Genomic DNA, 279,985 nt, shown 5'->3' on the forward strand with positions numbered 1-279,985 from the left:
TACAGGAGGTGCCCAGGAGGCATCCTTGTCAGATGCCTGAACCACCTCCACTGGCTCCTTTCGATGTGGAGGAGCAGCGGCTCTACTCTGAGCTCCTCCCGGATGGCCGAACTTCTCACCCTATCTCTAAGGGAGAGGCCAGCCACCCTTCGGAGGAAGCTCATTTCTGCCACTTGTATCCGCGATCTTGTTCTTTCGGTCACTACCCACAGCTAGAGCTCTTAGATCGGGTGATCTTTTGCTCTTGGTCACACCAAGGTCGAGGCTGGCTTTTAGTGGTGATCTTGCATTTGCGGCGCCTAAATTGTGGAATGATTTGCCTCTCCACATCAGACAGACTCCTACCGTCAATCTTTTTAAATCCTATCTTAAAACACATCTCTATTCATTGGCTTTTAATACTGCATGAGAGTTATTTACTTATTTATTTGTTATTTGCTATTTGTTATTTGGCATTGATGTTAATTGATATTCGTTATTTTGTTGTGTAATTTGTATGTTTGTACAGCACTTTGGTCAACACCACTGTTGTAATTAAATGTGCTATATAAATAAATAAACTAAACTAAACTAAACTAAACTCGTGACCATAGGTGAGTGTAGGGACGTAGATCAACTGGTAAATCGAGAGCTTCGCTTTTACACCCAGCTCTCTCTTCACCACGACGGACCAGTACAGCGTCTGCATCACTGCAGCCGCAGCACCAATCTGTCTGTCGATCTCCCTTCTCCCCTCACTCGTGAACAAGACCCCGAGATACTCTTCCACTTGGGACAAGAACTCGTGCCTGACCCAGAGTGGGCACTCCACCCCTTTCTGTCTTCTGTCACTTGGCTAAGCCTAGAAATTCTGTCCATAAAAATTATGAACAGAAGTGGTGACAAAGGTCAGCCCTGGCGGAGCCCATCACCCACCAGGAACAAGTCCGACTTATTGCCGGCTATGCGGACCAAGCACTTGCAACGGTTCCATAAGGATTGAATGGCCCGTAGCAATGGGCCAAACACCCCATACTCCCAGAGCACCCCCCCACAGGACCCCCCGAGGGACACGGTCGAATGCCTTCTCCAAGTCCACAAAACACATGTAGACTGGTGAAGCAAACTCCCATGCACCCCCAAGTATCCTTGAGAGGATAAAGAGCACGTCCAGAGTTCCACGACCAGGACGAAAACGGCATTGTTCCTCCTGTATCCGAGGTTCGACTAATGGAAGAACTCTCCTTTCCAGCACTCTGGCACAGACTTTCCCAGGGAGGCTGAGGAGTGTGATCCCCCTATAGTTGGAACACACCCTCCGGTCCCCCTTCTTAAAAATGGGAACCACCACCCCGGTCTGCCAATCCTGAGGTACCTCCCCTGATCTCCACGCAACATTTTCTTCATTTAATATCAGCATAACAAAAATTGGAGCTCATATTAAACACGAAACATATCCATATGGTAAAATGCTAAACATTGCAAAGATGTTTTAACATCTAGAATATGCAGGATTGTTTATTCCTTTAAGGATTATATTCCAAAAATCTGGCATCATTGTTTCATGTTCTTTCACTCAGACAGCTATCCTCAGAGCGGGATTAGATGCCATGTGACCCAAAGATTTCATCACCATACATTTCAGTCTGTGTAGAGACAGAGGCCGGCTGGGGGAGACACAAAGATGTGAACTGTGTGTGTATGTGTGTTTGTGCCAGTGCCATGAAGAAGACTGGGCACATCCAAAGCAAATTACACAGACAAAGGAAGAATCAAGGAGGCACCAAATGAATGGCGTCTTTTTGTTTTTGCTCCTCAAAAGACGGACAGATGGTCTAACTGAACTTGAAGCCTGTTGGACTTTTTTTTCTTCTCAGTTTGTGTTTGCGAGGAAACTTTGAGATAACCTGACTGGGATCAACAACAGTCTTGTGTGACGCGCAGCAGATGTGATATCTGTGCGCATGTGAAAACAGCTGAATGGCATAGAAAAATCAGATAAAGTGCTTAAAGTTACAGTACTGTGCAAAAATCTTAAGTCATCCCTCATTTCTTTCCATTTTGCAAGGAAAATGGAAAACAGGTGCAGTGTTTTACTAAAATGCGCAAACACAACAATACAGTATATAAGGCAAAGTTTGTCGGCATTTACTGTAGCATGACCACCTTTATTCTTCATCACAGCCTGAAATCTCTCAGAAAAGTTTTCTTCTAATACAGTTGTCTTCAGGAATAACTCTCCGGGCTTCTTGAGGGACATTCAAAAGTTTTATTATGGATGTTGGCTGCCTGTTGTTTGCCGAGATAATCCCACACTGCTTCAGTAATGTTTTGGACTCTTTCCGTTATTCCATTGTGCGTTTTTTCTATCCAGGTATACTTTTACTGCAATGGCAGTGTGTATGGAATCACTGTCATGCTAAAAAGTTAAGCCTTTGCCAATGGGACACTTTTCAGGTGAATCAAAATCTGAACGTTGTCTTCTGGGTTCGAAATTCCACAAATTTGATAAGATCCCCAAAACCACCAACTAAAAGTCAACTGCAAACCACAACGGAGCCTCCACTGTGTTTGACAGGTGGCTGTAGACACTCACTGTTTTACCTCTCTGCTGACCTCCACCGTACATATTGATGATGACCTAAAACATTTTGCATACCTCATCTTTCTCTACCTCCTCCCCATCCTCAAGGCTTATTTACAGCCAGTGTTGGTCAAGTTACTTGAAAAAAGTAATCAGTTACTAATTACTGATTACTTCCCCCAAAAAGTAATCCCGTTACTTTACTGATTACTTATTTTCAAAAGTAATTAATTACTTAGTTACTTAGTTACTTTTAAAAAACAATTTACAACCTGAATAGGTGATAAAGCGATAGATCTTTCAGCCCAATTCTACTTTTTCTGCATAATCCATCATACAAAATGTAATCAAATGGAAACGTCTCTTTTTAAAACTTTAAATCTTTCAACTTTATGCATCAAGCAAAAACTTAATTATATGCAACATTCTCTGAATGGAAGAAATTTGTTTAACATTTAAACCTATTTTCTGCACATTCCAGCACATAAAATAAAATATTTTTTTGTGTTTACACTCACTCTTTCAAATAGATGAAAGTAAAACACAGCAGAAAATAAATAAAATCAAAGACTCAGCGGTCTTGTTGCTCTATTTTCACCTGTAAAGCAGGACTGGAGTAGGCGGAGGTTTACCCTGGTGCAGGTGTGCCGCGGCGGTCAGTGGAAGAATCCGGGAGTTTCTCTGTGAGTTTCACATTACCTCGTAGCGCACTCGGTGCTTGCTTGGAAGTTTAGGGGTTTTTTTCGCTGTAAAAAGAAGTTTTCTTCCCACGCACAATGGACACTAATGTTTTTGTCACTTTTTATGGAATAAAACTCAAAATAAGGTCAGTACTTCCACGCTTTAAACGCTGCACGCTCATACTCTCTCCCGCACTCGATATATTATCCATTGTTGATCTGCACACAGCTGTTGTCACGAACGTGGCACTCGCTTACGTCACTGTCATGAGACATTCTCGCAAAAAAATCACGGTTTTAGTAACGCAGTAACGCAGCGTTCCTACGGGAAAGTAACGGTAATCTAATTACCGTTTTTGCAATAGTAATCCCTTACATTATTCGTTACTTGAAAAAAGTAATCAGAACGCGTTACTGCCCATCTCTGTTTACAGCTGCCCTGCCACTGAGAGCATTTCCGATTAGGCTTCAGTGAACAATAGATGAAGGTACAGATTTTTTTCCTCAGTTTTTTTGAGGACACACTGCACAACATACCAAAATAATGCAAGTTTTTGTCAAACTGTGTTATCTTGGGCATTTTTCAGATTCTTTGGTTCACCTAAAGAACTTGTGTGTTTTTTAATAGACTGCTAGTAAGAGAAAAGTAGCCAAAAGTGGCCAACTTTGAAAGACCTACATAACGTCTTTGGATTTAGACAACCCGAAGCTGTTGAAATGTGCCAGTAAAAACACATTATATATATTGTTTATTTCATGGGACACTAATTTCTCTGCACTCGTTTTTGAAAGCGAAGGAGTCGCCTGCCTCTTAGTATTAGAAGGAATACAGGATTAAGGCATTTTAGCATGTTTCTGATTAAAGCTTTAAAAAAACAACAAGAGAACAACTGATATTTTATGTTTTAGGAATAATACTTTGTAAACACTTTCACTTTAAGATTATGTTTACATTTGGAAACATAATGCAGCTGTACTCTTTCACATTTCCTGTAGATGTTTTCTTCGGTGGACATTGTGTTGTTGATTCTGCGCCAGCCTGAGCGCCAGCCCTGCTGCTTCAGTTCAGGGTTCAAACAGTTGTCACACTCCTCCACACAAAGGGTCTGCCTGTTTACTTGTACAATGGTGCGTTTCTTGTGGCGCAAATACCCCCAAAAACTTGACACCCAGCCTCAGCCATGCTGCTTCCCCAGTATGAGCACTACGAGTCTGCAGCTCTAGACGGGAACCTCAGGATGAATAACGATGTAACAGGGGTGGGAGGAGAAGGGGAGGGCCTTTAAGCAAAGCTCTCGCTCTCCATGAATTCTCCTTGGGGCCAAACCTCTCGCCTGCGCCGAGTGTGGGGCTTTTTGTACTGTTGGCATGACAACCTCTCAGCTAATGGCACAGCCAGGCCCATTGTGTCACTCATTGTCTGTTCGAGGCCTTTGCACACAGCTGCAAGCATGTGCAATTTAGAGTCCAATTTTTTGACAGATTGCATGCTGAACAACGCAGCGTGGAGCCCTCAGAAAGGTTAATGCTGTCAGCAGGACACATGGAAAATGAAGGTAGTTAAGTAAAAGGGAATAAAACGTCTTTTTTTTTATTGTACATGCTGTCTTACGTTTCTGGAGAGCAGTTCATTTTATTTTTAACAGGTTTAAAATGTGAACAAAGACAGGGAGTTGCTGAACACTGAAGACGAATATATTCTTTGTTTTTAGGGTAACATATTTAATTTAAAAAGTGGCAGATTGTAGTCTTTGGTGCATTAAATGTGGATGCATCACTAAGTTTCAATTTTCAGTTTTCAGCGACACAACTGGCTTACTTTAAAACAATCCCAGTCATTTAAAGCCCCCGAATGTAACAGATTCTTATGAAACAGTAGTACTAAGGAAGAAACGTTTAAGTCCTCTAACCTGAAAACGGGAGATTAACAAAGAAAAAAAAGTTCACAAGAGTTTAGAGGACAGCAGGAGCCCCCACCACCCCAGTAGGATGGCACAGGGAGGAACAAGAACATGGCAGAATGCACACAACAAATCTGAATATTTGATCATTAGTAAATTGTGCATGATTCCTGCACAGCTCTGTGATATAATAGCACCGTAACATATGGTGTAACAGTCACTGAACAGAAGAATACCCAAATCCAGGAGGTTGAGTAAAACCCACAATCCAAAGCTTCCATCTAGAAACAGACCAAAGTCATTAACATACTGTTTATGTTGCAGCAACTTGCCTGGAACAGGTAAAAGACCTTCACCCATAGAGGCAAGACATGCACTAGTGCTAAGAGGTCACAAATCTGAGTAAGGAGGAGCAAGCCCATGAAGGCCTTGACAGTGATCGATAAAACCTTTAGGGGTATTCTTAAACATAATGGAAGCCAATGTAAAAGGGCTAAAACCTGAGTGGTGTGATCCTGTCTTTTAGTTCTACTTTAAACCATTGCATCTGTGCACTGTTCAATGATTTTCTGTTAATGCAAGTAAAAAAAAAGAGTGTTCTTTGCAATGGGGAACCAGCTGATGGAAGAATTTGTTTATCTATGAGCGATGATCCAGTGATAATAACTTAGGGTTCATCTAAACAAAGGTTAAATGATCTAATTGTCAGAAGTACCTGCATTTCATCAGCATAAAAATTAAAAGAAACACAATGTCTCTGAATTACATGCCTGAACAGAGTGTATATTAAAAAAAAAATAAAAAGAGTCCCATAAATGACCCCTGTGGCACACCATACCCAACAGATGCAAACAGAAAGAAATCTGTCCAGTGAGATTGAAGAAATGCAGCTGATGGGATTGTAGAAATAACTTAGCACATAGCAAGACAACTGTGCATACACCTCCATCCTTCATGTCTTCAGCAACACATTTTTAAGGCTTACTTTGGCCTCACCTGCACTCACAAAATTACTTTAGAAATTTGTTGGTCTATGAAAATGTTTACATCATGCAGCACACCGCCTCTGCTGTCTACAGCCTCTTAAACACTGGGGATTGTGACACTTATACCTGTGCTCTCTGAACTGGCACTGATCTGATCTTCTGTTGTTTTGGGATTTTTTTTCCCTCCCAGCTCTAAAGATTTTTCTGCTATCAGCTGAAGTTGTCTTGCTTTGCTCTGTTTACGACCAGTGGCTCTTGTATTCCTCTGACTTTGCTCTGCCTAATATACACACCGTCTCACTGCTTTGGTCTACAATTTTACAAATGAACTGTTTTCTGTTTTGAAATTCTCCCTCCAACCGTCATCTAGAAATCCACTACTCTCTCATGTATGACCAATCCATGCAAAAGGAAAAACCTTGACAAGTAGTTACACCTGTCAGTCAGTCAGATATTTAGTTAACCATCTGAAAAAAACAAGGACTCAGCATTAAAGGGACTCCTTGAGGAAGAAATAGAAAGTCACTGGAAACCTGTCTCACCTGCATCGTACTTTGTTGTTACTCAGACTGTTCATTTACTACACAAACGCTCAGCCATCCTCAGGAGCCTTCGCATAATCAGCACATCTGTCTATCTTCCAGTGGCATAAAATCAGTATCATTGCTTCAGCCCTGCACGTCGATCCCCAGCGCTCAGGCTTCTATAAGCTGTCAGCTGAGTCCTCAGACATCAGCTGCAAAACTCCACAAAGGAGAGAGAGCATGAAGCTCGTCTCATCTGTTCAGTGGGATGCACGGAGATTTGAGAACTCAAGGGGGAAATGGCTCTAAACAATTTGACAGAGACGGCCAGACAGCCACCGCTGCATTATTCATCACAGCCCAAATGGAAAACGTGGATCTTTTTATCTTTTTCAATCACAGCCAAATGTCAGAGCAAACACTGAAAGGCAGTGTCATTTATAGAAGTGGTTTAATACACATGCACAGTTTTACTTAGCAGACTTCATAGAATAACCTGAACTAATGTCACAGCTGGTGGCTGGAAAGAAAGAGAGAGAAGTTTCTTTACAGTATTTGTTTGCAATAAGAATGCGGCATTTCAATCACGATAGCTGGAACAGTTACATTTCTTTGGTGCTGTGCCATCTCAGTGATAAAATCACATTAGCAGATGTTTGTCACTGAAAATCCTAAAAAACATCCAGTGACCTCTTTGATGACTGATTTATTTTTCTTATCAGTTAATTGGAACATTTTTGAGTGACTTTGTAAAGCAGAGTGTCATTTAAGAAAGCGAGGGCAAAGAGAGATGCAAACAAAAGCATAAAATCCTGTTTTTACACTAACGTCTACTAAATATTGCATTTCTGGAGTATTATATCTTAGGAGGTGGTGGCATTAAAATGCAAATCTTAGAAATTTAGCAAAGAATGCTTTATATTTAATTTCTTTGTTCAAGCAGTGATTGCTTTTTTTGTTTTGTTTTTTCAGAGGAGAAAACTGCCCAAAATAAACAACATCCACAGCAAAACGAACCTATAACAATAGAAAATGAGCAAATTTTCACACAATGTCTCACTTGCAGCTCACATAACTTACCCAGACAGCATTCGCAGAGGCTATAAATTTACACATGTAAACTGATCAACACATGTGGCAAATGCACCAGAGAATGAAGCATAAATGAGTTACAACACAAAACGAGTTTTCGGATGATGGAAAAGCCAATGAATGCCCATCGCAGCCTTTGTTTCCTGCAGTATACTCTGCTGGAGCTCTGTCGGTATCTGCACATTAAGTACATTAGCGGTTCCAAACCCAGGATTTCTGGTAAATCTTTTCCTGGAAAGCTCATCACACAGGATGCGATTCTAATCAAGCGATCGTCCATCAGTCAAACTTTTTTTTAAGCTTTGTGCACCGTGCAGCTCAGTAAAACAAGAAAAGAGTTGTTTACATGTAGTAGAGGATGAGCCAGAATACACAAGGGGCACAAACAGGCAGAATTCAAGCCAAACGTGAAATGCATAAATGATGAGACTGGAACAATCTGGCAGCGTAAAGATGGCTGAAGGTGAACATGTGGGTGTGAATGCTGGCACAGGGGTTATTTCACAGGGAAATAGAGGAGTTTGTAGCTATCTCATATACCTTAAAGAGTGAGGCAGGACATACCCTTCACAGGCCACCAGTCTTTCTGTGTTAGTCCATCACAGAGCTAACATAGAGAGACAAACAACCCTGCGCTCTCAAATTGACACCAATCTTAGAATCTCTATTATATATGAAATGAACAATCATGTTTTTAGACTGGGGGGGGGGACCTAGCAACAAAGAAACAAAACTCAATCCAAATCTCTCAAATACAATCTATAAAAAACACTTCACTACACTAAAAACACGACACTGATCAGCTATTAGGTCAGCTAACAGCCACGTGTTTGCCATTACAGCCTGATGTCAGTGGAGCAGACAAGGGAGAGGACCTGCATGTTTGCACAACATCATAGCAAGTTGGTTGTCTGGTCCTGCCATAACTAGTATATGTTAATTATGAAATCAAGCCCAGTATCTATAGTTCTGAACAGTTAATGTGGAATAAATAAAAGCCTGAATTTTTATTACTTTTAGTATCTATGAATAAATAGACTATCCTGTATATATACACACAATATCCACATGTTAAATCACGCACAAAGACACACAGAAAGGTTATTTCTATCTTTGATCTTTGGATACAACGCACTTTGGTTCAGTCCCACAACACATTTATTTCCTGCTCCCCTACATACTCAAAAGCACTTAAAATCAGATGCTGCATGTGTTGATTGGCCATTTAATATTGCTCCCAAGAAATGAATATTTTACTGGTTTGAGTCCAGGTGTTACATTTATTGAGTCTGTATTAAAAGGGAATGTTTTGAGGTGTTTTTCAGCCATTGCATGTACATCACCTGGATGAGATGCATTATATGGCCCTAACCAAACAAATGCACAACAGTAGGAAAGGAATCCTCTTTGTATATTTTACATTTCTCACATGTATATTGGTCAGTGTTATGATCGTTCTGCTCATAGACATTAAACTAGGGCAGAAAGAAAAATGCCAAACAGGGCATCTTGTCCCCTTCAGCTCATTCCAGCAGTAATGTGCATAATACTGGAAATCGTCCTGCCTACTTCAGAGAAATGCTGATCTCTCATCTCAAATTATCAGCCCTGATCTACACTAAGGATGATGAAAATCTGAGCTTACTCTACACAAATCTTTTAAATGAAAGGAAAATCAGGCAATGGCAAAAAAAATCTAACAGAAATCATAAAAATGTAAGAAAAAAAATCAAACACTTTCAGCTCCTGCAGGTTGTTTCAACACCACGTTGGTAAAAAGCTAAAAACTTCCTCTTCAGCTTGTAATGACTTCAATATTTAGTAAAATTACCATCCAGACCAAACGTTCCCTCCTGAAAATGTCACATTGACCTTCAAGTGATTTAAAATTCATCATATGTCGGTGTCTGCTTCAGGATACGTACTGTATTTGGGTGTTACTTGTATTTTGCAGAGGTCACACCCTTCTTGCCGTGGCTGGCAGACATTAAAGCAGTGGCCGGTGTTTAGCAGCGTGTCTGTGTGTTTCAGCAGGGACTTCAGGGCTGGTGTAAATTATTCAGCAGTGGTGGGTTCCTCTCGGGTGGATGGAAGTAAAAGAAGAGCATCTTCTCCTTCCCGCCGCTGACCCACTCAGTGCCATCAACGTGCAGCCGGGACGCATTAATTATTCATTCTTATAACTCAGTGAAAGGTATACGGAGGCCTTCAGCTCTCTGCTTCTGCCTCTTCATCGCTCTCTCTTTCCCCTCTCTGCCACCATCACACGGTCTCCCTCTGAGCCAATAAAAGCCCAGTGTTTTCCAGTTTAAAAAATAAATAAATGAAATTCAGTTTAGAGATTTAATTCTTGAACTTTGTTTGTTGTTTGGAATTTAAAAATTGAAAAGTAGTCAAATAAACAAGAGAAGAAATGGGACCCTTGTCTGCATTAGCTGCCAGCCAAGTACTACAAAGAGCCTGTTGCACTGTACAGGGACCTGTTAGGCACATTTCCAGCTCCATGTTTTTATTGTTGGACTCTAGGGTAGCTTTGCATGATTCTCAGTGCAGCCCCCCCAATGTCTGACAGTATCTGTTTTAAGTCCTCTCCCTTTAACACCACTTAAAGGGTCTTATTACTGATTGGCTCCCCCTCGTGAGCAAGTAAAAGGCTTGAATAGCAGGTGGGTGGGGCTTCTTGGTTCAAAGCCAGAGCTGTGTGCCTCAGTAGACCACATTAGGGTCCCTATGACATCATGCAGAGATGTTTTATCACTGACAATAAGCCTGTTTCCTGATCACTTTTCACAAGATGATTTGTTAAACATTTCTGAAATGATAAGACTTTTTTTTTTCTAATTTATACATTTCGTTAAATGGAGTGTGGTCCTGTGTCTGTAATGTATGGAAGCTTGTTTCCTTCACTGAAAAAAACAAAATAAAAACAATTTTCTGCCATCCATAGGTAAAAATTTCAGGTTATCTTAATGCTAAAGTTTTCTTCTAATGTTTTAGTTAGTAAGCAATTATTTTCAGGTACCCAACATGTAATTTTAATATAATAACCAAACAATTTGACTTGATGGAGAGCAAAAAACCTACCCAAAAACAAGTTTCCATACTGTCAGGCAGCACAGTGGTGTCTTGGTAAAGGATAAGCTTTTTAAATATACTTCTTGTTATCAAACAAAGACCCATTACTTGGTTTATCGTGTATTAAGGCCACACTCGATGTTTCATTATCAAATATTTTCCTTCACAGTGTGTGAGTCCCTGAAGAGTAAAAATACACACTGAGAAGGCCGCTAATGCTTAATTCAATGAGCTGAAAGGACACTCATCAACCCGTTTACTCAACAACTGCAGTGAAAAATGTTGAGATAAAAGAAGCGCCTAAATGTTCTGAACCAGTCTGAAATGAAAACTGAGTATTCAGTTCAATTAACACAAACATTTTCTTCCTTCTCACTTTCATTTTAGGTCCTTTGCGCTTTGGTTCTGCTTGTTTAAATTAAATGGATGCGCCAGACAAATGTGTCATTTGTACATGGATGTTTTGGACCCAGAGGTCAGCATATTTGGATGTGGATATAAATATAAGGAGAAACCAGAGTTCCCCCTTACATTTACTAACATTTCACTAGTTTATGAATACATACACACTTAATGAAAAAACGTACATTTATTATTTAGGGATGTTACATCGAGATGATTTTGGGAGTATTATCCATTCCGTCTATGGAATGTGAGGGAAAAGCACGGGCCTGCGTTGAAAAGAAAACCTGAATCGGAACTTTTCACAACATAAATTCTGCTTTCTGTCATCGCTTATTAAAAGAGTTTGTGTTAATATAGATGTTATCCCGGCTTCCTGTTTGCTTCCATAGCAGGATGTGGAGCAAAAGATCAATAAATCACTTAAGATCCCCTTTAGCAAAACTGAATTTACAGGTTAGGGGAGTTTAGTCAGGGTATTTCTAGTAACCATATGTGCTGCTCAATTCTTTTTAGAAATAGATGTAAATATCAATTCTTTGTGTTTATTCTTTATTTTTTAGTTGGACCTGGTTAATGTAGATATTTAGTTTCTCATTTGGCTGTTCAGATACTCACCTGAGGCAGGTAAGTATAAAAGGAAGTCAGCTGCTTTCAGAGGGGTCGGTGTGTGTTGGTGAACTCCTGCTTTAATAATACAGGCTATAAGTTAGAATTCAGCCTCATGCTTCTTTGCTTAAACCTGAAGCTACTGCTGGCCAAACCGACTTTAAGTATCTGCTAACTCTAACTAACCTGATAAGCCAATTACATCCATAAGTTATATTGGTGTAGAAATACATATCTGCAAACTAGTGCTAAATACTAGTGGCCTCTGCTGGCACTCCTCTCACTCAGAGTGTCTACACCCCTGACTTAAGCCTTGCCCATAAGGATGGGTTACACACACAAGGAAACTATCCAGAGGCCCTAATTACTCTTCATCTTCTTCTCTCAGCTCCTCCCTTTCCGGCTCACCAGAGTAAATCATCTGCCTCCATCTCACGCTATCCGTAGCATCTTCCTCTGCCACACCAACCCTGTCAATGCCCCCCTTCACTACTTCCATGAATCTTCTTTGTGGGCGTCTTTTCCTCCTGCCTGGAAGGTCCACCTTCATCATTGTTTGTCCAATATTACCGCAATCCCTGCTCTGCACATGTCTAAACCATTTTAGCCTTGCCTCTTTAATTTAGTCTTTAAACTAATCAACCTGAGCCGTCCTTCTGAAAAACTCATTTCTAATCCTGTCCAGATGCCGGAAACTCCCTTTCGCAGTCAGTCTTAAGTGTTCATACATGAAACTGGTACGCTGGTGGTGTTGTTTTTTTCTTCTTCTTTTTTTCAAGTTCTTGAGGTCACCACTTAGGTCAGATATGGTGTGTAGCAGCTTGAGTCCCCAGTGTGACTCCAGTGAGCTTGACCTTTACTGTTCTATCTAAATAAGGGCAAAACGTCCAAAAAATAATCTCTTTACAGTCAGTGACTCTGCCAGGGGTAGGTAAAACAGCAGATTTGGTCCTGCAGACCTTTAAATAAACTAGTGGGTGGTAGTAGTAACGGTCTTTGACTTGCACAATAACCTGGGAAACAAGAGTAAGATGGCACAACGTGATGCAAGAGGATTTGACTTCTGAGAGGACACAATCTTCTTATTCGCTTTCTCTCTTGTGTGCGTCCCACCCGACCCACTGTAACCCTGTGGTCTGCACCGTAACCCACACGCACACGGTTCAGGATGGCGTGTTTGCCAAGAACGCAAACTCAGGTCTAACGAAAGAGCGCACAATCCATCGTGTGCTACAGCTAACCTCTGTCATGGAGAGATGCAAGAAAAGAAGGCGGTCTTGGAAATACACATTCATATTTATTACCATTTACTATTTACATAGGACTATAGCTCGTTAAGACTTTTTTTGACATAGACTTTTCATTTAAAACATTCATGTTTTCCACAATCCCTTTTTCTTGTCAAAAGAAAAGGTTTTTCATATCCAATAGTAACAACTGTACAAAGCCAGCCTGATAAGTACAATAATTTACTTAAAAACATCTTATTTTCATCAATGCAAATTATGTGACAACAAAACAATCCCCTCCCCCAAACAGCTGAGCTGAGCAATCACAAATGACTATAGCTCTTTATGTACATGCACTAAAGTGCTAGTATTCAAAAGGCATGCAAATATTTGACCCATATTTGTACAACTGCCTTCCAAATATGCATAAGGTTATTACGTTTGTTGTCACCCATCTTCTACATGTCTACAGAGTCAAACATTCATCTCAACGTAAAAATAAAGACGGACACGAGCATCAGAAATGACATCATGTGTCTCCGCTTCAGACCCGGTGAAGCAGAAGTTGGGGTTTTTTTTGTTTGTTTGTTTGTTTGCTTCCTTGTTTTTGTTGTCTTTCCTCTCCTTGAACGTAAAGAGAAAAGTAAAGTGAAGCTTTAAAGGCTGGCAAAACAAAAAGAAATAAAAAAGGATTTAAAAAAAAGTTTGCATGAATGTTTATGGGACAGCGATGAAGAAAAATAAAAATGTAAACACAGGAGGAGTTTTTACCTGAAAAATAGGTTCAGATACACACACACACACACACACACACCTACCTACACGTACGTGGGTGATGGTTAACTCAAGTATACAGGCACCTCTTATGGAAACTTATTTTTCTGTATAGGTTGTCTTTAAATACAGTACATTCCAGGTTCCTCTTAAAAAAAAAAGAAAAGAAAAAAAAGAGGTTCTGGTTCCTCGATGGTCAGCTGGTGCTACTGGTTGGATCCCAACCCCCCCCCTCAGGCTCCTCTAGAGGGAGTCCATATGTTTGGGGGGGGTTTCTGAGGTACTGGGTCTGTTTAGGCAGAGGTGGAGGTAGAGGACGGCTTCACGGCGGCTCCTCACCCTCCAGGATGGTCTTCCGGTGTCCCGGCGGCGGGAAGGTGAACCTCCTCTTCGAGCCCTCGCTCCACTTTGGGGAGGAGGAGGGGGAGCGTGCGGCCCAGCGCGAGGGGGGTCGGCGGTTGGCCGGGCGCGCCGGTCTCAGGAAGCAGGAATCCAGAGGCGGAGCCACCGGAGAGCGAGGCAGGTCCTGCCAATGACAAGGAGCTGTCAGAGAGGGGCGAGAGCAACGGGGCACCTGCAGCCATTTGCCACCGAGGAAAACAGGAAGTGAGGAGATTCATACAGAAAGATGAAGGGGAGCGAGTGAAAGAAAGCGAGCAAAGGTGCTGATGTAGAAGTGACGTGCACATAAAACAAAAATAAGGATTAATGTAATGAAAGAATTAAAATGAAAGCCATTTCATGAGGAACTTTTATGTTTTCACCTGATTGTTTCGCTCAGTGGATATAAGAACTTCAACCCCTAACATACTGCTCCTAATGCAGTTTTTAGTCTAACCTGTTCTGCCTGCCTTATCTGAAAGGTGCTTATTAACTTAAAATTAATTTTGTTTGCTTGAAGCTGGAGCAAAAACCAGCAGGTCAGCTTTTAAATAACTGTAAATAAGTGACAGACGTTTAACCTTCTCATCTAACAGGAATGCACAATCTGGTCAAAAAGGCAAACAAACCAAGAAAAAAAAAGATCACATAGTTACTGCAGACATTTAGCTACGGAAGCAGACAAGAGTCAATTTGGGCAGCTGTTTTAACCTTCCCTCTGCCACTTAATAGCACTCAGTTACTCAGGGGACACAGCAGCTAATGACCCACACCTGCTACCACTATCACTGGTTGAGTGAGCAGTGCAAGCACCTAACATCGCTTCATTTGACATATTTTAAAGAAGCTTCTGTTCAGTGATTTGTTATATTTGGCTGGTACACTGGCAAAACACAAATATGAAATCATTGGTATGACATATATAATTTAAGAATTCTCCGCAATCAAGCATCATAACGTTTGCGTCTGTTGGCGTTTTGAAAACCGACTGAGAAACTGACAGACACACTACGGTAGAGACTTGTTAATGAGAAAGTAAGGCCACCTTAAAGCCCAGTCTATTTCCAGTCTAATGAGGGCTTTACTTTCCAAACTGAACATATTATATTCAGTAAAACTTAAAACTAGCAACTATAAACTTATCAGAGAAGTATTTACTGGGGTCTTAGAGTGCAGGAAGTGGAGGTCTATTTTCCCATATTCTTCTATTCAAGGTAAATATATTTTGGAACTGGAGAAGCCACCCCCTGCTGGCCATTAGAGAGAATACAGGCTTAAGACTGATACGCTGATAATGCAGAAAACATATACAGAAACACTGAAAAAGCCAAATCCATGGTTCAAAGAAATGTCTCCGGTACACTGGAGTAAAAATCAGACGGCAACCTCCATGTGACTGGGGACAAACCAAAAAAACAAAAGCAACTTGACGATGTTTGTAGGTGACCACTTTCAATCACAAGATTACACACTACTTGCCTAGTAGGAGGCACGCTGTCTTCAAATAATACATTTGTCCAAATAATCCTACTTGGACTAACTGTAGTCGCTCACAGACTGTGAAGGTTTGCAAATAATTGCTGTCTAATTTATAAATGTAGACAGATTGCCAACATATTGCAATCACTCTAATTCTGTGACGCGTCTCATGAGGACTTGACTCAGCTGGTTGCCAACTGGTTGTGTTCTGGTCATATTCCTATAATAAAATCAAAGCATTGAATCACTGGATTGTCCAACAGATGGCAAAAGATTCATGATTTTCCACATTTAAAAAACAAAAACAAACCAAACTTATAATCTTCTTTCATCTTGACATACAAAAATTGCTTTGAAAATGGCAGCTGACTGCGAGTGGTTGGATACCTGGTCCCCATCTTCAAAGCAACCATTTCAAAGAGAACAAGTTCACACAAGTTCATTCCACAGAGTTGTCATAGTTATGGTGGCGCTGTGTTCTCTGACCACTGTTTCCCTGAGTATGACTGTGGCATAATTAGACCACAATTAGAAGTTTATTAGATTTAATTCAGAATTTTTAACCCTCACACAACCAACTCTGAAGTCATCTCAGTGCTTAAAGAAGTCCTAAACTGCAGATGAAGGATCACTTGCGTGCCACAAATCTGCTATCAGAGGTCACTGCAGGCATCAGGTGATACAAGTCCATAAATACATGCAGTCCATTTGTGCAATTTTGCATTGATTGTAACGTCTAAATATTTAAACCTGTTAAGTGCTTAATTGGCAACAAAGCTTTATGCATCTGTCCCCTGGATGAAAACAGAATGTGTGGAAAAGAAGGCCACAAAAAACTAAAACTATGAGTGAGTTTGTTTTTCCCCCTTCGAGTGAAGTCAGAGCGTGAATCGAGTGAACGATCACACCACTGGCCTAATTTATTAATAGCTCATCTCCAGGCGTTAGATTTCACTTGAAGGATGGAGGACAAGAAGACCGAAAAGCAACAATCTAGTTCGGCTAAAAATACACGACAGTCAGGCTGCGGTGGTGAGAGAGGATGAACTGGAGGAAAAATAACCGGGATGGATGGACATGTGGATGGGGGATGGACAGATGTGCTACACAACCTGCAGGAAGTCCTGCTGAAAAACAGGTCACAGAGTTTGACAGGAGGCGTCTGCGCCAAACCATCAATAAATCATTAGTTTATGAATACAGCTGATGGGAATACAGACGATACAGCTTGTGCAAGATTTCCCATGTGACGCCAAAGCATCAGATCAAACAATGCCACAAGTCAGGCACCTGTATACAGGAAGTCAGTGTACACGAGCGGATATTAAAAACAGCAAAGTCAACACCTTTACATGAAGTTTTTGACCTTAAAAAAAAGGATCCACCTTAAAACCCTCTAGTGCAAGAATAAATAAAAATCAGTTTCAGATCAAATGTATGTCCATAAATTAGCCTGAAGTTACAGTATGGCCTAAAATATCATCAGATTTTCACACAAGTTGTAAAAGTTGATAAAACTAAAGAGCCCAGATAAACAAATTAAATAAAAATCTTAAAATCTGTCATTTATTTACTGAGGAAAACAGTCAAGTATTAAATATATGTGAGGGGGAAAATTATGTGAACCTTGAAGATAATCAATAGTTAAGCTGTTCAGTGGAATACTAATCAGGTACTCACATCCTTTGTTATCAAAGGAATCTGTCAAAATCTGGTTTTTACAGCACATTTGTGGACGTGAATCATGGTACGAGCAAAAGATGCCTGAGGACCTCAGAAAAAAAACAAACGTTTCTGCTGCTCAACATCTCTATTCAGGCAGATTGTGTACAAATGGAGGAATTTCAGGAGCATCGTTTCCCTCCACAGGAGAGGCCAAAAAAACCTGTATTACTCAAGGAGCAATACAGCAGCCTGGGAGCCCACAAAGGTTCATATACATTTCTCACTGATGATATCAGCTGTTGGGACTTGTGTAAAAATATGATGATTATTTGTTATTCTTACTGAGAAATGTAGAAACTTCTTTTGACACCCCTTTAAATTGAACCAAATGCTGCGTTTCCTCCCTTTGCGCCAGGCCTGCTGTAAATGCTCTGTATTTATATCCATGAAGGCATCTTGTTTGTTGGATTTTGTGAAGGAGATTTTTCACCAAGCAAAGAATTCTGTGATCATCTAGTTCAGGGGTGTCCAACTCCAGGCCTCGAGTGCCGGTGTCCTGCAGGTTTTAGATGTGTCCTTGATCCAACACAGCTGATTCAAATTGCTAAATGACCTCCTCAACATGTCTTGAAGTTCTCCAGAGGCCTGGGAATGAACTAATCATTTGATTCAGGTTTGTTGACCCAGCGTGATATCTAAAACCTGCAGGACACCGGCCCTCGAGGCCTGGAGTTGCCTACCCCTGATCTGGTTTATTTGGGGGTTTTTTTTAAGAGTGTTGATTTGGAAACTTCTGAAGGTATTTTTCACCTCTTCAGTTCCTATACGAGTGGTGACAGGACTGTAGTGAGTCTAATGTACCCTCAAGTGGCGATATAAGCGGCGGCTGTCACAACGAACGCAGTGACAATAAGCCAGGCTTAACGATGGCCACTGTTCTTCCAAAAGCATTTGAGAAATATCAGAAGTTACGACCTGCTAACACTTCATTCCAACTCGACATCTGAAATGACCAGTATGACATGGTGAGAATAGACACACTTCCCTGCAGTTTCTAACAGTGGATTTTTTTCCTTAAGCATGCACAGTGTACCAGAATATTTAGTTCATTTCTACCAGAAATGACACAAAACCAAGACAGTGCAGAGGAAATGGTGAGTGTTAGCAGCCCGTCTTCATTGGTTAATCTTTGTTAGTCTGAGAGGAAATGGTAAGAAGACGTAAGAAAGCGCTGTGTGGACAAATACGTGAGAAAAAAAGTACAATATTACAAGAAAACATCACAGTCCGTCTAGCGGTGCACGTAAAAAGGAGGACCTGGTAGAAACACAGTGTTAGAATAATCCAGCAAGGCCTTATGAAGCCCAAACAGACAACAATCGACCTGTGAATGTGTGAAATGTCCAAGAGTCGTCTTTTATGTCATGTTCACTGGCAAACACTTTGGCAGAAATATTAAAATCCACCAGTGATCAAGACGTAAGCCGAAGACTCTTTGAGTTACATGAATTTAAGGACCATACCAGTGTTTTTGCATGACTTCTTTTTCCCCCAATCAGTGGCAAATAGCATATATTTTATGTCACCACAAAACTATTTAGCTTTTATATTTAAGTATGATGAGCTACTTGCTGAAGCTTGAATTTTTCTTTAGATACATACTGCAGTAAAAATCCAGCACAGAGAGCAGAAACTGTGTAATAAATCTAATCTCATTTTTATGTCTGCAAAGAAGGTTTTATGAAATTTGTTTACTTCTTGTTTTACAGCAGGATTACTCAAAAGGTAATGAATAGATTTGCAAGCATTCGTTTTCACACCTTTGCTGATCTTTTCTGGAAGGATTCTTTACTATTCTGAGGCAAAAATATGCATTGTGCATCAAATCTTCACAAAAACATCAAACAGTGAGCTTCAGATGAGATTCTGTGTGGTTTGACTGAAGGTGCTGCCTGGACAGAGTGCGCAGAAGGATGCACACACATGAAAATTACTCCAGGACTATTAGCTGTGCTTTTCAGACATGGGCTCAATTGGACATTACACGGATAGGATGTGTAATCCAACCTCCCAACTAATGTCCAATCCAAATGCATCAGAAATGCATTTTCTCACATGCACCTCAACCGAATAGTGTCTAGAAAAGTTTAGGGCTGTAGTGTATGCCTGAAATCTTCTTTATAAACAAAGCGGGGGGGGGCTAATAGTTTCAAACTGAGGAAGTTATGTGCACAAACAGCCCGAATGGCTACCAAAACATAAAAAGAAGAAACTCGGATTATACACACACAGAAGGAGTGTGATTTCAGTCTCTGTAAAAGATTATTCTTTAAGTGCTAAATATAGAGGTAAGAATCTGTAAGGTCACTTATATGAAGAGTTAGCAACATAGTTGCTGCTCTGGCTGCTCTTGCTGCAGTGAAACTCACTGATTTGTGCTGCTTAATAAATCCCATCTCTCACCTTATGCAAGTCACTTAAACGTGTTTGTTTTATACATTACAAAGTGAGATTTTTATAAAAATTTGATAAGCCAAGAACGTATGGTATGGTGTTGGTTAAAATAGTGGATGGCAATCATGGGTAATGTTCTGCAGCATGCAAAAACACCGGCATGGCCCTTTACAAAAACTTTGATGATCCACCAAAAAATATGAGCATGCACTCATTAACTGGGAGGAACAGATGCATGGCCGTCGCACGACGTTTGACATCACTCCGATGGCTTCACACACTGTCACTGTGCTATCCTGTGAAGCATGCATTAATGAAGAGGGGGGAGGTGAGGGGGCTGAGGTCTGCGGGGCGTGAGGTTCCTGTGGTTGGTGAACCCACCGCCAAAGGTCGTAGAGGCAAAGTAGGAGGAGGAAGAGGAACTTACATCACGGAGACTAGCAGATTTAGAGTCCCCAAGGAGTTGTTAGTATGACAGTGTGGTTCTGGATCAGAGCACAGAGGACAGGGAGGAGGAGATAAAGCCCAGAGGGGAGGAAAGAGGGAGGGGAGGAGAAGGAGGAAAGATAGAGCGGGAAATGTTAATTGGTAAAAATCAAGCAAAGGGGAAGAGATCAAAGAAAAGTCAGGTATGTCGAAGGCAGAAGGTGGAAATAAGGCGCACCACCCAATAAACACACACAGCTTCACTTAAAACCTGGAACTTCTGAAAGGGGAGGAGGGGGGCAGGCCTAGAGACTGGTTGGCGACCACCTCCCAACCACTGGTCGCTAGGGAGTGGTTGCCTGCTGTTGTTAGGTGAAATTGGTTGCAAAGTGGTATACACCAAAAAACCTCCTTTCTATTTCTTTAGTTGCTAACAAAGTCCCCACTCACAAACTACTCACTAAGTGCTAATGAAGAGTGAACGTAAAAGCAAGAGTGCAAAGCTAGAACTAGAAACTGAGACCATTTACTTTCAAAGTAAAGGTTGCACCTTTTTCAGCAGCAAGGCTCAAGTTTTACTTTGAAGGTGAAAGGTCTCCACACCTTTTCAGGGTTCATTGAAACTTGTTGGTTACCTAGAAGTTGGTGTCTTTAGTGCAAATTGTGGGTGAGTCATGGCAATCTGACAAGCAAAGGAATCACAAGGTTTTTGGTGCGGCACACTCTTTGTGACCAGTTTAACCTAACTACAGCCAGCAACCGCTCAGCAACCAGTCAGTGAATGCACATTTTTCCCTAGCAACCAGTGGTTACCTGGGGGGTCACTCATTGGTATCTAGGCCTGTGTGACTGAGACCTTAGCTAGAAAAGTTACTTCTGTACTCAGGAAATGGGCCCATCTAGAAAGCACAAGAATGCACAGCAACATTTAGGCTGGGAGCACCTTGTTAGTTTGGCACTGTCATGGTTATGGTCGCAACTTCACCACTCGCAGCCCAGAGAGTCAGTTTAATTGCTAACTGTGACTAGAATAGATGTTAAGAGGTTACGTCTTAAAAAAAAAAAAAAACTCACAAAAGATATTTCTTCATCATAAAGAAAGTGGAACAAAAAAGAAATGTGTGAAATTGAGCATTAAAGAGCAGCCTGGATTACTTCCAAACTGTCCTTAACAGTTAAAACTTTGGGTATAATTAATATGAGCATCTACCACTGTAACGGTACATGGCTGAAAATAAGGAAAAGCATAAAAGGTCCCTTTCAAACTCATAAGCTCCTCAGGTAATTGATCCAAATGGCCACATTTGTGCAACAGTCACCAGCAGCTATGATACTGGTGTAAGTAACAGTGGTGAGAGTGAGTAAGCTTTAGCTACACCCAAATTTAGTGGGTTCACCAAAGCCACACATTCATATCAGCTTATTTACTGCTACTTTTTATTAATTTCTGAATTACAAGACATAAGCTGAATTAAGACACAAGGTTTGCTCCATACTGCAAACCACTTCAAGAAATTAAAAGCATTTTCTGTGAGTTTGTTCTTACAAAGCAAACGGAGACACCGAAACGAAATCTACATTCTTGCATTCCTGTTCTAAAAAATTGACATAACGCGTGGTTACGCACCATCGCAATCCATTATTTTCGTGCTATTATCGTGCTGTAATCGTTATCCACAGAGTCACGGCTTTGTTTCATCAATGATCGCACGCTCCAGTGCCATTCATAAAGTCACATATCAGACTTCTGCACATCAGTGAACAGCAGCAGATGAACTCTTGATGTTATTAACCAGCATATGTGCGATTATGTTGCTCCCTGTACATGTACACAATTTCAAATATGCAACTGGTCTGGGGAACACAGATTTTTTTTGTGCAGCTGTAATGCAGCATGACCTGCTTTTCATAGGTTTTAATCGGTTTATGGAGAGCCAAATATGAGGCATGCCGGCAGATACTGTAATTATTTCATTCAGCACATATATTAATTAATTAAAAGTCTGTCACATTTTTTGCACGGGTCAGAGAAATGGGTGGTGAATACGCCCTGAACTGATTTCATCGAGTGAAGTTAGCGCTTTCCCAGGTTTATTTACGCGGGGGCGGGGATCCAACTCCCTTAAAAACCAGAGCCACTTAAAATTCTGCTTGAACACTTAATTGGAAGGTGCTGCTAATGATTAATTAAGGAACTGTGTAATAGTGATCCCACTCAGATCGCAGTTGTTAGACCATTTATTTCACTTCTCCACTTATCAGAGACATAAATCAGACTTCAGTCGGGCCTCAGTGATGGTTTAAGCACAGAGGTAAAAGCCACACTACAAGGAAGCCACTGCAGCAGAGAAGAAAGTACAGAAGAAGAAACCTTCAAGAGTTTCTACATGCAGCGATAAGAGAAAGTTCAATGTGTTGCAGAGGAGGGTTAGATGTTTTATAACGTTACCATTGCATCAGTCAGTGCTTTTGATCTGAGGAAAGAGCATGAACATTTTAGTGATTGTGCACATTTTAAAGGTGAATTCTTGATCATCGTTTGTCTGATTAAACACAGACGTCTTCAGACATTACATGGGAACTCCAAGGCAGTACCATAAGTATCACCGTGTCTTAAAACATGGGCCCCACATCACATGAATGATGAAGCGATGAATCCAGTGCATCTGTGTATTTACCTCCATGCATCCTGACTGTCCTCTGTCTGACTCGGCCTGCCTGCTGTTGTCTCTGCTGTGGCTGCTCGGTCCTCCCGCCTGCAGCCTCCTCTCCTCCCTAAAGTTCTGCTCCTGCAGCTTCTTGTTGAGGATGCGGGCTGTGTTTTCAGCCAGCGTGTAGCCTGGAGGGGCCGATAGGTCCTGCCTTATGCTCACCACCTCTGGGTTCTTGTCGCCCTGCGTCTCCACTATTAGCTGCACAGGGCTTGGTGAGCGCCCGCGAGCAGTCCGCAGGCATTCCTGCGCGTTCCTGGGGTCTCCGGACAGAGGCCCGTGAGCGGGGCTCGGCTCGGTGGTGGAGGGTGGCGTGGGGCGGGAGCGACTTGGGGATTTATTAAATTTCTGCATGGTGTCATAGACCACAGGGGTGTGGTCGATTATGTTGAAGAGGCTGGACAGCCCGTCGTTGATGGTGGTGTGCACAGGGCTGTCGCGAGTGGTGGTGGAGCGGGCCCACGCCGACTCGTTGTTCCCTTTCTGGGGCGTTGTGGGCATGGGGGCGCGGCTGTTATTGGGTAGCTCGGTTTTACTGGACGTGGATGGTTTGCGCTGAAGTTTCGGTGAGCCGTACTTTGGGGAGCAGCAGGGTCGCTCAAACTTGCTCTGGACCACAGGAGAGTACTGAACTTTCCTTGTGTTGCGTGATGGGGACGAGATGGGCGTGTTGCCACCTTTCGGGGTGAGGCAGCGGTGGGGGCTGCTGGTCAGGTTCCTCAGCAGGTCTGTCTGCAGACCCACGCTGATGGTTTGGGTGGTCTGAGTCCCTCTTGTGGTGAATCCGTTGGTCTGGCAAGCGGTGTCCCGAACAACAGGCCCCGGTGGAGAGCGGATGGCGTTCCTCACAGAGATGGCCACCTCCTTCATGTCATCACTCATGTTTCTGGAGAGCTGAAGATCCAGAGAGGATGCGTAGCCCACTGTGGGGCAGATAGGAGACTGACTAGGAGAAGTCCTTAATCCCCCACCCTCCAGAAGGCAAGGCCACCTTGCACTGCTGAACACTTCATCCGGCCCACTGGCACCCACCGCAGCCTCCACTCCTCCCCTTGCTTTGGTCCCCTTTGCATACAGGAAATCCGGATCCTGGGCAGTGGTGCGCTCAGCTGCCCCGGGTCTGGTGGGGCTGTGGAGGATGTGCACCCCGTAGTGCTCCACTCCCACCCCTGCTCCCCCTGCTCCATTGCCTTTCAGCGGGGACTTGTGGCAGTGCTCAGGGCTGCTCAGGGTGCTGGTAGTCAGGGTGGCGCTGGTGGTGAGGAACCAGGAAGCGGGCTGGAATGGATCAGGAACAGCCTCTCCCTCCCGGGCCTCTGTTGATTTGTCTGTCCACACTTCCCGCAACAATCCCGGACCAGAGGTGGCTGATGGGAAGTCCCAGCCCTTATTGTTGAACTCCTCGATGTACTTGAGATCATCTGGAGACAGAGGCGGGGTGACGTCATCTTGGCCCTGATCGCCATGACGCGTCTTGTCAGGGAGGAACGGTGAGCTGTCCATTAACCGCTGGAAGTCGCTCATGGAGCACACTGACTTGGCTCTGGACACACACACACACACACACACACACACACACACGCACACAGATCATTAACTACAGCTAAAATCAAATGTCTCAAACTGATCTTCATACCATCTCCTTTATTTTCCCACTACAGCACAAAACCCCCCAAAAATCTGTGGCTGCTTTTTTTTGTTTTTGCAAAGGAACTAAGTGCGTGTCCGTGTTTTAAAACTATGTGAATTATTTAACAGCGTAGTGAGCTGGATCTCATCCCTGCCATAAAAGAACAATCACCAGTCTCCCTCTGTCACTACAAGTAACACTTAACAGAATCAACAGGGCCGAACAGTACGTACGAGCAAGAAAGTACTGCAGGAGGCCGGATAATCTGCAGCCAGTCAGACCAGTTATTGGTTATAAATTTACAGCAGACTTTACAATACTCCAACTTTTTGAACTCAGTTTAACATAATTCTTTCTCTGGTGGTTACCTGAGCAGACTCCCACCCTCCCTCATCTTGTCTTCTGAGTAAGCAGCAGCATCTTCTCTCTCCGAAATCTCATTTAGGGCCTGAAAGGCAACAGACACAACAGTTGGAACATGTGGAGGGAAGGGGGTTCAGTGCATAACCCTGTTTAATCTAAATATTGTGGTATTTTGGCTCACTTGTGCAATACAGTTTAGAGAGGTTAAGTACATCTTCTCCTGGAAACAGACACTGAATGATAAATTTGAAAGAATGACTTGTGCTTCTTAGATTTTAATATACGTTTAAATATAACCTCTTAAAACCTAAACTGGTGTTTTTGGATAAATGTTTCATACTCGGACTTAATTTTCATAGCTAAATGAACTAATAAATATAAAACAATGAAAGAAGAAATGAAACACGCGTATTAATGAAGATTACGCTATCAACTAAAATGAAAACATAACATAACTTGTTTTTACCTTAGGCTTTATTTTAGATTAAAATTTACATTAAGATGAATTTTCGTTAGTAAGAGCTCAAAAGGAAGGAAGATGTAGCTATTACACACATGCACAAATTTTCCTTCTTTTGTCTGATGTGCGTTACCTCCTTCATGCAGGGAAACCTCTTCTCACTCTCCAGTCTGGAGGGTGGAGGGACCTCCGGTCCACTCATGGGGTCCAGAGACAGTGCGTCCAGGAACAGGTTGTCCGCTGAGCCTTTGAGCCCCATCGTAGCCCCCTGCTCCTCCAGAATGGCCTCAGAGTCAGAGTGGGAACGTGTGGGGGGCATCAGGACAGGTGTAGCCGTACAGGGGGAGCGGGGGGGGTGAGGCGACCGGGGAGCCTGGCAGGGACTGTCCTGAGGTGAAAACATGCCTCTGTAGGATGTGCTGCCATCTTTAACGTCAGAGCCCTCACCTCGCCGAGAGTTAAGTTCCCTCTGCATCTGCATGAAGTATGACACAGTATGAAGTATGGACACAGTCATCAAACATAATAAAACTGTAATTACAAAATGTGTCAGGACAATTTTAAACAAATATAAGAGGAATAAATATGTGAAAAAGGTTTGAGTTGTGTCTCTTTCCTGATGCTCCTTTTTCAGTGTAGTGTATATTCATTATGTGCTGATATCATTATTTTTATTTGGTTTTTTTATGCAAAAACGTAATTTTTACCATGTGACATATTTTATATGTTCTCTTTTATTCTTATTGCTATCAAGGTGGTCAAATAACTTTATAGGACAATAAAATCCAATTAAGAAGCTAAACTAAAAGAACAGCTTGATATCTTGGAAAACACTGGCGTGTGCTGAGTGTTCAGTGAGGAATGACACAGATCTCATGTTTGCATGCCAAGTTTAAACCTACCGAGGTGCCAAACAGTAACACAGACTGGCAGAACCACAGAGACCAGCCGGCCTAAGTTTGTACAAAGGTATAAAAAAAAACAATCTGACTTTTTACTCTATGTATGCTAAGCTAATCAGCTGCTAGTGAAAGTGGCACATTTGCCATAATGAATCTTGAGGTCGATGATTAAGAATTTAAAAAGCTCTACAGCTTTATATCAGATAATATACAAGTTTTTTTTTTCTTTCCATGAGCAGCAAACAGATTTTTATTTTACATCAAGTTCCCTTAAAATGAATTTTGAAGAGTGACCTTTAGACACACCTCTCTCAGACATGAAACATTGCCACTGCATGGTTTTAACCAAACTCATCCATTCAAAATACTGGCTACTTCATAGGTCTAGCACTATACAGCATGCAAAAGCTCTTATGTGGTCCTGCAGTTAAGGGAAGTGTGCAAAAAAGCTCCCATTTTAAAATGCACAACTTTAGTGCAGAAAGTTGTCCGATCACATGTTAGTGCACTCACAGTGCTGGCCCCGAGCCTGGATACATGGGAGGGTTTCATCAGAAAGGCTACGTCTCTACATGGATGCAGCTTGCCTGCCATTATTAGTTGATAGTACACAGCACTGGCTCAACCCCCCCCCCCCAAAAAAAACAGAAAAAAGACAAGCTGGTGATGCTATGATGCCTAAATCAAGGCTCCAAAATGGGAATTCCCATTGACTATATTCATCTTTTAAAATAAAGTGTATCTATCCTTTAATTTAGCTTCTTCTGCTCCTTTTAGGGGTCACCTCCCTCTCCCTATTATCCCTAGCATCCCTCTGTCACACCAACGCTCCCTATCACCTTCACTACCTCTGCTCCTTGCATGTTTACACCTCCATCTGTCTCCTTCTCATTCACACACATGTATTCTTTGATTACTTCACTCCTCTTCCTTCCAATCTCCACCTCTCTCTTTTTTTTTTTACATTATCCATTTCTGTTAAGCAAAGGAGGCTTTTACCACACACGTGCTATATTCTTGTGCTCTGTTACTCCAACGTGACTCGCTCAGTAATCCACCTGCAGCACTTGAGGTTAAACACCTTGTTCCTGGCTTGAAGTTTAAGGAAGAACAGCCACATTACTCATTCACTTTCAGCCTGCCAGTCTGAGCAGTTCAGTGGATGACCTGCGCTTTATAGTTTCCTGCAACATTGCTGAATAATGCATTTCCACCTCCTGCTCTGCATCTCCATTCAGAGGTGCATCAGCAGTTTTTTTCCCCTCTCTGAGCTGGAAAGCGTAAACTATATTCAGAGAGGTGTATTCCTGTCCTCTGGTCTGTATGATAATACGCTCACACACACATCATATTAATCGGTGTGTAGTTCTACTTCCTGCCCGGAACATCAAAACGCAAAAAATTGCAATGCTACAGCTCGTCTAATTAAATCGCACAAAGGACATAAATTATTCAGTTATGCTCAATTATTGCATCTACTATAATCGCCCTGAGTCCTTTGTCTGGGTTTCTTTCTCTCGCACCTCTTTTAAAACACTGATGCAGTAAAAGAAATGCATAAAAAAATCTATTAGCTATAATTTTGTTGATTGTCTCCCCTTAAAACTTCATTTCTAAAAAGTTTTAAATAGCTTTACTTTTTCCCTCTTTATCTCTGATGTCTCAGGTCTAAGACTCGTGCAAAAGAAATTCAGAGGTCACAGAGATTAAATATAGATTATACGCTGCCATCTATGCCTGGTGTCCCTCACAAAAGAGGGATATTAGGCAACCTCACATAAACTTTAAGAACTTCTGTCTAGTCATCTTTGTTGAGCAGAAATGCCAGGACTCGGATGAATGCAATGATCATAATATAAAAATATGGCAAAATTATAAAAAAAAATATTGTTTCATGTTTTCTATATCAAAGCACAGAAAGCAGTAAACCCTTTTATGCTTCGTCAATAACACTTGACAAAAATGACGACGTGCTACAAAAAAATGATACAAAACTGTCTCTCAAATGTGAAGATTTAAAGCTTTTCTATGTTTTATATCAGTGTATAAAAGGAATATTTTTGTGTTTTTGCCTGCTAACAAGAGAAAACACGGCTATAAAATGGCATTAACTGTGAAAAATGCTTTGGCTATTTGTAAGAGTTAAGAAATGAAATGTCGGAGTTTTCTTTTAACTTACTTACTGTTCAATAAACCGAACTGCTGATTAATTATCAGCAGCTTTGGTGACAAAGTTCAATCCTAGAATGAAACCTGCAACTTCTAGGAAATTGTAGTCCAGTTTAAAGTTTAAAGTTAATTTCAAACCTTGTAAACAGATGAATCCAGTTTTGCAATGATTACATTACAGCAAAGACCTCAGATTGATTCAAATCTTGCCCAATCTTTCCTTCTTTGCCATTATTACCACTTATATCCTCTCTGTTTGTACTCCCGCCCTTCTCTCACCCTCTCCATCGTCCGGTGGAGCTCCCGCATACTGCTGTCCCACTCCTGCCGCTCCCTCTCGAAGCGCTCCAGGAGATCAACCCTCTCCCGGTTCCACCTCTTCTCTCCGTGCTGCAGCTTCCAGCGCAGGTCCAACGACGTGCTGTGGCTCTCGGCAAGCAGACGATGATGCTCCTCACGCTCCAGCTTCAGGGCCCACTCGGGGTCTGCAGCTGGCTCCTCCTCGCCTCCCTGCGCTTCACCTCGCACCTTACCTCGCGCCTCCTCCTCCAGCTGGTCGAAAATGACACACAAATATTGAAAAGAGACGACAAATAAAAAACACAGAAAAAGAGAAAATAGCAGAGAAAAGTAAAAGTCTCTGCAGTGGCAGTTTGTTGTTAAATTTCTAATAGCATTTCTGTTTAATTTGGCTTTAACGTTATTAATATGAAGGCAAAACACTTATTATTACAAATGCATCCTACAGTTTTGTAATTTCTGTGAAAGACTGCTTTAATTTTAAAGCACAACATTTGTAAATAGAATGTTTTCAGACAATTAAAAGATCTTCTTCCAAACTTTCTGTCAGTTCAGTAACATACAAACGTGAGTGCAGCCAAGCAGGTCACCAAACCACAAAATAATATATCAACGTCAAAACCGGAACAGAGACACGAATGAAAAGGCGTTGGCTGAAACAAACGCTCACTCTCACACTACGAATGATCGACACGTGTGGACGAGCCAACAATTAAACGGCTCACTGGGACTGATCAGTGTCATTTTGCAATGCTGAAAATCACAGCGTCATGCCAGCAGCAGCATACGTGTTAGATGAAGATGTAACCAGTCTTTAATAAGTAAGAGAAAACTTTTACAATGCAAATTTTTGTTTGAATCCTAATTAACAAAGGAAGATTTTAGACATGACGTTGGTTCAAAGAGCAGCTTGGAACGCACAAGAAATATATTCTCAAATAAAAGAGTAGTCGATAAAAACTTTCAATATCACTTTCAGGCTTCTATTATACATACTTGTAGCCAGAAGATGGTTCACTTAGCTTAGAATAAAACTGAAAATATGGGGAATGTAGGGTGGTCCTGAGAGCTCAGTGCATTTCAAATTGAAAAAAATTAAACAAAACAGCTATATTATCATATTTTCAGTGCTTCCTAGAAACATTTTACTCTTGTATGTATCAAAAAAAACTGACGACAGTCTTCTCTGACTTTATATTACTTGTGTTTTGTCCGTTTACTCGGCCTTTAGCAGTATTCAACAGCCTGTTATCAAAGTTCGGCTGACTGAGGGTGAAAGTCACCAAACATAGAAGTTAAATAAAAGGATGAAGCAGAGAGAAAATTAAAAGCAGCAGAAGGCCTTTCACTTTTCTCTCACTGCACCGCTGCTCTCGGTCCCTCTCCAAAACATCGCTGCTCACTCGCCTAATCAACACAACAAAGCGGTCTGACTGTTCCCACTTTTCACGCTGAACTCTTTATCGTTACACAATTACTGTGCAGGCATGCAGGTGAGAATTATCTTCCTTTATAACTTAAGGGCCAAATAAAAGGGTAAAATGGAACGATAAGCGATAAAAACCATCCACTTTATTGCCCAGGCGAGGCTGGAGCCTATCCCAGCTGTCACGGAACAAGAGGTGGGGGTATCCCCTGGACAGGTCACAGGTGTGAGGGGGGTCCAATCAACCAGTCACGCTCACCTTCACACTTACATTCAATTTAGAATTGCTAACTAACCTAAAGTAGCCGGAGAAAACCCACACAGGAACAAGGTGGAACAAACAAACACCACCCCTGCATCTGAACCAAGGACCTTCTTGCTGCTATGTGACTTTTTCCCCACTTAAAACCAATTCAAATTAATTAAAATGAATTGAATCTCTGCTGTAGCGAAATGACGAGAGAGGATGACAAAGCGGTTGTTCTGCAGCAGGCAGAGACGGTTCAAACCTGAATTTATATTTCTAACCACACAATAGCAGGGAGGGGGGGAGGAAGAAGAAGGGAATCAGACATTCTGCAGATTTTTCAAAGCTGCAGAACAACGAGAGGGAAGCTTCTCTTTCTGCAGAGCAGAGCTTTGTAATCTTCAGACAGGCTTTCATCCCAAGACATAATGGTACAAAGTAGAGTCTGCAGCAGGAGAGCCGTGCACACGGACCTCCTCAAACACCAGCTTCCGTTCTCTCGTTCACAAATATTTGCCTTGTAGGGTTTTTATCTGTTTTAAAACTGCCTAATTTGACACCGGAGGAGACGATGAGTACACCTAGAGCTGCTGAATGAATGCTATAAGTCAGGCCCTGTGGTATTATTAATACAGACAGCTCTGTAGGGGCGAGCAGGTGGCCAGACCAGAGCATGAAACAGGAGACAGCGTAAGCAATAACATAATCACTGGTTATGTCCACAGGTGAGAGCAATTTCCAATTCTACTCTGGTCTACTGGGCTGTTTAATAATCCTGAATGAGAAGTATATTTCTAAAGTCCTAATAAGTGAAGCAAGTAAAGAACTCTACACAGTGTTATCAGAGCAAATAAGTACATTAGTTCCCACTGTGGCCTTCAGCGACCTCTCCTCTGTGGAAGGATTGAACCATGTAAGAGATTTACAGATTAAAAGCAAAAGAGTTAAAAAGATAATCTTCCTCCTATGACTCGAGCCTCTTAATTGGTTCCCAAAGCTGCAGTTTCCTTTAAAAAAAAAAAAAACAGCTCAGGCTGCGAAGAGACACACTTCTCCCCCACCAAGGGTTTCAAATTTTTAGCTCTCAGCAAAGTGGTCAGAGAGGACATTCAGGACCCGGTTCGATTGTCAACGGGAAAGAAAGTTTTAGATTTCCCGCGCGGCGACAGCGAGGTACCCTCAGAGACGCACGCAAATAAAACAGCAAACGCTGCCAAACAAATGTGCTGCTTCTCAGAACAAAGGTGCTGTTTATTCCGTCTCCTGTGAGATTTAAACGCAAATCTAAAAAGACAAGTTTAATTATGTTTGACCTTAAATAACAGTTTTTCTTAGAAACACGCTGTGAACACAATCCTGACACTTCAGTCAGAGAACTGCTTTTCAAAATGACAGATTTATTGCAGCACAGTTCACCACTTCCTTTGAATCTGTTACAACAAAATTTAGGAGTGATTGATGACTAATTATCTCCTCTGAGCCTACAGGTGGGAGCTGGGAGGGAATCAAACAACAGGTATCTTAATTAGACCGCCAGACTGTGAGGGGAGGTTTGAAATATGACATCAGAAGAGCGAGGCATCGATCTAGACACGTATACCTCAAATATTTTCCTTTTTAAACCCTATAAAGTCTAAACCATGATCCAAAAATTTTAATTTTTTAAATCTGAGTGTTTACAGAATCTTCTGACAAATGAAAAAGAAAAAGTATATCAGTTTGCGTATATGAGTTTTAATTTAGATCTTTTTGCTACAGCCAGCAGTTTTGTGTAATTTATTGCTTAAAAATTTGTTGTGCAATTTGTTCAAGTTTTCCAGGGAAAAGAAAATGACACTGATGCTATTGGATTAAACACGAATTAAAATGATACTCGTGGCTTTAGAGGGTCCATTACTCACTCTTTTAGCTTCTGCCCTCCACCAGATCATAAGGAAAATATGTGGATCACCAATCAGCTAGTTTTAAACGCGCTTTTTACTTTTATAACAAACTTTTACATTTTTATAAAACACTAATTACCTCCTCTAAGGAAGTGACTGGTTTAGATCAGGGTTGCCAAACTCGTTTTAACTCGTGGGCTACATCCACCCACTTTGATGTGAAGTGGGTCATATCAGTGAAGCTAACTCTAAAAAAAAATATGAAAATACAGTTAAAAGTTCAAAATCTATGCATTTTTTTTAAAGGAGTGTCCAATGGGCCAAATTTGGAGTTGTTGCTGGGCAGATTCTGGCCCCCGGTTAACACTCCTGGTTTAGATCATCTATGATCCTCCTAACAGACAGATTTACAAAGACTTTTATCTAAGATTAACTTCTGGAGACAATCTAATTTAATTTTGGAAGAATTATTTATTACGTTATTATTGTGATGCAAAATTTAAAGGCCAGCTTGGTGCAGATTTTATTTTCTATTGGGAGGTCTGATTATTCAGCAAATATAAAACGATAAATGGACTGGTACTGACATGATGCTTTTCTACTCAATTAGTTTGTAAGATAGCACTCCAAGTGCTTTCTTACTACGAACCTTATCCGCCCATTCACACACTAACACACACGATCCCTTCAGTATCTCGGCCCAAGGTACTCCGACATGCAGACTGAGGAGGCTTGTGACATTAGCAGACCTGAGCCACATGCGTCTTTGCTATAATCCACACTAGATTTACACTTACAGATTCGCTAATCCACCACAATCTGGCATTAAAATTGTCAGACAGTCGGTTTCAGACAGACTACAGCACTGAGTAAACACATAGCTTCCTCATCATTATATTTATTGCTCTACCAGACAGCAGCCATGCTATCACACAGGGCTTTGCCAAAACAAACAATAAACAGTTTTCTTTTTAGGTGAAGTTGGAAAAATTGTCATCGAGCCATTTGATTAGCCAAAACTAATCAGACACATTGATCCGTTACTAAAACTGATCTATTTAATAGTTCATGCTGATGCAGGAAAGCATGCTTTAGCAAATAAAACTACCTAGATGCGTTTGATGCGAAGCAAACTTCAGCATTTATGACACCGACACAAACATCAGGTCATTTTTAGATGAGGATGGTATACTTCCAAAGTACAAAGCACTTCTACCTCACTAGGAATATGAATGAGTGCTTTAACAGCTGTTTTCAGTTCTGTAAGAAATGCTCAGAGGCACACTGAACAATTAGGCTCAAAGCTGAATTAATTAGTTTGCGCAAAGACAGATTATATCCATTGTGCAGTGCCAAGAGTGTGATTCATCATTATTTCCTTGGATGCTGTTCTTTTTTTTAAAATTTAATCGGTGAGGGGAGATTATGAATGTTCGTTTGTTTGTCAGATGTGATATGGTTTAAGACACTATTTAGAGCTATTATTCATTCCAGTGCTTTACTTTCAAAATGGAAAACTGGCCAAAGAGGAGCAGTGAGCTTACAGGTAGAAAAAAGGGAAAACAAAACAGGTTTTCTCTGAGTGCGAATAGGAAACATGTTTCCTGTCATCCTGCTGCTTACTATTTAAAAAAAAAAAAAAAAAATAGGCAGATTGTGTCCTGTCCCTTTAAAGGTGGGTGCTGAGACGCCATCTGTACCTGGGCGACATGGCACTTCATCTCTGCCCACTTGACCTCCCAGGCGGCTTTGTCATTGGCGTAGGATTGCTGCAGTTGGCATCGCCGCGCCTCCTCCTCCCGCAGCTCCTCTCGAAACTCCTCCAGCAGCGTCCGCAAGACCTGCAGCACTCGACGCGTCTCGCCGAACTGCACGAACAGGATTCAGACAAAACAATCATCAGAAACACACATTGGGCAAATTGTGAACGAACACACTCAGAATCCTTATCTTGAAAACTGTGATTCGTTCAACCCGCGTCCTTTTTTCTCTGAATCACCTCGGGATGAACCTGCTTTGTGAGCATTTTATGAAATCAATGTTACTTTTCTCCTTGTCTATTCTCCTCTATTTTTTCCTATCCTTGTCCTTTTTTTGACCTCATCCAGTAAAGAGCTGAAAGCTGGGTGAGAATAAAAAACAGTTTAAAATTCCTTCAGAACTTCTGAGCAATGCACTAATTACGGCTGCAACGAAAACTTTCATCATCCAGGATCTGGATTCGGATTCGTATGGCTCATGGCTACATGAGCAGCCTCATCCAGTCGAGCACAGGGAAAAGAGCAGCGGTGCTTTCCTGAGCTGTCTGCTCAGACAGGTGTTTGCAGAGCCGTTTGCCTCTGGTGGTCCTGCTGTGGAGAGGCTTCAGGTCTTGGCAGGAGGCAGTGAGTCACAAAAAGAGTCTGATCACCTCGAGGTGTCACTACAGCGCTGCCGGCTCTGAGAACATAACATGAGTGCAATAGTTGCAAACTATTGTTTGCTTGAGTCTTATATAGTTCATTTTTTATTTATGTTTTTAGGGTAAATAATACCAAAACAAAAATGAGATGAAAAAAATATTCAAAGACTGAGGCTCTCATTATAAAAGGAATATAAATAGTGTGCTTTTACCTCTCCAGCATACTTTATATAATAGAAGTCAAACTCATTTTAATTAATGAGCCACAGGCAGCCCAATATGATCCTAAGTGGGCCATGTCAGAGAATTTCTTGCACAGTAAACTTGCACAGTAAAAGCAACGGGAAAAAAATTTTTCCCGTTGCTTTTAGTGTAAAACAATAAAAAATGTTCAAATTTAATGAACAACCCATCTACGGAGTACATGATGAATGATCTGAGAAAAGAACCTGAGATGTTTCTCCCATATTAGCCCCAGAACTGAATTTAAAATCTTGATCTCGACTGCATCATATTGTTAAGACCTACTAGTATCATATTATCCCAATAGAGCTCTTCCCTCTCAGACCGCAGGCTTACTTGTGGTTTCTGGAGTTTCTAAAAGTAGAATGGGAGGCAGAGCCTTCAGCTATGAGGAACCAACTCCCAGTTTGGATTTAGGACACAGATATCCCTCTCTACTTTTAGGATAAGACATAAAAGTTTCCTTTCTGATAACACTTAAAGTTAGTCCTGGAACTGAGTCTGATTTAATCAAGGCTGATGAGCTTTTAGTTATGCTGCTATAGGCTCAGGCTGCTGGTGGATTTCCTGTGATTCAGATTCATCGATCATTTATTTCTATTCCCCTCTTTTTACTGTTTATATCCTTCACAGTTGTTACAGTTTTCATAGTAGTACATTTTCACCCGTACAAGACTAAAAACAAAACAAAGGGGCAATTTGACCATTTATATCACTTTCACCAGAAGAGCTCATATCTGGCAGACATCACAGTCGCAAAATCATTCAGCCTGGGTTTTGTTTTCTTATGACCTGCTCCTATGCTTCTTCAGACCAGCCACTCCCACCAGTCCTCAGTACATACACCTCCACCTTTGGTAGATTATCTTGATGCCTGACCTTTCCAGCATTCTGTTTTCTTAACCTTTCCTCATACTTTGGATTCTGGCTCAGCCTGATCCCCCGTGTGTTCCCCGTCTGCCTGTTTTTGTAACCTTGAACCTGTATTATTGAAGTAAAACTCACTTTCTGCCTTTACAGCCTGCCTCCTGTTGTGCTCGTAAGGCCACAGGATAAAAACAATCAAGGTTTCACAGGTCTCACATTTCTATAACTACAAGAATGAGCAATCACCTTCACTCAGAAGTCGCTATAAAACATAACAAATTCTACAAGTGAGTTTAATATAAAGAATGAGGACCACGGGCCAAGTTTTAAAGAAATGAATGGGCTCCTATGAAGCATTTCTTTACTTCTTTACTGTCCCATAAATATGTAGGTTGTCACAGCACAATGAGCCACTTTACAACATCATCTACCATTGTGATTTAAAGCTAGTATTAAGCTAGCAACAGCATCAGTCTCAGCATCAACAACCAGAAACAGCGATGAAACCTCGTATGAATGACTTATGATTTGTAAGGAAGCTGGAGTGAATGGAAGATCCCGCCCATGTTTAAGCAGCAACACAAAAAACACAATCTGGCTCAAACTTCGTTGCCAAAACCGGTGACGTCAGTATCCGAGTGCTGTGAAGTCAACGGTTAGACGTCTACATTCAGCTGCTGAAAAAACACCACGTTCACAGACTGCTTAGTCTAATTAAAGGAGGAGCTCTCCCTACCAGAAATGTGATGAAAGTTCACAACGACTGCAGAAGAATATCTTATCTGCAGTATGTAGGCTATTCATATATGCTTAAGCACTTCAATCATATCAGCCAATTGCAGTACCCGAAGGAATGAAGGATTTCTTCATCACCATCTGACTTCTGCTTACTTTCTTCTCTGGTCGTCACTGAGAACTGTGAATGACCCTTTCGCATCTTAAAATGCTTTTATGTCACTAATATCTCACTCTGGCTGCAGGACCTATGATCTGTGCTTGCTCTGCTCTGCTGCATGTGTGCAAATGCTTACTATATCAAGTCTGCATGTCTCCCCTCACGTTAACCTACTACGCACGCTTGTTCACTGCTCACATACTGAAGCTACAATGTCAGATCATTGTACACACCATTTTTGAGATGCTGGGAAAAATCAAAACACGACAAAGTAGAGCACTTAGTGCTGCTTAATAATGCATTCAACCCAAAATGTCTAGCTCTTTTCTTTACTTTAACAGAGGGGTCAGCTGAGGTACTGAAAGGAGATTTCAACAAATGAAAGATCTAGAAACTCAAAAAAAGGAAGCTCCTTTTGTCTCCTGATTTTTGCATAAACAAGAAGCATAAAACTGGGTTTACTCAAAATAATTACTGTCTCTAACCAGTTATGTAGGTCAAAATTCCCATCTGCATACTGTGCCAAGCAGCTCCAATGAATATCTGCCAAACACTCATTTGCACACAATGAAAAAGGTATAACCTTCGGTATGTTTTCTTTTTACAGTTACTGAAGTCTCCATTACATTTTACTGTATTCCACTCCGTTTTACTAAACACAGCTTTGAACCTTTTTGTTTGTGTTAGAGCTCACGGTCATTCTGAAAATATAAATTCATTCAGCCAGAAAACTGTGCTGAAGAAAGAACAAAGAAACCGTGTTATCATAACTGCACTAAGGATGATGTAGCTTGAAACAAATAGTAGTAGAACTGCAGCCAAAGCCCTTATTTCATTCAGAAATACCATCGTACAGTTATCATGCCTCAAACTTCACATCCTATCCAAGTTTATTACATTTCTGACGCACGCTGTGCGTGTATTATACTCATAAGGGTGCCAAATTCATGCTTTTGAACGCAGTAAGTGAGAGTCATTATGTGAGGGACCATTAACAAGCTTTTGCTCTTTAAAGTGCCCAGAAAGACTCCACCAGATGAATGACTCAATTTCAGAGCTTTGCCCTAAACGTGCAACAGAAAAAGATGATCTTATCCACACGGCTTAAAAATTGCAATAAATTAAAACATTACTGGGGCTCAGTTTGGGAGAATTTGCAAAGAGTGTCAGATTCAAGATGGGAAGAGGCTCTGACTGGAAGGATCAGGGCACACTGTGGTCAAAAAGGGATGGACATGATACTCAGGTCAACTCTGACAGGTAAATGATGGTCAGTTGGTACTTTGGGGTCCAAAGTGTGCCAAAAAACATTCCCCACATCCTTACACCCCTACTCGCAACCTGATCTATTCATACAAGGCAGGATGGTTTCATGGTTTCATCATGTTTACAGTAAATTCTGACTCCGCCATCTGAATGTTGCAGCAGAAGTCGAGACTCATTGATTTCGAAACCAGCCTGTCTTGACCATGCCTACATGACACGAAAGACCAAGTCGCTGCCATATGATTGGCCGATCAACTAATTGTGTTAATGAGGTGTCTCTAAAACGGTGTGTGTCTTTTTACATTTCATAAAGCGTGTGTGACAGTGGAGCTGCTGTAAGAGGCGCTGTACCTGTCTTTGGTGCTGCAGGTGACGGTCAGGTGACGGCAGAGGGATGATGGGTGTGGTGTCGGGGACGTCCCCTGGAGTCTGTGGTAAACACATTCTGTCGTCTCGGTCTGACTCCCCCTCCGCCTGCTCCATGATCACTCCCAACTCTGGGAAGCCCTCCAACTTCTCAAACTGGAACAGATGATAGAGCAACAAAAAGCCATGTTTTCATTCGTGCGCTTAGTTTGTGGTTTTTTTTGTTGTGTACCAACACATTCTGTTTCAGGCTCACAATCGCTGAGCCTTTCCCAGCATGCAACAGACAGAAGGTAGAGACACACCCACATCTTTCATCAACACATCTGAGCTATCTAATACGAACAACAAGTCCTGCTCAAAATCCATATCTGTGAGTTTAAACCACACAAGTATTCAGTCTGGGTTATTTTGGAGGAAATGAACTCACACTTAAGTTATGCAAAAATTATTATTATTTTTTTTCCTTTTTTGGCAGCTGGATAATCTGCTCCTTCACCCCTTTAATTCCTTAATTTTCCACCTGAAAAACATCCTCGAAATTCAGTCAGTCAAAGCTCCACAACTCTAAGCCCTCAAATGAAAATCTCTGGGCTCCAAGGATAAGAGACACATGGGAGAATTTTGAAACACAATAAGTCGCCGTCTCCTTATCACCAGGTGACAGTGAGGTTTGCAAAACTCCAGCGAAAAAAGGAAAAAGGGCATTTTTAATAAATGGGAGCTCTGTAACGCCGCAGATACCGATGTTATTGAACTTGTTCCAAAAACTCTCGGCTGTAACTCTAATAAATTTGATGCAACAGATAGAAAGCAAAACAAATGATCGAGCGTGGTGTAATGCTGTGAAACCTTTGAAAAAATAGCTGCAAGTTGCACATAAAATAACACACACACACAAAAAAAATCACACTTATGATGTAAAAGTTTAAAAAACTCGTGTTTCAAATATACTTGGGATTACAGAGTTAAGATTGCCACTGATTGAACTGGTTTGGACTAGTTTCTATTATACTCTAAGTCTGTGAAACTGAACCCTGGTCCTGGTACTAGAAACGTAGTTTCGTCCTATATCGCTGCATGCATGTCAACAAAGAGATGCCATTAATGCATACGTCTAACCGAGGTCATCATTAACAGGAATCACGGAGAACATTTGCAGAAGTGCACTTACAGATCTTTCTGGATTTGAGGCATTGGACTGTAACACACTTAAAACGACAAAAATGACCTCGCACGATTAAGAGGCAGATACAGTGTTTGCAGCTTTGTGCTTTAGACGTTACATATCACAGCCTTCTCACTGTGACTTGTACAGAAGTGTAGTGTGGCCTTCCCTGTCAGTTAGAAGAGCTCGGTGCTCTTTATGCTTTCTGTTCCAGGGAAACAGCCTAGAGGCAAAAATCATTCATTCAGGTCTATGGAGTGCATCAATCAGAAGATCCTCAAAAAACCCAAAACAAAAAAACAAAAAAACAAAACATTTCAAATGTTTCTCGACACTGACAGAAAAAACACAGCAGCAGCAACCGAAGCTGACTCATTTGATTTCTTCAGGTGTTATACTTATACCATATTAATGCTTTTTAAACCTTTTATGGTTCAAACTACACCCTGCATTCACCCATCAGGGCAATCTAAGGTTCACAGTCTTGCTGGACTACACTCGTTGCTTGGCTTATCCAGCCTGCAGGTTGACGTTCTGATTAAAGACTGACCCCATCCAGGATTTACAGTTGTGTAAAAGTTGCCCGAAGTAAAGTAAACTTATTCGCAACTACACCATATTCTATTGGTGGTGTAAATTTGAGTGTATTTATTATTCTTACTAGGATGGCTTTTGTTTCAAGTGTCCTGACACAGGACATTGTGCAAATGAGAATGTTCTCAATATAGAATCGTGAATAAATAAAGTTACTTGAATTTGAGTAGATTAGTTATTCTCTCCACGTGATTAAAGAGTTTTCCTCTCCGATCATGTTTAGCGTCAATAAACTGAAGTTATTCTAACAACAAAGCCAGCGCAATCTCAAACACATGGTCTCAACAGCCTTGAGCCTTTGCAGACTAAACACCAAAATAAAAAAATAAAAATTTTTTTTGTTTTTTAAGCATCGATTTGTTTTACTGTTTCTGAATCTAAGGACTGTAAAGCTCTTTGAGGGTATTATGATGATTAAAGGATATTAAAAAAAAATCAAGTTTAAGTGAGATTTAAGGTCAAGGTAAGATAAGGACGATGTAAACACACAGAAAGAAACCTGCTGGTAACTCGCTGCTCCACCATCTGTACACAAATTAGGCTTCGATGAGTCAGGATAGAAAAAACGAGGGATTTAGAAACAGCAGCACAGAATTATGCAAAAACAGCTCATTCGAAGAAAGAAAATAAATTCTCCATCAGGAGGAAATTAAAGGAAAAGAAGTTATCACTGTTGGCTGCGGTGCATAGAGTAATCCAGTGAGTGTATTCATCTAAGAAAAACAAAACTAAACACATGAATCTTATAAATTAGGAGTTTAATCAACCAGGGGCAGGAGAAGATAACAAGGAGAAGTGCAACATCGACCGCTGAATCAACAAGGTGAACAACTAATGGAGTCGCTCAATCAGCCGGCCAACCAATTAACCATCGCTCCTGCAGGTGGGACGTACACACGAGTAAGAGGTACAGGGCTGCAAACGATTCAGGATGAGTCACTTGCTTGTTGTCGTTTTCCTCGTGTTGTTCCTAATGATTGACTTAAACCACAACCCACCTTATCTGCAGCATTTTTAAGGGATTTGGGTTACTCCGACAGAATATCTGCACTGAATTACAGCTTCCTGGAACTTTATTTATTATTCAGTATATCCACGGTTACCTTTAATTCTCACTGGATGATGAGAGTAATGGAATGAATCCAAAATGCTGACTTCTGTGCAACAGATCATCTTCATGGATGATGCAAAAGGTAAAACCAACAACTGTTCCTGGATTCTGTGCAAAGTCCCCCACAAGAGAGTGAAGTGAAAATATTGAAAAATTCATCAGAATGAGCTGCCTGCAGGGTAAAAGTTAAAAAAAAGAAAAAAAAAATCTTTTCTGGCATAACTCTTTGATCCTTTCCCTTTCATTCCCTAATTATTATTTTATTAACAATTATTTCTTTGCTTCATCATCACTTGTGTCTGGTTTCTGGTGCAATGAAGAGTCAAAGCGCTCAGAAATGAAGAGAATCATTTCATCGATAAAATCTTAAGTAAAAACTATGTCCACAAAACCCCCGTCGGACTCACCTCTGGGTGCACCGAGTCGTCTCCAGAGTCTTCTTTGCGTCCGAGCTTCCAGTGCATAAGGATCCACCTGAGCTTCATGTAGATGATGATGATGTTGCGTCTAAAGAGGCGGACCTCTTGTTGCAGCATGGCTCTCTCCTGAGCCCAGGGCACCTCATGAGTCTGAAGGCCCTGCAGCTCCAGACCCTCACGCTGGGCCTCCATACGTAAACGCTCATCATCCTGCAGCAAAAAACCCTCCATTCACATAGTGAAATAAACAAAACAGAACTATCAAATACATACATACATATAAAATCTTTGTTTTACTTGGATTTGACCTTCCACTAATATCTTTGTTTTTGTGGTCGAACTTGTATTTTCATACTCCAGCATGCTAAAAAGTATGTTTTATTTTATGGTGTTGTAAAATACACCTGAGAAACTGTCACTAGTCGTCTTTTCCAGTGTAAAGTTTTTCTTTTGTGTGTTGTCAAATATGAGACGTTCCAAGAATGCTTTACAGCACTGAAAAATCTGAATTATTTTTCACATTTTAACCAGCCAATCCAAAACTTCCTTTTTTTTAAAAAATGTATTGTGTGCCAGATTATGGATCCTGAAATTTCAGGTTTTTATGTTCAATAGTTTTTGAGATGTTCAGGTTCAAACATGGCCTTAGATCTCAAAGTGGGAAAAAAGTGTGCTGGAAGTGGATCAATGGCCCATTTTTCAAAAACTATATCTTAAAAAGTATCTGATATATAAAGCTAAAATTTCACACCAATCAGTATATAATCATCAAACCCTGGACCATAAAGTTTATATGTAAATTGGTGACAGTTGAGCAGAAAATGGTCAGAAATTTGATGATTTGGAATCAAATTACTCAAGAGACACTTGGGGATAAACCATAAAGTACCAAGAATACAAAACATAAGGGAAAAAAAGACAAACCTAGACAAATTATGAACAAAAACATATTTTGTTGCAAAGCCAAGTAGAATTAAACTCAAACATGAATCAAATGAAGAGCAGTTTCATTGATAACGCACACTGAAGACTGTATCACATCAGTGTTGGTCTAAAACTATTCATTCAATAAAAATACTGAAACTTTCTTCCCCATCGGATGGTGTTGTGCACTTAAAATCTGCTCAACCAGCAAAGATAGAAAACCCAGCAAAGTGTGATGCCGCTGCTCCTGCGCTCATTCTCTGAAGGTGTTCAGACTGAATAACCGTACCTGAGGCAGAGAAGCGACGGCCTCCTGTTCCTCCGTTGCCGCCCTCATCCTTCGCTCGTGATCCAGACGAAACTGGATGTCAGAAGCAGGCGTGTCCCGGAGCTGAACCCACAACAGCACAGCAAACAATTATTTAACCATATCCCTGGATAAATTTACACACATACTGATGCCTCAGGATTGGTCTTGAAGCTATAATTGAAAGCCAAACAGGGATTTGTGGGCGAGATTATTCTACTTGATCATATTTATAATTTTCAATCCACTGCAAAATAAAAACTCACCGAGGAAGACAAGGGGAAGAAAAACCCCTCAAATGAGATCCGAGTTTTGTGCAAGCAAAAAACCCCATTAAAGCTTCTTCTGCAGCATCTCAAGAAATGATTAGGATTTAATGCTGCTCATTTCAGGCTGGACTGTTTCTTTATTTAGCAGCATCAAAGCTTTATGATCAAATTTCAAGCACTGGACTTTTTCATTTTTTGTGAATTACCAAAGAGTTACATTTGCTTCATGCCTGATCGGGCAGGTGTAGAATGGTTTCTATCCCCCAAATAAATCTTTCTAAACATGCGAAAATTGTTAATGCACTAAAAAATTGAGAATTTGCAGCTGAACTGATTCTTTTGTGTAAAAGTTTTCTGAAAGCCTATCTTTAAATATGAAAATGAGTTCATATCCAATTAAATATGAAATAATTTGCATAAATTACCAAGTGATAAAGTGCATTAAAATAATTAAAATGCTGGAAACTGTGGTGCTAAAAAAATTGAAGCTAAAATATTACATGCCAACTGCAAAGGGAATTGGCAAAGTTTGTTTAACTACAAGTAAAAATGCTCTTAGGGAAATGATATGTCCATGTTTATGGTTTTGAATGTGATGATTCGTTTTCGGTCTTCAGCTCTTTCATAAGACATCCGCATCTTTCCCTCTAAAAATACCCCAAACTGCAGACTGACAATTTGGAAGTTGCAGCAATTTATAATGCGATTTCTCTTCTCTATCCTTCGCTGGGACTATACTGTACCCTCCAACAGCGAGTTGAGCTGTTCAGCGTGTACTGACCCTGGATCGCCTCCCTGTCAGCCCAATGTCAAATGCAAATCACACAGGCCAACAGTGCACTGCTAATCCTGCCATATCCAAGCTGCTTTCCCCATTCATTCACTGCACCTCGCAGATTATACTGCAGCAGAGAGCGCAGGGACAAAAAGAAATCCACATGAATGTGCTATAACTGTAACTGTAATAGTTGTGTGTCACATCGCTGTCGCTGCTGCCAGTGCTCTGCATTACATAACAGCCAGCAATTTCTCTATGAGCACAAACATGAGGCAGCGATTATGAATCACGGTGTCCTGCGATTACACAGCCAGTTTATTAATCAGCCGAGTCACCGAACGAGCTACCAGATCTGAGATGATGTGTGCTGGTAGCGCTCAGGTCTTTGATCTTCTGTGTGTGTGTGAGGGGAGGGGTATGGGTATTGTGGTTCCCCTGTGTCAGCTGCACTTTACATACATAAAATATGCCGAATCACGAAAGTAATACTGGTAGTGATGAACCAGAGCCAGAGGGCATCGTTGCAGAGTGCACTGCCTGCAGATTCAGCTCTAATATGCTAAATACACACACAGGCCTAACAAGTCATCCAAATGTACTGCAGTTGTACACGGCTGCTGTTTAAAAGAGCAACAAACTGCCCGCCCACCCGCAGATGCATACAGGATCAGCAAATCTGCTGCAATGAATGAGCAAAATGTTTTCAAGCTCCTTTGAACTTTTATTGGTAATCAAACCTACTTCTCGTCCACTACATCAAAGTTTCCCCTAAAGTTTCCTGACATCAAAGTGTCCAGGGGTGATACAAATTTTCAAAGAAAGAAGAAAATGTGAAACCAAAGGAGAAATAAAATAAATTGAACATCAGTAGCTGTGGGAGTGGATTTTAGTGTGGAAGTAGAGCGAGTGGATGAAGTGACATCGTGTTCATCAAGAAGTGACCGTGGCTGGAGTGTCACTAGACATGCTGGACTTAGAGGCCTTCTGGACAGTTCAAATTTAACCCACTGTTGTTTACAATCAGCCAAATTTGGAATGTATTTGGATACAATGTAAGATGCCTTTGTTAGGCACCAACATAACTTATGTTTGTACTAGTGCTGTCAGCGTTAATCTCGTTAAAATGACGTTAACGGCATAACCGCATTAACGGGCCAAATCTCCGTTAGCGAGTTAGCTTGTATCGCCCCGTGTGTGGGCCTGCACAGCGTCAACGTGTTAGCGCAGTTAGCTAACACGTTAAAGAGCTAACAGTGCGGATCGCCCCATGCCTGGGCCTGCACGGCGTCAACGTGTTAGCGCTAACACATTGACGCTGTGCAGGCCCACGCATGGGGTGATCCGCGCTGCTAGCTCTTTAACGTGTTAGCTAACTGCGCTAACACATTGACGCCATGCAGGCCCACGCATGGGGCAATCTGCAGTAACTCGCTAACGGAGATTTGCTGCGTTAATGCAGTTATGGCATTTACATCATTTTAACGAGATTAACGCTGACAGCACTAGTTTGTATATAATATGCTTTTTGTCTTTAATTTCTAAGTAATCTGTGAAATCTAACTCTTCACATTTGACCTGTACCTTTAAGCGTTCAACTTGAGTCAACTCCAAAAATCAACTCCAAACTGTAAACCCCTGACTATCACCAAACAATGTCACAAGTGCAACAGAACAGATATTATCAGCTGGCATGCACAGATCACTTCCATTTCAAAGGTAAGCTCCGCATCCATTGTATCTTAAATACTTGTGTCAGGTTAGCGCTAGAAAAATCTGGAGATAGAGAGCTGCAACTCTCAGGAAAGGAAATAAAGTATGTAAATAGGATGTCTCAAAGCTTTGCACATATCAATACGTTGAGATCTAAATGTTCCAGTTAGTTTTGGAGTTGCTGTTTGGAGTTTACATTCATCCTGCAGAGCTGCACTTGACCGCTATTCACCCTGCAGAGCATTTGAATCAGTTGGTGATGGAGTAATATAAAAACAGTGTTCAGGTCAAAACAAAAAACAAAAAACTGTCCAGATTTATGGTTCAGACTTAGCAGAAGGGAGATGGAGGAGGCACTGACCTCTATTTTTAAAGCCAGGGGCCTGTGGTACCTAGTGAGTCCAGTGGCTCCCCTGCTCTGGGCCTGGCCCCCACCCTGGCTCTGGCTCTGGGGCTCCACGCCTCGCTCCTGTCCTAGACGCCACTCCAGCTCATCCCTCTGACCGGACTGTGAGTGACGTGGGTGGGGGGAGGGAAGGAGAGGGGAGGGAGGGGAAAGGGGTTGGGGTTGGGGGTAGTGTGGACGGTGGGTGTAAGGGATTAGGGGGATGGGTGACAGGTGCGGGATACAGGGGTGCAGGTGGTGGCAGTGGTGATGGTGGTATTGGAGAGGGAAAGATGTGTGAGGTGGGTTGTGGACAACAAAGACAGAAGACACCAAACAGGGTGAGGGGGACGAGAAAGCGGGCAGGGAAAAACAAAAACAGAAACAGAAAATGGGTAAAGAAGATAAGCCGAGGGGGGGGTAATAATCAACTAACAGACTACACGATGTGGAGAAGAACAAACGGACTACAGTACAAAGAAGAGTGCAAAGAGGAAGACCAACTTAAAGATGACGGCGTATGAGAGAGATGAGAAGAGAACGAGAATGAGGATGAACAAAATCATGGGCTGAAACATCTGGCGGGAACACAAAGAGGAACAAAGAGAGGGAATCGGGGAGGAAAAGAATGCAAAACACTTGTTATGAAGCGCATGCAATGAGGGATACATGAGTCCAAACCAACAGCTGAGAGATACCACGGCAAACTGCAGAGCTAGCACGCTAAAGGTTTTCAACGCATGCCCGTGCACAGCCGTGTGTGTCGTAGAAGCAGTAAACTAAAGGGAAGTTGCATCTTGAGCCTGTACGATGCACATTGTTTTCAGACAGTACAGCATTGAAAATACACTGAAGTCATTGGAGGCTTCGGTCAAGCTTTTGTAGCAACATGCTAGCTGCCTCCTTTGTAGCAGTGCTCACATGTTTCTTCGAGTGTAATATTGCTACTAGCAAGCAGTTAAGTCATCATACCAAAGAGGTAAGGTATTTATCAAAGAAAAAAAACAATGGTAAGTTTATCTGCTACAACAGAGCGACTTTTATTGTTTCCACCTTGTGAGTCCGTGTCGTCTTTCGAAAATTTAGCGTTGCCAACGAAACTTTAGCAGGAAATCCCCCGAATGCAGTTTTGGGAATTTTGTCATGTGTATTTGTCTGTTTGGGTTTTGTCAATGCAAAAATGCAGCAACATTGTAAATTGTTGTTCCCAAAAGTTTAATAAATGTGTAGCTGGGGTCAAAAGATGGATGGGATCCATCTTATGATTACTGAATAAGGGGCACCAGGGGGCCCATGGTCCTTTTCCCTCTTTACGCCTCTGTCACAGAGTCTCTCTCTCTTTTAATGCATTTTTATTCTATATATCAAATATGTTTAGAGAATATTTAACATTTAATATTTTACATGGCTGCAGTGTGAGATATAATTGGTGTTACAGCTGTTGCAATCCTAATGCAGGATGTGCTCTAATTTCTTAAATTGTATAATTCATTAAATATACTTCTTCTTGACACAACATACTTAGTCATAAAGAGACGTTTTAATGATAATTTTCAGGTAGAAATACAAAAAAATTACAAAATAATTACATGAAAATGCCCATTTTTACTCCTTGCTGAATGCACTTTTATAAAGAGCTTCATATTTAAATTTATCACACACACATTAACTACATTAATTACATTCTGAAGCTTTGAGATTTTCCAGCTTAATCCACCTTCAGCAGTTCTCAGTGCTTGGAGGCTTTTTTCTTTTCTTTTTTTGGAACAAGTCAAGGTTGTTAGTTCAGCGGTTAGCTTTAACTAACCCACCCAGCTTCACCCAGAAAACAAGTGAGTCCAACAGGCAGAGGAGCAAAGCAGAAACAAGTCATTGGACAGAATGAGTATGGAGGGAGCTTCACTCTATTATCTCTACAAAGCACACTGGGTTCTTCAAGGGAGAGATGTTTAAAGAGCCGTTTGTTTTATTCCATACGACAGTCTGGCTGATTAGAAATGACATCCAAGATGTCGGCCTGATCATGCAGCACAGGAATAATGAACCTGCTTTGGTAGAGTACACTGTATGTTGACATGTTGATTTACACTATAAAACAAGGACGCGATAAAACAAGGACAGAAAGCAGGATGCCAGCCAGCGAGGTTCTTCCACAAACAACTCACACTGCCATGCAACTCCGTTTCAGACTCTGTTTTTGGTCTAGCACAGGTTATTTTAGTGAGTGCACACATTTTTATGGTTTGTCTCCTTGACAACACCATGGAGTATCCAATCCCACGTGTGTCTGTGTGTGTGTGATGATATGTTGTGCAAACATAACAGCTACACCATTTTTGTGTCATAATGAGTCACAGTAATGATAGTATCGTGTAGCGGAGCTATAAAGAGAAAAATACCAACTGAACTTCATGCGGCAATTCGTAGTGTCAAGAAAGTCGAGCCAAGTGGAAGAAGCTGCTAAACTCCTTTAGTACTTACTCCATTCACACCAAGCACCCTTTCAAGCACCCTCTTAAGCCAGCCACTCTCCTTTGGCCTTGGCTGACTGGAAGCAGGGCAGCTGCAGACAGTGAGTGCATGGAGAGGGAGGCAGGCAGGTAGGCAGGCAGGCGGGGCTTCTGGCTATGAGGATGTGCATGAAGATGCAGATGTGAAAGCAGCAGCAACAGCAGCAGCAGGAAGCGATGGTGGTGGCAGTGGTTCTGGGGAGGGGTGGCAGTGGTGCCAGTGTGGTAGAGCTGGGGTGAGTGTGGGGCCTGACACTGTGAGTTACTAAAGCCCTGGAGGTTTATTAAGGCCCTCAATCTCAATCTTCCTTTAAAGCTTACGGTTCGGATCTTTTCCAGTTTATCTAACCCTAAGCTCAGTTTCCTTATTGCTGGTTGACCAGTTGTGATGCTTCAAAGCATTTAACTGCCAAACGTCTGTCTGCAACAAGCTCATTGTCTCTTAGGTAACTTTTGACATCTCGTGTTTAAAATATAAAGAATCAGAGAGCCTGTTTACACTTTGTTTTAAAATCCATCTTGGGAATTTGTTTATCATGTGCCTCTCAGGTGTTTTATTACTGTCCAAGTCATAAACAGGTTGTCAGGTTGGTTTTGGTGACAATTTAGGGAGCTGCAGTGTAGTGGTTTACATATTTGCCTAACATTTGTGAAAACTCCCCTCACTCTACTTGTAACAAATCATGTCAGAGTGGTGGTTTATGGTTGTAATTATATATATTTTTTTTTTACAGTTTTATATTTTTTATTCATTATCGATGGCATTTATTTACATCAACTGTATTCGGGTACCACGGATTAGAGTGCTATGACATATAAAACAGAACAGTTCAAATTCTCTTAATCTTGTTTTGAGTTGGTGTAGTATGACATGAAGCTCATTATTTCCCATCTTGATGCACCAAGCAAAGGCTGTCATTGGCCTACACTTTGTGAATACTGGCACTAGAGGTTAAAGGTCCCTGTGCACCAGTCAGGTGCCCAATTTGTGTTGCAAGTCCTAGCATAGAAAATAAAATGCTAAACAAACTGTTCCAACTATTGAAATTAGCAGGGAACCATTAGAATTAATACTTCAATAGATTTGTGGCCTAACCAAAACACAAAAGCTATCATACAACAAAGCGTCTCATCTACATCTACTAGTCATCTATGCTTGTATTAACCACTGCCCACTTATGATCTGACTTTCCAAGACATATTTCAAAGCTAAATGTAAACAGGCCGGAGGATTCAATCACACTGAAAATCAACAAGATAAATACCCAAACATAGCAGATGAAGGCTTTTCCTTTCTTTACCTCCCGTTTACTACCATTATATACCTATACTAACCCAAACAATGCTACAAAAATATAACATCCATTACTCACTCTATGCAAAAAGCTTCAGGAATCAACGTTATCAAATTTAGTCTGTACTGGGTCTTCGTAAGACATTTTTTCAACCAGTTAAAAGTGTTAGAGATAGACAGTTTCCCCAAATTGGACACTGTAGTCCTCCTAGTATATAAACTATATATACTGTACATAGTTTACTAGGCAGACACATGATGCACTGTATGAATGTTGACCGGGTTTGACAAAGTTCTGCACTTACTGGAAATGACAAGAGCAAACTGTCATCTAGCGTCATGTCTTGTGAATGTTTGCAACTTGTCAAGCTTCACATTAGAATTAATATTAAATTCTTCTATGGTGAAGGCAACAATTTAACACACAAATGCTAAACAATGACTAGCTGGCACTGTCATCTCCTTTCTGAAATCACAACCTGTCTTCTGTTTGTCTGATAAATATTTAAAGATTCTCTCTTTTTCCAAATACCCAACCGTGGCGACCAACGCGAGAGTTCCACACAAAGCTTTATGATGGTCACGAGTACTAGCCACGTACTTTTAGAGCACTTCATGCAGTCTCACTTGTCAGTATAAACATACTTATGCACTCAAGATATTGAATGTAAAAGTGTCTTCTCTACAATAACATTGCCAACGCTGTACCTCGACCTCGACCCGTCCTGTGTGGTACGCTGGTGGCAGCTCATTTAGCCTCGAGCCGAGAATATGAAGCAGCCACAGCAGCAGCAGAACTCCACAGTTTTCATGTGCAGTTTCATAAGCAGAATTTTTACACAGAACAGGAACCTTTCCTACATTTTACGCCTCATTTCTTACATTGGAGTTGAATGATTAAACTGAGCCTTCACTCTCATAACTCAACATACGAGCATTATATGAAGATAGACAATGAAAAAGTCCGAACCCTTCCTTCACGCCGTTTTTCTTTAATGAGATTCCTTTTGACAGGCACGGCTGTGCCGTGTGTGTCCTGCTAAAGATGAACCGCCAATTAGAGCTGTACCTTTAATTAGAGATGTTTTTTCTGCTGACTTGGACTCTCATTGAGTTTATTTTAGCCATAAATGTGTACTAATGACTGCACACTTAGGGACATTTAACTCAAAGCTAAATGAATTCTCACATTTACAATATACCACTGGGTATACTCATATCCATCTTAATTTTGCCTGCTAGTTAAAGTCATTTTTTGGACAATTTAATGTTTCCTACTGCTTTTCAAGTTAATGAAGCCTTGATATTTGCTTCTCATAAGCTTAATATTGTCTGGAATAATCAGGAGCTTTAATCCTAATTGATGTTCTTATTCAAAGTTTTTATAGAACATGAGACGTTTTTCTTTTTGGAAAAAGCAAAAGTGAAAAAGAACATCTCTGTGTACCAAAACATGTCACCTTACAGTACAGAAAGGTCTTGAAAAGGTCAGAAGAAGGCGATCTATTGAACTTACCTGGAAGTCGGTCACCAGGTCTCTGCCAAAGGTGCCAATGGGAGAGTCACGAGACATGGAGGTGACAGTGGACAGGAAGCTGCTGGACTCTGTGAGGTTTGGCATGGGTGACAGATCATCTGTCCGTTCTCTCAGCCCCTCCCCTATGTGGTCCAGCTTCTCCATAAAGATGTGCAGCTCTGTGCGGAAAGCCTTCATGCGGGTGTTAATGGTGTCCAGGACTTGAGTGTCTGGTTTGGATCCTGAGGCTGCCCCGCCTTCGAGGCTCTCTCCTGTCGTCACCAGGAGCCTGCCCTCAAAGATCAGGCTGTCAGTGTCCGTGATCAAACGGTCCACTGTCTTCCCGAGCCTTTCTGCCTCTCGCTTCACATTAGCGAATGACTCCCGCTCTTCCCTTCTACGATTGGCCAGTTCAGTGGCACTGAGCTCGCTGCCATCTGATGGTTTGATGCTTCCAAACCCCGAGGTGGTTGCTGTTTTCTCAAACAGATCTTCAGAGTCACTCTCACCTCCAATAGGACCTTCTCTCTTGGGTTGGAGGAGGAGAAGTCGCCCTGCTTCCTCATCCTCTGCGGCTTCTCGCCGGCCCGCATCACTTTCCGCATCGCTGTCTCGAGGGCTGCCGGTTCGCAGGCCCAGGTGTGCAGCCAGGTCACAGCGCTGGACATTAGACATGAGGACACGGTTCTCATATTGCAGCTTCATCACCTTTCCGCTCAGCTCGTTGATCTGCATCCTGGCTGATTTAAGCTCCTCCATCAACATCCCACTAGTGGAGCCATTACCCGTGCCCCCGTTCCCAGGTTTAAACAGTACCCCCTCACTGCCTTCTTCGCCAACGGCCCCAGAGGTGCTGCTTGGACCAAATTTGAAGCGATTGAGTTCAGACGTAAGCTGCCTATTGTGGTCCTCAATCTCTGAGATGGAGCGGCGCAACAGCTCAGCCTCCTCCTCGACAAACTGGAGATGGCGACGAAGCTCACTGGCCGACTCCAGCGCATCGCCGCCATATGGAGACGAGGGCATGCTGGAGAAAGGCTCGCGCCCAAAGCAGTCTCTTTCATACTGACAGCGAATGTCTTCGTTCTCCGCTCTTAAGCTGCGGTTCTCCACCTCCAGCTCTACAATCTTTCTGCCCAGAATGTTAGCCTCCTCCTCCACCAGCTTGAGACGCAATCGTAGCTCGGCTTCTCGAGTGGTGTGAGGGCCACCGCCAGAGCACTCCGCGAGGGGAAGGGGACTGTCCACGTCCCCGTAAACTGATTTGTACTTCTGCAGCTCCTGCTCAAGTTCATCCTTTTCACGGCCGAGCTTGGCCATCTTTTTCCTCATGAGGCTGGACTCCTCTTTGGCAAACTGCAGCTGGCACCTGAGGTCCGCACTGTCCTCCTAATGAAATAAAAATGACAGTAAAGCTGCTGTCGTCTCATACTTTTGTTATTGTCTGAAAACATCCAATAAAAATGCCAATCCACTCCAAGTGCAATTTTTTCCTACTATAACAGAGCATTTCATTCTATTTTGTATAGTACTTTATTCTATTGTATATAGTTTTTTATTCTTGTTGTATAGTATGTTATTCTATTTTATCTTATTCTATTCTATTGTGGTTTTCTTAACTTAAACTTATACTTTCTGCCATAACCAAAAAATTTCCCACGTGTGGGACTAATAAAGGTTTATCTTATCTTAAAAAGTCAACACCGATGCCTCCTGACTGTGGCTTTGTGGGTCTGGGGCGTTTGTTCATAGTAAGTGGCAAATACAGTATAACAGCAAGGAGTGCATGGATAGATTAACCAGTTTAAAAACTAATGATAAATCTAAATTTATTAAAAAGAAGAAAATGTGCACAGTGAGCCACGGAAACAGAAAAAAAACAGAGGTCTTATCACCATTTGTTAAAACTAAAAGTGATATTCGATAATTAAATTATAGAGATTGCATAAATGATCGATAAATATGGCTAGAACAAAGGCAGTGCAACAGAATATGTTTTATTACTGATGCATAATTTAAGAAATTACTTAAATTAGCTAAAAACAAAGAGAAACAGGGGAATAAAGAGTCGAGTGTTTAACTAATTGCAATGAACATCCAGTTCTGCCTTCAAATAGACGTATGACTGCAAAATTTACCAAAATGACCAAACATAAATTATTACATAAAATTAACAGACTGAAAAAAATCACTGCAACACATAATTTAGCCCAGAAGGCAACAGTACATTTATTGAACTGGATAAAAGCAGTAAGCGGGCTACAGTAAATGTTCTCCCGAAGGCTCAGCTTAAATGTTGCAGCCTGCTTGTTTTCCTCTTATCTTCACTTACGGTTTCTCATTTTAAACTTTTGACTTCACACTTATTTTTCTATTTTCTTTCCTCTTGTTTTGATTTCTTTGTTTCCGCCTTCAGGATGTTTTTTCTTTAATTTTATCAAAGCTGCTTTTCTCTTTAAATCTGCTAATCCACGCCTGTAAAAGGGTTGAAAAAAAAGTGCCTTATTCTCTTTCTGCAGAGTGAGTAACGCTGACATCTTTTTGTTATTTACCTGACTTGTGGATTTCTTGTCTTTAAATGTTTCCCTGCTACCTCGTCGCCTGAGTGCAGTCTGTAAAAGAGCAAAACAGAAGAAACGCCTCATCAGAAACAAACTTCTTCACTGCTGCACAAAAGGAAGGAAATTTTTAAAACACGCCAACATTAAAGCAGAGTGATAAAGACATAAGAAGGCTATTAGGGAGGATCTCTGCAGCTCTATTGATATTTCCATAAATCACGATGCCAGTGTTTATATAGACAATCACGATGATGGCGTTTGCTAATGTGTATGCCAACTCCCTAATGTGAAGAAGACTCTGGAAAAAAAAAGGGCATTAATCTATGTGCATGTGTTATATAACATTGGCATCATCAGGTCAAAGCTAGGTCTAATAAGGAAGTGTTCACTTTAGATCACATTGCACATCATGACATAATTACTGTCAGAGACTGTCCTGGTAATAGCCTGCATCCAAGGCTAACATCTGGCTAGCATGTCACTCTTTCTGTGGTTGAATGGAGCGGCAGATTGAACAGACAACATATATATGATTTATATGAATAAACTAAAATGCCCCTTGAGACGATTCTGCTTTTTATTCAACTCAAAACTTGAGAATACAGATAAAGGGGGGTTAATGTCTGTCATGTCTGGTAATGTATGATGCACCAGGGTGCTTTAGATCCCATTCATAGCTCAGTGTGACAGACGTCTTATCCCGGCTCAGATTCAGTGACACATGGTGCATCCACGACGCTCGGAGGGGAAAGCATCTGCCCGTCCAGTGGGGAAATCTGTCCTGTAGCTAATACAACAGTAGGCATCGCACGCAAAGCCTGGATAAAACAGGGCCTTCTACACGCCAGCTTAGTCTTACTGACTAATAAAATCATTCATTTTTTATGAAGTCACTTTCTTACATCAGCTGCAGCTCTATCAGACTGGGACAAGATAAATTATCACAGAGAGAGGGAAAGGGAGAGGGGGGAAGAGAAGCGAGAGAGAGAAAGGGAGGAAGAAACCCCCCTCTATAAATGCAGAGCCTTTTCCAGGAGCAGACTGCTGTCCCGGCAGGGTTATTTAAAGGTTTGATGATCAGTTGGGCTACGGATGGTTTCCCTTCTAGGAAGCATAACTTGATATTAATATTTCTGATGTCACAGTCATAATCACACATCTCTGTGTAGGTTCTCCGTCATCCAGGTCATGGTAGTCTAAGGAGCTTGGAAAGAAAGCGATTTCTCAGATGAGAGGTGAAACGTCTTCATGGTTTGTTTTTTTTAAACCCCCTCCAGCATCTTAAAGTCTCTCATTAAATAGAATATTAAATATTTCAAATATGTTCCAGGACTACTGTGCCAGACGTTTGTTGATGGCAACCACAACCATCTGGTCAAGGTGCAACATTATACCAAATATTAGCGGAGGTGTACGTATGTGTATATTTGAGCGTGCATGTATACTTTTAACCGTGTGCGGATTAGAGAAAATCCAAAATAAATTCAAAGTTGTGCACCCGTATCTTATTTTAAAGTAATTAAAGACGTTTAAAAGATGGTTAAAGCCCAAAATTACCACAATAGTCATGCTCCAGATGAGTGTATGTAAACCACTGCAGGTCACTGATGAAAAATACTGCACTGGAGTCGAGCTAAGCAGCAGCACAGTCACTCACTGCAGTCGACTGCATCAAGAGTTTTTAGCATATTGCTTCCTCTTATTCATTTTTTGGGAACACTGTTTTTGTTGTACTCGTATTGCAAGCTTGAGTGAGATGGTCTGTTAGTTCCACTCATCCACTGCTGATCAGAATCCAACCTTTTAGTGCTTTGAAGCACCAAAGCTTGCGAACCATTGCGTTAACCTAAAATTAACCAATCGCATATTCATGTCGAATCACGTAGCAGAGATTGAAAGGTGCACGTGGGATGTTCACCGGTGGGATGAACTTGTCATTTGAATTGAACGAAACTGATTTTTTTTCCTGCCCACCAAAGATGTGCAATAGCTCAATGAGCAGAATCAGTGTTGGCTACTCCTCTTTTAGCACTCACTCACTCTCATTTTCACTTGGCACACAGCAGATTCTTCCCTGCACACGCTCTGTTGCCATCCTAAACAGACCAGAAGGACAGTGTGAATCATTCATGGCCAGACGGATGGAAAGTGTGAGGGAGAACCTATTTTGCCCAGAGCAGGAACGGACCTTGACTCAGTCGCTGGCTCGGCGACAGGAAGGGAGCGCCCGCTTAGAAACGATGGCGCAAAAATGAGCATAACCAAACTGCAGGCGGCAACGGTTACAGAGAGGCGTCTGTGTCTGCTGCTTTCTGTGACAAATTTGAATGAAAATACTGTTTTGATTTGAAACTTTATTTTATTTTATAAGGTTTGCGTTTAGAGAAGTTCAAGCAGGGCACAGATGAGACACATTTCTCTGTTGCTGCTCAAAAGAGCTTTATAGTTTTGTTTCATTTCCTAACTGCTGCACTCTTCCCTTTATCAACATGTTTCTTTATCTGCTCCCGTCGCTCTCTCCACAGTCTCAGTCCACTTTGACCTCTGTGCTGCTGTTCTAAAAAAAAGATAAAATAAATCTTTTTCTATAGGCCCAGTTACCCTTGGTCTGCTGCCTTTACCAGATCCGATTGTTTGATCGAACTGTGGCACCAACTGTCTGAGTTTCCCTTGAAAAAAAGACAGATTTCTTAAATTTGTCCCTAAATTTAATTTGTCAAACTGATTTTTTTAGACACTGGAAAAAGCTAAAAGTCAAAACGACTACACCTCTTCTGAGCTTTCCCTACAACCAGACCTCAATATTTCAGCCTCAAAAATCCTCTTTCTTTAAATACAACAGTTACTGACTGATTCATAGTTTACTTTATTTATTTATTAGCTGCATCAAAATTGTGCATCTGCACCCGCCCACAGCCCCTCGGGTCACACTTCAGCTTTGTTTTCAGGGTCTCTCCAACACCAGCCGTGGTTTAATTCCCCACCCTGGTGACGGGGCTAATCTCTCTGGGGAGACAGCCGATTAGACAGCATCTTGTACAAAGCTCCTCAAAACCTCAGACTGCCATTGTCAGGGATCCCCGTTTATTCTACACACAAGTCAATGTGAGAGTCAGAGAAACAACAACGTGATCAAGTAACTCAAAGACACTCATCTGCGATTCGCCTGCAAATATAACTGCACAAACAAACCTTATATTACTTATATTAACAGTGAGTAGTCATTCAAATGTCAGATATCTGTATGGCATTGTTATTGTTCTAATATAATGACGAAAACTGAAGTAACGGGATTTGTTTTTTTGAGCTGTTAGTTTTTTGGCTTCAAGTGGGTCATAGAAGCAGGAACCTTCAGGGCTGAAAGATGAAGACAACACTGAAGCACCACTTGTTAAAATGCCCAACTTTAGAAATAAACAGCCTGGCACAAACACTGTTTTTTGTTAATTTTTTCCTTCAGGAAAACTATAAAGGTTGATTTCTTTCTAATAAAATACTCATTAGAATGTTATTGGGAGTCCACATCTCCGAGGATCTCGTCTGGACGACCAACTGCTCCAAGCTGGTCAAGAAGGCTCACCAGCGCCTCTTCTTCTTGAGGACTCTGAGGAAGAACCACCTGTCCTCAGACATCCTGGTGAACTTCTATTGCTGCACCATCGAGAGCATCCTGACCAACTGTATAACAGTCTGGTACGGGAACTGCTCTGCCTCGGACCGGAAGGCGTTGCAGAGGGTCGTGAAAACTGCCCAGCGCATCGCCGGAGCACCACTTCCTGCCATAAAGGACATCTACAGGAAGCGGTGTCTGAAAAGGGCTGGGAAAATCATCAAAGACCCCAGTCACCCATCACATAGACTCTTCACCCTCCTGCCCTCTGGGAGAAGCTACAGGAGCCTCCGGACTAAGACCACCAGGTACCGGAACAGCTTCTTCCCCACAGCTGTCAGACTCCTGAACTCTGCCTCCTGACATCTGACCCACGTTAAACTCATGGACTGAACATACACACACCCACAACCACTAGCACTTTACCACTACTGTATAGTTCTGTGTAGATAATCATTCTGTACATACGATAATTTTTAATCCCACAACTGTTTATAACTTACATAGTTCACATTTCTGTATAACTGTATATCTCAGATTTCTGTATAGTTTTTATTTCATATTTATATCCTGTTCATAGCCTGTACATAGCTTGTACTCACTACAGCCTGTACACACTTATAGTTATAGAATATTCATAACATACTTCACACTGTGTACATTATAACATACCATAATAGACCCATTTCTGTAATATACTTACATATCTATATTATTGCTAATATATATTGTAATATATCTATATCACTAAAGCACTTCTGGATGGATGCAAACTGCATTTCGTTGCCCTGTACCTGTGACATGTGCAATGACAATAAAGTTGAATTCTATTCTATTCTAATTCTATTCTATTCTATTACAGCTTAAATTTTGAATTATTAAAGGCATGGCTGCTTTTACTGGCAGTTAGGTTCCCACTAGGCAGCTAGCTGACCTCTTGGCTATAACTGTTGTTTTATTGTAGTTATCTGACAAGAGTTACAATCAAGCACACTGCAAGCCATGCTCACAGACACAGAAGTTTGGTGAATTAAACTGTAATATTTTATTTATATGTTGCTTCAAAGCCCTTAGCAGGTATCAGTATCTATGCATTGCACCTGTATAGTTTATAGGAGCAGTTTGTTAACCAAGTGTCCTATAAATGCCAGCTCATTTTCATTCCCATTTCTAACTTTAACTGATAACTTGGCACTCCACTCATGGCTCCATAAATCCGACGCTACAACAGACAAATTGATGTTGCTTCTTCTGAAACTACCAAAGCCTCAAAATGATGCCAGTGCAGCTATTTATATCTATTCGAGCGTGCAAAATCATGGTGTTAAAAAATAAAAATAAAAATGGTGTTAAAGCTCACATCACAGATCTGTCCGTGAACAGGGCGATTTTTATGGTGTGTGGAGACCTTTTGAACTGAGATTCAGGTGTGTTATGCAAATAATCACTAATAAAGTTTCAAGCAGCTAAATGAAGCTGGCTGCGGAGGTCTGGCAAACACTTCTTTCTCCAGACCTGCTGATTTCAAACTTTAATCACAACCCATCACCAGACAATATCCCGACCACACTACAGCAGCACGCTAACTCAAAGTTCCCCGCTGAAATTTTCCAGTTATTAAGGATCAATAACATGAAATGAACAACAATATTTATCCAAGATAGTTAAACTCCTCCACCTGAGGCAGTAATCATTCCCCACCCGGTGTGGGGTACGCGGACCGTCACAGACCAAATATTTAGCTCAAATAATCACCACGTTATTCCATAATGGAAATAATTATCTGCACCTCTAAAAGACCTTTTACCGCTCCCTGATAGTGTGAATGACTGTTGCTCTACTTATTAAAATTTGATTCAACCACTGAGATTAATTGTGCCCCCTGAAAGCTCTGCCACATTTTCACATCCTCTGTGTGATTGCTTTTCTTCCACTTCAACACACATTCGTCCTCCTGCTCGCTAAAAAGCACAAACATGCACACAGGTTCCCCCTTCATCATCATCATCATCATTCACGTGTGGTGCTCTCAACAGCCGGTTAGCTCGGGTTAGTGGGAGTCAGTCATGCAGTCACGCAGGAGCAGCATGCAGTCTGGCAGGCAGATCCAGCTGGTGTGAGAACTGGCTGCAGTACTGGTGCTGCTGGTTTTTACTTGGACCTCTGCCAGCCTGCAGGATTAGCAGATTGTAGTTACACAGTCGTTACTCTGGTGGGACCGAGTGAAGCAGGCGCTGCAGGCCCTGACTGACTGACTGCCAGTCTGTATTTCACTGGCCTTCTCATGTACCTCCCTCCTGGACTTCATAATCCTGTTTTACTCCCTTCTTGCTTCTTTCTTTCTTCCACATTTCCTTACTTTATTCCAGCTCCACATAAATCACCCTTGAATGACATCTGAAATGTATGTGGCAACTAAAGTTATATATGTGTGTGCTCACAGTGGCCGTTCTATCTTTAAGAAGCACCTTGAGTTTTATATCATCAAAGTGAGGTCAATGTAGCGTCTCAAACTCTTTTAAAGGCTTCACTTGGGTAAGGATTATAAATGAGCGCTAAGATGAGATTTAGGATTTGTTTTGGCAGTTTGAGGTCAGATAAAACTTTGATTTGATTTATTTGAAGATGACAGAGTTAGGATAAGGTTTAGCGCAAGATATGAGGGGCAGGAATTTAGAGGTGACACTTTAAGGATGTCACTGAGGAGTTTGGGGGACAGGTTCTTAAAAAGAGAAGACACAAAAAAGATTTTTGAAAAATAACATCTCCACTCTCATAAATCATCTAAACCCTCAGTGAGTCGGTACACTGGACTGTACAATCCAGCAAGTCCAGAGACATTTCTTTAAATTTTGTCAGGAGTCAACAAAATTCTCGATGAAGAGTGAAAAAATTCCCATCATCAGAATTCGCTCTGGAACATTTTGATTGGTGAATAGAGTCGTCTTGGGATGCAGCTATCTTTATCTGTGGCTTTTTTGGTAGCCCCAGCTGAGAAAGCGCACTAGTCTGCTGGATTAAGTAACTAAGTAAGGTTCATTAGGTATATTCATGTAGGTATAATCAAATTAAAACAGTATAAAAAAATAAAACTATGATAAACAGTTACATAGGGTTTGGGGGTTTGTAGTATTACAGCTTTCGGCTTCAGTTTGATATGTTAATTGGTGGTTGGACTGGTTAGTATGTTCACATTTCACCAAATTCTTATCAGCCAGATGATGTCTGGCATTAACATTATAAGAATAGTGTTGAAGTTATTCCATAAATATCCTCCCAGGACTGACCCCTGGTTTTTTGCAGGTGGAGAAACAGGCTTCCACAACTTTGAACTTCCAAATCTAACAACAACCACTCGTTCTAACTGGTTTCACAATTACCCAATGCTTACATAGAGCTGGCTCCAAACTAACATGTCAAATCATCGATGTAATATAAATATTTTAGCTTGTTGTGTGGTACAGACCATCAAAGAAGTTGTAGTTTCAGTTTTAATGAGTGAAATCCTGGTGTTTTACTTGTATCTCACATTTATTTGTGTCCTTGAATGTACAGTTAATGCGTACGGTTTACTAAACAAGCTTGCTTTCTTCAGCTGAGGGTCAAGAGGCTGAAAACCAATGAGTTGCATCACTGTGGCTAAGGCCATTCTTTTACACAGTCTATTCTCCTCTCTCATTAAAAATGAAAAATGGTATCACACTGGGAACTAACCACAACCCTGGAAAATAAAGAAACGCTCGACTGCTGCTGTCTGTGTTGTATCGCAGAAGTTGCGTGCGACAGTGTGTTTATGTTCAACAAGTGTTTATATATTTGTTTATAATTAAAAATGTGTCACAAGTTGGCGATATCTTTTTTTTTTAGGTGTGGGGCAAAATCCTGACAATTCAATTTCCCTGAGAAAATTTAATTTTTCATGTTGCTGCTGCAGTCTCACTACACAGTCTTGGAAGGAGTGTTGCGCTGAGAAGAGGAAAAAAGAAAAGAGAATATGGAGTATTCTGACACGCCTGTTTGCGTAATACACTCGGGCATTTTTGGAACAAGTGCAGACTGACATACACAGTGACATCACCCCAAAAATCCCAATGTGGGAAGGGGGAAAAAAAGAAAAACATTTTGGGGGTGGAGGATGAGTAAAAATGGGAACACAGTGAGAGTATTTTCAGCAGCATCTGTACTCAACAGCTTGGCCTATTTATGATTTAGCTCAAAGACCGTAACACATTGCAGAGAGGGGCGTCTGGCTCTGGTAATGGGATTTAACAGGAAGTGTGGTGTGACCAGCGAAAGAGGGGGGCGGGATGGAGGGGCTGGCAGGGTAGGGGGTGGTAACGGAGCACAAAAGCAGCTGCAACTGCCGCTGGATGCAGATAAACCCCTTCTCAGCCCTGACAGAGGCAGCTAAGACTCCGACACAACAGAATAAATATCGCTCACCCGGCGGGAGAGCTCAGAGAGATAAGTCGCTATGAAATGTTTAGAGGCAGATTATATTACGGAGATCTGGATGAATGAGCCCTCAATCTGGACTGTAATCCGTTTCAATAAATTAATTAATACAGCGCACACACACACTTGTCTGAATATATTTAAGTGTCAGACGCCCTCTCTTTTTGTCACTTGATTTAATGTTTTTTTTCACCCCATCCAAGGACGTTATTCTGATGCACAAGTGTTTTCTGTTGCTGCTCCTGCTACTTCATGATTCACACAGCTGTTTTATTTTTACACCGGTAATCAATCTGTGACTTGCAGCACCTGCATTAGTCTAAATATACAGCTTCTAGATATGCTCCATCAGCCAAATACGCACCATGCAACCCACTGAAATTCAATTTGCTGCTGAAAATGGTGCACCGCCACCCATTCCCCCTCAAGGCTACAGTGAAGTTGCTGCAAACAGGAGCAGCGGTGATATTTCAAAAAAGCCTTGCACCAATCAAAGCTAAATGAATTAAAGCAATCTAGCAGAGTGGGCTTCCAAGATGATGCACATGTGTGCTCGTCTGCACATGCGTGTGTTGTCGAGACATCCATACAGCGTGTGATTGTGTGGGTGCCTGTTTTTGTGCTTTTTGTCTGGGCGTCCTGGTGCATCTGTGGCTGCGACTGCGTGTTTGTGGCAGTTGCTGGTCTGTCCGTATAATCGGCAGTAAGACAGGCTTCATGCAGCACTCTGAGGTCGTTCCAATGTCAGGGCACCCCCAGCGGATGTGACTATCTTGTAAACAGCTTCAAGCATCTCCATCTCCCCTTTGTCTTAACATTAGTACCTGTCCAGAGATTTTGGTCCACCTCAGAGGTCTTTATAGCCAGAGTTTGCTTCTGAATGCAGGAGCAGAACTTAGGAGAGGCATGCGGGAGAAAATGCACACAACTGCCATTATAAAGCTGGTAAAATTCAAAGTGGACACATTTTGGCACAAAGGATGGCACTGGTGTGAATAAAACCGTCATCTAAGACTTTAAAACTATACTCAGCGATGCTTTTTAAAGCAATGAAACAAATTTATTTGTGTGTTATTAAAGAGATTGCTTGTAGTGAACTAGATTGACTATACGAAACAGGTGTAGCAAGTGAACCTTGAGTTTTTGGATAAGAGGGTTGTGTGCCAAGTTATAGGCTAACTATCCAACTTGGTTAGCCATTTTTTGGGACAAATAAATGATGAAAAATTCTCCAGAAGGAGCCAAAACTACAAACACAGTGCAGAGGTCCAGTTCAGTGACTCAGGTTAGCTGAGACCCGGCAATGCTCTGGTAATTTCAATCTCCAGTGACACCATCCACTTGTCTCTCAAAGCATTAAATCCTTAATCATGTATAATTTCAAATACTTTAAATGGGTGAGTCATATAAAAATTGTCACAAAGGAGGAAATTATCTGCAGAGAACAAACTAGTTTTGAAATTTCTGCTCTAAATTTGGAGAAGTCTGTGGGCACTGACTCATTTTTCAAGCAAACTGCCATTCGGGGAGCTGCCAGTTAATGCCACCTTCTGTGTTGCTTTTATTGTTGCATCCCCAGAGGTTGCCACTTCACGGTGACAAATTCACTGAGAAGTATCATCAAACCCTGCAGTTCCCCTCAGCCCAGCAAAGCTTTTTAGCATTTTGGAAGCTTAACATTCAGGTTTTGCATCTTTACTGTTTGGTTTGTTCTTTACTCAGTACCATGTTTGGCCACAGACACAGATGTTTTCACTGAAAACGCTGATAAACTGTAACTTGCCCATTATCAAACAAACCAGACAAATAAAATAGGCAGCATTTCTGGTGAATACACTCTCGCTTTTCACAGGTACAGTCAGATATTTTCTTGGATAGAGAGCTAAAAGGAAAACGAACAGCTTCTTCCTCTGACTTGTTCTCACCATCACACCCCTCTTGTGTGATTTTTGTATAGAATTTTTATTTTTGTTGCACATTTAAGTCATATATTCATTTCTATTTATTCTTTGCTATAAGAAATATGAGAGACTCGTTGTATCCGAGTCTTAATGACGATAGAGGAAATGTGTCGTGTGGACACACACACACACACACACACACACACACTCACTTACTATTATGTCAAAGCAATAAGAGTGCCCCAAAGTATTGATGCTAGCTTTAAAGTAAACACATCCATCATTGGGTTTATTACAGGGTGTGAAGTGTTAACCTTTGATGTGACAGATGAAGCATGACTGGTGACTCCAGCTGCGAGATACTTTGTGAATGTATTCAATTATTTTATTTTGCAGCATCAACCTCTACAGGGTGTACCCTGCACCCTATGGCAGCTGGAATAGGCTCCTGCCCCCCTGCAACCCTGAATTAGACAAGTGGAAGAATTTGGATGGATAGACCATTAAAAATACTGGAATTCTGTGATGCATGTTCCAGCAAAAACACAGGACTTTCAATGTTGCAGACAAACTAAAATATATATATAAAAAAAAAGAAAATATCATAATGTCAATATGCAGAAATTTGTTAACATTTTGCTGTGATACATTCAAACTGTAAAAAAAATAAATAATAATAATTAAAATTAAAATAAATGAAACTGCAAATTTCATTCACTATTCTTACTGCTTTTGCAATAATCCTGTGGCAGTAAAAGATCAGGCGCTTTGCATGAAGCATCAACAGTGCTGCTATTCCTGGATGCCCACCAGAGATTTCCAGGTCCTACAGCAGCATGTAGACAGTAAAAAAAAAGAAAAATCCAAGAATTCTCTAAGGAGTCAGCACCGGTAGCTGTAGCAACCGATGCTGACATGCAGAGTATATATATATTTATCGTCCTGCAAGGCAGCGGGAATACAATATGCCTACCTGAGTGTGTGTGTTTGAGTAAATGTTTGTGGATGAGTGTCTGCAGGAGGTCGCGCGTGAGCAGCAAAGGGTCACTCCCATATCGCTCCTCTCCACTAAGCCGCCCCTGACCTCTGTCTGAGACCCAACATGCAATAAAGAGAAGCACAAAAGAGCTTTTATGGGCCATGTCACTACCGCTCTCGCTCACGCTTTACAAATCTCCCTGAACAACCCGACGGCCTGGCATGCTGCTCGTGGAAAACACGATGCCACTCTGCCAGCTGGCACGATCCAAAGACACAAGTTCGACACAACTTACGGGGGCATTAAGAAATTCGGCAGGAGTTTAGCAGAAACACTCCCGCTAATCTCTTTTACAGAACAGAGGAGTGTTGTCATTTCATGCTGCTTCGAAATAACAACAGAAAACTGCAATTAACTGCTAATAATTACCAAATTATGTCAATCACTGCGCGAGTGCTGAAACTATTTAGCAAAACAAAATAACTGTGCAAGAGGTTTTCCTCAAGCGAGTCAGATTTCGCAATGTAAGACATGCATTAGTCATTAGTGTGTGCATTTGTGTTGCACGTATCATACATTAACATGCAAGCTGGCTCTCGAATGGCTCGAGTGCAGTGCTGACACTGCAGATCCCACGGTAAGAGGAAACAAGAGAGAGGAGAGGCTTCACTTCAGTGAGTGCTCCCATTAGCATCAGAAGCTTCTCTCAAACGTATAATTACAATCAGCTCCACCTCAAGGTGCCATCATGAAACACAGACAGGCCACATTCATTTGAGTACTTTATTAAGCTTCAGAGACCAAGCATGAAAACTTATAGGGCGCAGAAGTACCGTGTTGCACAATGCTGATTTATAAGCAGTATAGTAGGGGAAAAGATATTTAATATAGCAAAGACAGGCAGCAATGATCCCCTGTTATCTTTGTCATGATAACAGGATATAAGAGCAGGTAAAGAAAGATAAGAGTGAGAAAAGGAAGGTAGTCTCCTTATTGTCAGCCTCGAGGAGTCTGCAGCATGTACACATAACTGATGAGATTAATAATGAAACCAGAAGCGGGACAAGTAGCTGCTTCTGTGGACACTGACGTTTAATTTCAGTGTAAATTCAGCTTCAAAATGGTCAAGTCACCAAAGAGGTCACGTTGTCTACCAACTGTTTAGTATTTCACTCTAAGGATTAAAGAAACCTGCTGTCTCAGGATCTTCGGGAGTTGCATTTGAGATAATAACATAAAGATGTCCAAAGTCAGACATGACACATTCTTTAAAATGTGAAATGGTGATGCATTACAAATTTAACAAACATCTCAGTAACAATTAGAAATGCAATGAAAGGTTTGAGACACTTTGGTTTATCCTGTGGCCAAGTGATGAGATCCAGATCTCCAGGTGGGGAACCAACTGATCTACATGAGGCGGTTGACATTGAGATTATTGAATATTTTCATTATTTTGTACTTTTTCCTCAAATTGGGCAAATTTTCCTCATTTTCACCTCCACATTTTCTATTCCTTGACTTTACTAAAGTAGCTTTGCATGTTTCACAGTTCAAAATATCACCTGATTATCTTATTTTTGAGCCTTAGCATCATCAGCTGTCTGACACTAGACACAGTAGCTCCTCTGTCTTTAAGACCACCAGCTTTAAGACAGCTTTGTTGTAAGTGGCTGCCCCTTGGTAGGGTCAAACAGCAGGTCAGCGGAGCCTCTGTTATCTCATAGTCAGAGCTCTGTGTCTAAGATGGCCTCGGATTTACACGTTCAAGAGTATGAAAAAAAAACACTGCCTGAAACAGTCTGAAGCTCGATCTTCACAAACTAATGGCGCATAACTGAACTCACTGTCTGAAGCTTTGGCCATGTGTAATAAGAGTATCCATCATCATAATAGTAAGCAGATAATAAGGAAATGTAGAATTCAAGTCCCGCTTGTGTCTGGTTTCGCACACTACTGTACATCAAACAAAAATGCTTCCACTAACTCACGGTAAAGATGTCTCAGCTGGCTCACAGTCAAAGGACACACTGCCTGGTTGCCCTGTGAACAGTAGCTAGTAAAGCAAGAAAATCTTCTCACAGTAATTAATGACCCGTGGCTGGCTGTGCTATCCATCACTGGTTGCCACGGTAACGGATGGCTCTAGACGGCCAAATCGAAAAATCTGACCTGGAAATAGAAGAACTGAGACAAGGAGCAGGAGCTTCTGAACACAGAGGGATGTTATAATTACACTAACAGCACCTGCTCTCGATGTTCTGATCAGGTGTTTTTCACCTGATAATGTACGCTTTTAAAAAGAAGCGCCGTTTCGTGTTATTGTTTTATCTCCGTGAGCACTTTTCCATCCACCTTATTAAGCGCATCTTCAGTTTAGTCTCTAAACGGATCAGTGGCAGTGTGGAACATTAAAAGGAAACTCTATGCGATGAAGCTTTTTTTAAGGTTGGTGGTAAAGTAAGAAGTTCTAATGTATGCTGACGAGACTCCGTGTGGAGGCTGAAGTTCAAATATCCATCCATCCATTCGCTTCCACTTATCCTTATGTGGTTGGTGGGTTGCTTTAATGTTTGGGAGGGGGGGTATTTGTATTACAATTTTCCAAATTGTAAAGAAATACTGTTTAAAAAAACACACTGTGGCTTCTGTTCCTGCCACAGTGTAATTCGATTTAATGCAGTAACCTTAAGTGTCCATCAAAGCGACCAGTTACACGTCAAAAGTGAGTCGATTCGCGCGAGCGGAATTTATGTCCGAGCGCAGAGAGCTGTGAAACAGCAGCAGCGTGTGCAAAGAAGACGCTCTGGCGTGTGGGATGGCATATTTGTGCACGCAGCTCCCGAGTTCTGCACGTGGTTGTTGAATTTACGTGCGAGGAATTTAATTCCACCCATGAAATGAAACTATTTGCTCAGGTTATGTTTTTGCTTGCGCATAGGTAATGACATAAATACCATCCCATAGAGTGAGCATGTGCATGAAATTTTATTTAGTTTTTTGTTATTTATTATAACTATTTTAAACTTCTCTACTTTTGAAATGTCAGACATTTCACCCAGAAAGGTGAAACCAGGTGAAGCTTCACTTCACTGATAATAACTGAGTTATTATCAACAAAAAACTAGTCTGTGCATGAATGACTGACGCATTAATAGGTACATTTAGTAAATAAAATGTTCTAGTTTATCCGTTACTTTTACTTTGATATAAAACACGAGTTTGAGAAACACATAAATTAAATAGTAGGACATCAACAATGAATATCATCACTGGCAAAAAAGAAAATCAACATAAAAGAAAAAAATATATAGAAAAAACAAAAACCCCACAGACATCTCCACATCTCCAAATATTGTTTTAAACATTGCTATTCGAATAGGATTTCTCAGCTTATCCTGTATGAGGAGCCCAATCACAAGCAGAGGGGCTCAGTGTAAAAACATCAAGTCATATGCTCCCATTCTGTCACTTTTGGCCCTATTTGTAAAGCTCTTGGTGCCATGATTTGTAGTTCATAGTTAGTGTGGTATAAGAAGGTAGGTTAGTTAGGTAAATATGAATATTTTCACATATTTTAAAACCAACATATTTCCAAAGGAGAGCTTAAATAAGCCAAGTTTTGTTTTACTTATTTATTTTGGCACGAGCACTCTAAAGAATTGGAGCTTATTTTTTGGTAAATACATTTTTTTGACAGAGTGCATCACGCTGTCCCACAAAATTTGTATCTGTGAGTCTCCTTAAAATTTCATCAAACACTGCGACTCTAAAAGAGCGAGCTGACAGCCTGGATCCAGCTAATGATAAGCTCTGAGCGACTGCGGGCCTGATTTAGCCCCCTCGCTGCTATGGAAGGATGACAAGTGCAGAACTGGCAACCTCCCCCTGTGGCTCGGTGAGAGAGCTGGTGGTGGAGTCGAACGGAGAGACTGCACCCCGACCGCTAAAGGCGAGAGGAGGGAAGTGGTGATTGATATTTCTGCTATGAAAGGCACACAGTCTGGCAAAGTGAACCAGCTTCAGAGAACAAGTGCATTTTGTTCTGAACACATTTCCAGCCTGGAGAGTAGAGCCAAGTCCAAACAACTCGTTATTTTCTTTCTTGTAAAGTCTGCTGCAAAGGTAGGGCTTCTTATAGTCTGCTTGACTACGTCAACACTGCATTTTGAACACTGTAAGGTACAAATGATCTGAACTAAAACTACATAGCTGTAGCTGCATTTGTTTGCTGTAGGACTGGTAATATTATTGAAATCAAACTCAGCTACCAAGCCTAATACCTGATTTTATAATGAAGAAATTATTTAATGTCCCTGCTTGTGCTGACACTGATGGTACAACTGACATGTTACATGGCAGGATTAGGCAGGTGGAGAAACTTTAATGACTCAGTATGAACTTATATCATCAACTAACCTGCTCTGCTGCAGCTCTGAGTCAAATGCATTATATATGCAGATGTGATGTGGACTATTATGCTGCCATGGCTGATGTCCAGTCCCCATAAAGTCATAAAAATGGATTTTGGCAAATGATGCTAAAGAGCATCATGAGCTTAATTTCAAACCAATGCTAGCTACCCTTGACCTAACCTAACAGTGACTATAGATACCACAGACTGCCCTGCACTGAATTAGTATCTTTTAAAGTGTCTATTTACGAAAATGATTAGCATTTAATAAAATGTCAGCATGAATTAACCAGATAACACAAACACCCTTGAAAATTCTCTATAATCTTAAAGTAACATTTTAAATGCACCTAATCGCCTCCTAGCTTTAAATGCATAACTCATCACTCGTCTTTATTCTTCATTATTCTGTTAAAAGAACAGCTAAAATCTGCAAAACAAAAAAACTAAACTAAACAGTGCAGTGTGGGCATCCATCTATCTATTTCTTCTGCCCTGTGACTCTAATTCCAGCAGTTTCAGGGTAAAAGGCTGGGTACCCCAATGATGGATCGCCAATCTGTTTCAATTCAATTTATTTATACAGCGCCAAATCACAACAACAATCACCTCAAGGTGCTTTATATTGTAAGGTAGATCCTGCAATAATACATACAGAAAAAACCCCAACAATCATATGACCCCCTATGAGCAAGGACTTTGGCGACAGTGGGAAGGAAAAACTCCCTTTTAACACGAAGAAACCTCTGGCAGAACCAGGCTCAGGGAGGGGCGGGGCCATCTGCCACGACCAGTTGGGGTGAGAGAAGGACGGCAGGATAAAAGACATGCTGTGGCTTTTGGCTAATGCATAGAAACAGATATTTACACTCACATTCATACCAACATCTACTTTAGAACCACCACTTAACCCATCCCCATGCATCTCTTTGAACTGTGAGAGGAAACCATAGAGAACCCCCTACAGACACGGGGAGAACATGCAAAAAAGGCCCCAGTCCGGATTTGAACCCACAACTTTCTTGCTGTGAGGTCTTACTGCCGAAGTCTAAAAAAGCTTGAGGACAACAGCAGCAATCCCACAAATATTAGATGACTGTTTGTTTGAGATCACCTCTGAATCAAAGAAAAATGAATGGACACCCACGTACCCCTTTATAACAAAGCCCTCAGTGAAGTCATGAGACTGTACAGGGCAGCTCCCAGGTGGGAATGTGTGTAACTTAAAATGAGCTGCAGGACAGTGCTTTAAAAAGCCTGCAGACACAGCAAAACTCTTCCCTAGAGACAGACAAGTGAAAAAGGAGGCCAATACACCTGAAAGGCATTGGTGCTGCATACTACTGCTCTGTCTGGAGGTCATCCAGTGCACATCCAGCCTAAAAAGCCTGAACTCCCAAACATCCCAGAGTCTAAGTGAAGCTACTGTATAGATACACATATAAAATAATAATTTAAAGCGTCACTAGGAGTCATTTGCAGAGCAACGCTAACAGCTATTAGTGACACTGTGGCTCAGACAGGCCAGGAGGAGGGAAGAGCTGCCATGTCAGCTGCCTCCAAACTCTTCAGCAGGTCCAGCGAGTATTCTGGGAAAGCAGACTGGCTGCGTGCCAGTGCTGTGCAATGTGCAGCACAAGAAAGCGAGCCATGTGGAGAGGGCAAGGGAGGCGAATGTCGCTCTGAACTCATCATGATGTACAGAGAAGACGGATAAGATCGGCGAGTTACACTCAACCGGAGCCGGCCCCGCCCTCGGGCAAAATAATGCTGACAAATCAGAAATGGTAAGAGATACTACATTTCCCATGCTGTTCCTGCCACAACAAATTTCTCCAGCACAGACATGCAGAACACAAAGATCCTCTCTTATTTTTTTGTGCAACCCGTCTTGAACCAGTTGGTGCAGCTGAGATTAAGAATTCATCTTTGAAGGGAGGATAAAGGATAAAGCTGGTGATATTTTACCTTCACATGTATTTGGCAGACGCTTTTGTCCAAAGCAGCACACAGATGAATCTCTGTTATTATCAACAAATCTGATGAAACGACCAAAAACTCAAAACAAATGTAGCCCATTGTGGTATTTTTCATAGCTGACCCACTTCAGCACCATTCATTACCATTGATTCCAAACCTTTGCTTCAATTTGGCATGTAAATCTCCTTTACTTGAGTCAAAAGTGATTATACGCGTGACCTAGACGGATGCCGCTCAAAATTACATTCCCACTCCCACGCAAACCGAACAGAGGGGGGATTCCTTTGATCGAATATAAAAAGAATAAAAAGTAGGAAGTCTTCACTTGTCTGAATATCATTAGTGGCTGTTTTACATTGAAAAATCAACAAACTGGGTCATTGTTGTCTTTCTTAATGGAAAACAGAGAAAAACAGAAAGTTGTATTGACATAAAAAAAAACGTCAAAACTCTTGAAAAGTAAAGAACTACTCTGGAGATCACTCGCAACTTTGTATTTTGCAACTTCCCAACTCTAGCATCCCAGAACTGAGGTCATCCATTACCTGCTCACTTGGGCAGTTTACTCATCTGTACATGCATACAGCATACATTTAGTGGGAACAGGGGACAGAATCTCTGAGTCATCCCTTTCCACTACATGGTCCACCAACGTAGTGAAAAGGACTAGTCGTTGGTGCCAGACGGTCTAGTCTGAGTATTTTAGAAGCTGCTGATCTACTGTGATTTTCCACACAGCCCGCTCTAAGGTTTCTAGAGAATGGTCCAAAAAAAGAAAAGAAATATCCAATGAGCGGCAGCTCTCTGGGTGAAAATGCCTTGTTGACATCAGAGGTCAGAGGAGAATGGTTGGATTGCTTCAATGTGACAAGAAGACAGTAACTCAAATAACCACTCATTACAGCCAAGGTATGCAGAAGAACATCTTCAGACTGGCTGCCACTCCTGTCAACCAGAAACAGGAAACTGAAGCTACAATTCATACAGACTCATCAAAGACTGGAAAAACATTGACTGGTCTGATGAGTCACAATTTCTGCTCCAACATTCAGATGGTAGGGTCAGAACTGAACAACAAGAGAGCATAAAACCAACCACTGTCTCAACCACTCAGGCTGGTGATATAGTGGGGTGAGGGACATTTTCTTGGCACACTTTGAGCCCAATTCTGCACCAACTGTGTGAGGCTATTGTGTCAATATGAACCAAAATCTCTGAGGGAGATGAGGAAGATGAGGATTACGTTTACTTCATCGTGAGAGGTAACTCTAACACACTTGGACACAACTTCAAGGTTGACTTATGTAGATACCTACTAATAACTACTAAATCACTGAATATGATGTACAGCTATAACTCGTGTACTGTTTTGTTCATGGCCATCCTGCTTAGTGAGGTCACAGTTTGAGGAAACATCATAGAAACAAGGAACTGGTTTTTCCTCTTTGTTAAAAGTCCAAACATTCAGGTTTGCTTTGTTTTTCCACAATGCCACCAGTGTTTTGCTGATCATCACACCAGTTCATGCTGCATTCCTAATGGGTTGGTTACAATGGTGGAAGTAGGTCACAGTAATCTCCATAAACATATCTGCCTATGAATATGTAGAACCTGTAGGCAAAGGTTTTCTGGTGTCATTATGCAGTCAGCTTGAGTTCTGCTGACCAAACACATTTAAGCAGCCTTTGACTGTGTGCAGGTAAACACACCGTGTAAAGAGCAAGGAGAGATTGCATTTCAGCAAATACTCCCCCAATCTTGAAAACATTGACTATTTAGCATAGAAGAAAGTTGTGCCCAAAACTCTGTATTTGGAAACAACTACCACTGAATACAACAGGAAGTCATTGCTCAAACATGCATCAGTTCTATCAGAAGCCCTGAAAAATTGCTCCTTGTCTTCAGAGACTTTGTCAGCAGACTCGTCAATGGGTTTCCAAACTTGGGTTATAGCAGCAGTGATATTGTGTGATGGACATTTAAAATGTATTCCAGTTATAGTAGCCAAAGTTGAGGCTGACAAAGAACCCACACTGTTGGTTTGTCATGTTTCATGTATGGGCAGATTTACAGTCATAATCTGTAACATTTACACATAAACATTTTGCTCCTCGACTGCTGTCCTGTAAAATCAACCAACCGGCCAAGCCAATTCATCAGCCAATATTAGAGTACTGGAGACATACTGGTATTGGGGTATATGTGTCTAACTTTAAGTCTCAAAAACCAGTAAAAACAAAAAATCTTTTAAATTTAAATAATTTCCTGTTACTAAAAGTCTCTTTCTTTGAGATTTGGTGCAATCAAAAGATGGGATACTTCCTCACTCCAGTGCAACAGTGCAAAAAGAAATAAGCCCATTTAGACTTTGGTGCATCTGATTGTTTCTGTAAACAGACTTCTCAAGATAGCTTCCAGGCCCAATTAAGCCCTTATCAGCAGCTTATTATCCTTTAGCCCATGATTATCATGTAGTTAGGAACGGAGGCCTCGTCTCACATCATCTGCAATTCATAATTAGCATGAAGCAAGTTATTTTTCAAGACTCTGACTCCTCGTTCTGTTATCATCAAGCATGTGTCTATGGTAACAAAGCATGGATAAATAAAAACCTTACAACCCCATGATCATAAACTTGTGTCTGTTTATCTGGAGCTTTCCCTCAGGCATCAGCCATGTCTCCTCTGCTCACTAATGGGAACCATACCCACAGCATACAACAGAGCACTATTCTAATCTATGGAAGGAGCCTGAATGGGCGCACAGTTGGAGGAGGGTGTAGGTTAGGGGGGATGAGGGTCAAAATGATGCGTATGAGTGTCCAGCTGGCTGATAATGAGGTCGGCCTCACCCCCGCGCCACTTTTCCACCACCCAGCACTTCACTGTGCCCTTGTGTGTATCAAAAGGTTCACAATAGGTTGGTAATAAGAAGGAGGGGCTTTCGCTTCTGCACACATGGGAGCTTTGTGGCCAGAAAATGTTAGGAGGGGAACCAATAAAGGAGCAAAGTGAGAGGTGAAATACTGAGCTATTATGAAATCCCAGCAGACTACCAAGCTGCCACAGGACGTTGTAAAAGATAACGAAGTCTGAGCTCAGGTGGCGGCCAAGGTGTGCAGTGATCTACGGAGTTGTTACCCGGACTTGTTATTAGCCCAGATGATGGTTTAAGTCGGGGGGTTGTGTTTGTTTGTGTCGTGTCACAGCTCCTGAAGTGGAGCTTTTAACTGACTCTTATGTGATGACCGCCTTCCTCCCTCAGCTGGGCTGCAGCTTTGCCTTTTCTCAGTTTTCTTAGAGGGGGGTCTAAGCATTGATACGCTTATTTAATTAAAGGTTAACCAGTGTTTAATTTCTAAATATTGCAGTTTACACTCATAACTTGTAACATTTTGCTACTCCAGGGCTGTACTTTAAAACCAACCACGTGCGCCAGCTAATTCATCAGCTAGTATTAGGTTCTATATTGGTAATTGGGGTATATGTCTAACTTTAAGTCTCAAAAAACTAATGTTATCTAAGGATCAATGCAGTACAAACTCCCTAAAATTGGTATTTTAAAAGTTCTCTGCAAAGTATTCATGCATTTGCATTTACTTAAAATGGAAGCCTAGCGGTCAGTATATCCGTTCCAATCACTATAAACATCTATGTCTGAATCACACTTAATTGGGCATAAAAAGAATGAAAATCATCACTGGTTTGGCTCAATCTCAGATGGTTGTTCACGGGCAATGTGCATTACCACGTGAACTGCTGATCGCTTACAGAGCAGTTTAAAGCTTCAAAAAAAACTTCATCTAGTACTGCATATCACAGCATGACTTGGAAACGACAGGCTTGCCATAGCTCTCTAGAAACTACAATACCTCGACCTTCGTTATGTGTTGGTATAGTCAAACGGTGATGATGTTCTTCTCCAGGTCATCATTAGTGCAGCGAAATTCAAGGCCAGCAAAGGAGGGCGAGGAAGCTACACTAAAACCCCATAGGTGCTTAACAAAGAGGGGATTGAAAGCAAATTGAAGAGGTAATTAAAGGAGGGATAAGTCACCAAGATTTCACAGCTTTCTGATGTAGTCTTCCTCAGTCGTAACAAGCTATGCAGCAGGCCTCTGTCCATATCGCCAAAGTCATTATTTGCTTATGACTGTTTGCATGCAACATTCAACCTCGGAGAGGAAGCAGTGACAGCCTCTGTTTTCTTTCGCAGTCTCATAGTTTCTTCTGTAACAAGCACTTCGGATTAAAGCACAAACAGATCTATAGGCTCCCACAGTTCTCAGACACATGCAGCCCCATCTACTTCAAGTGAGAGACCACAAACACTAAGCCTTTCATGTAGAATAATTAAGATTTTGCAGGGGGTGATGAGCACACAGAATAATCAGGACCCTTAAATTATCATGTTAGTTATAAAACTCCTAGCTTTACTGTTCTGATCACTTTCAGTGCTCTCAGCTGTGGCAGGCAGCTGTTTTCTGAGAAAAACACTATGAAAGACTCACTGTATAAAGTACATATTGAAGCATTTATCAACTAGATATTTCAGCCAGGTATTTCCCTTAGGAGTTTACAGAGACCTGGACAAGTTAAAAGATGTGTTATTATTGAACTTATATTCATCTAGTGCCAGAAATAGGACTCCTAATGAATGATAATGCTTCTCTGGCTTTACTGGAAATGTTAAAAGCCAACACATTTTTCCAAATCTTACATGTTATATAACAACAAGGAAAGTAAGGAAAATCATTTTTTGGATATGAGTGCATCTTTATGTGCCTTTGTACTCATTCTGGAAACAGATTCTAGTTAAAGGCCATGACGTAGAGGCAAGAACAGAGCTTGTCTTGCACAAGCTTCGTGCTAAATAATATACTCATCTTTTCCCTGACAGTAGACGTGCTCTTCTGAAGCAGGAGGGCTGCACAATCCTCCCATAAGTCACTTTAGTCACTTGTATTTTACATTTATGTTGATGCAGCCTTGTCTCGCCCTGTTGCTGCTGTCGGTGAGGACATGGTGACAGCGCTCTGTGACTCAGGCGATCTCTGACCGCTGCCTCATCAAATGAACTTTTTTAGACTACAGCGAAGCTCACTGACTCCACGCAGTCCCTGTAGCCTGATCTATAAACATGGCTACAAGCAGCTTTTGACAGTAGGACTGCAGGCGTGCACGGGACATGTAACTGGGCTTATTTTGGAGTAAAAGAAATGGAAACTGGCCAGCACAGAGCTGCTGTTAGCATCCTGATAAGATGTAACACTGGGCCACCATTGGATCTAATTTACAACTAGTAACAGTTATGAAATAAATAACTGATTAACCAATTAATAACAGCTCAGCTGAGCAATGGTTTGGACTATCATATCATATTTTTATGCATATGAATAAATGTTGGAGCTTTTTTATTTATTTGTATATTTCTATAGATCATCTCCTTGTAATGCCTAATGACAAGAGTTCTTGCTACATCAGGATCACTCTATACGCCTTTTTCTGCTATCAAGCCACACATCTGGAAATTTTTAGACTTAGTAACAATATCATCTCATCTGCATATAACTTTAAGCTGCATTAGTGCATTGTTTTGGTCACTACGCACCAGAAGAAATTTACCCGTGTCCTCTTCCAGACAACAGAGCTGTTTGAAAACAGCAGATGGGTGTCAAGGGATTATTCTCTACAATTTTTATTTATACATGAAATAGGCTTGTGATGCACTACAGTTGTATTTATTGTTTTATTCAGGCTGTTGGTGAGAGAATTGTTTGCAGAATCAAAACAAAGTTAAAACTTTCTCACATGATCCTTACAGGATTACAGGAATCAAACTTAGTAAGAAAATGTCTGAATTTAGTTACCAGTGACCCACTTTGCATTACATGTAGTCATTATATATTATTTGTTATTGTGAAAATATGGATTACTGGAGCCTTAACAGGATTTTCTCCTTTCCATTTTTTTTTTAGCAAAAAGTCTTTATAATCTGGAAGCATCCAAAACAATTCAGCAGGATAACGTAGATCAGAACTGACATCTTCTCTCTTCATACCCTTAGGCGAGGCCAGAACAGCTTTTTCTGACTATATTTCACTCAAGGCGATGGCCCCCAACATACTACTGGGAGCTCTATTTTCCTGATGGCTTGTCTGTTCCTTGTGTTTGGAGGAGAGGTGAGCAACACAATGAATCAGCCTGAGTTACAGCCTGCCAAGCTGCTGTCAAACCCCCTAAATATAACTGCTAATACCATTTGTTACAGTGAAGAAGAGAAGCATCCATGATACCAACCTTGGATTTCTCCTGCTTTCAGATCTGGGTTAAGCTGAACAAAATAATGTGAGACAATGAGGTGATGTTTTTCAGGGCTTTATTTGCATTTTCAGATGTTTTGTTATATTTAAACTCTATTAAACCGCTGCACCTGTATCTCAGCCACGTATCTGTTGCACCTCTGCTCTGTTTTGGACTTGTTGTTTTCATTTTTTTCCCTTGTATAATTAATTTACTTAATCATCTCGCAGCACATTAAATATTCATTCTCCAAAAACACCCAACTGGGCCAGGGTTAACTTACCAGCTCAAAGCACAGATGCAAGATTAGCTTTGCCTTTATAGAGATTTTTTTCCCCCCATTTTCAACTATAAACATCAAATGATGGCACCCAAAAAAGGTGGAAACATCTGAATTTTCAACCAGCCATGGCGAGTTGCCAGGTCGCTTCCATAAATACAGATTTCATTTTATAGACATTACGAAAAACTCAGGATACATTTAGTTTAATTTCATCATCAAATATCAACTGTTTTAGATAAAGTATTTTACCAGCTTTGATGCCTGTGAGAGCACTTTAAATGCAAATCAGATGTGAACTACATGCCAAGGCTCACGATTTCTGAAGGCTGCGCTTAAGATGGCGACAAATATGTTTTTGAATTTCTTTCAAATGCCCCTTCATGTGTCTGAAGACATTTAAAGACACACTTTCATGCTGGAACGGCGAATGCTTCGGGATGTTTTCTGATTATAAAACGACGGCTTGGATACGACTGCAAATTGAAACATTTGAGCAACATGACGGCGTGCATGAAAAATAAATAAATAAATAAAAAAGGAGAAATTCCATTTTGCAAGGTTTTTAACTTCAAAGGCCAAACGCCTCAGAGTTGTAACACATGACTCCAGGGTTTCATGCACTTGTTGATTTTCCATTACTTGCTTTGGGTCTCCGATAGCTTGCCTATAGGGTAACAATATTATCTCCTCTAAAATGATTCACTACTTCATAGTTTAGGCATGCATGATACACATTACTGTTGTAAAATAAAAAGCTACGCATGAAGCACAGCCTTGATTTCAGATATGCGTTTATGGTGTTATTCTAATGTTGTTCTCGTAAATCAGAACTGAAGATGTGGTTTCCACCTGAAAACAGCAGAAATGTGCATGTAATGGCGTTCTCCTCTCAATCACGTCCACGAAGAATTTCTGCACATCGAGCAAACTGCACAGTGGCTGCGCGATGATAAGCTTTATATGGATGTGTGTCACTGCAGCAGATTTTGAGTCCCTACGCTGCTCCTCTCCTCACGCCTGTTCTCCTTCCTATTGGTGGAGTCAGACACAAGATACTAACTAGGTCAATGAGATTCCTTTACACTCCTCCAACAGGGGAACCACAGCAGAGGAGAGGAGAGGGGGAAGATGTGAAAGAGAGAGGTGAGGAGAAGCAAGGAGAACAGAAGGATCAGGAGATGCTTCTTTAAAGCCAAGGCTTTTTCCACCGAGGAAGGGGGGGAACGATGCGGCAGCTCTGACAGGAAACAAATGTCTGTGGTGACTCTCGCTCAGATATTGTTGATGTGACTTATTAAGAATGCAGGCATTTCCCTCTGAAATCTTTGTAGTGGGTAAAACACAGCAACAAAACAACTGAGAGGTTGGAACTTCTCTCGGAGACACCTTCAGTCTTTACTTTTAGATACGTGCACAAGTGAACCCAGTTATTGTGGCTCTTTCATAGTTAAAAACCAGCAGAGTTGTGTTGCAGTTAGTTATTAAAACACACAAAACAGAAGCTTGCTCATGAGCACAGGTGACTTTATGCATCCACAAGCACTTAAAGCAAATCAGCCTTTTGAATACAACCCTCATCGAACAGATTGCATCATGTAAACAATTTAACTCAAGTACATTCTGCCTGCAATCCTCCTGCACATGCTCTTCGTTTTAATGTATATTTCGGGTGACATACCCTTTTCCATTTCCCCAAAATGGCAGCTTCCAATCTCAAATGATCCTCAGCAGAGGTTTTTCTTTAATAAAGAAAAAAGAGTAACAAAATAATGATAGATGCTTACACTCACAGAGCTTCTCAAACATTTGCCAAAGAGATAAGATAGCTGTTAAGGAAGACGAGTGTCTGAGATATTTATCACTTTTAGCCATATTAATATTACATCACTGGAGCCAAAATCTCAGATGCAATAATCAATTAGACTGAAAAAAAAGAAAGTGGCCAGTGTGAAATTAATTTGGGCTGTTTGACAGACCAGAAAGGCTTTTTTGAAACATCACATCAGGGTCTGGGATCAAGTGATTAGAGATTCTTATTTCCAGATATATTCTGTCTTTTTTAGGGCTTTGCTATGACTCGATTAAATCAAAATTAATATAGTAAGCCCTACTAATAGTGCCTTCCCTTTTAGATATGTCCTCCACTCAAATTCATTAAGACGATGAATAATCCACACATACCTGCTGTGAACAGCTTTAATTAGAACTCCTTCAGCAAACACTACAAAATCACACTTAAATGCGCTCTGCCAATTCCAAAAGAAGCCTCATTTTACCAGCATATCCCTCAATGAGACTTTATTGATCACTGCTCTCATGACATCTGATGTCAAGTTAATGCTTCAATACGAAAATATCTGACGGGCAACATACCTGGGAGTCACTGAGGGGGAAAACCACCGCACAAAGGATTATCCTTTGGCCGTAATGAAAGATGAGTTTATCACAGCGAAGCGGGAACTGCAAATAAATCACCTGATGCTCATGTTCTGCGTGTTGGCATTTCATTAGTTCCATTTCATTACACACATCAGTGGGCCTTTCTTCAAATGTCAGAATGAAAAATCTCCCAACTGATCACTGTTCGCCTTCGTGCTGACCAGCAACGAGACTATAATTTAAAGTGAAGAAGATCCCGTCAGGCAGCTCTGCTAAACTGTTTGATATCAGGGCTGAAAGCTGTTGTTATAGCGCACGCACACGTGGCCTGTGGCCCTCTGCTTACAGCCATCCCCTACCTCTCTGTCTTTTTCTCCCTCGCTCTCCCCTCCCATCTGAGCGTACGGAAACATGCCAGGCTGTTTTATAACAGCCCTTCTTGTTGGATTAATCCATGCTGGGGTGCCAATCTCTGGGCCAGCGTCACATTGTGCAGCCTCCAATAGCCAAGAACAGGCGCAGGGACATGAGGACTTGGGTTTTAAAGGGCAGAGATGCACAAACTGTTGGAGATTAGCTGACCTTTAGCAATGCAGTGAAAAATTCAAACAGATTTTTTTTTTTATAATACTTTTTCAAAACAAATTGAGGATTAATGTGTATAAATATAACATATGCCTAACATCAGAAAAACTATTGGCAAATAAGATAACATCTACTGATGGCGGTGGCTGGATTTTAAGCTGTTAAATGTGCACACCCAGAGTGAGGAAGAAAACAGTTGATTTTGATTTTTAACATGTCATTTTACATGCACAATATTATATCAATGTTTGCATTTCACTTTAGGGAAACGTGTCAAACATGAGGTTTGTAGCACAGCTCTGTAGATCTCCTTGTATAAAAGCCAAATTCAGGTACAGAAACAAAGATGTTTACTCTCAGATAACACAATACATCTCGGTATCTTTTACGCAAGCACAAGAACTTTAATTAAACTAGATAAATTAATATAAAATGCAATTTCATAGGTCATATTTAAAACCAGCTGATTTATCAGTTTTCAGGAAACTTGCATTTTCCTTTCACATCCCACAAAAAATGGGAGTTCTTAGTCTCGACTGGTTGGTTTGTTTGTACTATTGTGTAACTTTGCTGTTTATAGAATAGCCCAGCAACTCCTGCTTTCATAAATACTTGTATGGTTACTAAAAGAAGCTTAATGTAACAGATCATCACACAGACTCACACACCAATGGACACATCAGAGGCAACGTGCGGTTCACTATCTTTACCAAGGATACTTCAATACACAGGCTGGAGGAGGCAGGGATCCAACCAATGCTCTATGGATTAGTAGCCATCTCTGCTCTTATTTAGAGTAAGTTTTACGTGTATAAAGATTAAAATCTAACTCCTAATTTCTGAAGAGTTCTTTGGAATAGATGGTTATATTGAACTTGAGCTGGACTTTTTTTTTTTTTTTGATCGGCAGTATGATTTTATTTGAGAAGCCCACGTTAAGGTGCTTTGTTCATGCAGTGGTGCTCGTCAGCATTTAAAATGTATGTTAGCATTCAACACTAGTGATAAAGGAGCTGAAAAGATATCCTAAGAAAACTAATGGGGCTGACTCATACAAACTAGAACAAAACTCAAAGCAGTGTTGGATTTTGTGCTTCTTTTTTTCTTCTGTAAATTGCGTCACGGTACACCTGAGTCATGGTTTACAAGGTGTAATTAAATCTGAAAGGGAAATGAAGAACTCCTCAATCCAGTTGAGCTACATTCTTATCAGTAAGTGTGTTGCTCCTTATCTATGGCCGATGTTATCTCTGTGACTGAGCAGCTCTGAGAGCAAAGGGCAGTTTCTTAGATTCAGTTGCTGAAACTGATCGCCAAATAAACTGCGTGTAAACGCTCTAATAATTTCCTGAAATGGTTATCCTCTCTGCATTTTGAATTTTAAAGCAATCAAAAGACTTTATGTGAGCCCACGGACAAAGAAATGTGGATACCAACTCTGAACACATTTGGGGGTGCTGTATTATAAAAGAGCCAGAGACGGTTTATGTTTTTCTGGGACAAAGCTCGGGGGAAAACACAAAAAATCATTTGGAGCGGCCGCTGTCTCAGCCTTTCTACTTACTACTCCCTCCACTCCTCCTCTTTGAACAAGACAGTCTGTGTCATCTTATGCTCATACATGTATGCATCGTCCCACCACCACCGAGCACCGTGCTGCATAAAACTGCACTGAGCCACAGTTACAGAGTTACACAGCACGCCCTGCATTACAGATATCTGAAAAATGTCAAAAGAACAATGTGCAGCTTCCTCACACTGCACTCTCGCTCTTTCCCAATAACTTTCTTTTAAAAGGTTATCAGGATTACAGCAACAAGAGTTGCGTTGACTGCATTAGCACATCCATAGTAGACATGAATTCTGCCCCTCGGTCAGTTCCTGATAAAGCTGTCTTTGAAAACAGCGATGTTGCGAGCACTGACAGTTAAGGTCAGAAACATCTTTAGAATATAGATTCTGAACCAGTGGTAGACCTTTCTGAAGGGTACGCAGAAGCATGCAAAGTCTTACGGAGACAATGTGGCATGAGCTTAAAATCAAAGCATCTTCAGCAGCGCACATAACGACAGGAAACGAGAAACGGTGTCATCCAGCTGCCAAAAGAAAGCCACATCTCCAGACTGACCACTCTGGTATTAGCCTAGTTTTTTCTTTGTTGGCAGATGGCATGTTACCTCCTGTTGTCAGAATCGATTAGTCTAAGCAACTGAAGCTGAGCAGCACTGAGAATAGCTTCTGCTCATCTCGTTACCTGTGAGATGGCCTTACTTCACAGATACTCCTCCGCTGAGGGAAACAGTGATACTGAAGTATAACAAAAGCCTAAATTATACTGATACAGCAGCAAAAACACAAAATTAAAATGTTTAAAGAACATGGGTAAATTGGGAGTGTGGGTACACTGCAGTTAAAGTGGGAGTGTACTTCCTAGCACCTAAAGAAGCATGACTTTCCATGATGCAGATTCACCACTAAACTAGAAAAACAGAGCTTAGACATTACTTGGAATATCCTCTCTGACTTCATAGGTATCACATACCTTCAGCTTAGTTCGTCTGAAGCACATAACATCTAGAACAAAATGTTAGGTACTGATTCTTGGGATGTAGCCATTCATTATGTGCCAAACCGTGTAGTGGAAAATGCCATCAAGGTCAAAATGTCTAAACTAAGAGAAGCACGAGAAGCAAGACATCTGGTTTTGACGAGCTCTTTCATTGTTTATTGTTATGAAGTGAAGAAAAATGTTGGCTAAAAGAAGTCGCTGAACCTCTTGCCTAACGTGCATTTATGGGAAACTACTTGTTCACACACCTGAGCTGTGAGTGGGAGGCGTTTTTTGGCCTTATTTTTGAGTAATACAGCGAAAGTAATGTGTTCACACAGCCTGATGCGAGTGTTTTAGAAAAGCTTCTGCACTTAAAATACAAAATGATTTCACTGCAGTGACCCTCCTGCTGATCAGGTCAGTGATCACCATTCATCTGAAACATGGACACATTAACCAAAATTCCTCCTTGTTTATATGTGGAAATCCATATTTAGAGGCTGTTAATTTACAACAAACCTACAAACTAAACTCTCAACTACTGCATTGTTATTCTCTGACCTCTTTGGTCCTCTCCAGCTCGTTGGCCAGTGCCTGTTTGGCAATCTCCACCTCGATGATCTTTTGTCTGAGCAGCTCGTTCTCGTCCTCAGCTCTGCTGCGTTTGTCCTCCACGATCTCCAGCTCGTTGTGCAAACGTACCGATACATCTTTGGCCACCTAAGGTCACACGGTCCCAAAAAGTTCAAACAAAATGCACGTGTAAATATGTTAATTAAGGTACTCATCTATTGAGTTACATCCTAACACATCCTAACACAAATTATTATATAATTTGCTGCCCTATAGGAAAAACTTTCTTTATCATTACTATTAATAAACTGACAGATTAGTTGATAATGACAATGATTATTAGTTTCTCTCTTAAATCAGTCTTGTGACACTATCAGTCATTGAACTATTTCAGTTTCCACTTGGACTTCTTGGACTTAAATCTCGCCCTCTAGGGAGGTGCAGGTCCACTGTGAAAATAATGAAGCAAAGCTAAGGTAAGGTATACGAGTTTTTTTGGTAAAACAAACACTGACCTTTAAGTAAAATTAAATGTTGTGCTTTTTTTATTGCTATTGATTGATTAAAAATATAGAGCATGGCGGTTGAACTTTTTTCAGCTTCCCAAATTTTAAAATGCCAGAAAAAGAAATAATGGCTAAGAGTCATAATGTTTCCACACTGAAAAGCTGCTGCGAAGAAACTTACAGCTCAGTTTATTCATTATCCTAAAGATAAAAATCTCTGATTTTAGGATTCTTCATAACATTGGCGTTATGTGTGAACACATGCGATGCTTTGGCATGACAGAATGTCAGTGTAAATGTATTGAGTGATGACAGGTGTTACTGCGGTCACTGACAAATACACAGAGAAGCTCGCAGACCTTCAGATCCTGCTCCAGACTACGCAGCAGCTCTCCGTCCACATGTCCGGTCTGAGCGACCCGTAGGCTCTTCTGCTCTGCCTTTCGCAGGCGGTATTGCAGGATTCGGCAGTTTTTATTAGAGCGGTCCAGTTCCCTCCGCAGCTCCTGTATCTGGTAGACCTCCTCCTCCAGATAGCTGTCTCGCACCTCCTCCATCTCAGCCCGCAGCTCGTCCACTTCATCCTGAGAACGACAAAGGAAAACAGAGGCCGACTATGTTAATAATGCACATTAATAATACTGATATGATTTGAGTGCTCATTTAGAGTAGAAAAGCAGAAAAACGCTATATGAATACCGATCCATTCACCTTTTACCAGATGCTTGCTTTTACTGAATTAAAATGCCAAAAAGCACCAAAAATCACTTTCAAAGAAAAAAAATAGCCTTGATGTTTCTTTCCAAAAATTATAACCTGGTTACTTAAGAGAAAAAAAAACAAAAACAAAAATGCCTCTCATGGTTTGTTATGGGACTGGCATGGTGGTTTGGTGGCTAGCACCAACACCTCACAGCAAGAAGGTCCTGAGTTAGGATCCAGCTCAGGCCAGCTGGGGCTTTTTGTGTGGAGCATGCATGTTCTCCCTGGGTACTCCCGCTTCCTCCCACAGTCCAAAGGCATGCATGGTGATTCTAAATTGGCCATGCATGTGAATGTTTGTTTGTCTCTATGCGTACAGGCTGGTGATGTATCCAGGGTGTACCCCGTCTCACACCCTGTGACAGCTGGAACAGGCTCCAGCACAACTGCAATGCTGAATTGGAAAGTTAGACGTACTCCTGAGTTTCTAAAAATGTATCCATTATTCCATTTTCTTAATCACTTATCCTATTCAGGGTCGGGAGGGAGCTATCCCACCTGTGATGGGGCTCCTGGACAGATTGCCATTGTATTGCAAGACTAACACATCAAGACAGACAATGATTTGCACTCATATTCACAAATATGACCACTTTAGAATAACTAATTAGCTGAACCTAGCATGCATGTCTTTGGGAAGAAGCTGGAGAGAGCCCACACAGGCACAGTGAGAACATAGAAAGTCCTCACCTAAAAGATGTGTATGAACCCAGGATTTCCATGATGTGAGGAACACAATAACTTCCAGTTTAGCATGCATGCGAGCAGCCTGCTGTAAAGACCCAGCTTGACTCTGCATGACTGTCTGCTCAGCTGTGATGCTGCTCTGCTACATGTGCTGCAGACAGTGCTGAGTAAACCAGTTAGAGTCACTCCAGCAGACAAACAATATGATCAAACCCTTTCGAAACCAACCTAAAGCTCTTTTTCTGCATCATTTTGTTAAACCAGTACCAGACAACATGCACGCCAATAGGAGTACATCTGCGATACAGCAATAAATACATAAATCTGGCACAAGTTGTGACGCTGAAATGTAAAACTACAGATCTAAGCTCCTCTACTTTATATAACACCCATTAAACCTGCAATATGCTGACAGTATTGTATTATCCAGAGGAGGGACTAGAATTTAAGATTTATCCTACACAGTGGCAAACAAAAGACTATGGGGGATTTTTTTTTAATCGTCTCAAAATATTGTATTTTTGTTGACTATAAATTAACCAGCAACACATGTAAGAAAATTGCGAAATATTCAGCCTCAGATGAGCAAGAAAATACTATTAAATTTCAAAGCATTCTTTAAGCTAGATTTTAATAATAAGTCATTTTCCCCCCTCAGACGGCATCTTGGAACAAAATAAGAGAATTCATCTTCTTGGACTTAAAAAAAAGAGAAAGTTCAGACAAGACAGCTGAAATATCCAATTAGAGAATGGTCACAAAAAATAATTTGGTTTATTTTTCCGTTGACCAGAGTCTTGGAGTAATAAAAACACAAGTGGAACACTTGACAAAACCACCAATGAAAATGGAAATTGTTGATTCTTCTCATTACTCTACAAAAAGACGACGTTTTACAGCTACACTTATTTTAGTCCTAAACTATCAATTTTTAATGGTGTGTGATACAAAAATATAAGAAAGGCGATACAGTATGCGGTAATATACGGTGGTAGATTACACTAATACTTTTATATGATTACATGAGTTCCAGTAATGCAGGTACTCTTAGGGCTGATGATGTAACATTACTAGTTGGTTCTAAGCATCTTATCTTCGGATTGGATGCATTCATATTCTCCAGCTCCTATCAACGTAACATCGCAGTCTGGAAAAAGGGAGATTTATCTGCAGTACCGAGGCACTACTGAGGTTTGTTTGGTGACCACTGAGTTTGCCTCCCATCTCGACGAATCAGTTTGTTCTGTAGATTTCCCCTGAGACGTTTCGTCCTAGGACTTAACCGCCACTAGATGAAAAGACAATTGAACGCAGAAAAAAAGAGAGGGAGGGGATGAGTATGTCAATTAATGAAAACTAAATCTATCCTCATTTGGATTGGAAAAGCACACGGTCCATTGTTATACGAGGAGGGCCCCGGAGGAAGCAGCTAATGACCTCGTACGGGGTCGAGCCAATCGATGGCCAGGTTAAAAGAGTCAGAGGCAAGGCAACATCCTGGGAGCAGGTGTATAATCGCTGATGTTTATGAAGGGTGTGCATGCTGGGTCACCACCACTACTTACTCCTCTCTTTGAAGGGTGGTTATTGTGAATTATCAGCTGCTTTAAGAAAGCTGGAGGTGTTTGTTCTGACTGTATTCACGATCAGTGAAGACCTGGAACAGATGATTTTACTATCAGTTTACCTGCCAATTATTTTATTTGTAATTGATTTATTGTTCAATCGAGAAAGCTGGAGACAAATTTGAATACTGACTATCATCATTTTTAGCATGCTTTGTAAAATCAGTAATCCAGAACACTAATGTAATCGATTTACATAAACAGAACATAGACAGAAAATTTTATGATCATTAATGAATATATAATTTCATTCTATATAAGGTTTTAAAAGCGAGTGGAACTAAAACAATAAGACAACTGACTGATTGACTGACAGACCAAACAAACAGCAACAACACTGATTTTTCATGATGTTAAAGTTGAAATTTGAGTAAATTTTTTAAAGAAAAATAACTATATTTTTATACTATATAAAAATGTACATTTTTATATGCTTATAAACATTTGAAATACTTATGGATGGGCTGAAAGTAATGTTGATAGACTAATAATAGACCAAACAAGTAATTTATCTTTCCAGAAGTGCCAATCAGATAATTAAATAATAATCATAATAATAAGATAATCTATAAAAGGTTCCAGCTATTCTTCTTCATATAACAGATATATTTTATAATTAACTTTGAATTTAAGCTCATAAAAAGGTTTAAAAAAAAACTGATTTTTTTTTTAATCTTGTCAACTTTCCAAAATCAAATAATATTAAACGGTAAACCGCCACATTTATGCTTGAAAAACAACAATCAGATCGCTCGCTGATTAATTTGCTCTTAATTAACAATTAATCACTGCAGCTCTAATAAAAATACACACTTTTGTCTTTTGGTAGTAATGTAATCTTGTCATATATATAAATACCGTATAAACAGACAGATTTGATCAAATATCGCTCCCCTATCTCCCCTGTCTCCCTTCACCCCAAGCAAAACAGCCGAACCATCAGAAATAATAAATTCCCAAGATTCCCAAGAAAAATAAATATGTTGAACATTTTTTCCATGAGGATAAGATGCAGCAGAGATGAGGGCTCCCATACATTTTTGGGCCATGGGGGCTGGGGGGTCGTAAAGGACCTCAGAGACCCAGCTGGCAGGCTGACAGCCAAGCAGGAGGGTGTTTGAACCCGACACACATGGGACATCTGACTGTTATCAAGTCCTGTGGGATAAAGCCATTACAGCGAGAGCCAGTAAAGCTGATTAACTCTCTTGTGTCTCCACCGAGCCAGAGAGAGACGCAGACATGCGTGATCAACTTTGAAATAATACTCTCATCAGTAACATGCAAATAAACCTTGAATTAAAAAAAAAAAAAGCTGCAAGAGTGTATGCCGCATTAACTGTTTACCTCCCCCTCCCCAAATTATGTGGATAACCTACTTAAAGGGGAGGAGGGGGATTCTGCGTATAAACAGGTCCGCTGAAGTTGCAAACAAAGCATTATAAACGTACACCCTCTTAAAAATTCAGGTTTTTTTTTTTTTTTTTTTTTTTTTATAAAGGAAGAAGAAAACTCTGGGTTAGACCAACACACATGCATTCGTTTGTTATTCACTTATGTTGTGAACACAGCTCCAAAAAGTTAAGAAATAGCAGAAATAAGATCTGCACCGCATCTGATTACAGTCTGTTCACATCATTACGCGCACACACAGATCTACTTATGTGTGCCCCAAATGCAACAGAGTGGAAAATAGATGTTGAGACTTTCTGTCTAAACAGACTTTGGTGATTTGACAACAACAATATGAAACACCTAAATTTTAAAGGGCATACTAGGATAAAAACCACTATCAACGTAATCCTATTGATAAAGGTCAAACCAGCAGGGAATCCCGGGAAGGTTAAAAAAATATGAGTGATGACATGATGAATGGAGAGCGGGGATTTCGTGGGGATCACAGCTGTGCAAGGGGAAATGTCTTAGGATTGTAATTATGCTTTCAATTAGTGAGCAGGTGGAAGTTCAAGGACACTTAAAAAGAACCCATAGATGTCCTGTGACGGGACCGGTTTGGATTGGATAGCTGCTCTGGATGAATTGTGGAAAAATGCACAAAAAAAAATCCCATGATTATTCTGTAACTTGTTGAAATCAGGCTGTCATACCTTGAGGTAGTCGTTTTCCGATCTCAAGTCCTCAATTTCCCGTAGCAGGTCCTCCTCGGTTGCTTGCTTGGTGCTTGGCAGTTTGGATTGTGCGCTTGCGGAGGGTTTCTCCTGCTTGTCTCTCTCTCCGTGCGAGCCCGGAGCGAGCTGAGCCTGAGACATGCTTCCCTTGGCGGCGGAAGCCTCGGTTGTGCGCGGCGGGGCAGCAGCTGTGGATCCGGTAGCTTCTGTTCCCAGCTGATCCCGGTCACTGGAGCCGGTACCAGACTCGGCGTCGCTACTAGCGGCTGGTGCCAGCCTCTGCTCATCCGACAGCGGCTCGGACGGGCAGTCTGACAGGTCTGAGCTGCTGTCGGTCTGGCTGACTCGGCCGAGAGGCGCTCCGGTCGGTACCCGGATCGGGGATCCATGGCTGAGAGGGCCCGGGGAACCGGAGGCTAGTTTTCCCTTCTTGCCTTTGGCGAGGATCGGACTGCTGGTGCAGTCCGGCTTGATGCTGGCGGGTTTGGGCTCAGCTGCAGCATGCTGTGGCACCTTGCTGGGCTTTTTCGCGACGGCAGACTTAGTGTTACTTTTTGCCGTGGCTGCTTTCTCCTTGGCTCCGGCTGGGGTGCGTCTGGAGCTGCGGTTCAGGTGGGCTAAGGGCACTGTGGCAGACTGCTGCTGCTTGCTTAGTTTGGGGGATTTCGGTACGATGGCAGGTGGTTTGGCGCCGCGGCTGTGCACGTCTTTCAGGAAAGGTCTGGCCGGTGAAGGCGCTCGGTTCAGTCGCTTCTTCTCCAACTGGTGGTTCTGCGGTTTGGTGTCGCTACCAGAGCCATTGGAGCTCTCCATTATACACCGACACCGGCAGCAGGAGGCTGATGACGGAAACGATCAATCCACAGCGCCGCGGAAAATCTCTGACATGCGAATACAGAATAACGGCCAGGTTTCTCTACCTTCTTCTTCTTCGTCGTCGTCGGGTTGGGGATGCGCATCCTGCGCTGCGCTGGGTGTTTGTATGATTACTCCATCCTGAGTGTGTTTACCAGGGTGTCATTGTAGTCCCCTTTGGAGGAAACGCTGCAATAAACAGGGATTACTGGGACGGATGGGATGACAGACAGGTTGCATCTGCAGACAGGCTTGTAAGACTCAAGTTGGAAAGAAAGGATTAAGTCAGAGTCACACACGCCTCTTCTCCTCTTACACACTCCGGGTTTCCACTCCTCACTTCCACCAGGCTCGGTATGTTAGACCCCGGTGTCTCTCACCCCTTCTCACTCCTTCCAATCTGACATCAAAAATCTGCAATCGCTGCGGCGAGGCACGACGCCCGTGATTTTCTCCTGGGCGCATGCGCCGCTGCTGCTGCTTCACAAGCACCCAAGCACACCCCTTGTTTTCTCGGGACCAGGCGGGACCAGGTCTGACACGCTCTGGTGCGCATGTCCTAATGGCACGCACACCATTGGCTATTGAACACCTTCACGCGAGGAGCAAAGATGACCAATAAGTCTCCACGTTTATAATCCTCAGTATTAAATAAAACATCACTTTTTATAGCATCTTGGATGACATTTGGAAGTTCCCAGACCCAAAATTTAACAGAACAGAGATAGTCAAATAAATCAAGACCATAATCTGGTAATAAATATAGACATCTTTAATTGTATTTCATTAGTTCAAGAATGCCACAAGTTATAAATACCATAAATCTGCTTTAAACATGCCAAAACCTCTCAAAAACAGGTTTAATACAAAGTACAGTCTTCCATCTTAAAAGATATACATTTCAAACAAAAGCACTTTTTTAATGTATATTTTAAACAGTGAGTAGTAAAGTAAGGCTTGGGCTATTAAAACAGAGACCACAGGGTTAGTGCGAAATGCAAAAAGTCAAAGGAAGAGGGACAAATCAAATGTTTCCTTCCAAAAAACTCAAGAAATCCTCACCTAACGTTTCAAAACACAACCTTTAAAACTCCAAATTTTCTGATAATTTGTATTCAAAGGTCGTTTTGCTGGCTGATGATCTTATTGCAAGATGTGCTTGGATGACGGAGACGGTGTCATTAGCAAAGGCATCGCATTTTCAACATCTCCGTTTTGGGATGAACGTTTTCATTTGTTAGAATGCATAATGTGCCATTTTATTACCACAAAAGCTCGACTTTAACATAAAAATTCAATCTAAAAACAACAACAAAACAAGAAAAAATTAACTAAAGTCATTCCTTTTGAATCGGTTCATTTGAGCAGTTTTCCTCACCCTCAGACTCGAGCTTTTACTGCAACATCAAATGAAACACAAACACAGCGCTACACTTGAAGTCATTTAGGAAACAAAGATGGAAGAATTAAAGTGGACCTATTATGCTTCTCCACATCTCAATCAGTCACATTGTGGTGATGCTTGCTCACAAATTGAACTGACTCAAAATTTTAAATCAGTGTATGTGCAATGAGTCAAGTTTAGGCTTCAGACTGCTCTGAATATTCACTTTCAGACAGTTTAAAAAAAAAAAAAAAAAAAACAGTTTTATTGCTGAGATTTGAATGTGACCAGACCAATGAAATGCAATATCTTGTTTATGAGATATTACACAGAAACTTCACCCATCTGACATTCAAGCCTTGTGATTGTGATGAGCAACCAATCAGAATATTTTGGATTAAAGCAGGGGTGTCAAACATGCAGCCTGAGGCCCAGAATCGGCCAGGCAAAGACTCCCATCCAGCCCAATGGACGGCTTTGGAACATCTTAAGGTTCCTATGAAGGTTTCTATGATTTGAATGAATAAATTATGTTTTTTCTGTAATTTTACATATTTATTTATTTATGCTGACAGATTTCATCCACTTACTGCAAAATGTCTTCATCGTGTAGAAACTCTGTGATGTACTGTTGACACTTGTTTTTCTTAGATTAAATGGCATTAAAGGTGTAGTTAAACATCTTTACACTGATGGAGAGAGGAGTTTTGCTGGTCAGGCACAGTTCAAACCAAAGTGGGCAGTATGTGGCCCACCTTGTAAAATTAGTTTGACATCCCAGGCTCAAAGTGAGGGGCATGGGAGCTTAAACAACTTGTTTCAGATGATGGATTAATGGAGGGTCTTCACTGAAGCCCAGTATAAGTGAATGATGCTAAGCTACTCTAGTAGAGTCCAAGAATACAAATATGAAAATAGCATAATAGGTCCCCTTTAAAGCATTTAATCATACACAGGAAGGCTTAGATTATATGCACTGCCTAGTATTTCTGAAAATGTGGGAGTAACAGATAATCCACACACTGGTCCGTAACAAACTGCCAAATCAAAATCAAAAGAAAAAAAAATGCAAATGACCATTTTAAGCATTTTTTTTTAAAGAACTCAAAGCAAATGGAGCTGCTAGCACAACAGATAGGAACCGACCAAAGATTCCTGAGTCATTCAAATACTAATCAAACCTTCCTGCACTTTTCCCTCCAAAAGGGAAACACGTGTTTTTGTCTCTAACCTGTATCTGAATTCAAAGGAAAAGACAAAGCACAAATATTAGTAACAAAAACACAACAAAGGCTGACCCATATGCCAGTGTACTATCTTCTCTGATATACCGGCCACAAACACAGGGAGAATTCCCTTGTACAAAGACGAATCCCTCAAAGACTACACTACCCATCTCTCCTTGTGTCCCGATCGGGTGTGGAAGAGTTCGGAGCGGCAGTGCCGAGGCCAGATCGATCTTTATTAGTGCTAAACTACAAGTCGTGTACTTTCCTTTTCTGCATGTCAGCTTAACTAGTGAAGATGGATTGTAGTGCAAAACATTACAATTTATACACATTTGAAACGAGCCGTTCCAGCCATTTTAATACTATTAAGGCAAAGCAATATAAACTGATATGATATCACCACCACACAACCCCTGCTGCTGGCCACAACCACCTGCACCACGTCCAGTCATTACAGAAACACACTATATTTACACCGTGTGCTTTTGTTTACCTTGAGCCACTTTGAAACCATACATATTAACGAGCACACAAAAGTACACTAAAACTATGTACCTGCAGCCTCAAGAGTCTAAACTAAGCAGGGAAGCCGTGAGATGTTGTCATCCCTTTTCTGTGAGCTAGTAAATGCAGAGATAACAGACCCAACTCAGACAATGTTAAACTTGGCGTGATGATAAAGGACTACCGGAAGCATCAACTTGTAAGGCCCTCAGTAATCGCCCTCCTCAAAAACAAAGCAAAAAAAAAAAAAGTGCAACTGCTACCAGAGGACTCTCTACCTGGAAGGCACCTGCGGGGCACAACTAGCCTAACCATCTGAGCAATGAGGTAGTCTGGGTCAAATGTTGACAAAAAGGTGGAAGGAAGTGGGTGATTCATCAGGCCTAAGTGTTAGTGTGAAGCAGGTCATAGTGTACAGTTACAAAACAGGAGAATAATCAAAGGAAGATAACACTGCTTGTTTAAAGAGTCCATGCATTTCAGCAGCAGTCACCGATTCCAAAGTGCTGCTGTGTGCTGCCCCACAGTGGCCAGATTGGTACTCTGCATGTGTGAGCTCTGTGTGTGTATGTTTGTGTGTGTGCGCGCATAGGTAGGGTGGGGGACCACTCCGACTCTCAGCAACAGCGCATGCGAGGAGGGGGCAACTCCGGTGGCACTTCCGGTTCAGGCTGCAGAGACAGGACGCTGTTGGAAAGCTCCTTGTTGGTAACTTCCAGAGGCATCTGTTGGATCACAGACAAAGTGACATCAGCAGCCGCCAAACAGAGTGTGACAAGCAACACCGTCAACAGATAGATTAAAACTAAAAAAAAAAGACTAAAGTAATAAACCAATAAGATGGAAAAGAATCAGATTTCTTTGATAATTTTCCTGTGACTGTATGAGGCAAGTTTTTAAACAGCTCTTCCATCATCTAAGTAGGCGAAACAAGGCAAAAAGCAAACACGTGACAAGACAAATGTCAATTCAAATTTAATAGGCCACTAAGTGAAGGGTGCGTTTACACAAGTCACTCCCACACATGTCCTGCAGCACCTAGCTTTAATGGACACTGAACAGCTGCAAACACAGACAAGTGATCACTCATGTTACAGTTCTCTGAAGTAGAGGTAATATGCAAATGCATATTTGGTGCTTTGTAGCATCTCTGCAGCAGAGTATGTATATAGGTAGTGTGTTTAAAAAAAAAACAAAACTGGCAGACATGCAGATGTGTGCAGAGTGATCTGATTTTGTAATGTGGACCTGAGCGGACTCCCACATACGTACATAAGTGGAAAATATCACACCCGCATAAAAATGAGAACACATATATCAAGCGCAGTCAGTCTTCAATGTTCCCATTCCCCAGTACAAAGTCTACATGATGCCCAGTTGAATCAATAATGAGAACAGCACAGATAATAAACCGGCGATTTGGAGTGGACGTCACGTGTAATGACTCCTGCACTTTCTACCCAGGCAGCATCCTCTCCTGAACCTCACAGAATACTTCCAGCAGAGAGATCGCATTTGAAGCAAATCATCTCCTGCTGTGTGCTACGATTGAAAAAGGGCACCTTCGCAAACATTAAGACATGAAGGCATGATTTTATGGACACTATCTGGAGTTCATGTGTGAAAACAGTTGGTTTGGTTCAGATCAAACAAATTTTGGATGTGTTCCATGCACTTTGGTTCCAAGCACACTGCGGTGTAGCCTTTTTGGTGTATTAATGCACAACTGAGAAAGCAGATATAATATTAGTATGAATGGAAGAGCTGAAAAACAATAAAATCAATGTGATGATGTCAACTGTCAAGATAGTCATCTGTATCTGAAGATATGAAATATGTTTAATGAGTTAATGTAAATCACTTAGACTCAAAACCATCAAAATAGATGTATCATTTTTACACTACTTGACTTAGCTGATAAATTACTTCTGTATGATAGAAAAGAAATAAGTATTTCAGTAGTGAATGTCCTGCTATCAGTCACCAGAATCGGAGCCCCTCTACATGAGTTTGGTTACGCTATACGATGACATCACCAAAAATGTGTAGTAAATGTTTTACGTGTTGATCTACATGACTTCACGTTTACCCGTCTACTTTCATTCATAAAAACTCAGAGTGAACCAAAATGAACCAAACAATGGATACATTGTGTAAAATGTATTTCAGGCACATTTAACCTTACCTTGCTAAGAATGTCGTCCACAAGCTTCAGGAAGATTTCATCCACATTAAAATTATCCTTCGCACTGGCTTCGCAGAAGCGCATTCCACTTATTCGAGAGGCAAACTATAAAACAAGTGAAATAAAACGAGCTTGGGGTTAGTGTCGGCATGGAAACCCAAACTCAATCCACAGGAGCAGAAATTAAACCGGAGAAAGCTCCAAACACTCTTCACACACTTGATTCACTGGCATATTATTAATTCAGTTTTTAGTGTGAAGTACTTACCTTTCAAACAATGTGCATTACTGATGTTTTGTTCTTTTTTGTTATCAGTGCATTTACTGTTTGGCCTGTTTTATCTAATTTTAGATGCTTAGACTATTCAGATTTGTAAAACACTGGTGGCTGCCAGTACAACCCCTCAGCGTCCTGGTAGTTCCACCAGTGGTATCAATTTCAAAATCTTATGTCACCTTTTTCTCAAGTTATTGGACTCACAAATTTGTATGTCCAGCCCCCATGCCCGGCTGGACAATGACAGTAACCCTATTAGCCTTTTGCAGCTGACGGGTAAAACCTGAAGGTGTGGTGCAGTAATAAGACCGTGAAGGACTTTGCTGTTGAACCCACCCTCTCTCCTTGCTGCCTGGAGATGATGCGATCAGTCTCACAGTCCAGCTTGTTCCCGACCAGCAGAAGCTCTGCTTCCTCTGAGGCATACTGATGGAAACCAGAACAGAGCAGACACAAGTCAGGAAATCACCAGCCTACTGTCTCACAAAAGTCTAATCAGATTACTGCAGTTAAATCTTCATCATATCACAGACAGGAAAATTCACAGTAAAAGACACATAGTCCCACACATGGATTTTCAAATACTTATAGTATTATTCAGCACAAATGAGGGGCAACACCAAGGCCTAGTTTTTGATCAGTCCCAGTTTGAATTTGTCCCCTTTATAGAAAAAGGCAGAACTGTAGGATAAATATCATGGAATAAATGGATAAACTAAATTCATGTTTCATTTTATAAGAGAAATGGGTGGAGCTCTAATAAAAAGAAAGAAAAACATACACATGTCCTGACATTTTGGACTTTAGTTTACCTTGTCAATCATTTTCATCCACTTGGGAAGGTCCTCAAAGGTCTCCTGTTTTGTGATATCATACACAAGCACAATTCCCTTGGCTCCTCTGTAGTATGCTGACGTGATGCTGTTGAACCTCTCCTGGCCTGCGGTGTCCCTGAAAGAGATCACACATTATAAAAACTCAATCATGTGAGAACAGAGTAACCCATAGTTTTTTGATTGTGTTTTCCATTAATTAAATCTGATTAATAGGTAACTGTTTTTAAAGACAATGCATAAAAGTGTATGAACATGTAATTTCTGTGGTAATTCAGCAGAAATGTTACATCATAAATTAGTATAAGAATTTGTCATTTATTGAAATAGTAGACATACTATTGGTTTTAAAACACTGAATCACTGTCTAAAGCTTCACATCGTCATCTATTAAACTAAACAGAAAAACACACCACTGAAGAGTTTTGTTCCAAAATGACACTTTTAGACTTTGAAAGAAGATGAGATAAAGTCAACATTTAAACTGTAGCAATATTAGCTATTACGGGTTATTAAATCCGCACACACTTTATAATGACTGTGTTGCATTTTGGAAGGCAACTCTTCAGTTTCATATTTAATTTGAAATATGACCACACTCGGCTGATCATCCGAGTCTGGACTGGCAGCATGACGAGCAGTTTGAGCCACACTCACAGTGCAGTGTTACTGTACTTCCAGCCAGATAGTCTCTCCCTTTCCCCCTGTGAGTCACAGTCAGGCTTATGAGCAGAAGAGCAGACAGAGACAGCAGCACAATGGCAGGGTTAGGTAAGGTTGGGCGCGGCAGTGTTGGAGCTTGATGTGAGCAGTGCAACATGAGAAACATACACACAGTGATACTCCTCGTCTGACAGGTGGAGGACAGGCAGAGGTGTGAAGGGAGGATGTGCTGCGGTGATGGTGGATGGGAGCAAGACAGATATGTATGGAAATAAGAGATAGAGCTCCCACATTTTAACCAAGCATCGTCACACGCTTGCATGTAATAAGTCTGTAACTGAAGCAGCTCTTCAGCTGTTGGACACCAAGTGTTTTCAAAATGAAATTAGAGCCTAACTGAAGTCACAAGACGGCAACAGGATAACAGTATCAAATAACATCTTGTCACTAATCGACTGGGATATGAGACAATATGAGACTGATTTAAGATTTCACTGCATACATCTGTGATTTCTGCAAAGAGCACATTACATTTAGCCATTTAGTGCGAGTATTAAGCTGCAACAGCACAGTATGTAACATTTGTAAAGTCACTGTATGGTTAAAGCTAATTATTCACTGATACTAAACACAGTCTAATATGTACCACTAACTGACTGATAATGCTATTACCAATTATTTTATTAACAAACAGGGATGTAACAAACCTCCAGATGTATAGTTTTGGTTCATGCTTCAGTTTTCCTTTAGAGCAGATAAACAACAAAAAGCTGGAATAACCACTAACCTCAGAACTCCACCACGAAGCAGGATTTGGTGCTTAAGTGACTTCAGGCTTAACCCTGGGTTTTCAGTTTTACATCGCCATGGTAACTAATACATCTACACGTACGCACACGTGACCTGCGCCATAGTAGATCACGTCCAAGACAAAAGGTCAGCATAAAACCTAGCGACCAAGCAATCGTCTGGAAAAGCCCTTGCACCTCAGTGTGCAGATAGTAAGAGGATCTACAGTTTTTATTCAGAATACACAGATGCTTACAGATACTTTTAGTCCTCGCTCGTTTGCTTGCTTCCATTTACCGTTATTCTAAGCCTGAAGCCTCGTAATATTAACTTTACATGCAATTTGCATTTTTCCCTAATATCGTAGTTTGGTTTTCTGTTTTTTTTAACACATTGGAATATAATATGACTGTCATTCTCTGGGTTGGCCATATGAAGCCAATTTGTTTTTTCCTTGTGAATACAGTCAGTTTGACTGGAAAACCCAGAGTTGACTTGTCAAGTTGATAACAACCCCGGTGGATTGCCTGTGTTAGGGTACGATACAATTTTGCAGGCATTTTCATTACGTGAGGAAAAAAAGGTCTTCTGCTACAGTAAGCCCAAATATTATAAAAACCTAATGAAGTGTAGTCTGCATTACATTTCTTATATTATTAGTACCAGGATCTGTGGATAAAAATATTTTAATCTGGGTATGTCACCAAGGAGCTTCATCAGAAAATATTTTGAACACATAAGGTCATGCTGTCCTTACTAACCACAAAGAGCTGCTAGTGTACTGGCCAAGGTGAGACCTCACTGACGTCACTCTCAACCACTGATAATAAAGTACACTCATTGCAACCCACTGATGGGGTATGGATAGAATCACTACTATGCTAAGAATAGCATTTGCTCTGTTTTGGTTTTTACCATTTTAACCACACAACTATTATAACATTTTAATTAGGAGGAGGAAGGCGTACTAAGGTTCTAAGCATTTTTTCATCCCCTGTGTGTTTATAGGCCACTAGTGCATGTCATTAACTTTTTGTCTACTCTCCTCTGTAGTTGGTGTTAACTCTTGACTATTGTGCATGGTCTTTCTTTGCCTTCTTTTACCCTTTACCCCTAGATTGGTGATAGTAGATGACCCTGAGCTCCTGTTAAAAGGGAGGTTTTTTTCCCTCCCACCATCAACAAGTGCTTGGTTAATAGGGGATCATTTAAAAGATAGTCTCACTACCTTACAATATAACATTGAAACAACTGTGGTTCCTAGTTGGTGCTACATAAAATAAACTGAAATAAATTGAGAAAAGAAGATTGTCGGTACTGGAAAATACTTTATTTGCTTCTGTTGATGCATTTCCAACCTGGCTACCGTGTACCCCGCCTCTCACCCTATGATAGCTGGTATAGGGTCCAGCCCTCTAAATAGGATAAGTTAAAACAGGGATGCATGGATGGTTGTTTTGTGGGGTAGTGCAGGAACAGATCATGCAGGAGCTTTGACAAACGACACCCACTCAGTGTAAATTCACAAGACAATTTCCTGCTTTATTCTCACATGGTCTCTCAGTTCTCCTAGGTCAGATCTGACAGATTCAGACACGACTCCACCGAGTCTTGACTACATAATTTCACAGCTCATAGGTGCAACCTTTAGGAAAGTAGAACCGTTTAATGTTTTTAGATAGCCAAGTTAGGTCAAATGCATTCACACAAATTTAGTAGTAACTGCTTAGTTGTTAGGCAAAAAGAGCACACCAGCACCTCCAGATACTCAAGATATCAGTAAAGAAATAGTGATGAGATATTCCTAGTAACAACAGCAGTACCTGATATAAACAAGCAATCTGAAACCTCAGACAGCATGGTGAGTAATAATGATGTTGTTTACATGATGATGTTTAAAAGTAAGATTCCCATTGGAGACACTGGAAATCTGTACAAAATCATGTTGACATGGAGAAACATGCAAAAAACACAGCTGGAATACACCCAGTAAGCCAAACAGCAGCTTTTGTTAGTGAAGCCTGCATGCTGATAGGACGGACAGAGAGACAGAGGACATGCAACAGGCAGGAAAGTAAAGGAACTGGTCACTTACCATATCTGTAGTCTAATCTTCTTCCCTCTCAACTCAACCGTCTTGATTTTGAAGTCAACTCCTATGAGGGAACCAAAACATGTGAACAGAGGCAAATATAAGCAATTCCTTTGTTGCTTTGCCTTTATGTTTAGCTAAATAGCTAACACGGTATCCAGTAAACATATTTTTAAGTTCAAGACTCTGCCCACAAGTTCTAGTGTTAGTAGATTTAATAGATGTGGAGGACTCACTGAGTCAGCCACAAAACAATACAAGCCACATTGCATCACCCAGCTCGTCTGAGGCAACTTTTTCAGACAGGCTGGGAGACTGTAAAACTATTCCCTCTGTGGTACCTAATCAAAGAAGCATGTTATTAGTGACACATCTCACACAATTTATGAGCTGTGTCAGGGAATGACAGGGCACAAAATGGAGCTCTGCTATAGCAGCTGCTTCTGTTAGACTATTTTGGGACTGGACACTATGGCTGGCTGCCGGACTGGTCATAGGACTGTTTACCCAGCTGAATGTATAAACAGATCTCATGTATATTTTTAATCTGCAAACATGACTGGCAATCTCGTGTTCAGTAAGTAAACATACCAGTGGTCAAATAATCAAATAATTAAAGAATGTGTTTTTATGTAGAAATATGCAACATGTTAGTTCTCTGTGTAGAGATACATCAGTAAAATCAAGGTGGTATTGGATAAGACTACTTCCTGGTTAACATAACCAAAACAGGCTAACTAGAAGTAAACAGTAATTCAGACCCATAATACCTATAATATAATATTCTGCAAATATTATCAGAACAGTAATAAAGTACAATTATTCATTCGTATTTAATTAATAAAAACGCTGTCCTTTAGCAGAAGTCTAAAATCTCTACATGCAAACGTTAAAAAAAGCATAAGGAAACCTAGTTCATGTGATTGAAGTCAAAGGAAATGCTATTGTTACTTCAGTCACCATGGTCAACTGGCTAAGATACTGTTATCAACATACCTAGCGGGCTACAGCTAGCATTAGAAATAAAGTTTAGTCGCTATGCCAGTGAACTTGGAAGATTTATGGTCACTGGGCGCACCCCACAGTAGTTTAAGCATTTCTCCTCGAGTATTTAGCCGGAGCCGTTCTACATATTTTAGCTGATTAAATGAAAAGTTGTCAAAAAAACTAAACCTTTTAATGCCTTCTGTCCTCACCTACGGTTGACTTGCAAGCTTCGCAGAAAGTGTCGTCGGTAAATCTTTCCATGAGACTTGTTTTACCAACACCACGAGAGCCAATAATGATAATCTGAAGTTTGAAATCAGCGGGTCTGGGAGGCATCTTCCTGCGGCGTGACTGAGCCCCCAGAGCGGGGGACGAGTTCGCGGAGCCCCCGCCGCCACCGCCGGCGGCCCTCCGTGGAATATCATACCTCGGATCCATTAGTAATCCCACATTTGTGACTATAAGACGAACAGACAAATAACCCTAACCGGTTATAGAAGCAACACAACCCGGTATCTCTAACTTTCTTTTGTCTCTGATGAAGTTTGCGAAAGTTTGTCAGTGGCAGACAGTTGTTGTTGTTCAGCCATTAGAGACCGGGGCCACCGTGATGTCATTTCCGCTTCCGGTGGCTATGATTTCCATTTTTATACATTTTTTAAAATTATAAACAGAGACCGTTTAATCACTTGTAATCAGAATGAATTACTTTTACATGTTTTTTTGATTTATTAAACGTTTTCAATAAAAAAGGAACCAAATATTAGGCCTGCATGTAGAGAGACCTACTAGGTCTGCATGTTACAAAGAATGGGATCTTGAATAAGAGTTCTGGTAAAAAAACAACAACAAAAAAACAAAAAAACAAAAACAGGGCACATTCTCTTATAATGTCAATTATAAGAGGATGTCAATTATATCAATTATAAGATTTCAGTGCATAATCTGGTCCTTATTAGGTCTTACAATTGGGTAAATAAAGCCTCAGAAGAATTACAAAACATGACATATTATACAGTGTAATTATTTATTTAACAAAAATTAAGTCAAAATATAGAGGTTACATGGTAAAAATAAATACACCCTCCCTTCCCCCAAAAGAATTAAGAGGGTAAGTAGAGGTCAGATCCTGGTAATTAAGTGCCCTTGATTATTTAATCACCAGCAACTTCTGAGCATTTCTATAAAAGACGTTTTGGCAGTTTGCTAGTCTGGAGCATTCGGGTGTGTGTTAACACAATGCCAAGAAGGAAATACATCAGCATTGATCTTACAGAAACAATTGTTGCTTCCCATCAGTCTTGAAAAGGTTCTAAGTCCATATGAATTTCACTGAATTCCATCATTCTACACCGAGAAAGATTATTAACAAGTGGAAAACATTGATATCAGTTGCCAGTTTGTATTCCGAGTGGATGTCCAAGCAAATTAAGCACAGGCTCTGGGACTTTGCAAAAAAGTAAAAACAAGAACTACAAATTTCACAGACCTCAGTAAGCATGTTCAATGTTAAAAGTTCATGACAGTACAATTAGAAACAGACTGAACCAGTATGGCTTGTTTGGAAAGTTTGCCAGGAAAAAGCCTCTTTTCTCTAAAATGAAGACAGCACGGCATTGGTTTGGAAAATGGCCTCAGAATAAACCACGAGACTTCTTGTGGCATGTCTGGCAAAACCAAACACAGCATATCAGCACAAACACCTCACACCAAATGTTAGCACGGCTGCAGATTGGGCTTGTTTCATAACCACAGGACCTGGACTCCTTGCAGTCATTGAGTTGATTGTGAACTCCTCTGTATACCAAAGTTTTCTGAAGTCAGTTGTGAAGCCATCTGTCTGACTGAAATTGGTCATGCAACTGGAGAGTGAGCCCAACATATAACACAAAAGAAAATAATAAAGGTGTTGCAATGTCACAGTCAAAGTCTGGAATTCAATCTGATCACAGTTTTTCAATGAGACCTTAAGAGAGCTGTGAATAAAATGATGCCCCGCAAACCTTTATTATTGCTTCAAACTATTGCTATAAAAGGTGCTACTGAATTATGGGGTGCATTCAGTTTTTCACACACTGTTTCTACGTTTACTTAAATAATGGCACAATGTAATACATCATGTTTTGTTGTTCAATTCAAGCTGTATTCATTTAAACTTAAGACCTACCAATGACTAATTCATTTTTTTGCAATATCCTGACATGTAAAACCTTAGAAAAGGGGGCGGATATACTTTCTTTTCACCATGAAAAAAAAAACGTTTTCTTTTTGTATCACAACTGAGATTCTTGATCCCTTTAAAGCCCCTGTAGGTAAATTTGTGATATGTACAAGTTTTATTTGACTTGAGGTTGCAGTCCAACAAACAGGACTGTGAATATCCAATGTAAGTGTGAAGAATCAATGCAAGTTGTCCTGTTTTCTCACAGTCATATAAAGCTCTCAGGAATTCTGCTCAAGTGTATTTGATTTAATGTTTGGCAAGGAAAAAACAGTAAAGACCACAAGGGAAAGTGCAGTTTGACAAAGAGAACAAAAGAGCACTGTCCTATAAAGTTTGACGTAGCTCTCATAAGCATGGCAAACTGACTATCTGGTGCTTTGCCAATGGTATTAACATGTACGGGTTCCATACATTCACTCCACACACATCTGGAAAATGTTAAAGAGGCCCACTATGTCAAGTTGCTATAGCCTCCTGCGCCTTCACTTGTCCTCAGCTACGAAAAAATAACAAAAAAAAAAGTACAGAACCAGTATGTGATTGCAAATTTCTGAATGAATACAAGATACTTAAATAAATACACTGTGAACTGAAGATAATCAATGGGCCCACGCCCTGACTTAACAGTGCCTATTCGCTCCCTGATGGAAAGTTATAGAATTAGCTGTGGGTGGTTTTTTTTGTTGTGCCTGCAACCTTACCAAACACTGGTGGTGTCATGGTGTTCTGTTAGACCTGTTAGTCATGGAGGGTTAAGTTACGGCCCTTGCAGTCCTGCATTAATTTAGCACTCTATTTTTCTTTATATTTACAAAACATATTATCAGCAAACATTAGACTGAAGCTTTGTGAAACTCCTGGAATTTGAAACCACACTGCAGACTCCCACGTCACCAGACTTTCTTGTGATTGCTTCCAAATTCATAATCCAGACTTTGAGCAAAGGCTGTTGTTGTTTTAAACTGAGCTTATAAATGAGTTGGTTTTAAAGCGAGGGCCTGAAAATTACATTGTTTGTAAACCCTAGACAGTAAACACCTAAACCTTGGGATGGGAATTAAAGCTGAAAGTCTGCACTTAAATCACACCTTGATCGTTTCATTTAAAAATCCACAGTGGTGGTGAACAGAGGGGAAATTGCCAAAAAATGTGCCATTATGGATCTGATTGTATAGTTTTTCATTTAAAAAACAACAAGCAAATTCTTTAGCTGCATTACAGTACTAGAGCCAGATTTTCGCATTCCCTGCTGTTGTTTTTTTTTTTTTGTCCAATGCGGCATCCGTAACTTGCGACAGCTGGTGACGTTGCGGCTGAGGAGGAGTTCCTGGTAATCCAAACATCGACGAAGCAACATCTATAGTCGTTTATCAATAACATATTCCTCATAACCGAGTTGATCGATCAACATCATGGCTGCTCAGAAGATAAACGAAGCGCACGAGCACATAGCTAAAGCGGAGAAATGGTGAGCGAGGACAAAAACGATTATTTCCTGCTCTGTAGTTTTACTACTCACGTTAGCTAGCTGTAAGGCCACTGTGTATTTTCTGTTGAAAGGTTATGCGACATAAAGTGACTTTATGGTTATTTATCCATCGCACTATAGTTGTATTATTCGTTTATTATTTGTTCCTCGTGGTGTGTTTACAGCTTAAAAACGAGTCTGACAAAGTGGAAGCCTGACTTTGACAGTGCTGCATCAGAATACGCCAAAGCAGGTAAAATACGAAACGACACTAGTGCTTAAAACTGGAGTGGGTTTTTTTTATCTATATATTAAAAATATATAATTTCACAGTGAGCTAACCTCTGTGCTTTGTTTCTAGCTGTGTGCTTCAAGAATGCCAAGCAGTATGAACAAGCAAAGGATGCTTATCTGAAGGAAGCTGAGTACCACACAGAAAACAAAACGTATCCTTTCCCGATCAAAGGAAAGGCACAAGTCTGCATATATTCTGTGCAATCGCTAGCCACTTTGTTAGCTGCTCTTTAAAGCAAACCTTTAATCAGCCAATCAGACAACAGAAACACAAAGCGTGCAGGCAGTGTGGGGTGTAACCGTTTTTAACCCTGCACCCTGGATCCTGTAATAGCTTGGTCCAGGGTACCTGCTTATCGCAGATTTAACAGTGTACCATAGTTATTCTCACTAGGGGTGTAAAAACTCTAAAACCAAGACCAGAAAGACTCTGGCACAAACATACACAATGTATTATAATTCTGTCATTCCATACTGTGAGACCCACGTGGAGATATTGCATAGAAATATTGAAATGTCATCAGTTTATAATGAAAGAATTAAGTGACAAGATTTGTGGCAAACTGATTATTTTCCCATATGTATTATTTTCCCAAATCTTAGTTTTCCTCTCAAGGAAAACTAAGATTTGAGCTAAAACCCTGCCATCAAACCCTGGTAAAATAAATCTGGCTTTGAAGAATTGTTACACCCCTGATTCTGATGAGTTTTCATTTCATGAGCACTTTATACGTTGGCATGGATTCATCTTGCCTTGTGTCAAAAATCGAAGGAGGTCTTAATCCAACAGAGCACCTCTGGGACGAAGTTGAACAGTAGAATCACATTTGTAAGGTGCTGCCCAGAAATTTGTAACAACTGTAATCCTGCTGCGTCTCCAAGGACCCAAACCTCTGAGGAAGATTTCTAGCAACTTGTTGATTTTTGCTAAGAAGAATTAAAGCAGCTTAGAAGACTAAATGGGCTCCATTGTGGCTCGAACTATCTGTAACTAAATCAGTGGCTGCAGATTGTTTGTAATTTTCAAGAACAAATGTCAAACATGAGAATTAGCGTTCTTTCATATATGATTGTTTCTGATATGCATTTGTGTTTTAGACAAACAAAGATGATACTTTAGACTGTGGGAAGTTTGTATCAGGGGTTTAACATTTTATTAATGGAGAATGTAATCTGATTTATTGGTAAGCCATATTTTTTTATTATTATAACCTTTATTTAACCAGGAAAAATAATCCCATTGAGATTAAGAATCTCTTTTTCAAGGGAGTCCTGGCCAAGAGGCGACAACACGTTAAAAATTACAAAGTTACATACATATTGTAAAATAACAATTACATTTTAAACAACAATTTTCTCTGACTCTCTCAATCTAGACTTAAAAGCATTTAATGAAATAAGATCTGCTATCTTCCAATCTTTTTGCATCTTGTTCCATGTGGATGGGGCAGCATAAATAAAAGCCCTCTTTCCCAGTTCGGTTCTGGCAAATGGAACATTAAGCAACAAAAGATCGCTTGAACGCAAGCTATAGGAAACAGTGCTTTTCCGTGTGAGCAGATCACAAATGTAAGTGGGCATTAGACCAAGCAGGGCCTTATAAATAAAGATGCACCAGTGAGCAAATCTCCTGGAGGACAACGAGATTTGCTATATAGATTTGCATATATTTGTTAGTATGACACAGTTTCACTCTTGTTTGGCTGTTTCCTTAGCTTGTCCTTCAGGCTTTTTCATGCTGCAAAGTAAGTATCATGCTTAATAACCTGTAATATTGAAGTGGCTGCAAACATGGAAACACCTGTTTGACTCAAACTCTTCTTTCCTCAGGGCTATTGAACAGGCTGGTATGATGATGAAGGTGAGTGCAGCCACTCTAAAACCACACAGTGATGTCATAATAAAGCAGATAGAGATAATGATTCAGTAGCACAATTGTAACTCTGCTGTGTTTGCACTGCATCAGGAACAAAAGAAAATGCCAGAGGCCATCCAGTACATAGAGAAAGCCTGCATGATGTACATGGAGAACGGGACACCGGACACTGCTGCCATGGCTCTGGACCGGGCTGGAAAGTAAAAATAATACTTTAATTTACTCTGCTGATCAGTGCTGACTTTGTAAGCACATTTTTCACTGGAATGGAGATATGAATGTATGTGATAAACACCTTTCAGAAGTCTGCCCGATAACTGATTAATGAGAAAGTCTTATTTATATGCACCATACATTCACTGCCAAAGTACAAGTTTTGTAGCTATTGGATGAATAGGTTTGTTGGGTTCTTTAGTAATTAAAAAGATGCAAGAACAGGATAATTGTAGCATTATATTTATGCCCACAGCTAACTAAAAGCTACATTTTCACTGTGATAAAGTGCTGCAGAAGTTTAAGGAACTCTTAATTCTAATTCTGTAGCTCAGCCGTTCCCAGACTTAAGACAGAGCCTTACCATTTTAAAATATGAACGTTTTCTATGAATCACCCAAACCTTTAATCACACTATCACAAGTGTTTTCTTTTTTGTGTTTTAATTTATTCATTTGAGCTTCTGCATTAACAGCTTTATTTCTGCGACCATCTTCATGTTAGTTTTTTTTCTACTATTGATTGTTCAAGATCAAAATAGGTCAGAAAATTAATCATCTAATTTTGAAATTTCACGATATTGCTTTATTCATTCTATTTTTTTTTTATTTCTAAATATCTAATGGCAGTAAATAATATAAAATTGATTTATTGTAAATGACTTCATTGCCCACCTGCAGTTCCTTGGCAGTCCACCTGGGGGCTACGGCTCACATTTTGGGAATCGATATTCCCAAAATGTAATATTTGTTTATTTACCATGATGCATATTCATGTCCTTTTTATTATACTAAAAGGTAGCTTTTTATTCTCAGAAACTGACTTTCAATTCTAATAGAAATACTCCGACCGACTCAGGAGTGTTTCTTGTTTACTAAAACACGTTTTTCCTCCTCAGACTGATAGAGCCTATAAACCTGGAGAAAGCTGTGGACTTGTATCAGAAGGCAGCAGGTGTATTTGAGGTATGGATATCAACAAAGATTTAATAATTTAGCTTTTTGGGGGGGTTTTCAGCTGTTTTATCCTTTTCGTGTGTTTTGTAGAATGAGGATCGCCTACGTCAGGCAGTAGAACTGCTGGGAAAAGCCTCCAGACTTCTGGTCAGGTTAAAAAGGTAAAGGGAAAAAGTGTGGATGGGATGTTAACACTCATCTTTGGTTTTACACATATATATTACCAAGGATCAGATATGGTAACCTTGAAGGCTGGGCTTGGTAAATGAATTTCCTTTGGTTTCTCTTCTTGCCTGTTTGATATCTTTCATGTCAGTGATGTGTTTGTAAACCTGCTCCTCATCAGCCTTTTTCTGGCCTTTCTAACCAGGCTGGACGAAGCAGCAGTCGCCCTGCAGAAAGAGAAGAACATGTACAAAGAGATCGAGAACTTCCCGATGTGTTTCAAGGTGGCTCAGCCGTTTGTTTTTATATCATTTACATCTTTTTTGCACAGTTTATCAGCAGTGCAACAATCAGGTTTCCATTGTAGGCAATGTTGTGTCTTAATCTGGTTTATCTTCTCTGTCTTTAAGTCAATCCCGTTTTTAAGCCAACTTTCTTTTCATTGTCTGCTCCTCATTAAGCAGTGGTTTGAAGAGCAGGCGGGTGGGACAGCAGTGCTCATAGCCAGCACTGTGCACCTGAAATGATCATATAAGAGATTTCCTTTTTTAATTTTTTTTATATCATTCAAATGATGTTTTTTTTTTCTTCCTTAGAAAACAACTGCTCAAGTACTGGTTCATCTTCACAGAGGCGACTATGTAGCAGCTGATAAATGTGTCAGAGAAAGTTACAGGTAAGCTAATTCACCTACGCTTCATTGCCATCTATATTATGAAATTACAAGAGGCTAAAGTCTCCTTGAGCCAGCCTGGCAGGAAAATATTCCGCATCCTCATCAAAACATCAAAGAACAGAGAAAGAACCGGCTCGCTTCTTACTTTGTTTGACCCTTGATGTCACATTCATGGTGTAACGCTGCTGCCACTTACACTGAAGATGGTTACACTTTATCTCCTCCAGTCTGCCTGGCTATAGTGGAAGCGAAGATTGTGTTGCCATGGAGACGTTACTTCAGGGCTATGATGAGCAGGATGAGGACCAGGTCTATCGTGTGTGTAACTCACCTCTGCTGAAGTACATGGACAATGACGTGAGTACCAAGGTTTCATTGTTGTAGTTTCTCAGTGGTTTGTGGTTATGGTAGACTTCTGGCCCCAATGCAGCGACGTCTGACATGTTAGCTAAGTTTCCAGAACAGTAGGCGTATCATTCATCCGTCCGTCCGTCTGTCTGTCTATATTTTTTTTATTTATTTTTTTTGCTGAATGCCAAAATAACATCAAGATAATTCAAACAATAAAAACTAATTTTAGCCATTGTATTCATGATTGCAGGTTTTTCTCTGTTACCTTAGATGTAGAATTAATAGCCTTTACAGAGTAAGGTGGAAGATAATGAATGCCCTCAGCTATCACTGTCCCACACAGTGTGTTAACTATCTGTAAAGCAATCCAAGACTTAAGACCTGTCTTAAGGCTGAAAATTCCCCCCCACACCACACATGAGTTGGTGCCCTGGATCCAGATGAGTTGGAGAAAGTTTCTTTGAGAACATCAAGATGGTGTCCAGTTTTTCTTATTTCAATTTAACATGTTTCTGTAAAAAGATGACACAAAATGTCGAATTTTGACCTATGTGCTACTGTGAAGGGTGCTTCCAGTAATTCCTTCTACCAGATCCAGGGTTATTACTACTGTGTCACATCTACTCTGTAAATACAGAATACCCGCAAATCTCTCTGAAAACCTATGCCATAACTGGAGGGGCACCCCCCTTTGAAATGTACTGTAACTACACACTGGGTCAACGCAGACTGCAGCAGCTGTGATTGAACCATTCAGTTTGAATGATTCAAGCTACTTCTGCTGCTATAGTTTGAATCAGCACGAAGAGAGAAACCCCGCCACCAGGTGGTGTTTTGGTGGTGAAATTGCAGAATAGGGGAGCCACGAGTACAGCACACAAGTATAAATGCTCTCACCTCCTTGGAAGAGTTCATTATATTAATGCTTCATTTAACATACTTAATACTTTATCAGCTTTAGTTAACAACTTCAAACCAACTTTTAGCTCACTGTTGTAACCTTTCATCCAATACTTTTGGTTGCTTCTTCATACTCCAACAGCTACTCAGTGTTTCAAGATATATTTCCGCTCTTTAGCCATTCTGTAAGGCAGACATTTTAGCTGTCTTTGTAGTATTTTAGGCTTTAGTTTAGTTGTTTAAGGTATTCGTTTATTCACTTTTGGATTGTTAGCTATCTATTTGAAATGTAGTCTGTTTCTACATTCTAACCGTCCATCTCTTACTTTTAATGAACCTTTCTACTCAAATCTGAACAGGTCAGAAATATTTCTAATGAAACTTCTGTATTTTAGAAGATTAAAGATGCAGCAGGAACAGCTGTCATGGTCCAGGTGGGATTGACATTATTATCCATCTTAGGTGATGTTAAAATCACCTAAGATGAAAATAAATCCTTTCAGTGTGGACTTAAATGTTATATACTGACAACTTCATTAGGACTGTGTTGATTTGTTGTGGATGGATTAGATTAACAGCTGTCATTAGATTTTGATTTAAACGATGCCATACTCCAACGATGCCAAAGGAGAAAATGTGTTTATGGGTTTTGTTATTCGTTTTAAAACAGCTGATTAAAGCATAAATATTGAGGGGCTTTAAATCTGACGACTAATGACACTCCCCCCGCCCCCCCTCACAGTATGCCAAACTGGCCATTTCCTTGAGGGTACCTGGAGGAGGAGGAAAGAAGAAGAAGGCTGCTGCTGCTCCACAGGGTGGTGCTAGTGGGGCACCAGCTCCAGAGGAAGAGGAGGATGACTATGAAGGCGGGCTGTGTTAGCCTTCAGCCTCCAGAGCACCGACTCTACCCATCTGCTGCCACCAGTACACCCTCTCTGTATGACTTAAACAACCTCTGAGCTCTGAAATCCTGACGGGTGGCTTTCTGATCTTAAATGTGCAAAAAAAGTATAAGAAAAAATACATTTTAAAACCCCAAACCGTTCAGTAGGTGTTGGCGTCAACCTGAGTTTGAACAGCCTTTTATTTTGTGTAATCTCTCGAGGTGGATCCTCAGCCTGCTGTATGTACATGTTCTATTATTTCTCGTCTCTTGTGAAGCTGTAAATTTTGCTGTTATTGTTTGTGGGTAGAGTGTAAAATTACTATAGGTATATTCAAATCAGACAAAGACTTGATCAGTGTATAGGTGTTTATTTGTACAGAGTTAATTTATTCAGTATTCATGACTACAGCCTGAAAATGTTACTGGAGCAATATGCAATCAGATTGTTATAATGCATGTTTGCAATAACGGAATGATTAAATCAAATCAAATCTATGATAAATCTGTCGATATTAAAGCTTAAGAATGGGTCACACTGTCATCTTCAGCATCAGCTCTCTCTATTTTTTGTGAGTATTTTAAAAATAAGACATAATGCAGCTTGTAGCCAGCTGTAGACTGTTTTCCTGTCTACCTCCAGCTCTGTGTTACCTTATAATAAAATAGTCATGGCTGTGTCTTTATTTCTTAATTTCCTCTAAAATTAAAGATAGTATACTAATAAAAAGGGGACCATTCATTGAAGATTTCAGGGCTGTAAATGTGAAAAGCCCACTATAAGTACAATATCACCTAAATGCCAATAATATAAAACAATATCACTACTAAAGGGATTGTTTACATTTTTTAATTTGTGCTGTTGCTGACTTATTGTATATTCCTCAAAGTCATATCTTCAAACTTTGCACATGCATCAATAAACATTTCCGTTATGTGGCATTTTATGGTCTCTGTACATTTTCTTAAATGAGTTAGCAAACAGATTTTCCATATCAGCGAGTCTAACGGCGGCTGCAGATGTCTGCACCAAAATGGCTCACAGACATGTAATGACTGTGTAGCTTCCTAAGACCTATTTATCTTTGATGAGGCTAATGCTTTCTCCCTGTTAAGCGATATTTAATGTATACCCATTCATGCTCTTTTTGTGATGCCTCTCATACTGAATGACTCCAGTGCATCTGTGCATTAGGTGGATCAAAGCTGGACTTGAGTGGAAAACAAATTAGCAGAAAAAAGTAAGAAGTTGTTTCATGTGTGGGTTATTAGTCCAGAACAGTGCAAGTCTTGTGCATCGGACTTGAAAAATATTCTTAATTAAATTGAACTTTCATCACGATATGACTTCCTTAGTAAGTTTTGAGCTGATATACAGGTTCACAATTTAATGATTAAATACCGCTGACAAGTCTTTTTTTCTAGGGTTTAGTCTTTTTAGTTTCTAGGTCTTTATATTTTCAATCAAGTTCACCCTCCTTCCTCCAAATTATGGATTCCAAAGGTGTTAAGACCTTATGAGATGAGGCAAAACCTCAAATTTAAAAAGACGAGAGACTCAAGGAATCTTACCACAAATGCAAACCTAATATTTCCACACTCGAACCACTTAGGCGTGACACATTATTAACTAGATTTTGTTTTTCTCCTCTGTATCAAACTTCTTTTTTTTCTCTGCGCAGCACCACATACATAGAACGTGCATAGAAGCATAAACAATCAATATGCAACTGAAATATAAGCTTTCAGCTTTAATTCAAGAGGTTCAGCAAAAGAATTACATTAACTTTTTAGGAACTGTTCCTGTTTCAGTATAAAATATTTTTTGCATTCTTGATATCAGATTTCATCTGTGTTTAGTTCTTGTTTTAGTTCCACAATATGCCAACTGCTTTCAATGAGTGACAAGTCTGAGGCGTTTAGCATCCAGACTCTTACTATGGAGCCCTACCGTTTGGCATTGTCTTGCTTAAGTGAGACTGCCTGAAAGGCAGTATATGTTACTCCATAACCTGTTTATATCATAGTGTACACTAATGTACCCCAAATCACGAATGTCGTTTCCTTAGCAACTGTCTGCTGATAACAAGCTGGATGGCTCCTCTCCTCCTGTGCCTGCTGTATGCCATGTGTGGTCAGACGACGTCATTGCAACATTAATGACCCTGAGAAGTAAGCAGTGTTTCTCAATCTTGTTTATATATAGGTTTCTTCACAGAGCTGTAGCTAGCATTCTTGGATTCAGCAACAAGTTGTGTTTACTGAGAGTGGATGTTGGAAGAACTTAAATGCACTCCAGCTTGAGGTCATGAACAGATGGCCGGACATTCTCCTTCAGGATGTTTTGGTAGACAGCAGAATTCATGGTTCCATTTACCACAGCAAGTCTTCCAGGTCCTGAGACATCAAAACAGCCCCACACCATCACACTACCTCCACCATATTTTACTGTTGGCATGATGTTTCTTTTCTGAAATGCTGTGTTAGTTTTACGCCAGGACTCAAATCTTCAAAAGAGTTCAGCTTTGGAAGATCATTGAGATGTTTTCTGGGAAAACTGAGATGAGCCTTTATGTTCCTTTTGCTCAGCAGTGGGGGTTTTTTTTGTCTTGGAGCTCAGCCACGCAGGTCATTTTTGTCCAGTGTCTTTCTTATGGTGGAGTCATGAACTCTGACCTTAACTGAGGCTAGTGAGGCCTGCGGTTCTTTGGATCCAAGAGTCTTTTGTAAACTCTAGGAAGAGTCTTCGCTATACTATTGGGTTAATTTTGGTCGGCCGGCCACTCCCGGGGAGCATCGCCACTGTTTGGTTTTTTCGCCGTTTGTGGATAATGGCGCTCACTGAGGTTCACTGGAGTCCCACAGCTTTAGAAATGGCTTTATAACATTTTACAGACTGAAAGATCTTAATTATGTTGTTTGTCATTCTCAGTTCCTGAGTTTTCCTTGGAATGCAGCACGATTTCTGGCTTTTGAGTCTGCTGCATTTTGTCAGGGAAGTCCTATTGAAGTGATTTTTTGATTGAGCACAGGTGTGGCAGTAATCAGGCCTGGGTGTGTGTAGGCAAGACTTGTGTCGTCTTTCTCTAATATTTACATTTGTTTGATGATCTGAAACATTTAAGTGCGACAAACACATACACACAAAAAAGGAAATCAGGAGGACTAACACTTCTCACACCACTGTATCTCTGCAGGACAGTGTGTATAGATACAGCACACATGTACAGTGCCCTTTTGCAGTTTTGCCTTTGCCCACCATCACAGTTAATTGTAAATCAATCAATATGATTGAAGTGGAGACTTTCAGCTCTAATTCAAGGGATTATACAACAATTTTGCATGAACCGTTTAAGAATTGCAGTCATTTTTATACACAATTTCCCATTAAAATAATGGGACAAACTAAAACTAATAAATTTAAAGAGTATTTTTTAATACTTGAAAACAAACGCTTTACAGCCGATATCTGCCAGAAGTCTAGATCCTGTGGAAATCACCAGAAGTTTCCACCCTGGAGTTGCTCCGCTACACCTTAACTGCAGCCTCCAGTTGCAAAATTACACTACAAAAAATTGTCTTTGTTTCAAAGATCGTGAGTGCACTGTATACTTACCTCTAACACAAGTTTCATAAAATATTCTAATATTTATTCATCTGTCCCATTATTGTCTCTTTTCTTTTATCTCCCAGTACCCATTTTCACCAGGAACTACAGGACTGTAACTTTGGAGAATTGTCATGACACACAATAAAAAATAATTATCACAAATCAAAAGAGAGAAACCGATATGCTAAAATGAAATTAAGCAAAAGAAGCTATGATTTAAGGAGGGAGGCGGGGTCCAATCCACGCATGTTGCAGCTGTTTTCCATCACAATCCTGTTAAAACCCACTGATGTGACCCCCAGATTTACAGACCATCTTCACACACACACAACAGCTGAGTGCAAAAAAACACCACACCTTTCCAGATGTTTTATTTGAAGATTTTTGGACATTGCCTTAACATACAAGTACAATTTTCACATTTCATTCCCCTGCGACCTGTCCCTTTAATGTAACCCCTATGTACAAGTATTGCAAATTAGTCATGGCAATAATTAAGGTTTTCACTCATGCTAAATGTCCTCTAATGCATAGTTTGGACCAAAGGGCTCCAAGTCTCAGCCCTTTGTGTGTTTCTTCTTTGATGACTGGATGCACAGCTGTGGGCGCCAGCGAGGTCCACAAGTCAAAGAGTCTACCGCCCAAAGCACATTACCCTGATGTAGAAAACCAGAAGTCTGCTGCTCTCGACTCAAACCGGCCTGCAGATGATTCAAAATGTTGATGAATGACAAAAAAATGTCAATCTCTGCGGGAAAAAAGTCCTTCTTTAATACAGCTTTTAACTGTGTCACTGTGCAGTAAAACTCCGAACAGTTTCCACATTTTATTTCATGCCATTTAAATAGTTCTCATCTTTTCTACAATATCATGTTTTTTTAAGATCCACCAAAGCCTACATATTACCGTAACATACAATGATTATCTGTGAAAACAGCTCTTCCTGAGAAAGGTATGTAGTTCGTAAGAGTTTCAGTTCTTCTCATACAAACAAAATAAGGCAAGTAAAGATTGTCTGGTAATCTTTTGTTTTGCATTTTGTTTCCAGAGTGGCCTCTGACATTTCTTTAAAAAAAAAAAGTAATCGTGATATCTGAAAGTGAAATTTCCTTTGCTCCACATTCTTAAAAATCTTAAAGGAACGGCAGCTCAGCATTGCACAGTCCCAAAATCCAAACGTTCCAGTTGGAGAAAATATGTGATTGTGCTTGTGTGGTCGTTGTTGTCCACTTATTTGTCAGTGGGAAGCCCTTAAAGAGTAATGCTGCAGCCAGTTATTGTTTCTCTCCACCTACCATGCAATTTTGAAAATATTAGGGACAGATGTGAAGAGAAATTAGGGACTTTTTGTCTTTTAATTTCAGGAAAATTGCGCCTAAACACCTCCAACTGAAAACCGGCTGCTTATTTTATCCACTGGAGGCAAAACCTTTGCAAGATAAATACAGCACCTGGAAATTTGTGCTCAAATTTATTAATTGTGACAGTCAAGGTTGTCATTAATTAGTAAAAAATACCCCAGTTTATAAGTCCAAATAAAAAGGTGTTTCCCTTTGGAGCTAACACTGTATCACTGCCGCGAGCTCAGCTGACGAGGATAAAGTTGGCCTTCATTTGCTTTGGAGGCTAAAATAGCTGCTCACACCAACAGAGCGACTATCCAGTGTCTCTGAAAAGATCTGATTCAACTTCATTCATTAAAGTCTCCCTCACTGAGTTTTCTCCCGAGTCCACTTGATCATAGTCTCTGGCGAGCGGTAAAGGAAGATGAGTTTAGAGTACATATCCTCCTCCAGGTCAAGCTCCCCCGTCTCTCGCACGAGGAAGATATCGGTGCACAGCTTGAGGATGCGGTCCACGTTGGGCAGCTCCTCGAACATGATGGTGTGGGAAATGCCACTGAAGAACTCGCGCACAAACTTGCCGATGACCAAAACCACAGAGGCGTACAGGCCCATGATACTAAACAGGAAGGAGAAGAAGGAAAAAATCAGCTTTTGGATTCTTTTAAATTCTTATTTCTCTTAGTAGAAGTCCAAATATAATGTATCAAAAAGTTAAACATGTGATATTTGACAAAAGCTGTGAACGCTGTACTTCTCTATGATACTCTAAGAAACTAATTTGATTGTTCTGTATCCCACCTCCCAAAGGATGCGGTTAATTTTTGTGAAGAAAAAGTATAACAATTGATCCTATGCTGCCTCATCAGCATCCATCCGAAACCCCATTTTTGGTCATTTGTCTTTACATTTTGATTTTGTATCATATACATATAAAAAAAAAACAACTGTTGAGATGCACTCTTCAAGCCCAACATTGTGTATTTCCTAACTCAGGCGAATCCTTCCTTAGTTATGCTGCAATAAGCCTAAGCTGCTGGGGGCTTCCCATGATGCACTGTTTCAACTTCACTCAAGAAGGTTCTTGGATGAGAAATCAAACGAACCAAGAACAATTTCAGTTGCCTTTTTTTTAGATATCTTTAAAAAATGTTTTTCACTTTTGAATAAGAGACCGCCCCCATTTCAGAGTTATGAAAAACATTAGGGATTTTATACATGTCAAAGTAACATTCACGAATCTCGCATAGAAGAAACGCCGCATTGTAATCAGACGATGAATGTTATTCACTTCCCCTGCAAGTTTTTAAAAATATCTATTTATGTAAAATATGTAATATTTCATTTATTGCTGTTAAGTTTGTGTCTAGCATGAAAAAAGGGAAATGTGACAGTTTGGTAACAAAAGCTCAGTGAAGCAAATATAGTCCACCAACACAGTAAGCATCAGTTCCTATCCTTACTTATCCTGTGACTCCTCCCATTTTTCTTTATTTCTGCTATAACTGCTATTAACCCACTGGCTGTACAATTTTCAGTAACTTTCATAATATAATTTGTTACATATAAACACAAACATTTCACTGAAATACACAACAGAATATCACAAACCACGTACCCATATCCAGCTAGAAAGCCCAAACTGGGCGGGCTGACTTGGTCGCTGAATACGAACAGTTCCAGGCCTTCAGACTTGGTTAGATTGGTTAGATTGGTCTTGCTAGGCTCTGTCTGACTGACGATCCACCATTCTTTATCATTGCTGTCATTAGCTCGCTTCAATTTCACCTTTATGTCATAAAATTCTGGCTGACCGTCCTTTTCTATGATAAAGAAATAAAGAAGTTTTGTCAGAAAATGTAACTCAGATTTGTTCATTTTGGGAAAAAAATATACAAAAGCTTTGTCCATCAAAAGGAAGTATATAAATTGACGTTAAAGAAATTTACTCACCCATTAAAAAATTGGCTTATGTACTTCTTGAAAAGCATGAATATGTTTTGATATTTAATAGTCAGAAATTCTAATCTACTGCACCTCCTATTGAGATGGAGCATTTTTACTATTATTTTTCTTTATTGTTACTAACTCAAATAACAAGGACAAAAAATTCACATCACTCTAACACTCTGTACACAGTGACAAATACTTGGTCACCTCTGTAAAGGCTTTCAACAGGTTTGGACTCCGCATCGCTGGGTGCTCGAACATAGCGAGGGAAAATATTTGTTAGTGTCCTGCAGGAAAAGAAAAGCTGTAAGTGCTCGCCAGTTAATATTGTATAAATATTACAACAATTAATGATTATACTATATTATGGTTTTCTATTTTATAGAGGCATGCCTTACTAATCGTAAAAATGTTTACTTTTTAACAGATTTGAAAATCACATATTAACATATTTTTCCTTCCAGAATTCTTCGCTTATAACCAAATCGCACCAAACTGTCTATCGATTAAAGAAGTTGTCTTTTTGCACATTTTTAATACATTTTCTGACAAAAAACATCCATTGATGCTTCACAACCAATGGATGATGTCAGCGTGGCTTCGTCCATCTTTTATATACAGACTATGTTATATTTACCTCGTCTCCCTCCAAAACACACCGGTCAGTTGAAAAATATGCTACCATTAAGTGCTGTTAGGTTGTTTATTAGGTGTACTGTTGCCCCTCTTTCCAGTCATTATGTTAAACAAATGCATATAAGTGACACCTGTCTTCACATGTAACTGTGGATTTACTTTACTAATACTCTTCATACTTAATTTATGTACGGCCACAAAATTTTTATTGCCACCTTCGAAAATAAGAGGGGAAATTATTTAGCTGAGGAGGAACATTTAGCAGTTTAGCTCCTGGTTATTAGAGAACACAAACTGGCAAAGAGTAAAGAGAAAATGAGCGGGTGATACTATACTCACACTTCTGTTACGTTTCGTTCGTCTTTTAACAGATCTATAAGGTTCTGTTTTATGTTTTTGTCTTCGTCTTTAAGAGACCTTATTACTTTTCCAGATGCTGTTTCTGCCTTGGCTCCCAGGCTGACGTTTCTAAAGGAGGAAAAACATACTTAAATTATGCTTAAGGAATTTTTATCTTTACATTCCAAATTAAAATGTTGTTCAACGCAAAGCAAGGTAATTGGGGTTATTCTGAAAAAACAGATTTGCAACAAAGCTGGTAGACCGAGGAGAAGACTTGTGAATGAGGGACAATTTAATTAGCACTTGCTGATGTCTATGGGTCAAAGACTTTGACAACAAGGTATGATGAATTTGTATGGCTGAGTGATGCCCCAATAACACTTCACAGAGGAGACGCTCCCACCTGGGAAGAACCTACACTGAGGGCTGAATGCACCAGGTTAAGTGCTGTCACATCTAGTTTGTAAAACCAAGCAGATGTGTGAGGTGAGGCCCAGCATCCAGCTGAACACACCGCCTGGATGGAAATTGATTTAAAAAGAGGCCATGAGCTTGCCTGACCTGTAGTGGGGACCCCTAATGTGCCCCACGCCAGCAGGAGGCTGAAGACCCCTGTTAGTGTAGGCCAGGGCAATTACTCCTACTATCCAGTGGGAGGGGCGCTGTTTGTGCTTTAGCCCAGGACGTAAAAAGCTGGTCACTCTGTCTAAAACCCTGGGTTCTGTCCATATAAACAGACAGAGCATAGACTGGACACAAGGTTGCTCCTCTGAGGTGAAAGGCGTCAGGTAAAAGCCCGGCAGTTCTACAGGGGAACACGTGCTCTGAAGGCCGGCCTTTCCCTTAGAGCTAGGGTGAGGACTGTAGTCATTTGGAAGGGACTCAGACTAGAGCAGCTACTCTTCCACATTGAAAGGCGCCAGTTGAGCTGATTATTGTACTTTTGCCAGAATGTCATTGATCTTACGTCTTTGGTCATACACTGCTTGTAATGTGATGTTGATGCTCTTTAATAATTATCTTTTTGTTTCATGATGATAAAATAAAAAACTTAAATTTTATTACTTATCAATTAACCTTTTACTAACAGTTATTATAAGAAACACTGGAAACACATTTGTCCATGCGTACCTTTGCACAGACCAGGACACAGTGATGGAGAAATCATCGGTAGAGTTCAACATGTCTATCAAGCTAGCTCTGCTGGGTGGACTGATGGTCCACAGAGAGTTGGAGCTGCCTTTCAATTGAGCGATGGTCAGGTCCTCATAAGTGTAGCCCTCCAGCCACTGCATGGCATCCTAATCCAAACACAAAATCAAACAATTGGAATCAATATAATTCAGTCGCACTAAACCAATAATCTGTCAGCTAAGCAAGTTTAAATTAAGGTCAACATGCACACATACGCAAATGGACTGTTGATTGTTAAAACTGTTTCAGATTCAACTATAATTCAACTATCAACTATAATCTTCCAGTGAATATTAGTACATATGTTTTTGTTCCTCTCAGGAAAAAGTTATCCCCTGATTTAAGGGTATGGATGGATCTTGCTAACCAAATTTGCTAGCCTTGACCTTCTCATCTTAAGCTGAGACATGAAGTCAATACGTAAAATAGGCTTCCAAAACCAGTTGATGACATCACCGTTGTTATGTGGATCCTTTTTACTGTCTATGGTACTTTGGTAGAGAACGAGCTACTTGCATTATATGGGAACTGCTGTACATCAGAGATACAAAATTATTTATTTCTCAAATTTAAAACACATTATGGTTTGTAAATTATGATCTTCTATTTGTATTTGATTTCGTATACTTACATCTTCCTTCTTATAATGTTCTACAAAGTTGCGAAATTCATATCCTTTCACATCTCGCAGTTGCTTTTGCTGCGCGCTCATGGTGAAGATGGGCTGTAGAAAGAGAACGTATTGAAAAAAGTCTAGTCAAAGGTGAATACACCTCTAATGATTTTAAATCAAGCACTTGTTTCTGGTGAACTGAATTTATTCATGCAGATTAATGTGCAGTAACTGTCGTGAAACTATGCTTGATACACACACATACAAACACACTACATTAAATCCTCCACCCTAAATACACTAAAATATCTCCCTCAGACCACAGGTACCACATAACCATAAATGTTACCTCTAGACATTTAAAAAAGGACCTGTGAAAAGAGTCTTTGTTTCTCAGTTTGCTGCAAATGATTTTATATAAGAAACTGTGTCCACACCTGAAAGCCTGCCAGTGTGATTTCAAATGAGACATCCAGTGGAGTGTTGACGACTCCAGCTACAGATTTCACGAGGGACATGAAGAGCAGCGGAAACCATACTATACAGATCAGCAGCACCACAATCATTCCTCCCATCCCGTACTTCACCACTTTCTTCTTCTTCTGGCCTCGTGGCTGGGGATACCTCTGCAGAAGGATGACAGAGAGGACACTGAAATAAGTTACTGGTATTAGATGGAGAACGTAACACAGAATTTCCCCTGATCCTTTGCTTTAACAACAAAGTCAACACATTTATATATTTTCTAAGGCAATGTTTTTGACAAATTTGTAAAAGTAAAAATGGGCAAAAAGTTCCATGGAGGGATATATTTCAGACTGACTGGGTAACAACTACAAGAGAGCAGTGAATAAAGATATTTTCACTTCATTTACTGATAGTCACAGTATATATATATATAAAAAAGATTTACCTCCATAAATCACAAAAGTAAATTTCAGTTTAAATTCCAACATGACAGACACTGGCCCTGAAACAGATTTTTTTACACTACACTAGTGCCACGATGATAAACACCTTCTCTGACTCTCTCCAGCATTTCAGGATAAAGATGTGAGCGTAGATGTCCTCCACACAGATCCAGCTGGACAGAGACAGCGAAGTGTCGGTCCAAACCCAGTCCATCACGGCTCGGAGCTCCGTCAGGAAAGGTACTAGACGGAAACTGAAAACCACATATCTTCTTTATTAATCTGGCATAATGTGAAAGCTCATGATATTATGGGTTATATAATAAGATACTGCTTTAGTCTACAGTAAACATAGCAAACTTATTTAGCTTCTTGAATTTAAACCATAGAGAAAATACCACAACATCAACAAAACATCATCTTACATGTCAGTATCATTATGGATAAAAAATGCACACAGCCTCCACATGTAGAGTATTTTGAAACTATTCAGTTTTAATTTAATTCAGTTTTATTTATATAGCATCAAATCACAACAACTGTTGCCTCAATTCACTAAATAACTTTCTTTTAAATATATATGCAAAGATTTAGAAATATTTTTATTGTAATTTTAAATACATTTTTTATTTTATAATTTTTATTTTAATAGTAGTCGTAGTTTTAGTGTGGTTTCAGTCCTGTGTATTTAAGTTGGCACGACCATGCAAGAAACAGCAGTGCACTGTATTTGTTTTCACACTGCTGGGCTCATCCTCGCCTTCAACACACCCCTTCCCTTAGCTGGTGACCCGCCATGTATTTTAAAACACACATTAAATTGTTATTAAGTGAATAAAACCAATTTTTGTGGAAGAAAAAATATTGTGTTTATTAATTTCACACTCTTTTTTGCATAGCTTGACTTTCATATTTTTTAGTTCACACATGATCTGGAGGCCTGATGGTGATTTTCTTGTTGCTGGTAAACAGTGAACTTAATCAGCAAACAGAGCTGTGAAAATACTACACATCAGGCACAACTTTCTCAGGCGCAAGCTCGCTCTCTTTCTCTCTGCAGCTTCCATGCACACAGACTCCACATGCAACCTCTCTCCCTCTCTCTGTTTCTGTCAACAAGGCAGGCAGTGTGAACCATGTAATGTTAGACACGTTGATCAGATAAATAAAGAAAGAGCAGAAGGGTGAGAGACGATGAAATACAGATGCAGCTGAAAGTACCAGCTAGCAATAGGTCAGTCTAGCAATAGGTCAGTCACACAAGCTAATACATCTTTGTATCTAGCTGTGCAGTCAAATAAGTAATAATAATGCAAATAGTAATAAGCTCATAAATCGAAGTATCCAAACAGCATATTTTAGAGATCTGTTATGAATCTATTATAAATTTAAAGTTAGAGCTTACAGATTCAGCTGCATTAATGAAATAAATTCTAAATGCTAAAGTGATAAAATATAACATAACTAGAGCGAAAACCAATGCTTATGTTTCTATACAATTTAAAATGTAAGGACTGATAAGAAGAAATGTGTTTTTTTCTCCTCTAGCAAATATTTTGTGTACAATTTTCGATACGTAATCTTCTCCTTGCAATTCTGCTTCACCAGCAGCAGCAGCAGCAGCTAGCAGGGCCTTGGACGTGTTTGTCCAGCTGGAAGAAATGAAACTCTCTCTGCATAACTCACCCCTGGAACAGGAAGAGGTTGACATAATTGTAGCTCTTTGTGAGGAAGTTTCCCAGAACACGGGTGGGATAACCACAGCGGATCTGATAGGCTGACAGCCCGAAGTAGATGCACTTGACAAAATACCACATCTGAGCGACTGTGTTCTCACTGAAACGTCTATGAAAGGAAGAAAACAAAGACAGCTGTTGAACTGAAAAAAGAATGCAGCTGGTTTTCTAACTTTGAGCAGCAAAATAAAAAAAAAGCACAAATATATTTGACGCCATGCTGTCAGATGTATTTTATCATTTAAATTAATCAGGATGATTAATCTCAGCTCTCATGTGAGCTAAGATGAAGCTCTTACTTGTCTGTGACCTTTGGCAGGATGAAGAACATCCAGAAGTGGATGCCAAAGACCAGAATGACCTGGAAGATAACCTTGCCCATAACAGACTTTCGGAGGTAGAGGGCCCGGTCCACCACCATGGTGCCAAACTGGATCAACACCATGACGAGAAAAGCTCCCGGGACCTGATCCTCTGACAGCGATGATGTGATGTCTGCCGCTGAGTGTTTCTACAAGGAAAAGGTAAACATAAAAGAAGTCACATGACAAAATTCTAATTGTTATTGTCACTTGAGGTGAGCATTGTCATTTTCTTCTACAGATAAATTCAGAACTTACACCAAATGCCCAGAATCCAAACACGATGATGATGAAGTCAACCGTGTCAGCGAGGAACATCAGCACATAGACGTCGGTGACTGCGCTGTACTCTGGATGAATCAAGTTATAGAAAAACTGCCTCATGGGAAGATAGATACCCAAAACCCTACAGGGAGCAGAATCAGGGTTATTAGAAAGCGATCAAACAGACGACTGATGCTTTCTGAGACTGTGCCATTTTATAAGGAATCTTTTACAGGGACTCTCTTATAAGGTTTGATGTTCATATTAAACAAAGTTTCACATACTGAGGTCTGCGTAGAAGAGAATAATCAGCCTTCAGACTACTCTAAACACTGGGATGGAGACATTTTTCAGTTGTTGGGTTTTAATGATGTCAGTGAGACTCTGATATTGCATCTACAGCCTCGTGTGTGAGCTTCTGCCTGCTAATCAAACCCTCAGTTTGTTGAGGGCAGCCAATCAGAAGAACAAGAGCTTAAAGTGTCATGTGTAGTTTAACTTAGTTTAATGATGAACTGAGGGTCTTACAAAAGGATCAGATAAAATGGGATTATTTTTAACCGTTAATCATGCAAAGCTACTCTAAGTCCAAGAATAAAAATAAGTAGTTGGAAACAAGGATAGTAAATCTGCTTTACATCTAAAAACCACTTGTAGGTTTTTTTCTGTGCATTCAAACAAAATCACTTCAAACACGTCTATATAACAGCACTTATTTCATATGAAGAGCTGAACTTATTTTGAGCAAAACATTGGGTTTCGGTTACTGTCTTACACATTATATCTGGGAAACCACTCATTGCATTGCAATTAAATTTAGAACAATAACATGTTTGGAGTGTCTGTTGCAGCACTTACAAAAATGACAGTGAACGGTCTAACGGGAATGCTGTAATTAAAGATCTAAATTTAGACCTTTGAAAGGTTTAAGCTGCTGTATCGCCACGATGGTTTTCCACAGTGCATCTTACATCATTCATCAAGAATACTTGCTGAGCACACTTCTCAGCAATGCTCTCATAACATTACAAACACACTTTATAGTCAGTAAGAAGCTGTGGGTGGAATTAAAGAGAGAAAAAAAAAAGAAACAGCCACTCCAACTTTTTTGAAGCAGCTACGTTTTGTGCTACCGCTTTATGATGAAAGCTTTTGCTTTGAAGAGCTGCTCCCTCAGTTTCTCTATGATCATCTGTTTGCGGGTCTTCTGATGGACGCTGGCCTCACTGCCGCTCTTGCGGCTGCTGTTGCGAGAAGCTGTACTTCCTGTGGAAACAATTTACATTTTCAGTTTTAAATGACCCGTGTCAAAGCTCTGAGTTGCTGATTAACGCAATGCAAGACTTTCTATTTATCGTTATTTTTACTATAAAGAATAAAGGTTACGGTTACCACAAAATATCATATTTCTTCCAGGTGTTTGTTTAACAGAAATACTGCAGCAGGGGATTTCTTAAATCCACCATCTAACAACCATTTAGTAGCAGGAAATAGCCAAAAGGAAAAAAAAAGCCTTCACCTCTCTTAGACCTTGCAGAAGAGTGGAGAGACGGATGAGAAATGTGTGAGCCTCCGCTGGAGCTCTTGCGCCGCTGGTAGGTCTGCTGCTGCTGCGAGTAGGGCACCTGAACGTGTCCTGAATCTATGGAGGTCCCGAAGTTTATGGACCTCAGGGTCTGATTGGAGCCTCTCCTTTCACCGTTTAGCGACGAGCCTGGTTCCGACTCCTTCTCACTCTCCTCCTTGTCTTTTCTCTCGTCTTCAGACTCAGACTGACTTCTGACTTCTTCAGACTGACAAGGTGCCTCTTTCTTCACCTTGGGGTCGTCCTCATCCCACAGACCATGGCACTGGTAATGAAAGGTGGAAGGACTGTTATTTCCATATCCAAATAAGATGAAAGTGAATATTTTTTTCCCAGTCATAAAGCTGTCCTACCCTCCAAAAAGAATAGAAAAACATAAAAATATCACTAAAATCCCTGACACATGTAACCAATGAAACCACAAACCCTCATATAACAAATCTTTAATTTTTTTCTCAGCGTTACTTCAAATACTTCAAATTCCCAACAACATAAATACATCTTCTTTGTATTTATTATGACCTTTTCTATAGGTAAAAAAAAAAAAAAAAAACTAAGATTATATTATCTCTGCTAGACTGAAAATAACTTTTGTACACGGTTTAGGGAGTAAATGTGACTGATCATTAGGTTTTATAGCAGGACTCATTAGAAATAGTAGATGAGAGTGATCACAGTAACCGGCCTTTCAAATATTGAGAGGTGCACGAACAGCTGACGATGCCACGTTAAAATCGGCACCCACGACAAAAGTGACGCATCGAGCATAATGGAACTTTTATTTGGCTCCTTTTTGTAATATTCAATTGAGCAGTTTTGCTATTATCATTATTATTATCATTATTATTATTATTATTATTATTATTATTATTATTATATGGGTTGATTCTATGCAGTATAATCTGTAAACTAAGTATAAGTGACCAAAAAATTAAATGCAAGGCTTCATAAAAAAGCTGGTCTTCTGTAAAAAAAAAAAGAAAAAAGAAAAAAAAAAGGAAAATATCAGAAAGCAATGATGCATATGCAAATGACACAACCCGCATTTTAGTCATTATATGACATAAAGGTACTGGCAGCCACTAGTGCTACCCCTCAGCCTCAGCCTCAGCCTAGTAGATACACATGTGGTAACAATTTTAAAAAATCCTTTGTCGCCTTGTTCTTAAATCTTATATCAGACAAGAATGGACAACATTCCTCTCTCAAAAGTCCAACAACTGGTTTCATTAGTTGCTACATGTTTACAGACTGTTGTTAAAAGAAGAGGGGATCCTACACAGTGGTAAACATAGTCCTGTCACATGGTCCTGTCCCAGTGTTTTTGAGATGTGTTGCTGCCATTTTTCATGAAATAGTAAAATGTCTCAGTTTAAACATCTGATATGTTTTCTATGACCTGATGCGAATATAATCTGGGTTTATGAGATTTATAAATCATTTACATTTTACACAAAATCACAACATTTTTGGATATCAGGGTGTAATACATTCCTTGTTTCACACAGAAATACTACGAAATTTAAAATTTTTCCTTTAATACAGTAAATATTTTTTAAGTAAACTATAGGGAAAAATGGAAAAGAAAAATCAAATCACATGAGAGAAAATCTCTCTCAGAAGAGGCCTAACATTGACTTTTCATATTTTGCTTTTTTCCCCTCACTAACAGAAGGTATTAGTTTGTTCTGGATGGATTTGGAAGAAAATGATACAAGAGGTGGGGTTTGGAATTTTTGGCAAAGATCCTTAGACTAGAATTAGGAGGCAACATTGGACATATTTTCACAAATCCAAATCAATTTAAACTATTAAAAAATGTGCCAATATGCCAAAAAAGCAGACATCTGCACAGTTTCTTTCCACAGGGCGTCACTCTCATGAATACTCAGCACTCTCTGTACTTAAACACTATACTACCATACCTGCTGCTGAAGCAAAGCATGCTGTACTGTTTTGCTCTGTACCGTAAATTTATAGTCTCCTCACCTATATACAGTATATACAGTAACTAGTCATCCATCCCTTATTTATTCCATAATTTTAGTCCATCATGTGTACCATTGCACCATAATATGCTATACATGTCTGTGTCATGTTGATAGTTTTGTCTGTCGTTTACTCTTTTCTCTACACTGAGAGCAAAGAATGATCTTGAGCCCAATTCCTTGTCAGTGCGCACATACTCGGTCAATAAATCTAAGTCTGATTCTAAAAGACACTATCTTCATTTTTAAGAAAATATCACAGACTAGCTAGCTCCAAGTATCATTGTGTATCCAGAAGGAAATCTCATTTCATGTTTACAGCTTTGGAGATATGCAGTCTGCTTTTGTTTCATTTGTTGATAATAGAGGAAAACTGTGCAGAACAATCCAGCAGGGACATCTAAATTGCTCAAATACTGGCTTTTCATTCAGTTTTGTGTATCAGCCAGCCTGTGCTGCCAAAAGCTGGTACTTATTAATATTGGCCTTCTCAGATGCATAAATCAGTCCATAAAATGTGCAAAGGAATTTTATTTTGTCTGCAAATATTTGAAATATATTTTCTGTCTCTCTGAAAATTAGTTCATGATGAAATATCAAGTCAGTGATGTCATGAATAAAAAGACACATATAATGAGTGTACTTCAGGAGAATCAACTCTCAAAAAAGTATGTGGTGATGGTCTTTTATGGTCTTTGTTTTCATGTGAGGTGTGTTTGCCCACACCTTCAGGATGGACCTGTGAAAGAAGAGAGCCAGTAACTGGACCAGGTCGTAGTGGACGTAACCGTCTTTCTTCTCCACACCAATGATGTTGGGAGGGTGAAGAGGTTTGTTCTTGTCTACGCTCGAGTGGAACGGGAAGAAGCCAAACTGGAAGAAGTATTTGATGACGATGGTGACCTGGAAGGAAAACATCATCAATCAATTTGAAATACACACCAAGTCCCACTTTTACCCTGGAACCTGATGATCATCTGTTAGACTAAATCCTGTTATGTTCCCTGTTGCCTTTTTTCCATCTTAACTTTCTAGTATTCACTGTGGACAAAACCAACAATCTTTTCCTTTATGTTTAGATCCTTTATCTACGTTATTTCCCCCAAAAAAGAGATCTGAAATTTGAAAATTAATGATAAAAACACACAGTTACTTAACAATTTCTTGAAAATCTTATTTATTTTGCAACATCATCATCATGTTTATCTGCACCTCAGTATAGATGATGGCAGTCATCCAGTAGCGCTTGCTGGGCCGTGGAACAGACAGCATTGCCCAGAGAAAGATGGTAATGGGAAGGACCAGCGTAACACAAGAGGCTGACACCAAGTGGTTTATGATGATGACCAGGTAGCACACCAACTCCGAGTGAGCCACCAGCATGTTGTAGAGGGCGTAGCAAAGCTGGAGGAACAGAGGCTGGTTTTGGTAGAATTTATCTGACTGCTCCAGCTCCTCGTCATAAAACATCCTGGACAGACAGAGGAGGCATTAATGGAGGTCGTATCAGTGGAAAATTATTTATATTTGATTTAAAAAAAAACAGAAATTACGTCACAACTGAATTACTCTAAAGACAGTTTACTCTCAGAAGACTTTAAGGCAGAGGTATCAAACATAAGGCCAGGGGGCCAATATCGTCCCAGCAAGGAATTGAATCCGGCCCACTAGACAGCTTTAGAAAATGTCAAGGAGTGGATAGATTTGAACTCTTAACTGTAATTTCATAGGTTTTACAGCTTTTTCTATTTATAAGGGCTGCCATTCATAATAGACCAAAGTAATTAACAGAGAAACAATTAAATAACAGGAAAGTTCCTGTTTTCCACGGTAAATGAACAAAACCTTTATATCTTATAATTACAGGACACTCTGCTTAATGAATTACCAGAACCTTTGCAGTAATTTTACACATATATCACATGATTTCACTGCTCTGCCCCACTTAAGATCATAATGGGCTCTATGTGTGGCCCAGCATGTAAAATGAGTTTGACATCCCTGCTTTAAGGTCTAAAACTTTAATGCTCAACATTTTTTTTACTTACTTGTTGAGCAACAGTTCACTGGCCGTCAGCTCAGTAGTCATAGAGGGCAACATGATGTCCGACCTGCTGTCTGAGCGGCTGTCTGAGGTCATGACCATGCACCTCTTCCTATCTGTGTCACTCTCATCGTCACTCACTTCCAAGCGGTCAAAGCTGACTGCCTTGCTATAGCTGGGAGGCACATCCGCATCAGATGTTTTAGAGGCATCTGTATCTGGAGTGTAGAGCGGCCCTGTTTGACCCTCCGTAGGCATGAAGTCCTGCTGTCCTGCACCATCTTCACTCTCAGTGATGAACTCTTTCTCCTGGGCAGAAGGAGAAGCCTGTAACTCTTCCACTCTTAAGGAGGGGCCCTCGTCTGGACCAAAAGACTCCCAGGGAGCCTCCTCTCTCTCCTGGTCCTGCTGTTCCTGTAGTCCTTCTTCACCCTCTAATCCCTTCTGCCCTTCCTCCACCACCTCTTCTTCCTCTTCTTTTTTTTCTTCCTCCCTGGGCTCTCCATCACTCAATGCCACACCCTCAGCCTCCCCAGTCTCATCAAACTGTTGACATTCCCTGGGAACCTGCTGCTTGTCTTCCCCTTGATCCTGCTCATCCTCCACTTCTTCTATGGTATCAGTAGTTCCCTGTCTAGAGTAAATTATGACACACTGGGTTGGCTCACTGTGAACGACAAAACAAAACAAAACAAAACAAAACAAAACAGGCATTGTGTCAGATATGTTTATTTGTACTTTCTAAATATTGATTTGGGTTCTCAGTATATCTGGAATAGATAAAAACTGGCATCAAGCAGAAAACAAGCGTGTAGACACACTAATACATTTTTAGACTACATTAACTCATATAATGGAGTTTTATTTGTAAGCACTGACAGGACCTGAAAATGTTTAAGGGCAAATTTCTGCATAAAAAATGATATTACTTTAATCCACCTGTTTAGCCTGTTTTAACTTATTGGCAAGTTATTCACAAATTATGGGTTAACACAACAGGAGTTGTTTTTTAATAGTGCTTCAAAAAAGTGTTTGCCCCCTTCCTGATTTCCTAATGTCTTGCATATTTGTCACATTTGCATGTTTCAGATCATCAAACCCGAGTAAATACAAAATGCAGTTTTTAAATAATGTTTTTATTGATTAAGGGAGAAAAGTTATCCAAGCCTACCTGGTCCTGTGTGAAAAAGTAATTGCCCCTCTTGTTAAATCATGAATGAACGGTGATTAACCACATTTTTTGGAAAACTGAGTTCAGTTTGACTAAACACACTCAGGCCTGATTGCTGGCAGACCTGTTGAATCAAGAAATCACTTAAATAGAATCTGTCTGACAAAGTGAAGCAGGCTAAAAGATCTCAAAAAGCAACACATAATGTCACAATCTAATGAAACACCTGACAAACAAAGACACTGACATCTATCATCTGGAAAAGGTTACAAAGCCATTTCCAAGGTTTTGGGACTCCAGTGAACCACGATGAGAGCCATTATATACAAATGGAGAAAACTTGGAACAATGGTGAAGCTTCCCAGGAGTGACAGGCCAGCCAAAACTACTCCAAGAGTACACTGATGACTAATCCAGGAGGTTACAAAAGACCCCAGAACAACATTAAAGAATCACAGGCTTCACATGTCTCAGTTAAGGTCAGAGATCATGATTCAACAATAAGAAAGAGACTGGGGAAATATGTCGTCCATGAGAAAGTTCAAGGGGAAAACCAGTGCTGACCAAAAAGAACACAAAGGTCTGTCTTACATTTGCCAAGAAACATCTGGATGATCCCCAAGACTTTTGGGAAAATACTCTGTGGACGGACAAAACAAAAGCTGAACTCTTTGAAAGATTTTAGTTGTGTTACATCTGGCGTAAAAGTAACACAGCATTTCACAAAAGGAACCTCATACCAACAGTAAAATATGGTGGTGGTAGTGTGATGATCTGGGGCTGTTTTGCTGGCTCAGGACCAGGAAGATTTGCTGTGATAAATGGAACCATGAATTCTGTTGTCTACCAAAGCATCCTGAAGGAGAATGTCCAGCCATGGGTTCCTGACCTCAAGCTGAAACACACTTGGGTTCTGCAGCAGGACAACGATCCACAACGCACCAGCAAGTCCACCTCTGAATGGCTTTAGAAAACAAAAATGAAGACTATGGATTGGCCTAGTCAAAGTCCTGACCTGAATCTGATGAAATGACCTTAAAGTGGCTAAATTAGAACAATTCTGCAAAGATAGGCAGGCCAAAATTTCTCCACAGCGCTGTAAAAGACTCATTGCCAGTTATCACAAATGTTGGATTGCAGTTGTTGCTGCTAAGGGTGGCCCAACCAGTTATTAGGTTTGTGTTTACTTGTGTTATTTTTGTCTAATATTTAAGTTTGTTTGATGATCTGACACATTTAAGTGTGACAAAGATAGAAGAAAATAGGAAATCAGGAAGGGGTCAAACACTATTTCACACCACTGTATGTATTACATTCTGGATTGATCATCTAAGTGTTGCATGGTTGGCAGAGCCTCTGGACAATCACATTTGCAAATAATGGTCCTTCTGCCTTTTCAGTATAACGATAACAATAACAGAAGAATAATAGCTGGTTAGTGCAGAAGGCTAAGATGCACTTTAACAAATATGCTGTTAAAGTTCATCTTGTGTCCATGAAAGAAGAAGAAGAAATCAAGCAGACATCATTTGGAACAGTTTTTCAAACATGTCACAATATCAGCAAACCATTAGAAAGGAACTCTCCCTGTCAAAGTAAAACTATTGTTCAGCATAACCAAAAAAAGAAAGAGTTGTTTAAAAGAAGCAGGTCACAATTTACAAAACCGCTTCTTGTAATAATATTATTACTGAACAACAACTTGTGTTTAAAGTTAAAAAAAATGGATTTGTGACAGAATGAAATACAAAAGTATAAAAGTTTGAAATAGAAATCATGCAGTGATTCGGCAGACATTAAAAATCAATGCAAGACTGATGAAAACACAAAAAAGACAGAAGAGATGCAATGAAGGCCCAGCACCTGGATATGAAGCTGCTGCCGCTGTCCATTGATGAGCTGGACATATCCAGCCTAGGTGATCTTTTAAGTTTGGGCCTGGCACGCTCACTGGTTTTGGGAATGCACTCTGGCATTGCATCCAAGTCTTCCAAGGTGGATTGACGAGAAAACAGTGTGGTGGCGTCAGTGCAGCCACTGATTGTTGTGAGAGCGACAAATGGGATGATCAGTGGTAAGAAGGATGACATGAAATCTATGTTATGTTACACAAGAGACATGATATTCTGCAAATAAAAAGCAAGTATACAGGTTTTTATTGCTTCTTTCACATTGCACATTTGCACAGTACTGTCGCATAAAGACAACCTGAAACCGTTCATGATGGGAACTCGTTTAGTCTCTACATTGCACTGCTAATCTGTACCTGGACATGCTCTCTCTGGAGGCCGTGGACTCCTGGCTCTCCATCCGGTAACCTCCTCTCCTTCTGCGGACCCTGGTGGAGCCCGAGACTGAGTCGTCCTCGCTCAGCACATCCATGCTTGCCTGTCTGGACATGTTAAGCCTCATGGCCTTGTGGTAATAAACATGGATGCTCTCTCTGGATGGCACGTTACCCTGGTAGGAAGAGAAGAGATCCGATCACAGGTATTCCACTGAGTGATTTTATAAATGATTCAATGAAAGCACATTTAAATTAACTCTACTTCTACATGTTTAAGGTCACTGCGGAGAGCTGCGTACCTTCTTGACCTCTCGAGTCAGCATGCAGCGCTCTAAACGCAGCACAGTGGAGATGTCAATGTACTCTCTGCACATTTCATTCATCCATTTAGTGAAGCTTTCCACCGTCGTCTGGAAGAGCATCCAAGTGACCTTGATGATGTTGAACACTCGTTTGATGATATTGTCTGAGGAAGAGCACACAACAGAAAATGCATTAAACATGGTCGAATTAAAAACTCATACTTAAATAAACCTTTTCATTAAATAATTTACAATGTTGTATCTTCCTTGAAATAATGATTTCAGTCATTCCTGCCTTAGTTCCTATCACCGTTGGGATCCTGATTTGCTGCAATTGGCCATGGGAGTCTAATCGCTAAATAGCTAAATTGATTTCTTATATTAATAAATCACATTTAATTCCTACTAATTATCTCTCCTTATTGCACTAAAGTTATTGCACCCATAAATCTGTTTAGTTGTACAGGGGATTTACAAAAGTTGCACCATTTTCTAAACACAGACAAGTTAATCAATTACAGTATCAAGCCCAAAAAGTATGACATTATTTCTGGTTGGTTTTTTTTGCTGAAACAGCATGTTCACGAACCAGCAATCTAATAAATATTAATCTGATTTAATCACTGAAAATACTGATAGCTTAAAGATTCCCACTGGAAAATACATTTTAATATGTACACCAGTTTTTCTCATGATGGAGAATTTGGTCATTGTAAATTGGAGAACTGTAATTTGTAAAACTGAGTGTCATAAAACTGCTTAAGGAAAAACCAACCTGGGCCACCAGATTTCTTGTTCTCATCGTCTTTTTCTTGCCCATCAGACAGCTCGCCAAGGTCGATGGTCACGCGACCTGCTGACGTACAGTAATGACAGTACTGTATAAATTTCTGTTTCAAGTCATCAAACATTTTCCTTTCTAAAACTGACTTACCATCTTTCTTGCTTTTCCTGTGTCTAACTCCTTTGGTGTATCTCTTCCAAAATTTGCGCTTCGCTTTGCCTCGCGCCCTGAGAGCAGCTTTGGGGTCTGTGATCCAGGTTTGATACATATACTGGAGAAAGGAGGGTAGCAGTTAATTTTTAATGAAAGTCACAGACGGGAATTATGCCAAAGCCACAACAGAAAAAAAAAATATTACAAACTTTATATATAATCATTAAAAGTCATGTAAATGTTATGCTGCTCTATTTTAGTATTTCTTAAATCTAGCCTAGAAATAAAATCAACAATTCATCGTAGTGAACATTCATATTATTAAAATACCAATTATATCTTTTGTTTGCCTTTTAAACAAAATATGCTTGAGATTTATTTAATGGAAGAGCACCATCACCTTAATTTACACCAGAGCTTTAGAAAAAAGGAAACAAAAGCGAGGGAGACATTTGTCCAAGCAAGTTTTTTAACTCTGACTTTGGTTTCTAAAACTTGTGTAACAACCTATAATACCTATTTTACACCAAAAAAAAAAATCTTTACCAGGAATAGGGACCACAGATCAAATTTGAATTATATTGTACGTTACGTATGTGATAGATCGTCAGAGCAGCGGGCCACATAAAATGGCCATGACACACATGCAAACAGCAATCAGTCAGACAGTAACAATACATGGTACAAAAACATTCTCATTCCAAGTCGAATTTGGTGATCTATGTCAGTTTATTGTTTTGGAACCGGATGAATAAACACATCTATTAATTTACAGCATGTTCACCAAACACGAGCTGGAAAGGCAGTTGTCTGTGGTGTTAGTTGTTATTTGAACTGGCAGATGTTCACAGAGAGAGCCAGCTGTGTTAGATGAGGGTGAATACCTTGCCTGCCTTCACTACATACTGCAGCACAGTTTTAGGCAGCTTAATGACAGATTTGGGTAAAGCCAGAAGAGCGGAGACAAACTTCCCAATAGCTCTCTGAAGAGAGGGAACAGAGTGGGGAGAGGGTTAGTAGAAAACAATTTCATACTGTTAGAAACAACCGAGGTTAATTGAGCACTATATAAATACAGGCCATTTACCATTTACCATTTAGGAGGCAGTGAGCAAGAGGAGGATTTCAAAGCAAAATTATAGGTGTTTATTAAAAGGTTAGTGCCTACTGCATCACAAATCACATAGAGTATTGTGCAAAAGTCTTCTTTATATTTTTCTAAGAAAATGGGCTATAGGTCCAGTTATTTATTTAAACATGTGCATGGAAAGTGTGCAGTATCTAAATTAAGATACAGAGTTTAAATTTTAATGAGCTTGACAGTCAATATTTGGTATTATCACCATTATTCTTAAACACAGCCTGAGCAGTCTTCAGGAATAGTTCTCCAGGCTTTGGTGGTCTTTTGGTCTGTTTTCTGTCAAGATGATCCCACACTGCTTCAATAACGTTGATGTCCAGGCTCTGGGGAGACCAATCCATCACTGTCAGTGTTCCACTGTGTAGTTTTTCTATCCAGGTACACTTTTACTGCATTGTCAAGCTGTTAAATGAAGCTGCTCTCAATAAGATGCTTTCCAGATAATATTGCACGATGGATCCAAATCTCGTGGCACTTTTCTGTGTACATAATTCCATAATAATTCCAGTTTTGACTAAATCCCCAACATTGCTAGCTGACATGCAGTCCCAAACCGTAACAGAAACTACACCGTGTTTTACAGATGACTGCACTGATCTCTTCTTGACCTCCTCTGCTGATGAGAATTTGAACCAAAAATTTTTAATTTTTATTCCAGTTCTTGTGTTTGTTAATTTGGTGTACCTTGTAAACCAATGCCCTGTTTCTCAAGGACATGACTTTAAGATACTGTTCATCTACAGTAGATCGTGTTTTTCTTCTTTACAAAAATGTATAGACACAATACTGGTTCACCCCTTGAGTTAGGAGCCTTTTAATGGTTGGATGACTCATAGGCCAGTGTTAAGTGGCTTAACAAACAAAAAAACATTCCTCTAATAAAAATAGTCAGGTAGACGAACTGGACTGAAAATGAGCGAAAAAGCAGTCAATGTCCAAAGAAAACCTTTGGGAGACCTTCAGAAAGCCTGGGCACTTATTGCTCAAATCCACTTTAAAAAATGACTGCTCGAGACTCGAGGCTCGAGACTTTTGCACAGTACCATACATCCCAACTTCTACATTTACCCAGGAAAACAGGAATTAACAGTACTGTAAGTGTAAAACTCTTTCTAGGTGATATCTTTATATATACTTTTATTGTTTCATTTTCATTCATCAGTTGGGGTGTTTGTGATAGTGGGAGGGTTACAGACATGAGTTGAGAAAGAGGCCAGAAAAACAGGCTATAGTTGTGGTTACAACATGATGAAGAAGTCTTCCATTGTGCTTACATTGTATACACAAATGAAATGTTATGAAGTGTTATGTCTACCTGTGGATGTGAGGACAGAAAAAAAAAAACATCTGCTCACTCATACACAGAGGTACACAGTACTACAAATACTGCTGTATTTCCTCTTTCCAGAATAACACCTTTGTGTTTTAAACTTCATTTGCTTCTCCACTTCTGCTTTAAACATGGTATGTGAGCCAATATGACATCATTCACTATTTTGGCTGTTGCTATTCAGTTTTTTTTTTTAAAAAAAGCAAACATCAGAAGTGATGGGTGGATGTGCTTGAGAAACCTGCAAACTCATAGAGTAACAAGTTGTCAATCAGAAAGTATACTCTGGTTTATCATCTAATTTATACTTTAGGGGCCATAAATTTTTAAAAAAGAGCATCATGTTGTATTAGTCAAGACTTTGAAAATAGCGACTGACACCATAAACAATTTAAGAAAGTGCTACTGAGTCTATAAATCATGTGAGAAATAGGGTCACTTTCCCATAGACTTCTGTATAAGCAGACTTGTTTTTACAATGCAAGGAGCTGCCCCCTGCTGGCCATTTGAAGCAATGCAACCTGCATTATGCATTCGCTTTGCTTTTATGATCCAAGGCTACGTCCACCTTTTACACATAGTTTACTATAGTTGTAAAGAAAAGTAATAGCTTAGAGAAGCCAATTAAAAACTATTTTGTAAAAAAGGACATCCATAACCATGTTCTTCTCCTTAAAATAGAATAACAGCATTTCCCACTCTGAAGCCAAAATATAACCACCTGAAATGCTGACTTCTTTGGTGGATCGTCATCTTTTTTCTCTTCTTCCTCCTCTGCTTCTTCTTCACTGTCAGTTTCAAACAAGTAGTAGTCTCCACTTCTAACCACTGAGGGGCAGAGTGTAAAGCACTGTTACATTCACTCAAACAGAGGCTGAAGTCATTTATTGCTTTTATGACATTAAAAAAAAAACAGCAACAATAGGTTCTCTTGCTGTAAGGAAGAAATACAACCACATTAAACTCTCTATATGTTTCACTATCAAACATTTGCATATATCTATGGTTGGTTATGATATAGACGCACTTTTAAGAGGATGAAACCACACGTTAGTAAAATTAACGAAAGTATGAGCAGAAAACACAATGAGGAATGTCTGTTATTCTCATATTTCAGTCGCCCTGGAGTGACTCCAGTCTACAGTAGTTAAGTGTTAGAAGCAATGGGATAGACAAGGCTGACTTATGTCCTTGAACAGAACCGCAGTGGGCAGGAGATGAGGGGAGGATGCTGGGAAATGGAGATGAAACATCAAATGACAAAGAGATAAAATGGAGAAATAATTTGAAAATGTCATGTGGGGGTGGAGTATGATATGAGACATGAGTTCAAAACAAACAGGCAACCGCTGTATTGACTCAGGGAAATGCTGGTATTTTTTTTTTTTAATTTACCACAAACCGACTGTAAAAGCCATAATTTTACATATTTAATCACTGGTCTGATTGCTGTTCTATTTTCTCCTAGGTAATGCCTGTTTGGTGATCATGTCTGCAGACAAAGAATGAACTAAACCTTCAGCCTTTATTCCAGTACTGAGAATGAAGGCTTGTCAGCTTCATTTCTTTGCTTGAAAATATTTTGCAATAGAGTGATTCTCTACTGTAGGCTCTTTAGGTGAGACCAGTGATGAGTTTATGTTTTAAACAACGTCAAGTATAAAACCTCCAGACGTTAGTCATTTTCCCTTTCTTCATTGCTTCTATTTAAGGCAACCCTGTGCTGCACTCGTGCTGAGACTGTTACGCTTTTATAAACCTAAGAGTCTCGCCACACTTGCTTTGTAAAGTTACGCAAGAGCTACAGGTAACGGGGATCCTTAAATAGAGACAGAAAAAGATTAAAGTCTGGAGGGAGAAGGCAGATACTATATGATGTTGCCTTTAGAGCCCATGGGCAGTATGGGAATCCTCAGCGTTCTGGTCAAGGACACAAGGGCCAATCAGAGTGGAGGAAGAGAAAAAAGAGGTTTTGGGGGGGTCAACCTACTGGAAGCATGGTCAACCCACGGCCTCCACCACTGCTTTTTTTTGGTCTTGGCTTTCGTTGGCTGTGCTCCTAAAATTTCACAAATACATCAATGAAACATTTCATAAGAAATTCAGTTCTGTAAACTTCAAGACACAAATCTAGTATGTGAAGCTTTTTATTTAGCTCCAATGCTAATAGAAATGACACTATTATAGACATTCTGTTCTTCTTATAAACGAGCATGAATTACACTCTCGCCCACCCTCCTTGAGCAATACTAAAACTCATAGTACTTCTACACCCAGCAGGCTTTGTCATACCATCATCATCATCCTCTTCAGGCGGGACTATCGTCTGTCCATCTCCAGAATGTTGAGCCAGGCTCAGCATCTTCTCCTTGCCCCGCTTAAACTTTTGCTGCCTCAACTTAATGCGCTCCATCCTGATTAGATCAAAGAGAAAGTGACAAGACACGAAGAATCGACACAGAGGAACAGTGTAACAGAATGACCATAAACACCTCCAGGCTTCATGTGGAAATTACTGTACGTTACGTAACAATGGAGAGCTCATTAGAGAGGGCGAGTGGACATCATCAGAGCTTGTGAGTAACCCCTGAGTTACTATGAGTGTTTCCAGGAAACAATGACAACTGAGCCAGGAGACACTTTGGGTCAAGTTTTTCTGCATCATGTTTACCTAGCTGTGAGCTAAATTAGAGGGAGCCTAATAAAAGACACTCGAAATTATGAAACAGACATAACAATGTTTTAGTTTAACTCAGTGTTTAGTGATATTTTGCATTTATGTATTCTCATCAAAAACAATAAAAGACCTGGTGCAGCTAAAGTCAATCAACTAAACTTAATTCTCATATAAAAAGAATTAATCACACATTTGAGTCACTGTGTTGCACTGCAAGACACGCTTTTCATCATTACCCTGAGTGCTCCGACTGACAGCCTCACCTTCCACATCTACTCTGCCTCCTCTCTCAGCTCTTGACATTTCTCAAGCTTTTCGTGTTTCTTCTTCCTGATGTTGCTATGTTCATCACTACTATGTCTGGTTGGTTAGCTATCACCAGTTTGTCCATCTGTATCTGGAAGTCCAACAAGATCTTTGCTTCTGAGGGGGTTCATAGGCCTGAACCCCCTGAGCCAGATGGTTAACAAGTAACAAAGAGAGGGAAGGTAGCTAGAACTTAGGGGATTGTACTACCACAAGGTAAGATTCTGATTCTGATTGAAGGCATCAAGGACAGCTAAAAGTACCTTGGAATCCCACAGGCAAATGGGAACTAAGAAGCACTCATAAGAAAAACCGCAACCACTTAAGGCAATCTCAGCAGAAATTAAGATGTTTGTCCAACCTTCTGTTATCCAAGTTTGGTGAGCCTGTGCAAATTATAACCTCAGTTTCCTGTTTTTAGCTTCCCGAAGTGACACCTCATTTGGACTTCAGTAACCAAGTTGCTTCAAGATTTGACCTGTTGTGCATTCTGAGATGTTCTTCTGCATACCTTAATTATAATGTGTGGTTATTCAGTTACTATTGAGTTAACAAACAAGTGTATCTAGTAAAATGACCAGTGGGTATATATTTGCACCCAAGTGCCATGATGAAGCAAAGCAGGAAGTAGTAAAATTAAATTTTTTTCATGGGATATAAGGATAGAGTTCAGATAACACATTTTAATTAAGAGGAAGGAAAAGCAGCAGCTAATTATAGCAACTACTGGGTAGAAAAAAATGAATTCTGATTTAATTTAAAGAAAATTAAAAGAAAATGAAAATTCATGATTAAAAAAAAATCCTTCACTTGTCATTGGTTTTGCTTTTTTCTTGTGCAGACAACTGCAGAGCAGTTACGTGTCTTAGGAAAATAATCACTTTTCCATTCAGTGTTGGCTCAAAAGACAATGACATCACAGACACATCATTTCATCAAAGGGAGGTTAAATGTTTGGAGTCTCACTGTCTCTTCAGCTGCTCCACGGACTTGCGCTCCTCCTCCAGTCTGGCTCTCACTGCCTTCACTATAGTTGCTTGGAAAAGTTCTGCACCTCTGAAAAACACAGAAAGACATTAGGGAAACATTTTGTTTGCGACGCCTGTATTTGTCAGGTAGAAAAGTTTATGCTTTGAGAAGAAATTTTAATGCACGAGCTTTGGTCTTGAATAAATCAAATCTGTATTTCTAATTAAATTGACTCCATGTAGCTGTCTCACTCAGTTAAATACCTGGAAGCGAGGATCTGTGATGCTCTGATATCTGCCACCACATGTAGAAAGTAGTAACTCATGAAGACTCGTCGCTGCAAGAGCAGGAAAGCAAAGCAGATACTGTCCCAGATGATGCCGGCCTCATTGCTTGGCACCTCACAAATATCCTTAGCATCTGGAATTCACATACAACACAGTCATATTTATTAATCAGGCACAACATTATGACAACTGACAGGTGGCGTGATTAACACTGATTATCTCTTCGTCGTGGCACCTGTTAGTGGGTGAGATACATCAGGGAGCAAGTGAACATTTTGTCCTCAAAGTTAATTTGTTAGAACTGGGAAAAATGCAGACCGTATACACCCTTTCATGGAAACCTGTTTCAGCAGGATAATTCACCCTACCATGAAGCAAACATGGTTCAGGAATGGTTTGATGAGCACAACAAGTTTAAGGTTTTGACTTCCAAAATTCCCACATCTCAATCCAATAGAGTATTTTTGGGATGTGTTGGACAAACAAGTGCCATCCATGGAGGCTTGGATGGGACTTGGGTTTTTTAAATTATTATTAACTAAGTTATAGGATTATACCTGCAAGTTGTTCATGAAAGTTAAAGCTATGTTTTAGTAATGAAAGTAGAAATTTGAGTCAATTCACCCTCTGCTTACTTGTATTTATGTCGTAGCCCTTGATGGTGCATGCCAGACTGAACACCTGGATTAACCAGCAGTGGTCCTGTAGCAGTTGGTTGATGTACCCACAAGCCAGGATCTAAAAACAATGTCGCTTTATTACACACTATAAATATTGCATTTTAACTGTCAGTTAAAATAGTTAAAACTTCACATTTGTATTGCTTTGTAAATACTATGCAGATAATGTTTTCAAATCTTAGCGGTTTATCTCTTTTTATGTTGAAGATATACATGATGATAATGTTATTATAATCAGTTTGCCATATATTACTTACAGATAAAATGTTCTTCATAGTAATTACAAAGATGTTGTAGGCAATCAGGAAGTCCCAGTAGTGAAGGATCTTTCTGATTGGCTTCAGCAACAGGTCTCCACCAAAGAGCAGGAAGTAGAAGCAGGCCACCAAGTAACCCATACAGAAGACGCTGATACGTGTGGTTCCAGTGATGAAGATAATAGTGAGGACAAACCAGAAAAGGTAGCTGAACATGATAACTTTTAGCATGTCCAGGTAGGACCTAGAAATAGAGAAAAACAGTTTTTGTAAATGAAAAGACAAACAAGTGTCTGGTAGTTTAGAGAATAAGGATCCTTTCAAAAGCAGTACAGTGGCAGCCCCAAATGTGAATGAAAATTCCTAACCTCCACAAAAATAAATAAATAAACAGAGAGATCGAATATGACATCCCAACATGGAGTCATGTGAAAATGAAAGTGCATCCTCTTTCATCTGGTGACTATCAGGTTCTAAAATTAGGCAAATACAACCTCACATGAACAGCAACACATGACATATCACAGTGTCATTATTATTTATACAACAAGAGCTACATCTCGCCCTCCACAGACCTTAGTTAGCATGTTAAATGTTCATGATGGTATAATTAGAAAACTGATTCTGTCCAACAGCTGAAGGTTGGCTGAAATTGGGTCGAGCATGTGGACAATGATCCCGAAAACAGCTGTCTTGGTTGACATGCCTCTGCAACGTCGCATAGAGACCTGGGGTGATGCCAGACTGAGGTAGTGGTTCCCATCTTGCTCCAGCTATAGGGGGAATCACACTACTCAGCCTTCCTGGGAAGATCTATGCCAGGGTACTAGAAACGTTCACCTGTTAGTCAAACCTCAGATACACAGGAAGAACAATGCGGTTTTCGACTCCACCAGGCCCGCCCTTTGTCATGGATTCTGTTCATAATTTAATTTATAAATGGAGCAGTTTTGGAACTCATTTTCAGTGCTGGTGGAGGTATAAAGTCTTGGACTGCTTTTGTTTATATTCTGAAATCATTAGAATTCTGTTAGGAAAAAAGTAAAAAAATAAAATCCAGATTTCAACTTAAAGCTAAACATTTTATTTTAATTAAATTAAATATTTCAATTAAATTTAATTAGCAAAATAGTCGTTACTCTGTGTTCAACAACTACCGTTTTTCAACATTTTTCACTCATGTCTCGCAATGTCATCTTGTGTGGACTTATTTGAGCACTTGAATTCTCAAATAAATCCATAGAGTAAGACGTATATTTACACAAGGCCTGTTGCTGTCAAGAAAAAGCATTGAGGGAGGTGGATGTAGTTGATGAGCTGATTTTAATCCCCATGGACCCCAGCTAGCTGCTATTACAGGTTAGGGTACATGTTTACCACATAGCAAAAGTCAAAAGAGAATTATCTGCTCATCATTCACAATTAGGGTATCACTTAATGTCACTTAGAATCTGATCAATGAATGGGAATGAGAGCTGTAACCCGATCCTTTCGCTCAGCACAGGTACACTGCTGCATGTCTTGCGCGTCTCCAACATGCTAAGCGCATGTCTATGGCTCCATGTGAAAGGCTGACGATATGATGCGCAGAGTGGAAACATGAGATGTAGCGTGCATTAATTTTAGATACATGGGGCCACAGTAACAGCTTCAACTCTTTAGAAAGCAGCTCTGATGAAGTGGGTTTGGATGGGACGATGCGTTGAAGGGCCGGAACAGCTGAGTGAGTGTCCTTCTTCATCAGGGGGAGAAAATACCTTTTCCATACTTAAAAGCTATTTATTGAGTTAGAGTACAAGGAAAAAGCGTCTGAGTCGGGGAGTGACGGACAGAGTGTTTTTGTGGATTATGGATTTCTCCCCCCACCCCTTATCCGTAATTCGATTCTGGAGGGAAACGATGGAATAAGTGCAGAGCTGCTGTGGCATGGACAGACGGGCTGTACAGCTCTCTCTCTTGCGCTACTAGTGCTTGTTGATGGACACAGAGTGCGTTAATAAAAGACTTGTCCACTTTGCACACCAAAACAGTGGAATCTGAAGAGCACATAATCAATGAGTGTGGACAGGTCAGGATGCTCTTGCTGTCTTTTTAACTCCCGCCCTCTTCCCCTCAACATCCTGCGTTCACTCTTTATGTGCAAAGTCAGTATCTAGATCAGGAATTTCTAAATTATGTATACAGCATGTATTTAATAACATCCCTCACTAAGCCTCTGACATGAGCTACTGTCAGCTGTCATTTTTTTCTTACCTTTATTTTTCTGGGATAAAGTATTTGCTGACTGAGAATGTTCTTATTCAGCACCATCCCACTTAAGATTTCTGCAGTTACACAGTTAGCAGCCAAGCACAACAACAGTTTCCTTCAGAGCACACCTCTGACAACGCAAATGGCGGAAAGGGGGGTGGTTCAGCCTGTTTGTTGATCTATTTTGTCAGCTTGTGAAGCAGGACATGCCAGAAAAAGTCTGAGAACCAGTGCTCTAAGAGATACAATTGTGTTATTGTAATGGGAATGTGAAAACTTCAATCTGCGGATTGTTTAGTATCCATAATTTAGTAATTCCAAAGTTGTCTCAAATCATATACTTCCAGGGCAATAATTGCAGAGTGAGACAAACAAGGTAACAAAATAAAACACGAACCAACTTAAGATGTCACGAGAGTGCGTCACACACAAAAAAAGCAAAAAGAATTGGAGACAAGGAAAAAAACACTGAAAATGCATTAAAGAAATAATTACAATGAATCCGTCTTTCACACACATGTACATACATAACTGCAAATACACATTTGTGTTGTGCTGGACTATTCCCTTCAAGCAATTTGAGTTTAATATTGCTGAGAGAGATATATTAGGCTTTTTAAAGATAGAGACAATAGGGAGACAGAAAGGAAATTAGGGACAAAGACAGAAGATCCTGAGTAGAAATAAATTATGGATACTACAACAACCAAATGGGTTTTTCTTTAATGTTGAAGCCTGTTATAAATTTCTAAAACCAATTTTTGACTGTAAAATACTTTCAAAAAGCTTCAAATACACATACTTAGCTTTTAACAGCTCTACTTGTATGGAGCACATTTCAGTTTTGTATCCGACATCATAGATAGGCACCCAACATCATTAAGCATCAATTAGACTGGCTACTTCACTTCCTTTCCATTTCAGCATGTTGACCTCTATCTTAATGGTGGCTGAGCCACGCAATAGCCGCAAAATGATGAAAAGAGAATCTAATGTAAAATCTATTTCAGAAACTGGAAATCATTTAAAAAGGTACATACGGCAATACACTTTATCCATGTAGGACTAATAGAAATACGCAAGGCCAGAAGGCCAACCACTGTAGTGAGCAAAGCTTTGAATCAAGGATCCAGCACCAGTGCTGCCACACTAACTGATATGGCAAAAAAAAATGTCTTAATACACAGTATGTTGAAATAAATGTATCAAAACAATAGAGCACCAGCACTCATCTGCATTTTGTAGTATACAATACAGCATGTTTTCTGGCCTATCTGACCCACAATCCTCTGCCTCAGCTACATCTACAGAACATTTTAAGGCATACTACTTTCAATAAGTACTACTTCCAGCAGTACTTACTGAAAGCAAAAAGAAAGTATATCTAATTTGGAGTGTTAGCTGCGGTACCTGCAGTGGATAAAGTCGGGCACAGGGTTGTGGACGCTGAAGGAAGCTGCATCCAGGTCTCTGCAGATCTCTACATTGTCACCGGCCATGAGGCGGACAGCTGCCTTGTTCTCATCGTCAAAAACCTGCCTCTGGAGGGAGGCGCAGAGGAGCAACATGAAGTCATCTAAAAGAGGAGAGGAGATGAAAGTGTTTCTCTTTGTGGAATCAGTGTTAAATCTTCATAAGATAAAACAACTGTTTCTTTTTGCCTCTGACGGTACATTTGCTTTACTGTATTCAAGTCTCAAATTTTAAAAGTTAGCTTAGTTATTTAGAGACTGCAGACAAACGGCTTCATCCTTCTACTTCACTACAAGTCGAAAGTTTATTTGCAGTTTTTTAAACACCACTAGATGTGTTTGAGTGCTTTATTTACTAGTTACTTTATACATTATAATTTTAACACAAAATTATGCCATGTTGGAGTTTAAACTACAAACTATTGTAATAACAAAATGCTTCTGATATACTAATATATTGGTAAGAATAATCCACTAATATGATTAATCACATGGAGATTTACATCCATGTTTCTAACTTCTAATGAAGGATTTTCATTATTTCTTCAAACAAATTTTCACTTTAACTACAAAACTCACAGATAAGGAATGAAGGATTGGGCCTGCTGCGGAAATCTGGAATATAGAGCCACTTGACCACATTGTCATTTTCTGTCCAGGGATAACCTGAAAAGAGAAAATTATCATCAGACATATGTACGAACATCATAAAAATATCACGCTTTGCTTTGAAGAACCGTGAAAGAACGGAGCCATGACATGACATGTTTAAAAAAAGAAAAAAAAAAGTGCATCATGTGTTGACCATTTTTGTAATTACATGAAAAACAGCCTTAATTTATCTCTGAAACAATAATGAACTGACTTTTAACTTACATTATTTAAACCATTACATCATCTTCATTTAATGAGTAATTAAATCCGATGGTAACAAGTTATTCTACAGAGTGAGTTCGTTTATTTATTTATTTTTGTGCTGCAGCCTGGCATTGCTTCCAGCTGATGGGATGGAGAGACTTACTCAGTAATAAAATAATGATATCCCAACTTGCTATGGTTTTGTTTTACAGTTTGCATGAAAATAATAGACATTTTTTTACAGTTTAATGCAGGGTAACTGCATTACACTGTGGTGCTCATTGTCAGTGCTAGGTTACATTAGGTTTAGTGTATCAATTTAAAATAAGCTGATGATCCTGATTAGATTCACTCATCAGCGTATAAACTTTATACGATCTTTATACAGTTTTTAAGCTTTATAGCTCATGTAAAGTTTGTTTATTCTTGTTGAGTTCAGTTGGATTCCTAAATCCACAAACAGCAGTAATTCTCAGAGCAGCAGCAGAAAATGTTATCTGATCACAGCCTGTAGGCAAAGAAAACAAATCTACTTCAAATTTCTAAGTGATTCTCTTCCCCCACACTTCACTACTTCACGAATTCCACTTTAACTCCTGAATACAAGCAAAGAAAAATCTGCACGGTAAAAATTTCCTGTCTTCCTGGTGCCTGAAAAATTTTGCTGACCTACTTCACCATGGTGATATGGTGATGAGATAGATAAGCATCTTGGAGAATCAGTCAGTTATCTGGACCAGACACATTGTTAAGAATGACTTCTACGAGGAAATTAATCAGCTTTTGACTCACCAAGTGTCTGGTTATTGTGAGTGCAATCTGGCACATTTGATTACACAAACCTTTACAGGCTGCAGGTGGGATCCCGATGCAGACGAAGTACTGAACAGTAAGCATGCATGCCAGAAAGCAGCAGTACTTGGGCCAAATCTCAGCAATGGCTTTCCTTCTGCGCCTGTACAGCACCGCTATTAAGGCAAAAGCATGAAGCATGGCATAGAAGTCCATACGCTGCCCTATGACGTTGACGACCAACAGCAGGCAAGTCTAAGGGAGACACAAGAGGAGTGTACATGAAGCAGTGGAGCACAGTACACATTTTGACTATTTCTACTTCATTATGCCACCTACCTCAAGTCCAAACTTGTAGAAGAAATAGTTGATGAAGTATTTGATGAAGCAGACAATGTTGATGTCCAGGTGCTGCCGTGTGATGTCATGAAAGATAATCCTGGCAGCGGGAGGTGACAATTTGTTCCTCAGTCTGAAGTATTTCTGATGGCGGTAGATGGTTACCTCCAATGCTAACAGAGCTAGCATCCAGAAGTTGTTCTGCTCAGATGGTCGGAAGAGAAAATTCCCCAAAACGCTTAGATTTTATAAACTGTGTTTTTATAATATAGCTTTAAAAAATATTTAAACGTGATTAAATGGGCTGAGGATTACAGACGACGGGTTGGGGAGTATCCAGAGACCAACTTTAACATTGCTGGTTTTCCTCATTTAAAGGACAAAAAATGCAGAATAGTCCCAGTTATTGGCAACATTTGATTGGCACTTCATATTTTCACAAGGTCAAGGGAATTACATTAAACTACTAAAAGTGTGAAGAAAACAAAAACACAAACCCGACTTACAAGACTGCAATCAAGATGTGATTTGCTGGTGTGTGTGTGTGTCCTTCTCTGTTGCTATTTCTGTATCCCTAGTGACTGATTTCAGTACTGCACATTGAAACGATCTAAGTTACAAAGAAAATCTAATAAGAAATTCCCTTTTGCTCTTAGACAGTGGAGATGTAACTGCACGGAGGGATGATCTGAATCCCAGTCTGGCTTTTCATTATGCCAACAAACACATAATGAAAATGTTTCAATATGAAAACCACTGCTAACTAAATAAAATAGAAATTCTAAGTATTCAGAGTCTGAGATCTCACAAGTATTAAGTTCCCGTAAAAGTTCCAGGGGATGGGGGAAGATACTCACAAAAGAATCTTACAAATATTCCTCCTGACTGTCAAACATATAACTCATCATCTACATAAGAGTTCCTACAAAGGTGAGCTCTACAACCCGTTGAATTACAGTTAAGCAGCAGGTCTGCTGCCTGTGACAGCCTGTAGTTGAAAACCTTTGCTATGAACTGTTAACACTCAATATTAGGAGTACAGTTTTTTGGCTTTTTTAAATACATTTTGTTTATTTTAAAAATCCAAAAGTCTTGTGTTCATCTCACTGAATGAAACACAGATCACCTCCTCCCCTGTACAGAGATTTGGAGGTGCGGGTAAAACAAAGTGACACTCGGCAGGTGACACAGGAAAGTAAAGAAAAAGAATTAAACACCATCAACACAGACTGTTTTCTTAGGAATGTATTGCAGTGGAATATTTATTTAGGCCTGTTCTTTTTTCAGCTGACTGCATTTTGTGGAGTTTTGATATTATTTCAAATTAAAAACTGACTTTAAACAGTGAAATAGCACTGGGTGGGAGTGGGATTTAATTCTGATGTGTTAAACAATTCATATTTGACTGAATTACCCAAATCTGCATGAATTAAACATGAAATCGAGATTACTGCTGACATAAAAGTTAATAATAATTAAAAAAAACCCACATTTCAATATTCCTATAAACACGGTAGTTGTAAATTCATAATTGCTCTGTAAATAATAAAGAATAGAGTCTAATAGGCAGTGTATAACAACGACAAAAGAACTGTGGTTCATTTCGACCTTACCCTCAGGTAGCCCAGCAGGTCGTCATACTTCCTGAGGCCCACCCAATTGGCTGGATCCACTCTTCCGTTATACAACAGAGATTCTGGTAACATTAAACTCTTATTTGTTGAGTTTCTGCATAACTGTGGACAAAAACACAGTGGGTCAGTTTTCCAGATATGGACTAAGTCTAGCAGAATTAAAAACTAGGCCTAAAGTAGGAATTATGTTTTCATCAAACATGGTCAAAGTTTCAAATACCGAGTTCCGTGTGTGTAAGAGTAAGTCCCTATGAGCCAAAAATTCAGGATTCAAGCTGCTCTAAACGCTAATTTTAACAAAGATTTTTTTCTACCCTTGGCTCTGAATGATGTCAGAGAGAGCAGATATATCCTATGTTGGTCATTTCAGACACATTGCTTTGGTTGTAAGCATAGAAGTCCCACCAACCTGTAATTTAAACTTTCTTTTTATAAGGGCCAGACAATGGGAAGACACGTAGCTCAAAGGCAGAGGATCTAAAACAACTTGTTGTTTCAGATCTTCTGGAATGGATGAAGTGAGTAGCTGATCTAAGGTGAGTATACGATAAACAAGGATTATTTGATCTGTAAATCATCCAAAGCTTTGCTAGCAGAATCCAAGAATAAAAAATATGAAGCTTCAAATAACCACAGTACTTTAATTAAAATCTTGGAAACTAGCAGTAAGGCTTTTTGTCTCTTTTGGAATGCAAACATTTTATTCCAGAGTTTTTATGCCAAACGCCAACAAAAATCATGACATAAAGCAGGCGCACATCAATCAAAATCAAGAGAATCTACAAAAACTCTGACTTTAATTAAGGATAATAGGGACAATGCTAAAGAACAACATGTATTCTATACAACTTTGGTTGAGAAGCATTAATATTTACCGAAGTGCAGTTCTTGGAGTACTTGCTGGGATCTATTAAGTCCAGCTGGTACAACATTTTACATACGATGACGACACACGTCCAGACAGTGCAAACACTAGAGGCAAGGGGCCGGTACTGGCTGTACGGCAGTGCAAACGCCCAGGATGCAAGGAACACATAGTTGAACAAAGACACCTGCACAAAAGACAATAGACGTGATGAGTACAAAAAAACTCCTCAATCATTCATACCTCTTTTCCACAACTATGGCTATAAATTGTTTTCAATATAAAATTATTCAATACACACACACACACTGCACGCTGAAAAGAAAACAGGTGTAAATCAGTGATGATTGAAAAATTCCCCGAACCAGCAGCAAAAGAAGATCAAAACTACACTTCATGTTTGATAAACATCGTCATTAATTCCCTCTTACTTTTGCTGTTTTGCTGCCGACACAATAAAATCACACTTTCTGCACAGCTCTATGTCTCAATGTACTTCAAGAGCAGTTTACCATCAAAAATCTCTGTTTTCTGCATTAGTCGCTTGCTTATTACGCACCAGTCTACCGTTGTGTACAGTGCTGTCGCCCGCTGTTTCGCTCCGACAAGAAAGCCTCATTTCTGCTGCACTTTTTTAAAGTGCCAAATTGCAAAACACTTAGCTGCGTCTCTAATAAAACCTCTTTAACATTGCTCTGTTTCACTTCAACAGCATCAGGTAATGTTCATATGTTGATTCATGGTTTTCTTCCATTTTTGATCTACTGCAGAATAATTTATCTGCTATAAAAAGTCAGGCCAGGAAAATCTCCTTCATATTTTTCAGTTACTTTGACACAAAGACATCTGCTGTGATGCTCACACCTCTGATGAAGTCTCACAAGTGTCAGCTTTGTATACATAGATATAAAAATAAGCATATGTACTGATAAATTATCAGAATTATAAAATTCTGACTGTCTCAGTCAAAATTGAATCAAATCGAATTAATTCAGGGATCGAATCAAATCGGGACCTTGTGAATTGGAATCGAATCGATAAAAGAAACCGATCGATTCCCAACCCTACATCAGACACTATACTGTGTCATCACTTATTTATCAAAAACTAATCTAAAAAGCAGTGACCCAGTAAAAACCCGACCTACATGAATTCCTATGAGTGGGCTAAAAGTCCTCCACAATGACGTGGGAAGCCGATGAGGCCAGATAGAAAATGATTTCTGTACTTTAAGTTATTCAGGTGTCTCTCTAAGCTACCGAATAATGGGGTGTACTGTTTTAATACACCGTTTTTCATTTTGGATTAACTTTTGTTAAATTAATAATGACACCATTTTTTAGCTTATCTTTTTACTATGATTGTAAAGACTGTCAAATGAGTTTTCATGAGACTGGTGTGGTTATCCAAGTTAAACTTCATGTGTAAACTCAGAAAACCTCAGACTCTTCTTTACATCTCCAAACTGTAGAAGCTGTTACAATTCTCCAGAATCCCCCACACTATTATTTGGCTTGTATGCGGTATAGTAAACAGTTCAGTTTAGATTAGTGCTGCAAGAAATCAGCTTTATTTGTGTATCTGAGAAGTAGTTGCACTAAAATAGCAGCGCCTCTCCAGGATATACTGCGGTGTGCTAACAAAGGCAGGAAAGAGAAGATGGGACTCAAGTAAAAGCAGTTATAAACAGTACTCAGTTTTAGAACCAACAGGAAGGGAAACACATTACCACCTGTGGTGTTTTGATATGAATAATAATATTAAATAATAATAATAAAATATAACTTTCAGGCAGGTTTAACTTCGTCTTGCTGCGGGTACAAAAGTAAGTCAATTCTTCAGCTTTCATACCTCTTTGATAGCAACCATGACAACATAGCAGGAAACGATCTTGATGATATGGATCTCCAGTAACCACCAAATGAACAACTGCAGTTTGTGGAAATACTCCAGGAACTTGAGGAAGAGCACTGTCAGACGGTCAACCACCAGGTGCCATTTATTCTTCAGATCTGAGGAAAAAGAGACAAAAACCAGACACGTTTAAATGGGACAGCGACAAGACTGAAGAGGTGCAAACGGAAAGTGTTTAAAAACTAATATCCCTGTTTCTTCTATTTTTCATCTGCAAGTTTGTCAACTTAAGCTGGAAGATTGCACAAGCTTTACTTCAGGACGACGTTAGCTGACATTCCACATGTTTGTAATTTTCTACAGTTCATTCAGAAATAAACGGTAGATATACGGTTCCTTCTTTATATCCCTACATATATATATATATTCCTTGGTTATAATTATTTGTAATTGACGTAGCCACTGTATTTTTAGAGTCAACCCCTAAAGAAAATAATCAATTAATCTGACAAATTTGAAGGTTTGTTTATATATATATATATATATATATATATATATATATATATATATATATATATATATATGTATATATATATATATATATATATATATATATATATATATATATATATATATATATATATATATATATATATATATATATATATATATATATATATATATATATATATATATATGTATGTATGTATGTATGTATGTATGTATGTATATATATATATATATGAATAAAAGTAATAATAATAAGTAAGACGGTAAAGAAAATAGAGCTTTTACTCACTAATACCTTGCTGTAAATATTTAATTAAGCCTAAAACAATTACTCCTCGACTTCATTAGTCTGCCTACAGACAAAGAATAAACTATTAGAAACTAAATTTCAGAAATGTAATTTCAATTTTTTGGTTACTTTATGGTAGCAAACAAAGTTTTAATGTTTAAATGTTTCAAACCCAGGGATAAACACGTGTTTCATATTAATTCTGAAGCTGCTACAGGATTGTTAACATCATTTTTTCCAATATTAAAGTTGTGAAGTTTGATGAGAATGAGCTTAAAATATGTATTAACAAGCAAATTCCAAACTGCTGTTTTATTTAGCTGAGAAACAGGACTTAATAATTTGTTTTATATTCCCATAAAAAAAATGCTCTACCACTATATTATGTTAGAGGCTGTATATGTTTACAAAATCCATATTATCTCAGGCTTTAGTAGAGGCCCCATTGTTTGGCTAAGAAACTCGGAGAGAATATACCTCGTACAGCCCACAACTCATTATAAACTAAGAGGCCCTGCAGGGCCGCAGGGTTGTGTTTTATCACCCATTTTATTTTCTGTGCATACAAACAACATTTTCATTCAAGACTGTCTGTGTAAATATGCTAGTAATGCAGCTTTGGTCGGCCTTAGCAGGAGGGTAAAAGCGAGCGCTTGAGCTACGTGCTGTGTCGTAATGCAAAACTCGAGATAAATCAGCTGAAACCAAAAAACCTGCAGTACAACCGCTTTTACAACTTCTGCAGCAGTGATTAATAACTGGCTGGTGTGAGTGCAGGCAGAAGATACCAGGGCGGCAGCACAGAGCTTGACCTTTAAGGACCACAACGAAGTTGAGAGCAAACTGAAGAACTAGAGGCTTAGCACTAAATTCATGATGCATGACTCATGTGCGCTGGCTAGCTTTTTATTACCATCGCGCGTATGTCTATGACAGCTACTTGCAATCAGCATGACATTAATGTGCCATTTCCTTTTATAAAAAAAAAACATGCTGCTTTGACAGAAATGTTCTGTCACAAACACAGTTTTGACATTAAAGTTTATGTGGAAACTAAACCGTACGCAAAGAGGGAAGCAAAGGAAGAACAAGGATATATCTATACTGCCAAGAAAATGAGGGTGAGAGTAAAGAGATCCAGCAGGGTTGACAGAACATCAACTTCAGAATTATTTTAAACAACTGAACAATGCATCAGTAAATCGTTCAACAAAACAACATTTTCTGCTATTTTCTTCTGAAAGAACTAATTTTTTAGACCACAACCTAATTTAAGGTTTATACCACAGCTGTTAAATTAACAGGATTATTTTTTTAATGCTAAAACATAGTTATTGCAGTTTTAAATCAATTTTCTAATTTACTGACATACAAAAAAGTGCGTTATTTTGATTAAGATGTGAAATTAATATTATTTACTTTCATTCTTGAATAGAAAAATTAGTTTCAGTGGTTGAATATTTACGCTTGATTAATGTCTGACTTAGATATTGCCAAAAACTTTAAAGCTTTCACCCACAATGCAATAGTTTATTAGACCACCAGCCAATGTAAGGTGCCCTAAATTAACAGCATTGGTGATTACCAAAAATCATTTTTGTTTTCTGTAATGGTTAATCCACCAGTATGAATTTGCTCTTTAATCAAAATCACATTTTTAATACTAAAGCATAATTGTTGTTGTTAACCATGTACTTTTAAATTGTTTTTCATAAAACTTTTTTTAAGATGATAAATCTTTATTAGTGTTCCTATACAGAAAAAATTATTTTAGTAGTTGAATGCTATACTTGATTAGACAAAAATGAATTAGATCAAGTGAAACTCACACAAAAAATATGCAAGTGTAAAATATTTCACAATATCTTTGAAACCACATTTAAGGTCATGGACCCGCCGTGCTGCTCGGTACCTGAGCTCTGCTCCGTGCTCGGCTCCGGCTCGGTCTTCGCACTGCACTGTTGGCTCTCCTCTGTGCTGGACTGCCGTGGGTCAGACAAGCTCCTGGGCTTCTCATTAGTCATGTCAGTGTCATCCATCACCACCACCAGGGCCTGCTCCTTCTCTTTCTCCATATCCCAACCCTCCTGCATATTCTCCTTTACATGTGTTTCACATTCCTCTCTGAGAAGCATCGCGTCCACCGAGCTGGCACTGAGCATGCTGAGGTCTGGCAGGCTGCCATCCGGGTCCACCAGTCTGAAGACACGGCAGAAATTATTACACAAAAACGCACACGAACACACAACCTAGGGCACAGATCTGTATTAATACACATATGAGGACCTTCTGTGACTTATGGATTTTAAATGTAATTACTCTTGTTGTTGTTTTTATTATTTATCAAGTTGTTATGGAACTGTGCATTTCCATATTTTGTGTGTTAACCATAGAGTTTGGTTAACTTGGAAGACAACTAGAATAGTTGTGTTTGTACAGGTTCAGGACTAATGTGTCTTTTTTTGTTCTTATTTCCACTTGCTATCTTCATGCCAGCACTGACTGCTGTTCATGGTCTTAATGTTGAGCTTGAATATTGAATATCTATAAATGTATTCATCACAGTTCATTATTTCTTGTGTTTTTATTTCCCAATAATCCATTAAAAAAAATGTCATATTATATACTGTAAATAATTGTAGAGCATGTGGCAACTAAATTCTAAACTTCCAAAGGCGTTATTGGTTCGAGCATGAATACACTTCTGATTGACATATAAAACCCAAAAGAAATATATAAAAATAAACAAAATTATACACACAAAATTTTTTAGACAACAATATAGTAGAATTCTTATTCTTTTATCAAAAAAAAAAATCCAACCAGCATTTCTTGTAATAAAAATCTTCATATTTCGTATTTAGATTATACAAATTTTGGTGACCACTGGGTCATATAGGTACATTAATTTGAACATTAATAATAAATAGTTATGATAAATGTTTAAAAAGAAGATTGGCCCACATGTTGAAAGGAGGCGACGGGATATATACAGACGTACATACAAGGATACGCTACGATCATTATTGTAAGATAATGATTCGCAAGTTTTTCGTCCTAATATTCCATAAATTTATCTGCATCTGATCTTAAACTCGACCAAAAAACAAATCCCTAAAAACAAAAAAAAATCTCTTTTATTATTTTCCTAAGGTATTCTGTCCTCATAAGTATATAAATACTTGAAAAAATTATACACAAGGTCAAGATGACTGTCAAATGACTCCGATGCAGGATGGGAATCTGCTCGTTCTGCTAACTGAACAACAGAGCAGTGTTTCATCAGGCATTTCAAACTAAAAGCAGTGCACATTCCTGCTGCATTCTTTAAAATAATCTGTGTTGTATTCATGGTGTCTGATCTTTGAGCAGCAGATAAATAACTAAGGGGAGGCATTAATCCCTTAATGTCTTTTCAGGCAATAATGGAGCCATGTCAAGGTTCAGGTTTGGCTTGCACGGACTGGCTGCATGTCAAGACGAGCATTTTGGTGTTTGGTAGTCACACTTACTTGCTCTGTGGAGTGGGAATTTTTTCTTTGATGCTGCTCAGAACAATATAGTTACACAGAAGTCATCATAAACAGTGAGAAGAGAAACTGACAAAAAACAGGCTGAAACGTCATTTTAAAATGCACGAAAACTGGCTGCAGGACTCCAGTGGTTTGAGGGAGGCGAGCTTTTATAGGAAAGGGGTAATTTTCTGGGGTTCAGTGCATAGATCAGGGTGTGGATCAGTGTAAAGATAGTGGAGGGGAGCAAGAACGGTTTGCAGTTTTAAACATGCATGAGAAAGTTTGTTGCCTGTCAGAAGTAGACAATTTTAAGAGAGCCAGAAAGCTAACAGAAAATCCAAATAAGAGGAGGCTACAGGCAAAATAAAGAAACCTCAAAACCCCAAAAAAGAAAACCAGTCATGTCATGAAAAATACCTGATCTTCAGGTGCAAGATATTTCAGATTCTCATGATAAAATACCGTCAAAAACAAGGTAACAGGGGTAAGTCACTGTGGGTGCTGAGGATGTATTGCAAAAGGAAGAAAACGCTAAGATTCAGAGGTGAGATGGGATGGTGATGGATGCTACAGAAAGCGAGCAAATACCCACCTATTCATGATTAAATAGACACGCCCATTGACTTTGGCGTGGCTGTGAGTGAAACAGGCGGAGAAGATAGATAGCAGCAGGTGATGGAGAGAAGCAGAGGGAAGAAGAGCTGAGCAAGTAGTAGCAGAACAACGGGGAATCCACAAAAACAACGATAAAGTTAAATGACCCATGCCGCAGACTGTGAAATGTGGATGTTATGACACACAGCTGCATGACACAGCACGCAATGACCGATGAGGTTACAGCGGGCATGTAACAAGGTGTGACATAAAAGCGGATGAACTGGGTTTTACATGCATACTTCTTGAGTAGTGGAAAGTTATTGCAATAATTTATCTACTAATCAATTTGCACTGGAGTTGTGAAGTACAAAATGTAACAAGCAGAAGTTGGGATGGGGCGGCACGGCAAACTAAAGCCTGACTGATATATCGGATGACCAATATACTGCATTACTGCATGACTGCATGGGCCAATATTTTCCGATATATCAGGCATATCATTTTCATTTACTGGCTGATAAATGAAAATTTAAAAAAAAAGCAAAGAGCAAAAAGGGGAAACACCCTTCAGCGATGTTATGAGTGCTTACGTTGCATAGTTTGCCCAGCAGAGGGCACTATTCTCCACAATTAATCCACAATAAAACAAGTTTATTTTTATTCTGCACTATCTTGGTACAAAATTGTAAAAAACTACACATAATAAATGTTAGGGAAATCTGTTTGTGTGCATAAAACAAAGCAACATACTGACTGATATTTCGGATTTTTAGATCACCAAATATCGGTATTGGTGTCGGTCGGGCTCTACAGCAAACCAAAAGCTTCCAAGTTACAAGGAGAAAAGACACTTAGTTTCAAAGCAAAGAAAATGTACTTACAATAACCCCATAAAACCAAATTTTCTACCATTTCTATATCTGAACAACTTCCCATCATTTTACTGTTGTTATAAGTATGAACTGAAAAAAGCAGCATGTGTCTCACCTGTAGATAGTGCTCTCTTCTTTAGCCACTACAGCCTGAAGGTCAGTGAGCTGGAGAAAGCGGTCATGGAAATAGTGCAGGTGGAGAATACACGCCAGCAAGAAGGACGTGGGAATGAAAATCCTGATGAACAGCTCGCCCAGCTCGAACTGCTTCAAGCCCAGGGCTTCTAGACTGCATTCACAAACATTTCAAAGGAAACAGAAAACTGTGAGATTAAGCTTAAACCACTCCCAAGGTTACTGTGTGAAGAACTGCTGAGGTCTAGAAGACTGGGCACAGTGGAGCTGAATATTGACTCTGTAGATAAAATCTAATCTATTCATCATTTAATACTACCAGGTGTTTATATAACGTTTTGTAATAATTATATGTTGGGGGTTTATTGTGACATCATAGCGATCTACAGTATGACCTTAAACTAAAAGAATTTATTCAGTTTATGTGAAAATGTAAAGAAATTCTCACATAAATGTGACCCTTACCCTTTAAATCACTGTAATTATAGTTAAAGTACTTAAGGTAATTTAGTCAAATTTGCCAACACAGCAAGCGTAACGAGGCGCGGGCACCTATGTTTGAGACTGGGAGGTCTAAAAACTAAATCTGAACTAACTCAAACCAAACTCAAAATAAAAATGAAATAAAAAATAAATAAATATACCTATTACAATGGTATGTTACAGGAAAACAGTTTATCATCATAGTGCTCCTGGACACAGCTGTCACGAGTAATCAGGCATACTGTAACAATATCATGTTCTGTTTATTGGCTTTTAACAACCACATATCAACTATAGTTGATTATATTTTTATGGCTGAGTATATTAACATAACTAAGTATACTACTTGAGGTAGTGTGTAGGTATATTTCTTTAAACAAGAAACAATAGTTTCAGACTTTCCTGTAGCTTTTTTAATTACTGAAATATGCAGGTTCATCTGAAGAGCCGTGAGGCAACTGTGCTCTGTAAATTGGAAGAACAGATACATACTAAAGTAGTTGTACTCTGGGCAGCTAGAACTGAACTACTACAATTTGTAATAGATTTTTTAGGTAACATCATAAATATCTACCTATATATCTACCTAAAAAAATCTAAGAAAATAAGACATCTGTGAATTCTGTTCTAAAATTCTCCTCCATTCAGCCCAACTAAAGCCACTATACATATGCTTTGCTACGCTAGTAGGGCAAAGCTACTAAAATAAACAAAACAAAACAAAAACAATAGCTCAAGACAAACAGTTGGTGTGATGACTAAGCCATAAGCTGTGCCTCTCTGGGAAACGGAGTAGGCAGTGAGTCAGTATCCTGCCGCTCAGACCGGCATTTGCTCAGTGGCGCTCACCCTTTTTTATCCAGGCCCGTCATGTTACCCCAGGTGTGTATTGACTCAGGAAACTGGAAGGTGTAGACAACTGTGAGAACCAGCATGGTGTACATAACCACCGACATCCAGAAGTACTTCAGGATCCTTCGCCACCACTCGTAGTGCACCTTCATGACAAGAATTAGAAGAGGACATCTGGATTTAGGTGACTTCTCAGTCTGCCTCTGGCTGTTGCTGGGAGTTAGGAATACAACATGTGCCACGAACCTGGAATGCACATACTTTAAGAACTCCCTTAACAAATGACAGCAAATTCTGTGTTTGGGAAATTGAATTTGGGAAGTTTATGGCATCATATTCATATCTACACTTTAAATATATACTCCAAATAATATAAACAACAGTAAATATCCTTATTTCACAGGTCGCCTCATTTGGAAGGCTTTGAAAACAATTATACAGATCACAATTTTAACCATCCCGCATATTCCCCAAATGTTAATAATAAATAATATAGAAATACGCAAGTATTTACACATATACACAAGGCAATTCTTTATAATCAGTACTGTTTACTATGCTTGGTCTTGTATATTTTCTCCCTGTTAAATGCATATGTATTATGGTTTTATATCTTTAGTTCATTGTCCTTTTAGCAGAATGAAAATCAATTACATGCCCCAAATTGGAAGAATGTTAAACTGCATCATTTCCAACAAATACAATAACAATACATTTCACTTTACAGTTTATATTAATCTTTTGTTGTGAATTATGTGTCTCATGGTTGTTTAATACATGCCAAAAACATTTAATAGTTATTACTGATCCTTATTCCCAAAATACAGATGTTTCGCAAAGCTGCTGAGACCTTTAAGATATCCACAAATTGACCTTTGGCCTCAAAGCCATGATATACCATCACAAACTGGTCCTAACGCAAAAAAATGTAATAGTGAAAAATTTCATTTTTTGTTTCTAGATGTTAAAATAATTGATATTTATTACATTTAAAGTGAAGTGTCAGCATCTTAAATTATTAGAATATTTTTTAAAAAAATTACAATAAAGAATTATCCAGTTTCTTGTTGGTTGGGGCTCCTTTACCATGAATTACTGCATCAGTGTGGTGTGGCATGAAAGTGATTAGCATGTTGCCGGTTTGATTATTGATGAAGGACTAAGAAGTAGCACCTTTAAGTCCAGGGCCATGGCTCTTGGTTGCAAAGTGGTGGAGTGCCCACCTCTGTCATGGACAAGTTGCTGCGAAGTGGAGGAGTTTAAGTGTCTCAGAGTCTTGTTTACGAGTAGGGGAAGAGTGGAAATTGAAAACATGATGAGAAATGTACTTTCATCTGAAAGTAACCAGACGACCAGTCCACTTCTTCCTCTCCCTAACCCAAGTAAGATCCTTCTGATGTCTGCACAAGCATCCTTGCTCCTTGAGCACCTTTTCCTGTCACACCTTTATCTTCCAGTCAACTTTCCATTAATGTGCTTCAGTACAGCCAGCCTTTTCAGGAATGACCGGTCGCTCACCCTCCTTATGGAGGGTGTCGAAGACCCATATGGAAAACTGTCAATTTAGCTTCCACATGATCTAGGCTGCCTCTAGCGAAGTAGACCAAGATATTAACAGATATGGTATTTATACTTTTTGTATAGTCATTTACTCAAACTTGAAATTTCGTATTCTAATAATTTAAGATACTGAATTTCTGATTTTCAAAGCCGTAATCATAAAAATGTAAATATTAAAGGCTTGAAATATTTCACCTTACATGCTATGAATACACACTGTCATTGTTTACCTTTTGAATTTATTACAAAAAAACAAAAAAAAATAAATGTATCACAATATTCCATTTTTCTGGATGCACTTGTACTTTTCAGATAGAAATGTCAGCATGTTTATTGTCAATCACTTGGTGTGTTTTCGGTGCGTACCTGGTATAGCGCCACACAGGAGAGGAACATCATCATGTAGATGATCTTGTACATGACGATACGTCCCTCAAAGGTGACGATGAAGAACATGCTACCGCAGATGTAGATCCAATATTTGACCATCAGAGCCATCACCATGTTACCAAGGACGTGCATGAGGTCCTGTTCCCCTCCCTCCTCAGACTCCTCTTCCTCTGTAAAAGCAGTTTTGCATTTTTCAGTGTAATAGACCATATTTGTTTCTGGATTTTCATTTCTAAACAAATTCCAGGAATTTGTCATGAATAAAGGCATATTTTCTTCTTCTTTAAAATTCTTTGGGCCCACCCAAGATCTCCAGTGACATTGCTGATCAGTGTTAAAAGTTTCTATCATAAGTTTTCCAACGCCATTATGTGCTAATTCTAATACCTGTAAGAGATATTTGGTCATGTTTTACATTGTTGTTATATTTTGTATATTTTCTTAGCATTTTAAAAATGTTCTCAATATAAGTTTAATGTAACATATGTCATGCCTGTAACCTGTTTATAAACTGTTTACGTATATACTACTGTAAGACAACAAAATAAGAACAGAGAGCTTACCCTGCTTCTTCTGATCCTCTACATGAACGTCTAAGAGACCAGTGCTGTCTTCCTTTTGTTTTTCTTGTCTCTCTGTAAGCGTCTGTCTCAGCAGTAACCAGAAGGTCAGCATGCAAAGGACCTACACACCATAAATATGTTTTAAAAAAAGACGAGGAGCAAAGAAAACAAAAAGATGAAACTACAAATCACACAGAGTTTACTTTAACTCTGTGGGACCAAAAATACTGATGGTCAAAATAACACAAGGGGATATTCTCTATACTGCATGTAGTAAATCAGACTTGAGTTTGTAAACTATACTTGGATTGTCTAAATTTGTCTGCATCTACTCTTTAAATAAACATCATTAGCCATCATTTTTCACCCAGGTGTGAAATACAGTGCAATGGATCTTCACTCTTTGAATTAATAAACACATACGCTCTGCACTACAACAGAAATGTGAGTAATTTAAAAAATACGTTACAGTAATTCCAAGTTTGTGTGTTGCATAAAATCATAAAATCTCATTCCAGACATAATCAGGTCAAGTTCAGTAGCTGGAAACCTGAACGCCTTAGAGTTATTCCAACACATGTCAAAACACTAAAACTTGACCTTCTTCAGGAGCACATTGCATAACTACACTGTCTTATATTATTAACCGAGTAGTGGAGAGACACAATTTGTTAGCGAGATTGTTTCAGAATCTTAAAAAATAAAGCTTTGTGCAGCATATGTAGAGTACATCTTAAATCCCTGCACATATTAAACCATATTACGTGGTCAAGATTGCAGGCTGTCAAGCTAAATGTCAGGTTTAGCGGCTTCACGGATGTTTAGTTGTTTGGCTAATGTGAAATCCCAAACCTTAGATGAAAGTGAGTGGAATGGGTTTTTCTTCTCAACAAAGAAGCCTTTGACTTTGCTGTAATCCATGTCCGGAAAAGTCCAAATGTACTGCAGAACTATCAGCAGGTTGCCGTAGGCCACCATGAAGGGAGACGACAGCATGGCGTAGCGCCTCCGGTCACGGACCATCCACAGCAGGCAGGACCAGATGAGGAAGACGAACGTCAGCCAGCTGACGTATGTGATGCTCCACGCCTGCAGACAAACAAATCGGAGAGAAAAATTTACAACAAATGCTGCAGTCATGAATGACTAACGAAGGCCAAGTATGACCGCTGCTCGGAAATAGTGCGTTGGCGCAGAAACCACACGCACAAACACACAGATATACACAAACACAAAGGGAAGCAGATTTCCAGATGATCATCAAACCGTTTTTCACTTCAGACAGAATTAATACAACAATGATTCGTTACTTTGGCTTAATTTTATTTTTAAATATAAATCAGTTTCTACTATTCAGACGTGTAAGTTTGTTATAATGCATAACAAAGTAATGAAGCAATAGCATTACTAAGTTTTTACATTTTCAATTTAATGCTCAAACATTTTGATTAAAATGCAAAGATCTTGTGTATGCCCTAAAAGTTGAGATTTGCCCTGGTGTATCAGCATGTGTCAAGTTTAGAGTTAGATTGTTAGATCATTACTTACTGTTAAATGACAATAAAAACAGTAAAATTAAAATTATTGATATATATAAGTAAGTATTGGAACAAATTTATTTCTAATTCATTGCTAAACTAACTGATTAAAATAAATAATGTAAATAAATTAAAAAAAAACTGTAATGGCAACAAAACAAAAAGTATGGTAACTACACAATTTGAGACTGCTGACGTATTTAAAAGATGGTAATTATGATTTGTTATAAAAGCAGCATTTGGTCCCATGAATGAATGAGAAAAAGGTTTTTAAACAATATTCTTCAAAGAAAGGTAGGAAGACTTTTGAATAATTAATTTTTCGTAGTGAAGAACATAATTCAATGATTTCAGGAATTCAGGATTCTGAAGGAATTTATTTACATAGAGATCAAAGACACAATCCTAAGGTGCTACATCGCAAATATTTATCTATAAGCGATGTAACAGAAGTGCCAGTGTAATCTTTAAGCTAAAATTTGCAAATGTCATCGTGCAAAACAGAGCCGTCTTAGTGCTCAGAGGCTCGGTGCGATGGACCGTCACATAGTGGTAACTTGCAGTGTGGTTAGACAAATCAATATTTCTGGTCTCTTTTAGTAAAATCAGGCTGTGCACAGTGGCGTGTCTAGAAAATTTTTGTTGGGGGGGGCCAGGTAGGGGCACAGATTTGGAGAAGGGTGGCAGATGTAATTGGCAGATAATGTTAAAAAAAAATTCTACCAACCGTTAACCATCATTCAATAACCCTGTAAACCTAATAACTGAATTTGCTTTTGACTCTTATTAGAATGAGGTTTTAACCACTACGGTGCAAAGTTTTTAGATACTGCGTTGATGAAGTACAAGAGACACAATCAGTGCTTTGTCAGTGTTTACTCAGCATTCAAGGACAGCAATATTTGCATAGTATTTTTACTGACCTATAGGGCACATATGTTTTGGGCAAAAACATTTTTGAATATTAAAATACAAACATTTTTAACATACAATTGCCAAATTAGCCAATGCAAAACTTTATCTGCCTATTAAAAAAAAAGAAGATAATCTTCTTACAAACTGGTGTTTGATTTTGAAACAGGGAAAAGTTGGGAAACAAATGAAAAGACTAACTTTTGAATGAAACCTGAAAGCAAGTAAATACTTTCTATGCTGCCTTATGGTAAACTTTGGTAATATTGATGTATAAAGAACAACACTGGCTGATGATGAAATACAGTCAGCTGGCATGGTGACACTGCCAGTATTAACCTGCAGGGCTGGACTGGGGAAAAAAAATTGGGCATTTTGACCAGAGACCGCCCACCAGGTATTAAAGCCATAAAGCCTTTGAATGAAAACAACGCTGTTGTGACAGTGATGTACACTGTCTTGTTGTATATATGTATGATTTCTATACATTTTACGTCAGATAAAAACTTTGTTCGCAAGATTCAGATAATTATTTAATAAAAGCTAGATATTTTAAACGAGAATAAGAAAGAAAAGTATTTCTTTGTGCCCCCTTTCCCTGTTAATGCCCTACCTGACCCCTTGGCATAACTTTGCTAGACCCGCCCCTGCACAGTTACCAGCTGTCAGCTACATAGAAAAGGATCCTGGTGTTATTTGTCTCTCAGAAACAGCTCATAACTTCCCTTCAACTCATTCATGTCACCTAAAAGGTAAACCTGTTTCTACATCACCTGTTCAGCTCTGATGATTCAGTAAGGACATCTCCTGGTTTCATCTGCATCTTTCCTCTCACCACATATCCAAACTGATATCATGACCAGCAGCTTTTACAGCTGTGGCTCCAGCAAACATCAGCTGATACTAGAAATTAATATTCAATAAATTCTAACAACAGCTGATCAAGCTTAAACGTGCTGCTGTTGTTTAGCGCGACATCCGCTGGTTTCCTCTTTCTGGCGCAAAGTGGGCGATAAACAAACAAAAAAGAAAAGCCGATCAGCTGATCATTGATCAGTTTCATGATTGAAGTAGCAACAGGAGAGGGAGGGGGAGAGAATGAGAGAAGAAGAGGCAGCTGTGCAGCAAAGACACAGAATAACTCCAGCTTTGTGTCTTTTCATTCTAGCTGAAGTTCGGGACAAACTGCGTCTCTTCTCAGCTCAATACGAAACCTGTAATATTGTCTCTGAATGAGGGACCATTCCATTTTTAAGGAGCAGTTGGCAACTCTACAAACTAACCTTATGAATAAAATAAAGTTCACCATCAGTAACATCACAGCATCCGCCCAGCTGTATAGAAACTCCGTCATGCTAGCTAGCACGCAGTAAGAGTTATTGTAACTGACTGTAAAAAGTCAGCACAACGAAAATAAACTCCACCTAAACTTGGTTTATATCTGACCCAGATAGACTGCAGGTCATAACTTCTTACCTGAAGTTTAGTTCACCTGACACTCGGACTGGCGGCTGCCTCGGGTCTCTCCTCCTCCTGCCTACCCTTCCCTCATCCACCTGCTAGCCGCCGTGGAAGCTCCGCCATGCTCGATGGCCAGTCCAGCTATGTTAAACTGTTAATCTTTCGCCGAAAAACTGTTTTCTGTGATGCTGTCTTTCGTGCTTGGCTCTCCTACCTTTGCTAACATGATGCTCATAGCGCAGAAGCCGATGCTGCATTCACTTACACTCGGATATCTGAGCTTCACTGTGAAAACATAATCGTACATTTGATATTTCATTGGATTTTATTGTTTTGGCTTCGGGGTGGCACCTGGGGTGGCCAGTCTGGTTGGGGGGGTGGCCTGTGCCCCCCCAGGCCACCCCGCTGGACACGCCACAGGCTGTGCACTCCAGAGCAAAGGACAGATTGTTACCAGCAACATTTGGAGTTGCGTCAGTGCCTTTGGGAACGGTAACTTGCAGTTCTGTGACGGCACCATTAACTCTGACAAGTACGCTGATATTTTGGAGCAACATATGCTGCCGTGACATGACAACAATTTAATAAACAGTAGCACTACTTGTATTTCTGTAAAAGAAAAAAAAAATTAATGACTCCAGGAATGTTTAAACTGAGAACAGATGCTCATTTTTGGTTGCATTCTGCCACACATGCAACCATACACTCTGCCCAGTAAAGCCACAGTTTCCTACTGCTAGCCAGCCAGTAGTTCCACTGGAGCTGAAAGAGGTTCAGTGCCTTGCTCAAGGGCATTGATGTTGATCGAGCAGGCAGGAGTTTTTTGCAAAAGACATTTTTCCACCAGGTTTGCGGGTTTGGGTCTGTTACTCTCTGGATATAAAGCTTGAATGTCAAATTAATCTGTTCATATAAACAGCAAGCACATTTTAAGAGAACAAGTAGGAACAACAAAGTAAATAAGATGTATATTTTTTAAATTTCATTCATACTATAAAGCAAAACTAAACGCTGACTTTCAACATTACTCACCATCATGGCTATGAGAGCACCAATGTAGCTTTGTTTCATGATGAAGTGGAAGATTTTGACCATCGCACCGACTCCTTTTTTCTTTATTATATTCTCTTCACTCTCGGTCTCCTTCACAGATGACTCCTCCGGGGGCAAACACACTTCATACACACACTCTTCTTTCTTCTCTGTTTGGACAAACAAACAGCTCATTGCAACACTTCTACTGTGGAACTGTGTGGATTTATTATTGCACTTGCATAAAGTTGGGGGCAACCGTGAGAGTTTAACTTCACAAAGCACAGAAGACAACATATTCTGACTTTCAATTCTTAGTTTGCAAAAAGCTCTAAACGCCTTTTACACATTAAAGTAACTCAGCAGAAACCCAAATAAGACTTTCCCTATCTTCCCTTTTCATGTCCCCTGAAAAGTTTTTTAAGACTTTACAAGTTCCTCAGTACATTAAACAGCCATATTCACAGGCTATTAAGTATCTCACCTCATAACTACTATACTGACTAAAAAAAGTGAAGGAAACCTTTAAAACAATTCAGTGAACTCAGTTGCAAATAAGTGCAACATAAAACCAAAATGAAGGCGGGAAGGGTGAAATAGCAGATGTATTTAACACTTAATATAAGATAATTCACTTTATCTTGGATTATTAGCATCTTTGAAGTCATCTATGCTGCTTTTATGTAATGTTAACTGTGTACATTCTAATTCACTGCATAACATGTATAGTCTATTTTAAATGTTTATGGTGGAAATACAGGCTTGTATTTGGTAAAAACTTCATCAAAGGTACTTAATTACTTCCAATCACTTTATGATTATGACTATTTATTCCTCATACAGTTAACTTAAAAAACCTAACAAAGTTAATTTAATCAGAAAACAGATATTCTGTTACACTCTATATTTTATTTAGCCTTTATAATTAAACCCTTACAAACAAATGTAGAATTCAACCACCTTCCTGATTTCTCCTTTTCTATATTTGTCACACTGAAACGTTTCACATCATCAAACAAATTTAAATAAAATAAGTAAACACAAATTGCAGTTTTGAATATAGGTGTTTATGATTAATATTAAAATGACAATTTTGAATGTTTTATGTGGTAGCAGCACTAGTTTACAGATTCACTGCAGACTAGAAATGTTCATAATAGAATGAATAAACAGTTCACCTGTGCCATCACTGGGCTGGTCCATTTTGTACTGAGGGGTTGAGTACAAGTCCCGACAGACTGGTCCATTCTCAGTCACGGCAAACTCAAAGGAGGTCCCGTTTGAAGTGGGCACAGCCTGCAGATCATTTTTAAATAAATAACAATAAACTTCAGTAGATGCGGAACATTTTTTTTGTTATGAGCTCACACAACAGTTTAGCATGCCCCACAAAGGCAAAGAGGAGTAACTAATGTTGTTTGATACTGGACACTGTTTTTTTTCCACCAGAAACTTTAGCCATTTAGTTACCACACTTTGGCTTTGTCGGGCAATAGAGGCACGATTTCTACTTTTCACACTGCATGGTTTTTGAAGTCGATACAACCCCTTTAATAAAAAGAAAAAATTAATGAAATCAAATCAAATTAAAATTACTGTGATCGAGGGCTTTCATATTTTCAATGGACGATTATCCTCATCAAAATAATTGAATAACATCCATAATATATTGGTATCTGTAGAATGTCAAATTTGATGTGATATATGTTAAAATCCATTTATTTTTATTTGTTAAACTTTTAAACTCAATTTTTGTTAGCTATACATTGTTTAAATAAGCTGTTGCCGCACTAAAGTAGTTATGGAGAGAAAACAGAGCTGTGATAAACTAGAAAGTGTGCTGGTGGTGGATAGGTGACAGCATTCTCACGTACATTGTGATGTCATTAGTTTAATCTCTACTTCACTCATTTGTAGTTTTGAAATACAATGTGGGCTCTAGGCCTCCATTTAATTAAAATTAAAAAACAAAACACAAAAAAAAAAATTCCCATCCGACAATCACAGATCTGCCTGAAAAAGGTTTCATGGGAAAGAAACACTTCTTAAATAGAATTAGGCAAAAATTTCAGGTGCCTACTGTCAAGTTTAAAAGGCTATTATGTCCTCTGTATATGAGAAGCTAGAAACAAAACATCAGTCCTCTATCTAAAGGCCTGTAAATTCTTTAAAAAAATAGCCAAATGCACGTATGTCCTAGTGTAATAATTCCCCCTCATAATGCTAGCTGTAAGCTTTTCCTGTGCAAAAACAATGTCTAAAAAAATCACTACCTAAAACAATGTGAGGCCTCAGCAGACTCACAATGCTGTAAGTTGAGAGCTTGGTGCAAAATGACCTTTCTGTGCTCCTGCAAACCATGTTTCTCTTGCTCAAATGTTGCACATAAAGAGGTCATTTTGTACTTTGAACAGATTTAGACCATTACTGATACTAATATAACATAACATACCACGCAACATAAAAGATTTGTTATTTATAATTATTAATGTACTCGCTTGTGCTCTGACTTTCAAAATTTCATTCATCTTCCATTGTTATAAATGCTGAAAGATTTGAAAACAGCTAATATTTGTTGATTATATGGCCCGCTGATAAACTGGTCAGGTTCAACTGAACGTTGTCTTCTGAAGCCTTGTAATGGCCAGTAGCAGGTATTTTTACACAAAGGGCTGAAGATTTTCCTTCACACTTATATTGGAAGTCAATAAAGATGTTTATTCAATGTTGATTTGAACAGGAGGACTGTTCAAAGTGGAGGGAATAGTACCCTCAGTGTAAGTTTTAACCAATGGGTGTTTAAGAATTCCTGTGATTTTTGTATTGTAAAAGCTGTACAGGTACTCCCTCTTCCAATTTTTCCAGCTAAGAAATACTTGCACAGCTTTTCAACTGAGAAGATAAAGGTAGATCAGTTTAGCAACATATGTATATATAATGTTTACTTAAGCCCTCGATTAACAGAACCAATCAGGATGTAAAAATGAAAGGTAACCCCGTTCAATGAGGATGCAGTGTGAAAAGCACTTTGCAGCGATTCCCTTTCTTGCAGCAAGACTAAAAGGGGTGAAAATGCACAGATTTAAGACACATCCAGAACAACCCGCACCTCTGTTGTACTGATTCCATCCTGGGTGGAGAGGAGCTAAGAGGAGAAAAAGAGCATACAAGGCAAGGTGTGTTATCGATGAGTTGCTGAAGTCAAAGGCCTCCGTGTTCTTTATAGCGGTTGATAAGCAAGAACAAAGCCGAGTGCTGCTAATCTGTAAATCGAGACCATCACTCATCTGCGTCTGCACACCCTGAAAGCTTTTAAACCTCAGGAGGTGGCCGGTGGAGACAGCGTATGGGCCTTGATGTAGGAACAAGGTCACAATAAGCGTGCATGTGCGAGAGAGGCAAAGTGTCTTTGTCTGAAATCTTTCCAGGGATGAGTCGATTATCATGAAGATGAAGCAAATGGAAGTTTAAGGAAACAATCAACAGCTGCAGCTTGACGTTAGAGTTTAATAGAGTTGTTTTCCTTGTTAATTGAAACTTTAATATTACTGATTTGTTCCATTCTGCTTTAGTCAGACTGCCTGTTATTGTTGAATCGTAAAACTAAATCAAAGTGTTTCAGGACAACATTTGTTATCAGTTCTGACAACGTTAAAAAGAAACAAGCGTTTTTTTCTCGCTTACAAAGTTAAAAAAAATATTTTTTTTTTTTATGTTTCTGAACCTTTATCCAGTTTGTTTTAAAAGGACGGTATCGTAGAAAAATAATGGTAATAATCAATACTTTGAGTGGCTTGTGTCCGCGTGTGTCTTAACCCTGACGTACGTTTTTCTCGTCTGTGCCCTGGCGTGATCCCCACCACAGCAGCCGCTTCCTGTTGGCTGAGATAAATGATTTGCCCAGCTCCTCCTCCTCGCACACATCATCGTCCTTGTCGTCCTGAAAAAACACAGATAGATAGTTTCGTGTTCCATGTGAATCTTTCCGCTATTGCGCAACGGAGACGATACTCTCAAGAGTTATGGTTTCAATCTGCTTCTAGTAAACACTGTTTTACGGTCTGTGAGGGAAGAAACTGAGGAGGACTTGGATGAAACGAGTTAGCGTCCGTGACGAGGAGTGTCACCACGAAGTAAAAATGCACAAGAAGTTATTTAAAGAGGAGCTGTGTAGCTCATTTTCAGCACCTCCATGAACACTAAAGACAAAAATTAATTGCATTTTTTTAAATAAATAAATCAATATATAATATATATATCAATATATAATTTTGTCTTGCACAGTTGATTATTTCTCCACTCATGAAGCAGCAGGAAGCAGTACTGCGTGATGTTCATTTATATATTACCAGTTACTTTATTCAGTTAGTTTGCAGTATAAAAATTTAATGAGCTACATTTTGTTATTGAAACATTTTAAATTGTTATATTTATGTAACGGCATTCATTCTTGCACTTGACTTCTTAATTCTGAAAATGTTTCATGCATTTCTTTATATTATCTCTCTGTAGGTGTTGATGCATTGGGGTTTTGTAAGCAGGTCTAGAAAGTGAGATCCAAGTTTATTAGACTGCCTGGTACATTAAGGGATCAAATCGTCTGTGCAGATTCTCAGTCATCCTTTTCATTTGTAGTTAGGATCACAGATTATATTTAATTCCTTGAGTTTCAGTTTATCCCTGTCATGTTAATCCCTTATTTTGGTAGTCATTTTTCTTTCTTTGTTTCTTCTTACCTTAATTGGTTTTACATGTGTCTAGTTCTCAAGGTGTCTCCAGTTTTCTCATTACCTCCTTTGTGTATTTAATCATGTTCTTTGTCTGTTTACTCCATCCTTGTGTGTTTTTGCTTATTGTCCTGTGTGCTTTTGGCTTTAGCTGTTTCAGTTTTGACCTTAATAAATCTTTTGTTTTGTTATTTTTTAAGTTTACAAGTATTGCATCTGCGTGCCTTCCTGCTCCCTGGAACAAGCTGTTTTAGCTCCTCTCATTTTGACACAACTTTCTTCTGATTGGCTGCCCCTCAGAAAACAATGTGTATCGAACTTTATGTCTGACATCATACAGATCTCAAAGATATTTTTTTTTAAGTGTGAAACCTTATCATTATAAATATGAGAGAAAAGAAGAAAAAGCGTAATAGGTTTCCTAAAGAGCTTCGGTCCGATTTTATTTCTTCCTGATCAATTCATAATTTATTTTAAACATCAGATACTTTCCAAAAAACAACAGGTTAAACTGTAACACGTCAGAGCTTATTAACAGATAAACTCACTTGTCACCTGTTTGATTTTCTGTGATCTAACTTTTCAACAAACATCATAAAATAATAAATTTATAAAAGCCTTTCATAGATAAAGCCAGACGAATTCATCTGAAGCAGATTCCTTATGTCTCACTTCTTTGGATCATTACTCTGCTTTCAGAATTTGATGAACTGCTGCTGAATAAACACAGATGACAAACTATAAATCAACCTGTAAAGTGATTTATAATCCGCCTTATTTTTCTGGCAAACATGAGGTCCATCATAATCTGGCATCTCCACCATCGAACAAACCTGTCCGCTGCTGATTTAAGCCACAATCATTTTTTTATTATCTAAAGTGTAAGAGTGGGTGAAAACACACACACACACACACACACACACACACACACACACACACACTGCTCTGTGAAGTGATCAATAATGCATACAGCCCCACCAGTTTACAGGCTGGTATTGATCTCTCTATAAAAACACTAATCTATAACTCCATTACAGGACAATGGAGCTGAGCTCGAGCTCTGAGGTTAAGGAAGGCAGGATGAATTCAGGAGGGGCGGTCTTCTTGAATATGATTGCACAACATTTCACTCAGGACTTTAGTTTCAACTCAGTGGTGGGAGCTGTGCAAAAATACAGTCAAGGTCAGTTCACCAAAACTGTTAAAATAAAATACTCTGTCGGTGAAGTGTTCGTTTTTCCATCCTTCCTTTCCTTTTTTCCTTCCATCTCTGTGATTTCTCTCTCCACTAGTACAGTGTACAGTACAGTGGCAGTGAAACTCACAACGCAATCAAAGATTACACTTAAAAACAAATCTGTGACACCTAAGTGCTGGGTGCATTTGATACGTTTTGTGTTTTAAAGAGCTGCTTATAGTGGCCAGACGTTAGAAACAAAATTGTAAAATATTATTAGCAAGAAAAACCCAAAGCAATCATTTAAAATATACAAAATAATTTCACAGAGGTGAGGAATAAACTTGATAAAGAAAAAAAGTGTCCCAAATAGTGAGGAGTTAACATCTGGGTGAACCTTGAAGGTACTTATGAAAAAGGGTGTTTTGTCAAATTTATCCTCTGGACCTTAAAGTTCAAGGTGAAGTTACAGACTCTATAGAAAAGACTTTAACATTGATCTTTCATTCATTCAACATTTTTGGACCCGTAGATTCTGTTATTATGTAAGAGCTGCATTTTTCTCTCGTACAGAGCACTGTAACACAGGAACGTAGCGCCGAAACCTGTCCTCCCTTTACGCTTTGTCAAAATTAGACCAGCAGTGTCTCAGATAACACCTAAGCTGTGTACAGATTCCACCAGTGATCGATTGCCCTGAAATCTTCCATCAGTACGGTTTCTCTGATCACGAGGCCACCTGGTTGCCCATTTAATTCAATCTGGATCTATTTCAGTTCACTGTCTGGAATTTAGTGTGGAGCTGTCATGGAGGCTGCGTGTACTGCATTCAAACTGTGTCTCTGACACCCACCGAGTTTTTGCATCTGCTTTTAATCCAGAATCCACACTTTGCAAAGGAGGAGCTAATTTAAATTGGACAGCATAAATATGCACATGCTGTTTGTCAAAAAATGTTTCTTTTGTCAAAAATGAGAAATTAAAAACAAATTTTCTTGTAGAGCCAAATTAGTGTTCTATTTGTTGAAATGCCCTTGTGAGCTAGTAGGTAAAAATAAAAAAGGAATTGAAAAAAAATTGCAATTTCCAGACACAGAGGTAACAGAAGAAAGAACCCACAGTGACACAATGCCCCTTTAAACATTAAGGAAAGTTCCTGTTCAAGTTTTAACACTGACCCTCCCATATCACATGTGTATTTGTGTATAGTGGTAATGTGATGATACAATTCAATATCAACCAGTTTAATTCAAGTATTGCAGAGCAACAGCAGCGAACTGACCCAAATTAGCAGGTCAAAAGTGAGCATACCAAAACAGGGAGCAAGTCATCTATTAACCAAAAAAATCTTAGTATGAGGATCTCTTTTACACATGTCTCCTTAAACCCCACAGCAATTCAGATCAATGAGGTGTAGCCGAAAGAAATCGATCTGTAGGTAGTAGGATTTGATGTAGGGTTTACTCAGAGAGGGGCAGCTTTATCACAAACACCCTGCCATATAAACCTAAAATCTGTTTATTATTGATCGCCAAATTCTGACCCAAACATGTGCTAATGAAGTTACTGTTACTGTACAAGTGAGTAAACGCACAGGTAGCTCATATTGTTCTGTAAAGCTAAGATTCAAAACTGAACATCTGTCTGAGTTCCATTAAAAGCTGTTTGAAATATTTATGTAACAGATCCAACGCTACAGAAACAGGAAAAAGAGCAAACTCTGTGAAAGCTGAATTGTGATGTTGCAGAGCTCTGTGTGTGCACAGTCTTGAGAAAAGACATGCAGCAGCTTCTGTGTTCCCTGAAATTTTTTTTCATGGATGGATCTCTGACTAAAACCTAAACTCAGCTCTGTCTGTAACAGCAGATATGCTGTCTTGGAGATTTAAATTTAGCAACTATTCTCATTTTGCTCTATCATATTAAACTCATACAAATGTACATGTCATACAGGCAGTGTGATTTAGTAAATCCTGCCGTACATTTTCAAGAACAAAAGACTGATGGAGACTGTTACTAAATCTGACCCATAACATCTAAATTTAGCCAGATCATAAATACACTTGTGGAGCTGCTTTCAAATCAAAAACACCCGATATATAAATGAAAATCGATAAATTATTGATGTGCTTTACTAAACATGTCACAACGTTTTGACTAAAAAAAAGGCGTGTGTGCACTCTCTCTGTCCTCACCATCAGCTGGTCGATGGGCTCCTGCAGCCAGAGGCGGATGAGAGTTGCCAGGGTGTAATAGAGGATCAGCAGCATGATGGGACTGACAAAGTGGTACCACTTACGCCGCGGGTGCACAGTGAGCTTCCACGTGCAGGAGCAGTTGCTCTGGACAATGGGGGAGATGCCAAACACACTGCAGAGACAGAAAGGTTTATGAGGATGGAAACAAGGTTTTTAAGCAGTAAAAACAGCAGACAAATAAGATTTAATAATGCTTTTTTGTCTCCTAATATTTTACTTTGTACATTTTTTTAGTTTATACATGAAAAGAGACATTTTACTAAACAAATTTAAATCAAACATAGTTTTCTGGCTTCCTTTAGTCGTATCCTGGAGAGCAAAAATGTACGAAAACTCTTAATGGCTTAAATCTTCTGATGACTGCACAGAACACATGAGAGGGACTATGTAACTCATCTGGCTTCACCTGGAGATTTCCCGCAAGGTGTGGGAATGTGTTGCTGGGCAGACGGATGTCTGGACTGTCTTGCTCAGATGCTCAGAGTAAATCCAGTTCAGTTCAGTGTTGAGAGTTTAATGATTTAAAGGAACAGTATTTAGGGTAAATCTAATTGGAGGCTTGGTAAATATGGAGAATGGCAGTACAGAAAAAAATTTAAAATAAATGGCGCCATGTGATCGCAGCAAAGCATTTCACTCTGTGCAGGCTTACTTATGGCATCTACTGTCAAACGACTACTGTCAAAACTGCTCTTAGTTTGAGTCAGGGAGACAGACGCAAGCTCAAAACTTGAAAGCTTGTTCTTAGAGCTGGATCAGTTGACCCTGAAACAGCCCTTAGTTATGCTGCCATAGACTCAGGCTGCTGGGGGACTTGTAAAATGATGCACTGAGTTTTGCTCCTCTATGCTCTCTTTCTCTCTCTCTTTGACTCTCAGTGCATTTATTTCCCTCTACTCCTTGTCATTAACCTGTGTCCAAGCTCTCCCATAGGTAGTGATTTATCCTGTTTGTTGATCATCCTGATCCTGTTCATCACCTTTTCTGTCATCTGTTTCCCCTCAACCCCCAACTTGCTGCGGCAGAGGGCTCCCTTCCTGAGCCTGTTGCTGCTGGTTATTTTTTCTCTCCTCACAGTGACTTTAGGTTGCTCAGAGGGGATTTCTGGATTGTTGAGGTTTCTATAACACTGCAGGTTATTTATGGTTTATGTAAATTTTTTTGTGATTTGACACTACATAAACAATGATGACCAAACTAGCTTATGATGATCTCATAGAGGGCAAATATTGCTCCTCACTTCAGGTATACAGGTTTCGCTATGAGCACGGAAGCCAAACACACACGCTGTCCAAACATTTTGATGAAAAGCAGCCAATCAGAAGAAAGTGGGATTAAGGGAGAGGAGTTAAAGCAGTTTGTTTCTGACAGTGGATCAAGTGAGGGGGGGTGCAAGGCCACTGTAAGATAAATAAGGATTTTTTGTAAGTATAAATCACACACAGCTTCTCCAGTAGAGCCATGAATAAAAATTATGGAGGTGGAAATGGTCATCATAAATCCACTTTAATAAAACCAGTGTTACAGTTTCTTCCAGTCGACTTCTGTAACTTTAAAGAACTAAATATCTTTTCTGATTTTGGTAGCAACTCTCTTCTAGTGGTCATTTTGGCAAGAAACTCTCTAACCCTGGATTCTGTACAATGCAGCCAGGCTAAAAATGTGTTCATAAAACAAAGGATGTCATATGTTTCGCTCCTTTTCCTTCTTAGCAGAATAAAGGTCATCTACTCAGGAACTGCACTGACGTATTCCAGTGACAAACACTCAGATTTAGAAGCCTCCAGAGTCTTGTCTTTTATGCCATGTCGAGGAGCGAACAACCCCCAGAACCCAGCACATTTCCTGAGCAGTTTCTTGTTACAGCTGGGCAAGGCCAGTTAGTCACATGACAGGGGACTTCCACTTTAAGGCGGTGAGGCAGGAAGTGAAGTGGAAGCCAGACCTCTCAACAGTCTCACTCAGCACCAGGTCCACAGCAAGGCCGTGTCATTGTCAGCAGGGACAATTAGGACAGGCACCGAGGTGGCCTATTGTCAAATCGAGGCTACACGTATATATGGGCCAATAGTTTCCCTCTGATGGCCTGAAGTGCGAACTAAACACGCCAGAGGAGAGGAGATCATGCCTCAGTTTTTACACAGCAGCAGACAGAAATACTTCAGTGATGTGGAAAGTCAACATGAACGTGTGAGTAGACGGCAAATGATGAAACAGACAGTCTGTTTGTGAAATGACTGAATAAGAATCGGAACAGTGACAACCTTTCCAAACGCTGGCCTTCAGACAGACAAATTAGGGCCTTCTTTCTTTCCGAAATGAGAAGACCACAGTTTGGGAACCCTCCTCCCATAAAACATTAACTAAATATAAAATAGGGGATTTAAAAAGTAGAGTAAAGAGTGCTTTTTTATGCTTTGTACACGGGGCATCGAGTTCCCAACAGTTTTATGCCAATCACTCTTAAAATGTGTCTAATTTTGGCCTTCACAACTTTACTTCCTCAGTGACGCGTTAACGGCAGTGATTCTTTTCCTTTTATGTCTCATTTAAAAGATTTCTGGAGGCGAGAGCCTACACTCACCTTTGAGTATTTTACTTTCCAATATCCAGCATTTAATTAAGTATTTCAGGGGACCAATGACAACAAGTATTCTCTTAAATTTAAGGATTTTAAGACAACCTAAGAAGTAAAGGTAAACTAAAGCATACTAGAGCGATGTGATGACCCTTCAAATTTATCACACACTTAGACGGCAGCCCGTCTGCGCGGTCACTAAAGCTGGACGATTTAAAGAGATTACCCTGTGTAGATGGTGTGAGGGTGAGTGGTTCATTCATTCTAATGACTTTGTTTCCTAATGAAAAACCTGTCAGTAGGACACTGTAATCGCTCCCTTATCTGCCATCTGAGGCCAGAGTGGGACGGAGAGGACGCGGGCTTTATCAAGGCAGTTTCAGCTATACATAGCTGTAAACAGCCTCGCTCCTGACACACAGCAGCACAGCTTTCAAATGAGAAAGTCTGAGATCAATAAAACACTGCAACACCAAGGGCACTGAGATATCAGCTACACAGAGACAGCTGCAGTGCTACTGGTGAGATCTGGAAGACACGGCATCATTACTATAAGTTACAGGACCTACTGTACAGCAGTGGGCGTACATAAACTTTAGAGAGCTTTTCTACTTTACATTCAAAGCCATTTTTTAATTGATCTTTCTGAGTTACTAGTGAATTTAAGCATTATATTTGCATTTTTTTGTTTTAGTTTACTGTGATAAATTACCGTTACTGTGGCTGCTGGACTCAATTTTTTATCTTTAATACAAAATTAATGTTGGACTTAATTTTCTAATCATCATTCATCAAAATTAAACCAAAGATTTGTTTGAAATATTTCTCTTCATGTATATTAAATAGGAAAGCTTTTAAATCAAACTGTAAAATCATTCACTTTTTGTTGATATTCCAGTTGTTTTTCAGCTGCACTACTCCACTAAAATGATATTGGCATCCATTCATCCACCCACCCTCGCTTCTCGAGGTCCAGTTAGCATTCTAAGGCGTAGCCACCTCCTCCAGCTCTTCTGAGAGGATGTTGGTGTATTTCAAAGCCATCTGAGAAAAATTATCTCTCCCACATGTCCCGGATCTGCCCAGGGGCCTCCTCCCGGTTGTACATGGCCAAAACATCTCACTGAGGAGGTACCCAGGATGCATCCTAATCAGATGGCTCAACCATCTCAGATTGATTGGTTCAGCATCTGCACCAGTTTATCTGTCAATCTTTCTTTCTCCGTTCTTCCCCAACTCATGAACAAGATCCAGAGATACTTAAACTCCTCCACTTTGAGCCTAACTCCACCCCCAACTCCAATGTGAACAAAAGCAGGGAATGTCCTCGTTAGCCAAATTAAACAATTAAAATCAGATGACTGATTAACACCAGTGAAGAAAACAAAGTCAAATTAATAACAGAAGTCAATAGAGGACATGTTTAGAGAGAATTATAGTAGATATTTTAAAAGTGTACATTTGTTTTCACAGTTATTAAATAAACAGCATCATTCTCATTCCGAGCTGTCAGAATAGAAACAATGAGCTGACAGACTGCCTGCTATGAAGTCAGCTTACTGAACAACTGTGACTAACATATATTGGCAAGACGTTCAACAGTGTGGCTTTAGTCCAACCACAGCGCCTCACCGCAGCAGCCACAGACAGCTGATTGCCTCCTTTTTCATGCATAATAAAACAGCACTGGTTGTAGTGAAGAGCTTAAAAGCTCTGCATTTGACACTGATGTGCTATGAGTAGGAGTCTGATAAATCTACCCTCCAGCTAAGTTTTTCTTTTCATTGCTTTCTTGGTTGTAACAACAGTAAATATTTATTGTTTAAACAAACCTGCCTCGGGCGCAATAAATCTCGTTGAGTCGAAGGAGCTCTGGCTCCTGAGCCCTGTCATCACGTCATTTATATTCACATGATAAAAGAGCGTTAGTATCAGATTGTGATGTTTAACTACGGAAATACATTTCAGCAATTCATCAAAATGACAGGAGAGAAACAGATTGTAATGCCACAGTTTGACTTTCACTGTGTGTTGTTGGGACAGCAGTTTGTGTTTGTTCCTGAGTTGGTTTCCTTTCCTTTTGTGTGCCGAGTGAAAGTCAAGTGCACTGACCAAGTTTAACCCTCTGAGGTCTGATTACTCTGCTTTTGCTAACCCTAACCTATATCTGTGAGAATAAAAAAAGACTTTTTAAATCGTTTTTAAAGCCTGTAGGTTTTTGTTGTTTCTTTGAGAATGACAAATACAAACAACATAGAGTTAGCGTATTTGTTATGATCAGTGATCAGTTTTGCCCAACAGAGTTAAATTGCGGAAAATAATAAAGCAATAATAAATAAAAGTCTTGTTTTTCTGATGTAAAGCCAAAAATTTAAAGCAGTATAATGTCTGAATTCTGAGCTCCACATTTCTGACCTGATGTAGCCGTCGTTGGTCAAGACGGACTCCTGAAAGAACTGGAACTGGTAGAGGTAGAGGACGATCAGATGTCCGGCGCTGAAGATGGCCATCAGAACACACATGCAGCTGAACATCAGCGTGCTCAAGGTCCGGCGCAGGGACCACCAGGTGCACAAGAAGAGGAAGGTGAAGAAGTAAACAGCTGAGGTCAACGAGGGCAGCGTGATTCCTGCAAACATAAAACCAGTGAAAACCAGTCAGACATCTGCCAGAGTGGTATATAAATACAAGCCTTTTTTTTTAACTCACATGGAGCCTCAGATTGTGTTCCCGTAATTTTATAATGTTTTAATATGTTGAATGTGGCAAAACTTTCACATCATTAATGCTGTTAAATAATGACTGAGAAATAATTCCAAATATGGTTTAACATACTTATTCATGCATGTTTTACGTCTTGGCCGTCAAACTAGAGTTCAAATACACTTTATATTATGTACTGTCACCAGATAAATCTGAATAGTGATAACGTGCAGTGCAGTGGCTAGCATTGTTGGCAAGAAGGCTCTTGGTTTGAACCCCAGCTGCGGCCTTTCTGTGTGGAGTTTGGATATTCTCCCTGTACACGTGTGGGTTTCCTCCAACTTCCTCTCACAGTCGAGAAATGTATGTCAGGTTAACTAGTGATTTTAAATTAGGCATGACTGAGCAGTAGTTAAAGTGGTCTGGAGTCTCAATATTTTTTTTGTATGAGAATTAATGAATCATTTATTCAGTGTTTTCTTTTCTCTAAAGTCTTGAATGGGGGGGGCGGTTTGCTGCCTTGTTTTTGCAGGGATTATGAGATTTTAAATCTAAATTCCTCTACGTTCCTTGCTTCACACTTGTTTTCATTATCACAACGTCATAGCTATGTAATTACTGTTTTAAAAACAATTTCTTCAAGGTGAGTTCAACAACACGTGGAAAACTGTGGAAAAACAGGTTTTATGAGCACCAGTCTGAAATTAAAGCCAGCAGACTCACACTAAATACATGTTGTTAATAGGATGACTGGAAATAGGCCATTTCTTTCATTATTTTCTCACTAAGATATTTTTCAGCACTTCCCTCTCATACTTCAACAGAATAAAAAAAAATTAAAAATCATCATTGAAAATCTTATTTCAGTGTATTAGGATAAAGACCCCCCCCTTTTCCTGGCAATCCTCAATCACTGTAAACATAACTACTCAAGATTAAATCATACTATGTGCACTGGGAGGTCTTGTGCTAATTATAGAAAAAAATGGACTCCCTCTCATATATGTCATACATTTTTCTTCACAGCTTGGGAACTGCATCTCCTCCACAAACAAGACTGGTGTTTACAGTCAAAATCATTAAAAAATTAGACTAGAATTTTCTGATTTTCACAAATCCCCCCATTTAAATGTCTATAAAGTGGCCCTGATTAAAAGCCACTGAGACAAGTTTAAACAGAAAAATGTTTTAAACTCAAACGTGTTCAAAAAACCCCCCGGCTGCTTTTAGCTGGAGGAGCAAAAACTGGTGGAATTGTAGAGCAAACATCATTCAAGTTAATGTAAGGTGCCCAACTTGAACACATAAGCAAACAGACTGTATGTTTCATGATAATCTGAAACTATTTATTTGCCCACAAACAGAAAAGATTTCCTCACCTGTTATGCACAACAAGATGGTGATCACCACTTTTCCTGCAGTGGTTATCAAATTCCCGATGATCTCCTTCACTTTGGAAGCAACTTCTGCCACCATCCGCAGAATCTTCATCTTTGTGCTCTCTTTTGCTTCTTCTTCCTCCTCCTCTTCCTCCTCCTCTTCATCCTCCAGCACCTCATCTTCCTCGTCCTCCTCAGCCTCGTACCCTGCTTCATAGTCTTCCTCCAACAGGATGTTGTCCTCCAGGCTTAGCTTCTCGTCTTCCTCCTTGGGAGGAGATAAAAGCGACACATTTAAGGTGCACATATGGGTGCAGCTCGGAGGTCAGAGCTCTCCATGGTGCTGAAAACAATTTCTTACAGGTAATCTCTACTATTACTAAAAAAGTAAAGTGTGTCACGTGTGTTCCTGCGAGTGTCTTTCAGTATGGTTAGCATGTAACACAACATGTCAGGGCATATATGTGGCCTGTGTAGCTGCTTGAAAGCCTTAGCAGATGTTTTCCTCTGGAACCACATGTTGGCTTGACATCTAATCAGGTCAGCTCTTCCTTGGCTGCTGAATCTAAGCAATTATGTGTCCCTGTCTTCCCTAAGACTCTGTAAAAGAGAAACATCATAGGAAGCAGGCCACTCACTTCAACACATAAAGTGCTAGGCAAAGAAAGAAGCAGGCAGCAAATCCTGTTATAACAGAACGCAATACAGGCGCTGTAGATTAATTCTGGTGTTTCTCAGTAATAAAGCGGCCATGCCATCTGTGCCAACCAGAGCAGCACAGTGGAAGTGAAAGTGAATGTGGATTTAATTAACACAAGTCATAAAGAGAAGGGAGGACTTGCCAGGAGACGGGGGATGTTGTCCAAGTCACCAACGCTCACGGGGAAGTTTACTTGAGTTCTGCTGCTCACAGCTTATAGAGCTCACATTAGGACTTGAAGAGCCCTATATGCCCTATACAAGAGGTTATTTTAGCGCCTTCGAGGAACTATCATTTTAATTTGGTGCCATATAAATAAAACTGAACTGAAGTGAAATTGAATTTGATTGTTTGTAACAAGGTGAATTTAGTTTAGACGGCCATTAAAAACACAAATATTTTATTATTATTTTGTTTTAAATGTGGTTCTTTTTTTAAGGTCTAGAAAAGATGCAGTTCTCTTCAGCAGCTATGTTTCTCAACAGAAAAGTCAGGTCACTTTGAATTTGAGATTTGCTCTATGAGTTGGAGGTCCATGGCGAAATCACGAATGCGCACACAGGTTTTCAGAAAGGGGATGCCAGTAGCTGTGCAATTTAAACAAGCTCAGGTTTTTGTATTTTTAACGAACAGATTTGTGAACTTTTTAGTCTCCTTTTATGTACTTATAGCAATAATTTTGACGGCATACAATGAACAACTTTTTCTTTCCTCAGCGCTGAAGTCTGTAATCAGTTTGTGTGAAATTGTTTACATTGGAGTTTACGGCCAACTGAAAGTTCCTCCGACCAGACTGAGACATTTCCACTTGATATTCAGAGAACATTATTCTCTTCAAGACACTTTTATTCTTTGTTTTAGGCACAAAAATCTGCTTGTACTCAGCTTCCTAAATGATTTATTGTTTTTTTTATGAAATTCAAACTTTAACCCACAACTCCCTTCACTTTCTATTTCAAACAGGAAAGGAAACAATAAGTCAATTAGTAGACTGCTCTCCATTCCTTTCACTTTCTTGATTCTCGTGCTGCGTGAAACCGACCAATACTTTGTTTTTCCACCCACTGTGAATATCTGAATTGTGTGGAGTTTTCATGGAGTAAGAAAATATTACAATGAACAACAACAAAATTAAAAGAACGTTTCGAACCATCCAGACAGACGGACTTCATTTCAGCTCAACTGAAACCTACCTGTTCCTCTGATTGGAAGTCTTCATTGTACTGTGCCATGTCCTCAGGCGGCCTCTTCTGGACCAGAGTGCGACACAGCAGCCAGATGCCCAAGCCGACCATAAACATGCCGATATCGGGGATGAACACTCGGATGCCATTCCCCGCATCTGCACCTCTCACACTGGGGACAAACAGACAAAAGATGGGACACAGACGCTGACAGAAAGCAGATGCTCGGTTCCTTAAAGTGCAGATGAATCCCAAAAATCGTGATTTGGAGCAATCTTGCAGGCCAGTAACACAACCGAAGGATGGAAATTGGGACAAGATAAAACAGGCTTAACTGCCCGTGGACAATGAGGTCTAATATGAAGCAGTTTTTCTGAGAAATCCAGGGACTCCTGGTCGCTTGTTTAGTTTACTTTGGCCCATAAACAGGTGTGCTGTCCTGTGTTTGAACCTGGCTGAATTCTTCGTCACATGTCCCTCTGTATCTCTGACTTATAAGAACTAAAATAAAGAAAAGTTATTAATTCATTCTAATCCGTTTCAGGCAGACGGGAGCTGCACTGAGAATCACGAGAACAGGTATTACTGAAGCAAAACACCACCTGTTCACATGAACGCATGGGAATCTGTATTTTTCCCTTACTCAACTGTTCTTTTAATATGTGTTGTGCTCAGATTTTATATGCAGTACCACCCTCTTTAATGAAATCGGGCTTTAAACATATTGCTGTTAACGAGTTAAATTCCATTCAAACAAAAAGGCCATGAGAGAGCGAGAGCGTTATTTTCTGTTTTTAACTAAACTGTGAAAAACATGTTTACTCCCCTAAAAACTGCATCCTTTGTTCATACGGAGGCAGCTGGCGTAATTAGCCCTATTTCTTTTCTCTTTCATCTGCAGGGAGTAAGAAAAGTAAGGACTAAAAAAAGGGATCATTTTGAGATGTTTGTCCATCTGTCTGAATTCTCTTGACAACACTTAATAAACAAATCATATTTACTTGAAGACAGCTCGGGGTTTTTATTACTGATATATTAAAACATGACGCTGTTTGAACTCTTGTAGTTATATCGCTGTGAACAAACACTGCCTTTGCAACATTTGTTATTTGATTAGTCCGCTCACCTCTAATTAAATACAAAAAGGTTCGTTCAAACAGGAAGCTAAACACTGGTGGTGGACAGTTGCCATGACTGCTGCAGTAATCTCAGACTTCAAATAATCCAGAGAGATGCATTTATGCTGCCCGAGGACGCATTTTATGAGGTGTCATGATTGCATGTTCTATTAAAACAAATAAAAATTGTCCCTGAAATGGCTAACAGGTTTCAAAAGCTTTAAAACTCTCTTTTATCATCCAAACCAATTTCTATTTTGGTTTTACAGCAATAGCGCTCCATCCTGTGTTTGGCTACTAAAGTGTTTTCTTTACATTTCATGCTGGGCTCCAAGAGTAATTAAACAGTTTACAATAAACACACCATACTGGTGATTCTGCGGCTCAGGCTGCAGAGAAAAAGCTGACCGAATACTTAGATCTTGTAATTAAAAAAAAAAGAAAGAAAGAAAGAAAGAAGCAGTCATTTAAAAAAAAAAAAACAGCCAGTGTCATTCTGGATTCTGGTCTTGAGCTTATATAAAGCTTATAAAAGTTAACAAGTTGAAAACAGAGTGCTAATCATCTTGATGGAAAAACGCACACACCGATAAATAGATGCGCCTCTGGCTTCTGTTGTGGAGTTTAATCTACTCAAGGACGCCTGTTTCCATTTGCTTCATTGTTGTGAAGCTTCGCGCATCCTCACACGGATGAAAGAGATGGAAACCATCAGAGCCAAACGGGGCTGAGCCAGTAACTTCAGTGACTCCCACTTTTCCCATAGTTATCATATGAGGGAATCACAAAAACATGAGTAGTGCTGGGACCTATGCTCACTGGTCCAAGCTACAGCTGGATTTAGTCACACCACCTCAGTGAAAAACTTTAAATATAGACCAAATAAAATATTCCCTGTATATAAATATTTGGTATTTATAAAGGTCAATCCTGAGTAAACTGAACAATCAGCATGACCAGAAAAAGTCACACAACAGCTGTGAATCATTTGCAGGCTTGGATACATCTGAGCTCAGGTCCATTTAGGCATTAAAATGCACCAAAGCCAACTGTAATCACTGTTCATATACTGTATATGACCCTCGACACAAACAGGTAAATGCATATGGGATAAAATGTTTATGGCTCTACTTCCGCCACTTACAGTATGAAGGATGTTGAGTACTGGAAAAAAGGACGTGGCTGAGTTAGGACATTCCCGTACTCAGGAAACCACATCTAATATGATCATGTGTGTGGGGGGGGGGAGGCAGACACAACAGCAAAAGCTTTGAAAAATAGGCCCGTCAACCCACTGTCAAACATAAGTGGGTTTAGCGTTCAACAAGAATCCACACAGGGACAGGTTTGGAGCTTTTATGAAGCTGGGCACATGACGAGCCACTGCAGCTACAGTAAAAAGTGATGTTTAATGTTATTGTGGGGCTGCTATATTTAAGACACTTTGCACAGTCGGTGAAGCAAAAATGTGAATTTTAAAATAATTTCTTTTTTAAGATATCTTCTTAAAACTGCATTATTATTATTGCAACCACAGTTGTACTATTTATGTGTTATCATCGCTAAGTAGGGTTTCAATTTCAAAACTGAATTTGTTTATTTTGATTTTGTTTTCATTTTGTACAAATATGAAGTTTTAGTTTGTTTTTAACGATCTTCAGTTGACCCCTTTTCTTTAGTATAGTTATTTTATAAGGTATATTTTTGTTATTTAGTTTATCGCATTATACAATAGTTTATTTTCTAAATTCTACTTTTTTAAAAGTCTTATTTCACCTTTCCACACAAAATTTCAAAGTTTTGACTGCACACACTGTGCCTGCAGACCGCTCAGTCCATAGTGTCTCATCTTTAGTTGGTGCAGACTGCTTGATTCCCTGCTCAGACTCGACTCTAAGGTCTTTTATTTCTCTAAAAAGCAGTGCATTTGGGTCAGGTTGGCACTTGGACAAAATGCTCAATGTCTGTGTCCCTGCTTTACATTTAGGTCTTTTCGGTTATCAGAAAAATCGACAATCGAGGTTAGTGGGCAAGGAAGACTGTATTTATGTTTTCTCTCTCTTAAGGTCACTTAAATGTCATCATGCATGTTTGCATGTAACAGTGTCCGAACTAACTGATCATATTTTTAAATTCTGTTATCCGGACTTTTTCATAAATATTTTTAATTTTGTCGGCCACATGACGTGTACGGCACTTTGGTTTGGTTTTGTTTCTCTCTTTATTTTTATTTTTAATTTGCTACATAAATAATTTTAGTAAGTAATTCAGTAATTATTACACATATTACACAGAACACTTTTCTTAAAAGTAATGCAGTGCGCTACTTAATTACTCCCAGAGAAAGTAATTTGTTATACTACTCTTTACATTACTTTTGATTTTCGCTCTCGCTCGCTCGTGTTTTTGTGCTATAAAATATAAATAAAGTATCCATATCCACTCTGTAGACTGCGCCACTATTTTCCACCTTCAGCACAGGAACTGAAATCATTTTGTAGCACAAGTGCAGGAAGAACCGATAAGTGGAATCAATAGACAAGAGGATAAAAAAAAATTCCAAGGAATTCTCGATTCCCATCGCTGCTCCTGAGACACAAGCTTTTATTTGAGAGGGATCTTTAATCCAAAATCATCTTTGAGGAGAAAGTTATTTTTCAAAGAGTATTGTTTAAAAAAAAGTATAAAATACTTTGACTGGAGTAAAGTATAAGCTGTAGGAAATCCATAGCTTGATGACCAATGTGGACATGGGGGTCTCGGGAGATTTAAAATATAACAGCCTATAGCATCATTATTATTTATAACTCATTATTAGTTTAAATCTTATCTTACCTTTCAAAGCCAATTTGTCTTATGGATTTCTCCCATGAGGAACCTGCACACAAATATATGAAGTAATTAAGTGAGTACAGGTAAGGTCTGGCAAAGAAAAGCACCTTTAAAGTTAATAATTGTTAGATCACAGTCATTAGAAACAATCAGCAACTTGGCTGTTCAAGAAGCACCATGATAAAAAAAACAAATTAAACAAAAGAAATTTAATAGTTAGAAAGAAGACGCTTCTATTAATGTATCCAGTGATAGCGACAGCTCATTACAGCTCATTAATATTCACTATCATAAACAAAGAACCACAGTCTAGCTGGAAAAAATAGAGTGAGCACTGTTTTAAATCAATGAGTCTGAGTCAATCATTTAATTTCATACAGAGGATCGTTCGTGATGCTCGTGTAACCTTCATGTATAAACGAGAAAATAAAAACCAAAGCCTCGTTTCCACACTTTGCATTGGTTGAAGTGTTCCTGACCGTCACTCCAACACCCACAAGGAGATTTCCAGGTATTCAATTCATGAGCTAGGGAGAACGAAAGAACAGCACTCATTCGGCCTTTGTTCTACTGCCACAGAAAACACAACATCAGAGTGTGACTCAACTAAATGACGTGTCAGTACAGTCCATCTGTTTTGTCTATTGGTAGTAATTATATGCTGAACTGAATTTAGCTCAACGCAGATAAAGCAGATAAAACACTTCATCTTTATCTTATCTGCCGTGTCTCCGCGGTGCAGGCCGGCTACTGCCAGCTTGTCAAGCTAAAAAAAAAGAAAAATGACATTTTTTTCACAGCAATTCTTGTTTAGCATTTACAAACACTTTACCACATTGAGCAAAACAAGTAAGTACAATCATCTTTCATCAGTGATCAAACTGGGCTGGAGCCTATCCCAGCTGTCTTGGGGCGAGAAAAATATTTAAAGAAAAATATATATTTTTCTTTGAATAAAATGTTTTCCTGTTAATCAAAAAAAAAAAAATCACCACAGTTGTTAAGAAATTTACAAAGTAAAAAAAGAAAGAAAGAAAACAAACATACACACATCTGTGAAAGGAGAGGGCTACATGACATACCCTGACATCTAACACTTCATCCACAGTAGAAGACTCATCAGTCCACTTCCACTCAGTTACTCCCATCTAAAAGAGCTCACTGATGGAGGAAACAAACTAGGTTGTGAGGGCTAAGTGTCTAGAATGACTCATTCAGTAACAGCTAAACACCCAAATAGAACAAAAGGAAATTAGTTATTATTATCTCTGTGGTACTAAGCAACACTGCAATACATTGCCCAGTGACAAGCAACCATTTTATCACGTGTGGAGCAGAGAATTGAAACACCAAACAATCTATTTGCATGCTGATGGTAAAGGTAAACATAGTATTTGTTCAATTTAATGTAAAAAAATGATTCTGTGTAGCTCTCATCAGCTTTCAGCCACGTTTCCACACAGCTGTATGGCTCTGATTCTCAGTACCTTGCATAAAACTGTGCCACACAAGCTCAGAAGAGCAGAAAGCAGAGAGCCAAACATCAACGTTAAAAGCTAAAGACACACATGTCTTTATTTGGAGTAAAAGCACCAAACCTGAGTTTAAAATCTGCAAATTCCACTGACCTGAAACATGAATCCAACAACTTGTTGGTCTGTGTCCACTGGATTTGTTAGTAACCATAACAAACCTACAAGCCAACGGTTTATCGTGGCTGTGTTTTCCTTTGGAATCTTTTTTTCCTCCAAAGGTCCAAAATTACTTAGGCCAGCTTTAATCATGAGATTAAACAACAGAGAAAACTCCAATCACAATGACATAAGCAAAATTAGACTTGAGCAGCAGTTTCAGTGAATATTAAAACATCTCTAGCACCAGCTCTTCAATGCACCTTTTGTTCTTTTGCTTTTGCTCGCCGCTTTGCTGTTTGTGTCATTTACAAGTAGCTTAAGTGGTCAGGAAAGAGGGGAGTGCCAGAAACTTGCACAGTAGGAGATAAGCTCCACTCATGTTGTTCTAATTCCTAAAAATCACCCACAGAGCCTGATAGAGTTCATAGATTACTTAATGCCCTGTTTAAATCTTAAAATAGAAACCCAGTGATGCATTAAGCAAATGTAGTCAGTTTGCAACATGCAACTTCAACCCACCCCCAAAACCAAACCTACAGATGTAAGAGGAAATCCATCCTGTGTGTGAGATCATGCTAGAGGAATGTCAGAGGTGAAGCAAGGCCAGTCTGATGCATAGGATGTCTTAGGAATACTTTGTAGTGCAGACTGAACTCAGCACGGAGACTTCTAGAAGAGAGACTTTCTGCCTGCCGAGGCGAGGCCGCATTTCACCCCAGCTGGGCACCAAAAATACCTGTCCTCACACTTTATGCGAACGCCATAAAACACCCTTTGTACTTGCTGGGCTGTTAACCTCTCAGTGCTGCATTTCTTTGCACTCTCGCTTCTATCTCTGGGACCTAATGCCAGCTGCCCCTTTTCCACAGAGGATGGTGATAAGCACAATCAACATTTCAGCACATCATAATTATATCAGACAATCTGAGGGTTTAGTAAGTGTTGCACATTAAGGAAACAGCAGGAAAGACATGTGTGGATACAAAAGGGAATAACAGTGGGGCTTTATAAAGACCACCGCTACACAGACGTGTTTTTTTTAGGCTGCTTAGCCCTTACAGACTGGACAAATGTCTACTGCCATCAGACAAATTGAATGCACAAATCCTTTATTATACTTAAAAAAGCTCCTTAGCGACCAGATTGCTGCTAAAAACTACCATAAAGTTTAAACAATCCAAGGAAAGTATATGGAAGTGAGTGGAGCTTGGTTTTTTTTAGTCACAAACTGGCAATTTAGATCTGCAATGTATTGAACTCCACCCATCTGGAATACAAATGTTTTCAACTGTTTGTAAATGCAATGTCGAGTCAGCACGCAGGAATGACGGATGACTCCAAAGGAAGGCGTCCCCGGACTCATCTGGTGACCAGTCGCTGACCTGCTCCAACAGCTGGAGGTGTCAGCTTTTTTGGAAAGGTTTTCTCATTCATACTCATACTCAGCTTACTGCCCTAATGGCGTATTTGGCTGCGGTGAACGGAGGAAATTATATGAAGTTATCCGGGGAGAGGATAACCACCTAACTGCGAAGGAGGACTCGTTGTTTATACTCGACTGCCAAAAGGAAAAGGGTGTCAAGGAGGCTAAATGCCAGATATAGAAAATCTGAGATAAGGCTATTTCTCAGGCAGTAGAATGAGAGGACAAAGAGTAATGCCTAACTTCCTGTTGTATAGAAATAACATTAAAATATCAATATCAACAGGCTGACATTAACTTCAGGAAGCGGAAAAGCCAACAACATGTACACAAATCATCACAGTGACTCAAAATCATCGGTTTGCATATTGTGCAAGATTGGGTGCAGATTGTTTAAAAGAAGTGTGCTGCGAAATGTTGTTTTGACACGATACGAGGATGTTTTTGATCTACTCGGTGTGGTTTTTATTGAAATTCCAGTGTGAGATAAGGCAAAGCATAAATAACCTGACTTCAGATAGCAAGAATCCATACTAAGCATGTTTAAAATACCAGGAGCGGTGTGCATTCAAGGGAGGACAGTAAGTCATGAACGCCAAATTATTTATTTATTTTTTATTATTTTGCACTGCTGGAGGAACAAAACGGGGGGCCTTTTTGTTTTAATATATTTACCGTTCCTGCTCAAACAATTATCAAGGGTATTTATTTGAAGTGACAGCCTCTATTGATTTAAATCAGTCTTAACAATTAAGTCTGATATCCTTTACTTTCTTACTTTCAGCTAATCTCATAAGATCTACAAAACAAACAATGTGCTGCTAAGTCCAAGCTGACTTCCTCGGTGTGTCAACATCCACTACTTCTTCGAGCTGAAAGCAGGACTCTTAAAACCCACTGACAAATATTTATTTTAATTTCTTTTTAAAAAAGGCTCCACAATGTCCGACGGCAACGCACAAGTATTTAGAGACAGGATATGGACCGAGTCAGAATAAAACAGTCTGAGCACTCATTAAGGAACATGTCAACTAGAATAGCAGTGTTTCACTAATGTGTTATTAATAGTGTCTGAGTAACAATGGGCTTCTATAGCAAACAGATAAAAACTAAAACATGCTAAGCTGCACACACAATATTTGATAGCAGAACCAGTTCAACTAACCACCAAGAAGGTCCTGGGTCGGCTGAGGCCTTTCTGTGTAGTTTGCCTGTCTCACCGGGTACTCCTGCTTCCTCCCACAAAGACTATCATGTTAGGTTAAAACGTGAATGGTTTTCTGTCTCTCTGTTGGCCCCGCAACTGATTGGCGACTTGTCTAGGGGGTACCTAGCCTCGTGTCCTTTTTTAGAAGCCTGGACAGACTCAAGATCCCGTGAACCTGAACTGGATAAGTGGAAGTAAATTAATAAATGGACGGAAGTTCACTTTTGACTTAGATTGAGATTTATTATAACCAAAAATATATAAAAAATATAAACAGACTTATTATTTAAAGCTGGTCATTATGCTTTTCTGCATGCTACATATCTGTGGGTTTTTACATCATGCTACCAATTTGATATTCATTCAGTAAAATGTTTTTCACTGGACTCTTTTCTTTCTCTTGTGATCTCTTCCTGAATTTGGTCTTGTTAACTCTGGATGTCAAAGCTAAAGTGCATTTTATTTGTCTTGAGTTAACCTGCCATGTTAGTCTGTGTACACAGAGTGAATAGGTTGTCAGTTAAATGTAGCTGATTTCTAAAAAGTCATGTATTTCTGTTCTTTACTGCAATAATCTGTATTTCTTTCTTTACAGCAGAAGGTTTGAGCTACAGAAACTTTAACATCTGGCTGGTTACAGTATAGTTTTTTGTGTCATGGACTCTGGGTCTTAGCTCCAGGGTTTGGGGTTTATGGGTTCTTGATTCCTTTTGGAGATATGAATCATGTGTTTTGAGTTTTGTATTTTTCTTATAACAACATTTCCTGGTTCGTGTCTGTTTATTCATATTCTCAGATTTCGATTTCACATTTAGTTTGTTCTTGGTTATAATTTGTTTTATATTTAATTCGTTGAATTCCCGGGTATTTCCGCCTCCCTTGTATTTCCGTGTCATGTTTAATCTCTGTCGCCGTTATCTCTTCCTGTTTTATTTTAGTTATCGTTTTTCTCTGTGTCTTGTGTGATGTTTTACATCCTTTGTCTCAGGTTCTGGATTAGTTACAGCTGTCCTCCCACCTGTTGTCTCTCTCCACATTATCTGTTGTATGCATATATCGTCTGAGTCTTCTCTTGTCCTTTGTATTGTCGTCCCTCATGGCTGTGTGTCTCCCTAGCCTGTTTTCCTAAAGATCCCCGGCGTTCAGATACCCAGCTCCTGCCGTGCAGATGTTTGGACTTTTGTATTATTGTGAGCTAACAGCATTAAAGCTGATTTTTAAGTTCACTCCTGTTTCTCAAGTCCTCGTACACAATCTGCCTTTCACACAGCAAATCCTTGACATTTACAGTCACACAACAACTTGTTCTGACTAGAGAGAAAGTTGCTGTGTTCACTGTTTTTGCTGGATTGTTTCATTTTTTACACAAAATAATAATAATGAAAGTTTATTTGTATAGCACTTTCAACACATGCGTTTCAAAGTGCTTCGAATGAATGAATAATACAAAGTTATATAAAATAACTGGACAGAATTTATAGTGTCACTCCAGGGTTTGATCTGCCAAAAAACTGGAGCCCCTGAGACTTTAGTAATAAGGACTTCCTTGACAGAATATTTAGTCTACCCTCTCTGAGAGGTGCTGTGTGTTTCTGCCTGAGGCGATAAGGTTCGTTCTACCTTGTGAGTTGGCCGTTTCTCGGCGGAGAAAACCGAGCCGCTTCCATTAGAGAGAACAAGTCATTATAACATAAGGTCAGGGTCTGTCCCGTCTAGACACGTTCAAATTTTACAGTTTGATACAGAGTTTCATGAGAAACCCAAGGCCAGCTATTAACACCTTCCCGACACTGAGTCAGGAACTTACAATGTTTGCTTTACTGGCACCAAGTATCCTTTTTCTCTGCATTGCCATATGGCACAAGGAAGCTAATTACACTGAGGAATGCGTCGGATCCATAAATCTTCATGATGTGACAAAATGTAATAAGAATGAAGGTATCTCAAAAAAAAAAACAAAAAAAAAACTGAATTACTATTCAGCGCAAAGTGTGCTCTCTCCTGCAAATGGTGCATGTCTTCACTTAGTGTTTTGGATGGAAACCTTGCCTCAGGCTGTGAAAAAGCTACAACTTTCTCTGGCGATATACAACTTTGTGACCTTGCATCAGCGGCTGGTCAGAGTGCAGGTACACAAGGGCACGTGAGACTGATGGGACACATGTGTGCACATAGTCGGTCATGAACAGGAAGAGAATCTGCCTTATCTGGTCTCTCCCACCCCCCAAAAAACATCCATTCTGTGCAAGTAAAGCATGGTTAATGTCTTTACAGTCAGGTTTAACTTCATTTATATTTCTGCTTTACGCCATAACTCCAGCAGCTACGTGCAGCTGCAGGAGCACAGAGGCTACACCACAGCTCGTATGTGTACACCTCTTTAAAAAGCGTAATCAGACACTGGAGCTATTTTGGCTACGAGGGAATGAAAAAAGTCTATGATTGATCAGAGGGAACTGCTTTATGTTCTCTAGGCCTGCAACTGAGGCCCTGAAAACTCTTCAGATACAAACATTTGATTCAACTTGATATCTTAGGCTTATTAAATTAAAATTATTTGAAAGTAATGCAGGTAATTTGCATTTTTAAAGCAGGCTGGACATTTTTTCAATGCGCATGTTTTAAAACAAGTTATTTGTGGTAATCTCAGAAAAGAAATAATATTTACAGGGTAAATAATCAAAGTGCAACATGACCAAATTAAGCTAAATCATCTAAGTAATATTACTGGTTCTACCATTAGGTTACCCACACAAGGGTAAATCAGGGTTAAGCTTTTCCAAGATGGTGTTTTCGTTTGAATATCAAAACACAGAGGAAGATTTTTTTTACCTCGTATTTTACCATATTTGATTTCCCAGTGAATACAACCAAGGCAATAAGTTCCCTGCAAAAGACATTTGATCCAATAAAAATATGATTTTTATAGAAAAATACCCTTAAATGCTCTGCCAGTGCCAATGTCTTAACCCAGAGGTAAGCTGCCGACCTCTGCCCTATCCAGATCTACACCAGAAATTAATGAGCTCTACTTTTACCCATACTCCACCCCTCTACCAAGTTTCATAAACTCCAGCTTGCTAGTTTTCATGTAATCGTCCAAAGAAACAAACTGCAACGGTCACATACCTTTGCCTTGACTCACACTTTGGCAGAAAATGATTTTAAAGGGTTTAATTCAGCTTTATTAGTCTATCGCCTTTTCTAAAAACTAATAAGGTGCTTCCTGCATGTCTTTTTAAATATTTCCAGAAGGCAAGAACAACAGAAGACCACTCAATCAATCAACTCCATTCCTGCTTCTTGGATTCTTGACCCGTGAGGGATTTTTTTGATTTCTGTATACAGAACAAACGTCACTACTCTTAGAGCATTTACTACAATGGCTGCAGTGTACTCACAGTTGAAGTTGGAGGCGATGGAGTTCCCGGCCACGAGGCTGTGGACGGTAATCTGATAGATGATGTGGAGTAGCAGGAAGGACATACTGGTGAAGCAGAGCGACTGGAGGAGACGCCCTGTGTGGCCTAACAGAGGAGAACAGCTACAGTGAGTTCAACACGGCTCAGTTTAAAGATTCCCACATGTTCATTCATCCACTGAAACACAGAAAAGTCTATGTGCTGGTTTGCTTATGTAGATACTGAGAACTTTATCAAACACAAAAGTGAAATTTTGCTTCTTTTTGAGTTTGACTGACATATTTAAAAAGTGCCATTTCATGTAGTTTTCTTAGGACTTCAGTTCAGGACTGGACGGATTTGAAAACAGACAGATGTTTCTCATAGAAAAAGCCAGCGCCTGGAGTCTGGAGCTGTTTTGAATGAATTGGTAAAGATAGTGCGGGTGACTGGGACAGCACCCAAGAGGGATTTTCAGTGGATCACAATACATATCCTGGTCAAGAGCTGGTAACGTTACTATTGAGCAAAGCTAATTTCTACTGACAAGTCAAATAAACATTCTGGTGACCTCTAAGTCTATAAGTTATCGTCTATAAGTTTTTGAACCTGATTGTATTCTTCAGCTTTGGTGTCTGTTGGTGTTCACAGTAAGGACTTGGCTGTTGGAGGCCATGAACACGAAGGCGTTGACTGTGAAGAATACAGCTGTCGGTGGACATGACTGATCCTGGGAGGGTGGAAGAGATCGGGCAGGGGAGCTGCCACAGCTGTTCAACACATGGCCACTTTATGGTGCACCTACAGGTATTTGGGATAATTTCAGGAGCTGTTATGGTCAAAATTCTCAGCAGCAGGTTTTCCACTAATTATGAAAATGAAAATCTTGATCGAGAGAAGGCGAATGAAGCTTGATCAGGCTCTTATTCTTTGATTAATAAATAACAGTAATGTCTTGTGCTGGGCTATCAGCAATGTTTTATCAAATAGTTTTGCTTATCTGAACAGCTTGGTTCTTCACTGGGCAACATCCCCATCTCATTAAATTTACTGCATCCTTGTGGGGGAATGCACAACAGTTTTACTACAGTGGGGTAATATCCTGGCTGAGGTGAGGCGCTACTGCTGAGCCTCGGGACGCTGAGGGCTAACCTTATCAAACGTGTGCAGCAACACATCATGTTGGACTTCTTGCAGTAAATGTTGAAGTAAAAACAATTTGTGCTAATTTCCCTTTGCAATTCCCAATGCTTTCACAATGGGGGAAAAGAATGCTTGTAAATGCGAGGTATGAGGAGTTTTTGCGAGCTTCTGCATCCAAACTGGTACTAAGGCTCAGGACATTGCAACTGGTTTGGCTTTACCCCCCGTTTTTCCTATTTGTAATAGAACATTTTTGCTGCCTGACGGCCATCTGACTTGTTTGCCAATGCTCATCTTGAAAAAGTAATCTGCGTCACTTTTTCAGTTTCAAAATTCTGTCCCAAGAGCACTTTTTTTTTCCCCCTTTCAAAACAGAGGCCATTGTTTGGTTTTAACAGTTCCTTCTTTTTCCTAAACAGTCAAAGAACTTCATCCATCTGACAGCGTTAAGACCTGACGAAACACGCTGTCCTGCCAAATCACAGTTTCAGAAAAGCCTAATTAAATCTTTTAAAGACCAGTTCAATTTATGGGGAAGCCTGCTGTCCGACTTAACAATAAGAGAAAAAGCATCTCAGGTCGTTAAAAAGCATGAAAGCATGACAAAGACTAAAAAGAAAAAAAGCCAAATTAGAAGTCTGCAAGCTAAAACATAAACCTGATAACCATATAACCCATAACATCAAATATTTACGTGAAGTCATGTAAGACGGGTAAAAGACTCCCGGTCGTGTCACTACAGATTTCACAAAGCTTGTAACACCTACTGCTAAAGCTCTCGCAATGCTTGTTGCTCTTATAAAAGCAACAGCTTAGATTTTGTTCACCTCCACTGGGAATGCCTTCAAAGGTACATAGAGCTAAATACTGCAATTACAGCATTAGAGAGTAAATCACAAAAACAACAACAACAAGTTGCATAAAATATTGTCTCTGTGCTCACATATCTGTGGGCAAACAGCCGCGCTGCAGCTTTTCAAAGCAAAACGCACCTAATGAATTATTCACGTCAAACATTTGTTTTAAATTAACTTCACAGATTTAACTGCTGCATATCCTTGAAGATGAAAAGACAAAATGAAACAGACCATCAAAACAAAGCAGTGAATTTAGCTCAATCTATTTACCTAATTCCCTCTAAAATGATTTTAAACATGCGAGTCTTTACTGCAAAATAAGATGCTTTTTATAAGTTTGTGCTGTCTGTGTCTAATTGGTGTTTAGTGTTTAAAGCTGATTTGTAACATATGAATCAACAGGAATGTTACTAGAAATTATGATTATCTGGTAACAATATAAACAGAGATCAAATGAATTTGATTAAATGTTTCCACGGTGATTATTTTAACCCAATGTGCATCTTAAAGGTACTGAATTGGACTGTAGATGGTAGAAATATGAGAAGCCTCTCCCCTTTAACTCTCTAAACAATATCTACCTACAATCAGCTGTTTGTGCAATGACAACATTGTAATTGTTCCAGCTGTTTTGTACACAGTATATTATCCTGTTATTAAAGTCCTGCCATAACTTCCTCATAGTGAGCCTGTCAGCCGGCAGCCCCCTCCCTGATGACAGACAGCTGAGGCAGACAGATGGGACGCATGTCCTGGCAGGTTGCACTGGAAGGATATCTCATACTTTCTGACGCCGATGACTTCACTCCTCTCGTGTTTTGGATACTTTGACAATGCGCGGTGAAAGGTCACATAAACACAAGCTACTAAAAATTTAATCCACTTTCCTTTAAGGCTAAACAAAAGAACTGGCATTTTGTTTTGTGACGAGTCGGGGTGGCGGTCTACCAACATTTTTGATAGTAGTTTAAATGACCTTTTAATCAGCACGTCGTCGCCCCTTGTCAAATACGTGTGATGTTGTGACATCTATACCGTTTTGTGGATTGGTTCTTTTAGTTTGCAGATACAAAAAATTTCTACTACCAAGTAAGAAAAACTCAATTGTTTAAATGGGTCTGAAGACTGGGAATTTTTTTAGGTTATATAAGAGCTTTTTATAAGCGACAGATTTTTTAGCAGCTGGTAATTACGCCTGGAAATGCCTCTCTAGGGAAACTCGAACTTACTGCTCAGGACGGTAGAAATAATTAACATTGATTGATTATAAGTAAAAAAAAAAACCAATTATTGTTAATAATCGAATCAAACAACAATAAAATATATTTACATTTATTCTAGTATTTCTTTCTTTTTCAGTGCTTATTAATAGTATTTTTTTATACCAGAGTGAAGTTGTTTGCACTCTAAACCTGTTGAATATGTTCTGAAGTTCATAAAATCTGAATTTGAGAAGTTAACACATGGCAGCAACAGTCCTCCAGCTTAAATGATGCTCAGTTGGTACTAAAGGACCCACAGCGTACCAAGAAAATATACCCTGCACCATTACACCACCAGCAGCCTGAACTGTTGATACAAGGCAGGGTGGAGCAACGCTTTCATGGTGTTCACACCAAATTCTGACAGTCGCAGCAGAAAGACTGACTCATCAGACAAGGCAACGGTTTTCCAAACTTTTATTGTATAATTTTATTGTATAATTTTGGTGAGCTTGTGCGAAATCCATCCTCTTCGGGTTGATCAGATGTAAAATTAAATATTAATTTCAGCCTTGTTAGTAACAGGAATACTTTGTATATTGTTTGTTTTTTGAAGTGTGCAGTTTTAAGAAAAGCTACATCATATCAATGGCATAGACACCAGTTGTTTTTGTAATATGACCGAATGTTTTCATATTAAAACACCCATTAAGGCAGGAAAATATGACAAAAACATAACAGCAATAATGTCCGTCAGTCTAATTCATCTATAACATTGTTTATTTGATTTTTTGGGGCAATTTTACTTTGCTCAGTATAAAAGTTTTGGACTGTGTTTACAAAAGGTAGACAAAAAAATCAGTTACACATATATTAACAGCATTATTGTGAGTATTGTTGACACATTATCGATATATTAGTTTTTAAATATCATAGTTATCATTATCCTTAATGTATATCCTGTCATGACTGTTGAACGACTCTTGAAATCAGCAGCTATCAGCTCCATGAACGTCCAGCTTTACTAGAAGCCTCTTTAACTATTGATGAGACTGTAAGTGGTCCACTCTCTCCTCTCCCGCCCCTCCCCTCTCTCTCTTCCTCCTTTACTTCCTGATTGTTATTTCAGCTGGAGACGAGCAGAGACGAATCTCGGACTGGACGTCGCTCCCTCAGACAAAATAGGTTTATGTATTATTAAACACTACATGTGGTCTCCTACAGAAGCCTGTATTATTAGAGGTCTGGGAGGTGTGCTGTTTAGTGTTTTGTGGTGGGTGAAGTGCATAAAAGCGAGGCTGAAATCCCACATTCATCACCCGTAAGGAGAACAGTCACCTCAGTCACTTCTCATAAACCGCAGAGGTCCACCGTGATTCATATTTCTTCAGAGGATGAATGGATTCTAAATAGCTGTCAGAAGATCATATGGAAGCTTGTTTACCGGCTGTAAACTTCCTGCATTTTTATCTAAACCAAAACACCAGAAAGGTTAAAGGTCACCTTCAAATTGAATGAATTAATGAACATCACAGGCGCACGCAGATTGTGATGCTATGGCCTGGAAAGAGAAACTTCTCAGTTTCTGTTCTGCAAATAAAATGGTTAGCCATTATCAAAACCAGTCCTCATCCCAAGTTTCTTTTTCTTTTCTTCTCTAAGAGATATTTTACAAGCTCTTTTGTGTTTTTCTTCTCGACAGAACAACTCGTGTGTTTAGTTTTGTATCATTTATATGGGTATTATATGAGCAAATAAACTAAACCTGAGCCTAAAATGGCAATTTTCATCAAGAGCTCCTTAGATGTGGTCCTAATGGATCACATCTTTCTATCTCAGATCTGGACGGTCGTAGATCATTTTTATTATTACAGATGGACTCATGCCTGCGCTAACCAATATTACCTTTCATGGACTGAGCTATGTGCCAAATCCATGCTCATCTTAAGGAAATTCAAGTCTCCTGCAGAACGGCTGGTTTGTATTATAGAGAACAACAAGTCAATTCAAACTCTGGGAAACAGTCAAGATTCTTGAGGTGATGGACAAAGCCACTGAAACTACGTAGCTTCAGAGGGGCACTGTAGAGCTTACCTTGCATTGTTGTGCTTGTAGGCTCTGGGAAGAGTGGAATAAGCAGGAGATAGATGAGGTAGACGAAGGACAGGACATTGTACCTGAACAGGCAAGCTGCAGGGACAAAGACAGAAAATTGACCAGCTCAATAACGTGTTTACAGCTTTGTGTGCATTGCATAATGTGTAGGAGTAAATAAAGTGCAGAAACTGGCAGCAGTCAGATCGTCACTGAACAGATATTTGAGACAAACGTGGTGAAAATCATTAAAATGTTCCTGCTGGCTCATAGTAGTAAAACATCAAACATTCCTCTAACTAAACTTCACACTCACAAACCTCATTATCTGTTCATCTGGCCCGCATCACTAAACCAGCCTGTGCTTAAGTCAGTCAATGAAGTGGCGTTTGTTTTGAAGTACAGTAAAGACCTGATAGTCCTCGGATGTGAAGAGGGACAATTAGCTGACTGAGCAGCCTGCGGTTATATCTCCCTCCATGCTGTAAAATGCCTCACTAAGCGCAGCTTCATATCACATGTGCAGATTTCAGAGTTTTGCAGGGACGTTATTGAAACCAGATCATTTTTTAGGATTAAACTCTACAAAATGAAATCTTTGAATGTTTTGTAGCAGTGCGGAGAGCGTCATGCACCAGATGCCCTTAAAATACTCGATGTACCTCAGAGATTTCAAAACAGGAAAATAACTTCTGGTTGCCAGAACTTTAAATGAATCACAGCCATGTGGCTGGAGCATGAAGAGTGTGTAATCCCATGACAAAAGTCTGAAAGTACAGTGTTTGATTTTTAACCAAAACACAAAATGAAGGTTAATTAATTCTGCTGTAAAATTATTATAGTTTTTTTTTAATTCCAGCTCCAATTTCATGTCATTTATCTTTAACAAAAGTTTAAATCAGGACAGAATGAAAGACCAGGGCTGGCTTTTGTTCAGTTTATTGTGTCAGTAAAGCAAATAAATGTGAAGCTGTTAGCTACTTTTTAGCCCTTTAGCGCTTCAACAGTAATAACTTGGCAACTACTGAAAATGAATCGACTGTTTTGGCGAAACGTTCACTTGTTGCAGTTTCTCAAATATTCAGGTTTTCTCCATTTTTCACCTATCAAAAAAAAGTAAGGTTTTTATCACTGGCTTAGGCATTTTCCCTTTCACAATAATATAAATTAATTTACAATAAAAATAAAACCTGCAGTCATGCTTCCACTATGAATTTAGTCAAACTTCACTTTAGAACACTGTTTCAGTATTTAGGATATAAAACCACACATGACACTGGCTTATGTAACACCTTCCCAGCACTACACACAAACACATGCACGCACCCCATCCAGGCACATGAAGAAGGTCCTTTTGGTTTCATGATGTCTTAAAAAGCTTGAGTGCAAACATGACTTCCAAAAACCATTAATTGATGTATTGATCCATGATGCTCCTCATTTCCTGAAGCAGACTGACCATCTGCACTGACAAGTTCATTTTTTAACCATTTAAGCAGCTCTGCTGTCTAAATAAAGTGACTCACACTCCCAAACGTGTATACTCTCTGCTCGGTTACTCTGCTCTGTGACATCAGCTTAATATTTCAAGTTTTTCTTAGTTTGTGCAAAACGAATGTAATAAACTGCATAACTGCTTATATTTTGTTGAACCTTTTTGGGTCAGGGGAAGGGAGGCAGGGAAGAAAGTACACAGTGACTTAGTATAAAATGTGGACACACAGTCTGACCTCCTAAATTTCTCATTGCGGTTATATCAACAAGCTCAGAGTTTACAACCTGGTCGGCCGCACGAGTTATCGTCTCAGTCACAGACATCGGCAGCTACTGCTCTTGAACTACTGAAAAATTACATTTAAATGCTGAAAATGGTGCTTTTATTTATCTTTGCACGCTCAATGGACCCATTCATTGACATTTGACTTGGCTCTGACTTTTCCCTTGCTGAAGCTGTGAAGTAAGAGCACCTTCAGGTTTTCTCAGTGCTCAGATGCAGACCAGCGAAAACTAACAAAAGTTAATAAATGTTGTTGGGGCTGTCATCTTTGGGCAAATCGCAAACATCTGGGATTAGTTTCAAGTACGCATGAATGCTTGGCCTGCCACACGCCGAAACCACAAATATAATGACATAAATAGAGCACTATCATTATTGATCTTTTTTCTTTTCTTTTTCAAAGCTTTTTAGCAAGTAGGCGAGGGTTTTTCAGCCTAAGCCTCTCAGGTGATTGAGGAGGGAATGACTCACAATCTATCATTTTTCATCTTACACTGTTTTAATCCACCCACTTGAATTGTTATCCACATTAAATGTGGCATTAAACACTTTCTGAACCTGCAAATTTTCATGCTAACCCCATTAATCGTCTGCTCTGAGCTTTAAGTCTAAATTGGTCTCTAACCCTATCTGATGTACAGATAATCCAAATGTATCTATATGGCTCTGCTCCCACTGCTAGCCTGCAGACACTTGACCGCAGCCTTCCTGACCATTTGCCTTTGCTGCATGACTCACCATCAGAAGATTTTAACACAGGGAATGAAAATAAACTGCCCTTCTTTTAAGACATCGGATTACTGCAAAAATCCCCATTCATGGTTGAATCGGGCTTTTGTCTCTTCCAGTTAAACCTACTATTACAAACACACAAAGCCTAAACACAGGCGAGCCAAACCAGAATTTTGCAACCAACTAATTTCACAGTTTTAGGCCTCAAAAATGATGAAACGTGGCAGGAGATAAGACTGTGCAGTGCCAAGCAAAGCCAAGCACTGGGAGATAAAGGAGTAAAACGAAACCGTTCAGAAGAAAGTCATGAACGAGATACCACATCAGCTGTTTTCATCTAAGCATGAAACTAAAAACTGGTGTCTATCATGATACCATAACAGACATCCACAATTTCCTTGTACTACTTTCCAGATAAAATATGTTCAGAGCAAACGATTAATCTGGGCTTCAAACTAACAGCGATCTTCATTATTAAACAACATTTTATTTCCTTTATTATTTGTTTGACCTGTTGGCAAATTGTGATGGGTCAAAGCTTCAACAGTTTAAAGTGATAACTTTACTATAGATGGATTCTCAGACCCAAATATGTTCCATTTACTATCACAGAAAATAAGGATATCATCTGTTTATTTTAGTGTCAGATATTCTCATATGAGAAGCAGAAAAAGTTTTGTCATTTAAAAATGATTTAAGTGACTGGACGAACACAAACACACAGGTTGCTGTAATGTTAGAGTTTTATCTGCGTATTACTGCCCTATTTTAATATAAGTTTAACTGCTTCAGACTTTGAGCAAAGCACCAAGAACATCTGAACTCCATGCAGCCAGCTCTATTTCTATCATATCTGATCATTTTTATTTGGGTGATCAATTTAAAAACTATTTTAAACTCAAAAATTCATACACTGAACTATTGTGCAGAGTTCAACTGCTGAAGAATTTGCCTGCTGTCTGATTCCTTTCTCTTTAATGGTTTCTGAAAATAATAAAATTATTGCTTAATTCTCTCCAGCCTGTTTTTACCCATGAGAGAAAGCATTAATCTGCCTTTGCTTTCCACAAAGAATTTGATCTGTATCTGGGATTTCACCTTCTTTGGGGCGATCTTCTAACTAAAAATTTTATTTTTAAGAATATTATAGTTTTGAAATTGATGTTTGGGCCTAAACAGAACACTTTTTGCCACCTAATCAAAGATTCTTAGTCAACATATCTGATCAAACAGCAGAGCATCTTCATATCAAAATACCACCTAAAGCATTGTGGTTCTAGCGATTACCCCTGCAGCATCTGCAAGCTGCACAACCCAGCTGACTAGCTGCTCCCTCTTTACGGTCACACCGCAGGTTCGATATCAGATCAGACATTTGGAAAAGTGCGTGCTCACAATTAAGTCTGCACTCCAAACTCTGCCAGTAAACACATAAACAGCAGCCTGTTTGATCAGCAAAACTCGAGCTGTGTGCAGATGTGTGTACGTGTGTGTTTGTTTGTGTATGTGTGTGTGTGGTGGTTTAGGGGATTGTGTACACATGGGCCCAGCAGTTCTGCGGGATTCAATAGAGGTGCTGTCAGATGGCCAACAGGAAACACAGACTATGTAACGTCAGTAGGCAAGTCTTTCACTAGGACATGAGAAAAGTGTCAGTCTCTGCATATAACGCACAGCTAAACATATAGTGCGACTGTTATGTAGGTGTTTGGGGTAAGATAACATCTGCTGCGGCGCAGTTCACTTCCTCTCAGTTTATTTGGCAGTGAGAAGCCAGAAAATTTACTTTTATATTTTATATCCCAAAGACAAAAACCCAATACTGTCTGTCTGCTGATAGCATTTGGTTTCATGTCTTATTTATAACAAGAGCTTTAGTTCTCAAAAAGGAAAGAAAATCAGCTGATCAGGTGACTCTGGTGACCAAAAACAGCATCTGTCATCGCTGATGCTGTCTGTTTCTATACGTTCCCTTCTTTCCACTTTACATTTCCTCCATCCTGACAGTTAATGATGTGTACAGGCGTAGCGAACGCTCATTTGCACTTTGAAAAAACATAAAATATTAAAGGTATGTTTACGATAAAAGGGAAGGCAAATATTCTCTCCCTCAGAACCGCATTATTAATTCATACTGTTAAAACGACTTTCCACGAATTAATGGAGACAATGCATGGACTCACAATTGCTTTTGGAAATAAAAGGGGCATCAGGCTGTCAAATGATGCATTATAGTGGTACTGAGTGGGGCTTATCTATAGAAAGCATGCTGTTAGCTTTAAAAGTACCCCGGCCTCGTAAGTCTTACACAGACACCACATTGGAACCTCAACGGCAGTTAGACACTAATCACTTTTCGCTTGTGGCCTACCACAGGATTACAACTGAAAATGCAAAGTAAAGTGCATTTAATTCAAAGAGTCTGCATCCAAGGTGAGACTATGCCTCCAAATCATTTCCACAAAATGCGAATAACCATCGAACAATGCGTCACCTTCAGTGAAATTCATCAGCTTTTCTAGGCAGATTAATCCTGCAAAAAGTCACAAAATAAAAAGCTCCAAAGTTTGACGGCATGAATCATCGTCCACATCTGCATAGCAAAGGACTGAATCAACACAGCCACAGCTTCTTCCTCGGAATGGAACACTTTTCTCAACAAAGTAACAAATTCAGTAAACAGCAAAACGAGGAAGCACAGCTGACTACAACTCTGAGGAATGTGGAACAGCTGAAGACGTGCAGCTCAAACACTGTCATCGAAATGTAAATGATAATGAATAACAATCACACTGTCAGCAGCCAAACACTTCAATAACAACACTGATGATTCACTAATATTAAAGTCAGAAATCACAGTGAAAACCAAAGATATGAATTACCAATAATGCAAAGGCTGTGTATTTCGTGTTGCAATACAGGTTTCATTTCCAGACATTAAAAAAATCAGATTGAAAGGAAATAATAAACTAAGACTTTGATGCTGAGATTCTGTATTTAGATATAAGTAAACATAAACCGTTTAATTCACATCAGTTCATTTTCACCATCAGACTTTTGTATCTGAAACACAGACACCATGCCTTTGGGGTACACTCTGCAGTCACTGCTGCCGGCTGTGTTTCCTTCATTAACTCCAATAAAAGGTGACAGGTGGAGGACATTGCTGGTAAATGACGGCTCTGCTTTGTAATCTGTGTTTAATAGCTGGTGCATGACTCTGTGCAGTCTGTCGTTTTTCGTTTGGATTCACTTTTAGAGGAAAAGACCTCAGCAGTGATGAAAGGTGATCTGTGACCTCCATCACTGTGAGGTCAATCACAAATCACATAAAAAAAATCAATGATATTTTCACACAAACATAAATATGAAAGCTGCTCTCAATGTCCTGAACAAATATACTGGAACTGCGCTCTAATATATATGAGGCTTTGAATTAATGTCACAACTGATTTATATCAGTGTAGAAAGGCGAGACAACGCAAACTAGAGTACAGTTTTAAATTAACATTAAATTTAAAGGTACAAGCACAGCACAGGATGGGATCAGTAAATTAGCTTTATACATATTATTAGTTTAATTACCCATCCTTACTTTGCGCATAGCCAATAACACAAAAGGCCAAAAAAGATGTAAAAATTGGGTATTAGAGAGAAAACTCACCAGCTGCAAGACATACTGGCAGCAGTAACCTGAAGACCAACCCGCACACCACTTCAGAGGCCATGGCTCTGGGCAGGCCGTGTTGAATCCAGGTAAAAGAAGCCGAGAACTGTCTCTCTAAGGGTTCTCTTGCATCCCAAACTCCTGCGCTCTGTCAAATCCCAGCTGGCTGCTCCAGACGGCCACATCGGCTCTCCCCTGGTGACACCTGGACTCCGGTTATTCCACAGTGAGACACTGCGCACTCACCAAGGTTCGCCTCATCAGCTCCGTCGCCAGAAAATAGTATCACCATGATAGTTTAGTGGCTCAGATGCTGTAAAGTCATGTTGACGCTGCACAAGCTGAGCAGCGGACTCAGGTGCGCAAACAGCTGCGCTGGCACGGCGCGTAAAAAAGCCGGACAAAGGAGCCAACAAGTCCTCAAGTCCAATTAAACCCCTTTTCAACACTAAACCACTTTAATCCTTAACGGATTACATAGTCTGTGTATACTTCTTAACAGAGGAGGAATGAAAGAAGACCAAAGTATAACCGGATAAAGCTACCCTTCTTCCTTAGCCCCCGTGGTGAAATTTGACTTTCTGACTTCTGGTCCGGATTGTGTTCGCCAACAGGAGGCTACGGGACAAGCCTGAGATTGGCGTCGTGTTCAGCCAATCAGAAGTGCACCAGTGGTAGCTGATCCAGCCCCCTGCGATAATTGGAAGCAAGAGGTGGGACGCGGAGATGGATGAAAATACCACAAGTATGAAACGATAACGTGAAACACACGCAGCCTTTTATTAATTCTATAATTTAATTATATTAGTGCATATTTTGCTATTTAATCACCATTTTTAAAGTAATAAACACCAGATAAACACGGCCACGTCGAGGAGGATTTTATGAATTTCAGGGGGGAGACTTTTCCTTAGACCTGATCCCTTCGGGTCCAGCTGTTTATCGGAGAGAAACAGCGACGCCTACCGGTGCAGTATAACCACTCCAGTCTAATCCAGTTAACCACAAAAAAAAGGCCTGCGCTGTTTGTGCTTGCAGGCAGGAAAATTAATTTTACCAAAATGTTTTCAGTTCTCGGACAAATTCTAAACAATGTAAGAAAACATCTTCTCTAGTAACATGTAATTTAATTGTTGAGCGGGTAAACAAACATGATTTAAAGCTCAGTTCGAAGCCTCAGGATGCTTTTTTTGAATTTTTGAACAAAAGGTTGGAAGCATATTTGCTGTTTAAATAGGATTACGTGCAGAGGCAGCTGCAGAGGTCACCCTGTCAGATGGGTGACCCCTGTTCTTCACCTAAACTCATCAGCTTAAAATACGTTTTATGGCACAATTTTTAATGATTAAAATAAACATTTTCAACAAATGCCTAATATTTTGTGGAGAAAACATTTTTTTAAAAATTTACTTTTGAAATACAAAGAGCCGGAGTGAAGTTAAAATGGCACATAAACTGGAAACTAAATCCAAGAATTTGCTTTTTGTGTCTCATTTGTTGCATCTGTACAGAAACTGAAAAGTGTGAGTGAGTGTAAGAAGATTCACAAAATACACTCCTTCCATTAAAGCTTCTGTTTGTATACAGAATACGTTTGTGAGAGGTGTTAGCAGATTTTGTAACCCTGAAAAGAGCCAAGCTACAGTGTCTGTTTAGTCTCCAGTATTTAAGTTCTATCTTACTTTATAACAAAGAGGCAAAAGTGTGGCGTCATCTAATCAAAAGAAAGCGTGCAACTGAGAATATTTTCCAGGGTGTTTGGCATTATTTTCTAATTACACAAGTGACAGATGAAAGAAAAACAAAATTAAGTATCCCAGCAAGGATCCTCCACAAGTGATGTCATTGTGACAGCATTAATTGGCAGGGACACTCGCTACAAAGGCCCTAAAGGCATTTTTCTAGTCTAAAGACTGGTTTTGGGAAAAGTGTGAAGAGCTGATCTATATGGATGTGATGTAGAGTTTGAGTTCTGGTGAGTTCAGCTGAAAACCACATGGATGATGCTTCTGATTAAAATGATGGTAAAGTGAATGGTGTGCATTGATCTGACACTGAATTGACAGTTCGCAGGAGAAGGAAAAGAAGCATTTTTAAAAGTTTGCAGGTGATGGGATGTCATTTCTAACTTCCCCGTCGGCTGAAAGAGCCCGAAAAGAAACAGAAAGCTGTTTTCCTGACTGAACTTTCATCCACTGGGTTGATATCTGCTAACTGTGAGTGCTGTCAAATCAGTCAGTGACCCATGATGTAGATGTGGGCTTTGTCATCATGAAGGACTCCTATCCAGGCTGAAATGTTTCATCAGCCCCCTAAATGTTCTCTGCCATCTCACAAAACAAGTTCTTCTGGTTTAATGTGTTTTTAATGGAGATACCTGCATTCATCATGATTCTCCATTCATTTATTCAGGTTTAAGTCATTAATGAGTCATCAAATCTCCATGGATGGCAAAATGTCATTAGGAAAGCTGCCTGGAGCTTCTCCAGCACTCTGAGCATGTTGTACTGAAAGCTGGTGTTGACTCATTTGCTTGAACATAATTTTCTGAGTCTCATGTTTGATGTTAGAGGACACTGTAACTGTGGAACAAATATACTCAAAAGACCAATTAGAACTGGTTTGATAGACCTGGACACTGTGAAAAGCACGAATGTGGACTAAAAATAACAATAATAAAAAAACATATAGGAATCTGTTTCTTGTATTGGTTTTTCCTTCATTTGAAAGATATCAAAATTTCATTTATGGTTACTTATCACCACAGTAAAGCAAAGGCCTTTAAGGCAAGGAGTGCTGACATAATGTTTACCTGTGTGTTAAACAGGGAAGAGCGTCCAAGTTTAAACTCTGAAGTGCATTAACTTAAGAATAAAACCAATCAATAAAGCATGCTTTGATATGTTTAACAACTTTATTGACAAGGAAATGATCAACGGTGCTGTTCCCCCTGAAGTGCATTATGCAGGATGAGAGCAAGGTATGATGGGAGTCAATGCTGAGCCAACTGACACTCCACCTGGAAAAGGCAGGGCAATTAAAGAAGCAAAGTTTCTGCTTATGATGTGATGAATCATCGTTTGGCCTAATAACCAAAATGGATTCGGTTTATGAAAATAAGAAAAACAAACAGCTGAGCACTGCTGAGGGAAAAGCTGCTCCCTGCCAACCTCTGCCCAGAAGCTTCACTTTTCACTGGAGATCCAGACCGGCTGGAAGTTCTGCAGTCAGAGTGACCCACGATGCCCCTAAGCTGCAGCCAGCAACAATCAATAACCAACCTCAAAACATGTCAGCGAGCCCTTGATTTGTTTCTGCCGTTTGAAGTCCGGACCTGCTGATCTAATCCCTCAGATGGATGTGAATCTTAAGTAACATTTGTCTTTGATCCATTATTTACCGGATTCTTGAGAGGGACTTATTGATAAACTATTGGTTAAAATGGACTCAATGGTTTTACGCTGTGGCGCTCCAGGTCAAGTTGTTCTTGAGTCACTCGCCTCAATTTTTAGGTCAAGATTGTTTCAAGAGCAACAGGAATCATTTTTGTTGCTTTACACAGGAGCCCGGAGCTCATGAGACCTCTAAATGGGCACTGTTTAGCTTAAAGGTAGCCAAAGTGAGTCTCAAATCCAGAATATTTTTTAGTCTAGACTAAAAACTAAACACTTATGGCAGTTCGAGCAGTCCTGCAAGGCTGCATTTTAGCACAGTGACGCTTTAAATATATTGTCATCTTAGTTTTGCATGGCGCCAATTTGCACTTTTTTGTGCAAAATAACTTCATCTCTGCATCACATCGCTTGCCCTCTTCATGGGACATAAAATGTCACAACGTGGCATAACACTGAAATATGAGGATTCAGAAATAACAAACATATAAACATAAAAATGTCAAGTAAAGTCAAATGTTATGGCTATAGCATGTTTAAAACAACCTCCGCTGCCCAATGTGTTTTACAGGTGTAATAAAATATACATTATATGCAGCAGTCACTAAATCAACATTGAATGTACACTAAAAATTCTCAAATAAACCAAAGTAAATAAGACTGTGTTTCCAAATTAAAGGTGAGAAATACAATGAAAGCAAGTCAGAATAAGTTAAAAAAACAAAACAAAACATGTAAATATGGATTATATTCATATCAGAGACATGTTAATGTAAGGTTTTATTTGGTTTCTTTATTTAGACAAGCTGAGCCAAGAGAGTGACTCAGAAGCCAGATTTTAAAAAGCTAAAACTTGAGCTTTACTCACAAAATGTGGGTTCAAGGTTACAAAAACCAAGAAGATAAACAAAGCACAGAAAGAATCCTGAGGCTGAAAAAACAGAAAAAAAGTAAAAGTAAAACAAAGAAACATGAATGACAATGAGGACAGTGAAACCAGTATTTCTTCATCTAGCTTATCTGTCCTAAACTGGCTGACCTCAACATTAAAACAGTCTGTTACAACTTTGTCCATATCATTTCAGTTTAGCTCAAGAGAAGCAGCCCTCCTCTGGTCTGAGCCTGATGTCAGGGTAAGATACTGAAACATTTCTGTTTTTGTATCGCTGCAGTGATTTTTAGTTGTCTGACAGACAGAGTTCCTCAGATAACAGCGAGATTTATACACAAGTCTGACAAAAAAAAGAAAAAAAAAGTATTGAACAGGCCTCTGGTCAAATTTAGATCTCAGCACTGAGTATTTGAGCTCCTGGTATTTGAAACTGGAGAATTTATATTTATGCTTTTCCTCCCGCATTCCTCTATATTTGTACATGTCCAGGAGATGATCTACTTCTAGGAATAAAATAGAGAAAACGGTCAATTTCAAAATGTTGCTCTAAAACAGTGCTGACGTGGGACGTGGGGCTACAGCAGGTGGGAAACATAGGGAGTGAAATTACAATGAATGGACAAGATTTTGGGCGACCGTGGCTCAGGGGGTTGGGAAGGGCACCTGTAACCGGAAGGTCGCCGGCTTGATCCCCGGCCTCTCTGTCCTGGTCGTTGTGTCCTTGGGCAAGACACTTTACGCTACCGCCTACTGGTGTTGGCCAGAGGGGCCGATGGCGCGATATGGCAGCCTCGCCTCTGTCAGTCTGCCCCAGGGCAGCTGTGGCTACAACTGTAGCTTGCCTCCACCAGTGTGTGAATGTGAGCGTGAATGAATAATGTCATTGTAAAGCGCTTTGGGTGCCTTGAAAAGCGCTATATAAATCCAATGCATTATTATTATTATTATTATTTTTGTAGTTAGATTAAAGATGAGATTCATGATGACATTTTCACCTCTATTTAAATAACTTTAATTTTAATCATTTTAATTTCAAGGTTTAAGTAAAAAAACAAAAAAATATTATTTTTTTAAATTCTGAAGTAGGTTAAGCCAGAAAAAGGAGAATATGCAGATTTTAGTTTGCAGATTTTAACAGTTTTACAACCAAAAACAGTCCTTTCAGGTCAGCCTTTCAGAAAAATGCTTGCATAAGCATAGAATTAGATGGATAAATATCGATTATCAGAAGTAAAATCTAATAACACAGAAACCCACCGCAGTGACATGTTCTAAATCCTGAATATCTTTGGATTTTATTGCCAGTCTGCAGCAGCATTTGCCAAGACGAAAACATAAGTGAAAATGAAATTAGCGTCCAGATTGCTTCAATATTGATCCACCAGTGAGATTCAAACTCTGAGCATGTTCAATATTTACATGGATGCACTTTCCATGCACTTTAAAGGTGCCTCAGCTTAAGTGGGCTTTTTAGTGTCTTTCTGTGGTGGCTGAGGGCAGATAGTCTCTTCAGGAATTAAAACTCGTATGAAAACCAGATAAGTCCACTTTGGATTCTGTCCATATTTTAATGCTGTCAGTTAATTTCCTGATGGTTTGACGATCATTGTAATCAGGCTGCTAAATTTAAAGATGAAAAATATGTTTAATGCATTTGATTTTTTGTCTGTCGTTATGTAATAAAATCAAGTTTACAGCCATCCTGAAAGTATACGTAAACTATAATTCATTCTGCTGAAGGTCTTTACTTTTCTATGGATTTGATTATCAAGTATGGCTGACTGGGGAATGACCAAGAGGAGGGTAATTAGACAAAGGTGGACAAACACACCGGTAAAGACAATTAGAACAGTCACAGAACAAAAACTGCAATTTGAGGTCAGATAAAATACAGGTGGTGTTGGTGGGGTCACCCAACAGTGGAGAGGAGCTGTTTAGGGGAACAGGACAGAGTCAAAACAGAGCGGAGGGGATGTCTGAAGATTGAACATGTGGTCAGTCATGGAGACAAAATCTCATTAGAAGCTGTGCAGGAAGCCAATGACAGAAGTGGAGGAGCCACTTGACTTGTCTGGAGGCTGATAAGGAAAAACAGGTAGACTCATGTACCTCGGTGTCCGATCTGGCACATAAAACAGGGACTTGGTGAAGTGGTGTAGGCACTGAAAACAGTCTCTGGAGGAACTGGCACAAGGGTCAAAGACTTGGAAAAAAATAAGCTGGAGCTCCAGTGATTGAGAAGAGGCACCATCTTTGGTTAGGAGTCACTGGTTGCCCTTGTATCAGACTGAGGTCATCTGAGGTCACCCAGTGATTCAGGGATAGGTGGGATCCTGGTGTTGTTCTCCCTCAGAGCAGGTTTTAATGCACAAAACCCTCGGGGTTATGACAGTAAGCATCACATTTCATACCTTTTGCAGTATTTTATATTCAAATATGTCGTAATCTGCCAACTTAGCTGCAAGTATCTATAGATAGCTTGGAAATAAAGTTGATTTAACTGAATGACAGAGCAGCAGAGCATCCTTCTGCAAAGTCTAGCTTCTGATTTCATTATTAAACTGTCTTAATTACAGATGCAGCACCTGACAAGGCAAATCGGAAGATCTAACGTTATTTAACTCCCCGACTGTGTTCTCATTTGTCTGTAGTGCAGGAGACTGACTTTTTATCCATGTTATTAGTGCAAATTGACTCAGGGTAATGGCATTCATTAACGGGCGATTGAAGGCCTGTTTTGTGTGTAATAAAGCTTCTATGGCCTCAGCATTTGAAAGCAGGAAGATGCTCGTGTTAATGCACATACACAGGATGTCGGAGTCATTGGAAAGAACTTACGTGTTGACCGAACATCACATTACATCCTGAAATATTTACATCCTTCACACTGAAACAGCAAGTGGCATGATGAAGGATATGCTGTAAGGCTAGGCATGATTGAGGACTGTGTGTGCTTTTACAGGAATCTCAAAGCGGGGAAGAGTTCAGCTTTTTAACACCCATGACCTAAGAGGTCAAAGGTCACTGGGACTTCATTCCTCTGGCCCTGCTGCACACAACAGTGTCTGTGTTTCGTAACACAATGGACTTCTTTGGATGGGTGGAGTGTCTGAAAAACATGGAGAAAGTTGCTTCATGAGGAGGAGGAGTGCTGAATGTGCATGCTTTTACAGTTTTTCTCAATTGCTTTGCTGCAATTCTCACAGCAGGAATGTCAGTCTCACCACTCTTAATGCAGTTCTCAAAACAGCTAGGGCATTTTTCACTACACGGATTCGCCTGTGCAAAAGACACTAAAACAATCAAAATGTTTTTTACATTTGTGAAAACATGCAAAGCCACTCACTGCAACTTTGTGATGTGATGGATTTATTTGAGACTTTACAAAAGCTGAAATGGTGAAAAGCAATATGATACTTTTGAAACTGTACAGTATGTGTCAGAAACAAGCAAAGAACATGTATACAATCTGAGAACATAGCACCAATGACTGCATACTCTGGTCAATTTATTAGGTGCACTGTTCAACTGCTTATTAATCCAAATATCTGATCAGCCTTTCATATGTCAGCAACTCAAAGCATCTAGAATTATTAGTAGTGAAGTTGCTGCTATCCTTCTGTCACAAATCACTCCGGACAACAAATATATCAGAAAAAAAGACAAAAAATAAAGTAAAATTAGAACCTTGCACCAAGCACTACATAAAAGTGCTTGTGTGTAATGGATCTGTGATACCAGGCCAAGAGCATCTCTTTCTATTTACTTCAAAAGGGAAATTTCTCTACTCCAACTGTGAGAGTGTGGCTGGCTTTACTCCTTGATATTTGAGAAAAGTCTGAAGTGCTTTGACTGAAAAGACTAAATCAATGCTCGATAGTATTAGGAAAAGTGGGAGATGTGTAGTTCTGACTGATAAAAGTACAAACTGATTTGATTAGTTTACTTTGCATCTAACAACCGAAGTTAAATGATTTGGTGCATGTTTCAGAACCTTCAAACCCGCAGCAGTAACTCACTTGAGGTCAGTGACTCCTTCTAGGAACGCACAACCTTCCTGTGTCCACGGTCACGTGTGCACACAGAGTCAGGAGTTAGTGATAAAGTGCTGTTTACAGTTGTATGCTACCAACTCTATCCTAGCCTCTCTCAAAGACGTTTAGTGTTTGCCCCCATTTCCAAGAATCAATTAAAACATTTGTATATTTACTTATATATTTGAGTAAGTAAGTAAATAAGTAAGTCACCAGATCTCAGTTCAGTGGAGCGTCCCTGAGATGTGTAAGAAGTATTTATTTAATAAGGCCTTAATGTGGCAGCTATAATAGGTCTGCCATATGTTCCCAGATGTCCTACCAGCCACTTCCTTAATGTCTTAATGGGCATTTTCATGATTAATCATTATATTTGATCATTATTACAGTTTTTTAATTCGTCTCATAGTCAGAGTGTACATTACTGTTTTTATCATAAATTTTAAATTGATATGCATGTGACCATCATCTTTGTGTTTTCTAAACTGATCATGTAAAATCTTAATATGTGAACTTCATTAAAAACCAACTATAGACCAGTTCTGAAACCAATTTAGTGGAGTGTAAGTAGAATATTTTCCTTTGGCTATCATTGCTTTTTTTGAGCATTTTTTTTCTTTTAGCAAATTAATTAATTTATTTGTGTATGCATATGTTAAACCAGGGATCCCTGAAACTTGACCCCTACAGATACAGTAGTTTTATACTTCAGTGTTAAATCTGTGCCCTAGGTGTATAATGTGTCAGCAGTTTAGTGTCAAGTTCGGGTCCATTAGAAGAGTTCATGCTAATGCGATGTTGTGCGATGCTGAAATGATTAAACATTTTTGTCTTTCAGTTCTGGGATCAGAATGGCTCATGCATCAGGGTAAAGGGCTAACTTAATTGTTCCATGAAACTGAATGGGATGTGACTCATAGGCATGGCTATCATAAACAAATTTAACATCTACAGGAGATTTTGGACCCCCGCCACGAAGCTCCCGGTGCACATTTCCCCTATTTGTTATATAAATGTTTTCCTGGGATCACATTATATTTTTTTACTTTTAATATATCTTTTATTCACTTATTCTTTATTTCTGTGATTGATTAGGATTCATTCTGAACAGGTCCTCAGTCCAGCGCAGGAAGAAACCACATTAAAGTTTATCACTGTATATTTCTATCTTTTTCAAAAAAAATATTTTAATAATGACATTTTTAGAACAGTTGACCCAGATGCGTACTTAATTTGGAAATTGCCATTTGAAACACATAGAAGTGAATTTTTCTGTAAACAGGGTCGTATTCTCATTTTGATTTCCCGCTTTGTTTGCGTTTATATCACTTCAGCCACGGTTGGGCCCCAGCAGCAATTATGGAAGTAATTTCTAGAACCCATCTCCTATATTTAACACCACAAGTGCCTCTTTCTACTCTTACTGCTGAACAGCATCCACATGAGCTGCTCAGCATAATCAGAACAACCACAATCTAGAGATGGATCATGTGGCAAATAGCATGCTGAATTATAGACTTCCTGTTCAGAGTTTATCAGGTGCCTAATGCACATCCAATCTTTAATCATTCAAAGTACAAACAATTGTGTACACCCATTCCCCACACAAAAAATAGATCTCACTGAAGTTCAGCATCATCCTGTAACATAATAATCTTGTTGAGAGCTTCATATTCTCCAATATAACCCAACCAATCATTTGCACTCCATTAAGTGTAATGTAATTGTAACTGGGAGCTGAGTGTGTTATTTAAAAGTTTCCTGCTGAGCATACAAAATGCACACTGGCCCCAGTACTGGTTTCTATTTTAAAGATGTTCAATTGTTGACGACTGAGTTAAAAGTAAAACAAAGAATTTCATAATGAAAGCAGAAAACTAATGAAAGGATTTTAATACTTGACCAACAAAGGAATCCCCTTTTCTATATTTCATTATATATTAACATAATAAAATTATTTTAACTCACAACATTAGATTTGTACTCTGGAAAAGAAGGCCTCCAAACTGCTGCTGAACAACTTTACTTGTCCTGTGATTTAAGGAGGCACAACTTTATGTTTTTTATATCAATAAAGCAAAGCTGTATTAATCACACACTCAAAAAGTTGGGACTATCTGAAATTACCCAGTGGCATTTGGACAGAGCTGGCCTTGTTTCATATTCCTACAAATATGCAACATAAAAACACAAAATAGATTCTCTTACAACTGTCCTTAAGTTAAAGATCTTGTCATTTTCCTTATTTTCTGCTAAAATGCACACATTTTTCTAACAGTGCAACTCCAAATTATGCCTTTGACCACAAAGCTGTTTCACCAGGCTGCTTTGAATACTGTTTCAGACAGTTTTCTTTCTACTCTTGCGTCTGTTTATTGTCACTTCAAGAACATTTTCTTCATGCAGTCATTGCAGGCACACAAGCCCCGCCCACCTGATGTTCAAATCATTTCTTTAAAACAAGCAGACAATCAGAAGAAAGCTGGCTTGAAGGCAGCCAAGCTAAAATAGATGATGGGGGTTTGCACAAAGGCTCAGTATAACATGAAAATAATAAGATAATTATGAACTATTTACACATGGAAAGCTCCTCTACTGGCATCCAAGAACTAAAATATGGAGCTGAACTGAGAGGAATAGGTCTCCTTTAATGGTGCCTCAGCTCCATTAAGCTCTTGTGGTGCTGTGCTTGCTGGGACAATTGAAAAGAGAACAGCCATTATTATTATTATTATTATCATTATTATTATTATTATTATTATTATTATTATTTAACAATGATAAGTCCAAATATATATGCTATGAGATAGGAGCTTGTTAGTCTGCCCAAAGACGCTTCTCAAAATTTCAAAATAAAACAAAAAATCTCGACATTTTTTTCTTTACATTTCTTTTCATTTTTTTTAAATGAAAGTGTAGCCTTTTGAATTTAATTAAAATAATTTTCACGATAGTTAATAATTTTTTCAGTTGTACTATTATACATACTTATTTGATTGGCTCTAGTTAAGAAAAGTAAAACTGTCTCAAATCAAAAGTGTGATTAACTGAACAATGCAAGCATGCTTTCTGAAACCCCAAATGATTACAAGACAGATGAGCAACTGATTAAGATTTGGGACAGATGTCTTGACAGAAAAATTGTGAATACAAATTGTGCAAAAACTACGCAGCCAAGAAAAGAAAGAAAGAAAACTTAAGCTTCCATTCATGCTGGTAAGATGTTTTTGAAATTAAGCTGCAGTTCACTGTCAATGATATGTCCCACATTTTGTCACACAAACATGCTCTTTGTTCCACATTTAGATTGCCAGGATCTGACCATCCTCTCAGTGTTTATCAGTGGTGATCTGTGTGTGTGTGTGTGTGTGTGTGTGTGTGTGTGTGTGTGTGTGTGTGTGTGTGTGTGTGTGTGTGTGTGTCTGTATGAAATGTTGCCTTAGTTTCCTGTTCTTAGCTGAGAGATGTGGCTACAGCCAGGAAAGCAGCTTCAAGGTCAGATGTGTTAAACTTTCAGAGATGCTTTCCTGTTTGTAACGAGTGATTAATGAGCTACTGTTGTCTTCCTATCAGCTCGAAGTCCTCTGACATCAACAAGGTGTTTTCACCCAGAGAACTGCTACTCTGGATATTTTCTCATTTCAAACCACTCACTGTAAACCCCGGAGGTGGTGGTGCGGCAAAGAATCCCAGTACACCAACAATGTCTGAAATACTCACATCAGCCCGTCTGACATCATCATCTTTCTTCCTTATTCTGATGCTCAGTTTGAATTTCGGCAGACTGTCTTGACCATGACTACATGACTAAATGGTTTGAGTTGCTGCTGATGCAAAAGATATTAGATTAGATATTTGGATTACTCTGACAATCAGTGGAACAGGTGTACCTAATAAAGTGGTTGTTGAATGTATGTAGCATGACATTACCGGACAGTAGTTGCTATGTTCTCAGATTGCATATTTTCTTTGTCTGTTTTCTGATGCTTATGGTGTTGTTTTTGTTTTTTCTCAATTTCAACAGTTTTATAATGCTTCAAAAAAAATCCTTCACATTTCATTTTTGTTTCGGAAAACACTTTAATCTACTGACGTTTTTACAGAAGTCTTTCCAAAGTCAGTAAAGTTTTGAGAAACAAAACTGATGACTCAGTCGTGAAAGGTTTTGTGTGATTTACTGACGGTTCATGTTTTGACAAATGTGAAAAAGGTTGTGATTGTTTTGGTGTCTTTTGCACAGGTGAGTCTGTGTTATGAAAAATGTGTTAACTGGTTTTTAGAATTTCAAATAAAGTGGTGAGAATGATTTTTCTGCTGTGAGCCAAATCGATTGAGGAAAAACTTTAATGTAGAGAAACCCATTTAACTCATCAAAAGCCTCCTTAATGACTCGTGTATGGTTATCTGTAATTGAACCAAATTTAATAGTTGATGATAATCAGCTAAAATAAGCTAATGTCCTTTTATCTTACTTTGTGTGTTTCGACATGTGAGCTTAGAAGAAAAGAACATCAAAAATTAAATTTGAGACATTAACATACAACGTTACATGTTTTCACACTTCCTACGAGACTACTGTTATAAGAGGGTCGATTGTTTTTATGTCTCTAAGTTATATTCGCAAACAGCTGTTTTTAGACTGTATGTGTGACAGAGTAACTGTCTATCCAGGCTGTACCATTCATCCATGTCAGCTTTAGCAAACTCCAGCCATAGAAATGTTTAATAGTCATAACTGGCATTTACAGTAAGGTCTATAATTTGTTGGAGAGCGACAGAGGTTTTGTAGGTTTTGTAGTTTTTCCTCTCTAGAATAGAATAGAATAGCTTTTTATTGTCACTGTTACAAGAACAGTGAAAGACAGTTTGGCATCTCTCCATGTGTGTGGAGTACACAATAGCGTAAGTATTTACAGAATAACAGACAAATTTACATTTACACAAGAAAGATATGTACGAGTTATACATACACCTGCAAACATACATGCACATACATACATATATGTACATATATGCATCCATACATACACACACATATTTCCCCATACACGCTTACATCTATATACATACACATACATGCCATCTAACTAGCAGGTGCATTGAGAGGTGCAGTGTGATCAGTGATATTGCACATTGAGTGTGTGGGGGATGATATTGCACATTGAGTGGGGGGGGTGCTGTTGGAACTGTGCTAAATAATGTTATAATAAATACAGTTTAAAGAGGTAAGGGTGTTGGTTGCATTGAAGTATAAACAGAAATACGATTTATAAATAAGGTGTAATGTCCATGAGTGTTGGCAGTGCAGTTATCCTCCAATCAGGGTGGAGGCAGGGCATGTTTGACAGCCTGTGGGTAAAAACTTCTGTTGAGTCTGTTTGTCTTTGACCTGATGGACCTGTAGCGTTTACCAGAGGGAAGGGGGGGAAAAGTGAGTGTCCAGGGTGTGAGGGGTCTTTGATGATGATGCTGGCTTTCTGCTGAAGTCTGCCAGTATAGATGTCTCTGAGGGGGGTTAGTGAAGTGCCGATTGCCCGCTCTGCTGCCCTCACCACCCGCTGCAGTTTCCTCTTGTCCTCCGCGGTGCAGCAGTAAGTCAGAAGGCTCTCTACACCACCACAAACAGACAAAATGTGATTGAAGTAGTCTCCATCTTCAGAGGCTGTATGCAATTGCATAAGAATGGTTGTCATTTGTAAGAGCAAAAAACTTGGATTGGTGTTGGTTATTCATCCAAAGATAGGTAGCCTGTTGCACATTTACATCTGAGTGTTCCGACTTCATTTCATTGCATAGCTAGTTCCTTCTGATAGTATGTTTTCCACCAGATAACCAGTGACAAACTGTGAAATGACACATTAGTCAAACTACAAGCAAGCCATCCACAGGAATGCTGGCGAGCACCCAGGAGGACCAGAAACAAGGGAAACACATAACGCACTCTCATTTCCCAGATTGCTCATTCTCAGTTTTTAATCCTTCATCTTGATTTGCAGACTCATTTTAAAGTGATGCCAGTTAAATATGTTTGTTACGGCATATTGTTTTTTGTTATAACTGTATTTTAGGATCTCAGGTGGTACTGTTGTTACCTCAGTACAGAAGCCCCTGTTTACATTAAAGCGGTGTCATTAGCGTTCCTGTCTAATCAAGGGTGAAATATTCAGATTAATCTTCTTCCCAAAGCTTCTCCTGCAACCTTGTCATAAGCACTCCTATTAGCCAACCACATGAATGCACTTTGGTTCATTATTGCATTTCTCTAATCTGAAATCCTTCATATTATTGAGGAGAGGATGCCAATATTTTAAAGAGACCTTTATGGGAAACACAAAACATACAGCAGAGTTTTCTTTTACTTCATATGCTTTTTTAATGCTTGCTGAAGTTGCAGAGATCAGTGAAAATTAGCTCAACAGTTATAAATGCAATAAATGAACATGAATCAACTATTTAATGTAAATTTAACCATTAATTTAAATTTAGTCTAACCTGCGTTTATCATATCCTCACAACTCTACTCACAAACCCCTGTCAGGTCTCCCAAGAAAGAGGAAGAATGTCTTTGCTGCAGGGTGAGGCCTCTAGTTTGTCACGTGGATCTGGATCTAAGAGCAGAGGCCTTCAAGTACCTCTGCATTACAGCAAAAAGGTATTTCTCTTCTTCAGGCTGGGGGCAGTCTTTGGGCCACTCTCCTTAGAGTGCAGGGGACGTTAAGGCCTGCCTCTGCAGTTATAGGTGCAAGGTCAAGATGAGGGAGTCTTTGGTCATCCTTGTTTGTATTCCTTGAATCCATCGGCAAGGTGTTCATGCACTTAGACACTACTTTACCGTCCTCATCTGCACCTTGGCTCGGCTCATAATTGGACTGCCAGTCAAAGCGGGAAGCATGACAGTGAGTGAGAAATGCATGATTATATACTCCATTGTTACCATGGTGAAGTCATATGGGCCTGTTGAGTTACTTTATTTGCTGCGGCATGAAATCAGTGACCAGCACTGCTTACATAGAGAAGCATTTAAATAGAAAAAAGCTCAAGAACACATAGAAAAACAAGTTTCACATTTACTTGATACATTACATAACCATTCTTTAAAAATTAATAGTGAAACACAACTCTTTGACAAAGTACATTAATATGATGTGAGGGTGATACCATCATTGTCTGTTTTTCCAGCAAATGCTTGGCATTGTGTGACCATTAAGCAGGTGTAAGGTTGGAGACCTTAGGAGATGTTTCCAGGGGGGAAGGAATACAATGACTCGGATGTTTGTCTAAGTTTGTGTGTCTGTGTGTGTCACATGTAAGAAAATGTCCTTTAGGATGTTCTGAAGAACCGTGGCAACAACACAGCAGACTCCGTCCTGTATTGAGTTGCACCAGATTACAAAGAAGAAGGTTTTTTCTTTTTAGGTCCTGAAATTAAACCACAGTCTTCTTATTAAATTGTCTTACTGCAGTCATCAGTAAGATAGTTGCTGTCCTCCCAAATTCCACCACAATTCAACTTCGACAGATTGCTCTCTACACGGAGGCCAGTGTAGAGTTTTTCAGTTTTATGGTCAGCACTTGAGGTTATCTTTAGGCCAGTTTTGTGGAATGTTAGTTTGTAAGACGAAGATGTTTTGGCTTTTTTAAATATTACCTTATTGCAGAGTGTAATTATGTTATATGTGTGCTGCACACCTGAATATAATTCGTCCAGCATCAAACCTGTGACCTGACTGGCTTTATGTGGCTGTCGGGTCCATTCGAGTGTACAGAAGCGAGGATCTGTGATGTTTTTTGATGTGATACGCCACCACGTGGAGAAAGTAGCAGCTCATAAGGACTCATCTCTGCAACAGCAGGAAAACAAAGCAGAGAGTCTCTCAGTGTCATCACTGGGGAGCTCACAGAAGTCATCATGAGCTGGAACACAGCCCTGTATGTCATTAAAATTCATTTCATGAAACCTAATAAATATCTTCACACAATAAAAACCAGGCAGCACAATACAAATATTGTGCATAATTATCAGCTATTACAAACTGTTTCAGTTTCTCTCCATGAGCGAGAAGCAGTGCAACTGATGTTAAATTTTTGTTAAAATTAAGTTACTTTAAGGAGTCAGTTTGACAGTTATTCCAATTACAGGTGAAACTGATGAGATCTGTGAATGCAAATTGTAAAGTCTTTCAGTAATTTTGATTTCTGTGTATGCACAATAATTCTACATTTTCAGATCACTGTGATTTGTCTGTGGGGTAAAAATAAAGACCACGGTGATTTACACTGGAAAAAACAAACATTTTAGGGTTCAATTTAACAACAAGCAGCAAACAATGAAATCCAAAACAGGGCTTTTAATTTAAATTATTTTTGATAAGACTGAATAGAATATCTCACCATGCTGTACAGGAAATGTAAATAAATAAATAAGGAAAGTAGAGTTTCGAGTCCACTCACCTACACGCTTCAATTCAGTGCAGTTCCATTTGATTTTTATAACACCAAATTATAACAACAGTTGCCTCAAGATGCTTTCTATTTTAAGGTCAAGACCCTACAATAATAAAAAGAAAGCAGAACAAACTCCAACAATCATATGACCCCCCTATGAGCAAGCAAATTGGTGACAGTGGGAAGAAAAAAAACTCCCTTTTAACAGGAAGAAACTTCCAGCATAGCCAGGCTCAGGGAGTGGCAGCCACCTGCAGGCTTGCAGTTCTTTAGCAGATCCCAGTTATCCCAGCTGCAATAGGGCCAGTGGACTAACAGCGCCAGAGACCCACTCACATTCACAATATGAGTAATTTAGAACCACGGACTGTCTTTGTATTGTTCTCATTCACGATTGTTATTCTTATGACACTTCTTGTTTCAGCTCCAGAGCTCCTCCTGGGCTCTTAGTGTTGAGCTAAGGACTAACGTTCCTCAGGAAAGCAGACAGATCTGTGGTGAATTTCTATGAGTGATCACGTTCTTCACACACACACACACACACGCCTTAATTTTTTGTCGTTGTTGTTGTTTCGTGGGGGGAAGACAGCAAGAACAGATGACCTCGTGGCGCAACGGTAGCGCGTCTGACTCCAGATCAGAAGGTTGCGTGTTCAAATCACGTCGGGGTCAGTTCCTTAGTCTTGTCACGCAGACTAAAGGAGAATTCGTCCCAAGTCCGGATAATAGCGAAGATCTGACGTCGGCTCTGTGACCGGGTTAATAATCGGTGTCGGTGTAATTTGTCCTTCTTCTTCTGGGTTATGCTTTGCTTATGAAATGTTATGTAGTGGTTGCGTTTTTCACCCACTACCACACTGAAATTCTGTAACTTTTGGCAACTTTGGCATTACAGTATTTAGGAATATATATATAAACTGGAGCTGGCAACTTTTTTCCCTTTTCCCCCATTATTATTTTTTATTATTATTCAAGAAACATTTAATTAACAGTACTGGTAATTACCAAAGTCATTGTTTCTGTTTCTGTCATGGTTCATCCACCAGTATGTGCTCTTTAACTAAAATTATAATTTTAATGCTAAAATATTATTATTATTGTTGTTATGAAAAACAGAAAAAAAGAGTAGATCCCATTATTATTTTTTGATTAAGATTTCAAATTACACTACATGTTACATCCCTGAACAGAAAAAAAGATGTTTCAGTGGTTGAATGTTGTGCTTGATTAATTTCAGAATTCTCCAGAAGTCAAATTTGGAAATAAAAATGGGAATTCAGTTTATTATTTGCCTAATACACAATAACCACAATATAATTTTTAGTTTTAAACAAGTAAAAGAATTAGAAATATTTGTGCTTTCTTGTTTTACGACAGGTGGTCTACTAAATTTGTTGAACACTGTACAAATCCAAGCAATCCAGACACAAACAGACAAAAAAGAAGGGAAAAGCAAAACAATTCACACAAAAAACTGAAGACCAAGGAGCCCTGTGCTCTTTATTTCACCTAAAATGGTTCAATAAAGTGACACTTTTAGCATTCATGTTGTTTCATACATTATGTTGTTGTGTAATGTTATGTCTATCTACAGCTGGGATGGATGGATGGATGGATGGATGGATGGATGGATGGATGGATGGATGGATGGATGGATGGATGGATGGATGGATGGATGGATGGATGGATGGATGGATGGTGATTTTTTTTGTGTGTTTAATTTTGGTTCTTGCCTTTCTGACTTTATGTTAGAAAATATAAAGTAGCAGCAGGGACACGTGGACACCGACCCTCGAGGGCTGGAGTCACTGGATCACGTAAGCCTGACTTAAGCCAATATTATTCTGAGTAACATTCTAACATTTGACAGGCTTTTTATCTTTTTCGTACTGTGTTTAATGTATATTTTCAGTGTGGACCACAACAAGACTAGCTATGCTTTAAAAAAAAATGTAAAGAAAGCACATGAAAATTCACTCTCTTTTTTAAAAAATTTCCTTAAGTTATTCTGTCCTCATAAGTACATAAATGCGACACACATTCATATGTAGTACAAATGACTCCAATGCAGGATGGGAATCATCAGCAGAGCAGTGTTTCACCAGACATTTTAAACAAAAAGCTGTAATCGTTTCTGCTGCATTCCTTAAAACAATCTGTGTTGATTTCATGGTGTCTGATCTTTGAGCAGCAGATAAATAATCGCATTAAGACATTAAAACTTTAATGTGTTCTCAGGCAATAATGGAGCCATGTCAAAGTTCAGGCTTGGCTGCACGCACTGGCTGCATGTCAAGGCGAACATTTCGCTATTTTGTGGTCAGACTTACTTATTTGAGTGGAATTTCTTTCCTTTGATGCTTCTCAGGCCAGTATAGTTACGCAGAAGTCATTATACACAGTGAGGAGAGAAACTAGAATAGATCCATGGAGATTTGTCAAGATCCACACAAACTGGCTGCAGGACTCCAGTGGTTTTGGGGGAAGGGAGCTTTTTCAGGAAGGGGGTAATTTTCTGGGGTTCAGTGGACAGATCAGGGTGTGGATCATCAGAAAGCCACTGGAGGGAGGAAGAAATTCTTGCAGATTCCAAACATGCATGAGAAAGAGGTTGTCTGTCAGAAGTAGAGAGATTTTATTTGAAAAAGGATTAAAAGAGGGTAAGAATTTGGCTACAGGCAAAACAAAAAGAAAGACAAAACGAACTTGCCATGCAGAATACCTGAACTTTAGAAGCAAGATTAGTTATATTCTTAATGTAAAGCACCATCAAAAACAAAGCAACAGGAACAAGTCAGAGTGTGAGGTAAAGGAGGAAGACGCTTAAATTCAGAGATGAACTGGGATGGTGATGCATGGCACAGAAAGCGAGCAGATACCCAACTATTAATGATTAAATAGAACCCATGAATCAATTTACCGTGAATGAAACAGATAACAGAGGAAAGACGGCAACAGCTCACGGAGAGAAGCAACAGGAAGTTGAGCTGAGCAAGTGGCAGCAGAACGGGGAATCCACAAAAACAACAATAAAGTTAAAAGGCCCATGCCACAGACTGAAGTGTGGATCTTATGACACACAGCTGAACAATACAGCACGCAATCACCGATGAGAACAGACGATCAAAAGAGGCATTTAACAGGGTGTGACAAAAATGGGATGAGTAGTGTCACATTCAAGGTCTGCTGGGTTTTAGGTGCATATTCCTGAGTAACTGGAATTCTGAATAATTCAGGATTATTGATAATTTAATTTTCTGTGGAACTGCAAACTAAAAATGTCGCAGGGGTGGGACAGTAGAACAAACCAATGCTCCGAGTACCACACAAAACAGAAAGATCATCATGTAGACGATCTCAGTGGATTCTTTTTTACTCATTTATTTTTATCTCTTTTTCATCCCTTTTTTCTTTTTTGGGGGGGAAAGCACTGCCTGTCCTGTTATGACCAGACACAAATAAAATAAATAGATGAAGTAAATTTTTCAGCCCCATTATGTGCTAGTTCTGATACCTGCATGTAATGTAATATTTGTCCATATCTTTCATTGTCTTTAACATAATTAGTTTAAGTTTGCCTGTAACCCATATTAAACAGTTTATATCTTATTGTAAAAAAAAAAAAAAAAAAAAAAAAAGAGCACAGGGCTTACTCTGCTCCTTCTTCTGATCCTCTACATCAGGGGTGACAAATATAAGGCCCGGGGACCACAATCAGCACACCATAGACGACAATCTGGTCCACTCGGCAGCTTTGGAAATTACATTTTGGACTTTTACAGTTTTTTCTACTAATAAAGACATCAGATGACATTTTTTTGTTCTGTAAAAATTGCTTTGTTTTGTTTTTAAGTAGACCCACATTATTAAAAAAACAAACAAAAGATTGTTGAAGAGATTGAAGATTGAATTCTCTAATTTACTCATTTTCTTTATCATGTAGAAAAACTGAGACGTACTGTTGAATATGCACTTTTTTCTCATTTAAAGATACCTCAGAGATTAAATTTGTAGTTACACTTCTTTACATGGACAGAAAGAAGTTTCACTGGTCTGGCACACCCAAGATCATAGCGGGCTGTATGTGGTCCATCCTGGCGTCACATGAATGTCTGAGAGACCAGTGCTGTCTTCCTTTTGTTTTTCTTCTGTCTTTCTGTAAGCGTCTGTCTCAGCAGTAACCAGAGGGTCCTCAAACAAAGGACCTACGCACAATAAATATGTTTAAAAAGAGGAAGGAAATGAGAATTGAGTTTGTCAAATTATTGCTTAACCAATTACCTATACTTGTGCACATGTATTACATTTATCTGGCCATCAAATAAACATAAAATAGTTTAACAAAGGTGTGAAATACAGTTGCATCTATATTCCTAAAATTAAACACATAAACCATTTGGGGGGAAAAGCAGAAAGCTTGATGATACAAAACAAAAAGAACCCTTTTAAGGCAGTTTCAGGTTTGTAGTGAGACATAATTGAGAAACTGGAAACATGAAAGCCTCAGAGTTATTCCAACGCATGTCAAAACACTAAAACTTGACCTTCTTCAGGAGCACAATGGATAACTACACTGTCTTATTTTATTAGATGGCCTTCGGCACATCTCAGTTTGGTAGTGAAATTGTTTCAGAAACAAAAAAAATACAGACTTCAATTGCAATCCTTGCACGTATTTAATCCACGCTGTGTTTCAGATTGCAGGTTGCCAAGCTAAATATCAGGTTTAGTGACTGCTTTGATATTTAGTTGGGAGAATTATATGGAAAGTTTCAAAGTATTTGGCTATGAATTTTAGTTCCCAAAAATTAGATGAACATGTTGGTGTTCATGTCCAAACTCCACATGTAGTCCAGAACTATCAGCGCGCTGCTATAGGCCACAAGGCAGCCGGCCTCCGGTCTAGCTTCAGGCACAGCAGGCAGGACCAGATGAGTAAGATGAACATTAGCCAACTGATGTATGTGACGCTCCAGGCCTGAAGAGATAGGAAATGTAAAAAAAAATGCTGCAGCTCTGCTGGGAATGAGTGACTAATGAAGAATAAACATAAACAATAGCTTGGAAAATGTTTGGACAGCAGGAATAGCACAAGTAAAAAAATAAATAAAACAGTTATTTCCAAATTTTAGATTAAATTGTATTTCATTTAAGACACAATGGAAACAGACTCCCTTTTTATATGCCAGTTTCTATCATTCAAGCCTACAACACATCCAAAGAAACAGATGAGATGTCGGGTTAGTAATGTGTAAATGTAAGGCATAACACATCAACGTAATCGCATTAAAGTTGTCTGTATGTAAAAGAGTCGCTAACTTCATTTTAAAGTAACTATTCAAACAATGATGCTTTCTCAGTTTGAATCCAGTCTGGGGCCATTTCTGTGTGGAGTTTACATGCGAGAGAACACAGAGCTTGATCAAGGCAGTTTCAGCTACATGGCTGTAAACAGCCTCGCTCCTGACTCACAGCTCACAAATGACGAAGTGTGGGATCAATAAAACCCTGCAACGCCAAGGGCACTGCAGTGTTACACATAAGGTCTGGAAAACTAGATTACTGTTATTATAAGTTAATTGAGCTACTGAAAAGTAACTGGAGTATATTAACTTTAGTGTTACTTTAAATCTGTGCATAAGGAAAGCCATCACTAGTCTGAGCAAAACAATATAAACCTAACAGAGACAGCAAAGAACATTAGGAGGGACCAAATCAACACCGATTCGTTCCTGAAAAGAATAAATGTCTTGTCCAACTCAGGAAACACTTAAAGGCCTGAAAGACCTAAAACGAAGATGTGGATGACAGAATTATTTCCATGGTTGACAAAAACTGTTTCTGAACATCAAACCAATACAGGAGAATCATTTTCCAACTTTACAATCGAGAGACATCTTGGCTCCAGGCTGAGCAGAGCATCTCAGGGGAATAAACACAGCATTTGGTGATGTGTCCATGATGTTTAGATTTCAGTTAGTCTTCTACTAGAAATGATTTTCCTCCAAGTATTAAAAGCTACTCTTATATTTAAAGTTATGTTAGCTTTGAGCCTCTGAAAAAGGGGGGCTGCATTTAAAGATGGAAAAACCCCAAACAAACACACAAACAAAAAATAAATGGCGCCCTCTTCTGGACCAGACCGCAACAGATGGCCACACAGACAACAAACATGAAGATCTCTGGGATGCCATTTCCTGCATATGCACTCACTCAGTCTGGAGAAGAAAAGAAAAAAAGAAAAGAGGACCGACATGTTGATAGAAAGCAGATGCCTGGTTCCACAAAGTAGAAATAAATGCCAAAACTGTGATTTGGAGCAATCTTGCAGGGTAGTATCACAACCAAATGATTGAAATTGGGACGAGATAAAACACGCTTTACTGTTAATAACAATGAAGTCTAATAGGAAACAGTTTTTTCTAAGGAATCGAGGGACTTGTTAGAGGTACTTTGGCCCATAAATGAAGGTCCTGTCCTGTGGTTGATGCTCACAGGTCCCTCATTATCTCTGACTTTTGGAAAGAAATTGTGGTTAAACACACAAATTGTCTGATGGGTGTTCAAGAAGACGGAAACTGTATGAGAACAGAAATCACTGCAGTAATTATTGCAACCAGTTTGTTTATGTATTCAGCTTGTATGAGCAGCAACACCCTCTCTAATAAACCGAGGCTTTAAACATATTGCTGATAGCAAGGGAGTTAAATTATATTCCACTATAAAGGCCACGAGAGAGGCAGTGTTGTTTTCCGTTTTTAACTAAACTCTGAAAAACATGTTTACTCCTTTGAAATTGCATCCTTTGTTTCTAACGAGGTGGCACAATTAGCCCCATTTCTCCTCTTCCATCTAGTTTAAAAAGTAAAAAATAAAAGAAGACATTGTTCCAATTTTGTGAGGTCTGTTGAAAATTCACCTGACATTTAATAAACAAATCACATTAGTCCATTTGTGGTCTAAAAACCTTTGTTTTTCATTAAAACCTTTAAAAGAAACTTCTTTAAAAAAATCATCCAACCTTTTTTATATGAGTTTAGTCACTAAAGTGTTGCACACTTCGTGCTGGGCTCTATGTGTAATTACACAGTTTAAAACAAACACAACACACTGGCCATTCTGTGGTTCAGTCATGCAGAATCAGTGAAAAACCATGAATACAGACCACAGCAAATATGCCCACATATAAATCTTTGGTATTTGTAAACAGCTTGCAAAGGTCAGCCCTGACTAAAGTGAAGGATCAGTCTGAGTGAAAAGTCTTACAAAACCTCTTTTGACTCCCGTATACCTGACTTATGATCAATACAGGCAGTAAAATACAGTTATAAACGTTGTACATACCAGCCACTTTATTATGTTTAACTGAAAATTTAAGTAAACATCTGTCTAAATGTGTTTTTGCACTTTAGACGATGTGCACGAGTCTACGCTTTTATACTCAAAAACCTTCATTTCACCAGCCAAAAGCATCTGATTCACCAAAATTGGAAAGCAAAATCTGGGTTACATAAAATCCGTACTTGCATATTTTACACTGCGTGATCATCGGGGGAGAGGTCATTTAGAAGCAACTCTTTACCAGAGAACTGTGACTCATGAACATCACTGAGGTTGCCAAATGTCAAATGTGTTGTCAAAGTATAACAGCCCATGGTATCATTATTGTTTAATTTAATGGATTATTATCTTATATATATGCAGAGTTCTGTCATTAATTTCTCCCATTAGAGAGCTGTACAGAAACAGATATTATTTGGCAACAAAATTGACCTTCAATAATAATAATTGTGTCATAATCTTTAAAAAACAAACAGCAGGTGGTCAAACAAATAGCACTGCCCACATCTGATTGGCTCACCTACAGAAAACTGATATGGGGCCCATCCCTGCCCAAGCACACCCACCTGGTGCTCACATGGGATAGGTGTGTGCTTGCTCTGCCAGAACAGAACCGCTCCACGATTCACCCACACGTACCTGCTGTGGGTACACATGGGTATATTTGTTGGCACGCCATACAGGGAACTACTACAGAGAAGATTAAATCATAGAACATGTTTCATTACATCGTCTGAAATATGAGCCTGGAATAAGACGACTGATTCAAAACTAAATTGGAGTTTATTGATACCCTGCAAGAGAAGTCAAGATGTGCAAGGACATATTCCATTTTCTCAGTATGACTAAGTTTGTAGTTTTGTTTACATGTTTGATTACTAAGAGAAAGATTCCTGGTTCGAGCTTGAGAGAAGGCATACATTTTTTGGAGGTTGTCTGGGCTGTATGGGTGTACCTCACATGGTCCCCAAGAGGGCATGTCTACTGGGCTGTGTGTCTTTGGTGCATGATGTAAATTCTCCGTGGATGACTCAGGGTGGTCACAAAGAAACAGGCAGGCACGCAGATGTCCTAACAAATCCTCACGCTCACCCGTGTCTGATGACAAAATTAACATCACATGGACTCTAGCAGACTCACAGACACGGAAAGTATAATCAGGGCTACAGCATGCTTACAGTTAAAGTTCCAGGCCACGAAGCTGTGGATGTGGACGTAATCTGATAGGTGATGTGAAGCAGGAAGAGGGACAGCAGCAAACACCCTGTGTGGCCTCAAACAGAAGAGGAGCTACAGTGACTTCAACATCATTCAGCTTATAGATTCCCATATGTTCTTTCTGCCATTGTAATTATTAAAGATAGGTGCTGTCCCAGTCACCCGCACTAAGAGGGATTTTCAGTGGATCACAATACATATCCTGGTCAAGAGCTGGTAATGTTACTATTGAGCAAAGCTAATTTCTACTGACAAATCAAATAAACATTCTGGTGACCTCTAAGTCTATAAGTTATCATCTAAGTTTTTAATCTGCTCTTTTGTTCTTCAGCTTTGGTGTCTGTTGGTGTTCACAGTAAGGACTTGGCTGTTGGAGGCCATGAACATGAAGGCGTTGACTGTGAAGAATACAGCTGTCGGTGGACATGACTGATCCTGGGAGGGTGGAAGAGATCGGGCAGGGGAGCTGCCACAGCTGTTCAACACATGGCCACTTTATGGTGCACCTACAGGTATTTGGGATAATTTCAGGAGCTGTTATGGTCAAAATTCTCAGCAGCAGGTTTTCCACTAATTATGAAAATGAAAATCTTCATCCTTGAGGGAAGGTGAATGAAGCTTGATCAGGCTCTGCTTCTTTGATTAATAAACAGCAGTAATGTCTTACTGTAATGTTTTATCAAATAGTTTTACTTATCTGCACAGTTTGGTTCTTCACTGGGCAACATCTCCATCTTATTAAATTTACTGCATCCTTGTGGGGGAATGCACAACAGTTTTACTACAGTGGGGTCATATCCTCAGCCTCAGGTCGCTGAGAGCTAATTGTATCGAATGTATCCAACACCACACCACAATGGCTTTAATAAATGCTGAAGTATAAATGATTTATGCCAGTTTCCCAGAATGTCATGAAGAATTTTAGCCAGTTCTAGATCCACACTGGTACTAAGGCTCGGCGTGGGACATTGCAGCTGGTTTGACTCCAAACAGGCTCCAAAGCTAACTCAGTCAAACCATAACACATAGACAAGAGAGAGAAAAAGAACCATTTTTGAAAACAGCTAACTACAGGGAGTGCATAATTATTAGGCAAGTTGTATTTTTGAGGAATAATTTTATTACTGAACAACAACCATGTTCTCAATGAACCCAAAAAACACATTAATATCAAAGCTGAATGTTTTTGGAAGTAGTTTTTAGTTTGTTTTTAGTTTGAGCTATTTTAGGGGATATCTGTGTGTGCAGGTGACTATTACTGTGCATAATTATTAGGCAACTTAACAAAAACAAATATATACCCATTTCAATTATTTATTTTACCAGTGAAACCAATATAACATCTCCACATTCACAAATATACATTTCTGACATTCAAAAACAAAACAAAAACAAATCAGCGACCAATATAGCCACCTTTCTTTGCAAGGACACTCAAAAGCCTGCCATCCATGGATTCTGTCAGTGTTTTGATCTGTTCACCATCAACATTGCGTGCAGCAGCAACCACAGCCTCCCAGACACTGTTCAGAGAGGTGTACTGTTTTCCTCCTTGTAAATCTCACATTTGATGATGGACCACAGGTTCTCAATGGGGTTCAGATCAGGTGAACAAGGAGGCCATGTCATTAGTTTTTCTTCTTTTATACCCTTTCTTGCCAGCCACGCTGTGGAGTACTTGGACGCGTGTGATGGAGCATTGTCCTGCATGAAAATCATGTTTTTCTTGAAGGATGCAGACTTCTTCCTGTACCACTGCTTGAAGGTGTCTTCCAGAAACTGGCAGTAGGACTGGGAGTTGAGCTTGACTCCATCCTCAACCCGAAAAGGCCCCACAAGCTCATCTTTGATGATACCAGCCCAAACCAGTACTCCACCTCCACCTTGCTGGCGTCTGAGTCGGACTGGAGCTCTCTGCCCTTTACCAATCCAGCCACGGGCCCATCCATCTGGCCCATCAAGACTCACTCTCATTTCATCAGTCCATAAAACCTTAGAAAAATCAGTCTTGAGATATTTCTTGGCCCAGTCTTGACGTTTCAGCTTGTGTGTCTTGTTCAGTGGTGGTCGTCTTTCAGCCTTTCTTACCTTGGCCATGTCTCTGAGTATTGCACACCTTGTGCTTTTGGGCACTCCAGTGATGTTGCAGCTCTGAAATATGGCCAAACTGGTGGCAAGTGGCATCTTGGCAGCTGCACGCTTGACTTTTCTCAGTTCATGGGCAGTTATTTTGCGCCTTGGTTTTTCCACACGCTTCTTGCGACCCTGTTGACTATTTTGAATGAAACGCTTGATTGTTCGATGATCACGCTTCAGAAGCTTTGCAATTTTAAGACTGCTGCATCCCTCTGCAAGATATCTCACTATTTTTGACTTTTCTGAGCCTGTCAAGTCCTTCGTTTGACCCATTTTGCCAAAGGAAAGGAAGTTGCCTAATAATTATGCACACCTGATATAGGGTGTTGATGTCATTAGACCACACCCCTTCTCATTACAGAGATGCACATCACCTAATATGCTTAATTGGTAGTAGGCTTTCGAGCCTATACAGCTTGGAGTAAGACAACATGCATGAAGAGGATGATGTGGACAAAATACTCATTTGCCTAATAATTCTGCACTCCCTGTATTTCACTTGCTGAAAGGGAAAGTCAGAAAGTTGCTCTTTCCAGGCCATAATACAACAATCTGTGTGCGTCTTTGCTATTCATTAATCCATCCAATTTGAAGGTAGAGGTGACCTTTAACCTTTCTGCTGTTTTGGTCTAGAAAAGAGCTTCCCTATCATCTTTTGACAGCTATTTAGAATCCATTCATCCTCTGAAGAAATATGAATCACGGTGGACCTCTGCGGTTTATGAGAAGTGACTGAGGTGACTGTTCTCCTTACGGGTGATGAATGTGAGATTTCAGCCTCGCTTTTATGCACTTCACCCACCACAAAACACTAAACAGCACACCTCCCAGACCTCTAATAATACGGGCTTCTGTAGGAGACCACATGTAGTGTTTAATAATACATAAACCTATTTTGTCTGAGTGAGCGACGTCCAGTCCGAGATTCGTCTCTGCTCGCCTCCAGCTGAAATGGCATTAAGAAAGAAAAGGAGGAAGAGAGAGGAGGTGCAGGAGAGGAGAAAGTGGACCACTTACAGTATCATCAATACTTAAAGAGACTTCTAGTAAAGCTGAACGTCCATGGAGCTGATAGCTGCTGATTTTAAGAGTCATACATCAGGTATGATGATGAACACAATATTTAAAATGAATACATTAATATTCTGTCAATAATGGATATGAGCATATTGTAAAAACTGTTTTTTGGGGATACTTTTTTACAATTATGGTTACAGACTCTCATCGCCTCGTTGAAATTAAACACTGATAATTCATTTTCTTACATCCAGCTGAATACTTTGTTTGTCATTCACTGCAGTCAGCAAAACATTCCTCTAAAGTATTTCTTTTTCAATCTTACTGTAGATATTAGACATTAATGTGACAAACATATACAACACATTGTAACACATTGTAAGTATTTTATGAATAAAACTCACAAATGCTACTCTTTTAAAATTATTCTGGATAGATTTAGAAGGCAATCGACATAAATCCCCTGCTTTGTTGTGATGGTCTGTTTCATTTTCATCTTTCTGTCTTGCTTTCTCATTTTTTCTGCAGCAGTTAAATCCATTCATTAGCTTTCTTTACTACTCATCTAATTCAGTATCCCAGGGCGAGGGGAAAGGATGAATCTTATCTCAGCTGCAATAGGGCAAAAGACTCTGGACAGGTCGCAGTCTGTTGCGTCCATTAAATCTGTGATGTTAATTTAAAACAAATGTTTGACATGAATAATTCATTCAGTGTGTTTTGCTTTAAGAAGCTGCAGAGCAGCACCCGAGCATTCATGAGCTCAGAGACAACTTGTTTTTTTTACTCTCAAATGTCGTAACTGTAGTATCAGTGGAGGTGAACAAAATCTAAGCTGTTGCTCCCATAAGGCCAACAAGCATACTAACAGTAGGTGCTGCATAGCTTCTTAAATCAGTACTGACTGAATCAGTTCCTTAGGGGAGTCTTTCAGCCTTCTTACGTAAGTTCACATAAATATTTTATATTATGGGGGATTTATCAGGTTTATGTTTTAGCTTGTAGGCTTCTAGCAGAAGATGAGTGGAGTAAACAAAAATCTTCTAAAGACAGATGTTCCAAATCCACGTTAATCTCAAGGAAACTCAGCTCTACTGCAGAAGGGGTGGTTTGTTTTACAGAGAACAATGCAGTTCAAACTGAAGGCTTTTGGGAAACAGTCGATATCTGCGAGGAAATGCACAAAACCAATGAAAGTGCCCAGCTTCAAACAGAATGAGATTGTAGAGCTTACCTTGCACTGTTGTGCTTGTAGGCTCTGGGAAGAGTGGGATCAGCAGGAGATGGATGAAGTAGAAGAAAGGCAGGGAGGGGAGGGGAGGAAGACAGGACCAAAGACATGCTGTGGAAGATGACAGAGATTAATATTAACTAATGATTAAATGGAGAGAGGTGTATAAACACACAGAGGGTGAAAAAAAGGTGAGTGAAAAAGAAACATTCAGTGCATCATGGGAATCTCCCAGCAGCCTAACCTGATCCAGCCCTAACTATATGCTTGATCAAAAAGGGCAGTTTTAGAATAGAACAGGATAGCCCTTTATTGTCAGTGTACATGTACAATGGAATTATATGCTTTGTGCCAACAGCGCAGGAGTAAAAAAAAAATATATATATATATATATATATATATATATATATATATATATATATATATATATATATATATATATATATATATATATATATATATATATATATATATATATATATATATATATATATATATATATATATATATATATATATATATATATATATATATATATATATATATATATATATATATATGTATACATATAAACCTAATCTTAAAAGTAGAGTGGGCTGGTTCCAGAGAAGAAGGGCCTGAAAGCTGCAAGCTCTGCTTCTTCTTTTAAATATCCTACGAACCACAAGTAAACCAGCAGTCTTAGCTCGAAGTGCTCTAACGCAGTGTGTGACAAAGTGGGTGAGAACACCATTTGTCCATATTCTTAGTTAACATACTTGTTTTGATTTAACCATATCTCATATGTATTCTGTAATAGGCAAACATGTACTATCCCGGGTTTGTTTATGTTTTCCACTTTTACAGACTATGTAATGTAACATCTTGGTTTAAATCAATTCTGACAAGTTTGTTAAGTTAACATGTTATTTATTTTACCTGTTAATTTGTTTAGTTTAAACTCACCTCACCTACCTGTGTTCCAGAACAAAAAAGGGAAAATGTAGCTTCACTTCCTGTATTTATAGTTTCCTGGTTAGTCTGAGGTCACAGCAAGAGACCAGGTGAAGAAGGGGGGGAATCTTTGTAATTGAATAAAGTTGATTTTAGAGTATGTTTAGAGTTTTTACTGCTAGGAAAGAGTAGCAGTATAGGATTGAGTAGGGAAATGTGTCGTGATCCTGGGTCATTTTGACCCAGCGTTTTGTGTTTTCTTGAAGTTCATTTTGTGCCTCGGGTGTATTCTGATTTTGTATTAGTTTAGGGTTGAACCTGAAGTTGGTGCTTTATCATACCTACCTGTGCCTGTCCTCGGTGCTCTGTTCATGTCCCTGTGTGTGTTGTAAATCAGCCTGTGGGTTCCCTGTTTTACTTTGAAGGTTCGTGCTCTAGGTTTCCTGTCTTATTCTGAAGGTCGGTGTCTGTTGTCATCGTGTTCAGCTTGTCTCCTCAGGTCGTCTTGTGTATTAGAATCAGCTGTGCTCCCACCTGTATGTCATTACCTGGTCTCCTTGTTTGTGTGTGTATATATAGTGGGTGTCAGTCTGTGCCTGTTGTCGGCTCGTCTGCATTTGTCTGCGTCTCTCTGCATCTCTCTGCATTCTCCGTTTCATGTGACTTCAGGTTTGCTCTTTAGTTTTCCCAGTTTAGGTTTCTTTAGTCATTTGTCATTCCTCACTGCCTGTTCTGCCACTGCCACCTGTAAATAAACCCTCACTCATATCATCAGTCGGCTGCTTGCATTTTGGGTCCTCCTTTCCTCAACACGACTGCTGCCCCAGCCGTGACAGTACGAGCCGACCAAACATGGACCCAGCAGCATCCGCACCCTCTTAGGAGTTTCGGGAGGAAGTAATTGACTCTGTTTCGAGGTTGATTAATCTCTGGCTCGAACGTGAGGGAGAGGAATTTCACCGCGCTGTAGAAGCCAGGCTACAGCAGTTACTCTCTGCTCACCCCTGGCTACTGGACTCTCTTCATCCGCTCGCACAGGACTTCATTCTGAACGAGCTTCACCTTCACCCTTCAACCGCTACCGCTTCCCGACCCAGCCCGGCGGCGAATGTTTTGCTCTGCCCGCCGGGGAATCTGCCGCCCGGCCCGCCGGATGTGGAATTACCCGGCCGGTCGGTGCTATCCCCAAGAAGGAAGCGACGTTCACGCTACCGACGCCCATCGCCACAGCCGGACCCCGAGAGTTCTGAATTGCCGGCTGTGGTGAGTAACAGAGACCATGATCACGAGTTTTCCAATTTAAGGACTGTTTATTCTGGGGCCGTTTTCTGTGCAGCCAGTGAGGACTATGGTGTTTTCCCTGGCTCGCCTGCAACTGGCGTTTATAAGAATGTGTTTCCTGAGACCTTAGCTGCCCAGCCTCCAGGAGCTCACTTAGCTGCCCAGCCTCCAGGAGCTCACTTAGCTGCCCAGCCTCCAGGAGCTCACTTAGCTGCCCAGCCTCCAGGAGCTCAGTTAGCCGCACGGCAGCCACAAGCTCAGTTAGCCGCACGGCAGCCACAAGCTCAGTTAGCCGCTCAGTCGTCACCTCCATCACATTCTGCCTCACAACCCATAGCTCTGTCACTACCACAGCCAGACTTACTGCAAACGATGTTAGAATCCATAGCCCAGTCAATAGCTCAGTTGGTAAAAGAATCATCTGCCTTACCATCAGCTCAGTCTCCTACTTCGCCACCATTATTGTTCCAACCTTTACTTCAGTCACCCTCAGATCAGCCACCTATTCAGTCGTCATCTTCACCTACTCCTCCTGTACAACAAGCGAAGCCGACTCAACCTGAAAAGAACTGTTTCGTCTGTTCATTCTAAGCAGAGAGACAAACCGCATAGTATTGTAACCAGTCCTCAAAAGCTAGCCATTTCAGTGACTGTGATGCACTCCAGGGCCTCCCCAGAGGCTGAGTTTCAGCCCTCAGCCCGCTCTGGACCCCTGGAGGCTAAAGGCCCAGCTGAGGACTGCACCCGGCTGTTGCTGCCTGAGCAGGGTCAGTGCTCCGTGCAGCTGCGGTCAGCAGTGTGTGTGCCGGGGGCCCCTGTGCCCGCTGGTTCTGTGACCATGTCCGCTGGGGGTTCTGGAGAGCCCGGCCAGCCCATTCTAGTCTCCGCTGGGGGTTCTGGAGAGCCCGGCCAGCCCATTCTCGTCTCCGCTGGAGGGTCCGAGGGACCGCTCCGGCCTCCTGTCTCCGCTGGAGGGCCCGAGGAGCCTGTCCAGCAACCTGCCTCGTCAGCTGGGGTCCGAGGGACCGCTCTGCCTCCTGTCTCCGCTGGAGGCCCGAGAGCCCGCCCAGCCTCCTTCCTCGTCTGCTGGGGGCCCGAGAGCCCGTCCAGCCTCCTTCCTCGTCTGCTGGGGGGCCCGAGGAGCCCGTCCAGCCGCCAGCTGTTCCAGCAGCAGCTTCATCCACGCTGCCAGCAGCAGCAACAGCTTCATCCACCATGCCGCCGCCTGCAGCGCCTCAGTCTTCGGCTCCCACGCCGCCTGCAGCAGCGGCTTCTCCCACGCCGTCGCCTGGTCCAGCTCGGCTTCATCCTCGTCTGGTCCAGCCTCCGAGTCGCGCCGTCTTCAGCGTCGCCTGGCCCAGCCCCGCAACGCCTTCATCCGCCGCCTGCAGCCTCCGCGCCTTCATCCTCGCCGCCTGCAGCCTCCGCGCTTCATCTCGCCGCCTGCAGCCTCCGCGCTTCATCTCGCCGCCTGCAGCCTCCGCGCCTTCATCTCGCCGCCTGCAGCCTCGCCTTTCTCGCCGCCTGCAGCCTCGCGCCTTCATCTCGCCGCCTGCAGCCTCCGCGCCTTCATCCTCGCCGCCTGCAGCCTCCGCGCTTCATCTCGCCGCCTGCAGCCTCCGCGCCTTCATCTCGCCGCCTGCAGCCTCCGCGCCTTCATCCTCGCCGCCTGCAGCCTCCGCGCCTTCATCCTCGCCGCCTGCAGCCTCCGCGCCTTCATCCTCGCCGCCTGCAGCCTCCGCGCCTTCATCCTCGCCGCCTGCAGCCTCCGCGCCTTCATCCTCGCCGCCTGCAGCCTCCGCGCCTTCATCCTCGCCGCCTGGTCCAGCTCCGGCCGCAGCCTCCGTTCCTGCCTCAGCCTCGTCAACACTGCCGTCAGAGCCAGCTCACCCTGTGCCACCTCATCCTTGTTAGCCGCTTTCCAGGCCTCTAAGCTGGCATCATGGCCGTCGAGGGCGGCCTCCTGAAAGAACACGCCGCCACCGCTGGCTTCGCGGCCAACCTCCGGACCTGCTCTGCCACCGCCGTTGCCGTGTGCACGGTCGGCCGCCTGAACTGTTTCCCCGTCGCCGCCGCTGCCTTCCGCATGGTCGGCCTCCGGAGAGGAATTCTCTAGGCTCCTGAGTTGCCAGCCTCTGGGCCGGCCTCCTGAATTGTGTTTTGGGACCCTATTCTTGACCTCCAGTGTTTGTGTTTTGGACAGTTCCTGTAACTCGCTGGAGCTTCTTTTGTTTGGTGTTGGTTTAAATTTTTAAATTTTAAATTTGATTCTGGATTTAACAGGGAGCCAATGAAGAGAAGTCAGTACGGGCAAATAATTCGCTCTCTTTCTAGTTTCTTTCATTAAAATGTTCCTGCTGGCTCATAGTAGTAAAACATCAAACATTCCTCTAACTAAACTTCAAACTCACAAACCTCATTATCTGTTCATCTGGCCCGCATCACTAAAACAGCCTGTGCTAAAATCATTCAATGAACTGGCTTTTGTTTTGAAGAACAGTAAAGACCTGATAGTCCTTGGATGTTAAAAGGGACAGCCTGCGGCTATATCTGCCTGCATGCTGTAAAATACCTCACTAAGCATAGTTTTAGATCACAAGTGCAGTTTTCCTTTTTGCAAGAACCTAAAAATATTTCAGGGATTGTAAAACAGATCATTTTTAGAATGAAATGCCACAAAAAAAAATCACTGAATGCAGCAGTGCAAGAGCCAGATGCCCTTAAAATACAGGAGCATGAAGTGTGTGCAATCTCTTTCAAAGAGTCTGATTTCAAATGAGCATCAAAATAAAGTTTCATTATCACAACCACAGAAGACGATGAATTCTGAGTTTTCTAAGGCAGGACCCAACACAGAACATGCAACTTTCTAATGTTTATTTTGTACAAGTGCACCAGTCTAATCAAAGGAATTTGCAACAGAGAGATCCACAGATAAGTTTCAGTTCACTGAGTTGCGATGGGCTTCTGTTAAGGAGGAGAAATAGATTAGCTGATGTTGCCAGTGCAAAACTGGAGATTTGTGAGTTAATGTTATCTTAGGATTCTTACTTGGATTTCCTTACAAAGCAGGCAGCAAAGATGGTAGCACCCCTGAATTTACTCACAAGAAAGCAAAATCACATTTCCCAGGAACAGACCAACTTGGTCCTTAAGTATTTGCAGGTAATGAACTGATGAGGAACACGTGGGTCCGCTGACAAACAGTCCAAGGCAGGACCTTGGACGTCCACCTATACCTGAGAGCAAAGGGAAGTTGCTGTAATAGATGAAAGAGAGAAAAGTCAGAGAAAACGTCCTGACATTGTTGCAATTGCAATTTTGTTTCATGCATCTTTTACTAGAATGAAATGAGTCAAAGAAAAGATTTGGTATCAGTTTCCTTCAGTTCAATGTGGCAGTAAAATAAAGAAATTTAAAATAGTTTGTTAGTTTCAATTCATTTAGTGTTTCAACAGTAAATAATGGACAACTAGTGATAATTAATGGATTCATTTTGAAAAGTAGAACTTTTACAAAACTATGCAGCTGCTATATATATGTATATACTTCCAAAATCTATTAATTGATGTATTGATCTGTGATGTTCATACTGCTAGTCTTCCTGATCCTTTGCCTTTGCTCTATGACTCACCAGCTGAAGAGGTTTAGACAGGGAATAAAAATAAACTGGTCTTGTTTTAATACAGTTACTGCAAAAGTGCCCATACATGGTTGAATCCAGCTTCTGCCTCTTCCAGTTAAAACTAACGTTACAGACACGCAACGTTTCCAATCCAGCCCTTCACAACCAACTAATTTCACAGTTTGAGCCCTCAAACATGATGAAACGTAGCAGAACACGACAACGCAGTGCCACACTAAACAAAGCCTTGAGAAATCAGAGTGAAATGAAACTGTTCAGATATGCAAGCCTTCCTGTTTGTGAAACCACAAAATATTTGTAATTTAGAAACGATTAAAGTCAAAACAGTTAGTTTGACTGTAATGACACAAATGCACAGGGTGTAATTTTACAGTTTTCAGGTTTATTATTGATGGCGCTGATACTTGACCGATGCTCCTTCACTATGAATTACTGTGTCAATGCAACCTAGTATGGAGGCAATCATCTGGTGGCACTGCTGAGGTGTAACCGCCAGCAGCTCATTTCTATTTTGGGGTGTTTCTTATCTTTCTCTTGACAATAATCCAGGTTCCACGTCAAAGTTCTTGTGGAAAAATTTAGCATCTACATAAAGCTTGTCAGCAGATTGAAGCATGAAGTGCTCTAAAGTGTCCTGGGAGATGGCTGCACTGACTTCGGACTTGATAAAATACAATGGAGCAACCAGCACTAACACCAGCAGATGGCCTGGCACCCCAAAGTTTCACACTGGACTTCAGACACCTTAGATTCTGTGTCCCATTACTCTTTCAGACTCTAGGACCTCAATTTCCAAATAAAATGCAGAATTTGAACTGTTGAGCAACATTCGAGTAGTTTTTCTCCTTCATGCACTGATGCAAGCTTCAGCCCACTCCCTGTGAAGGTCTCCAAAGTTCTTGACTTTTCATTACAATCCTCTCAAGGCAGCAGTCATTCCTGTTGCTCTTCCTACCACAGTTTTCACCTCCAGTCTACAGTAATGTGCTTCAATTCAGCACTCTGCATTCAGCTTTTTCAGCAATGACCATTAGACTGTTTTACTTTACTTTAATAATGAATGAATGAATGAATGAATGAAGCCTTTATTTGTCATTTGCACTTGCAGTTCCAATTAAACTACCTAATAATTTTAGATGTTTTATTTTACCTGTAAGCCATAACTATCAAAATTCAAAGTAAAAACATTATAGTTTTTGTGTAATAAGGCTACAATATGTTACGTTTGGACTTTCTTAATAACTGAGTAAACCTTTTCATGATATTTTTTTTTACATGCACCTGTATGCCCACATGTCAAAAACTGTCAGTAAACACATAAACAGCAGCGTGCTTCATTAGCAAACTCAAGCTGTGTGCAGGTGTGTGTGTGTGTGTGTCTGTGTGTGAGTGGACTGTGTACACATGGGCCCAGCAGTTTTGTGCGAGTCAATAGATGTGCTGTCAGATGGCCAACTCGAAACACAGACTATGTAACACCGGCAGAAAAAATCTTTTACTAGACCACGACAAAAGTGACCCTCAATATGGCACAGCATCGTGATATTGTGCATTTGATTACATACATTATATCTGTCATCCGTGATGCTGATTCTACAAGTTGTTAGGTACACCTGTTCAATTGCTTTGTTAATGCAAATCAACCAATCACATTGCAGCGGGTCACTACGTTTAGACATGGAGACATGGTGAAGGCGATCTGCCCAAGTTTAAACTGAGGATCAGAATGAGGAAGAAAGGTGATTTAAGTGAACATGGACGTGGCGGTGTCGTTGTTGGTGTGAGACCTGTTACCATCCTGCCTTGTTTGTTGAGCCATTTGCTGGATTTTGTCTTGTTTGCTATATGGTCCTCTTTTATGTCCTTGTTCATCTCTGTGCCCTTTCCTCAGTGTCTCCCAGATTAGTCAGTTTTGTCTTCATGTTGTTTTGTCAGTCTGTCTCCCCAGTCATGTCCCTTGCTCTCTGTCTGTCTTTCTTCTGTTCTGCTGTCAAGTTTACATGTCCTTGTTTGGCTCTCAGTCTGCGTGCCACTTCCTGTTTCATTTTAACGGTCCCTTGTCTCATGTGCATTCTGTTCAGTTTGTTTCCCCTTTCTCATTATGTTTAATTTGTGCCTGCTGTGCTCCCGTGTGTTTCCAGTTTCCTTATCACCCCTCAGAGTATATATATTTTCTCAGTTGCCCCTTGTCCCAGTCTCCGCTCACCTTTTCTTATGTCTTCCAGGTTTCATGGTTATTTTGTATTTTCCCAGTTTAGGTTACTTGTTGGTTTCTCTTATTTTTGTACCTTTTTGTTCAGCCAAAATAAATGGCTCGCCTTTTGTAATTAAGTATCTGTTTCCCTGTGTCATCTGCGCTTGGGTCCTCGCTCGCCGCACACGATATGCAGCCACAGATCCTGACAGCAAGTTTAGAAAATAAACCATGTTAATTTTGGCCCCAACCTTCTGTCCACTAGGTCTATTTATTGACTATACCACACAGATAAGAGCCTTTCTTTTCCTTCCTGCAGCTATCAGCTATAAGGAATGTGTGATGTCATCATTTCATAAACTTTTTTAAAAAGATAATTGATGCTGATCCTGTCCATCCATCATGACCACAGTGTACCCACCTTATGACTGTTGGCTTCGGCAGGATAATACTTCATGGCAAAAAATCAAATCATCTCAAACTGGTTTCTTGAACATGAAAATTAATTCACTGTTCTCAAATGATCTCTACAGTCAGATCTCAATCCAGTGGAGCATGACTCACATCATGGATGTGCAGCCAACAAATGTGCAGCAGCTGTGTGACACGATCATGTCAATATTAACCAAAATCTCTGAGAAATGTTTCCAGCACCTTGTTGAATCTGTGCAATTAAGGATTAAAGCAGCTCTGAAGACTCCAACCCTTTACTAGCAAGGTGTCCCTAATAAAGTGCCCACTGAATGCATGTTCCCTTCTTTCTACATTACATTTCTTCCATTTTGACAGTTACTCGTGTGTGCAGCTGTAGTGAACGCTCAAGAAAAGCTCAATGTGCAATGCATTGAACCTTGAAGCATTAAATTTTATCCTCTGAATCGTATTATTAATTCATACTATTAAAATGTCTTCCCACAAATTAATGGACAAAATGCATGGACTCACAACTGCTGTGAGAAATTAAAGGGGTCTGTGCTGTCAAATGATCCATTATGGTATTACTGAATGAGGCCTATTGATTAAAAGCCTGCTCTTAGCAAAGCTGGAAAAGCAAGTTTCTGAAGTCAAAGAAATTGGTTATTCTTCAATAGCAAGGTCAGTTAATTGATCTCAGCTCAACAGAGCATGCACTTTAGTTACAGGAGACAAAGCTGAAGGCAAAGCGACCAACAAACAAGAAGCAACTGGAGCTGCATGCAGCATCAGATGATATCCACAGGTTCTAGAGGATTTTTATTTAGTATTTAAAATTGCCAAAAGTCCCCAAAATAAAAAGCTTCCTAATTTGACAGGATAAATAATCTGCATGAGAAAGAAGTAAATCAAGCACTAACTTCTAATAAGAGACCAACAGATTCTTCCTTCTCACGGAAAGACTTTTGTTAACAGAGTAACAAATTCAGTAAACAGACCAAAACACAGCTGACTGCAACACAGAGCAGTGAAACAGCTGAAGACTTGCAGCTCAAACAATGTCATTAATGTAAATGATAATGAATAACAATCACACTGTCAGCAGCCGAACAGTTCAATAACAACACTGATGATTCATTAATAGCCACTGAGTATGAAAGCTAATTACCAATTCTGTGAAAGCTGCTATAGCACAGTTAATGAAAGCCATAAATGTTTAATTCAGAGTAAACTAAAGGGATTAGATTAAAAGGAAAATAGTAAACTCTAAGTTTGTTATTCTGTCTGTAATTACAAATAAATAAAAATAAGAAGTACATATCAGTTCATTTTCACCATCAGACGTTTGTACCTGAAACACAGACACCATGCCTTTGGTGTGGCTCTGCAGTCACTGCTGCCGCCTGTGTTTCCTTCATTAACTCCAATAAACGCTGACAGGTGGAGGACAGTGCTGACGGCTCTGTTAATAAATATGAAAGCTGCTCTTAATGTCCTGAACAAATATACTGGAACTGCGCTATAATAGATGAGGCTTTGAATTAATGTCACAGTTTATTTATATCAGTGTAGAAAGGCGGGAAAACACAAACGAGAGTACGGTTATTATTTGAAATTACATTTAAAGTACAAGTACAGCACAGGATGGTATTAGTAATAATATGTATAATGATTTATACATATTATTAATTACCCACTCTTACTTTGCGCACTGTCAGTAACACAAAAGCCCAACAAAGATGTAAAAAAGTGGGTATTAGAGAGAAAACTCACCAGCAGCAGTAACCTGAAGACCAGCCCGCACACCACTTCAGAGGCCATGGCTCTGGGCAGGCCGTGTTGAATCCAGGTAAAAGAAGCCGAGAACTGTCTCTCTAAGGGTTCTCTTGCATCCCAAACTCCTGCGCTCTGTCAAATCCCAGCTGGCTGCTCCAGACGGCCACATCGGCTCTCCCCTGGTGACACCAGTTGTCTGTGAAGGTTCTCAGTCATCCAGGTCATCGTAGTCAAAGGAGCTTGCAAAGAAAAGCGTCTGGACTTCTTTAAGTTGCTTGAAGACGTTTCACCTCTCATCCGAGAAGCTTCTTCAGTTCTAAGGTCAAATGGTGGAGAGTCCCAGATTTAAACCCAGTGGGAGTATCCCTAATCACCTAATCATTAGAGGATCATCAGGGGGTCCTTTTGTCCCTCTTTGGGGGGATACTCCCACTGGGTTTAAATCTGGGACTCTCCACCATTTGACCTTAGAACTGAAGAAGCTTCTCGGATGAGAGGTGAAACGTCTTCAAGCAACTTAAAGAAGTCCAGACGCTTTTCTTTGCAAGCTCCTTTGACTGGACTCCGGTTATTCCACGGTGGGACACTGCGCATTCACCAAGGTTCGCCGCACCAGCTCCATCGCCAGAAAACAGTATCACCATGGCATTTTAGTGGCTCAGATGCTGTAAAGTCATGTTGACGCTGCACAAGCTGAGCAGCGGACTCAGGTGCGCAAACAGCTGCGCTGGCACGGCGCGTAAAAAAGCCGGACAAAGGAGACAACAACTCTTCAAGTCCAATTAAACCCACTTTCAGTGCTAAACGAGGAACTATAACTAGGTTGTTACACAGTCTCATTAAAGTTCGTTTTTTAATTTTTCGTTAAAAGCAAGCAGGGGGTTGAGGCCATAACTCCCTTTATTAATTTGGTTACATTTGACTGACTGATCGCCAACAGGAGGCTACGGGACAAGCCTAGGATTGACTTCGGATTCAGCCAATCAGAAGTGCGACACTGGTTGCTGAGCCAGCCTCCTGCGATAATTGGAAGCAAAACATCGGGCGTGCAATATAAACAGCCTTTAATCTGGTTTAATCTTATAATTGTATAATTGCATAGTTTGCTATTTAATCACCATCATCAAATTTCTAAACACCAAACAAGCAGGACCCCCACGACGAAGATTTTATGAATTTCAAGAGGAGACTTTTCCTTATGACCTGATCCCTTCTGGTACAGCTGTATTGGAGAGAAACAGCGACGCCTATCGGTACAGCATAACCACTCCAGTCTAATCCAGTTTACCACAAAAACAGGCCTGGGCTGTTTCTGCTTGAAGGCAGGAAAATTAATTTTACCAAAATGTTTTCAGTTCTTGGGCAAATTCTAAACAATGTAAGAAAACATCTTCTCTAGTAACATGTAATTTAATTGTTGAGCGGGTAAACAAACATGATTTAAAGCTCAGTTCAGAGCCTCATGATGCTTTTTTAAATTTCCAAATATTCAAACAAAAATGCCACTGATGATTCATTCAAGTTAAGGAAAGTTTTTTCATGGTTCAGAGGTTGCTCAGTAGAGGATGATTTAAAAGTGTACTGGTCAATGTGCATGAAATAGACTGTTACAACGGGTCAGAGTTACCCAATCAAAATATAATAAATGTTACCTTTTTAAAGGAGGAAAACACATGTAGTCTTTTTTATATTTTTACACTGGTGAACCGGTCAACTTAAATTTTGATATATAAAACTTACTTTTATATTTTTTTAATTTCTTTTGTCGTTTGTGGAAACACTTGTTTATTTTCAGGGAAACAGTCAGCTTAACTTTCCCAAAATTCACCATTTGCCAGCATCTCCAAAGGTCAGGAATGAACTTATCATATCTAATTTCTTAAATATGTGCAGAAACTGAAATGTTGAAAGTCAGACTTATCTCAGTGAGTCAATGTGGGAGGCTGCACAGATGGATAAACTGTTGTTCATCAAGAAAAATGCTTTGACATTTAACATTTCTGTTTGTGTGCAGAATAAAAAACAGTGTTAATTCATTCGCAGATTTTGTAATATTTTAACTAATTAACACATTTGGCTGGTTTCCAATATTTAAGGTCAGTCTTCATCTATACCATGCAGACACAACAGTGGTAAAAATTTAACAAAGAAAATAGAACAGTTTAGAGGAAAAGGTGTGCTAAAAGAGATGAAAACCAGTCTTCTAAGACACCAGAAGTATTGGTTATTTATTTATTTATTTGACAATAATTGTAGTTGTATGTGACTTTATAGTGAACAGATGCCAGTATGACAGCATTATTTTTCACAGATTATAAATGATTTTTTATGAAAAGATTACATCTTGCAAGCAGATCTGTACAAATTAGTGTTGTCGCTAAGAATCACAATTTTTGCACAGATAAAGTAACAGTCAGCAGGAATGACATAGAAGAAACAAAATTATACTTTACCAGGAGTCTGTTGGCCATGTGTCTGTGCTGTCAAATCATTTGGTGAACCATCCTGTAGATGTGGACGCTGTCGTCATGGAGGACTCCTATCCAGGCTGAAATGTTTTATCGGCTCCCCAAATGTTGTCATCGTGTTTGGAAAACATGTTCATCTGGTTTAATGTGTTTTTAATGGAGATACCTGCATTCATCATGATTCTCCATTCATTTATTCAGTTTTAAGTGAGTCATAAAATCTCCATGGATGGCAAAATGTCATTAAGAAAGCTGCCTGGAGCTTCTCCAGCACTCTGAGCATGGTGTGCTGAAAGCTGGTGTTGACTCATTTGCTTGAACATAATTTTAAAATAAAAGTGAGAATTTTGCACCAACATACTGAGAAATTTCTGAGACTCTGATCTTTGATGTTAGAGCTATTTGTTAGCATGCAACCACAGACAAATTTTGTGTAATTATTTTTCTACTGAAACACAAATGATTCTTCTCACTTCCAAAATGCTATAGCTGTGGAACAAATATATTCAAAATACAAATTAGAAATAGTTTGATAGACCTGAATACTGTGAAAAGTACTAATTTGTTGTAATTTGTTGTAAATGTTTCAGTTCATTGACATTTGCAGGCATTCCTTTATGCACAGCTCTCTTAAGATCCTGCCACAGTATTTCAGTTGGGTTGAGGTCTGGACTTTAACTGGAACATTGATACCCTGTCTTGTTGCATACCCAGTTTCAGTCAAGCTTTAGCTGTTAGACAGATGGTCTCGCGTTTCACTCTAAGTGAACTCAGTGACTGCAAGGTGCAAAACAAGCCCAAATCACCACCTCACTACTGTTGTGTTTGACAGTTAGTATGAGGTTCTTGTGTTGATATGCTGCTTGTTTTTTTGGTTTTTTTGCAAAACACTGTGCTGTGCCAAACATCTCTACGTTGGAGATTAAAGACAAAAAAAAAATTAAATCTTAAATTGTAATGCTATGAACTTCAATATTTAACATGCTAAATGAAGCTTGTGGAATCTGAAGAGTAGCTCTAAGGTTTTTTGCAGTTTCTCTCAGCACTGCATAGACTGGCTTGTGCTGTGCTCAGACTGCATGTTAAACATTAACATGCAGTCTGAGCACATGTTCACTCAAACTGCAGGAGTGGGGCTAGGAGTGTCCCAGATGAATTTGCTGGGACATCCACTGCCAGGAAGATTGGCAGCTGTCTTGGATGTTTTTCACATAATCTTTCTCACTGCAGAATGATGGATTGTTCATAAATGGCCTTTTAACCTTCCCCAGATTGATGGGCAGCTACAGTTGCTTCTCTAAGATCATTGCTGATGTCCTTTCTTTTAGGTATTTTGTCAACACATGGCCCGAATGCTCCAACTCAGCTAAGTGCCAAAACACCTACTTTTTAGAGGTATTCATAATTACTGATGGTAAGTTAATCAAGAAGGCAGGTTCTGCTACTTACTCTTTAATGCCTTTAGAAGTTTTTCACTTGTCTGCTTCTGTATTTTCCCTCAGTTGTTCTTAAATTAATATTAACATGGTGTAATATGTCATTGTGCTGTTCTTTGCATTAGGTTGTATTTAAATAATTTTAGAACCTGCTATTTTTTTTTAGGTTCTGATATATAAACCTTACACTCGAATAAGTTTTCTTTTTACTATGACTTTAAATTTAATGCCACTACTAACAAGAAAAATGCTTAATGCTGCTGTTCCCCCTGAAGTGCATCATGCAGGAGAAGCGCAAGGTATGATGGGAGTCATTTCTGAACCAAGTGACCCTCCACCTGGAAAAGGCAGAGCATTTAAAAAAAGTAGATTTTCTGCTTATGATGTGATGAATCATCGTTGGCCTGATAACCAAAATAAATTCAGTTTATGAAAATAAGAAAAACAAACAGTTGAGCACTGCTGAGGGAAAAGCTGCTCCCTGCCAACCGCTGCCCAGAAGCTTCACTTTTCACTGGAGATCCAGACCGGCTGGAAGAGTGACCCACGATGCCCCTAAGCTGCAGCCAACAACAATCAATAACCAACCTCAAAACATGTCAGTGAGCCCTTGATTTGTTTCTGCCGTTTGAAGTCCGGACCTGCTGATCTAATCCCTCAGATGGATGTGAATCTTAAGTAACATTTGTCTTTGATCCATTATTTACCGGATTCTTGAGAGGGACTTATTGATAAACTCTTGGTCAAAATGGACTCAACAGTTTTACGCTGTGGCGCTCCAGGTCAAGTTGTTCTTGAGTCACTCGCCTCAATTTTTAGGTCAAGATTGTTCTGTTGCCTTACACAGGAGCCCTGAGCTTTTGAGACCTCTAAATAGGCACCATTTAGCTTAAAGGCAGTGAAAGTGAGATAATTTTCTTCAGCTACACTAAAAATGAAACACTTCCAGCCATTCTAATAATTCTACAAAGCTGCACTTTAACACACTGATGCTTTGAATATAATGCTTAGCAGCTGTAATGTTTATCATATTCACCATCTTAGTTTTGTATGTAGTTTGCAGTCTATACAGCAAAACTTATAATGACGAATGTTAGTCTTATGTTAAAATGTTGTTATGGTAATTATAATTTAGCTTAAGAGAGACATTAACATCAGCAGGATTTCATCCATCCAGTAGTTTCAAGTAACTTGACACTAAATCATTTGTGTTACAAAGTAAAATTAACGGAACTAGTTCATCCTCTGGGAACCACAAACTGCTGTTTAAAGGTTTTATGGCAGTCTTATGCATCTATGCATAGGACTATGGCAGTTTTATGCACCCAATAGTTTTAAAGTTGTCTAACTCAAAATTGCAATTCAACGTCAGATGAGGGAAGAGGGCAAATCTTCTTCATCTGATGTTTTGCTACTAGAATTTTTTACCCCAGTGTATTAATGTTTTGCCAATTACAGAATGTTGCTGTGGTTTTCAAACCAAAGGCCCCGATTGATGGAGCATCAATGAATGTCTGAATGTAAAAAATGACAAAATTGCATTGTATAGGGGTTCATTTTAAGGGGAAAGCTTTGGGATACATAAACATAAAGCCAGAAGTATGTGAAAACACTATATAATCACTAGAGTCATTTATTTCAAGACAGTTTCCAGCTGTCCACGTTTCCTATCTAAATGTTCAGAAACTGTCAGCAAATTTATATTTATGTTGACTTTGTGTCTTCAAAATGAGGGAAATGAAATGAAAGTGGTCAGATGCGACTATTTTACATCCAAAAACAATCCTTTTAGCTCAGTATTTCAGAAGGGTGTTTGTGAAAATAGAGAATTAAGTGGATAAACAGAGAGTCAATCACCTTTTCTAAAATGTAATAACATAGAAATCCCACACAGTAATAAAATATTCACAAGAAAATCCATGTAAATGCTCATATCTTTTGATTTCACTGGAGATGCCACACTGCCAGTCTAGAGCACCATTTGCCAAGAAGAGAAGACAAAGGAAAATGAGATTAAAGTCTAGATTGCTTCAATATTGATCCATATGTGAAATCCAAACTGTGAACAAGTTCAATATTTACACGAAGGCACTTTGCAGGCAATTTAAAGGTGGCTCGGCTTAAGTGGGCTTTTTACCATATTTCTGTGGTAGCTGTGGATAGTCTCTTCAGGAATTAAGCTTCAGACATGAAAACCAGGTAACTCCAGTATTGATTTTGTTCATATTTTAATGTTGTCAATAAACTTCCTGGTGGCTGAAATCCGGCTGCTAAGAAGGAAGAAACATTACAGAGTTTTCTCTTCCTTTTTCTATGCTTTATAAATAAACAAGGTTTACAATAGGATTCAAAAAGTAATGTTCTCAGCTTCCCTCGAAACAGCTGTGGGTTTTACTGTATGTGACAATGAAGCAACACTAACAAAGGAACGGGACTCTATTCCAAAAAAGGATTTTTAGTGATACTGATGTTAGTCCAAAATACAGCGTAGTCTGGCTCTCCAGCTAACACATTATTTTTAGGAATAATTTATGTTAAAGTATTTAAAGTGAAGCCTAGGTATCTGCAGTAGAAAAGCAGTTTCACTGACAGAATGTCAAATTTACATCCACATCTGTAACAGACTGGCAAACTTCCCAGGGGGGACCCTGCTTCTCACCCTGTGAAAGCTGGGAAATGCTACAGTCCCGCAACCTTGAATTGAAAACATGAATTAACTGGATAAACAGAATGAATCTGTTAATCCAATTTTAAGGCACAATTTTCATTTTCATGCCAAGATTATTTACAAAGGGCTTAACATAAGGATCTAGGGACCCAGTGTCTAATATTAGAGCTCCACTTGAACTCCTGGGTCTGAGTATCTTGACCTCAATCTTGCTCTCACTGATTTTTAAAAATATTATGGTCATCCAGGTTTTGATGTCGCTGTAACATCTGCCATCGTTTCCTGTCAGGCCCACAGCTAGATCTGGGAATCATCAGCACAGAAGTGGAAGGAGATGCTATGTCTTTTCATAATCGATCCTAGAGGGAGTGAATACAAAAAAAGAATGGCCCCAGAACAGAACCTTGGGGAACTCCACCTAGGAGTGGTCCAGAGGGAGATGTTGAGCCTCCAAAGCTGTCCCTAAAACTTCTCTCTGACAAGTACGATCTAAATCACTCTGAAACTGTTGATGGCTGTGTCACAAGCAGCTTCAAGATCTAAAAGCATTAAAATAACTGAGTCCCCAGAGTCAGCAGGTAATAAAAGATCCTTAAAAAACCTTAAAAGAGCAGATTCTGTGCTGTGAAGTGGTTTAAAGCCAGAATGGAACACCCAAAGAATCTGCAGAATACTGAAGGAGGAAGGAGACGAGATGTTTGCTCTACAGTCTTATAAACAAAATACTTGAGAATTTTTTCACAATGTTGAGGAAACGCCAAGAAATTTACTTTTTCCACCTTTTGTCATTCTTGCCTGATAATCACGAGTAATATCATTTAACCATGGCTAACGTTTTGTACCAGGACATATAACTTTAAGCAGACAAAACGTTATAAGGACTAAAGACAGTAACTCCTCAGTATTTAAAAACAGGGAGGACCTCTCGGTCTCCATGGCAATATTATATGGGACTGCAGCCATGAGTTTATAGTTCATCCATCCCTCCATTTTCTTAAGAGTTTATAGATTTAGAATCAAGATGGGGGTCTGTGACAGCAGTGACGGGCAACACTTTGGACAGATTGGTGTCAATTACGGGAACATTGTATATGTCGTTCTGTCAATGTGCACTTCTATCCTTTTTCAATCAAATATTTGAATAATAAATAAAATATCACTGAACACATCATCCAGAAATGAAATGAAAGCAGAAAATGTAACCTAAATCATGTAGCAGGGAACCGCTCTGTAAACAGAGATGTGAAAGCATATTCCCAATCTGATTTCCCTCTTTGATGTTTGCCTTTATATCAGTCCAACCTTGGTTGGGACCCAACAGCAATTATGTAACTCATTTCTAGAGCCCATCTCCTACTTTTAACACTACAAGTTAGCCTGAGCATGTATCACATGAGCTGAAGATGGATCATGCAGCAAACACACTGAAATATTGACTGAATTATGGCCTAATGCACATCTAATCTTTAATCATGTGCAAACAACTGCAGACATCTCACAGAATCAGACATCACTGAATTTCAGCATCATCCTGTAGCATAATATTTTTGTTAAGAGGTTCATATTCTCCAATATAACCCAACCAGTCCTCTGCACTGCATTAGGTGTAATGTAATTGTAAGTGGGAGCTGAGTGTGTTATTTAAAAGTTTCCAGTTGAGCATAAAAAATCCACACTGCCCCCCAATACTTGGTTCTATTTATCATAGTATAAAAATTAACAGTATTAAACCCATTATCGTTGCCTTTATTTTCTGTTATGCTGTTAAGTTTGATTTAGACTTCTGCTGGAAATCTATCAGAAGAAAGGACAGCAGCTAAAATGCTTTGTTTTTGATGGAGGACAGATTAAGAGGACTGCAGCCAAGGCTCAATTTAACCTGAAAAAGAGTAGTGAACTATTAAAACAAGCTACTCTTGTGGTGTCAAAGAATAAAAAAGTGGCGCTGAAATGAACAGAACAGGTCTCTGTAATAGCTTAATGATGCTAATTATGCCACTGCAGAAATGCTTGTTGCTTTATTGTTATTGCTTGAAAAGAGAGCAGTCATTTGTGATTTTTGTTAGGTAGTGATCCACTTAAAGGCCTGCTTCAGTGTGTTGTCACATGTCTTAAGAAAAGAACTGACTGATAACCATACAGTTAAAAGTCAGTTACACAAACATGTCTTCTAAAATGCAACAATGACACAACCCCCAAAATATGTGGGCCCACTGACACTGTTTTTATTTTAGCTGTTATATATATATATATATATATATATATATATATATAGTCTCAGTGACCACATTCTCCACATCCTTCCATCTATTGTGTTCACGGGGAGTGAACAGTAATCTCTCGAGCCGACAGGGGGCTGTCTGTGATTGCGTCACTGCGTCAGAGGAAAGGGGCGGGGCCAACATGGCGGCTACAAATTTTGCATGTCTGCTGTTTTGCTTAGCATCATTTTCACAGCAAGTCAGCGCCTCAAGGCTTCTCAACGAACCGTGTTATAAACCCATCAGAGACCACAGGCCGGACTTTGTCAGGTAGGTGAAGATTTTGACCTCCAGCGGTCACACAGGTACTCACGTGAGCTCAGAGAGGAGCTAAACTAGCTCAGAAATAAGGACTCTGGCAGCCTTTCTTATCTTATCCTAAAAGTTGGCTGCAGCGTCTCTTAATAATATCGTAATAACTCGCCTTAGTGTAGTAATATAACGTTAACGTATTAGTTAAATAAAAACTTATTAACATGAGTATCAAAGTGAGTTCCGGGATAGTTTTCTGTACTTCAGTACTTTAGTGCAATCTCAAAAATATGTATTCTCCCAATGACGTGTATTGTTTTACGTGTACAGTACTAGGGTTTTCCTTGAAAATAAGCTTTTATATTTAGATATAGCAATATTATCTTTTAAGCTACACTAAAAAGAATATGTTAAAAAACACACACTTTAGTCACTGAAGTAGAAATAGGAGTAGACTGTGGAAAAATTTCACAACTAACATAACATTTTAAATACAGTTTTTTGGGGGAAATGTTTCAGTAGTTTTTGTTCATTTGGTTGGATTTATCAGCACAACCTGCCTGATGAGGCGCCTGTGAATGTGTGGAGAGCTGGGATGTCTGAATGACTGCTTCCACAAAGTGTTGTGGTTCCTATTATGGATTTATTCTTCTAACAAATACACTCCATATAATAAAGACTGCAACACTGAAACAAACACTCTGAACCCAGTAAAAAAAAAAAGCTAATTAGAAAATATAAAACTATTTGTAGTTAAATGTGGGGGATAAAAAGGGAGGATTTTAAATTAGCATAACAGGGGTGGCCTGTGTTCCAGTTTCTGTGTATTTTTATTACCAAAATACACAGAAATCAAAACTGGGCCACCAGTGTCTGGTTAACTCAACATACGCTCACAAGAAACCTCAAAAAGATGATCTAAGGATTCATCACTGCGGAAACAAATATGCAGAACAGCAGGTGAACAAAGGCTAAAGGTTTGAAGAGTTGTTACAGCAGAAAAAGGGAATACACACATATGCAAAGAATAGTGACTATTATAAGATTATGAAACAATCGTTACCTAATGATGGAGATGGGAAAGTGTAACTAAGTCCTGTTTGGTCCTCACATGATCAGTCTGAGACCTGTAATCTACACAGATAGCATGTGTTTAATTTTTAATTTAAAATACATACACGCTTCACATGTCACTGTCAAAATATCTGGAGGTGGAGGAATAGAAGATGTTAAGAGTTTCACTGTGAGTGACCAGAATGGGCAGGATTAGGCATGAGTACAAGGCTGAGATGGTTTGAACGTGTTCAGAAGAGGGATGAATTGTTTAAAGGATGTTGAAAAAGGATCTGCCAGGCAGATGGAAAAGAAGACCATAGAGAAGATTCATGGATGTAGTGAAAGAGGACATACAGAGGGTTGGTGCGACAGGGGAGGGTGTTACACATAGGGTGAGACAGAGGCAGGTGATCTGCTGTGCTGACTCCTAAAGACAGCAGCGGAAGAAGAAGAATTTAAATCTTCTGATTGGAAATGTTATGACACATTTCTTACAATGTTGTTGCATCATTTAGAGATTTACTTTACTGCTGTAGCTGATAAATGTGGAGCTTCATTCATCTATATTAGATAAAGTGACAACAAATTTGTGTGTCGTTACATGGAAAAAATGGTAACTTGATTAACTTCACATAGTTATTAAAAAAACAGAAGCACACAAAAAAAGACTGAGGAGGAAATGTTTAGTGAGTGTGCAAGCAAAAATGAATAGAACGTTTACTCTTTACCAATTTCATGTTTTACTAGAGTATTATGTCAAGGTTTAATTTGAGACGTAATAGGAGATGTACAATACTTCCTTTGCCAGTATAAACAGTTAAAATTGCACCTTAAAGCTGTGCTTTAGTACTTTTCACCACAGGCTTTATTATAATGAACAAAGTAGCAGTAGGATACCCATTTCCATTAAGTTCTCCATTAAACAGTCAGCAGGGCTTGTTAAAAAAAAATCCACAGCATCGCAAACTGAGAAGTATCATTGAGAGTTCGAATTCATCTCTTGATGTGCAGAGGCAACAAAGTAACATGTTTTTGGTCAAAAAACAAGAAAATCCCATTAAATTAATAAAAAGCCACGTCTGATTATCTGTAATTGCACAAAATTTGACAACTGGTGCAAAATCATCTAAAGTGAGATAACATGCTTGCTGAACTTGGTGCTCAGCAGGGACGGATATCACCGCACAGACATGCAAATGTCCTGTCCGGCTATTAGCACCCACAGGAAATGCCAGTCAGTCACAGCAGTTACACTACCCACACACTCCCGAGAGGGGATGATATTAGTCAGACAAGTGAAAACATCTGTGCTCGCTTTAATAACAATAATTACAGCTGCTCATCACTCCCCTTTGTTTAGGACGCAGGCCCGGCCGCATGTAGAGGTGTTGAAGCTTCCTCCGTCATGGGACTGGAGGAACATCGATGGGAAGAATTATGTGAGCGTCACGAGGAACCAACACATCCCCCAGTACTGTGGCTCCTGCTGGGCCATGGGAGCCACCAGTGCACTAGCTGGTAACCATGACAACAGCGGGATGGAGGAAAATTATAATAGAGATACGGCTAGAGGGCATATTGTCATGTGAAATGAAAATAACTAAATTTAGTGGTATGTGGAGAAGCATCTACCGGCTTCTGCTAATGTGTGTCGTTCTTTTTGTCTAAGACCGCATCAACGTCAAGCGTGGAGGAGCGTGGCCGTCGGCGTACCTGTCCGTGCAGAACGTGATAGACTGCGGGAGGGCAGGTTCCTGTTACGGAGGCGATCACCTGAGAGTCTACGCCTACGCGCACGAAAGAGGCATTCCTGATGAAACCTGCAACAACTACCAAGCCAAAAACCAAAGTAAAGAAATACTGAGTTATATTTCGTTCGTTTGTTTTTTTCATCAAAGGCCATATTTTCTTTTATTGATTTGCTCCAATCAGTATTGGATAATGTTACCTAAGATTAGTGGCATTAAAAAGTAATCTATTACTCTATTAACTGCTGGGGTCTTAGGTTAATTTATGATTGTAAATTACACTTTAGGTGTGTCAGGCTGCAGTTTCTTGTCTCTCTGTGTTACGCTGTGATAGACTGGCAGTCTAACCAGGTCATAACCCACCTTTCACCCAATGTCAGCTGGATCTGATCAACTTATTAAATTCAGGGTTGTGGGGTGGGGCTAGAGCCTAATGCAGCCATGGACTGATTGCCCGTCTGGTAAGGCAGACAGTGACAAACTCTAACGAGCACATCTTAGGACTGTGGGAGGAAGACAGAGTACCCCAAGAGAACTCACGCCACACAGAAAGGCCGTAGATCAGGGGTGTACAACTCCAGTCCTCGAGAGCTACTGTCCTGCAGCTTTTAGATGCATCCCTACTCCAACACAGCTAAATCAGACGGTTGGATTACCTCCTCAGCATGCCATCAAGTTGATAACAAGCCATTCATTTGATTCAGGTGTGTTAGAACAAGGATGCGTCTAAAAGCTGCAAGACAGTAGCTCTTAAGGACTGGAGTTGGACACCCCTGCCCTAGATGGCTCGTGGAGTCAAACTCAGGACCCAGTGCCAATCACTGCACATCTAGAGTGCTGTAGAGCACAGGTGTCAAACTCCAGGCCTCGAGGGCCGGTGTCCTGCAGGTTTTAGATGTGTTCTTGATCCAACACAGCTGATTTAGATTGCTAAATTACTTCCTCAACATGTCTTGAAGTTCTCCAGAAACCTGGTAATGAACTACCCATTTGATTCAGGTGTGTTGACCCAGGGTGATATCTAAAATCTGCAGATTGAGCGTAGGTTCCAAACCCACCTCAAAAAAACCCTCATGATGTTGGTCTGTAGCCTACTGTATATTATGAGTCTCTTGAATTTTTTGCATAGCTAGTTGACAGTAATAAAATGTTCTCCACCACACAACCGGGAACAAACGTGTTAAATTCCCCATTGAGTGACGGCTTTAGCCAATTTAAAAGCTCTCTGTTGTCAGGAACACATTAGAAAGGAGCTTCCAAATTCATGATGCAGAAGCAGGTGAATAAATAACTCAGCCTTTGTTAAGCTATTGTAAAAACAAAAAGAAACCTACAGACTGAAGAAGTGCTGACAAAGGAGGGGGTTGACAGCATGCACAGAGGGATGAGTGGTGACTAGACACAGGTGAAGGTGATGAGGGCAGAGCAGACAATCACAAAGGAACAGGAAGTAAAACTAAAACAACTAAAATAAACTTCAAGGTTAAGCTGAAAGTAACAAAAGACAATAATGATCTCTGAGACGTAAAGAGTGATGCTAACGTGACTGCAGAGACAGAGCAACAGGAGGCAGGAGGAAATGGAGAAAGTAGAAGCTCAATACTGCACCGCAAAACCAGCAGAAAACCTTTCTGAGCTCCAGCAACTAGCCTCATCACCATCGCTGGGCTAAAATTAGCTCACAGGTGGCTCTGCAAAATATGAAGCAGTTGATAAGAGACTCATCACACAGAATAAAGCAAGTACTTGAGTAATGTAAATTCTTTTCTCTGTGACCATGCCAGCTTACCTGACTGACACAAAATATCCCACATGTTGATTTGTAAGTGTGACTTTGAAAGTTTATCCAGAATTCAGCTTTGGTAGTTTTCTCCAGAAAACAGTTGATGGAGCTTTGCTGTTGTGACTGTGACATATATCATGATATTGATGGTTCGGATCGTTTGGATTGGGTGTAAAATTGATTTGGTTGCAGTTTATAACAGAGCTTAAGTATTTGCTTTGGGGGGTGTCAGCCCTGAAATTGCCTTTATTCTTGACATTATGAGGGTTCAAAAATACTGGGGGGAAAAAAAAGGCAAATTAAAAAGTGCAAAGCTTCGACCCACCTCTGTGTACTTAAAGGGCCTGTTGAAATGATCTCACTCTCTCTTTGTTGTTCGAGCACAATGGTGCTACACCGGTGCCTGTGAAGAAATGCTTGTCCTGACCCGACTGCACGGCGCTCAGAGATGAAGCCTCTTAATTAAACGGTTCAGAGGAAAAGGTTGACTGGCATGCTGGGCATTTATTCAGGAACACAGAGAATTAATGAACCCATTAAACTGGTACCATCCCCCCCAAACCGCTGGTACATTTTGGACACCGCATAGATGTGTTACCCAGCACATAATTATGTAGCAGTATTCACAGTTATGTCTTAATGCACAGCAGAACATCATCCCTACGTTTGAGGGTTTGGAAACCTCAGTACCTATTTTTGTGCATTGTACACACAGGACATATTTAGGATTACTTCTCGCCAAAACACGTATTTGTACACATTCTACTTTACACTGCAATTATGATATGATATACAAATGTTTTTAAAACGGCAGCCTCATTGTGTTAAAAGCTCATCTTAAAATATTGAGCTACTTAGAGTATTGCTGCCATGGTATTGCGACCATTCTCTGTAATACTATAGTTAGACATAACTAAAGTCACATATGTGATTCTGGTAGTAAGTCCTGCAGCTTGAGCAGCCACTGCATGGAGAGACGTCTCGGAGGCGTTATGCTCACCAGCAGTAACTCTTAAAGAAAATCGCATTAGCTCAAAATCTAATGACCCCTTATGATAACAGATAGACGGGCCACAGTGCACTACAGTATACAGTTTCAGTGCACTATTTTTTTAGTGGCGGTATTGTAATAGAGATTTTAAACAGCGCTGCGAAACGGCAAAAACAAGATTACATCTCAACAAGTGATGTTAGTTTCAGTTTTCCATCATAAAGCGATGAGGATAAGTAAAGTTCCTGTGAAAAAGAAGCTTTCTGGAACTGCTGCCACATGCCGGGGATCAGGTGAACTCGGTCGGGAAGACGAGAAGTGACAAAGAGAGAAAGCAATCAGTGATGAAGAAAGCGAGATGGGCTCTTCACTGTAATACGGACTGGGAGCCAATTCTTACTGCCAGCATACTGTGCGTGGCCGATCTTACTGATGCTCTTGTAGCTGAACAGGAACAAAAATCTCTACAACCAGACTCCAAAATATGGAGAGAGAGAGTGGAGGCGATTAAAGCAGCAGATTATTGTAAGGAGATATTCTGCTTTCATATATGAATGCAACAGCTTGGTGTCCACAATTCTGGCCCTTTAGAGTAGTTATCTGTCCAGTTTTGAGATGTAATTCTAGTGAAGTCCTGGCATATTTTAAATCACTAGTTTTAACATCATAAGTCTTGGCATGTTCACTGTTTTGAGGAAAAATGTAACTGACATAATTCTCAACTTAGTAAAATTAGAGATCAGCAGTCTGGCATCGACAGCCACGCCACATTCAGAGTCACTTAAATCACCTTTCTAACGCTCAGTTCGGCTTTTAGCAGGTCATTTTGACCATGTCTACACGCCTAAATGCATTGAGTTGCTGCTATGTGACTGGCTGATTAGACAGTAGCATTAACAAGCAGTTGAATCAGGAGCAAACTGAGCGCTCACTGAACTTTAAATCATCTTCTTCATTTGTTGTAGAGTGCGAGCTGTTTAACCAGTGCGGCACATGCTCCTTCTTTGAGTCGTGCGCTGTTGTGAAGAACTACACCGTGTGGAAAGTCGGAGACTACGGAGAAGTTTCTGGGAGAGACGAGATGAAAGCTGAAATTTTCACCGGCGGACCCATCAGGTAGAGTAAGTCATCCTCGAAGTCATTTCTCACTTTTCATCCACCTACTTCTCCTGTGTGAGGGAGGATACTGTTAAGATTCAGAAGTTAAGGAGAGATATACTGGAAATCCAAATAACAACACTGGTCCGGCTGGGTGGAGTCAGACGATAGTTTTCAATGAACACACGCAGCGTGGGGGAGTGTCTGGCAGCCTCGCCTCTGTCAGTGCGCCCCAGGGTGGCTGTGGCTACAACGTAGCTTGCCATCACCAGTGTGTGAATGTGTGCGTGAATGGGTGAATGACTGGATATGTAAAGCGCTTTGGGGTCCTTAGGGACTAGTAAAGCGCTATATAAATACAGGCCATTTACCATTTACCATGCAGACAGCATCAGATCTCCGCCCAGCAATGACACAGCAATGCATTTATACATCAGGCCCCCTGTTGCGTCAGATAAACAGAATACATGCATACGTCAAATCAAAACCACAATGACTTTTAACATAGTTTAAAAGAACATTCTCTTCGCCTCGAAGCCAGGTGCTTCCTGTCACCATCCTGCCCGGCTTAACTTCTGGAACATCAGGCCCACGTTCTGCACAAACTGTCACTCATGCAGGCACAATTTTGCAGCCACAAGCAAAAATATGTTTAAACTCTTACCTATAAATGACTCTAACTACTGCGTGTGTGTGTGTGTCTCGTCCTTAAATGCTCTCTCATCTCACCCGTTGCACTTCTGACCTTTCACCAGAACAGAGGCTCATCCTTACATGTAATAACCTAACTGGAACTATATATGTAATATGTTGAATAAATATTTTAATCAAGAACCTCTACTAAAAGCTTAATCCAAAGATATAAATGAATAAAAGATAATAGAGAATAAACTAGTGAGAGTCTCCTGAGACTCTGCTTTCGGTTTCATTTCCTGCAAAGCATACTCTGCAAACCTGCAGTTTCCTGTCAAGACCTTTAGGCCCAGATTATATTCAGAGGTAAGCCTTTCAAATAATGCAATGTAATCTGCCTATAAACATTTTAAGATTATAGATTCAAAAGCATTTCGGGTTATAGATTCAACTCCACAGTTTAAAGTGGTTCTCACTGAACCTGTAATAAAGGCTAATATGATACCAGTATGTTTGAACATCTGAATGCAATATCACTATTAAGAATGAAATGGTAATGATGATTATAAAAAATAGCAGCAAATAATAGCAGCAAAATATCTTTCTACTCTCAACAATACACTGCCTGGGATTTTCACTGAGAAGCTGTTCTCTTAGGGAAGTTTTTTTTTTCAGTGAATGAATCTTTAATGATTCTTAAAACCTTGGAGAAAGATAACAGCATCGAGTGTCATTTTTTTTTCCACTCAGAGAAATCTTAAAGTCAAATTGAATGCCCTTAAGGATTGAAAAAAATCAGACCTATATTACATTTCACCTTGAATCCACTTTGATAAACTCAGCTGAGCGTTTTGTGTCCCTTTAGAGTTTACATCTTACATTAGCTGTTAGTCTTTTAGTGAAGGTTTGGCTCTGACAGCTTTATATTATCTTTAAATTAATTCATGCAGTATTAACAGGGTCTTTAAGAGTTTCCATTGTGCTGTTGTAATATCTGCAGATAAGAATTATTCAGCTTTTTTTCAAATAGTTGATACCTAAGAGCCTTAATAAAATTAAAACAAGATTTTGGGCATGTAGGTGTATATCACTGTCACGTCCCTGCTCAGCTAAGGCAAAGAGTGTGGAGTTCAGTAAAGGTATTTATTAACCAGCAAAATGGTTACAGTAACAAGTTAATATGTAAATGGATTTATACAGGTCTTTTACCAATTTACCCATTCATATAGACGTACAGGACTTAATGGTTTAATGATATTTAAGCACTTAATCAGTATCACATCCACACCTAACTCCAGTTTAGAGTCATCAAATAATCTAACATGGAAATCTAGCTATGATGTCTTCTGGTTCAGGTGTCACAGCAGGACTGGGAGGAGATCTTGAGGCATAATTTGGAGAGATTATGTCTCCCCTGAATGTGCTGGCGGCTATGACTGGAGAGAGAGAGGTCTGAGCATCTCTGCCGACTGCTGCTAACACCTAACGAACTGTGCTCCCCATCCAAATAGTACCCTGTGTCTTAACAGAATAACTTAACTAACTGTGGGGGTGTGAGTGAGCAGCGGGGTAAGCAACGCCTCGCAAAGTTTCCAGGAGCCAGAACAAGTGCCTCAGAACAAACAGTACTTGCTTAACGCTGTTAAATTAATTTCACATTAAAAGCACTGGCTTACAACTGTGATCCAAGAGGCAGACTGCTCATATTAAAAGCACTGAGTAGCATCTATACTGTATTTAAATAAGGTGACAGCAACAAGGTGCGTTTGCTAAATGGTCATCCAGACTGAGCGCCTGTCCATTAAGACAGCAGGGTGATTGATACTCACAGGCGCAGGTGGATCTACGTATGATGAAAAGGCTCAAATGATTAAACTACAGGGGCTGGAAAAATTGTGAAAACATTGCAAGAGAATTTCAAGTTAATTAAAGGAGACTTATTATGCTTTTCTTTATTTTATGTCATGCATATACTGTTAAAATTATGAATGTGCTTATTAGTGTTGTGAGTGGTGATATGGAGACAACCCAAAGGCACAGGACATGTTGGAACATGGGGAAAAAAGTCAAACTGAAGCAAAAATTTTAAAAACTAGAATATACAGATCAACTGAGGATTCAACAGTAGGATTGCTTTTGGCACCAATATCTAATCAGCCAATCCCATGGCAGCCGCTCAATCCATTTAGGCACACTGACATGGTCAAGATGACGTGCTGAAGGCTGTGGTATTTAGAAACACTGAAGATGACTGTGTCCAGCAGGATAACACGCCATGTCACAAAGCTGAAATCATCTCAAACTGGTTTCTTGAACGTGACGATGAGTTCACTGTTTTCAAATGACCTCCACAGTCATCAGATCTCATTGCAAAAGAGCACCTTTGGGATGTGGTGGAAAGAGAGAGTCACATCATCAGAATCAGAATACTTTATTAATCCCAGAAGAAATTATGCAGTGAATGTGGAGCCAACAAATCTGCAGTAACAGTGTGATGCTATTACGTCAATATGAACCAAAATCACTGAGAAATGCTGTTGAATCTGTGCCTCAAAGAATTAAAGCAGTCCTGAAGGCAAAAGGGGATCCAAGCCAGCACTCGCAAAGTGTACCTAATTAAGTGACCATTAAGTGTCTATATATACACACAGAAAATAACTGAACAATAGCACACAGGTGTGTGCAGCACGCAGGAGGAAACATTGTGCCTTATTCACACACAGTGTGTAAAGTGTGTGCACGCTAGTCATGAATATTTTAGGGCCTGAATTTGTTCGTACTCCGTGAGCAAATTTAAAAGTCCCTCTGACCAAGCAAATGAATAAGTGATGAAGGCCTGGCTGTCTTATAAAATGTAACACATGTCTATAATTTGAATTGAATACTACAATTTTTGCTGTCATTATTTAGTTATTTAAATAATTACTTATTATTATATACGGTTAAACACAGTAAGCCCCAAGATAGAGTCTAATTTCTTGGCACTGTCCCACATATTCCAGAGAATTCTGGAGAATATGGATGATATTCTCAACTTCCGTTATTTTGGACAGTCCTCGCATTTTTTTATACTGTCATAACTCTGGTGGAAACATTTTGGAAAGCTGTGCCGTTTCTAACTACTCAGACACTTTTACTTCAGGCTTTTTCCTGCTTTCTTGCTTTAGTGGTGCAGGATACGCTCTGACATCACCAACACTTTCTCTGCTTCACCTGGAGGTAAACATGTTTCTTTGTACAGACAAATGAGAGCAAATAATTCATATAGTAACAATTAAGTTGAGCACTTTTCAAAACCAGTGATACAAAGTGCTTTCCAGAAACCATAAGAAAACAAAGAAGGAAATTATAAATCAGTTAAACTAAGGCTCATGTGTAATGTCAAAATTAGATACAGTGTGATTCAAATTTTAGTGAATAACTTAAACTTAAGTTAAAAATCAATAGCTAAAAGAAGAAGAAGACAAGTTAAATTTTATATATGCAAATATACATTAATGTAAATATATGTATACATAAATATGCACATGCATCCACCCACACGCAAATATATATATATATTTATATTTGAAAATGAATGCATGGTGTTAACAACAAAATATGTCAGTGTGCATGTTTTACTAATCCAGCTGTAATTTTACATACGCTCTTGATTTTTTGCACAGGCTGAGAACGTTCCCAAACACGTATTAGTAAATAAAGCCCAATCAACTGCAGGTGAAAGTAACCGGAGTAGATTAGACCATCACAAAGGAGAGAAAAGGCATGAAGTAAAACTATACACCACAGAAAACTAGATTTCACAGGAAAACAGGAAGTAATCGAAGACAACGAACAACCAGACATGAATGATAGCCAATAAACACGAAGTCAGGGATACACAGAAAGCACAGCATATAAATAAAACTAGAGGAAGGCAGAATAAGAATAAAATCAGGGGAAGAACTGAAATACAGTAGTATCAAAAAAAAGTCAAAACAAGAACCCAAAAACTCACACACGAGAGTCAAAACTAGAAAAGCAGTGAAATCCAGACAGGAGCCAAAATTCAAAAATCCAAGAAGAGCTGAAGGTCAAGATGACAACAAATGAAATGAAATTAAAACAAAAATCCAAAACTCATAGGTCACAAAAAGTGTTTGTTTCAAACAGTGCATGACCTGAGGAGCTGCAACAAGGAAAAATATGGAGCTGAAAATAAGCACAATGTGTCACTTTTAATGTGTCAAAGGATGTAATAATATCTATGCAAGGAAAGTTGCACAAAGGTCCATCGAGAAAAATTGTATTTATTAACATCTGACTGCAGATTCAAAGCAGAAGACTGCGAGCAAAACTTTGCACTTAAAGTTCTCACAATGCATAATACACACTTAAGATGCAAGTACAAATTTTGAGCCCGCTTTAAAAGCCGACGCATAGCTAAAAATGACCGTAATTTGAGCCCACGTAACTGTTCCATCTAAGATTTAGCATTACATTTCAGTAATGAAAGAAAATGGCAACATAAAAGGCATGAATTCTTGTCTTTCAGCTGTGCATTGATGGCGACTGAAGGCCTGGAGCGATACTCCGGAGGGATTTTCTCCGAGTTTCACCTTCTCTCTCTGCCAAATCACATCGTGTCTGTGGCTGGGTGGGGCGTGGGCGAAGATGGGATCGAGTACTGGATCGTCAGGAACTCCTGGGGAGAGTTCTGGGTTGGTATTTCACGACAGCCTGTGCTTACTCCGAGCTTAATGAGCTCTGTAAACTAAATTCACAAGTTCTTATTAATTTTGTTTTGGCTGAGCTGAAGCAGAAAATGTTTGTTTGTTTTTTTTAAGACTTTTTAATTTCTCAGACTTGCAGTCAGAGTAAATAGTACTGTTTTGTTTTCTTCCTTTTAGGGAGAACACGGCTGGGCGAGAATTGTCACCAGTGCATTTAAAGGAGGAAAAGGCAACTGGTTCAACCTGGGTATTGAGAAAAACTGTGCATATGGAGACCCTATTGTAACATAGGTCCTTAATTAAGGTGATCAATCTTACTGAAATAACTGTGGGTAGTTTGGAAAATTTAGGGAACGCTTTCCTTCTGTGCACTAAAATCAACATGTGCAAACAACAATTTGCTGTTTTATGTGGGTTTATTTTTTGAAAGTGCTTCTTGGCTGAGAGCAGTAATGTCCTGAAGCTAGTTCAATCCAAGAAATTGTTTGGTACACATCTCCCTGTAAAAAAACCTCAATCACAACATGTTATTTATGCACTTTGGTTTCTGCATAAAATAAACAGTAATACAAAGTAGCAGTGCACTCAGCTCAGAATCTTAAACATGTACAGACAATACCAGCTCTCACTAAGTATACTTCTTAGTGTTTATTTAAGAGCAGGAAGAATGCATTTTGAGTTCTTATCTGTCATCAGCACTACCAGCTTAAAGAAAGTCCTTCCATTTAGGATTTTCAGCCTTTACAGGTTGTCTGAGGATCAAGCTCAGACACGGTCTGTAGCAACAAGATATTTGTCGATGGTTTAGATAGAGCTAAAAACATATAAAGGAATCACTTATTAACCCCTAAGCTTCCCTCTTAGACAGACTTGAAAATCACTTAAACATATTTCTATTAAAAAAATTACAAAGTGTATCATTAAACATTGGCACATTTTATTTAAGCTGTTTAATCAAAGATTCACAGGTCTTTGCAAATAAATGGGCCAAAAATCTGAGTGGTAAAGTGGTCGTCGCTGATTGCTTCGAACCTCCTCAAACATATTTAAATTGTGAGGGGATTGGAAGAAAGTTCAAAGTTAAAGATGGACTCTTTCTTATAGAACCAAATATTTGGTCTACTTGTTAAAATGCCCAAATGGGCTGATAATAGCATAGGAAAACTAAACAAAATTGTAAAATATCTTTGCTAGCAGTGCCATCAGTCATTATCAAGTTGAGTCACTTTTTTTTATACAGCAAATTTTACAACAACAGAAGTTGAGCCAAAGTGCTTTCCAGGCAGGTGCAGTTGCGTTCCAGGTCCAGACGTTATGCTGGTGCAGAACTGTGCCCTGTCTATGTGGTCAGAGTATGCAGATCACGGATAAAGGTGCTGATGCCGTTGACTGGCTCTCGCCTTCCCCAGACCTAAATCCAGTTGAGAACCTCTGGGATGTTAGGTATCTGTACATCTGATGCAACCAAATAGCACCACAGACTGTCCAGAAGTTCACTGATCCAGGTTTGGGAGGAGATCCTTGCGTGATTTAAATGTGTAACTTTTGGTCTTACTTTAAGGAGCTCCCCTCCTTTCACTCTTGATAGGGCCACCAGGCTGCCCTAAACTGAGCCTGCTGGAGATCACTTCCTGTTGAAAGGAGACTCTTCCTCCCCACTGATGACAATGTGCTTGCTAATAGTTGATTCATCTGACCACAGAACAGTTTTCCACTTTGTCTCAGTCCACTTTTAAAAAAAGCTTTGATTCAGTGAACATGGCAGTATTCACATGTTCACATGTGGTTCTCATGATGGAGGTTTAACCTGCATTTTTGGATAGCTATATTGATTTTCAGCTCTGGGTTTTTCCAGATTCTCTGAATCATTTGTTGATATTATGCACTGTTAATGATGACATATTCAAAGTCTTTGCAAGTTTAGGAACATTATTCTGCGACGGTAGATTTTTGCAGATTGGTGAACCTCTGCCCATCTTTACTTCTGAGAAACACCGCCTCACTAAGATAACCTTTTTACACCCGATCATGTTACTGACCTGCTGACCTGCACGCTGCAAAATGTTCAGTCAGCTGTTTCTGTTTAGTACCACTTACTTTTCCAGCCTTTTGCTGTCCTGACCCAAACATTGATTTTGTCATCAATTTCAAAATGATCCAACATTTTTCATGAAATTGTAAAATGACCGTGTTTAAACATTTGACATGTTTTCCATGTTCTATTATGAATAAAAACCTGGGTTTAGGAGATTTGCATTCTGTTTTTATTAACATGTTACACAGTCTCCTACCTTTCTGCGAGCTGGCATTGTAATATTGTAGAGTTCTTATATTACAATAAAGTGCTTTGAGACCAGTGTTGTAAATTGTTGCTTAAAATAGGCTTTTACTAAATAAACAAGTGATACATATATATGTGTATATATATATATATACATCATTTTAATCTGTGAGCTTTACATGTACTTGTTGTTGGATTTTGTTACCATGGCAATGCTATCAGTTTTTTAATCTAACTCTGCTCATTAGTGTTACTTTTATTCATTCGCTTTTCACATTTTAGAGAAAGCTTAGTGTAAAACCTTTTCACTGTAGACGTTTAGGTCGATATGTGGTACAGTTTGCAAATCGTGACCTTTGAGCTTAACCGCATTCAGACCTTTTCAATTAAATAAATATTGTAACACAGAATTAGTGAATAGTTTTATCCTGGACAGATGACCTTCTCCTGAAGTCAGCTTGAAACATCTCAGTCTGCAAAAAGCTGCTGGGTTTTTTTTCACTTTAGAAACATTATCATACATTTCTAAGGAAATTATTTATTCCCTCAAATAGCAGGCGAGGTGAGTCACTCGCATTTAAATTCACTTTCAGTGAAGCTGAATTGGCAGGTCTGTGGAGAGGTTAGTTTACAATTACATTTTTTCCTCTGATACACCACCTAACATCTGCATAAATGGCTTCTAATTAGCGTCTGGAGCCTGACCAGCCAGACTAATTTAACATGAATCAAATCTGATTGGTCACAGTACTGTAACTGCATCCTGTTGAGCAAATGTGTCACTTTTTATTTAACATGTGAATGTGATTCACATGGAAATTGTCCTTGCTGCCTTCATTTGTTAAGCTAATGCCGGGTGTGTTTTAGTGCAGGTCTGTGAAGTAAACGGGCCATTACCATTATTGTTCTCTGTTTGGGGGGATTTAGGGGTTTTTAACAACTTGGATTTCTACAAAAAGAACAACAGGATGTTTTATAGGATGTTTGTAGAGGCTTGAACTCAGCGTCTTTAAATTCAGCAACTGCCAGACAAAAAGAAATGTAAATTAAATGCTAAATTAATTAATAGAGTTAGGGTGTTAAAACAATGACTTTTTTTGTCCTGGGAATGAAAAGCCTCTGTGTTGATTCCAAAGCACAAATGTATTTAAAAGCACAGTATTTTGATTCCAGGGGTTTTGAAATTTTTTAACTTGTTTATTTTGCCAATAAATATAGCACCACGCTGACACCCAGTATACAGGCTTAACAATAACAAGGATGGTAAGAGAGGACCTCCTCTGAGCTCAGTCTGTTAGCACAGTTTTATAATGTTCTCTGGAAGTCTGGAGGAAAGTGTCCAGTTTTTAAAAATAACCTGCTGATTTCATCTGTTACTAGTGAGCAGTCCAGTGAATATAAGTCAGCATAGCTCAACCTCTGCTGAATAGATGTGACGGTTTTGTTTTCTCTACAATATCTCATGGATCCACAGACAGCTTAAAAGATTGATGTAAGCACCTTCATGCCACCCACTGCTTAGTGAGACCGTGTTAAGAAGCCTCAAGCTGAGCATTATCTTGATGTTTTGAAAGCGGATGAGACTAGGGAGGAGTGAACTTTGTGAACTTCATCTTTTACTATTTAAGTGACCTCAAACTAAAGACTGATGCTGTAAACTTACCTGTGAAGTGTTTACTGAGGTCACAGAGTGAGGCAGCTGAGGGCCCTTTCCCTGTAAATTTCTATAAAACTGAACATTTTCCAGCTGATGCTGCCCCCCTGCTAAAAAGAATGCAGGTTTCAAACCTGGAAACGACATCCATCTTTTATACTGTCTATGCCTGAACCTCCTGAATCGTAGTAATCATAGTAAAGCACATATGATTAACTTTTTGTCTTCTTTCTTATGCAGTTTTTTTTTTCTGCTTGGTAATTGCAGGTGCTCCTCTTTTATCGCTTCTTTTTCATCTCATTTCCAAACCAGTTTTCTTCCTAAGCCTGATTCTACTGGGGAGCTCTTCCTGTTGTAAGGGAGTTCTTCCTCCCCACTATCACCAAATGCTTGCTTGTGGGAGAGGAATTATTTCGATTCTCTCTCAAATATTGTATTGTAGCTACTTTGTCTTTGAGATGTTGTGAACTGGCAACATAAACCTGGCTCCCAGGAGAGGATATATCTAGAACCTGTTTATGTTCCCACACCCTCTTTTTTGCGGTAACTTTAGTTCCCCACGTATCACACAGACACACGTACTCACACACATTGCGCACACAAAGCACAGCATCTCCTCTGATGTTATGCTGACGCTGGTAGGTTGATAACCATGGAGGAGCCAGAAGGGGAAAAAGAAGGAGGAGGTCCAATTATTTTTGAAGCTTTTTCCTCCAAAAGTCTGACAGCCAATTAAGTTGTGAGACTCTGTTTTTCTCTGAATTTTAGGTGTGGTTGCTATTTTGATAAATAATCTTATGATAATGTTACCTGTCCTTCTTGTTCTTAGTTAAAAGTTAAAATTCATAACACGATAAGAACATTTTTAAAAGAACTGTTAACGTGAACTGAAATCATGCTGAAATGTCCTTTAAGGTAGTAGGTTTATAAATCAACACATCATTGTTGTGAACAGGTAGAACATCCACATTTATTGAGGTTGTTTCGTCAAATAAAATGTGCAACAGCAGCCTGATATCAGAGAGAATAGCAGCTTGTTATACTTTCACATGTAAAACAAGGGAAGTTCTGCTTAACGAAGCCCACATTGTTCAAATGAAACCTAAACCCATGACTGGCCCTGTATGATTATCATTTAATCGAATCGAGTATTATCTTGTTATTCACCCCTATCAGAGGGATAAACACCTCTATGCGAGTAACAAGAAACAAACATCCATCCATCCTCATCCGCTTTATCCGAAGTCGGGTCGCGGGGGCAGCAACCTAAGCAGAGAAGCCCAGACCTCCCTCTCCCCAGCCACCTCCTCCAGCTCATCCGGGGAACACCAGGCGTTCCCAGGCCAGCCGAGAGATATAATCTCTCCAGCGCCCTGGGTCTGCCCTGGGCCTCCTCCCGGTGGGACATGCCCGAACACCTCACCCAGGAGGCGCCCAGGGGCATCCTTGTCAGATGCCCGAACCACCTCAACTGGCTCCTTTCGATGTGGAGGAGCAGCGGCTCTACTCTGAGCCCCTCCCGGATGGCCGAACTTCTCACCCTATCTCTAAGGGAGAGGCCAGCCACCCTTCAGAGGAAGCTCATTTCTGCCGCTTGTACCCGCGATCTCGTTCTTTCGGTCACTACCCACAGCTCGTGGCCATAGGTGAGGGTCGGGACGTAGATCGACCGGTAAATTGAGAGCTTCGCTTTTACACTCAGCTCCCTCTTCACCACGACGGACCCGGTGCAGCGTCCGCATCACTGCAGCCGCAGCACCAATCCGTCTGTCGATCTCCGGCTCCCTTCTCCCATCACTCACGAACAAGACCCGAGATACTTGAACTCCTCCACTTGGGGCAGGAACTCATCCCGACCCGGAGTGGGCACTCCACCCTTTTCCGGCTGAGAACCATGGCCTCAGATTTGGAGGTGCTGATCCTCATTCCCGCTGCTTCACACTCGGCTGCGAACCGTTCCAGTGCGAGCTGGAGGCCCCACCGATGAAGCCATCAGAACTACATCATCCATAAAAAGCAGAGATGAGATTCTGAGGCCACCGAAGTGAAAGCCCTCCGCCACTTGGCTCGCCTAGAAATCCTGTCCATAAAATTATGAACAGAATCGGTGATAAAGGGCAGCCTGGCGGAGCCCATCACCCACCGGAACGAGTCCGACTTATTGCCGGCAATGCGAACCAAACTCTTGCAACGGTTGTATAGGGATCGAATGGCCCGTAGCAATGGGCCAGACACCCCATACTCCCGCAACACCTCCCACAGGACACCCCGAGGGACACGGTCGAATGCCTTCTCCAAGTCCACAAAACACATGTAGACTGGTTGGGCAAACTCCCATGCACCCTCAAGTATCCTCGAGAGGATAAAGAGCTGGTCCAGTGTTCCGCGACCAGGACGAAAACCGCATTGTTCCTCCTGTATCCGAGGTTCGACTAACGGACGAACTCTCCTTTCCAGCACCCTGGCATAGACTTTCCCAGGGAGGCTGAGGAGTGTGATCCCCCTGTAGTTGGAACACACCCTCCGGTCTCCCTTCTTAAAGATGGGGACCACCACCCCGGTCTGCCAGTCCAGGGGTACTGCCCCTGATCTCCACGCAACATTGTAGAGGCGTGTCAACCAGGACAGCCCTACAACGTCCAGAGCCTTCAGGAACTCGGGGCGGACCTCATCAACACCAGGGGCTCTGCCACCGAGGAGTTGTTTAACTGCCTCAGTGACCTCGACCCCAGAAATTGGCGGGTCATTCCCCTCATCCCCAGACTCTGCTTCCTCCTCGGAAGACGTGTCAGTGGGATTAAGGAGGTCCTCGAAGTATTCCTTCCACCGTCTGACAATTTTCTCAGTCGACGTCAGCAGCGCACCGCCAGCACTATACACAGTGCAGGTAGAGCACCGCTTTCCCCTCCTGAGACGCCTGACGGTTTGCCAGAATCTCTTCGAGGCAGTCCGAAAGTCTTTTTCCATGGCCTCCGAACTCCTCCCACACCCGAGTTTTTGCTTCAGCCACTGCCCGAGCCGCATTCCGCTTGGCCTGTCGATACCTGTCAGCTGCCTCTGGAGTCCCACAGGCTAACCAAGCCCGATAGGACTCCTTCTTCAGCCTGGTGGCTCCCTTCACCTCTGGTGTCCACCATTTGGTTCGGGGATTACCACCACGGCAGGCACCAACCACCTTGCGGCTGCAGCTCACTGCAGCAGCTTCGGCAATGGAGACGCTGAACATGGTCCATTCGGACTCAATGTCCCCAGTCTCCCTCGGAATGTTGTTGAAGCTCTGCCGGAGGTGTGCGTTGAAGATCTCGCGGACTGGGGCCTCTGCTAGACGTTCCCAGCACACCCTCACTACGCGTTTAGGTGCACCGGGTCTGTCCAGCGTCCTCCCCCGCCACCTGATCCAACTCACCACCAGGTGGTGATCAGTTGACAGCTCAGCCCCTCTCTTTAGAAACAAACATTCTCACCTAAAGTTTAGATGATGCTTTAAAGCTGAGTGAAGAGACCGGTGTCAGCCCAAAACTGTGCAGGTTAGTAGGTAGAATTTAAATTCATTCAAGGTTGCTAAACCCATGAAATCCTCAAACTCTTCTGTGGAAATGACCCCTGTCGTATAAGACCCTGGCTGTGAATTACAGAAAAGCAAAAGGTTAGAAGTTAGACTGAGTGGTGTAATTTTGTTACTATAATAGACTGAATGATTGCTGCCTGAGCCTTTCCTTTATTCAGACTGAAGGCAAATACCTTTAAAAGGGTATTTTATTAGCTAAATGTAGCCAAGAACCTTACTTAGATAAAATGTCATGGAGTACACTTACAAAACAAAAAAGGTAAGCAGGTAACTTTTATAGTCACTAATAGCAACAACACCACACAGCTGATCTCCTCATCTTTCACAGGAACCAAATCCTAATTTTTTATCTTCCCGCTTTCATTCCAGTCAAGATCTGATACCAACAACAGGAACACTGAGGCCGTGTCCTCAGAAGACTTTCTGAGAATTCTTGAGCGGTTTCGCAACCTCGAGGATATCATTTCCCTGACAACACTATCATGGCACGTACTGAGTATCCACTTCACTATATTCTTGCTGGGAGACAAATAAGAGGTTAAATTTGTGGCACGCATAACTGGCAGTAACTGCTTCTTAAAAAGGGTGAAAGTAAAAATACCCCTTCTTTCACAAAGCTGCAGCCAGATTGTAAAAATCTGGAAATATAACCAGTTAATTGTTTAATTATACTTCCTAAGATTATAATTGTACACATCAGTTAAATGCAAGGCCACACAAAATTCAAAAATTACAACTGAAGAAACAGTAATACATCAAAAATATGCAGTTTATTTATACAGTGATAGTAAAATCCCAACAATAACACACACTACTGTTCATTTATATTAAGATAGAAATATTCTGTAAATCATTTTTTCCTTTAAACTGTTCATTTTTTTTTTAATAAATCTGATTTATTAACTTTGAATCTCCACCCGTTTGGATTTATGAATGTGCACTTTTAACTGTAATAATACAAAGATGGCGTATAATGTAGTATATTATAGCTGTATAATTTGTTGTGAGTGTTTGGCAGCTGTTGAAATGTGTGCATAAGGTCATTTGGCATTGCACCTTCTCAGAAGAAGACTTTGTTAAGATGGAAGCATATAAGCATTAACATAACGTGTTAACTAATGCTCCATTATAATCTCCCAGATTCTGACTTTTTTGATGATGCGCTCATATAAAGCCGGACAGTCCCTTTGCTCTTCAGCCTGGAGGATTCACATCCAGATGACTGTCATAAAAGGATTTCAGCTTTTGTTTCTGAGACCACCGGACAGTTTTCCACATCATGACGTGGACGTCCACGTTAAATGAGCAGGTGTTGGTGTCTCTGGCTTGTTGTTTTTTAATATATAAAAGTTTGCATCTTCATGGTAGAGTTTTGAATTTGTGGTTGAAGTGAGGAATTATTCACTGGGGGATTTTTTAGAAGTGTTGAGTCAGTGCCGACATTTCCACTATATAATCGTGTCTGTTTTTAATGCAGCAGTGCCCGAGGCGCTGTAGATGGCGTAAAGCTCCAAATTCTTTGCAATTTTACATCAAAAAACTTAATTTTGAAACTGCTGACGTATTTGCCCATACTAGCTTTCTCTTTTTATCATCATGTTACCAGCCTGTTGACAAATTCACTTAGTTGTGAGATGAAAAAGACAGTTTAGCAAGTTGTTCTTTTAGCATCACATGACTTTTCTGTTGTTTTTGCTCTATGATCAACTAAATATTGGGGTTAAATGATATGACATGTATTGGATTTTGTTCTTATTTGTATTTTATACTCAGTGTCCTGACTATTTTAGAGAGTGGGGCACCTATATTGAGAAGAAAACACTAAAGGAGAGCTCCAGTGATGTTGTATTACTCTGAAAATAAGGATTTTTACTCTGTTTCACAGCTACACATGATATTTGAAACACCAGCCAGTGGTAGGTATCGCCCTGGCTGTGTGAATAGCAAGAAGAGTGAATTCAATACTTTCTCCTTGAGACTGAGATGAGTAATGACACAAGACTGATTTACCAGTTTCAGAATTTAAACAAAGCTGTGCAACTTAAGGGCGGTTTGAGATACTCTCCAGAAGCTGCACATCTGGAGGGGAGCAGAGTTTGGAGTCCCCACCCAGTTGGTGTCTAGAGACAAAAATACTCATTCACCATCACAAACCAATCACAAGTCTGAAAACTGAGAAGGACTTCCTTTGAGTCACACTATCATTACTCAGTTTGCCTTTGCTCCACTTCCTCACCGCTCCCTCACAAGTCAGATCTTGCGCTGAATGTATGCTGGAGGTTCAAGACAGGATGGGGGGAGTAAAGGGTGTAAATCCTTTTCATTGTACGTGTGAGCAGTGCCACAGGGCTCCTCCAAACCAACTAGTTGAGCAGGTAACAGCAGTTCGGTGGTGTAACTGGAGCAGCTTTGTTGGAGCTTTTTCCTGTGTGAAATAAACTCCTCGCTGCTTCGAGTTTCAGGGCTGACCTGGAGCTGCACACATAAGCAGTCTCCTGCTGATTAGATTTCTGCACATAATCACTTAATCTCATTTGTCCCATAGTAGTTGGCTCCTTTCCATTTATCTGTATGTCAAGCTTTACTGATCACTGATCAGATTAGAATTTATCAACTCAGTAGTTTTATTGTTTCCAGATGGAGGACTCTGTTTTTTAAATTACTTTTTGTTCATATGTCTCTCTCTCTCTCTCGCTCTCTCTCTCTCTCTCATGAATACACATTAGTCAAGATCGCAGTTGGTAGGAGGAAGAAAACTGTAGGAAATTGGTAGTATTTTCAAAATAAAAGCACACGTCAGCGCTTTAAATTTTCATTAAAAACAGCACAAACTCACAAAGCACAACCGCTCTGAATAGTTACAATGTGCACGTTAATATTGATAGAAGCAGGCTGCAGTGACGTAGGAGTAGAATTATTTTTTGATATTTGATGCATTTCTCTGATGCCATCCTTGCCAAACAATTTGACTGCGAGACTTTCATTAACGCTGTATTAGTTTTATGCAGTTTGGCTACTTTAACTCCATCTCAGTATCAGCTCCCTCTCCCATCGCTGGCTGTGGCAGCTTGCCTAGGTGTAAATGCAAAATGTTGCTTTATCTTACGAAAAATACTTTCACAGAAATGAATAATAAATTAATACAGAATGGAAAAACCTCAACTAACTTGTTCAGTCCAGTGTTTTCATATTTAAGAAAACCGCTTTTAATCAATAATCTGATAGATGCATTTGATCAGTTAACCTCAGTTAAGCCTCACATACTGATAAAAATCATTGATGTGCTGTAATTTTGTGTGGTTTCATGTGAAATTTTGATATTTTTCTTACACTACTAATAGGCAATGACAAGTACATAAAAAAAAACTAAAAAATTGACTGGAGCTACAAAATAAAGAAAAGAACTCCTGACTATAAGATTTAAAGTTTTTAAATCATTTTATTAATGCATGAATGCTAACTTGTGTTATTAATAATGGAAATACCTTTCTGGATGCTGTGTGTGGTTGAAATGTTATTATATTAAAGAAATATCTGTACTTCTATTCTCCAAAAGTTAAACATTACATTTGTGTAATGACTGAAACTAGCATCACTGAAAGAACAATGGGCTGGGAGGTCAGTTCCTTCATCATAATACAGGAACTGACCTCCCAGCCCATTGGGTGGCTGTGCAGCCTGTACTGGAGGTCACATTAGAAATTATTGTAAATTATTGTGAGTTGTGATGCTTTTCTCCATGCTTGCCACTACAACAGCTCTTAGGGTTCCCCCAACTGCCAAATCTCACTTTAACCCTTGACCGTCCTTATTTTTCTGTTTAAGCTTGGAAGCAAAGTCACCTCCTGTTTGTAAAATTCTCTTTCACTCCTTATGTCTTACATAATAGATTCAAAGTGACAATTAGACTTTAGATTGGAATAACATTTGTATTCTCATGTACTAATATTGTTTTATTATTTTATTAATACAATACTATTATATTATGTTATTAAAATCAATGTTTAGTTACCTTTGCATGAATATTGTCCTTAAAGGAGCTACTTTTTATTTTCTTATTGAGTACATTTAAGAGTCTGTACTTTTTCATTTATACATGAGTAAAGAAATTGCTTCAGTAATCCAACTTTTAGTGGAGTATTTTTTAACACTGGTTTTCTTTACTTAAGTAAAGAACGTTATTATAAGTGTGATGTTATTTTGCCACCTCTGGTACTCTATGATCATATGTGACATCTTTCTTTACCTTCCATGACACAGGGAAAGCTGATGATTTATGAAATAATACTCTGATAAATTGGTCAGCTGAAAGACAACAAGTTAAAGTTGGTTTATCATTAATGTTTTACAACATGGAGTGAATAGTATGGTATTCCTATGGCCATCTTATTATCACCAATTAGCTCTCCAAAAAGTTGATTCTGTTCATCTGGACGTAGCGTTTTGTGGGAGAAACGTTTCGTCACTCATCCAAGTGACTTCTTCAGTCTCAGCT

The 279,985-nt window shown here is 39.8% G+C and overlaps 6 protein-coding genes and 1 non-coding gene across 14 annotated transcripts; 3 read left to right on the forward strand and 4 right to left on the reverse strand.

The window, feature by feature from the left end:
* Positions 1-13,109: 13,109 nt before the first annotated feature.
* LOC116313370 (microtubule cross-linking factor 1) lies at positions 13,110-90,875 on the reverse strand. 3 transcript variants are annotated; one of them, XM_039602740.1, is made up of 16 exons: positions 89,616-90,875; positions 84,793-85,017; positions 83,916-84,074; positions 53,907-53,966; positions 51,355-52,743; positions 46,011-46,157; positions 42,875-42,976; positions 41,650-41,871; positions 38,355-38,525; positions 34,032-34,199; positions 28,755-29,027; positions 25,538-25,879; positions 24,950-25,029; positions 22,919-24,494; positions 20,242-20,299; positions 14,245-14,361 (listed from the first exon to the last, which is right to left on the reverse strand). In XM_039602740.1, exons 1-15 carry the CDS (start codon positions 90,447-90,449, stop codon positions 20,261-20,263), a joined length of 5,787 nt encoding a protein of 1,928 aa, XP_039458674.1. In that variant the 5' UTR covers positions 90,450-90,875; the 3' UTR covers positions 14,245-14,361; positions 20,242-20,260. The 3 variants fall into 3 exon arrangements, with proteins under 3 accessions (XP_039458673.1, XP_031586900.1, XP_039458674.1); XM_039602739.1 differs by lacking the exon at positions 20,242-20,299 and having other exon boundaries at positions 13,110-14,361; XM_031731040.2 differs by lacking the exons at positions 20,242-20,299; positions 46,011-46,157 and having other exon boundaries at positions 13,110-14,361.
* Positions 90,876-91,240: 365 nt separating this feature from the next.
* rab12 (RAB12, member RAS oncogene family) lies at positions 91,241-102,030 on the reverse strand. Its single transcript, XM_031731039.2, has 6 exons — positions 101,644-102,030; positions 100,451-100,511; positions 96,883-97,021; positions 96,407-96,496; positions 95,794-95,898; positions 91,241-94,333 (listed from the first exon to the last, which is right to left on the reverse strand). The coding sequence occupies exons 1-6, from the start codon at positions 101,870-101,872 to the stop codon at positions 94,226-94,228; spliced, it is 732 nt and encodes a 243-aa protein (XP_031586899.1). The 5' UTR covers positions 101,873-102,030; the 3' UTR covers positions 91,241-94,225.
* Positions 102,031-104,946: 2,916 nt separating this feature from the next.
* napgb (N-ethylmaleimide-sensitive factor attachment protein, gamma b) lies at positions 104,947-112,385 on the forward strand. The gene is made up of 12 exons (XM_031731037.2): positions 104,947-105,126; positions 105,312-105,379; positions 105,488-105,572; positions 107,148-107,165; positions 107,251-107,281; positions 107,387-107,496; positions 108,408-108,474; positions 108,556-108,626; positions 108,836-108,914; positions 109,227-109,306; positions 109,534-109,663; positions 111,300-112,385. Exons 1-12 carry the CDS (start codon positions 105,071-105,073, stop codon positions 111,438-111,440), a joined length of 936 nt encoding a protein of 311 aa, XP_031586897.1. The 5' UTR covers positions 104,947-105,070; the 3' UTR covers positions 111,441-112,385.
* Positions 112,386-115,388: 3,003 nt separating this feature from the next.
* LOC116313443 (piezo-type mechanosensitive ion channel component 2) lies at positions 115,389-207,523 on the reverse strand. 6 transcript variants are annotated; one of them, XM_039601951.1, is made up of 54 exons: positions 206,929-207,523; positions 200,756-200,851; positions 195,460-195,585; positions 187,798-187,840; positions 183,854-184,016; positions 181,961-182,228; positions 180,294-180,507; positions 175,238-175,412; positions 170,965-171,078; positions 170,248-170,283; positions 168,317-168,434; positions 167,139-167,308; positions 163,048-163,284; positions 162,196-162,316; positions 161,609-161,802; positions 159,680-159,828; positions 158,328-158,501; positions 155,141-155,427; positions 152,427-152,587; positions 150,586-150,762; positions 149,690-149,812; positions 148,077-148,277; positions 147,788-147,992; positions 146,667-146,753; positions 146,026-146,191; positions 142,366-142,609; positions 142,064-142,166; positions 141,405-141,561; positions 141,139-141,228; positions 139,482-139,603; positions 139,180-139,248; positions 137,911-138,017; positions 135,603-135,701; positions 134,716-134,836; positions 134,557-134,634; positions 133,779-133,945; positions 133,459-133,652; positions 133,056-133,229; positions 130,026-130,688; positions 129,190-129,448; positions 128,704-128,880; positions 125,924-126,254; positions 125,538-125,670; positions 124,399-124,546; positions 124,078-124,289; positions 123,729-123,887; positions 122,149-122,296; positions 121,569-121,757; positions 121,150-121,242; positions 120,456-120,625; positions 119,322-119,450; positions 118,554-118,633; positions 118,015-118,219; positions 115,389-117,015 (listed from the first exon to the last, which is right to left on the reverse strand). In XM_039601951.1, exons 1-54 carry the CDS (start codon positions 206,990-206,992, stop codon positions 116,763-116,765), a joined length of 8,943 nt encoding a protein of 2,980 aa, XP_039457885.1. In that variant the 5' UTR covers positions 206,993-207,523; the 3' UTR covers positions 115,389-116,762. The 6 variants fall into 6 exon arrangements, with proteins under 6 accessions (XP_039457885.1, XP_039457886.1, XP_039457884.1 ...); XM_039601952.1 differs by having other exon boundaries at positions 130,026-130,655; positions 134,557-134,637; XM_039601950.1 differs by having other exon boundaries at positions 134,557-134,637.
* Positions 207,524-224,294: 16,771 nt separating this feature from the next.
* Positions 224,295-224,366, forward strand: trnaw-cca. The gene has a single exon. It is a non-coding gene; the product is annotated as a tRNA-Trp (tRNA).
* Positions 224,367-231,984: 7,618 nt separating this feature from the next.
* Positions 231,985-238,965, reverse strand: LOC120434118 (piezo-type mechanosensitive ion channel component 2-like). Its single transcript, XM_039601642.1, has 4 exons — positions 237,916-238,965; positions 236,641-236,748; positions 232,214-232,308; positions 231,985-232,133 (listed from the first exon to the last, which is right to left on the reverse strand). The coding sequence occupies exons 1-4, from the start codon at positions 237,941-237,943 to the stop codon at positions 232,107-232,109; spliced, it is 258 nt and encodes an 85-aa protein (XP_039457576.1). The 5' UTR covers positions 237,944-238,965; the 3' UTR covers positions 231,985-232,106.
* A 16,883-nt stretch (positions 238,966-255,848) lies between these two features.
* LOC116313367 (cathepsin Z) lies at positions 255,849-270,237 on the forward strand. Its single transcript, XM_031731036.2, has 6 exons — positions 255,849-255,984; positions 258,383-258,540; positions 258,692-258,871; positions 262,510-262,660; positions 267,810-267,975; positions 268,165-270,237. Exons 1-6 carry the CDS (start codon positions 255,857-255,859, stop codon positions 268,276-268,278), a joined length of 897 nt encoding a protein of 298 aa, XP_031586896.1. The 5' UTR covers positions 255,849-255,856; the 3' UTR covers positions 268,279-270,237.
* Positions 270,238-279,985: the final 9,748 nt, after the last annotated feature.

The sequence above is a fragment of the Oreochromis aureus genome, linkage group 18, assembly GCF_013358895.1.
Source record: "Oreochromis aureus strain Israel breed Guangdong linkage group 18, ZZ_aureus, whole genome shotgun sequence".
Taxonomy (NCBI): Eukaryota; Metazoa; Chordata; class Actinopteri; order Cichliformes; family Cichlidae; genus Oreochromis; species Oreochromis aureus.

Coding starts and splice junctions, on each gene's coding strand:
- rab12 (XM_031731039.2), bottom strand. CDS start 101,872: ATGGATCCGAGGTATGATATTCCACGGAGGGCCGCCGGCGGTGGCGGC. Junction 97,022..100,450: donor AAGATTAGACTACAGATATG/GTAAGTGACCAG, acceptor GATCTCTTTCAG/GGACACCGCAGGCCAGGAGA. Junction 96,497..96,882: donor GGATGAAAATGATTGACAAG/GTAAACTAAAGT, acceptor GGTTTCCATCAG/TATGCCTCAGAGGAAGCAGA.
- napgb (XM_031731037.2), top strand. CDS start 105,071: ATGGCTGCTCAGAAGATAAACGAAGCGCACGAGCACATAGCTAAAGCG. Junction 105,127..105,311: donor ATAGCTAAAGCGGAGAAATG/GTGAGCGAGGAC, acceptor GTGTGTTTACAG/CTTAAAAACGAGTCTGACAA. Junction 108,627..108,835: donor CTTCTGGTCAGGTTAAAAAG/GTAAAGGGAAAA, acceptor CTTTCTAACCAG/GCTGGACGAAGCAGCAGTCG.
- LOC120434118 (XM_039601642.1), bottom strand. CDS start 237,943: ATGAACAGAGCACCGAGGACAGGCACAG. Junction 236,749..237,915: donor AGCACCGAGGACAGGCACAG/GTAGGTATGATA, acceptor CATCTTCCACAG/CATGTCTTTGGTCCTGTCTT. Junction 232,134..232,213: donor CGTGGCCTGGAACTTTAACT/GTAAGCATGCTG, acceptor TTTTGTCATCAG/ACACGGGTGAGCGTGAGGAT.
- LOC116313367 (XM_031731036.2), top strand. CDS start 255,857: ATGGCGGCTACAAATTTTGCATGTCTGCTGTTTTGCTTAGCATCATTT. Junction 262,661..267,809: donor TTCACCGGCGGACCCATCAG/GTAGAGTAAGTC, acceptor CTTGTCTTTCAG/CTGTGCATTGATGGCGACTG. Junction 267,976..268,164: donor ACTCCTGGGGAGAGTTCTGG/GTTGGTATTTCA, acceptor TCTTCCTTTTAG/GGAGAACACGGCTGGGCGAG.
- LOC116313370 (XM_039602739.1), bottom strand. CDS start 90,449: ATGGAGAGCTCCAATGGCTCTGGTAGCGACACCAAACCGCAGAACCAC. Junction 84,075..84,792: donor GTCTGGAGCAGGATCTGAAG/GTCTGCGAGCTT, acceptor GTGTGACCTTAG/GTGGCCAAAGATGTATCGGT. Junction 42,977..46,010: donor CCCTGGCTTTAAAAATAGAG/GTCAGTGCCTCC, acceptor TTGTGGGTTCAG/CTCCGGGACACGCCTGCTTC.
- LOC116313443 (XM_039601950.1), bottom strand. CDS start 206,992: ATGGCCTCTGAAGTGGTGTGCGGGTTGGTCTTCAGGTTACTGCTGCCA. Junction 142,610..146,025: donor CCCGACTTTATCCACTGCAG/GTACCGCAGCTA, acceptor CTCTATTTCTAG/GTCCTACCTGGACATGCTAA. Junction 139,604..141,138: donor GTGGAGCAGCTGAAGAGACA/GTGAGACTCCAA, acceptor TGATCTAATCAG/GATGGAGCGCATTAAGTTGA.